The following is a 280,393-nucleotide window of genomic DNA, read 5'->3' on the forward strand; positions in this document are numbered from 1 at the left end:
CTGAAGACTTGGTTTCAGCATTCTTTGCTTACTGATATGGTTGCAGTATTTTCGTTCACACCGGGAACACTGGATCCTCACTAGCTATTGGCTGCCTCCCTCGATTCCTTGCCATTTGGGCCTCCCTCATACAGTGTAACCGAGCAGGAGCCTGTGGGGCCTTCCAGGGCCAAACCCCTCCCGCATATCCTCTGCTGTAGCTCCTCTCTGAAGTACCCAGATAATAGTATTCATGAATATTTCCCGAGTTTTTCAGATGCTAAAAACCACCACCAAAGGGAAGAAATTAACTACTTGATGATTGAGAGCCCCTGACCTCCAGACCTCCTGGCACCAAGGGGTTGAAAGTGTTGACTGCCCTGTTCCCTCAACATCAACCAATCAGAGAATTGTGCACGAGCTGATCACATACTCTGTGACGCCGCCCACACCCACTTGTCTTTAAATATGCTCTGCTGAAAAGCTTTGAGGAGTTTGTTTTCCTGGGCACGAGCCATCCCATCCTCCTTGCTCAGCCCTGCAATAAATCTTTCTCTGCTCCAGACTCCGACATTTCAGTTCGTTTGGCCTCATAGTGTGGCAGGCAAACGGGGTCACATGAACTTGCCTTCGGTAACAAAAGCAATTTGTTTATCAGAGGGCAAGCTGAGAAGGCAACAGAGGGGTTTGCTCTCACAAAGGAAGTTAGTCTTTTATAACCTAAGCATAGAATAGATACCCCATCACTTTAACCATTCATCTGAACCAAATCTCTAAATCCAACCCTAGTCAAAAGGCAAGAAGATTACAAAAAAGGCATGAGCAGCAGTTGGGAATTACTGGGGGCCACTTTGGAGGTTTGCTTACCACATCCATTCAATGCAAATTAAGTATGTCCTCAACTGAACCTCCTTCGCTGGATCCCCATAGTGCCCAAGGCCGTGCCGCCCCAGTGCTATGGGATGAGATGCCGAAAGGGCTGGGGCTGGACTGGAAAGAGTAATGGACTGTGGTTCAGACTTTTGCAAATTTTATAGAAACATATGCCCATTTGAGCACATTTTGGGGGCCCTTCAAGGGGAGCCTGACAGGGGCCAACACAAGTAAGGGTCTGGGAAGCTTAAGTTTTAGTAGCCTCGTGGAAAATCAGTCTCTGCTCCTGCTCCCAAATCTGAGGTCTCTGCTTTTCCAGGCCAGATCCTGACCCCTCCGTTGCCAGCAGTCCCTCCTCCACATTTCTTTTTGCCTTCGCTCCCAAATCCACTTTATTTTCCTCCTTCTCCATTCCAGCCTCCTTTCAATTTAGGCACTTAGCAGAGGTTCAGGAAATGCGCGTTGGGTTTAATCGACATTTTCCCAGCACCTGTCAGCACTTCTCTCTGGTTCTCACCTCTTCTCAGTCTACTTTGTTTCTTCTCACCCCAAATAGAAAAAAAAAAAAAAAAAAATCAAGGGGCTAGGATATAGCTCAAGTGGTAGAGCACATGCTTAACATAGATGACTCTGGGTTTAATCCCCAGTACCGCCTCTAAAAATAAATAAATCAACCTAAATACCTCCCCCACCAAAAAAAAAAAAAAAAAAAAAATCAGAATATCAGTTTCTTCCCCAAGAGAAAATGCTTCTGAGCTCTCTGGACTGGTGCTCAGTGCAGTTGTGCGGCCCCAGCCCCGGCAATAAACTGAAAGACACAGCGAGGCTGCCTCTGCACTAGCGTTAAGAGTCTGCTAAACTCAAGGCTGTCTCCTCTTCTGGATCTGGCTGTATTTTTTGGATTTTTTTTTTTTTTTACAACAAAATGATAATTTCAGGACCATGTGAGGAGAGTTATAGATTTCACAGGCCCTTTTCTCTTATCGAATACACCCCCTCCGGCCCTCTCCCAGAGAGTGGGATTCTTCAATTGTCTACCTAGTGTTAAGACAATTAGCCTCCTAAACTGGTGCTTCTCCTCCAGAGGCCAGAGGGCTTGACTGTACCTTGCAGCAAAGTTTCTGTAAGCATGATCTGACTCTCATTCCAAGATGGGAGGAGTAGGGGAGAAGGGGGAGTGAGAGATTACTTTTCCTAAGGCAGAAATTGTGGGCGAGGGGTAGCATCCCATCTCAGCCTTTCTACCTTATAACCTAAGGGAAATCTTAAATCTGTGTAGATCCCATAAAGAGTTTAGTACCTATTAAATTACCCTGAATGTCCCTGGAGTCCCAACTGAAGTACACAGCAATTTGTTAGAAGGATATGGGTGTTAGCTCACAGAATCATGACCAGGTTGGGGGATGGGCAGGACCAAGGGAGCTTGGGGGTGGTGGGGCAGGAAACCGGAATCAGAATACACAGCCATGGACTACTAGCCCCAAGAGCTGCATCAGGACACAGCCACTGTGAGAGATAACTGCCGACACTCCTCTCATCCTTGCGCTACCCTCCAAGGTTCAGAGTTCTAGGAGAAAACATCCAGTAGGCCATGATCAGGTCATGGGCCAGATGCTGGCTGTAGCAGGCATTGGGGAGAGACCCCATCAGATCCTACAGGAAGAGATGGACGCCCTTGCACAGAGACCACCAACAGTGGGAGAGAAAATCCCCCAGGAATTGTCCTTGAATCTTCTCTTGGCCTCTCTCACTTAAGGCTGTGTGACCTTGGGCAGGTTACTTAACTTCTCTGTGCTTTAGTTAGCTTATATGTAAAATAGGGATAATAATACCCACATTACAGAGATATTATGAGATAAAATTAGTTATTATTTATAAAGCACGTAGAACAATGCCTGGCACACAAAAAGAACTCCGTGGTTGTTAACTGAGTGCCACTGGAAAGGCGAGCAAGTGCTAATCTGAAAACAAAGCATAGAAACTCCCTCTCACTGGTACAAAACCTTATGAGATAGTTGGCCAGCACTGGTGCTAGCCCATAAAGTGCCTTTGTGCCTTTAACCTTATGGTTAAAAGACAGTCCCTCTGAACAGATGTAGAGGTAGTTGGCTTGGAGGGGAGCAGCACCTTTATGAGATATAGAACAAAGTGGGGTCTCCTTGGCAGGGCATGGCTTGCCAAGCAGAGTGCAGACCGGAGTTCTGTTCTCACTCACCTCCTCTGCTGCCTGCTCTTGTGCAGTGCCCATCCTGCACAACCTTATATGGAGACCCTGTTGTCAGGTCCTCCACCCTTCTCTTCGGCTCTTTCTCTTCCTCCCACCTTCCAGTTAACCTCTTCTAGGCTTCTACTTGGGCAACATCAAGGCTGATAACAGCTATGTTTATTTTTGTAGCTATAGTCATATCTTCCGTGCTTTGTCCATCTGTTGATTCTAAAAGTTGAAACTCAATTAACAGTGTTTACCTTATATATTGTGACTATATAAATGTCTTTCATTGCAGAGCTAGTAATCACTAAGATTACATTTCCTTTCTTGAGGAAATGTTGGACTATTTTAAATTACCTTTTGAAAAACAATATTTGATACATTCACAGGGTTATATGAAATGTATGTTATAAATGATTCTAATATAATGAACACCCATGTACCTATCACCCAGCTCAGGAACCACGAACCTACTGCCAATAAGCTGTATGTATCAGTGTAACCCTTCCTGTCCCATTTCCCTGTCTCCCCTGAGAAATAGCCACTATACTATATTTTATGTTTATCATTCCACTGCTGTTTATTTGTTTGTTTATTTATTTCCACTGCTTTAAAAAACACACCATGCAATCATAATGGCATGCATGTTTAAACAACGTTTTGCTAGATTGTGCTTGTTTACGAGCTCTAGAAAAATGGTGTCATGTTTTATGGTCTAGTCTGCTGGAAGTTACATTTTTCAGGAAACATTATATCCCCAAGATTTTTCCATGTTGTTTTGTGTTGCTGTTAGAACTGCTTGTTATGATTAAAAACTTCTAGGAACTTCAGGAAAAACTAGAACAGATTCAAGGAAGAAAACACAGTCCTGTTGGTCACCAGTTTGGCATGAGTGATGCTCCCAGTAGGCTCAGCCCTCCCTCCCTGTCCCCAACACTGCTCCCACGTGGTGTAGAAAACGCATCAGAGTTCTCCCATCCTCTGGCGGAGGAAGCTAGGGAATTTGTCCACCCACTCCCTCTCTGTCATTAATTCATGGGTCAGCCTTCATGGCTAATTGTTCTAGGGATGGTCTTTGTCCCTAACAGGGCCAGAGAATGTTTGGGATTGGGACTGAGAGGTCTCCGCTCTGGCAGCTAAAGGTGTAAGACAGAAAGCCTGGGGTGTAAGAGCCACGATTCTCACCACGTGGACCAGAGAAGAGGAGAAGGTTGGTTTGCAGAGAAAGAGCAAGGTGCTCAGGGAGAAGCAGACCAGAGTCTGAGTGCTACAGTCTGAACGTTTATGTCCCCCAAGTTCACATGTTGGAAAACTAACTCCCGAGGTGATGGTTTTAGGAGGTGGGCCTTTGGGAGGCTCCGCCCTCATGAATAGGATTCATGTCCTTATAAAAGAGACCCCACAGGGCTCCCTAGCTTTATGTGAGGACACAGCAAGAAGTTTGTGACCGGAATCAGACTGTCACCTCACCATGCTGGCCATGACAGCATCTTGTTCTTGGATTACCAGCCTCCAAAGCTATGAGAAATAAGTTTCTGCTCTTTATAAGCTCCTCAGTCCGTGGTATTTTGTGATAGCAGCCAGAACAGAGTAAGACACAGAGGAAGACTCCTCACAGGATTTGAATTCCTGATTCTAACCATTCTGAGTGACCTCATGTGACCTCATGATCCATTATTAATACCCCTTAAATTAATTTTGCTTCCATTCCATCATTTGCAGCACTCATATGCAAGCGTGCCTGCCAAACACCTCTGTGTTTTTGCTCCTTCTGTTTGCTAGTGAATGGTGCCAAACCATTACAACAATAACTTAACAATAATAACTCCACTTTCTGGGAATTTACCATGAACCAGAGTGCTTTTTGTTCATGATCTCATTCAATTCCCAAACCAAGCTGGAAACAAATATTACTGTCCTGGGTTACAGATGAGTAATCTGAGGCCATGTGATTCCTTCAGGTTCACAAGGTTGTTTATTCATCCCTCTGCCTGTTGGACCCAAAAGCCTGTGTTCTTAATCACATGTATCACTGTATTTGCAAAGCAAACCAACTCTGGTGGGATTCAAACTCACATCCCAAATTGGAAAGACTCTCATCTCATGAGAATTTCAGGGGCTAAGTGAGGTCTGGAAGCCCTTGTGATCAGGCTGCCGCAGGTGACTCAGATTTATTTTCCTATAGCTTAAAAGAGAGGTGAGAAAAATCTTCTCAGACTGTGTGAAGCCCCTAAATTGCCTCCTCATCCTCTGCCCTCCCCCTTCTGGTGCTGAGAGAAAAAGAAGAGAAAAGGTAAAAACTGGGGATGGAATGGGAACTGGGGACCTGATGTGAGCAGAGGTTGGGGAGGTAAGGGAGAAGATGGATGACGTGTGTAGAAGGCATATCGAAATGTTTCCCTGGGGACAAGCTCCCCTCCTGCTCCATCAGGAGCACTTGGCATGGGGTTAGGGCAGAGGACATGGGAAGAGAGGAGACCCTCAGCGACCACGGCTCTCAGGCAAAGGGAGGCATCAGACCCACAATTCTGAGTTGGGGCCCGAGGAGCAGGGTTTCCAGAAAGAGCTGGAGCTGAAGCTGTAGGTCCCCTCCCCCATTTGACACCCCCCCCCCTCCAGGAATATTCCATGGCAGTTAGTGGCCCTGTCCTGCTGAATGGGTTGTTTTTTCCCAGATCCCAGACCCTGAGGCGGCCACTGATGATAATATTTAAAAGATGAGGGACAACTGACTCTGGCAAGGGAATGGAGAGATGGGGTGGAGGATAGCAGGGAAGTCAGGGAGTGCTCAAGATGGGGACAGGGGACATTAGGGATGAGTTTCCTGGGTCAGGAGGAGACAGCGATGAGCATCAGAAGACTAGAAACGGCTGGGAGGGCTGGGAAGCAGGATGGGGTGGAGGTGAGCCTGGAACAAGATGAAGGGGTGCAGAACTGCGTCTCCGCCCCGGCCAGTAACAGGCAATTGCCTGTGGACCAACATGTGCAGCGTCGCCGGGTCTCTCCGCTGCCCCTGCAATGGAGGATTACACACAGCTCCCGCTGGATAGCGCAGATGTTGGCCTCGGAGCTCAGCCTGATTGCCTTCATCTTGCTGCTGGTCATGGTCTTCTCCAAGAATTGGCTGTACCTCTCGAAGTGTCGGTTCTATCAGCGCTGGCCCACGAATGTTACCACCAGAATCTACACGACGGCTCACATCATGTCCATGGGGCTCCTGCAGATCTGCAAATCCAAGAGCTGTTCCAACTCAGAAGAATGGGAAAGGTGAGCCCCTTACACCCCCATCCTACACCAGGGCGGCAGCCTGCCTTGGCCTGGCCATCAGCACCCCGGTATTCTTGGGCCTTCTCTCTGGTCATCCCCACTTTTTTGGCCTGTAAGATGGTTCCACTGGCCCCAAGACCCCCAGGGATCATTTTTCCTCCCCGATTAGCCTGACCCAATGGAAAGTGTCACTGCTTTTGATAAGGCTGGGGGAGCCAAGTCTGTGCTTGCGGAAATGTTGTGAGGGGCATGGCCTCTGGGCGCATGTGAATCACTCATGGGAGGTGGGGATGGCCATTCTCCAGACTTGCACACCCAGAGCTTGAGGAGGCCCCAGAATGCTCTCCCTCAGGCCCACATTCCTACCACTGGTCTTCTCTCCGGCCTCAGGCTTTGCTTTTCTGGGCCAGCTCTGGGTTTCCACATCTGGTTACCCTGTTCCTTCCTTCCCAGGTTTCTTGCGGCTACTTCATTCCCTAGTCTTGTTAGTTTCCTGTCGTGTTGTCCCCTCACCTCCCTGGTTTGGGCCTCCTTTCTCAGCGCTTTTGAACCTCACCCCCACCCCAATTCCACTTCTTCACCTTGCTAACATTAAAAAAAAAGTTACACAGCTGTTATTTACTTCTATTATGAAAGCAACATGTCCTTATTCCAATAAATTTAGGGAAACATTTATGGCATACTTATCCTATTTGCTTAATTTAATCCTCAATCAATCCTAACAGCTAGAGATAATCATCCTTATTTTACCGATAAGAAAACAGACTCAGGTTACCTTGCTCAGGGTCATACAGCTATTAGGTTGAACATGAAATGACCAATTTTTGACGTTTTTTTCACCGACAAAAAGGGCAAATTCATATGGATCAACCTAACAGTGGCAGGTTTACAATGGTAATTCAGGTGTGTCTGGCTCCAAAACTCATGTAAGTATCTCCATGAGTTTTCGCTCCTCAGGGCTAGTCAAAGACAGTCTCCACTGGCTGTTGATTCAGCACTCGGTTGTTTCCAGGCTTCTTTTTGTCCTATTGAACATGTTTTGAATGATTTTTACATAGTTATATTCCTCATAAATAATTTTATATATTTTAAATTACTTTTATTATTTATTTTATATTATTTTAAAATTTATCTTTAGGAGATATAATAAACATTTCCATATTATGACCGTCCTATTCAACTTAATAGATTTAGCATTTTTTATTTGACTATTTTGTCTATTTTTGCTTTTAATTTTTATTTAAAGAAAATTTTTTTTCAGTTTTCTTTTGTGGGGGAGGTAATTAGGTTTATTTGTTTATTGTTAGTGGAGGTACTGGGGATTGAATCCAGGACCGCCTGCATGCTAAGCATCTGCTCTAACACTTTGAGCTATACTCTTCCCACTTATTTGTCTATTTTTGGCAAATTTATTTCCAGCTTCCTATTTGAGAAAAAAAAAAAGAAGCAAAAAAGTTGGTTAATCATAAAGTTTTTTCTGGGTTTAGTATTCTTTGGAAAAGATTTCCCAAAGTGGATTTACTGGACCAAAGAATATAAATATTTTAAGGCTTTGAATAAAAATTTTCATGTTGCTTTCAAAAAGGATGATAGCATTTTATGCTTCCACTAACAATATATAGGGGAGGGTATAGCTTAGGCAGTAGAGTACCTACTTAGCATGCAGGAAGTCCTGGGTTCAATCCCCAGTACCTCCTCTGAGAATAAATAAACCTAATTACCTCTCCCCTCCCCCCTGCCAAAATAAAATAAGTAAATAATATAATAAATAAACAATATATGAAAAGGCTGTTGCATTGAAGCTCTGCCAGCAATGACTGTTAACTTTAAACATATGAGTAGGCAATTTCTTTCTGATTTAAAAAAAGTTGCATAGTCATTGTTAGAAATGCAGAAAGTTTAAGAAAGGAAATAAAAATGACCTAAAATTTCTCCACACAGATGTAATCACAGTTGGCATTATACTGGATATACGTCTAGTCTTTTGTGTATCTATATAAAATAAATATATTCGTTTATTTTTATTTTTACAAATACATCCTTTTATTTTTTTCAAAATTGCCATCATTTTATATGCTGTGTGTTGCAAAGTCCACTTTTCAGTGGTAAGCATTTATTTGTACCAAAAAATCATTATTCTATAACTCACCTCTGTTTAAAATTTATTTGATTAGGTCGTGTATGTACAGAGTGAAAATTCAAAAAATACAATAGATTACATAGTGAAGTAAGCCTCGCACCTGTGGCTCCCAGGTTTCCTCCTTAGTTTCTTCCTAGAGACATTCTGTTTAGAGACAACCAACTATCAGATCATCATTTTTTAATTCATTTTTTTATATCATCATTTTTAACAATCATATACTAACCCGCTCTATGGGTACACTATAATTTATTTAAGAAATATCTTATTAGACATATAAATAATTCTGCAAAGAAGATCTTTGTACATAAATTTTTGTGCATTATCTTGGATTATTTCCTCAACATAAATTCCAGGAGGAAACATTGCTGGGTCAAAGGGCTTTAACAATTTAGATTTTAGAAAGGGGGATATTTTGTGCCACGTGACGCAGCAGAAATGCTGCCCACCAGCAGTGTGTCAAAGCCCCTCTTTTCTCTGACTCCTTTCCTACACAAGATATCAGCAATTTTGTTTTGATCTTTGCTAATTTGATACATCAAAAGATCACATTTAATTTACAATTCTTTTTTTCCTTTTTCAGTTTTATTAGGTAGAATTATTACAGTTTGACTGCACATACACATTATATTGCATGTAAATACATATAAACAGTATACTGCATTTTTTGTTTTAGTTTACATATATGTACTGATCATTGTTTCTAAGAACAGATCAGAGCTTTAGCTTTTTAAACTTACATAGTTATCAAAGGAATAAAGCCAACTACTAAATAAGAATCAACAGAACGCGGTAATCCAATCATAAAGGACAGTCAAATGTGCTTACACATATTCAAGAAATCAGTCATCTAAGTTAAAAATAGTAAGTAGTTCATTTTGTCATTATTACTATTATTTTTTAGATTCTTCATGGAAATTATATCACATAGCTTTTTTCTTTCTCTTTATGGCCCACTTCACTTAGAATGATGATCTTCAGGTCCACCATACTGCTGCAAATGGCATTATTTTATTCTTTTTTTATGCACATTTAATTTACAATTCTTGGTGTTGGGTTTCAGGTGTTTGTTGGACATTCAAATACCTTTGAGAATTGCACTTCAAGTCCTCGGTCCATGTTTTCTGTTGAGGTATTTGTTTTCATGTGATTGGAATTATTAAGCAATTTCCACATCAAGAATCTCTGCCTATGTAACAAGCGGAAGTGGTATTTTATTGTTATCGCACATGTGCATTTCTCTGGTTATGAGGGGGCCTGAACATTTTCTCGTGTTTGCCCATTTGATTGTATTGTGTCTTTCATGAATCCTTGGTTCATCCTGTTTTCTCATTTTCCCTAGACAGTTTTAAGCTGTGGACAAACCACCCAGCCTTTGGGGTGGCCAGGATAACCTTCTGCCTGGCCTTGGGGCTGGGCCTCGTCCTCACCGTTTGGTTGCACCTGCCGTACATACCTGGTTTTCAGCGATTGCCCTTCTTTGGCTGGATTGGGACAGTCGTGAACTTCTGTGAAGGTGCCCCCTAGCTCTGAAAAAGGTCCTTAGTTCCTCCTAACCCACATCTCCCTGGCACTTTTCCCTCTTCCTTGCTTTGGGAGCGGGGTACGGGTTTTGTGGGTGACGGGCGATCAGAACTGGTAGCTGTTGACTGAGGAGTGAGTTGTCATTTCCTGGTCACTGGAGAGGTAGAGGTGGAGGGGTTGATACCCAGGAACCTCCGGGGCTGGGTACTGTGTGTGTGCTGATGGGAGCTGTGGTTTGTGGCTGTAGTTCAGCAGATGAGGACGAGTCCCTTTGGGATTCTGGGGTAAGAATAAGAACTTTTTGCTTCCTGTCTCCTAGTTTTCTTGATTTTCTTCACCCTCATACTGTTCCCTATTAACGTCTGGCTCTTCGAGTTGAAGAAGAATTTATCAATCCCCATTGGCTGGAGTTATTTCATTGGCTGGCTGGTGTTTTTCCTATACGTCACCTGTGGTGAGTGGGCTGGAGTGCCCTGGGAAGCAGGGAAACTGGGTGGGTCAGGGCAGAGGAAGCGTGGAGGGAGGGGGCTGTCAATCCCCAAGGGATAGGTTCTTAGGGACTTCTCTTCCCTTCGGCCTCACCCTTGTTGCCACTTTCCTCCCACTCTCCAACTTTCCTCTCCCCCATCCCCTTGTCCTTTCCTAGCGGCCCTCTGCTACTTCAACCATAAAAGGTTCTGGAGTCTGATTCTGAGCCATCCCTCTGGCACCGTGTCCTCCAGCAGCAACTGCAGGCCCATACGAGACTCTCTGAATGGGCAGACTGTCTCAAACACCACTGTCAACCAGGCGGAAGTCCTGGATCCTGAGTGAAGAAGGCATCTCGGTGACGTTTTCTGAACTCCTGGCACCAAGTTCTGTCCATTCATCTGAATCTCTCTCCTCATCCTGCCCCCTAACCCTTGAGTAGGTTGGCCCTCACCACTGCAGGGAATTAGAGAGGGAGGATTTTAGGCCTGTTTTGCACACCCTTTCCTTGTTGCTGCCTTGCATACAGCTTAGATGATGTGAAATAAATTGTCTGTCTTTTGTTTATCATGTCCGGCAGTTGTTGAGACAAGACGGTAACTTGAAGGAGAGGAAGGGAGAAAGAACAAGCTGGTTTCCCAGTTCTTCCTGCCTGGGAGCCTTTTGGCACTACTTTGGTCCTCAAACCTGCCCAACTTCTCCCCACAGCACACTTGTACACAGGTGAACACCTCTGGCGAGCTAAGCCTCTTTAAACTTTGTTACCCGTTTCCAACATTTGTTATTAGTAGGTAGGGGGAGTATTCAGGAGGGAGGTATCACTTATGAACTTGGGTTCAAGAGCAAAATGACCCCAAAGTAAGAAGCAGGTTAAACAAAGAGGGCACAAAAGGGGGTGTGGCTGTACTGGGCGCCCTGAGCAGCAACCCGACCCTCAGTGTCCAGCTCAGGTGACTGAGAACTCACGAAGCCCTGACCAACAGTTGTGGAATTTCTAACCTACCTCCAAGCAAGTATTCTGAACAAAGAACCTAATCCGTGGGCTTGAAAATTAGGTAGAACAGACATTCCACAATGGTAACTAGCAAGGGTTTATTGGAGAAGTTATTGAATCAGTCATCCTGGGGAAGGAGCACAGAACACAGGGATGTCATGACCTCTGCCTTGGAGATAGACATCATCTAATTAGAGAGAGAGATTTTGTAATTTTGTAGGAGTCATCAACTCAAATGCCTACAGAGGCTAGGCAGGTAACATAAATAAAGGGGCTACTCTTCAAGTCTATATATGATTTTCCTCTTATGATAAAGACCTAGTATATTATCTATGGCTGGATAACAAATTACCACAAACTTAGCAGCTTAAAATAAGAAATATTTATTAGCTTGCATGGTTTCTGGGATCAGGAATCTGGGAGCAGCTTAGCTGAATGGTTCTTGTTCTGCCTCTCTCGGGAGGTTAGTCAAGATGTCAGCTGGGTCATCTGGAGGCTTGACTGGGGCTGGAGGATCTACCTCCAATATGGTTCACTCACAGGGCTGTTGGCTGGAAGCCTCAGTTCCTTGCCACAGGGGCCTCTTTATGGGCTACTTGATTGTTCAGGGCTAGCTGTTCCCAGAGAGAGTCATCTAAGAGAGCAATGAGGAGGAAGTTCCAGTGCCTTTTATGACCTAGTCTTGGGAGAAACACACTGAACCTTCCATCATATTTCTATTTGTTGGGAGCAAGTCACTCAGTCCACCCCACACTCAAGGGGAGGGGAATTAATTTTCACCTACTGAGGGGAAGAGTATCAAGAATTTGTGGATACGTTTTAAAACCACCACAGTCTGCCTTCTGGTACCAAATTATTTACATTCCTCCCACATACAAAATATGCTCACTATCCCAAGGGCCCTCCAAAGTTTCATCCCATTTCAGCATCAATCAGCTGAGGGTTGAGAATTCTGCTGTGCTAGAGGTGGGGGAGTTTAAGTTCCCCCTGCGGGGTCTTTAAGGATTATTCCAAAGTGGCTGTGGCAACAACACTCAGAGGCAGAAGAAATTAAAGGTCCTAGAAGAAGGAGGCATGGCAGGCCATGCAGGGGCCACATGGGAGGAGCACCCAGGGAGTAGGCTCCGCCAAGCACATGGAGAGCTGAGAGAGAGTGAGGACCCGTGGGCACATCTTTAGTGGGGTCAGGGTGAAGAACTCAAGCAAAAGGCATGAGGGGGTTTCACTGGTGCATTTGAAGCCAAGGAGGGGAACCTGCGGCAGGAACCAGCCTTATCACACTGGTGCGCCTGGTCATCTGGCGGGGTGCTCACAGCCTGTCTGGGGAGGCTGAGGCATCAGGAAAATGGGGAGTTTCAAAATTTTGCAATACATTTGCCCTCTGTTATGGGATGAACTGTGTTCCCCCTCCCAAATTCATAGGTTAAAGCCCTAATCCCCAGTACCTCAGACTGTGACTGTATTTGCAGATCTGGTCTTTAAAGAGGGGATTAAATTAAAATGAGGCCATTAGGATGGGCCTAATCGAATCTGACTGGTTTCCTTATAAAAAGAGATTAGGAATAAATGTGTGTGCACAGAAGAAAAGACCATGTGAGGACTCAGTGAGAAGGCGACTGACCATCTACAAACTGAGCAGAAAGATCTCAGAAGAAACCAAATCTCTGTACACCTTAATCTTGGACTTCCAGTCTCCAGAGCTGTGAGAAAATAAATTTCTGTTGTTTAAACTGCCCAGTCTGTGGTCCTTCGTTACAGCAGCCCTAGCCAACAAACACACCGTCTAAATTAAGTCCAGGTACAGGTGAGGATCTTTGGATGTAATTCCTTAAGTCCAGCTCCTCAAGTACAGTTCCTTCCCATCTGAATTCCCGTGAACCCAAGAGACAAGTGATCATTTCCTGCGCACCCAGAGTACAGTGGTGGGACAGTCAGAGGATAACCATTATAGCCATCACTGTTTAAAAAGGAGGGACATGAGAGGCACACAGGAGTCCCTGGTTTATAGCAATTCTGAAATCCAGCTGGGAAGAAGTTGAAATCTGCTTATTAGGACTCAGTCCTATTTCTGCCCAGGAGTGAGTCTCCATGGCTCTTTTTATTTTTTTAAAGATACAATCCACATACCATAAAACTCACCATTTAGAAGTACATAATTTAGTGGGTTTAGTACATTCACAATGTTGTGCAACCATCACTACCATTCAATTCCAGAACGTTTTCACCAATCTAATCACTCCCCTCCCCAGCCCCTGGCCTTCTCTGACATTGTGCTGTGAGGAAGCAAGCGTTTCCTTGCTGCTGTTAGCAGGGAGTGACAGTCCAGTTCCCCACTCAGCCTCCTTGGGTGCCCTTGGCAGGGGCAAGGGTACTTTGCTACTGCCGGCCAGAGGTAGGATTTCAGGTTTCCCACTAGGCCTCCCTGGCTGGGAGGGGGAGATGTGTTTCAGTACTGCTCCCCATGTGGCGTCTACTTGGGGTGCAGTGATGGCCCTTGGATGACAGTGAAAATTCTAGCTTCCCACTCAGCCTCCTCTGACACACCCCAGGAGGGGAGAAGAGGCACCTTATTACCAGTGCGTGGGGTCAAAGTCCAGGATCCCCATGCAGTCCTCACCGACACTGGGTGTATGTGTGTGGGAGGTTCGTTACTGCCAGGTAGGGGTGTGAGTCCCAGTTGCCCACTAGGTCTGCTCTGATACCACCCTGGCAGGAGGTAGGGACAGGCAGGGGTGGTAGGAGAGGTGCCTTGTTACAGCCTGTCCAGGGTGGAAGTCCAGGCTCCCCTACTCAGCCAGGTTTTGCTACTGAGGATCTCAGCAAGCCTATTTCCCCTGCAAGAAGTCCTCGAATGCAGAGGCAGGATGGAGAATGTACATTGGCGAACTGCAGACAATCCTTCAAAGCTCGGCTTATGTGAGGACATCAGTTTGTGGGGAGGCCTCACTGAGCACCCTTGTACAGACTTAGACATCTTTGCTTTGTGCCCTATCTCAGCACTGAGCACTCTACTATGATTGTTTACTTGATGGTAAATCAGCACCATGGCAGGCACTGGTGTTTATTGATGTCGAAGAATGAAAGTGATAGGCTAGAGAAATGGGTGGGCGAGGCGAGATGGAAGAGGACAAGCTAAGACTGAAGACGCATTTCAAGGAGGCTCTCTTCCTGATACAGAGAGTACCTGCATCTGGAGAGGGGGAAGGGTGGCAGATTCCAGGGGTCTGGACTGGCTCCCTCCGCCCTACCCGAAGGCAGAGGCAGTGTGTTAGGGCTGGAAAACAGCTGGGTTCTTACTGGTGATCTGGGTTATGTGTTGAGGCAAGATTCTACTGGTCCCTGCATTTAAGGCAGCCATTTCCAGGATTCTTGTCAGTGTATCAGGAGAAAAGGCATCGGGAGAGGTGATACCCTTCAAAGAACAGCACACTCGGGGCTGAGGTGACGTAGGGGGAGGAGAGAGGCAAACATCTGGTCACTGAATGACCCGTCTGTGCAAAACCCAAAGAGGAAAGAGATAAGAGCTCATCTGCTCATGCCACAGGAAGGGTCTAAAAGTGAAAAGAAATCCTAGGCCAAAGTTCCAGGTGCGGAGAAGTTATTGTGAGCAAGGAGCTAGCCAACACAAAGGATGTAACAGTTCAAATTAAACAGAACAGTAAGATTCTAAACGGAGACCCGGGGAAGCCAAAGGCAAAATATCAGGACCAAATTTAAATGGAAAAAGATAAAATATAATTAGATCCAAACCTATATATATGATCAATTATAAATAAGAAAAGTAGACATAAGATAAACAAGCTTCTAAAAGGCAAAGCCTCATATTAAAACGGAAAGCCAATTTGCTCAGGAAGCTCCTATTTCCTGCCCACTTTGTTTGCTTGGAAAACATAGTACAGCAGACCATCTGGGGTAATTAATTCTGGGGTAAAAATGTCACAACGTGGGTAAACAAAGGTTGGCGCCAAGATAACAACAATAAAGTGGAACCAGGAACCCAGAACAGAAACTAAGTTTCAGTAATTCAAAGAATAGAATTCTGGTCAAAATTCAGAAGATTACAGAGACAAACCTATTCTGCCATTGGTTAACTTTTGAAGGACAGAAGTTTCTTGCTCTTTTACATTTAAAAGTATCTCAGGTTTCAAAACAATTTCTGTAAAATTTCCACAAAAGGAAAGATACGTAAATTACATATTTAAAAACACCCCCACTAAACCTTTCCCCTTAAAATTCTACACCCCAAAGGCACCAAATCAGAAAAGGTTAAAGTAACTGTGCAGATGTAACTGGCCCACACAGTGTTTGAACTTCCCCTTGGCAATCCATGCTTTAATGATCTGTTGCATAAATATCCAGAAAACATGCAAAATAATTTGGAACCAAGAGTTGAAGTCTGAGCTTCTCAGATACTCCTCCCTCTCCATCTCACTGCTAACTAATGACATTCCAATGTTTAGCCTCAAAAAACCACTGGGAATAGAATCTCAGAAATATCAGAAGAAAGTGTTTTTTCTTCCCCTAGAGCTGCAAAAAAGCAGATTCCAATCCACAATGTAAAGCTAATTCTGATAAAGTTGTAAGTGGAAGACATTCACTAAAGCATCCATCTCTGGGTCTCCCATCTTCTCTCAAAGTAGCTACAAACCATATATCTGATAAGGAGTTAATATCCCAAATATTTAAGGGCGAGAGGGTATAGCTCAAGTGGCAGAGTGAATGCCTAGCATGCCTGAGGTACTGGGTTCAATCCCCAGTACCTCCACTGAAAAATCAAATAAATAAATAAACCTAATTACCCCCTCCCCCTCATAAAAAAAAAAAAATCACTGCTTTAGGGAACAAGCACGATCTGTCAATATGAAGGCAACGGAAAGTGAGTTTGGAACAAAATGACCCATGGTGGAAAACAACAACAAAAACAAAATATTTAAGGAACTTCTTCAGCTCAATAGCAAAAAACCCAAAAGACCAATTAAAAAACAGGCAAAGGACTTGAAGAGACATTTTTCCAAAGAAGACACACAAAAAGGCAGCAAGTACATGAAAAGATGGTCAACATCACTGGTTATCAGGGAAATGTAAGTCAAAAACAAAATGAGATCTCACCTCACACTTGTTAGTAAGGATATTACAAAAAAAACCCAATCCAAAGTGTTGGCAAGGATGTGGAAAAACAGAACTCTGGTACACTGTCAATGGGAATGTAAAATGATGCAACTATTAAAATATCATGAAGGTTCCTCAAAAAATTAGAAATAGAAATTAAAAAAACATATTCCAGCAATCCCAATTCTGCATTATTTTCCCCCAAAAGAACTGAAATCAGGATCTATATTTGCACATCCATGTTCACTGACTGCAGCATCATTCACAATAGCCAAGCTGTGGAAACAACCTAAATTCCAGATGAACAGCTATATGATCTGGCACTGTTGTTTGTTTGTTTTTATTGAGGTATAATTGATCAGCACCATTAATTGAATAATCTAACCCTTCTCACTGATGTGAAATGCCACTTTTACCATGAATTCCTAGATACATGATTCTGTTTCTGGCCTTTATTCACATTCTGATTTCACTTGCCTTTCTTTAGCAATGTGGCACAGAAATCCATATGCAGAAACTCTGGGTGGCCCAGATGGTGGCCAAGTGGAGAATCAGGCATGGATGGTGGGGGCGGGCTGGGGTGGAGTGTCACCACTTAGCTCCGGCCATTTGCTGCCATGCAGAAATGTGGACCAGGTAGGGCCAGATCTTCCAAGTTTTCAAGAGGTGCTAGACATCCAAATTTTTATATGAAATCTTCCGTTTTGAAAGTGATGGCAATTAATACTTTAAATTTAAAAAACACTAACGCGGACAAAATACATTTGCAAACTGAAAGCAAACGTGGCGCACTAGTTGGTGACTTCTGCTGCAGGTGCTGAAATGCGGTAATGCAGAGTAAGGCTGGACTGGGTCTAGGTGTCCACCTTCAACTCTCTCCACTGCCAACATTAAAAAGCAAAAGAGGAAGACTCAAGCAGCAGCTCCGGAAACCCAAGTTATTTGTAGCCATCCCCTGGGAAAGACAGCAGCATAGTGCCTCATTTCACCTCTCACCCACACAAGCTGATGATGTGGTTCCCGGTTTGCCCACAAACCAGGAGGTACTAGGTCATTGGTGGGAGGGATGGTAACATCAGTCAAGCTGGGCCTCCCAGGCCCTGTGAGGCTGAGGGACAAAGGAAGAATGGAGAGTGAGGTGCTGGCCAAGGACAGAGCAAGATTCTGGGCCCCAAAACAAGCTGGGAAGTGACACCATCGCCTTTCTAATAATGATGCAGGCTCCATGGATAACCAACTTAACACTGTTCAATCAGCAAAGTAATGGCAATGGACAGAGATCTCCAGCTCTCGGCGGAGGACAAGATCTGCTGGCACCAAGGACAACTCACATCGTAGAATTTCATCTGCATTATCTCACCGCCTTTCACAACCCTGTGAGGCAGGTGGCATCAGGACTGCTCTTGCCCCTTTTAGAAGAGGAAACCAGCACCAGGGGCGATCAGAACGGTTTTTAGCTCGCTCTGGGATATGCAGGAAGAATGAACAGGAGAATAAAGGACGGCAGGCCCTTTCTCTTCCCCTGCATCCATCTCTGTAGAATCACTTATTCACTCAACCAATTCTTAACTGAACACCTCTGATGGGCTAGGCACTCTTCCAGGCCTCGGGAACCTAGCAGTGCACAGATCCTGGGCATTATCCTTCCGCTTACTCTGAACCACGACCCAGACTGGCCCTGCTCTGTTCTTCTCTGGTTGGGGCAGTGACATCAGGCCAACTTTTGCATTTTGCTCCAGAGTTCTTAGTTATTTATTCCTCTGCTCTGGTCACTTCCTGGAATGCACTGACGCGTTCTGGGAATACAACATGCTTTTCTGTACTTGAGGCATGGAAAAGTGGCAGACTCAGATTCAAATCCCAGCCGTGCCATAATTCTGACCCACTTTTAAAATATGTTTCAGGCAGGTCACGCAATAATCCCTGTGTGGGCCACTCTAGGAGCGGGGGTGGCACAGTAGGTTTCTCTTGAAACAGGAAACAGAGCTCAGCTGGTGGGGCAGCCAGTCTCTGAGGCATGTTACATCAACCTCTTTTCTTCTCACTATTTACCCTGCATCTACATCTTTTTCTCAGATGCCCCATCTTTTGGGTTCTGTGTCTGAGCAGGACGAGGCAGGGGAAGGAATATGTAGTAGACGTGCGTAGGGGAGCCCCATCAGCTCTACAGGCTTAAGAGCCCATCAGTTCATGTTCTGCAGGCAAACGCACTCTTCTAACTGATTGTAGCTGGTAGAGCTGCATCCCCCAAAGGTATGTCCAAGTCCAAACCCCAAGCACCCGTCAACGTGACCTGACTTGGAAAAAGGGCCTTTGCAGATGTAATCAAGGTAAGGATCTCGAGATGAGACCATCTTCAGTTAAAATGGGCCCCCAATCCAATGACACAGATTTGGTGTCCAATGGTGTCCTGTAAGAGATAGAAAAGGAGCACACACACACAGAGGAGAGAAGGCATGCGAAGACTCACGTGAAGACGAGGCAGAGTCTGGATTTATGCTACTATAAGCCAAGAAATGCCAAGGCTTGTCGGCAGTCACCAGAGGAAGAAGGTCATGGCATGGACTCTTCCTCAGAGCCTTCAGAAGAAACGAAGCCTGCCGACAACTTGATTTCGGACCTCTGGCCTCCAGAAAATCGAGAGAATAAATGTCTGTTGTTTTAAGGCTCCACGTTTATGGCAACTTGTTACAGCAGCCCTACATCAGAGACCTGATCCACTTTTCCCCTCTGAGCCAGGACTACCGCAGACAGCCTTCCTGAGAGTGCGGCCTTCGTTCCTTCCCCTGGGACCTTGGCAACAGTTCTCAGATGGCTAGTGGTACCCTGAGGCACTGTGATTGTCCAGCCAGCAGGTGTCTGTTCACCAGCAGAATAGACCTGGGGCCCCCTGTGAGGTGCTGGGCTCTGCAACTTCGGGAGGAGTGGGGTTGACGTCCTCATCCATATCAGATCTGTCTGCTCCAACCTCAGCCCTTTCTTCCTGCCTGATCCAAAGGCTGCTTTCTAGCTGTTCTTCAGCAATTTCTAGTTCTTCTTCTGTTTGTAAAATAGCCACAGTTTCCCGGGGTAGGTGAGAGGAATAGAGTCCAAATTTGGCTTTGCAACCAAACATTGCTTCATACGGACTCTGCTGCAGAGAAACATCAAAGGCCTGATTCCTCACCATCTGCATGAATCGCAGGCCTTCAGCCCAGTGACATGAGTGGTGACTCTGCATCCAGGCACTTAGCATGCTCTTGACATCATGGCTTGCTCGCTCCAGGGAGCCCTGGCCTTGGCCAGGGTGGTACTTACCAGAGACGATCTTTAGGTCTGGCCATACCTCATTGAGCTCGTTAACAACCTGGTTTGTCAGCTCCACGCCACTGTCAGATTCTAACACACTGGGTGTACCAAGAATTGTGAAAATATCCAATAGGACACTCACCACCTCGTGGGCCTGTTTGGCTTTTAATGGCCGTAAAATAATAAACTTGGTCAAGTGGTCCTGATAATATAAAATAAACCTGAACTCGCCATCAGCATTTGACTGCATGTCAAGTATTTCCACTTGGCATCTGGAGTCAGTGTCCTTCAGTGGCATGGGCTTAGGTGGAGGGCCTCTCTTGGGTACTGGGTTCTTCTGGTGGCACTGTTTACACAGAGTCAGATACAAGACAATGACCTCTTTGGTGACATTCCCGTATTTCCCCTGCAGCTCCTTGAGCATGCGCGTCCGCCCGCCATGCCCGATGTTGAGATGTGTATCGTGAAGAATGTCAAACAGCTCCTCCTTATGTACATAATACCGTACTCGATCTCGTTCTCCGTGAGTTGCCTCTATTAGTTTCTCTGTGCCTTGTACAGAGATCACGTCGTATTTTGCTGCTCGGCGATAATCACGTGATGACTTCTTCCCCTTCTCCTTAGCTTCTTTGACTTCCTTTATTGTTTGAAAGTACTTTTCTTTGGAAAATACCTTGCTATTGTAACTTTTGCTTTCTACTAACTTAGTTACACTGGTGAGAAACTTTTCTCTCATGCTTCTTATCTCCAGTTCCATTTCACTTGTATTTGAAACACCAGGGGGATCGTTTCCAGCTCTCTGCGGCACCATGGAGAACTGTAAGAAGGATGCTAAGAAAGAGAACAAAGTTAAAGTTAAATTCACTGATATTCCACCTGGAAGACTTTCCCTTCAAAGTTCCTCATTAATGCTTTCATCTGGTTTTTGAAGACATGGAAGAAAGGTACCAGAGTAACAGCAGAAAGCAATATGAGAATGATACCAAAAAGCCCACTAGGACCATTCAAAACCAGAGTATGTCAACAGAATTTTAAATCAGCAAGATATACAAATAAGTAGTCATTTTAGACTTTAGGCAAACAGAATACATAATGAATCTGTTAGCTCACATAGTACAACCTAATTAACTGACCTTTGTTAATTGAATAGGAGAGGATAAATGGAAACCCCTAAAGCAATAGGTTAATATCCTCCATTCCTTTTATTTTTAGAAAATTATTTTTTAATAAAGCTATTGAAAAAAATTTATTTCCCCCTCCTTAATGGGGGCACTGGGATTGAGCCCAGGACTTCATACATGGCAAGCACACGCTCTGTACCACTGATCTATTACCCCTGACCATGTTCCTTTTAAAATAATATAAATGAGAATGTTGCTAGAGGGTACCACATAATAATAGTAAACTCTGAATTTGAAGTTAGCACCAGGGAGGACTTTTTAGCTTTCCCATAATCAACTTAATTTCTTGAGGCTGAAGAGTCTATCCTCATTTTAGGAGATACAAGGAGAAAAGGGGGGGGTATTTTTAAATGATGGCTTTTCCTCTGTTGATTCTACACAGGATTAATAAGATTGACTCCTTACCCTGAGGCACCACGTTCTTATAACTGTCCAGCATTGCGCCCCTGCTGCAGTCCTTCTGAGAGGCTTCCTAACAGTTCCAATCTTTGATCACATCCTCAAATGTTGCTGCCTCCTGAAACAACACCAGCTGCTGTCAAAGGCCTGTTCTGTCTTGGGACCTGGGCTCAGGAGCAGCTGCAGCAGAACTGGGGAAGAGGCAGTGGAGGTACCGGGAACAAAGGTGTGTCCACATACGTGACTGAATGGGAGTCATGTGAATACAGAAGAAATGAGAAAAGAGGTAAAAGAAAGGTCTCATATCCAACAAGAGGAGTCCAGCTTTGTGGGTGAGGAAGATGGGTTTTGTCCTCCTGGGAGGTCTGCAGGTCTGGTCTGTTGTGACATGGCCTGAGTTGGAGCCCACAAATTTCCAGAACGAAGCAGAGAGTCCAACTGAACTTCAGCACTCCAAGGCTAGGAGACACTTTGAGGTACAGGCTTGATGGTTCTGAATAGAGGTAGCAGTGTCTGTTTCCAGAAATGGAAAAATTACACCTATGGACACAGCGATATGTCAGGAGATCATCATGCCAAAAAGAGATACCCCAAATGGAGTCTACATTCTACCGACTGGAGAATTCCTCAGGAAGAGAACTTGATACTCAGGTGTCTAAACCGAGGTTCCTTAGTTAGAACAAGTCCAGGATACAGGACGGTGACGGGGCCAGGGGAAGAGTTCTCATGATGATCACAGGAATTCCAACAATTTTAGGAAAAAAAGATCCCCGAGATGCCAGCCATCAGATGAAGAGCTGAGGGGCAGGTGGAATCCTGAGGAGAGAAAGATGGAAACATTTAAAAGCTCTGAGCAAGAGTCTCAGTTAAGCCAAGCCTGCTTCCATGTCCTGAAGGTCCTCCACTAAAAAGGCTTCAATTTCCCTTGCTCAGTATCACTGGTTAATGATGCAACGTTCCTGATCTAAGACACTACTGACTGTAAAATCATCAGCTTAATGACAATTTTCTTTTGAGAGGAAAAACAGGCCCTGTGTTAAATGAAAACATCCAGATTTTTAAAACGTGAAAAATAGGCACTTCAGAATTGAATAGAATGTTTGTAAAATGCTCTTTAAGCCTGAGCTTAAGATCCTCAGTGTAAACTGACACTTTAAAGGCTCTGAGAAGTCCTACAGTTGAAAAAAAAAAGTTTGTTTCATCCATTACTCCCATATCATCATTGACATTAGACTGTTTCCCAAGGAATTGTCTGTTATCATTTGACAGTCCTAGAAATTGTCAGCAAAGACTTGAAAAAACCACAAGATATTCAATGAGATCCAGGAAGGGCACCTTCCAGACTGCTCCCTGAAACCAGCACCTCTCAGAAATTGAGTGGCTGCACTGGCTGCAATTTGAGGCCCTTCGAGGGACTGCATGGGAAGAAAAAGCTTCATCTTCATCCGATAAAAGAATGACAAAGACAGACTGGAAACAGTTTATAACCAAAAGATGAAAATCTCAGTCTTTAAGATAAGAAATGGTCCTTACACTATACCAGGAAATTCTAAAACATAATTCAAGAACAAATTTGGATAACACACATATTTTGATTAGTCTATCCAGTGTGCCTTTGTTTTTTTTTTTTTTTTTTTTAAATAGAATGATTTACTTATATTTACAGGTTGGGAGATTTCATATAAACATCTAGATTTCTGGCTTTCTTGAAAAATGGGAAGATCCGGTCACACTGGGAGCTTTGCTGCTTGGCAACAATTAGCTAGAGTGGAGAGACAGCAGTGGCCTTTAGCAAAGCCTACATTCTCTTTTTCACACAGTCTCTAAGCCAGGCACTAACTTACCTTAGCTGCCCACCCCTGCAATTATCTGAGTTTTCAACACCTGTTCTAAAGCAGGATGAAAGAAATGCGGCCCCCAAGAAAACCGTCAGCTTCCTGGTGTGATCTGTGCTTGTTTAGAGAAAACTGGAAAGATCTGCCTTCCTCACCCAGCTGTCGGTCTTTGCTTTGGCTGTCCTTGCCTCGGAATGTCCTTCCATGATCTTCCAGATCACACCCAGCTGAAAACAGCATCCTTCCTGTGCATTCAGCAACTCCAGCTGATTGACATCTCTCCCTCCTCTGAACAGCCCGCACCACTCACTGGAGCGCTTTGCTTTGTATTTTCAGTCAACTGGATCAGGTGTACACAACCTAGAAGGTAGGGGCTGAGGCTTCTACCTCGCTGTATCCCCTCAGAGGGCTATGAGTACAGAGCTGAGACAAAGATGTTGAAAGAACATATGTCAAACACTTGGCTCACAGGTACAGCAGACAGGCAGAGAGGCAGTGCAGGGGTACGGTTAAGAGTCTAGACTTGGGGAATTCAATTTCTGACTCCATCATTTACTGTGTTACGGGAAAAGTTACTGAGGCTTCCGCAATTATAAAATGGGGAGAATACTAGTCTCCATCACGAGTTATTAGGACCACTCGGTGACAATGCAGATAAAGCACTTAGTACAGTGTCCCCGCCACTTCCACAGTACAAACTCCCGCTTATTCCTGAAGACCTGGTTCAGGCATCACCTCTTTCGCGCGGCCTTCCTCCCGGCTCCCGCCGCCTCGGCACCACGGCGCCCAGCTGCACACCGGTTCGGCCCGCCAGTCGGGTCCCCGCCCACTCCTCCGAGAGCGGCCAGCACGGGGCTGAATAGATGAGCCAGGCCGGCGGGAGGAAAGGGCCGGCGACCACCGAATCCAGGTCGTTTTGCAGGAGAGGCCCGGAAGGGGAAAGGGCTGCGCCTGAGCCGCAAGTTCGGAGCCCACTCCATCCATAACCCGGTCCCACGCCCTCAATCCCGCGGCCCCGGAGCCCGGCCGCGCCGGAAGCGGCTCTGCGCCGACCGGAAGCCCCTCCTCCCGAGCAGCCGCCGGCGCCGCCAGGTGGGAAGACGCCTCACGCCAGTTCTAGGCTCGAGATAGGGTCTCAGCGGCCCCGCCCAGCTTGCAGGCCGCAGCGTGGTGGACGGAAGCTGCGGTGAGGTCACCAAGGTGGCACCTGGGGCCGGAAGGTGACCTCGGCTAAGCCAGCCGCTAACTCAGGTCTATCCCCTGCGTTGTAGCAGAGGCTCCAAGGTAAGTGCTCGCCTCCAGCCTGTAAAGTAAAACCGCACTCGTCGTTCTGTGCGCTTACGTGGCTAAAGTGAGGCGGGGCGCGCACGAGCGTTGCCAGCAATTACTGGGTGCACCTTATCACCCAATCCTCAGAGAGAACCTGCGTTTTAGATAAACACTTGCTTCAGATTGTAACTTAAAGATCTGTTTTGGTTCTAATGGCATTCACCCATCTCCACAGCAGAAAACAAGACTAAAGGGGGCCCTCGGGTATTCCACTGTAGCTTAAAATAATGCTGCCTGCTGTAAGAAAATCACTACTTTATTAGTCCTGATTTCAGGATTTTTTTTAGAAAGTAAGCATCTCTATTATTAAGTAACTGACGCTCCAAGTTAGTTAAAAAAAACAAACAAAACTCTTTAAAATAGTACTTTTCATTAGAGGAATCAAGGCATAAGACAGGTGTTGTTTGCCTAGACAGCTACCATCACCTGAACTTCCCTGAAAACTGACGCTGAAAATTACGCGGTGCCCCCAAAGCACCACACATAAACGAAGTGTCTTCATTTTAACAGTTTTTAATGAAAGCTGTATACAAGATTACTTTATTCCTGCATCTTTTCAATTGTTTCTTCCTTGTATTTGCCCTTTTCCTTTCCTACTTGGCGAGACTTCGCTTTACGTTCGAGGATCTTTTTGCGGTCTTTGTCCAGTTTTAGTCTGGTGATAACCACCTGCACAAAAGTAAGAAAAAACTCTTTTAAGCTTTAAATAACTACCAATACAGAACACATGGGAAGGCCCAACATTCAATCCCACTTCCCAAACCTGTGGTAGTGGATGCCTGAACACTCAGTGCCAGAAATGATTCTTTACCCTCGAACAAACTTGGCTTAAATTAATGTTCACTAATGCTCCACCAACAAAGAGAAGGCAATGTGGCATCAGTGGTTCTCACATCCTCTTCTGTGTTTTATTATAAAATCAGCTTCTTTTTCTACTGCAAAATGTATCAACTGTTCCATTCCTCTCACTCCAGTTTTATAAGCTAACCAAATCATACACATTTGTTTCTATAGCAATGTTAGTACCGTAAACTGGAAATATGTAGTCTCCACACATGCTTCAACCTGCAAAAGCTTTAATGAAGTCACAGAACAGACCTTATGCAAACAGATCTAGTCACTGAAGATGCCCAGATTATGATAAATTTTAGTCTTATGAAGGCAGGAGAGGGAAGGAGGAAGACAACACTGAACGAGGTCTGGAAATACGGCATGGTGACCAAAAGACAACCTCTGCCGCCTTGGAGCTTGTATCTAGTGTGAGATGGAATGCTGGAGAACAGGGGCTAATCCCATCGTGATCCGCAAGGCCCTATGGATAGGGTTGCATCTAAAGAGACCTATGAGGAGTGAAGTGTTCCAAAGACAACAGCAAGTACAAAGGTCCAGAGGCAGGAGAACATCTATGTTTCTCAAACTTGAGTGTACCTGAAGGGCTTGTTAAAATAGATCCCCAAGTCCCATCCCCAAATCCTGCTTTGGTAGACCTGGGAACAGAATTTACAATTCTATCAAGTTGCCAGGAGACACTGCCAACCAGCAGGCACATTGAGTAGCATGGCTGTAGGAACAGCAATGGGGCCAGCAGACTAGAACAAGGAGAGTAGAATAAGATGACCTCAGGGAGCTGGTGACAGGAGATCAGGCAGTCTTGTAGGCCACTCTGATGGTAACAAGCAGACAGGATTCTGAATAACATGTGACAGTAAGTCAACAGGGCTTAAATGACTGATGTGGGGAGCATAATGATCAATAATGGTATTTTGGCCTGAGCAGTTAGGACAGAGCTGACACATGCTGTGATGGCAGCAAACTTCAAAGTTTCAAGGATAAAACCAGGAGTCTTAAACATGTCAGTTTTGAGATATTGATCAGATATCCAAGTTGAAATGGAAGATAGTCAACTGGATATCGAGGTCTGTCTGGATTAAGAGTTGACGACTAAGCCACAAAGAGGGAGATCAACTGTATCAAATGCTGCATAAAGTTCAAAAAACACTTCCAATCAGTCACTGGATTGGTGACCTTGACAACAGCTAATCTCATGGTCGGGGCAAAAATATAACTTAAGTAAATAAAGAACAGGAAAATCGTTACTCTTAGGAGATACACACTGAAGTAATTAAGAGGTGAAGTGTCATGATGCTTGTAATCATGCAAGAAGGAAAGAAAATGTTAATTATGAATTCTAGGTGAAAGATATGCAGCAGCTGTTTCACTGAACTAGTCTTTCGACTTTTCTGTAGTTTGAAGATTAGATTTATGGTGCCAACTCAAGATCCTAAAAAAACCTCAGTATTTGAACAGGCACCAAGTGCATTCATTACCTTTATAGTAAACATTTTTTTGAGTGTACATCTATTTTTATTGAGGTATAGTCAGTTTACAATGTGTCAACCTCTGGTGTACAGCATAATGCTTCAGTCATACATGAACAGACATATATTCATTTTCATGTTCTTTTCCACCACAAGTTACTACAAGGTATTGAATATAGTTCCCTGTGCTATCCAATATAAATTTGTTAAATGTAATTTTTTTAACAGAGAAATGAGACACTGCTTCACGTTAAAGTCCAGGACATGAGAATTAGACCATATCTTTTATCCTGGTTTAGATACCATGACCAGTGGGATGTAGCCTGAGCTCCAGGTTTTTCCCACCTGCAAATGGCTGAAAGCCTACTTTGCAGGGTTGTAAACCTGCCTTACTACTTACTCAGTTCCATTTAATACACAGGGTATCAGCTCCATATCGTCTAAAAATTACCGTATTTCCTAGATCTTAGGATCTACCCATTGTTAGATCCATCAGCTGACTAATAACCTTTAAGGCAAAGGTATCTTACATATACATAATGACAAAGACATCTTAACTTCATAAAAAACAAGTGCTGTTAAAATACTTAATTAAAATATAGTATTGGCTTTAAGACTGGATTCCAGCACACCTAAATCTGTTTCTTTGGGATTGGTCTATAGACAAGCAATCACATTTGCCAGCAACTGCTGTCATTTCCTTCTCCCCTCTCAAGCATTCTCAGAAACACCCACCTTGCTGGGGTGAATGCCCACGTGGACAGTCGTGCCATTCGCCTTCTCCCGCTGCACTCGTTCAATGTAGATGACGTATTTCTTCCTGTAAACCTGGACTACTTTGCCAATCTGTTGCCCTTTGTAGTGCCCTCGTACAACCTAAACACAAATTCAAAAACAACAGATGTATGTGGATAAAAGAACATTAAACTTGTAAATCAGGAGAACTATGAGTCAGGTGAGCACCATTCATTCTATCAGATATATAGGTTCTTGCAATTTTGAGAGACTGAATCATCGATAGAAATATGCCAATAGTTCTATCTCTGGCTTTAATTAACCTGCAGATAAACTATGCTCCATATAAAACTACCGTGATGGACAGTGCAACCCTACCGCCCATGATCCACCAGCAATGAGGGGCTTGTAAAATGGTTAAAAATAAGCAACAAGCCCACCTTGGTTTTCTGTACAAAATTGACAAGGGAACTGTCACTGCATCTCAAAGGGAACAGGCCACAGGCTACAAATATTTAATTCACAACCTATTAAAGTGTTCAAATCAGTGCCAAAGAGTGGGCAGCAGAAAAAACTTAAGGGAGCAACCCACCTCTTTCCAAAAGGTTAACTAACATCATTCTCTACCCAGGAGTCCCAGTGAGCCTCAGCTTGCCAAAGTGCTTCTAGACAGATGTTTCTTTCCAGCTGCAGACTCTCACATAGCGTTAAAGCTCATGAAATGTCAATAACATGTAAGTTGCTTTAGAGACTGCTTGAATCTTTTAATCACTAGCTGCAAGTTACAGCTAAGAAACATTTACAAACATTTTCACTTTAATAGATTCAGCAAATAATCTGGTGGTCCTCTCAAACAACCATGTGAAACTGTGCTTCAGTTACAACTTCTATATCTGGATTATGACTCAGACGCAGAATTGTTTATTGGTCCTCAAATGCCTCTTCAACTACCAAACATACCCAGAAAAAAGATAACCCCAAGCTAATGTCCAGATTCCGAACCATCTTGTTTGACTGCATCTGATGCTTGGGACAGTTGATTTTCACCAAAGAGTAAAGGTGAAGAGCACGGCATCCTTTTTGTTTTTCAGTCCCTGACTCAACTCCTTTTGCAACCGTGTTCTGGGAGCCAGTGTCTCAGATGTATCACTTTCTGAATACAATCCCTCCTGTATGTCAAACGGGCGGGATATTAGCCAAGACGCCCGAACTGGGCACATACCTGAACTTCATCATCCTTTCGGATGGGCATGGATCGAACATTGTACTTCTGTCTCAGCTCTTTGGAAAGAGGAGAAGACATAATCTTCCTGCGAATGTGGGAAGGTGCATTGAAATGCCTTTTACGGTTCTTGCTTCGGTCAGAAGTCACGAAGGGATTGAACTTCATTTTGGCTAAAGAAAAAGTTAAAAGAGGTGTAAACCCTCAAACGACCAAAGTCTCACTCAGTTTACAAACAAGTAACTGCCAACAATTTCATCTTGAAAGTTCAGAATGCTCACGGAAACTAACATGTTCTTTAACTCTACCAAAAACTGCTGGAACTAAAATTGCCTTAGTGGGATGTTTTCTTTACTTGCTTATGGAATAAAAGGACTCTTCACTAGCAACACATTTGTTTTAATTAAATTTTTGGTTTACACTGTGAAACTCCGTAAATACTGGGTAGGAAAACTTAAGACAGGACTCACATCTCTGCTGAATTAGAGCAAAGCAGACTGACAATTCAATTCAAATACAGCATCACGTTTTAGAAAGAGCGACGTTCATCCACAAAGTTGAGCGTGAATATATTTAGTCCCCTCCAAAATGAATGAAACCAGGCCCCCCATCCTGAACCAGGAAATTGCACAGAAATAGGGTCCAAAAAAAAAAAGCCTTACAAAGGGCGAGCGCGGTCTGAAACTCCATAAAGTTATATCTTTAGAACACTACACTGTCCAGACTAGATTCCACCGCCCCGTCCCCTTCAGCTCCCGTTTCCGAGTCCTCAAACCCTCTTTCCTCCTCCCTTCCCCAGCCCGGCGGCACTTGAGCTGGGAGAAAAATAGCTCAAGACCATCTTGGCCCCCCTCCCTGGGTGCTACTTTGCCGGCAGAACAGTATCGGAGCCCCCAGGGTAGAGAGCCACCGTGCCCGTGAACAGATGGCTCCGGATTGCACGCGCTGTCCCAGCAAATTCTCACCCGCTGGCGTTTCAGCGATGGCCGCGAAAGGGAAGAGATCCACACGCTGCTTCCGGTTCTGTAAGTTTATGAGAAGATCTCGCGAGACCGTAGTCTCTTGGAATGAGAGGGGCGCGGAGTTTGAACGCGGAGAGGAAACTAGGAAAGAAGTTAATGACTAGTGTCATCTTTTGGCTCGGAGGGGAACTGCAAGGGGCTGCAAAACCCTTCTCCAGGTCCCGGTGCCTCCCTTCGGAGCTCTGGGTTCTGCAGCTGCGTCCTTTGGGAACGATGGTTCAGAGGAGAGTGACGGGGGATGGTCAGGGTCTGGGTAGCCCCCGCGGGTGTTGAGGGAACGAGCGGCCCCATGGACCCTTGTCCCTTCACTTCCCAGCACCAAGCGGCGGGGACCCCTTTGGCCGGGAAAGGGCATGTCCTACATTTGGCCGCCAGGTGGCGCTGGGGCCCCCGGCCGGCCGGTTACCTAGGTCACCTGGATATCTCAGCCTGGGCCAAGGGCGTGGGCGTCTCGAACGAACCTGTCCGGTAACCAGCTCCAGCCCGGCTCGTGCTGACTACTCCGCGGGGCCCGCCCGAGGTTCGGCTCCAGCCGTCTAGAGGCTTTCCGAAGACTGGGGTCACGGGTCCGCCCCCGACCCTGCGGAAGTAGGTCTGAACCGCGTTTCTCACGAGCTCCCAGGTGATGCCAATGGTGTTGGTTCGAGACCACACTTTGAAGGATCGCGGCGTGAGGAAGTCTTTCCACGCAGAGAGCTGTGCCCTTTTCCGAGTTTTGCTGCGTGCCCTCCTTCAGTTCAGGATCCGGTGGAAGCGGGGCGATAGTGCGCTCCCCTGCAGAGGACTGCAGCGCGGGGTGAACTCCCGCCGCATGCCCGGCCGCGCACCCGGTAGGAGGTCGGTTTCTGTTGAATGAATAATGTAGGTGTCATACTGAGGGAAGACACGCATCTCCTGATACTTAAGATGTAGTGAGCTTGCTGAATGCTAGGGACGCTCTTCTAATCCCTTTGCATTTTTAGCTCCTTTAATCCACAAAGTAGTCTGGTGATCCTGGTATTGTCCCATTTTACAGATGGGGACACCGAGGCACAGAGAAGTGAGAGGAACTTGTGCAAGGTTATACAGAACCCGTCGGTTATAGACGAACCTGTGCAGGTTGGCTTCCCAGCCCCTTCTGGTAACTGGGGGTATGGTCCCAATCTGTAGGAACCCATGGGGTCAAGTCAAAGAGTGAGAAACCAGATCCTTGAGGGCCCAGGGTGGAGTCAGTCAAAAACATGTGTTTTCGTGATTGAAAATAGTAGTGTTCTTAAACATGCTGTGAAGAAATAGCCCCAGATTTCATTCATAATTCAAAAATTCAGTTCTTTTCAACAAATGTTTATGGAACATCTTTCGTGGACGTTAGAGTTGCAAAATGAAATTAGTCAAAGTTTCTTCCTGCGGGAAGCTCATCGTCTAAGAGCAGAGAGAAACAATGGAATCAACAACCACAGGACCCCAGAGAAGGACTCACTGAGCCCACCTGCTCTTGGTGCTCCTGGGCTTTGGGAACGCAAGAGAGCTCTGGGGTCAGGGAGCACCTGGGGTGAGGTCATCCTTGACTGAGTTTTGAGGAATGTTAAAATTAGCGCCATGAGGCAGTGGGAATAGCTTGAGGGAAGGCACGGAGGTATGAAGCCCCATGACGCACTGTCTCCAGGAGCCAGGTCCTGTGGCTGGCATGAGAGGCATTCAGGGATGAGCCCACGGGGCTCTGGGCTGAGCTGAGTTTGCTTTGGACACTGAGAGCCATAGGGAGCCATGGGAGGCTCCTGCATTCTTCCCTTGCCTTCCTTTCTGGTCTTCACAGTTTCACCCCCTCCTCTTCTTGTCTTTACTAGTTTTTTTAATCATCTTTTCTTCAGGTCTCCCCATCATCTTCCTCTCTTCCCTCTTTGTTTCTTCAGCCTCCCCATCACTCCCTGCTGTCCCCCCAGCCCTCTCAGGCATCCTCACCTCCCTCCTTCCATCCAACACTGAGTCATTGAAATTAAACCTTCAGCCCACCATTTGGAAGCATAACCACTTTATACAGGGTGAAGATGGAAATGGTACACGCAGATGCAAATTGCTGGTAGCCTAGTTCTGGAGTCTGTTTATCTTCACAAATGTCTGTTGGGCATCTTGGCTCCACCCCTGTGGTCCTCAAGCCATTGCACCTGGCTGCCTTCTCTCTCGCTCTCTTCCTCCCATTCCTCTTAACATGAGTCCTTTCAAATTGGCTCCTTAGGGTCATTTTGAAGGTGGTCTCTGAGAAACCCTAAGACATACCAAAGCAGGAATTACCCAGATCACATGCCTACCTTCATGAACGAAACTTTTTTCTGAACACCCAACCATCATGTTTATTTGTTTATTCATTCATTCACTCACTCATGCATTTTTCAAATATTTGTCCAGCTTTTACTCTTTGCTAAATTCTGTGCCAGGCACTTGGTATGATCTTACCAAGATCGGTGAGATTTAGCCTCTCCTCAAGGAGCACACTGTTTAGGAGGAGGGCATGGACTTGTCAACAAACCCAAGTAATAAAGTGGCTTGGGAGGATGATGGAGATGCAGTGGGAGTGGCCAATTCTAACTCAGGTGGGGTGGGGACGCCTTTAAGGTAACCCTCGAACTGTTTCTGGCGAGCTGGGTGGGGGTTTTCCGGGTAGACAAGGAAGGAAGCCCGTTCCAGGTGGAGGGAGATGCCCGAGCCAGGCCCAGAGGCCTGCACCAGCGCCGCTTGTCGGAAGTGCCTGTAGTGTGTGCTGAGACGCTGTTGTGGTGGTCGCTTGTCCTGGGCCAGAGGAGGGTGCAGGAAAGTGACAAGTTGTGAGGGTGGAGCAAGGTTGTTTATTCTGTGCCAAGAGAGGACACTTGGATCGAGAAGGAGCTCAAAGCGAGAGGTGGAGGTGGGAGAAGCGTGGCCTGTGAGTCATCAGGCTTCACTGAGGGTGGAGGTCACGGACCCCAGCAGTGGTGGGGAGAGGTCTCTAAAGTGCACCCAGGCTCCTGGTAACCCTCGTTCAGGGCCCACCTGCCACATGTGGACCCTTCTGCACACTTGATAGGCCCAGTGTGTATGAACGTCAAAGGTTATTGTGATGGGAGGTAGCAAAGTGAGTGTGTGTGTGTGAGTGTGTGTGTGTGTGTGTGTATGGAGGGGGGATGCCTCTGGACAAGGGGGGAAGAAAAGAGCAACTGTTTATGCTTAACCTCGGGTGTCCGTCTGTCTGTCTATCTGTTTATCCATGGTGTTATCTTTCCATAGTACCCGGACCCCAGGCTGGTTGCTTAAAGCGAAAAGATTTTATCTGAGAAAGGAAAGGAAAGATGGAGAAGAAGGAATCAGAACAAGCACATCAAATGATGAGGCCCAAAGAATTTCCCAGGGTCTTAGAAACATTGAGAATATCAAACTTTTTACCTTCCTTCCTGAAATGACTGTAAAGCCTAATATGTCACACCTCTAACCAGACAGACCAGCCCCACTGAGCCGGGAGCTGACACTCTGGAACTGCCGGACAGGTGACCTGGTGGCTCTTGAATGTTCTTGGGACCAGCTCCTCACCAGGCAACAGGTGTGTACACGGAAGATATCTTTAGCTTCTAATATAATTTTTCAGTTTAATTTTTGAATAATACATACGTTTGCTTGGTTCAGAAATCCCTTTCCCACTCCATCGCTTTCTCATCCCCCTTCCACAGTTCATCACTGTTACTAGTTTTTTTTTTTTTTTTTTAATATCTTTCCAATTGCTTTATGGACAAATAAGCAAACTGGAATGCAAAGTCTCATTCCCCTACTTTTACACACAAACTGTATCTGATACCCAGTGTTCCACACTTTGCCTTCTCCCATTGGCTGTTGGATCCTGGAGACTTTCCTTGTTCTTTTTACAGCCGCATAATGTCCCTGCACCTTTAGTGACTGTTTTTTTCATCAGCTCTGTGCTTCCCACCCACATTTGCAATGTCTCTGGAATCTTTGAGAAAATATATACCTTTATTTAAAAAATAGCTCTTGACATTCATTGAAAATAAAAGAAGTGCCATTGACAAGTCACCGCTGAACAACATGAAAACACTACAGGTATTTTGGAATCCACTTTTGGCAAACACAGTGGAATCTGCAAAGACTAAAATCAGGTCCCTAGAAATTCATAGAAGTGTTTAAAGCAGCCTGGTTGTGGTTAAAATGGACTCACTAGAGTCTTTGTAAATTTAACATTTTAATTCCTATAATAAATATTTCCCCCATGAATCTGCCTGGGTCCCCCCAGTAGCACCTGTGCTCTTCTCCAGTTGTGAAAAGAGCGCAGAGAAGCCCGAAAGTGCTTTCAATCAGCCCTCTTGTGTCCAGAAGTCCCCTGTAGCGTGGCTCCCATCCCCTGGGGGTCCCCACATGACCACCACTGCAGGCTTTTAGGAACGAGGTGAGAGGCGGGGCGCCATTTCTCTCCCGACAGTCAGCAAACTTTGCCGAGAGAGGTGTGGGCTGAAGAGGGCTTAGCTGTTGTCACACCTGGGCTGCCAACAACCACCTGTTTGAGAGAAGAGCTTGAGGTTTTTGCTGTTCTTAATCCGAAAATTAAGATGATGGCTCATTGACTTATGGGCCTTAATAAACAGAAAACAGCTGTCCCCGAATGGCTTGCTCCCCGGACCCAACCTGAGATTTTTCCAAGGTCCTCATGAAGGATGAGGGTCCAGGGTGGGGTCCCCAGGTGAAGAGGCCCTGGCTGGCTGCCCACAGCACCTGGGCTCTGGCGGTCACCGAGTCAGCCGCGTCCCTGTCAAGCACAGCTGTTCCCTTCCCCACCCTTCCTTGCCCAGCCCAGCCTGGGAATCCACCTCGGAACTGGCCCAGCTGGTGTGGCCTCTCATGAATGAGTGGTTGGTCATGAGGAGGAGGACCTGGGCTGGGAGGGAAGCAGGAGCCCCCAGGGCTGTGTTTGCCCACATAGTTCTCAGGTGACTCAAGCCCCGGCCACCAGGCTTCCCCTGGACTCCCTACCTTGCAGGCCATCCTCGAGAACCCCAGCACTCAAACTTTGGACCATTTTTGGGCCTGGGAGGCTTGGGGAGACCTCTGGCTCTGTTTGTGGTCATTCTTCTAGCCTCGGCTTCTGTCAGCAAACCCCAATTCCTGACATGGCCTCAGCTCCCCTTTTCTGTTACTTCCCCCAGGAATCCTGGGCCGCAGCCTCTGAGATCAGCATCTCCCTCGGGGAAGACCTTCCAGGCGGGTGATTTGGGGGTGGGAAGGTGGCAGGTGCCCAGCTGTGAGGGTCATAGGTGGACCCTGAGATTCGGGGGAACACAAGTGCCTTCAGCCCTGGTGCCACCCCCTCTGTTTGTCCCTGGGCGCAAGCTGGAGGACGCTGTGTGGGCATTCTGACCTGAGGAGTCCTGCCAGTGGGCCCCCATCTGGCAGGATGTGTCATCAGGACTTCCTTGTCCCCGCATGGAGCCCTACCTGGCCTCAGGTGGGTCACCTGGCAGATAAGGGCCACACCTCCGGGCCGGGGAGCCCACTGAGGGGTAGCACCCATCTTCCTACTTTGCTCAGTTCTAGCCTAGGGGAAAGAGGAGGTACCTGCCAAGGCTGGCCATCACATTTTCCTCCCTGGCCTGGAACCTGGCATTTCCATTTCAGCCTGCAGCTCAGCTGCTCAGCTCAGCTCTGGCCTTGGCAATCCTGCCCCTTGTCGTGTCTGAGCCCCTCTGGGAGTGGGGAGCCCAAGGTGGGGAGATGCCCCGGGCTGCCCCTGGACCAGGGCTGCGCCAGACCCCTCCAGCCTGGCTGTGCCAGAGCAGCTCTCAGGCCAAGCCTGGCTCGGTGGCCCCCGCAGGTGCCACTGCTCACGCCTGCTTCCTCACCAGCAGCACCCAGGGCAGGATGGCAGCTACCACAGCCACCACGGTGATGAGGGTGATGAGCAGGAGGGCCCGGGAGCGGCAGCAGAACGACCGGGTGGAGCTGGGCGCCGGGGAGGCCTCCGAGAGCTCAGCTAGGCTGCGCCGTGGCAGGATGCTCTCCTGCTCCCCCAGGGGCATCCCGTGGCGGCTGATGATAAAGATCTGCGGCTCCCGGGGCAGGCTGGGCGGCAGGTCCAAGGGCAGCTGGCCACCCTGACTTGGGGACGGCCTCCAGACAGGCTGGGAGACGGCCAGGGGGTTGGTGTGGCCCAGGGCATCCGGTGGTGGCACTGGGGGCAGGCCCACGGGCACGGCCAGGGTCTGGGAGCTCTTGTCCAGCATGGAGGGCCAGCGGGAGCTCTTCTTGCTGAGGAAGGTGACATAGCGGCAGACGGGGCAGACGATGGTCCTCTGGACCTGCCCGTCCACTCGGGTGGACAGCAGGTACTTGACGAGGCAGTCATGGCAGAACACGTGGCCGCAGCTCAGCGTCCGGCTGGCGCCCTCCAGATCGCGGAACTTCTCGTAGCACACGGGGCACTCGCTGCCCGAGCTGTCCTTGCTCTCCACCTCGGACATGGCCGCTCCGGGAGGGCAGGGCCCTAGCTGTGGGCGGGAAGGGCCACTGCGTGAGCATCGGTGCCTTTTCCTCCTGTGCCCCCCTCCCAGCCTCCCTGCTGCGCCTCTGCTTCTGCCGCCTCCTCCCTGTCTCCTCTCCTGTCCTCTTCCTTTTCCTCCTACCCTTTCATTTTGCTGCTCCTCCTCAGTGACCTCCCTGCATTAAACCAAGACCTTTAGGAGGGATGAGGGGCCGCTTCCAGAAGGGGATTGGGAGACAAGGAGCGATCCCAGCCACGCTGGACTGTGGAAGGAGGTTTCTGGTGTGAGGAAGGTGTCGCCTCTCTGACACCTCACCTCAGCCATGACATATATGCACAGCGAAGTCACCACCTTGCCTCTTCCTGGTTCGATGCCAGAGTGGAGGCAGGAGCACCCATCTCCCCCAGCCTCAGTCCAGGCTCCAATGTGCAGAGAGGCTGTTGTCCAGCAAGTCCTCTGCCACCCCTCAGTCTCCCCGCTCAGGGGCTGACTGACCCACTGGATTGTACTCGGCCACTGGACCGAATTCCTCTGTGCGGCGTGTGCCTCGTACAGCAGTGACTGTTTTGAAAATAAAACTCAGAACTTACACATCCAAATGCCCACTAGCCCGCCACGCAGTCACGTTGGGGAGCTGCGGGCTCATTCCTCTGCCCGCCACAGCTCAGTCATCCTTCAGATTCTTCTCAGAGGCCTGCCCGAGGCAGCGAGAGAACCTTCGGGTCAACCTCTGTGAAGGCAGAGTTTCATCCTTTGAGAACGTGTCTGGTATTTTGGAAATGACCAAGAGCCACTGGTGCCCAGCCTGGGGAGAAAGTAAATGAGGAGTCAAGTGGCCTGAGACTGTTTCAAATCAAAGATGGAGAGTCACCATAATGTGACAGGTGGGTTTCAGACTTTATCTGAGACCTGAGAGGCCCCAAGAATGCTCTCAGCAATGGCAGCATTGTTGGATTAAGCACAGTTTCCCAAGGTGATGATTTGAGGGGAAACACCTGTTTGGGTATTTGATGCGGTCCGCGTGTCCGCAGTATCACAGCTGTGTAGTCTACACTCATCTAAACAGGGTCTTTAGAAAGAACTGTGGTCACCTGTTCATACATTCTTCCACCAGGGACGTAGACAAAAGACTTCTGGACACGCTGGCAACTGTTACATTATGGGCAGCCCCCAAGCCTGAGAGAGGACACAGTGGGACCAAGGTGAATTAATAGGAAAGACAAACTATCATTTGTTCAATCAGAAATCTTTTGGAATCTCTCGCCTCTCTTGGCTTGGTTCCAAGTCCACTTTGCCAAGTTGCAAATGTCCCCAAAGTAAGAAAGAGCAGAAATGTGTGGAGGTGGGGAGAGGGAGCTGGGGACCCTGGCGGCAGCACAGAAACCTTTGCAGGGGTTTCCAAACCTTGGTCTCTGAGCTGCTCGGTGTGCTCCCCAGGTTGGGGCTGGGGGTTTGGGTGCTCAGTCTTTGCAGCTGGGTTCAGATCCTTGATCTCGTTACTGTCTGCAAATTGCTTAACCTACCCAAGCCTTAGTTTCCCATCTCTAAGATGGGATTGATGATAATAGTACTACTTCCCTTTCAGGGTTGTTCAGAGTATTAAGTGAGCTAACGTGAGTGGAGTCTGGCCCACAGTAAGTGCTCAGTAAACAGCAGGTGTCATTGTTAAGGCAGGCTGAGTCCTTTCCCCTCCTTGTGCCTGCCTTCCGTCTGCTCCCTGAATGTTCCTTATTACGTAGATAACTAAAAAATAATAATAATAATAAATTAAAAAATCACACCCTGGAAGAGGGCAGCTCTCCTCAAATTAGAATAACTGAACAAGATGACAATGGATTAGGTAAGTGATGGGCAATAGACAATTAAGCTGGTGATTCCAGTGTTTCTCAGTCATTTTTGTTTCGTAACACACTTGCAAATGTCTAAACTGGGGATGTTCTCAAGTGCATCCATTTATCTATCCATCCCTCCATCCAGCCAGCCAATTGTTCAGAAAATACTGAACACCTGCTGCATGCAGGTTACTAGGCTGGGCACTGGAGATCAGCAGTGAGCAAGAAAGCCCTTCAGGAAGCTTTAGAGCCTAGTGAACATTTATAAATTTTCTTGAAAAAGATTTTAAAAAGGAGGAATGGTGCGGAGAAAGGACTTTTGAGGTCATTTAGTAAAATCTGGTTTTATAGGTGAGCAGACCCAGGTCCCAAGAGGGGGACGTGACTTGTCCGAGGTGACAGAGAGGGAGATGGCAGAGAGAGAGATTGATTGATTTCATAGGTGGTATAGAGAACATTATTAGCATCAGAGGGTAGATTGGGTGAGTAGATATTAGCCAAGTCAGGAGGCACTATTCTCCTTAGGATGAGCAGGGGAGCAGGGAGGACTGAGTTTAAGGAAAAATTTAAAGGATGCATCCCAGGTCCCCACCGACAGCCTCTCTGCACAATCCCTTCCCCTTCCTGTGTTTTGAGAGAGGCAGGCCATTTACATCTGGACGATGCCACCCGCCCATCCCCACCTTCTCACCTCCCTTTCTCAGTCTCCCTGACGCCTCCCTCCTGCTGTCCCTCCCTTCCTCTTAATTCCATTTCATTCTCCATCCTTGAGTTCCTCTTACGGGCCTGACTCTGTCTTGGATGCTGGGGCAGAGGAGAGGGCAGCAGAAGAAATGGGAACATGCTCTGGTTTGGGTGCAGATGAGCGGAGTAACAGTGCAGGACATTATATGCATCCCCATTGGTGCTTGAGGAAATTGTGGGGGGAGGAGGGCTGGAAAGTCTTCCTGGGAGAGGTGGGACCAGTGTCGAGCTAATAATAAATAATTACAACAGCGGCTCTTTCCTGACCACTAATTATGTGCTTGGCATTTTGCATCCCTTCCTCATTTCATGGTGACAACAACCCTGGGAGGTAGACATTATCTCTGTTTTACAAATGAGGGAGCCGAGGCTTAAGTAACTTGTTCAAAGTCAGGCTGCTAGTACAGGGCAGACCAGGGACGCGAGGCCGGGCCAGCCTGGCTCCGCAGCCCGTGCTGGGCACCACTGCCTCTAGCGAGGGTTTGCATGAGCCTCCAGACCTTGGTCCAGGAGTAGGTGAAGAATGTGGCAGCACGGGAGGTCCCAGCCCTCACACCTCTACACAAGTGCCAATTTCACAAACATCCAGGGATGAAGACACCTAACGAGAGCTCCAGAATGCAGCTGTAGATGTTAGACACGCACAGCTTTCTGTGTGTCTGTCATACCTCGCAGCAGCAGCCCATTGTGAGGACTGGTGGGGTGTCACCAGCTCGGGTGACCCCTGCCTCCCCACCCTGGGACAGTGAGCCTGTGAGGCAGAGCAAGACTTCTAGGCACCTGGGTCTCCCTCCTGGGTTCCCCAAGACAAGACCTTATAGTTTTAGCTGTGACCAGTTCCCCACCACACACACACACACACACACACACACACACACACACACACACACCTACCTCAGCATCACTCCAGTGCCACCGCAGAACCCTGCCAAGCTCTGATTGCATCCCACCCCTTCCTCCCCTCCAGCCCAGCCCCCAGACTCACTCTGGCCGGGACCAAGGCGAGCAGCATCCACCTTCTACCCAGGGCCTCCGCAGAGCAGATCTGAGCCACCCAGAGGTGTCAGGCAGGCGGCACGTCCTCCTGCTGCTGTCACTGGGACAGCTGCCGCCGCCAGGGCATTTCCTAATGACTGAGCAGGTCGGGAGGACAGCGCCAGGAAGTGAATGTCGCCCAACCCGTTTGAGGCCGGGAGGCTCTTGGCGTTGCCCAGGGGTTTGGCCCCTGCTGGAGTCAGGTGACCTTGATGAGGATGCTAGGAAAGGGGCTCCCTGGCTTGAGGAGGAGCCTGGGGGTGAGTGCTCCAGACAAACACAGAGTCTCATGATGATGGTGTGACCCAGGAGCTCTTTGATGGAGGCTCCTTAGAGATGGCTCTCCCCATCCCAACAACAAGAAAGTCACACTCACAGTCCTTCAGCCTCCTGGACCCGTTTCAGCGACCTTCCCCCCACCCCGCTGCTCCCCTGCCCGGCACAGGGTGAAGGGGAAATCAGCCTCAGTAAGGCTTTGCCACCCAAAGTCATATACAAATATTTGGGTGATGTGCTTCTGAGCATTTGTCATTCATCCCTCACTCAGAGGCGCTCAGCTCCAGAAGACCAAACACCAGTGCGTAAAGAAGGAGGCGGAGTAAACGCAATGAGGGAGAAACACACCTGCACGGAAGTCCCTGCTACTGTGTTAAACAGAAGTAAGTTCCAGAACAGCGTGTACGGTTCTGTCTATGGAAAGGATGATCGTGCGTGAACACTTTTATTGAGGAGGAATCTGGAAGAAGCCACATCCAACTTGACAGTAATCTCCAGAGGAACTTTCTGACTTATCCGTTCCTGTGACATTTGAATCTGTGTTCCTTTCATGATCAGAAAAAAATAATCAAGAATAAGGCAGAAGCAAAGTGGAGGGGGACTGCTGGGCCTCTCAGGGCTGGAGGCCAGTCCTCAAGAAATTGGTTTTCTTCTGACACAGGAGGTTCCTGGATCCAAGACTTAGCCAAGCATGAGTGTGACCCCCGCAGGGCACCCCAGGATGGCTCCTCCCTCACCCGACCAACCCTGGCCTGGCTCCATGGCCACCTAGAGGCTGGTGGGGGATGTGGGTCAGGGCAGTGCCCCAGCCACCACCCCCCGACACAGTACCACCTGTCATAATGTCCCTCCTGTTCTTTCCCTGAATGTGTGCAGACTGCCCAGGTACATCTGGATTTCAGAAAAACTGCAGTTTTTTAGTCTGTGTGCTCAGTGCAATATTTGGGAACTACTAATGGGTACAGGGGAACCAACTGTTGGGTGACAGATGGAAAATAAACTTTTGGTGGTGAGCACGCTGTAGTGTATACAGAAGTAGAAATATGATGTACACGGGAAACTTGCACCAGAGAAACCAATGTTGCCTCAACCAACTTAAAAAATTTTAATACTTGGGATCTACTTACACTAATAAATTATCTAGAACTCAGATTTCATTGGGCATCCTATATTTCATTTTGCAACTCTAGTCCCAGAGGGCTGCCCCAATGTTTCCCCTTTCATCAGCACCTCCAGGGGTCCCTTCAGGAGTGTGGCTCCTGATTCTGCCAGAGCTTCCTGGGGGTTCCTGAAAATTACTCTCAAATACTCAGCATCAATGCCCTGTGTGTCCCCTGGGGAGGGGACTGAGCCAGGCCAGGCTGTCCTTAGATTCAGTCTAACGTGATGTGATTTGGGGTCAATACATGAAGTTCCCAAATCTTTTCTGCTGGTCCTGCCATGAAGTTTGACTTTGAAGATTACCTTGAATATATAAATATTATCATAGTCTGCTATGGTTTTGTGTTCCAAAATAAGAATTCCACTTTAAAAATTAGATATACACATGCATATGTATATACACATCATTTATATATAAATATATATAATATATATATATGCATACTGAGAGAGTAAGTGTATCAGCTGGAGAAACCTTAGCTTAATTTTATTTACCAGGTTGTCTCCAGCCACCTAGCGATGTGCTAACAGAGCAGGACATAGGCCTGTTAAGTTTGGACAGGCAGAGAGGAATTTGTAGTCAGGAAAGCTTGAGAGCATGGTGTATTAGCCAGAAGGACCCAGCCTATAGGATTTGACAGTAGGGAGCTCGGGGACACTGAGATTAGTGCATGAACTTGTGAATCCAGGGCTGTGTGTGTGTTTATATAAAGAGAAAGTACCTGTACCTTTGGATAAATTACTTAATCCCTTTGAGCCTCAGTTGCTTCATCTGAAAAATGGAGATAATATGACCTACTCTGGTTTTGTGTAGATTAAATGAATGGATGCAGATGATGTGCCTGGAGCCATGCTCTTCTGCATTAAGGGCTCCATCAACATCTGTCACTGTCTCCATCATCATCATCATGGCAGCAAGAGGAGGCCTAAGATGGGTAAGAGGACTTGAACACCTTCTGCTTCCAGGGGCCTGGCCAGCCTGGTCCTGGCTTGGTGAATAAAGGATCTGTTGCACATCCCTCCATCCCATTAGCTAGTGTCTTGCCTTTCTCAGCAGAGAAATGCAAGGATGAATGGTGGAAGACTAGTTTTCAGCTCAGAGAGGATGGGACCAGTGGCCTCTGCTCTGCTCAGGCCACATTGGAAAGCTGTGTCCAGTTCTGGGGCCACATTGTGGGTGGTGTCGCTGAGACACTGAAGTGTGTTTTGGGGAAGAGGCCGGCCAGGATGGAGATGTGTCCGGAGATCATTTTGGCCCCAAAAGTTAAGACCTTCCTTGGAGAGACCTCTCTGAAGGTAGGAAGCTTCCAGGCAAAGGAAGAATCTCAGGTAAGGCTGGCTGCCTGACTGCCGATTGACTGCAGGTAGGTTTCTGCATGGAATGGCTATCTGGACCAGGACAGGAGTTCCCAAATAGCAGAACCACCCAGAGAACTGGTTAGACATACAGATTTCTAGGCCCTGTCTCAGGACTTAGCAGGTCTTGAGAGGGGCCTAGGAAACTTCATTCTATATATATATATATATTTTTTAAGTTTTTTAAAATTTTACTTTATTAAGGGAGGTACTGAGAATTGAACGCTAAGCATGCACTCTACCACTGAGCTATACCCCCCATTCTGTATATGTTTTAATTGGATGGATGAATGAATGGATTAATATGTAATGATGTAAGAACAGTGCATGCTGGGGGTCGGGGTGGGCATTGCTCAGTCATAGAGTGCGTGCTTAGCATGCATGAGGTCCTGGGTTCAAGCCCCAGTGCCTCCATTACAAATAAATAAACCTAATTACCCCCCCCAAATAAAATGGGAAAAATTAAAACAAACAAAAAAAGAATAGTGTATGCTAATGGTGGAATCTAACTATGGGATATGTGGGTTCTGAGCCTCTTGTTTTTTTCTGTCACTGCCGTCGTGGTCAGACACCTGACAGTGATATTCTACAGCTGAACGCACTGCTGCGGGCAGGCCTGGATCGCTGACTGGGCTCTGGTCAGGGACACCAAGGGCGGTTCGCCACTTAGGGTGTGCACTGACTGCCCATATTTGGCCAGTGGAGGCTTGCTCAGTGCTGGCTCTGGATGAGGATGGTCATGCAAGGGAGGCAGGGCAGGGAATAGGGGCTGGGGTCCAGGGGTGGGGGGAAGCTGGCTGCACCCTTGTGTACACTCATGGTGGTTGCACTTAAATGATGCCTTTGGGGCTGGAGGTATCTGTGCACATGATCCTTGACCCTCCTCCCGCCCTGTCTCCTCCACTCATTAGCATCTTGATTGGCCTGGGAATATGGGCAGATGGGAAGGTCTAACCAGGGAGGGCCGAAGGGCCCCAAAGTGCGAAGAAGGGGGATCCTCTGGTCCCCAGGGAGGCTCATTCAAAGGTTAAGCCTTCAAGGTGCCCTGCTCCCCTCCCTGCCACCAGCTTCTGGGGCCTCTGGGGTGAGGCCACATTCCCCACAGTAAGACCAGGGGAGGACTCTGAGTTGGCTGCAACCCTGACCGTCCCCTCTCCCATCTGCAGTTGCCCTGCTTGGTGCCAACCAGCTCAGAGTCTGCTTTGGGGTTTCAGTTCATTCATACCCCTGTGAATTTCCTGGGCTTGCCTCCTGCCGCCCCAAGGCTGCCCACGCTTCTGAAATCTCTCTCCGTCTTACCTGTTTCATTTGTCCCACCCCCTTGGGCTCTGCCCCCATTATTATGTAGCCTGGAGCCTTTGAACAGAAAACAAAGACGCAGGCTCGGTAGGCAGACAAGGGCTGCTTTCATTCCCCGCCTCGGCCCAGCCTGCACCCAGGGACTCAGAGCCACAGAGCACCTTCATAGATGCCCCTCCTCATCTTCCCCCCTCTCTCTGAAGACTTCCCTGGCTCCCCACTGCCCTCAGTACAGAGTCCCCCCTCCTCAGTCGGCTCATGGGGCCCTCGCTGCCTTTCCCAGACTCTCTCTGTTTGTCCCCTTACCCTTGGTCACAGTGTGGCTACAGTGGTGGCTTTCAGTTCAGATCCCTTGATGGCCTTGGGTTTCAGGGGCTCTGATATTTTTATAATTTTTTTTTCTTGGCTGAAATGCCTTTCTACCTCATCACCTCTCCCCTGGCACCTCTATCTTTTCAGATCTTAAAGGAGGGGGTCCTAACTCATCTCTGTCGACTCCAGCACAGGGCCTGGTATCAGCAGAGCTCAATAACCTGATGTTCGTTAAAGGAATAAATCTACTGTCTTAAGCTTAGCTCACACGTGTAGGGTCAGGGTGTGTGCGTGTGTGCATGTGTGTGTGTGTTTGCACAAGAGAAGTTTGGGCAAGGCAATCATTCTCAATTCTATTCTAAACTCTTTTGGAATCCACACCAAAATTCCCTCCTCAAAGTCATAATGGACTGAGAACCTCTGGTCTGGCTGGAGACTGGAGGGTGAGCCCGCCCCTGGGTGAGAGCCTTACTTAGCTGCGGCGCACCAATGCTGTCCGAAAGAGCATGGCCTTGGGCAGGTCCTCCTGCAGGTGTCTGGGTGGGATACAGATGGGCTGGGGAAGAGGGAAGGCCTTGTGAAGGAATCTGGGGCTTTTAAAGGAAGAATCCTCCAAGGAGAACTTCTAGCAGTTTGTCTTGGTATTTTTTGCCACATCAAAGTACCACATGTACAATTGATTTTTCTTAAAAAAAAAAGAAACAACAACAAAAAACGGAGGCAGATTTTAAACACAAATATTTACTTTTGTCTCATTCTGAGCATTCACAGTGTGAGATCACAGGTCTGATGTTCTAATTATATTTTTAATAAGCAGCAAAATTAACACATACTGTAAAAAAAAAAAAAAAGTTTCTCTCGTGTGCCACCTGAAGTTGTGGAGCACACGGACCTTGGCTTATGCTGTTTTGAGACGAACATGGGATGACGACCTGCAGAGTGACAGAGGCTTGGGATCTCAGAGCTGACAGAAGCCACTTCAGGACTTTTCAAGGCTAAACCCGAGGCTGAATTTAAATGCTTGAGAGCCCACTGGCCTGGAAGCCGCTGAGTGGAATCAACCAAAGGAATCCTAAGAAGGAGAAAAATAGCTTGGACTTGAGGATAAAACGGGCAAGGATGGACGGTGACCCGAGGGTGCGGGCTGTGGCAGGAGGCAGAGGGTAGCAGCAGGGGTTGGGCACTGGGCGAGCAGGACGGCTGAGTAATGTCCCAACCCCGCGCCAGCCCGCAGCTCACCTGGTCTGGGTGCCCTCCCACCGCCACTCTCTCACCATCATAAAACACACGGGCCCTGAAAATCGCTAACTTCAGGGGCAGAGATGCTCTGGGACAGGTAGGGGAAGGGAAACCAAAGAGGGGGGAGGCACAGAGATTTGTTTGCAGGGCAGTATGTGGAAGGGAAATCTCCCCGCTTCCTGGGGTGGTGGCAGTTGCCAGAGAGAGTGCTTGATGAAAGGCACATCAGCCTTTGCTGGAGGAGTCTGAGTCTTCACTCGTCATCCTAGAACTGAAGGCCTCCCTGACAACTGAGACTCCTAGTGCTCGAGCCAGGTAAAGCCAGGGTCAGGGACAAAGTCAGGAGCGAAAAAACGTATTTTTTCTTTTTATAAAAATAGCACTACTGTTGGAAGAAACGTGGAAATTTCATAAAAGCATAAAAGTGAAAAAGAAACACGTAAGCTCTATACCACCCCTGCAGATAATTATTATAAATATTTTGGTGTTTATTCTTCCAGGCCCTATACATATTTTATATGTATAAATATATACTTAAGTGAAAATAATTATACATTATATAATGTATAATTATAATGTGTAGTTATTTCAAAATAAGTGAGATCACACTGAATACTCTTCAGACTTGGTTTTTTTCAGTTGTTATCTTGTGATCCCCATTAAATATTCTTTTACACCATCATTTTTAATGGATGTAGTCATTCAGTTAATCTATTGATTGACATTTAAGTTGTTTCTAATTTTCCCTTATTATAAAAATTTTCTGCAATATGTTTTTTATTGCAAGTCGACCCTAAAAACAAACAGCTGGTTATTTTGCCAGCAAAAAAAAAAAAAAAATTTTTTTTTTTTTTATCCAGAATAGCAGAGGAATTGCAGGTTGGGGCAAGCAAGCTGTAGCTAAAGCTAAAGCCATAGGTAAGTCTAGCAGAGGAGAGGAATGTTACTTTATAGAGAACAAGATGGCAGTTGCGAGGGGTTGTTTTGAGGAAAGTCCATTGGAGGAAAAAGAGAGTTCTGGATGGTGGGGTGCTTCCCATTGGCTGGGCTTGTCTGGCAAGGAGAATTTTTCCTGTTGGGGTCAATAGTTGATACGGAGTCATAATGTGTGAGGGCTCCCCCTTCTGGCCACCCAACTTCATTTTAAATTAGGTTTCCTTTATTCTGTTTCATTCTTTAAACTAATTGTTAGAAATGGAATTGACAAGTCAAAGTCTAACATAGTTTTAAAGACATGGTAAAAAAAAAAAAAAAATGGTCGACTTTCCTTGCATAAAGGCTGTACCAATTTAGGCTCCCTCCAGCAGCGTATGAAATTGCCTCTTGTCACTCTCACTCACCTTGCCTGAGTATTATTATAACTTAATCTTTACCCACCTACCCCCCTAAAAATAACCCTCAAAGTCTTCTACTTCTGCCTGTCATCACTGTCTGTCAATATCCTAGCTCTAGACACCATCAGCAACTTGCATGGAAAGCTGAAACGGCTTTTAAACTTCCCTTCCTGTTCTGCTTTTCTCTCACCCTTCCCCCATGGTACATTTTCCACAGAACAGCAGGAATTATCTTTTTAAAGGATGTATATTAGTTGATTTTTGCTTCTGGTCATGACAGAGTGGCTTGTATCAGATTAGGATTCTTTTAGAGAACAATGTAAAAATTAGATACCCCCCACCACACACACATGCAGCTGTTTTAAGACTTCAGAGTGTAGCCAAAATGGGCAGAACTTAAGTAACCAGGATTCTGTACAGAAAGAAAACACTTTGAAGTAAGGGGGATTCTTTCCACTGCTTTCCTTAAGGAAACTCTTTATGTCTTGGTTGTAACACTAAGGGCCTGGTTCCCCACTTGCTCTGATGTTAGTGAAGAGAGGAATGCTCTAGTTCTTACGCTTTAACCCAGTAGGAGCTGACAAACGCCTAATGAATTGAGGTCAAGAGGCCAAGCAAACATGGAGTGCTGCAATAATGTTATCCGAACCGGTGACAGGAATAACGAATGGTGAATGTTAAGGCTAAAGGAGAAGAAGAAATAAACCGGGCTGAGGAGAACTTCAAAAATCCCCAAGAGTGCCGCTGCAGACACGTGAGCTGCCGCTCTGGGAAGGGGATGACTGAAGCCGAAACGTGTGATGCGTAGTTAATGGTGACCAGCAGGTGGCGCTCTAAGCCGTCCGATCGCTACCCAGGCTTCCAGACTTGAGATTTTTGCTTGAGCACCTATGAAGTGGAAACAGACACCGGGAGCCTCGGAACTATAACTTTCTGGCTCTGTGATTCCGCGAAGTCCCCAACATCCGGAGTCTTGTGGTGCTCTTTGCCTGTGGGTGCCTGTATTGCATCATCCATTCAATTCAATTCAGACCGGTGGCTCAGACTTCAACTAAGCAAACCAATCACCTGGTTCTCTTGTGAAAATGCAAATTATAACTCAGTCAGAATGGGGTGGGGGCCTGAGGTTCTGCATTTCTAACAAGCTCCCTGGTGATGATTCACGCTCAGTAGTTCCAAAACTTAGAATATGCTGACTACAATGTCCCTTCTCTCTGCAACGTGGTAGGTGGGAGGGTTTACAGCTTCCTGGAGTAAAACCCCACTGACACGTCTATCATACAAACTGAAGTCGAGCCAGTCGCCTGACCTCGTTGGGACTCAGTTTCCTCATCTGTAAAATAGAAATAGGAACAGCCTTTCCTTTAGAGAGTTATCTGAGAATTAAATCAGGATACTGTATGTAAAACCCTTAGCACAGTGCCTGGTGTAAGTAAAGCCTCAACAAGGCTTGGGGATACAGTAAGAGGAGAATGGAGGCAGGCAGGCAGCCCTCGTGGGGTCATAAATTGGAAGGAGCAAAGGTGAGAGGTAATCCTTAAGAAGGTGCCATCTCAGTTATCAAGGTATCTGTCATCTGAAAAAGGGGAGCCAGGGAGCTGAGGACAAGAGCCAGGAGGAGAACAGGTCTCCTGATCAGGTGGCAGACCTAAGGCTGATTTTGAGGGAGATTTAAGTAAGCTGCAGGCTAAGCAGACTTCCTTCTAGAGATGGGGTGCAGAGCAAGGCCCGGGATGGAAGAGCCAGACTTCTGTCAGCTCAGGCACCCCTCCATTTCACATCTTTAGGGGTTGTGAGAGGAGCTAAGAGGAGCCGAGGATCTCCCTGGCCTTGCCCTCCTGCAAAGCTTTGCCAGTCTGCAAACCTCAGCGCCATGGCCATGGCGTCCGCAGCCCAGATGCCCTAAGTGATCTACCTAAATGTTTACCTAAATACTTTAAATAGGGTGATATTTCTTCAGCATCTCAAAGGTCCACGAACATTTATGGACTAACTTCCAGTGCTCTGCTGGATGCTCCTGGCGATACAGAGACAAATCCATGTAGCTCCGGATGGACTTGGGGAGATAAGCGTCCCCAGGGAGAGCAATGATCAGTGAAGGGGCTCAGGAGTCATTCTTATCAATGTTGCTGCTCCTACATGGTGAGACTTAATGACACACGAGACCTGCAGCCACTGTGGAGGCGAGAGGTATTCGGGGTGACTCTTCAGACCAGGGTGGTCTGATCTGACCAAGACTTAAGGAGTGGGTCAGATCTGGAGAGGCAGAAAGGAGGGGCCGCTAAAGGGACTGATTGGATGTAAATGAAGCCTGTTACACATGTTATCTCAATTAAGCCCAAACTAGACAGTGAGGCCAGTACTGGTGTTAGCTCCTTACCATAGCTGGGAAAATGAGAGGCAGAGATGCCAAGGAACTCACTGAAGGTCTCACAGCTGAAAGTGGTCGGTGGAGGCTACCTGACTTTAAGTTCATTCTCTGAAGTGCCACGTACGTGCTCTGCCAGGTTCTGTGCGTCTCCTGCCCCGGGTATGTGAAAGCTCTTCTCCTCACCTTGTCCCCCCACCACTGGCCCAGAGGCATCGATGCAGACAGTAGAAGTAGGGACGCTTGAAGTCCTGGCTAAAGAGCCGGGCTTGAATTTCTTTTTCCCCTTCCCCAGCCCTGAAGTCTTGCTCAACCGCAGCTGAGCAATGAGGCTGACAGGGTTGCCTCACTTCTAGAAGGCCGGCCCCAGCCTTCCTGGCTCGAACCCACTTCCTGTCCTTGCGTCTCTTTTGTCAGAAGGTGATTCTCACACTTCCTGTTGACTTCTGCTCGGTTTCAGCTGCTTCGGCTCTGGCCCCCGAGTGCTGCTGTTGATCTGATCCGCGAGGCCTGGGACACAGGACCAGGTACATTGGGACAGTGGGGGAGCAGGGGGTCAGCTTGGACAAGGGCTGGGCCAGGTGAGGGCCGGCTGGCAACACACCAGAATAGGGGGCTCCTGGTGGTCTGATGACCCTCTCCGTCCGTGTGGTGGGGGACTGTCAAACTCTGAGGTTAGTTTGTGAACTTGGCTTTGGTGGCTTCCTGAAACCACGTCATCTGTCCCCATCCCCCTAAAATCCCTTCACCTTGGTTTGTTTTTGTATTTCTTGAGCTGCCCAGGTAGCACTTTTCTGGGTTGCAGAGAGAGAGCCTTGGGTTCAGACAGATTTATCTGGGGCTGACGGAGACACAGCTGGTGTGGTGCTTGAAACCGCGCTGAGCTCGCTGACCAAGCTGGGTCTTGTGATGAAGTCCTGGCTCCTTGGCTTTCTGGGCGAGTCATTTCACTCTGAACCTGTTTTCTGGTATACAGACTGGCAAAGTGTCTATTTTGTGGGACGTTTGTGATGCTTATGCAGGGCAATGATTGTGGAAGTGTTTTATAAACTGTAAGATGGTATTCTCAGGGTTTGAGGTTACTTTTATTTCATTTTCTAAGTGAAACTGGACATATTTTTTTCCCCTGATGATGCTTGGTGAAAATCCCAAGAATATAGAGAAAGTGAAAATTTTTATATAATCCCAGCCCCAAAGATTTCTATTGACACTTGGTGTATAGATTTCTAGACATAAAAAAAATTACATTTTTTTTACTGTGGTAAAATGTACATAAAATAAAAATTACCACTTTTAAGCTTAAAGTTCAGTGGCATTAAGTACTTTCACACTGTTCTGCAACCATCACCACCATCCCTCTCCAGAATTTTTCTTCTCAAATGGAAACTTTGTACCGTTAAACAGTAACTCCACAATCTCCCCACCCCAGCCCCTGGCAACCACCCCTCTACTCTCTGACAATGTGAATTTGGCCACTCTAGGTACCTCGTGTAAGTGGAATCATGCAGTATTTGTCCTTATTTCACGTAGCCTAATGTCCTCAGAGTTCATCCAGGTTGTAGCACATGTCAATTTCTTTCCTTTTTCAGGCTGAATAACATTGCATTGTCTGTATCCGCCACATTTTGTTTATCCATCATCTGTCAAGGGAGACATTGCTTCCACCTTTTTGTTATTGTGAATAGTGGTTTTATGAATGTGAATGTACAAATATCTGTTTGGGTCCTTGCTTTTAATTCTTTTGAGTATATGCTCACAAGTGGATTTGCTGGGTCATATGGTAATTCTATTTTTAATTTCTTGAGGAACCTTCATACCGTTTTCCACAGTGGCTGCATCATTTTGCATCCCTAGCAGCAGTGCATGAGGGTTCCAATTTCTCACCTACACTTTGTTATTTTCTTAATCGATGTGCAGTCATAGCTCATTGTACTTTTGATTTGCATTTCCCTAATGATTAGTGAAGTAGAGCATCTTTTCACGTGCTTATTGGCCATCTGTATACTTCTTTGGAGAAATATCTATTCATATCCTTTGCCCATTTTTAAATAGAATTGTTTGGTATTTTTGTTGTTGTTGAGTTGTAGGAGTTCTTGAATATTCTGGAAATTAACTAGACCTCTAGGCCTTTGAAACAATATGTATCTTATGTCAAATTCTACTTACTGTCCTGTATCCTTTTTTCATGTAATAATACCACTTGAGTATCATCTCATGTTAACCTATAAATATCTACCCTGTCCTTCTTAATGGCAGTGTAGTATCCCAGTGTGTGGATACACCAAAACTTATTAAACCAGTCTCCTACCAGTGGGTGTTTAGGTTATTTCCAATTTATTGGCATAATAATAAATAATGATGCAATAAACATCATTGAAATACATCTTTGCATACTAGTCCTTTCCTTAAGATACATTCTTACAAGTTGATTGCTGGGTGAAAGTTTACACATATATTCACAGTTTTAATTCTTTTGTCCAGATTCTTCTAATAAATGTCATACCATTAAAAAAAATTTTCATATCCACTTTTATGAAAGCAACACAAAGCTTACAATGAAAAATAGCAATTCTCTATCCCATCTCCCCATTTCCAAGTGCTCCCTTCCAGACAGAAATATTTTCAATTATTTTCATTGTTTCTATTTCCAAATAAAGTGCCTGTATGGATTTTTTCTATTTTAGTTATTATCTATTGACTTCTTATTATGAAAGGTAAGAGTATAGCACTGGTATATCACCTGAGCCACGTTTTTGCTCCCCCATCTTCCTGATGCGGTTGATCACACATTAGGTTAAATCAATGTTATGTAAGTATGTTATGCTAGGACTGTGTGAGCGTTGTTCTCTGAGCTATGCAGTTCATTATTTCCCTCCTTTTTAAATTAAAAAAGTTTTCATTTTAATTATTTTCTAATTGAAGTACAGTCAATTACAATGTGTCAGTTTCTGGTGGACAGCACATGTCCCAGTCATTCATATTCATACATAGATTCACTTTCATATATTTTTATAAAAGGTTGTTACAAGATAGTGAACATAGTTCCCTGTGTTATACAGAGGAAATTTGTTTTTAAAATCTATTTTTATATATAGTGGCTAACATTTGTAAATCTCAAACTCCCAAATTTATCCCTTTGCACCCTCTTTCCCCAATAACTATAAGAGTGTTTACTATGTCTGTGAGTCTGCTCTGTTTTGTAAATGAGTTCATAGTGTCCTTTTTTTTTTCTTAGATTCCACATGTAAGTAATATCATACGGTATTTTTGTTTCTCTTTCTGACTTACCTCACTTAGAATGATGATCTCTAGGTCCATCCATGTTGCTGCAAATGGCATTATTTTATTCTTTTTTATGGCTGAGTAGTATTCCACTGTATAAATATACCACAACTTCTTTACCCAGTCATCTGTCGATGGACATTTAGGTTGCTTCCATGGCTTGGCTATTGTATATAGTGCTACTATGAACACTGGTGTGTGTGGGTGTTTTTTGATTCAAGGTACTGTATGCTCAGGAGACCTCTCAATCTTGGCATGCATGTTATTCAATTCTGGGAAAATTTCTGGAATTGCTATTCCTTTAAAAATAATTTCCTCCTCTTTATTTTCTCTCTTTTCTTTCTGGTACTCTTCTCATTTGGATGTTGGACATTGGGGTTTATCTTCTCATTTTCTTGCTTTTAATCTCCCATTTGGGAAATCTGTGTTTTGTTCTTTTTGAGATTGTTTCTCAATTTTATGGTCATACTACAGCTATTTGTATGTCAACCTTCAGTGAGGGAAAAAAATAGGTATTTGTTCTCACTCCTTTTATAGCTCCATGTTCTTGTTTCATGGATATAATACATTTTTTCTCTGAAGATATTTATTAAGGTTTTTTGTTTTTCCAGCTTAACTTCTGCTTCCTGCATTGTATTTACTACTCCTGAATTTCTTTTGTGTTATTTTGTTCTATCTTTCACATTGGAGACTTTTGCAAAAGTATAGTGGTTCCTAGTTGAATGTTCATTTTTATGACCAAGGATTAGAAGCTGGAAGGCCGTGTGTGTGTGTGTGTGTGTGTGTGTGTGTGTGTGTGTGTGTGTGTATGTTTGGGGGATTTGGGGGCTTGTTGGCTGTTGGGCCCCTCTAAACAATCAAGTGGCCAGACCAGGCCATGTGATTCTGTTGAGAAAAACTCTGATCTGCCTAGAGGGTACAAGCCAGGCTGCCAGCATTCTTGGAGGTCAGTTGGGGAAGGAAGCTGGGGTCTCCTCATTTGATATGCAGACTTGGAAGAGTCCCCCTCCCTCTGTCCCACTTCCCTGTGTAGGGTAGTGACAGCCTCACCCTCTTATATGCCCAGTGTCCCAAGGTTTGGAGCTTTTCTAGGTTCATTTCTCCCGAGAATAAGACAACTCCTGCTGGGCTGGGAGAGAGGTCAATTGCCTGGGCTGTGAAGTCTGTCTCTAAGTGCTTTGTAAACACGCTGTGCTTTCGACAGCCCTTCCTGTTTTTGGCCCCGCCCCACCCTGCCTTCTGACACAGCTGGCACTCCACCTTCTGTGGTTCAGAGGCAGACACTACCTGCTTCTGGTTGGCATTTAATTTCCAGCCTTCTCTGATCTAGTCTGTCAGCTGCACTTACCAATCTGCTTTCCATCTTCTAAGATTCTGTTGACCTCTCTTGTCCGCTGTTGTCTCCTCTTCCGCACTCTGTCCTTGTGGGTTTCTCCCTTTCCTAATTTCTGTCCTGTCTTTTTTGTGGTGTTTCAGGAGGCAGTGGAGATACTTGTGTTCAATCCATCATGGTAACTATGACGGTTACAGCATTTTCACTCGGACCAGCCTTGTCTGAGGGTGTCGGCTTCCTCACACTATTACCAGTGCTGGGCATTATCATTTGTTTTAAACTCTGCTAGTCCAATAGGCAAAAAAAAAGCAATATTGTCATTTTAATTTACATTTTAAAAGTTGTTAATGAAATAAGAAAACCACAAGAAAAAAAAGTTATTAATGAAATGATTGAGGATCTTTTCATGTGTTTATTGGTCATTTGTATTTCTCCTGAGAACCACTTATTTATGTCCATTGCTCACCTTTCTACCAGCATGTGATAATTGTTAAATTGCTCACATATAGCCAGCTCAGTAAAGAGGCTTATGATTGGTCCCTTATGCTTCTGTATATGTAATCTCAAAGACTTCATTCAGAGAATGCAGTTCTTAATGATTATGTCAAAATGAATTTTTTTCTCCTTCAGATTATAAAAGTAATCTGTGTTCACTGTAGAAAATTTGGAAAATACAGATAAACACAAAAAAGAAAATATAAACCACCCAGAGAGAGCCACCAGTTATAAATACATCCTTCCAGTCGTCTCCCTTGCCCCCGGTCGGTATGCACTTATAAAAATGAAAGCAGGGTCATTTGATTTTGTATTCATGCTTTTGACTTACTAACCATCATTTGTTCTCATTTTATTACACATTGTTCTATGACATTATCATTCCTGGCTCCATGGTATTCCATTGTGTGGATATACGATCATTTATTTAGTCAATCCCCTTTGATGGACACCTAGGTTCTTATTGGGTTAAAATTTGCATGAACAATTTCCTCTTTTGATCATGCCTCGGCTAACCTTGTTTTCCACTGCGTATCTGCTTAGCAGTCTCTTTTGGAGGGGAGGTGGGAAGGATGAAGGTAAACATTAATCCTTTTCTGGTTAAATAATTACTAATTCCAAATTAATGAATATAGACTCAGGGAGATTTTCTAGCACTTCCTTTTTTTCCTGTTAAGTCAGAGGCAGAGATGGGGAAGGATCACTCCGGGATCTTCATTAGATTCCTCCGCGGCTTTCAATCAGAGAGAAAATGATGGGCAAAAGCACCGGGGAGGAGAGATATATGCAACGATGAGAAAAAAAGCAGCTGATCAGGCAGGCAGGCATCTGAAAAAGCCATCCAAAAAAGAAGAGCTTAAAAGATAGAAAACCTGAAAGAACCAACTGGTCTGAGAATTGAAGACCTGAATGCGGTCTCCGAGTCTGCCACTAATTGCGTGTCCTTGGGCAGGATGCTCAGCCTCTCTGGTCTCTTCATTGTCATTCCTTGTCTTGGGTGGATTTCTAAGTTCTCTTGTGTCTTCTGAAGTTCTGTGAACACAGACTTTGTCACGTGAGCTGTGTGATCCTGGACAAGTTGCTTAACCTCTCTGAGACATGGTGTTCTCAGCTGTAAATTGGGAACATTAATAGCTACTTCATAGGGTTGTTGTAAATGGATGTGTGTAAGGCACTAGTCACAGAGCCTGTCCCAGATGAAGTAGCCAATAAATGAAAGCTATTTTTATGGCAAGCTCATTGTTATGGAAGAGGAGGGCAATTCTATCATCCCACACGCTGTGTGTGGAAACTCTGTCTTCTCAAAAGCAGTGTCCGAGTTCAGTCTGCAGCTGGGACACATGCCAAGGGGCACAGTGCAAAGTCACCACTGGCCACAGACCTCCCTTTGCAGTGCGTTCTTCCCCAGGACCTGGCTGCTGTCCACATGTGGGTCAAATAAACGCCAACTGCTTAACACGGATAAGTAGGATGTGTGACTGTTGGCAGACAGAAGCAATAGGAAACCCTACTTTCGGAACATAAAATATCTGTGAGTGTCGCAGAAGGGGAACTGAGCCCTAAATGATATGAATCACCCACGCAGGGACGCTGTCAAGGAAAAGCTGACGTCCTTTCAAGCTGCGATTGATGAACACAGAGTCGGGGAAGACGTCGGGGGTGGGGCTGCCGTCTTGCTCTTTGCTGCTGTGCATTCTTGGACAAATTACCCTATTCTGTACAATCAGAAGGCTGGATTCTATTCTGGTTCCCCCCGAAGGACAGTCTGTGTGCTACTGGTGGTGCGCCAAGTGATGTTATGCGGTACAGGGATGAAACATTTGACATCTTAATGGTCACGAATTTAATTTATGAATTAGGGAAAATATGACACAATCAATTCTATGATTTTGTAGATATGATTGTTTAGGATGAGGCAAATGTAGGATTTAAGTTCATTTTTTGGAAAGTGAGCTAATTCAAAGAAAAATTCAAAGATGATTATGCAGAAATGGCAAATGTTGTGAAGGTAGTAAAACTGGAACATCAGGTGTGGAGGCAAAATTAAAGCGCCCCAAAGATGTCCAGGTCTTAATCCCCAGAACCTGTGTGTTACCTTTTATGGCAAAAGGGACTTTGCGGATGTGATTAAATTAAGGGTTTTGGGTTGGGGAGATTATTCTGTCAAGAAAAACTCTCCGATCTCCTGTCTAGAGGGTACAGGCTGTTAGCATTCTGGGAGGCCCTCAGGGGAAGGAAGCTGGGGTTTCTTCATTTGCTATTCAGCCTTTGAAGTACCCTCCCCTTCCCACTTTCCTGTAGAGTGGAGTGATTGAGCCTTGCCCTCTAGCATGCCCCGTGTCCCAGTGGGGGTGCTTCCTTCTGCAAGCTCTGCGGTTCCCTGGGGCATAGCAAAGGAACACTGGCGGGAGCAAGATCATCCTTGTCACCTACCCCCACTTATCTGGGACAGGGCTGACCCTGTCACATTGGGAAACTGGCCAAGGAGAAGCAGGGTCTGAGCACCCCCAGGAGGGTGCTTGGCACCTGGATGACAGGGTGGGTCCTGACTCACAGAAGCTGTCAACAGTATCATCTGGTCCAACCTGTACATTTTGCAGATGAAGAAACTGAGGCTCAGCAAAGGGAAGTCATGCAAAATCACCTGTGATGGGGCTGACTTGGCAGAGAACAGATACCTGAATTCCTAAGGTAGTGGGAGGGAACAGCAGCCAGCAGGGGCGTGGCCGGGTTCTCACACCAGGGTGGGGAGCCCGGAGAAGGGGTGGGGCCTGCACCTTCAGCTTGGGGTGGAGGTTGGGTCTTGCCCCCCTTTGATTGCCTTCGCTGGGTGTCTGGGCCTCTTGCTTTCACATTGTTTCCTCTAATATCTTTTTGTCAGGGTTTTAATGACCACCCTGAGAACAGGCGACTTTAGAAATTTGTTGAAACAGCAACATGCTGGAAGAAAGGGCTCCCTGCGTGTCCTGCCCCCAGCACGTCCATTCACATCTTCTCTTCGGCCTGGCCTGCACCCCTCCAAAGGAATGCTTGTTTTCTTTTCATAGAAGGGAACTTTCTCCGGTGACTAACAGCAAACGTGGGATGTCTTATTTCTGCATTTCAGTATTTACGAATCAAAATTGGTCTCTGTGGAATGCACGCTCCTGGGCTCCTGAGCCCAGTCTCCTGATTGTAAGCAGAAAATACTTTTCACGTAAAGGCCACAGGACCCCCTTGCTGTAATTGTCAAAGTGGACGTCAAGGCCTGTGTTGTATTGCGGGAATAGATGAAAACTAGTGTGAAATTTCCTCAGAGATTGCATGGACTGTCATTTTACCATGTTAGGTTATAATTATAAATGGTCAGCATGTTGTTTCCCTTATTTAGACAATGGTCACCAGACAAGTGCCCCCTCCCCCGAGAAGCAATCCTTACATTCCAGATTAGCTATAGTTGACATCGCATTAAAGTCCCAAATACCATTGTCAGCTAGTGGGTGTGTAGAAGATACGATGTCGAAAAGATGGTAGGGTGGAAAACTGACGTCAGTGAAACCAGCACACACATGTTTACAGGAGAGAATAACACCAGACTGGGGTAACGAGGGAGTCACAGCAGGAGGACTTCATTCTTATGAGCTATGCTACCAACTTGGGAACCTTCCTACTGAAGCTTTTGTGTCTGCTGGAATGACTTGGCTGAAAGGCTGGATTTCAAAATGGTCCTAAAGCCACAGACTTAGGAAAACTGGAAAGAATTTTGAGGACATGGTCGTGCTTTGTTAAGTTTGGATGCATTCTTTAAAAAAAAAATTTTTTTTATTGAAGTGTAGTTCATTTACAACGTTAGTTTCAGGTGTACAGCAAAGTGATTCAGTTATACATATACATATATATTTTCAGTTTTTTCCATTATAGCTTATTATAAGAAATTGAATATAGTTTCCTGTGCTATATAGTTATTTTTTTAAAACTTAAAAAAAATTATACAGTTAACCATTTTCGGTTAAAAAATACAGAAAAGAAACAAAAAAGGAACAGATGAGAGAGAGAATTACCTATGATATCACCTCCCAGACATGACCACTGTTAATATTTTGGTGTCTATCTTTCCAGACTTTCTCTAGAATATACACACACACACACATACATACACATATATATACAGATACATGTGTATTATTTCTATTTTACAAAAGTGGGATCATATTATACATATTATTTAAAAAGAATTTTTTTGGAGGGGGCAGGTAATTAATCTCCATTCTTTCCCTTCTTCTCTGTAAGCCTGATGTGTTCACTGCTCTATCCCTGGGGCCTAGAACAGTGCCTGGCACACAATTACATTTGTCAAACGGTTGAATTCACCATCTTTCATTCCTGATAACCTTGACTCATTGGCTTAGTGGTAGTGGGATTGGCTGAAATTGCCTGATGGCAATCAGCTCAGGTTGGTAAGAAACACTCCATTTCTTTGAAGCCCTGTCATTTCACAAGAATGGCTTGGGAGTAGGCAAAACTGGTGCCACCTGTCTGTGCAAAGGTATATGAGAAGATACTGCTTTTGTCTGGGGATAGTCACAGTGTTTACGTAGGTGTGATGTCAACAGCCCTGGGGGTTACCAGGTGTTAACCAAATTAGCAATTAACAGTGTTGTGCTATCCTTTTCTGTGGAGGCAGCTGCCATTCTTGGGTGGGGTGTGGGTAGTGACCAAGAAGGGGCTGGGGTGGGGGCCATGGCTGACAGTGAAGATCGAAGCTTGGGGGAGTGGAGGCTCTGAAGCCAGGAAGACCAGGAGGCTGCAGATAGTTCCAGAACGGGAGGAAGTTCACAGTTCAGGTAGGCGACTGGGGAAGAAGTGGGGCAGCGACAAGAGATTCCTGGGGGCACGGCAGGGTATCAGGTTCCATCAGAAGGGGAAGGAGACTCTTGCAACCTCACTTCACTGGCCCCCAACCCAGCCCCAGATAAGGATGAGGGCCCTTTCCTTCCAGGTACCAGTAACCAGGGCAGGACTCTGACAGGTAGGACTGTTGCAAACTCAACCTCAATCGTCCTCATGTTTCTCACCTGCGAGGGCCACTTTTCAGCGAGCTACACCCAGAAGTCTTCAGAGGGTACAGTACCCTGTGAGGGCCAGAAGCAGGTTGCATTTTCAGACAGACACTATGGACAGGGGAGGAAGCAAGGAGGTCTGGAGCCTGAAACCCCTCACAGCAAATTTATCACCCAATTCCTGCCTTTTTGGTGACTTCCAGCTGACTGGAGTTTGAAATTTAGGGGACAACTTCTGATGGAAGAGCTGAGGTTTGAGAGCCTGAGTTGCTTTGGGTACTTGGTAAGCACTGTTTGCTCAGGAAGCTACTGAGGATGCAATAAACACAGCAGTAAAGACAACAGATGGAACTTTCTTTTCCCAAGGGGTCAAAGGTTAGGAAACCACCAAACGTGGGCATTGAAATCAAACATGAACTGATTATCACTCCTTATCTTGGAAGGGGAAATCGACCACCTAGTGAACTCATTCCTCCAACCATGGCAGGCACTATGATGGGTATGACTGGGAAGATAAACATCTTTATTTAAGGCATCCAGTTTTTATGCTCTTAATTGCATCTGCATTTGATATAGTTATTTTAAGGGCCTTGACAATTATGGAGAAGATTATGAACATTATCCCCCCAGGGAGCAGCCCCTGCCACACCTTATCCTCTTACCTTGGCTGTTTCTTTTTCTTTAGAGGAGGTTCTGGGGATTGAACCCAGGACCTTGTGCATGCTAGGCATGTGCTCTACCACTTGAGCTACACCCTCCCCACCATGGCTACGTTTCTTTATAGCATTTGTCATGACCTGACAGAAATAAATTTGCCTCTTTGCTTACTGTCTTTCCCGATTAGAGTATGAGCTCTGGGGGTGAGGGGTGGGGGGGTGCGTTTTATAGTTATATAGTCGAAGCCCCAAGGCCTAGAACAAAGCCTAGAAAAGAGCAAGCACTCAACCCACAGCTGATGAATGAATGACTTTCCTCTGTCAAACCACTTCTCACCTCCAGGTCCAAGTGTATAATTTGTTTTTTTATTAAAAAAATCCTATTGGGGGTGGGGGTATAGCTCAGTTGGTAGGGCACATGCTGAGCATGCATGGGGTACTTGGTTCGATTCCCAGTACCTCCATTTGAAAAAGAAAAAAAAATAGAGAAACCAAAAAGAAAAAAAAAAGAATTAGAAAAAACTCCTATTATTATTATTATTTTAAAACAATTTTATTATTTTTCTCAACATTTATTTTATTCTTATGGTTTGGAGGGGGGGAGGTAATTAGGTTTATTTAATTATTATTATTTTCTGTAATGGAGGTCCTGGAGCTTGAACCCAGGACTTCATGCATGCTAAGCATGCACTCTACCACTTGAGCTATACCCTCCCCCCTAAAACTCCTATTATTATTAATTTATTTATTTATCACAAAAGCAAATGATGTTGCTTTGGGGATTGTAGGTGCCATAGACTGAGTTTATACAGATTTAGGCCAAAGAAAAGTCATAATTACCCATGCCCCAAATCTCAGTTCCTTTGTAATCTGGCATCACCTAAGTTTGGCCTTTCATGCTAGTGAAACTCTTCTCTTTATACGGTAATTCTTCTCAGAATGTGAGGCATTTTCCAGAAAGTGCTGTCAGTCTTGCATTTGGAATTACAGCCACCAAACCATGGATTCATTCTCTTTCTTTCACTGAAGCATATTAAATGAGTTTGCTAAGTGCCTGTTGCTGGGGGATATTAGGACAATTAACACTGTTCCTGCGCTCAGTGAACTTTGGTTCCTTGGGGGTGGTCAGACACCTCTGTGACTAAAAGGCCATGTTCAGTAAGTCTCCTGTGAACTATGCAGGGCTCTACTTGAGCTGAGAGGCAGGAGCACTTACTTTGGAGCTTTAGATATCAGGGAAGGCTTCCTGGAGGAGGTAACAATGAGCAAGATTTTTACAAGGCAAAGAGGAAGGCAGACTGGCCAGCCTAGAGAGCAGCTGTAGTGCACAGGGCAATGGGAGTCAAGAAAAGGCCCAGAGAGGAAGGGAACTGTCCATCTAGGGGGAGACAGTGGAGGGTCTAATTAGACCCCAGCTAGGTAAACTGCAGGAAATAGACTGGAGAAGTGGGTTGGAGTTGCTTTGGGAGGGCCTTGAATGCCAGACTTTGTAGTTTGCACTTTATCACAAAAGCAGTAGGTTGCCAAAACAAGTTTTGGAGCCAGTGATGCTCTGTACACAGTGGGATCTTAGAAAGAGTGCTCTGATGGCTGTATAGACTGTGGGGCTGGAACAAGAAATTTAAGGGAGAGAAGTTTGGGAAGAGAGACTCTGGACTAGGGAGATTCAGGGGCAGAATACTGGGAAATGTATTTATTTGAGAGTTTATGAAGCGAAAGTCTTTTGGGTTTGGTGACCATGTGAGTGAAATGAAAGCTGGGGCAGGGGACAGTTAAGGGTGAGTTGATGAGGCCTTCTTGCCTTAGTGACTAGGAGAGTGATGACACCATTGACAGGAACGTAAAAATGTTCTTGGAAATTTCAGCTGGGGCAAATAGAGGATCTGTTTGGGGTTCACACACAAAGAGGTGGAGATGGTGGTAGCACACCTGGTGGACGTACCCAGCAGGCCATTAGTAATGAACCGGACACCAGGAGTCCCTTGCCCAGCCTGATCTGTGCCCCTAAAGCTTTGCAGAAAATGCTGGCCAAAGAAATATGGAGACATTAGACTGAAAAAATCCTTCGATCGTGTGGTGTCTGCTCCCCTGATTCAATACAGTCATGCCCATCTCAAAGTTTTCACTGCAGGCCTGCGTGCAATGCATCACCTTTTGTGAGTGTGTGATGTGGCTGGAGTCCAGCATTTTCATGAGCTGGAGTGTGCATTAGTGTCCAGGTGTGCCCTAAGGCGGCTGGCCAACCCCTCTCCACCCAGCAGTGAAACTCAGCCTCTCTTTCCTGGAGAGTTTGTGGCAGAGAAGATATGATACTCTTAGGGACTGTCATTGACCACCATGGCTCTATCCAAGAAAGACCTTGTACTGGGACCCATACCTCAGCAAACCCCCTCCTACTGGTCTATGAGGGCAGAGGGTGGGGCAACCCTCACTCACCTTTCTGCCTTCACAAAGCTAGATTATAACTTCTGTTGCCTTGAAAGGCTGCCTTCAGCTTTCATCTCCACTTTATTTTCCCTGGGTGGGAATATTGGAAGCAGGGAGTGGGGCAAAGGTTGCTGTTACTTGGGAGAGAACTCAGCACAGAGGAAGATCAGTCCAGGGCTTTGATATGCCTGAGAGCCCTGCCAGACAAAGCCCATTGATTAATATAGGACCGGCACCAGTCCTGACAAACACTGGCTCTGGATCCAGGCTGGGTGGGAGGGGTGGTGGCCTGGAACACGACACCAACGTTTTCTGCTGGACCTGGCCTGCCATTAGGTGACTCAGTGTGTTTCCCAGGACTTTAGCCAAGAAGCAGGGACAAAGTTGCAGCTTTTATTTTTATCTCTTAGGGTGGGACTGTTTTGTCTTGGCACTAGGTCCACAGGAAGGCCTCCCTGCTTAATCACCTCTCTTCCTGTGATCTCATCGACCAGAGCACAGCTTCAGCCAGGAAAACAGAGGCCCAGAGCCTGAAAGAGCTTCCACGATGTCCCAGGTCACTGGGCTTGGACCTGCTTGCGTTTAAACCCTAGCTCTCCTGGGCATCAGTTTTCCAATATATATAAAGTGAAGGTAATAATTCCAGTCTCACCAGCTACTTGTGAGGATCGAGGGAGAAAATGTGTACATAAAGGTCTTAGCACGATGCTCTAGCTCAATAAATGGTCCCCCCCGAGTGGCCCTACAGCAGTAGTTAACAGTGTGGTTTCTGGAGTGAGACAGTCCAGACTAGGTGGGTTTGAACCTTGAGGCCTCTTTTTTCCACTTGGGTGACCTTGGGCAACTTTATCTTGCTGAGTCTTGGTTTCCTCATTGCTAAAGTGGGAATAATAACAGTACCTATCTCATGGGGTTATTGTGAGAATTAAATTATGCAAAACAAACATTTAGCACAATTGCCAGTACATACAAATGGTGCAACAAAGGCAAACTACTCATTATTCTCAAGATCTTTTCAATCTGATATCCTTCAAAGTCTAGCTCAAGGTGCCATCCTTTCCACAACCCTATTAATCACTTCTCTGACTTTCATTGATTTTGACATCTCTTAGAATCCATTTTGCATTGTTCCTGTTTATGTCCATGCCCTCAAAAATATAACTGGACCTCCCAGGCTCACCTTGAGGCCTGTCTTACACATCATTACTGTATCCCCAAACCTCCCAAACCCAATCCCAAGAGCACTGACATCAGAGAATTACACTGTACATTACACAGCAAAAGTTCCTAAAATTGTTTTAAAAACAGCTTTATTTCTTCAAGTTTCCACTTCCTAGGCAGTTGTCCATTCTCATTTCTCCCCTTTTTAGCCGCCGCCCCCTGCCCCCTCTAAGCCCTCTTCCTTCTCCAAGTCTCCTGGTGGGGAATATGTATGTATGCAATGGATTCCGTTAGTTGGGAGCCCCAGGGGGGTGAAAACACATACACGTTTAGGTATATAAAGATGTTTAGATATATAAATAAATAGACATTTAGATATATAAAATATAGAAAGGGATATATTTATAATCCCTTGGTGCCCTCAATGAATCCATTCATTAATTCATCAAATATCTGAGTGCTCACTTTTCCTGGGACCAGCTATCTGCTGGAATAAGAAAGGAATGAGGCTCTGGCTCTCATGGAACTTACATTTTACTGGAAGAAGACAGGGAGTATAAAATTTCAGCTAGTGGAGGTGCTGTAAAGACAACACGGCTTTATGAGAGTGATGAGGGGGCTAAAATACGCCCGGTAGTCTATTGGGTGGTAGGAGTGGACTCGGAGGTGAAAACTGAGCCGAGGTTCTTCTTATAAACGGGTACACTGAAACAGACAATTTCAGGACTTAGTGGCTGAAAACTGGCAGGCAGGTCCTCACTCACGATGACGCCACTTTCCTGAACGCTGAGCCTCTTTGAGGAACCGCAAAGGTCGCAAACAGCAAGTTGCGGGGGCCCAAGCGCCTGCGCAGAAAGCCGCAGCCTGCTTGACGTCAGCGCGCCAGGCCCTGCCCGGCCCCGCCCCCTGTGACGCCACCCTCGCCGCAGCCACGCCCCGGCCACACGCACTCTCGCGCGCATGCTCCGAACCCCGCCCACGTGCGTCAGAGAATGGCCTCGGACTCCCTGGCAGCCCCTGACGTGTCGGGGAGGAGCCGCGCGCGGAGGTGCGCGGAGTGGAGCTCAGGGCTGCGGACTGGAGCGGAGCTGAGCGGCTGGGCGGGCCTGGCCAGGCCAGCGGAGCGGAGACGTCGGTCGAGCGGCGGCGAACATGCGCTTTTGACACATTGGAGGTGAGCCTGCGGTGCCGGGCCGCTCCCGAAGGCTCCGGGACGGGCGGGCGGCGCCGAGGCCTGTCCCCAGGGAGCTGGCCGGGCCTTGGGGCTGTGTCCGAGGCCCCGCCGGGCCGGACAGGGCCCGGGTGCTGGGGCGGCCAGTCCGGGGGCAACTGTTCCAACCGCTCTAACTGCCCCCTGCCTTCCTGGTCCGAGGTGGGGCCCACCAGAGGCGCTTGGAAGGGTGCGAGCCCTGCGGCCTCTGGAGGATGTCCCTGCGTCCGGGGGTGGGGTGAGGGATGGCGGGGACGGAGGCCGGGACGTGGCACCGTGGGCCCGGGCGCTAGTGGCGCAAGGAGTGCTCCGCGTTGGAGGTGGCAGCGGCGTGCCCAGCCCTGTCCCTCCACCGCCTCCTCCCCCCATTCCTTCTGCTGGGAGGGTGGTTCGGAGCCAGGTTGAATTTTGAACTCTCATCGCTTCTCTCCTGCGGGGGTCGAGAGCGGAAGCAGCCCACCTTGGGCTCAGATGGCATTCCCGTGATTGCCCGCCCGTAACTGCTGATCACCCTTCTTGGAGTTCAGAAAAGTGCTACCAAACGTTCGGGTTGCTTGCGCTCACCTTTTTTTTTTTTTTTTTTTTAAACTGGTAAGCAACGAAGTAACCATTTAAGTTTTGCCAGGAAAGTGAGGGTTCTTTCACTACTGATAATTACATTCCATTTCTGTGGCGCCTTTACGCGTTTCAGGGCACTCTTGCTATCTCCTTTGAATCTCATCACCTGGTGGCTGTGCCTGATTTCTGTTATCGCCATTTGACGAATGGCGAGATTGAGACCAGGTGGGGTTGGGGTAATAGGTAATTTATACTGTGGGTTGTTATCAACTGGTGAGTGGCTTCACTTGGTTCTGAATTTACGTCTCCCGGCTTGGAGTTCTGGTTTCTTTTTGGGGGATTTTTACCCTCTTCTCAGCTAGAAAGCAAAGTAGAAAAATTTGACTTGTCAAAATACCAGAAGCTAGTAGCAGATTTATTCACATACTTTTGAGCAGACCACCTAGGACAAGAACTGGTACTCAGTTTTAAGAGAAATCCTACTCTTAAGACTTGTTCACGGTTGCTGCCTAATTGTTTTGTCTGATAAATTGTGTTGCTCTTAATCCATTTGTGAAATAGGATAATGGCTTTGCTAAATTATGAAGTTGGTGGGGTAAAATGCAGCATTAAGTCATGTGTTGAGAATAGAGGAGAACTAAGATACCTCTTCTGAATCTTGTTTTTTTCTTTGGAGGGGAGTGGTAAGTAGGTTTATTTTTCTTAGAGGAGGTACTGGGGATTGAACCCAGGACCTCATGCACGCTAAGCATGCGCTCTGCCATTTGAGCTATACCCTCCCCCCCATCTTCTGATTCTTTATTAAAATTATAATTTAAAAACAGAGATTATAAGGAACAACAACAACAATAACAAAACCCTTTGGCTAGCCCTGGTTGCAGGTTGACCTGGTCCAGATAGAAGTTGCTAAATCTTATGAAGCTGTTTTTTTTTTAAGTTCTGTTTTTTGCTTTTAAAAATTAAATAAATTGAAATTGGAAGAGGAGCACTTACAATAAGTAAAAATGTAGATCTGGCTTTCATGACATCTCCGAGGCTTATTTTTATTTTCATTTTAAGTCTCGCTTAGATAAATTTGGTTACTAAAGCTTAAAATTACTTCTGACATAAGTTTCTGAATACTCATAAGGTAGAAAAAGAAGTTTGGTAGTCAGGACCAAAAGGGAGACTGTATGATCAACTTTGAAAAGTTAAAAATTCTGTAAACATCACTTTTGGGAGAAGTAGAAGAATTTTGATAGAAAGGCACCTCTTATCTATGGGGAGTTCCAGAAAAACTCTTCCAGTCTCAGCAGTCCATTGTACAACTACTAACAAGAGGACAATGTCATATAAAATGGATTTTCTTATCATTACACAAAGAATAATTCCTTTATAACCCTAGCAGTTTGGACAGGCTGTTTTATATTGAGTTGATTTGTCAGTTGCTGGATTTCTGAAGGTCACACACGGTATGATAATGCCCCATGTAAAAGTTGTCATACTTTTCAGATTCTAACTCTGTCCATAGGAGACATGGTATTGAGAGATTTGGGTAGTAGGGAAAGTACATAATTATCTACCTTCATTTCAGCTGCAGAAGCTTGTAGACGTGTCATTAAAGCTTTATTTTTCTTTTTTTTTAAACGATAGTTTTCTGTATTGGCCAACTTTCTATAGCCTACTATCTCCAGTTACATAGTTTCAAATAACACAGTGAACACATCCTGTTGTAACTTGAAGCAAGATGAACAGATTGTCTTTATAGTCCCTGAGAAGGTCTTTTGAATATCTGCAGTGGTAGCAAATTTTAATTTGTAAAAAATCTGAGTTTTGGAATGGATAACTCGAATGAAATTAGAGTAATAAAGCTGGATAGTACCAATTAGGAAGCAGTAAAAATTAACTGTGATCACAAAAAAAGAAATTTTGTTTAGTTTTTTATCTGGCTCTTCAAGGCTGTTCCAAAAGAGGTTTTAGAAATGTTTTCAGTAATGGTAATATCTCTGAAATATGCACATAGCTTCTGGAAGTGATTAATTTTAAGGTATCATTTGTTATAAATTCTGAAGCACGTTTATTTTGTGGTTATGTTTCAAAGGTCTGCAATCACACCACCAGGTATTTTTTTTTTTTTAATAATTTAATGAAATTTATTCTGTGTTTACTATGTTCCAGACTCTGTGCTAAGTACTTTCAAACATTAACTCAATCTTTATAACAACTCTTTTAAAATTAGTGTCTCCACTTTATAGGTGAGAAAATGGGTCACTGGGTGGTTAAGTAACTTGCCCAAGGTCAGTTAGTGAGTAGAGGACTCTGATTCAAACCTGGGCAGTTTGGATCCAGGGTCTGGACTCATAACTGTTACGCTGTGCTATTCCTGTCACTTGGTCCCCTGTTAAATGTTTTTAATTGGTTTGTTCTGGAATAGAAGATGATAGTCATTTTAGTAAAAGTTTTCTGGCATAAATTACAATACTGTTTGAGGGACCAAAAAAGTGAGTCGTATAAGTAGCCTATTAATTAGAAAAATTGTTGTCAATATTCAGTTTACATAAGATTCAGCCAAAAAACAGAAGCATGTTTATAATGAAACCATATTAAAGTAGTTTTGCTAGAATTATTTGACACTGAACTAAGTAGCTGGATAAGGAGGATACAAGAAATAGAACTAGATTCTCAAGGAGTTTCACCTGAAAGGCTGTTTAAAACCTGAGTCGCCAGGGGACGCTGATGGAAAAATTGGTAGTTGTATTAAGAATATGGCCCATTCAAGAACCAAAAGTCAGGGACAAATGGATACCTTATAGTACACCGAGAGGTGCAAACACTGAGGTTCCGCAGGGAACACTACTTAGTTAAGCCTCTTGAAAGTACTAACTGCCGTAGGCCCTCTGATACTGTATAAATGGGTCAATAACAGCAACAAAAAACAGCCTCACACAGAAAACTTTCAAACTGGGCACGTGAATGATAACATTTGTAAATAAAAACAGCACTAACCCTATTTGTAGAAGGATTGGCGTCACATTCAAATACATTCAAGCGTTACATGCCAAGGAAGGCATCTAGTAGTCATGAACCTCCATGAGGACACTGGCCCATGGACCACACAGTCATCGGATGTACATAGTAAGGGGGAGGGTACAGCTCAGTGGTAGAGCGCATGCCCAGCACGCCTGACGTTCTGGGTTCAATCCCCAGTACCTCCACTTAAATAAATAAACATAATTGCCCACCTCGCCAAAAAAACAAACAAGAATTTAAAAAAAATGTGCATAGTAACAGAAGGAGTACTGAAAACTTAAAAGTATCCTGCCCATGAGTAGAGTCTTGAAATATTGAAGTAGCACAGTCACTCAACTCCAAAAGGCATGCATGTAATCTAGAGAAGGTCCAAAGCATGACAGCAAAAATATTTAAGGGACCAAGATGGCTGCCAGGTGAATATAAGCTGAAAAGATACTCACTGAGAAAACCAGGTATTATCATTTTATCATCAAAGTTTACAGAATTGGAAAGGGCCTAAAAAAGAATAAAAACTTGTTCACCAAATACTAGAACCTTAAAAGGGAGCAATGCACTAAATGTATGGTAAATTTAAGACCAAAAATAGGAAACTCACTGTTGGCTACAAAATTATGAAGCTTACCTCAATTGCATAATATAAAATCAGTAAATTAAAAATTTTAGACTTGAAATCTTTAATTTAAAAAATACCATATAAAGATCGGGACTTTCTTGGACTCGTTTTGATTCCTCTGGAGTTTCCACTTGCTTTTTTTTTTTCTTACTGACCACAAGTGATTTGCTTTCACTATGACCTCAGAGTTATCCAGCTTCCTGGTGTGTGTTGTATGGGATTCCTCATGTTTCTGGAGCCGTCCATCTGGCTGGGTTACTTTCTGGGCCTGATGGACTAGCCTTCGTCTTGGGATGTCTCTTCTTTGCAATCCGGGGTGGGAACCACTATTTCCTCCATCCTGTGCAGTCCAGCTCTTGTTTTTTCTCTTTTGTAGCTGTCTCAGGGAGTGTGGAGGAGGTAACTCTCCTGGGTTCTTGTAGGAGAAAAAGTTCTCTCATTTCCTGAATTATCTGTTTTCTCTAGGTTGAGTAGATCCTAGGATTTTCTTACTCGGGCTACTGGCTTTTCTCATTTGTCTAGTGGTTCTTGGTTGTGCATTTATATTTAAGACTTAAGAGCTGGACAGTGATTAGGTAGCTAGTGTGCAGTGGTGTTTCTAAGGCTCTCCCTGGTAAGTCCCATCAGCTCCCTGTTCTTTGATGTGGAGCCTACTCTGAGCTTTATAATCGACTGTGAATGTGGCTTGGCATGCATCAGACTGACAATTTTGTCTAGCCGAGGATGATAGGTTTTATATTCCTGGTTTAATACATGGTGGTGTGTTGTGAGGTAGAAATAAACTACCCACAACATCTTTTTGCTTACTCCGTTCTTGAAATAGGAATTTCGATGTTAATAAAGGAAAGCAATACTTTGAGAGCAAAGAGGGAAGAATAAAAGAAAGATCATAATTCAAATTCAAATATTTGTTGGATTTCTACCGTGTTCCATGTTTTTGGTGATGCAAAAGGGATTTATATGTAAGACATAGGTCCTGCCCTCCGGAACTAACTGGAGGCCTCACCCTTTCCTGTCTCTTCAAATGTTTCTTGTTTAAAATCGAGGAAGGAGCAGCAGAACTTTGCTTCACGTGTTCCTCAGATCTTCATGACGTTTTGCAAAACCGTACTTTATTGACTGTGTGTCAGAAACTGAGTATTTGACTTGCACATTGAACCGTGGTTGCCAGTGTTCAAGTGGCAAATGTGTCTACCGAGATTTGAGGGCCAGTTAGTGCCCGTGAACTTCTTTAGGGCTGGTTACATAGATTTCAAATGTAGTCAACAATTTTTCTTTTGGGATTTTGGGGAAAGACCTTAGAGCATTCAAGGGACACATGATTGTTGCCTTACCCTTAGATGCTTCTCTTATGTGTCCTGTAATTATATCTTCAACTGGTGTGTCAAGGAGACTTAGGCAGTTAGTCTGAGGAGTTTTTGATGTCACATGGTGATGTCTTTAAGTGCCTTGGGTATTCTTTAGAAATACAGATACCTCTTGCTGCTGGATTAGCCTCACCTTCGTTTACAGCTTACTACGAATTAAATTACAGGTATCACTAAGATTATCCCTACATCTGGGGAAACTGAGTGGGAATTGGGAACTTTGTTGAAGGGATAGGATTATAAAATTAATCAGTATTATTTACTCATCAGCATACATACTTGAAGAAACAAGTCATCTGATACTGTCCAAACCCTTATTAGATGAAAATACTGAGACTTTAACAGATTAAGCAGATTGCTTACAGAATTTAACAGCAGAATTGGAACTCTGGACTCCAGTCTCACCAGGACTCCTAACTCTGGGGTTTACACATGAAGAGCTGTCATGCTTTAAGAGATTAGCATAACAGACAATAGTGTACCAGTGTAGGGCGAATCAGATTAGAGGAGGGGGCGTTTGGTGCACGAAATATTTATCCAGTACTTAATGTCTGCACATTGTAGGTGTTCAGTAAACGTTTGCAAGCACTACGTATGTTCTCTGAGTAGAGTGCTACGCTTGGTGCCATGAAGGGATGCAAAATATGTCTAGGACCCGTCTCTTCAAAGAACTCTGAAGCTGATTGGTAATTTAAGATAATTGGGAGATTGACCAACATGCCAAAGGTAATAATAGATGGTGTGGTCAGGGAGGACTTGACTGAAACAAAAAAATCACAGTAGGCCACAAAGATATTAAAGTCATTGTGTGTAGTTCCATTTTTAATTTTATTCAACTAGCAACCATTCTTGTTTCTCTTTGGTAAACCTGCCCTCAAAATGGATTTCTGTATTCTTGTCGTGACTTTTTGCTAAACATTCATAAGTAGTGGGTTGTGCTAGATGAACTCCCAAGTTCTCTACAACTCCAAGTTTTTATTAATTTACTTTTAAATCTGGTCTTGGATTCTTGCTGCCCAGTATGGATTAGGTTGAATCAATTTTGGTTTGACTTAGTAAATATTATTGAGTATCTGCTGTTGTGCAGAAATTGTGCTGGGGTTGAAAGAAGTAAGAAGAATACACAGCCTAATAGGGGCCATAGGGGTGTAAGCAAATCCATTAGGATGCGGTGAGTGTGTTCATGAAAGCACGTGTGGGGTGGAGGGAGCCGGGGGGGGTGTGTGTGTGGGAGATTTGGCGCTGTCTGGATGAGGACAGGAAAGGCTTTCTGGAAAACATGACAGCTAGGTTTCAGAGGATAAATAGGTGCTTTCCAAATGCACAGGGAAGGGCCAGCCTTTCCAGGTAGGGAAAATATGCAGACCTGAAACGGAATGGCGAGGTCGGGCAGCTCTGAAGAGCGCAGCTGGAACCGGACGGGAGATGCGGGGTGAGGGGGTGGGGGTGCGGCGGCGGGGCGGGGTGAGACCGAGCCGCTGTAGGCGGGAGTCTAGCGCCTGTGGTGTTCCGCCGCCGGGCGGGTAGTGGGGTAGGGTGGGGGTGGTTTAAGGCAGTCAGCCCACATGCAGGGCTAACTAAGTAGAAATTTTTCACCGTCTCTGAACACCTTGGGAGAAAGAACCGAGATGAAGGAACATTGAAGTTGGAGGAATAGTGGCTTTATGGAGGAAGCGTGGGACTTACGAGAGAATTAGCAGGAAATTCTTAGAAATGTAATAATAGTAAATTATTGGGAATGTGCCTGATCTCCTAGTAGGGTCACCTGGCGTAAAATGTTTCAAGCATGTGTTTTGAAGGATTGTACAACACAGAGCAGCAGTCACAGCAGCTCTGACAGCAAGCTTCTTTCTATCCCCGGATTCCCAGAAGATCACTTAGCCTTAAGCCAGCTGCTGTGTGCAGGGTGATTATGTGGGGCCATTCCCCAGAACTTAGTGCTGTGACCAAAAGTGCTTCATGTGGCTTCAGTGTCTTTGTTCTGTTCATTTCCTGTCATGACCTTGTCCACCCCCGAGAGCGGGGTGGTGAAGGGATTTATGTGCCTGAGTTATAAGAAAGAGTTAAACCCTCTTAGAATCTTTCATGTTTGACTCCCTCCAGAACGCTGCAGATTTAGTATTGTCCCAGATTTTATACTTTTATTAAGATTCCTATGTTCTCAATTTATTTTTGTCTTTAATATTTCACAGGCTTTCTTGATCATGGATGGTGAAGATATACCAGATTTTTCAAGTTTAAAGGAGGAAACTGCTTATTGGAAGGAACTTTCCTTAAAGTATAAACAAAGGTAACACTGAAAAGCATCTTAAAAATAGGAGAGGGCTTTGGAACACATCCTCTCTAGCCTGTGCATTTTTTTTTTTAAACAAAGCTAAATTTAGAGTTCGATTTAGGATTGGGATTCTTGAAATAGTCATAAACATTGCTGGTATTTAAGTAGTGTAAAAATGTCATAAATCCTTGTATTACTTGAATTATTAAAGTAGTAAGAAAACTTAGTGTCATTTGTGATTTCTTCTGGTAGCTTACCTCCTTTTATGCTTATTACTATGCTTGGCCATCTTTGGCCTGCTCTGTGTGCTCTGATTCTGCCTTGTCATTTTGGTCTTTTGGAGATTCTGATAAGCTGTCTAGGGCTCCTTAGATCAGACTCTGTTCAAGCAAGTGTTATCGGTGTCTGGAGCCAGCAAAGCTTTGAGGGGGGGGGGGGGCAAGAGCTTCAGGGGTAATACAGAGCATTTTGTAAAATCTCAGTTACTTCAGTTAGTTGGGAAAACTTTTAGGTAACCTTTTAAGCACCAAAACTTGTCTTAAATTTCTTTTTAAAATGGAATCTTTCTAAGAAACATATACATTTTCCTACTTTGGTTAACAGTTTACTGTGCCTTACCAAACCTTTTACTGCCATTGCATTGTTACTGCTGAAGCCAGTGGACGTGGAAGGTGTGTGTCTGTGGCAGGGCTTCTTAGTCTTTTTTTGTGCTGTAGATGCCTTCATAGACTGGGGAAGCCTATGGACTCCATCTCAGAATAATGTTTTTAAATGCTTAAAATTAAATAATAGAATTACAAAGGAAATCAGTTATATTGAAAAAACACCTAAATGCTAAACTAATTTGTGGATAGTAATATGTACATCTTCATTAATACATTAAGTAAGAAAGATACAAGGTTATATAAAATGTGCATCCTTTTGAGGCTTATAACTTATTTTCATTGAACCCTGCATGTAGGGTAAGATGTACAGCAGATTGTCTTTATTGTTTAGTGTATTTTATGGTAGTATAATGTTGAGGCAAAAATGATTGAATTGATACATAATCATCTTCAAGATGGTCCTTACGGTTCCTAGTGTAACCATCTTCCCCATTTTGTTTCTCATTAGCTTCCAGGAAGCTCGGGATGAGCTAGTTGAATTCCAGGAAGGAAGCAGAGAATTAGAAGCAGAGTTGGAGGCGCAATTAGTACAGGCTGAACAAAGAAATAGAGACTTGCAAGCTGATAACCAAAGACTGAAGTATGAAGTGGAAGCGTTGAAGGTAATTGTGGCCTTAGAAGCTGGTATCCAATATGCTGGGTTTTATTAAAATGAGAAATACATTTTTTTCAGGTGGAGCTTAAGAACAGTAGGCAATATATAAGTATAAAATGGCCTAAAGTGAATTTTTGACACACCATTTTCTTTCATAGAACCAGGGGAAAGGTGATTTAGAGTTCAGGAGTTCACTTCGAAACTGTAGCTGTCGGTTTTTTAGCTATAACCTTCCTAGCTATAATATTATGTTGTAGTTCCTGTAATTTTTCAGAAGCTGCCTGATGATTTGTTTTGACAGATTGCCTCATTCAGTGGTACTTTAAAATTATATTGGTATGAAATGCATATTTATTTCATTATGGTTCATAGTCCCTTTAGTTTGAGAGTTTAGTTTGGATTTAAAAAGTCCTTTCTAACAAGAAATTTTCACAAATAAAAAGATTAACTCCTTTTGCTGCTCTTCATCATATGCCTAAACCAAATGTTTGCGGTTTTTCTGTGTCTGGGCAGGAGGATGGGTTAGGGGATGGTTGGGGTGGGCAGGTAAGGTGTAGGGAATTTGAACTCTGTCAGTCAACTTCTTTCCTTACTCTCGGCTGCATTCAGCCTGAGAACTCAGGATCCCCCACCAAGGTTGAAGCTTTTGAGGCAATGGTTTTACTATTTTACCTCTTTTCAGAGAGATCATTATTAGATTTCTTTGAGAGGAAAATGATTGACTAATTTTATATGAGTTAAGGCACTTGGAATGAATGTCATTGTTTTTAAATATTATGAAAATGAGGGAGGGGTACAATCAACTCAGACTGTGGGTGAATTTTTGGATCCCCCCACCCTGTCCCTTACTTGGGGTACATCCGTTGTTAAAGAAAGCTATGTTAATGACGCATACTTTCCTTCCTATACCCACGCCTTCAGGAGAAACTAGAACATCAATATGCACAGAGCTACAAGCAGGTCTCAGTATTAGAAGATGATTTAAGTCAGACTCGGGCCATTAAGGAGCAGTTGCACAAGTATGTGAGAGAGCTGGAGCAGGCCAACGATGACCTGGAGCGAGCAAAAAGGTACATGAGTGATGGGCATTTTGTTGTAATAACCAAAGTTGGCAATCAGTGATTAGAATCTGTCTTTAGGCTCAACCTGTCACCTGGATCTTAGTCCCAGAACACATCCTTCTGGTATCTCATGTCACCTGTAACTCACTGCATTGAAACTTACCAGAAACCCTTATCTCCCCAGAAAATGCCCTTCCAAGCTTTTCTTTCCATTATGCCTTTTTCCTTCGTCTTTCAGGTACCTTTTTTTTTTTTTTTTTTAAAATATCTGTCTTATTCATTCCTCCATCTTTCCCTCTGTGTTCTCAATACTACCACACTTTCTGTAGGTTCTCACATCTTACAGCTGAATTCTGCAGTTACGTCCTACCTGATCTGCTTTTAAATTTTCACTTGTTTTTATTGTCTTCTGTTTTAATACTGATCAATGAATTTTCTCAAAATAATGCTTTCATTATGATTTTGCTGAGCAGCCTATAGTGGCTTATCATTACTTGGCCAAGGTTTCATATGTCTATAATTAGTTGTTTCTTAACCATTCTAGACTTAGTTCTTATTACTTAACAATTATTTTTTGATATTTCTTTCCTTAATATTTGAGTGACTCATAAATGCTTGGCATGATGTTAGAGTTGAGGATACAGAGATAAGCTAGCCATTGCCCTTGGGCTTGACAGATATGGGTGTTCCACGTGATAAACACTGGTAAAAAGAATGTACAAGCTGCTGCAGGGCATAGAGAAGGGGGCAGCTGAAGTACCTTGTGGTAACTGGGGAAGCTGAGTCTGCGAGGAGAAATAGGTATTATCCAGGTGAAGAGAGAGATGCAGAGGCAGAGAGGCAGGAAGGTGCACAAGGTGTTAATATTTCACTTGATTGAAATGTGTAGAGACAGTATGGCTGAACAAGATGAGACTGGAAGGCGTTTGGGGCTGGATTGTGGAGAACCTTGTTCTTGTGTTTGAAAGTCATTCTACAGGCAAAGGGGCACTCTTTAAGAATTTTCTAAAATTAGGAGTATTACCAGATGGTGATTCGAAAAGGTAATACTGAGGAATTGAAAGTAGGGAGGGGGAGATGTGAAGACCATTTAGGAGTAATCCAGGTGATGGGTGAAGAATTAAGCCAGGAGCAGATTGGAAGAGAGCAAATGGAACTGAGAGATGTTTTGACAGTTGATAGGACTTGATAAAATTGGACATGGCATTACTAGTTCTAACTTGAGGTTAGGGAATTTTATTTCTGTAGCAAATAGCACGTAATGGGTAGACAGCACAATAGTAGGTACCTGTCTATGTTTCTTGAATAAATGAGTGAGATGAGAAATGCGGGAAGAAGAGGGTTGGTAGGGAGAAAGTAAAGGGAGTGGGACCCGGGACTTCGTGTTTTAAACAGATTCTTAGTTAATTCTTACATACTCTAAAACTGTTGAAAAGTTTTCTTCATGAAAATGTGTAAACTGGATCGAATCGTGTTTAAAATCCAGTGTGGAGGTATAAATTGTATAATAAGTGGCCTTCCTTTAAGAAACTTTGAGTTTAGATTGGAATGTAAGAGAAAAGAATATATTAAATGGCCCCAAATGATAGTAGAGACACTAAGTACACCAGAGGTCCGAAGAGGGTGAGATCATTCTTTTTCAGCTGGGCCAGGCTTTCTAGGTCAGGAAATGGCATGAGATGAACTGACAGTTTTTTGTATTAGTTGTTTGCACATTATTTAGTTTGTGGACTCTAATTTTTTTTTTTTCCTTTTTAGGGCAACAATAGTTTCACTGGAAGACTTTGAACAAAGGCTAAATCAGGCCATTGAACGAAATGCATTTTTAGAAAGTGAACTTGATGAAAAGGAATCTTTGTTGGTCTCTGTACAGAGGTTAAAGGATGAAGCAAGAGGTAACATTTATGACTTAAAGAATATTTATCTCTTGCCTTACTGTCCCTAAGCCAGAGTGGTAAGCTATCTTAAGGTTCAACTTTTTAAAGCTATATACATTTATATACTTCTGTCAGACACCATGCTCAGGACTTTTAATCTCTTAACTCAATACCTACATTATCAACTCTAGAAGGTAGATATTATCCCCATTTTGTAGGTCAGAAAACTGAGGCACAGAGTTTGAGTTTTGTTCCCCCTTATCTTCAGTTTTGCTTTCCGTGGTTTCAGTTACCTGCGGGCAGCTGCAGTCTGAAAATAATGAGTGGAAAATTCCAGAAATAAACAGTTCATAAGTTTTAAATTGTGTGCCATTCTGCGTAGCAGGAGAAATCTTGTGCTGTCACATTTGGTGGATGTGAATCATCCACTGGGGATCTTGGAACATCCCCCTTGGATGAGGGAGGACCACTGTCCTTTAGATACCTCGTATAAGTGAAGTCATACAGTATTTGTCTTTTTGTGACTGACTTATTTCATATCATAATGAACATGGGTGTGCTAATATCTCGATGTCCTGCATTGAGTTCTTTTGGATATATATCCAGAAGTGGGATAACTTTGTATCCTTTTTTAATATAAGTTTCTGTAGGTCAGTTGAGTATCTGGAAAAGAACATTATTTTTTGGATTAAAAATTCAGTATTTGAAAGCAAGAAAACAATTTGCAACTGTTCTGAATATTTCCTTTCTAAAATAAAATATTCCATAGCAATAATTAATAAAAAATGCCAACTCATTTAAGATTACAAAATGACCTTCATTGATTTTGTAATAATCCTCAAATACATCATTTCAAAATAAATACAAATGAGTTGGTTAAGAATATTTATTTTGTGTCATAAAGGTTCACTGTGAATTCTACTTGGACTCTGCCCTAATTCTTTTTGCATATAGGCATAAATAACTGTTCTCTTAGGCTTATAGCATTTGTAGATTCCAAGTGATCATTTAGACAGTAGGATTGTCATTTTTATTCCCCTAGAAATAAAAATTGTTAATTAGGAAATTTATTTTTGAGAAATAGTAGTTTAGGAAGAGTGTCTATGGCATTTCAATTCAATGATTTTTTTTTTTGTTGAGGGGGAGGGTAATTAGATTTATTTATTTTTAATGGAGGTACTGGGGGTTGAACCCAGGACCTCATGCATGCTGAACATGTGCTCTACCACTGAGCTACACTCACCCCCTTTTATGGCATTTCAGATATGACTTTGCTTGATGTAGTTGGTTCCTGTAGCGAATTTTATTACCTTTGCAATATCTTACAGATTTAAGACAAGAATTGGCTGTTCGGGAAAGACAGCAGGAAGTGACCAGAAAGTCAGCTCCCAGTTCTCCCACTCTAGACTGTGAAAAGATGGATTCTGCTGTCCAGGCATCACTTTCTTTGCCAGCTACTCCTGTTGGCAAAGGAACGGAGAATAGTTTTCCTTCACCAAAAGGTTTGTGATGTCTCTTCTTTTTGAACCTTTGGTAGATGATCAACTTTAGAGTGTTTGCTGATGAAGCAGGCATTGCTAGGATTTAAGCAATAATTTCAGTTTAAAAGTTGGTTAAGTGGCACTGTGTGAAGCAGAAGGAATTGTTTCCTAGGCCACTCATACACAGGAAACAATGAGACGATGGCTACGTTAAAGACAAGAGCAGCTTAATAAGTTGAAATTGTAAAAAGTTAAAGGTTTTTAAGGAAAGTTTATCTTTTGACTGTAGCAGTAATACATGTTGATGTAGAAAAATTTAAAAGCAGGAAAGAAAATCCATCTGCAGTCTTACTGCTTTTTAAAGTCAATTAACACTGAATTTTTTTTTGTCGAGTTTGCTTTTTTGTGTTTGTGCCACCTTCTTGTTATACACAAGTTTTGGGATTGTATTTAAATGCAGTTTTACTTCTTGCTTTTGTCACTTAACTATCAGGGGACAGAAGTCTATACACAGAATGTACAGAGACTCATCAAGTTATCATTCAGACTCGTCTAAGATTGGCTTGGATGGACGTGTCCATTCTATGACACACTCAGTAGCTGCCATTTCAAAGGTGAAATTCAGAATAACCGATGAATAGTACATGAAGAATATTCCTTTTGCCATCAGTCAAGGTGTTTTTTTAAAAATCCAGATAAGCAGAAAAACCATTTAGTAGCCACTAGATGGAATTTTAAGACTGGAACCCTGAAGCTCTCAATTGAGATTTATTTAGTTTTTGCTGCTTATAGATCATATTTCATCTACTTTCACTTCCTCTATACTTTTTTTTCTCCCCGAATGGAAGCTATCTTTCTTCCCATCCTTTTTTCAAATATAGGATTTTCTCTTTCAGAAAGTGATACAGGAAGGGTTCTGTCTGGACAGTTAGGATGGTAAGCCCTCTGTGTCTGTGTGCCCAATGCAGTAGCTACTCAGATGTGACTATGTAAATTTAAATTCTTAGTAATTTAAATGAATTAAAATTAAAAATTGAATTTCTAACTGCATTGGCCAAATTTCAAGTGCTCAGTCGTCCTTGGATAGGTAATTCACTCCATCTTCATCTTGCTATGAGGTGATATTAGAGAAAGTATAATTACAAGGTGGTGCTGGTTGTACTGGTATGTGCTGGGTTTGCTGCTGAGGCACAGGGCGGGCAGTGTGCAGATCACAGCGGTCACCAGGAGCGCTCACTGCGTTTTTCAGAATGGCTGCTTGTGTATTTGAGAACCTCAAACTTACTAACATTTGAGAATTTACAATGTTTTACTTTTATCTTTCTAATTAGAATTATGCAGGTAAGTTCTGAAAATTCTTCAGTTGAGCACTGGTCAGAACAGTGAGGAGCCTCTCGGGGTGTCAGTAGGACATAGCGCTCGCTGTGGCATAGAATTAGGATATGTCAGTCCCAAGGCAGCAGTATTTGTCCAGATAGACACATCTTTAGATTGGAACTGATAGCGTGAACTTTCACTGACTTAAAGCTGCCATTTCATGACAAGGAGGTGGGCACAGATGCAGTGAGAAGCCAGAGGGTAGAAAATCATTGGCAGGATTGAAGAGCTGATCTCTCTGAAGTAGTTCCTCTCTAACTGCATTTCCTTGATATAATGCCTGTTTCCAAAAAGCATTTAAGACAACTTACCATGAAAGTACAGATTTAATAATACTTAAAGTACAAAATTCAGGGGAATAGTGAAAAATTAGATCTAGAGACTTCTGACAAGAAAAGTATAGCAGTTTCCTTACATCACATTGCATACCTGTATTACTCAGGATGCTGGGAGTGTAGTTCTGCCTTCAGTGAGATCATATTCTAGAGCACAAGGGTAATGGCAGCAGCAGTAGCAAGAAAAGCATTTTGCATGCTGATTAGCACTGTAGAAAACAGATGAAAATAATAGCCAGCATTTATTGAGTACTTACTGTGTGCTAGGCATTTAAAAAGTGTATTAACTAATTTAAACTTCACAGTGGCTTTATCAGATAAGTGCTGTTATTACTCACCCCCCTTTTACACAGGTGCTAAATGGCAGAGGTGGATTTATATCTAGCAGTTTAGCTCCAGAGCTCTTAACCACTGTGCTTTAATACCTCAAAAATAATGTAAGTGCAAAACTGAAAACCTTCTTTGCTGTAAGAAGATGTGAAAAATATCATGCTAAATACCATGATTCTGAACAGGAAGACATGGTTGCAATACCCATCTTCCCCAAATCAGTCAGTAGTTTAAATTTCTAAGAAAATTCTTAACAGGATTTTTAATGTTGGAAAGTTGATTGTAAAGTCACTCTGGAAGAGTAAATGTGCAAGAATAGTCAAGAAAAGTTTGAAATAGAGGGGAGGGTATAGTTCAAGTGGTAGAGTACATGCAAAGCATGCATGAGGTCTTGGGTTCAATGCCTAGTACCTCCTCCAAATCGAAATAAGTGAATAAACCTAATTACCTCCCCCTGATTTAAAAAAAAAAAAAAAGAAAAGTTTGAAATAAGTTAGTAACAAAGAGGCTTTGCCCTTTAGAATACCGAATATATTCTAACAGTGTAATAACTAAAACAGCATAATTCTGGTGGAATAGACAACTTACTGGAACTTGAAATACGTAGGGAATTCAGAGTATGGTTTTAGTGCCAGGTCAGATGAGATATGTTCTTCTCTAAATGGTTTTGGGACAATTGGATATCCATTTGCAGGGGAAAAAATTAGATATTTGATGAGTTAAGTGATCTATGTCTAAAAAAGTCTTTTAGAAAAATATTAGAAAATGTGGGGGACATTTTTATAATATTGAGGTGAGGAAGCCCAAGGCTTCCCCTCAAAACACAAAGTTTAAAAGATAAATGTCACACTGAAAAATAAAACATATAAGAGAAAGGGTGACTGTCTATAATGTATAGTGCTCTTGTAAATTGATGAAAGAAAAGACAACCCAGAAGAAAAAAAGTGCAGAGATGAACAGATGACTTCCAGAAAAAGAGATTAAAATGACTAATTATTAAGGAAACAAAAATTAAAACAAAGTGGCTATCAAATTGGCAAGGAAAAAAAAATGTGTAATACACTGAGGGCACCACCACACAGACCGTTGATACTGGCACAGCCTAGGAGCATTTTGGCAGGACACTAAGGTGAAAATGTGGGCATACCCTCTGACCCAGCAGTTCCATTTTTAGGAACCTCTTCTCCAGAAGTACTTGTCTAGATGTTTTAAGGATATATGTCCTTGAACGTGTAATGATGAAAAATTGGATATAATTTAAATATCCATCAATTGGAAGATGGTTAAATGTATTTTTGGTTATCTCCACTTTATATTTAACCGCAGTTTGGAATACTAGATTGGTTTTTCATTGAGTGTATACTGCTTTGCGTTATCAAACAAAACCCAAGTATAAAGGGAACTGCAAGAGTGACCACTCACTTGCCTTTTATCTTTCTCTAGCGATACCAAACGGTTTTGGGACCAGTCCACTGACTCCTTCAGCTAGGATATCAGCACTGAACATCGTGGGGGATCTCTTACGGAAAGTAGGGGTAAGCGTTGAGTGATTTACCACTAGATATTTCGGCTGCCCAGGCACTGAATTATTTAATTTGAAGTGAGGGAAGAAGTGGTACCGGCTGTGGAAGTAAACTGAGAAGCAAGAGCGTCCAGTGACCAGCCGGGACTGGACCAGGGCTGGGGCTTGTGGTGCCTCTGCGGAGGGCCCTGCGCGCTGAGCTCCCAGGTTCCCACTGGGCTGCCTTCGTGTGCCCCTGGCTGTTTCTAGAGCACTGTGGCCCCTCCATCTGTTTCTGAAATACTTCCTCTAGGCCCGCTGTGTGTCTTACACAGCTCTCTGATCCTGTTCTTTGCTCTGCCTGCCGCGCCCCTGGTCATCCCCTGGGCGTTTTCTCTGGAGGACTTGGCGTTGGCTCGTGATGTAACTTTCTGCTCTTAGTCATGCCCGTCTTACTGCCGCTTGGCCACCTCAGCTTCACTGCTGTTTCCTTGGCTCTAACCTTGTTTACCAGAACGGTTTGGCTTTTGAAAAATTAAACTCAATTTCTGCTTATTACTCTGTATAATATCTACTCCTTTGACCTTATCAAGATTAGTACTCTGTTTTGATTTTTTTTGTCATCTCTTGCTTTCACTTTGTTCCTACTCATCCGTGGTCCACAGCTCGCTTACCCTGTCGCTGTTGACTCACGATCTCTTTGGCTACGGAGGAGACTTGCAGCCTGAATCAGTCAAACAGTTGGCCTTCTCCTTTCCTGCATCTGTATCACCGGAAACAAATAACCTTGTGATTTTTAAGCCCCTATAAAGTTAGTCTTTCTAGGGGTAGTCAGTTCCATTTCCTATTTCTTTCAGTGACGTTTACCTCTCTTTCCAATAATCTACCCCTGAAACTTCCCACTATCCACTGCCCCTTCACTTGTTTTTTTGTGCGTGACTCTGAAAAGGGCTGCAATTGCGTTACACTTTATATAATAAAGAAGAAATGAGAGGCCAAGTTACAAGGCCCTATGTTTACCTTCTCTGGCTCATAAAATTATTTCCTGACCGTCAGATTAAATTTGCATTTTAATGTTGCTATAAAAAGTGATGTGGGAGAGGGTTACTAAGTGGTAGAGTGCATATCTATCATGCACAAGGTCCTGGGTTCAATCCCCATTACCTTTATCAAAAGAAATAAATACCTAATTACCTCCCCCAAAACAAAAAACCAAACAAACAAAACCAAAAAAGGTAACGTGCACAAGTTGTTCATACAGTGCATAGAGTAATTTTCCCTCACTCCAACAATCTTTTTTTAACCTCTTTGTTACAAGAATTGTTGTAATAGTTTAACCTGCTTGTTGTAACCTGTAACTTGAAATGCTGTGGTTGTTTTTCCATATCTTACCAACTTTAAGCAAAAAGATGAGAATTTAACTCATATCCTCCCAATTTTTAATTTTTTGTTCTTTTGTTGATTATTTTTATAACTTTAAATAATATGCTTAAATCTCTGTTTCTGAGTTTGTTATACTGTATCTCAGTTCCCTGTTGTGTGTGTGTGTGTCTCTGTTCTTTCTTGAACTCTGTTGGTTGGTTCTGAAAATTGAAAATCAACAGCAACTACAAAATTCTGCCCATGTGCATATTATTTACTGCATAATCACAGGAGGAGCTGGGCTCCAGGCCATTTTATTTGTGCCTCTGAACAGGTGTTTCAAGTGTTTTATTCTTTACTTGCTCAGAAGCATACCAGGTTTTGTTCATATTTGTATCATAGCTGACTTACACACCTTTTTCTTTTTCTTAGTTTTTCTAGTTACCTTTTTTCCCTTATGGACAGGAGAAACATCCACCTTCTTTCCTGTATCTCCTGTCTTCCAGCTTCTTATTTACACTCTTTGCTGAATCTCTGGCCGTGTGTCTAGGGCTGCTGTACCGCTGTCACCTTTGAATTTGTCTTTGTTATACTCCTGGGTTAGTTCTGCCTGTCTCTGGACTCCATGTTGTCATCTTTCTTTGTTCCCTGTTTTGCTTTAGTTTGCTTCAGAAATGGTGCATGGAAGTTGAACTTAGAATCCTTGCAGTGTTTATCCATTCAGCTGACAGTTTGTTTTTTTGTGTGTCATTAGAATTTTGGTTGTCTGTTACCCACCAGTCCCTGCATACTTGAACGAATATCTCATTTCCTACTTCTTTGCAGTACTCTGTCCACTGACTTCACCTGGAGGCTGGCATCCCCACTCTTGCATCCTTTTCCACTGAGAAATCAAGGCCATATATTTAAACTTTGTTCTCCTCTCTTAAAACCGTCTTTTATTTTTCTCTGTTTATAGCTGTTTTTACTTTTTAATCTCAGCGGTGAAAGTATCCCATTCCTTCCCATGGCTAATTGTCCCTCTGGGCTTTGGGTCTCATTCCTTCCAGCCTTCTCATCTTTGTCTCCTGTACCTTCAGCCTTTTACTGTGTATTTTAATATATATACAAGGTTTATGTAAACATTATGTGTTATATATGTATATACTTTGTAATATTTATGTATTGGATATTACACAGTTTTAAAATCTTAAAAGCAAAAATAAAAGCAGCTGTTCCTTCCTTTTATGTCATGTCTCTAGCTGTCTTTCTATTTCTCTCTTCCCTTCGCAGCCAGGCTTTTGACAGCACGGCTCCATTGATCGTTAGCATTTCTGATGGCATGCGCACTCCCAGATACCCTAGTCTGGGCTCTGTTCCCTGCTCACTCCACCAGAATTGCTCATTGCTGATCTCAGTGCTGTCAAATCCAGCGGGTGCTGTTCTGTCCTAATTTTACTTGAAACATCCAACACGGACCTGTTTTTTGTCTGTTTGAGATGCTGTCTTCCCTCTGCTTTTCTGATTCTGTGTCACGTCTGCTGCTCGCCTTCCTGTCCATTCCTCTTTGTCACCTTGTTGGGTCTTCGTCTGCCCACCCTCCCGGTGTTGACTTTACTTAGAGTTCTGTCCTTGATTTTCTGGTCATCATCTTCACAACCGTGGTGTCGCCTCCTCCTCGGTGTGAATATCGTCCAAATCTTGATTTCTAGACTGTGCTTCTTGAGTGCCAGGCCCGGTACTTGCACTTGGTTGTCTCACTGATGCGTCAGACACAGCCTGTCCTGTTACATGATGGATTCTCAGCAAATATCTGAATGAATGAATGAGTGTCTTGAATATAGGAAGTTAATGGCTCTCAGTTTTTACTGAGTATGTGTCTCTGTAGTAAGATGCTGACGAAAGGCTTATTAAGAGCTTATCCTACGAGGTCACTACCTCTCTTCCTTCTTTCTGTTGTTGTTTTACTGGTGCTGCTAAGAAAGGAGAAGAGAAGTTTCCGTCTCTTTTTGTTGCTGTTTCTTAACAGCTCTTATTGAAATTGTGGGGGGAGGATTCTCAGCGTGGAATATATTATCTGTGGATTTGTCTATGTATTCCCCAATCCCTTAGCGTCATGGATAATAGGAGTGGACTGTTTTTTGTCTTTTTTTCTGGGCCATGGATTATATCCCCTCCGTTTTTTTTCTGGGAGACGGTTTGACTTGGTAAAATGTGTGGGAAGGGTGGGGGGTGTTGGTGATACTTGTGTTTGTTGGAACTCAGTGGGAAACTTCTGTTCTCTTCATGCCAGCGGTCTGTAGAGCCTGGCACAGGCCAGGTGTTGTGACAGGTGCTGAGCAGGCACTCTGGAGGTACATGCTAAAGGGCTGGTGTCGTTATCAGGCGAATTATTTAATTATAGACAAAGGGTATTGGATTTTTACAGCGTGCTGTCAGAAATGCAGTAGCATTTCACTTCATGTGAGGTGTTGTAAGTGCGCTTACCCACCCTGATACAGTGAAACAACCAACCTGAAGCCCTGAAGAAAAAATTGGCTGCTTTAAAAAAAATCCTCAACTATTTTACAGGTGCTTTTGCATTCTTTATAATGCTCACTCCCCAGACACACACACACCCTCCAACTAGCCAACAGACAAACAGCCCCCAACTCAGAAAGAAGCAGTGGATGGGGCTGAGAGACCCGGGATCCGCTTCTGGCTACTGTGCCCCCTTTTCCTTAGTTGTACAGTGAGGGTCCTGTCTGTATCCGTCAGTAATACTGAGAGAAATAAGTGTTCTGAGCTCATTAGAAAGGGAGCCAGCATATATATTGCCTCTTTCTATTAGGTGATTGATACGGCTTAAATTGCCACCATTATCAGCCAAGAGAATAAGGTTTGAGTCTTGAAATAGAAATGGTTTGAAATGCAAATTTTTATGTGCAGCTACTGTTTTGACAACCAAATCATTCCTTCTTCCTTTCATAGGCTTTAGAATCCAAATTAGCAGCTTGCAGGAATTTTGCAAAGGACCAAGCATCACGAAAATCCTATATTTCAGGGAACGTTAACTGTGGGGTGATGAATAGCAACAGCACGAAGTTCTCTCGATCAGGGCACACATCTTTCTTCGACAAAGGGTAAGTCTTGAAAGTTCTGAGTTTAGTTTTTTTTGGGCAGTAAAGTTGCACATTATTAAGTGAGCTTATTGAGCTTTGAAAATATCAACTCAGTGTGATAAACCCACCTGAGGCGTTATCATTCAGCTCTCTGGGGATGGGAAATCTGTTGTTGTCTGCTAGTCCCCGTGGAGTCTGTTACTCCGGGCGCCCTGACTCTGAAGCATCTGTCCTGGGAAGCAGAGTCTTGAAAGGCAGCTGTGCTAGGCCCCGGGGGTTAAAGATGACTGTGGTACAGTCCTTGGGCTCACGGTGCTTGCAGGCTAGTAGACTTTCTTGGTGAATGTTTGCTAAGGGTAGAAGAGAACACGATGATCACGTGTATGTAGGCTCTTCCCCAGACCTCTGCCTGGAGATTGTAGAAAAATATAGGACCACTGGGTCAAATACAGTTTAGAAGACACAAGTTTTGTATGATATGAAGGTTTTTTTTGGCAATTGAGAATTTAAAAAAATTGTCATAAGATTACAGCCGTGGTACATCCTTTATTAATGCAAAAAATATTTCAGTTGGTACAGAGTATATAAAGTAAGAAGTGAATGTTTTCTGTTTTCACACTATTTTTGCAACCTTACAGTTGTTCCTAGTTGGGACAAGTCATATTTTATGCATCTACCATATACTTTAATAAACTTATGGGATGCTTTAAATACTGTGCTGCAACACACCCATTGTGAGTGTATTGCTAGTATCTTTCTGTGTCAGTTCATATTGTTCCACCTCAATTGAAAAAAAAAGCTTCCTAGTTACACTCTTGTACGAGTGTGCCTTAATGTAGGTAACAGGACCTGTGCGCTGGGATGCTGACCACGTGACTTCAGGTAGCTGTTAGTGGAGCAGCAGCCGTGACACCGTGATCCCTTGCCGCTGTCTCTGCTTTGAGTCTGCGAAAGGAATATAGAGATGTTCACAATTTCTTGAAGGAGCTTGTCTCTTCTGCTTTCCTCAATGACTGGTGCATTTGTGGGGGACTTGGTACATTTATGTGCCTGATTTGGTACACAGTCCACTCTGAAAAGGTTTCTGTTGTTCATCCTTATGCAAGTGGAGTGGTTTCTCTGTCTCCCTTAAAATTCTACCTCAAAGTATACATCATTAAGGAGCACATTCTAAACTGATACATAAATCAAGACTTCATGCACATTTCATTTTTGAAAGCATGTTGTAGAATATCAATATATAAACCAGAATTTTATTCTAACCGTTGGGGCTCCTCAGTGGCTGTGAGAATGAAAGGAGTATTCCGCAGGCTTAGGAGCTTCGGGCAACCTTGAGGGGGTTGTTTTTATACCACGATGGTAAGTGGAGTAAGTAGATAGGTATTTTTACAGAGAGATACCATTTCCCCAACCAATACACGGACAGTTTAAGGCTAGTCTTCATGAGGGTTGGAAGTAGTATCTAATTATTTTTGCTTGCAACTTTTAATTCCCTCCAACAGAGTAGTTATTAGTCTTTTATTGGGCACCTTATGACGTGAGAACAGGCAAACCGTGAATGGATTGGTGGGGCAGATGCCTTTGCAAAAAAAAAAGTCCTTAAAACAGTCATGGTGGAGGGATAACATTAGTTCAGGCTTGCTGTCCTGTCTTCCTCAGAGACTGGCTTCCAGTCAACCCTGATGCAGAGCACCAGGGCTGTGATCGCCCAGAGATGAGCCCAGTCAGTCTTAGGCAGATGCGGAGGATTTGCTGTAACTGCCGGGGCCCCTGTCCTCTGGGGAGCATCCAGGCTTCATGTCCTGAACTGAGTCTGGAAATACGCTTCTTGATAGAAGCAGTTACAGCTGATATTTAGTTTTGGTTTAAGTAGTGCACATTTTTAATTGTACTGTTTCTGTTAAGAGCTAAATATGTTTTTTGTGGGCTGCCCTTTTCTCAAGTATTTAATTTGTATGTAAATGGATTATATACGCGCACTCGCGTATTAACCTGTTACTGCTTGAGTTACGTTTGTCTCGTTGCCGTGTGCCTGAGGGTGGCTCCTGTGGGTTTTGCCGTTGCTCCTACTTCCTTGCTGCTTTGCTTTGATTCTGGCTTCCTTCTGGCCCGCCTGGCCTCTTCCCTCTGGCCTTTCTTCCTGCTGACCTAGTGGCTAGATGAAAACCATGATGGGATGTACCTGCTGCAGAGGGAGGGAGGGAAATGTCCCAGCTCCCAGCTCCATTATTAAACCTGGCAGGTTAAAAGAAGAAATGCCAGTTCTTCCAGAAGCGTCAAAGTGTATCTTGTAGTCTCAGTATGAGAAAAAGCTTTCCATTTAGAAAAACCCTCTGGCTCTAGAGCCTGCCTGCCCTGAACCCGCCGCCGAGGAGTCTGTGGCGGTTTCGGTGCTTTTCCCAGTGCCTCTAGAAACCTGCAGGAGCATGGTGGGGAGAGGTCGTCAGAGTTGTCAGCGCGTGTGTGCGTGTGTGTGTGCACACTGACCCCTGCCTCCCTCAGAATAGCCACAGAGACATAAATCCTAATTGTTGTATGTTGCTCTGTGGGATTTGAAAGTATTTTATAAGTTCTGGTTATGTGAGGGCTTCTTGGAATCAGGGTTTTATCTCGTGGTGATCACTTCACCGGTTGCTGAAGTGTGGGATGCTGGGCCTGCTTCCCAGCTGTTGCTCCGTTTCCTCCAGCCCCTGCTCAGCCTTCATGTCTCTCCTCCCCAGAGATAACAGCTCACACGTAGTGCAGCCACTTGAGTTCTCAAAACGTTCTCTTCCCCCCATAACTTTTATTTAGTTTCCTGTGTCATTTGCCCTAATTTTGTAAGCCAGTCTGCTTGCTTTTGGGCTGTGTGTAGGGGAGTATAAACTAATTTTAGGGCATGGTGTGAAAATAGTATTTGCATTATCACTGTTTAATGTTTTTTCCTTTTTTTTTTTTTATTAGGCAAGAAAAAGTCATATTTCCCACGTTGTTCATGGGTAACTGAACTTGTTTGCTGTGCTCTTTTATTCTTAATCATGGTGCGTGGTGGAAGACACATTAACACTGACAAACTGGTTTTTACTAACTGCATGGGGCTGACTCTGCTTTAATCAGCTTGCAGCCCGTGAGTGAGCTGTCCAGTTCCTGTTGGGTTGGACTGTAAACCATTATTGGTTCAGCTGGTGCAAAACAAAAGCGATCTAGTAGTAATGGGCCTGGTGGTTGTGAGGAGCAGGCTCAGTGGTCTTCCCGACACTGGGAGGGCACTGTTGGGGTGACGCCACAGTCCGGGGGGCGGGGTCAGGGGTCACTGCCAGCCCTGGGACCACACCTGACTGCCTCCATGGGCCTGGCGTTCTTCAGTTTCCCAGTGTCCCCTCTCTTGAAGCGGCGCTAATGATAATGGACTCTTGCTGTGGGGCTCTCTTCCCACCCTCAGGCTTGTCTCCCCACAGCACACTGGGGTGGTTGTAGGGGGCAGGGGCATAAGGTCCGCCTTACTTCCGGGGAGCGCACGTTTCAGTGTGCAGAGCCCGGGCTGAGGACGAGCTGCGCCGAGCTTCCGTTCATGCATCTGACCAGGGGGACTGGGGTCCGGAGTGTGCCTGCTCTCCTGAGTTAGCTCTAGCCCACTCCTCCTTTTCTTTACTGCCCTCCCGGGTGTCCCTGTCCTTGCTGCTTTGTCAGATTCAGTCCGTCCCCAAGCTTTATCTCTGTTGCCTGACCGGCTCCTAAACGTGCGTTGGTTCTTCCCCTCTCTCACTTTGCTTTTTGCCATTTACAGCTGACTTAGTTCCTTGTCTGAGCTGGAGTCTCTGTCTTTCAGACTCCTTAACTAAATTTTGGTGGTAAGATCATGAAACTTCATGGCTTCTGGAACCTTTTTTACCTAGGTGGTTCCCAGGTCTGTATCTCCACCCTGGCCCGTTCTTTCTCCTCTCGGTCCTGTGTTGTCCACTGGGGCATTTCCGTTTGGCTCTTTTGCTGCTCCCTGAAACCAGATGAGCTGAGTATGGAGGTGTTTCTTCCCTTGGAAACCTTCCCTCCTTGCGCAGCTTTGCAGGCCTGGGAGGGGCCTCCCCACACTGACAGCTGACCTGTGGGGTCAGCTTCCTCCTTCCTCCTGGTCCTTTACTTCCTACTTCTTGGCTCAGAGAGAGGTGCTAGGTGACACCCGCTGGATTGTTTTCTCTCTCCTCCACCCAGCTTTCACATCAAGAATTCCATTTCCATCCACACAGAGAACTTACTTACCTGGTTTCTTCTTTCCCTTTGTGTTCTGGATTGCACTGCTTATTTTCCCCATTAGAGCTGACTTGCGTTGCGAGCACCAGAGTGGTTGCTCACTGGAGCCTGTCAGGTGTCCTTGGGCAGGAGAAGACGGGGAGGATAATGGCCTGGGCATCTGGGGGCAGTTGTGGGCCCGGCTTCCCCATTGACAGGCTCATGGGGTGAGCTCAGGTGAATGGCGGGACCTTCTCTTGCTTTTGTTTCCTTAGTGTCGTAACGATGAGGAGGAACTTGGCACTCCTTAAACGTCCATCTAAGCTTGAAAATTCGGGAATCTCAGCCCTAAGCCTTGCCTATGGAGCCATCCTCACGTTTGCTCCTTTTGCACGCCCCTTGGAACGTGTGCCAAGTTCTTGGCACTCAGCAGTGCTCCCTTTCTGCTGAGTTTCGGGGACGGTCTGTAGTTACAACTTGTGCTGCCTGCTGCCCTGCTCTGTGAGGCTGGTAATCTGGTGTTCACGTTTCCAGCTGAAGCTCTTTGTGAGGCCTGCCTAGTTCTCCCTGAGGTTCTAGGAGGAGCAGGATCGGGGCTCTGGGACCAGCCAGCCAGATGACAGATGGACTTATTATGCGGGGGCTCCAGTGGCATATAGGGTGTGGCCCCTGCCCGCAGAAGAGGCACAGGCCCATAGCACTGGCAGGACGGGGAGGATGATTTAAAGCTTTCAAATGTGATGAGGCTCAATGTCAGACCTCCAAAGAGAAAAGGGAAAGTCCTGCTTGTGCATCACTGCGGTGGGAGAATGTCCAACAGGGAGACGCTGCATTTGTCAGAGCCCTGCCTGTCGCTCTTGGCCTTTGTGGGTAGCTTGATTTCCAACCCCAAACCCATTCTCTGAGCTTAGCTTCTTCAGATGTTAACTCTGTTTCATCACAGTAGTCACCGGCCACTTGTCAGGTCTCTTTGTGTGCCTGTTTCTCTGTGAGGTTACCCTCTCCTCGTCAGTGTGGGAAGCCGTCAGCTTGATGGGGAATGTGTCTGCCTTTTTTTTTTTTTTTTTTTTTTTTTTTAAGAGAACCTCTCTCCACGAGTCTATATTCAGCTTCCTGGGCCCCTCTGATGAGTAGGCTGGTGGGGACACTGGTGGGTGTGTGTAGGGCCGTTGGCTGCATCTCCCAGATTTTAGTGGGACACATTTTCCTAGGGACGTTTTCAGTATGGTAGGGCTGCAGTGGCTCCTGAGAGAGGCTCCAGGCCTTGCGCTCACCCCCTCACTGCTTCCTGTGGCTGTGCTGCCTGGTGGCTGGGGCGGGGTGCTGCTCTCCGCCCGGGTGCTGGGGGCCTGGCTGCAGGCTCTTGTGCTGGATGGGGCTGGTGTCTCACAAGTCTGCGAGAAGCCTCCCCATCTGGCTTTGCTTGCTGAACAATTTAAAAAGGTTATTTTTCTCCCCCTTATTAAGATACTCATGTACATTGTAGGAAATTTGGAATAAAATTAAGAAATATAAATTAGTAGATAAAATTTACCCACAACTCAAAGGGAAGAAAAGTAACTATTGTTAAATTTTCTTTCTATAATGTATGTGATTGTGTGTGTGTGTGTCCGTCTGCCTGTCTGTGTTCCCGCACATTCTAGATTTAGCTACGTAGATAGTAATGTCTAGTTATAGGTAAGAGTCTCGAATATATGCTCCTTACCTTTTTTCTTCATGTCATTAAACCTACTTCGGTTACTTGCTGCTTTTTCTACCTAGCATTGATCACAGTCTGAATATTTTCCATGCTACCAAAGAACTCCGTGGAATGTGTTTGAATGGTCACATAATATTTCACTGTTTGGTCATGCCCGTATTTATTTGGCTCGCTCCCTGTTGGCAGACACTCAGACGAGCGCTGTTGGCCTCCACGCCGGTGTGATGAAGTTGCCGAGAAGGGAGCGCACGGTCTCCTCTCCCACACGCACGCAGTCCTCAGGCCTCTAGCCGGCTGCTGCTTTGGCGGTCAGGGTTCTGCTCTGGGCTGGGAAATAGTGTTAGAGAGCAGAAGAATTTCTCTGTGTGTCAAGTGATTTTAAATGACAGTCTCTCTTTCTCTTCCCCTACCCTCCCCTTCTCTGCTCTGGTCACCCCACAGGGCAGTAAACGGCTTTGACCCGGCTCCTCCTCCTCCTGGTCTGGGCTCCTCGCGCCCGTCGTCGGCCCCGGGTATGCTGCCTCTCAGTGTGTGAGTGCCCGGCCTCCAGGTGGGGGCTCCCGCCCTCCTCCAGCTGCCCAGGACACACCCACGCCTCACCCCCCGGTGCCTGGGCCCGGCTCGTGCCCCTCCGCCCGCCTCCTCGCGGCCGGCAGAGGGCAGGCTGCATGCAGTGGCGGCTGCTGGGCCCCGCCCAGCCCCAGGACTCTGCGCGATATCAATACTGGCTATTTTCTCTTCTCGCCGTAGTGCCGTTGGTTTCACATGATTGCACTTTTGTGGGTCACGAGGTGATACGTACGTGTATTACTTGGTCACTGGATGCAGAAGTACCCATTCATCACGCCTCATAGCCCCGCCCCGCTGTGCGGATAGGAGTAGTTGTGTTTAGGACATTGCAGATCTTCTAGCAGCTCTCCCCCAAATCAGGTCGACATGTGCCCTCCCCCTGAGCCCCCACCCAGGCATCTCCAGTGCTCATGATCATGTGTCCCCCTCCTCTACCACTCACAGTTTGGGTCTGTTACTGGCAGAGTCAAGAAGGTCACTGAATTAGGGAACATTTTCTGCACCTTCTGATTTTACTTTAGCGGTTATCATTCCATAGACTTGCCTCCCAGAGCAGCAAGATGCCTGTCTGAGCCCCAGAGAGCAGGAGCTTCCGGGACCGGGGCACACGGGGCCGTGTCCCTGCTATCTCTACTTCCTCATGTGCCTCAGACTTGGGGTTGGGGTGGTGGCAGCCGCCTCGCCGGCTCTCTGGTCCTTCAGTTCAATGACATCTTCAGAGCATCTCGTTTTGTCTTCTGAGGGCCTGTCCCGTTGCGTCAGGAAGGGTTGAGCGGCCTGGTTCCAGGGGCGGCTCTTGTGGCTCCTGGGGGTGGGCAGACTGGAAGTGGTTGGCCCTGTGCATCCTTCGATTACTCATGCTGCGTTTACTGTTTACATTTGTTTTATTGTACATAGGTTTGTAAACATTATCGCCTGAGGTATTTGTATATAACTTGGGCTTTGTAGCTTTTATTTATTCAGAACTCACGTGGCATGTTAATGACTTACGATGGTGCCCTCCTCTGGGCAGCTGTATAGGGTCATCATGTGGTTAAAAAAATACTTCCCCTCAAAAAAATCTTTTAATGTGGAAACAATAAATTTCACAGAAAAAAAAAAAAAAGGATTGAGGTTGCTTTATTGGGTCTCTGCCATCCTGTGAGAGAAGAGCTGGAGTTGCAAAGCCGGGTTCGGATGTCACTTCTGCTCTGATGTGGGACATGTGGATGGATGGACGGCAGCTGTGGAGCAGGGCAGAGGAGAGTCAGGTGGCCTTAGGCGATACCCAGGGTACCAGCGGGCATTCTCATGCTGATCGTTTGTATTTATTTATTTTTTTGTACAATAGTACATAACTTATAGGTACACAATATAGTGACTCACAGTTTTTAAAGGTTATTTTCCATTAACAGTTACCACAAAATACTGGCTGTATTCCCTGTGTTGTATGGTACATTCTTGTAGCTTATTTGTTTCTCTTGGTGCTGATTTCTGCTGTGATTTCCAGGAGCAGCCCGAGAATGGCCCCAGCCCAATGCAGAAATCTAAGAGGAGGGACCTGGACTCGAGGGAGGCAGCTTGCCAAGTCACAGGGTGACTGTGGTGGGTCTGGGAGCTGGTCCTCCAGCGGGGCTGCTTTTCATGACACGTGCTGGGGCTCAGGGATTAGGGGTTCCTCGGTCCTGGGCTTCTCTCCTTATCCCTCAGGTTGATGCTAGGAAGGTGCTGGATGTTGCGTAGCAAGACCCAGGGTGACTGGGCTGGGGGAACAAGTAAACTAGGGGTCTCTATGAATGTGTCAGATTCTGAACATTGCTTATAACAAAGCATAAACGAAGTAGTTTATAGTTTTAAAACTATATGTAAATGAAAAGTGACTCCAGTTCCTAAGTGAGTAAGAAACATGAAGTAGGATACATTGAAAAGGTTTTCTTGTCAGTTAATACATGTGCAGGAACATCTTTGTTAGTTGTTCCTGGAGACTTTGCCATAAGCTGACTCGTGAGAGTCGCTTGCAGTGGTGTGTGTGCCCCAGTTGTGCTGGCTGAGCAGCTGAAAACTCCAGGTGTCGTACTGATGGGCAGCGTCCCTCAGCTGCTTTCCCAGCCAGCGGTGAAGGACTGGATTAGATCAGGGCTTTCAGCTTTCAGCAGACCTCTTTGTTTATGCAGGAACCCCAAATCAAAAACGTAGCAAACCGAGCTCCTCTAGTTACAGCGAGGATGAGTTCTGGAGCTTGAATCCCTGTCCGTGGCTTCCCAGTGGGAGAGGGGTCCCTGCATCCAGGGCCCCACGTGTTATTCACTGGCTGTCCCGACTGCTCTGGGTCCAGGAGAGCCGGGCCAGGTCCGTGAAAGTGCAGCAGTCTGCTGCTGGGTTTACTCTGGGGAGGAGACGCCCATGTATTTTTGTTTTTTTTATAGCTGCAGCAGACCCTGTGAGGAAGCTGGTTGACTCCTTCCGGCCTCTCTGAGCTTTCTGTGTGGATTACAGAGCTTCCCTTGCTTACTATGGGATTACGTCCTGATAAACTCATTCATTGTAAATTGCAAATACCTTAAATTGAAAATGAGTTTGTTACACCTAACCTGTTGAACATCACAGCTTAGCCTTGTCTACCTTAAACGTGCTGGGAATGCTTCCATTTGTCTACAGTTGGGCAAAATCATCTCACACCAAAGCGTGTTTGATAAAAAAAAAGTGTTGATTGTCTCATGTAGTGGATTGAATACTGGACTGAAAGTGGAGAGCGGAATGGTCATCTGGGTGCAGAACGGCTGTCAGTAGTCGCGTGGCTGACCCGGAGCTGCCCTGCCCAGCACTGAGGGGGACTGTACTACCGCCTATTGCTAGCCTGGGAAAAGATTAAAACTTAAAATTCAAAGTATCGTTTCTATTGAATGTGTATCACTTTTGCACCACGGTAAAGTCAAAAAAACCGTAAGTCAAACCATTGTTAAGTCGGTGACCGTCTGTATCTGGTTTAAGACGCTGCTTTGTCCTTGTGCAGATAGACCGTTTGCTACCTGGCTTGACAGGTAATGTGTACAGTTTGCCTGTCCAGCTAAAGATCCTCCCTTAGCCACCTGCCTCTGAGTGGGTTCCTGTCCACAGGCTGCCCGACTGCCAGGTTTGCCCGGCTCTCACTGAAACCTTCAGGCATGAGCCATCCCCAAGCTGGGTCCATATAGTGGTCTCCCCTGCGTGGAGGGGGCTGATCTTCCATGTGGCGAAGGACAGCTTGTCTCCAGGTGTTTTCATCTCACCACCCTTCCCATCCCTTGCTCCTGCAAGGTCCTGCGTAAGTAAGAAGGAGCCAGTGCTCCACTTGCTGTCAGCCGAGTGGCCAGAAGCTGTGCCCCCCCGCCCCCAGGAAGAGCCAGAAGCCACAGCGGGGATGTTGAACCACAAGTGAGGCATGAGAGGACTAGGTGAGGTGACCTTGACCTGAGAGTGGGGTGGGCTGGTTTTGCCGCGGTTAGCCGAGGGGAATGTGGGCCCGGAGTCTAGGTGCCTGGCGGGAGCTCACACGGCTGGTTCGTGGAAAAGCCAGGTTAGGAAAGGAGCTCAGTGTTATTTTCTGCTGTCCTCACCACCTTCCCAAACTCCAGGCCTCGCCGGCCTTGCCTCTGTCTCGTGCCTCAGGAGGTGAGCTGATTTTGAACGATGGGAAGTGGTGAGGGTGCGGGCGGCACAGCCTTTGCAGCAGGAGGACTGTGGCTTGTCCAGCGCTGTGCCTGGTCAGTGTATTGACTCTGCTTCTCTCCGAAGCTGTCCTGGATACGCCGTTAGCATCTCCTGAGAGCCCAGGTGGAAGCTGGCACCTCTGGGGAAGGGAATGTGACTTGGGGTGGAGCAGTGGCTTTAGGGAGCAGCCAGATGCCTCCTGCTTGGCTGCAACTGAGAAGAGCCGGCCGAGCCTCTGGTGGGAACAAGGCCTGAAGGAAGGAGGGGTCCAGGCTGTCAATTGTTTGCACGGTTTGCCTAGAAAGTGCTAAGATAAGCCTTTTCTACATTCTGACTTTTACTTCACAGGTTGTTTTTCTCTTTATTTGCCCCAAAGGTTGAAACAAATTGAGAACATTAGCTGCCTTAAAAATACAGCTGTATTATTTGAGTCTTTCCTAAAAGTGGGACTAGGGGCAGAAGGCATCTTTGTAAATCATCTTCCTATGACTTAGAGCATCTTACTTAAAAACTGGTCCCATGACTGTTAAAAATATGATACATGGGAATACAGTAGCCCTTTTTAAACTTTAATGAAAAACAATCATCTCCAGTAAATATTTGCGTGACATACGTCCTTTATAAGATAGCGCACGTGAAGAGGCAAGTTTGAAAATAGAGCTAAGCTTACAGAGCTGGTGCGGGGGGACCGGGCGGGGCTTGTACCCCGTGAGGCTATGATGTGGAGTCTTGTTTTATCATGCTGTCCGTCTCTACCCGCAGGAGTTGTTAGCATTCCCTGCCAGCTCCAAAGTCTTCACCAAGGGAAGCTGAGCAGAAGTTTCACTTGTTTACCTGTGGGGTGTTTTCTAACCAGGTATCAAGTTTGGTGCCCCAGTTTAAAAATAGAGATCCTGCCTGGGTCATGATTTGCCGGGAGAGGCCCGGGATGAGGGGCTGGGCTGGCAGGACTTGGCCAGAGGTTTTCTGGGACACATGTGGATAAACGGTTATCCCTGTGTGAGGCTCACAGCCCTGTTCCCTGTCAGTAGATGGAGCTGTGAAAAACTGGTTTTTGGTTTAAAAAGAAAAAGTGATTGTTTTAACTGCCCCCCCCCCAACACCCACCAGCAAATCCTACCGTCACCTAGAATTTAGGGGACTAGGTACAGTTACACATACTGGTGTCACTGAAGTATCCTCTGTCAGTCTTGAATCAGTCTAAGTGTGATAAGCAATGTAGTAACAGTGTGATAAAGCATGCTTCACTTTGGGGATGCTGCCCCACGGAGGTGGAACTCACAGCCCCGGCAGCACTGATGTAAGGTCTGCTGGTGGCGGGATGGGACAGTAGCACGAAGCAGGGCTCCCTGCCCTGCTAGGTGACCGAGCCGAGTCATCCTTGGGGGAATTAAGAAATGCAGACTCCCCCCGATTCCATCCCAGCACTGGCCTAGTGAGGCGAGTACTGTACTTCCTAGAATCTTAAACACCAGCAATTATTAAACACACCTTTAATGGTGTAAACCATTAAAAACGTGCCAATTAGAACGATGAGAACGCTTATTTAAGACTTTATGAGTTCTTCTAGGCTTCTTTATACAATTTCATATCACACTTAATTTATATACAAAAAGGAGTGTGAGAGAGTCCTGAAACTTCACGTTGTGATTTTGACATTCTGAACCGTGCTTTGACCCAGAGCGGTCCTTGTCCGTGTTTCCCCACGTTGCCCCCTGCGCCGCGCTGAGCACGGGCGATGCGGCACGTCTGAAACGCATGTTCCGCGGTTGGCTCCGGAATTCCTTCTAAGCTGCTGGTACCCATTCTACAGGCTCTGACGCTGGGCTCTGCTGCCCTTACCAGTAGTCAGGCAGTGAGGACCACATCACAGCTGCCACCTCCCGACGGTGATTGTGAGGCACACGCGTTTACACTTGAGAACAGGGGCATCTTAGCCTCTGTGCGGTGTGGTCCTTTGAAGGAGGCAGTGCTCTGCTTGGGTGTCAGTCAGACCTGGTGTTTAATAGTCTGATTATGTCACGTTACATCTTGAATAAGGCTTCATGACATCCAGTTAGTGGGGATGGAGTCCATTATTGGGTTACTTTGAAAAAATAAACAGACCTCACTGCTGTGATGAGTCACAACCGAATTTGTGGTTTCGGTAAGGGTTGAAGGGTGGTCACACTTTCTGCATATGGTGCACAGGCCCTGCAGGGACAGGTAGCATCGTCCTTGGAAACTGGCATCATCGCGTCGGCATACCCTTACCCGTAGTTTCATGAGATTTCTGACAAGAATTGTATGAGACACTTCACATAATTTGCTAGATTCCCAAACGACAGGTGGCTACACGAGGAAGTGGACTGCCTGGCCGGTCCTGACAGCTGGCCCGGGACACAGCATCCTAGCAAACGCTCAGGGCTTGGGAAAGCTCTTGGTGCAGGTGCTGTCCCTTCCGGAGTGACTGGGCAGCCCTTATGGATGGGGACTCCCCTCTGGTCTCAGCCACAGGCTTCGCTCAGACCTGCCTGAACGAGGCGGAGGGGAGCCATCCTCTCCACCTCCTAGACTCCAACCTACGGCCTGTTGTGACTGGATTTTTTTTTTTTCTAAGGGAGTAGGGCAGGAAGTGGTGTGGTTCCTTGAGTCTGACAACTGTCAGCTCTTTTCTTCCCCAGTCTTGATACAGACCTGGTTGTTATAGCAACATCGGCAACATTCCTGAAGGAGGAAGGAGCCGTGGGGCAGTTGTACCCAGAGCCATGGGGAAGGCTGGTTTTAAGAATTTGGTCTTCCAGCTCATTTTACCTTAGTTGGGGCTTCCAGGGATGGGGAAGGTGGTGACAGAAAGGAAATGTGTCAGAATACCCAGGACAGTCAAGCTGGGAATAGGTGTTATCCCTGCCAAAGGAATTTTAAAGAATTCTTTAGAATGTCTGTCTGCACTGAAAAGAGCAGCAGCCCTGTGGCAGGGGCGGGCAGAGCATTTGGTGTGTGTGACGGCTCCGAGTTAAAACCCCAGCAGAGTTCATCTAAACTTCATCTCCAAAGAAGGATAAAGTAAGGCTTTCCCATATCTTGCCTGAACCCCTCCCCACGATGGCCCCCACTCCTGCGGGGTGAGAGCTGGCCAGCTGCTTTGAGTCTGACACGTGTGCTCAGACCCCAGCTCCCACCTGCTGTCCTGCTTTAAATGCCCAGCTGAGGCTTTACAGACCACTTAGACCACGAGGTGGTGGCTTGTTTAGTGAAGAACGGTCCCTTCTAGTTAGCATCTTTGTGGAATCAGGAATTGGACTGTTTCTCCTGATAGGCGGAGTAGTTGGGAAACTGACATTAACACCGGTTAAACCTTTATTATGTAAACCATTAAAAATGTGCCAATTAGAACTATGAAGATTCTAGGAAGTACAGTACTTGCCTCACTAGACCAGTGCTGGGATGGAATCTGGGGGAACCTGCAGTTCTTAATTCCCCCAAGGATGACTCTGCTCGGTCACCCGGCAGGGCAGGGAGCCCTCGCTTCCTTCCCCAGCAGGGAAGGATTCTTTTTGAGAAAAACAAGCCTCTGGCTTCCACAAACCTCTGGATCAAGATACTGAATGCAAGGGTGAGAACACACAAGACCCGGTAAGTGCAACTCACCCTTTTCCTCCCGTGGTCATGACACAGAGGGAAGGGAGCACCTGTGCCCATTTCTCACCTCCCACAACTGCCACGCAGCCTGGGAATATACTTCAGCCCACCTGAACAGCCGCACCTGGCGTATCCTGGAACACCCCCAGCCGTGTGTGTGTGTGTGTGTGTGTGTGTGTGTGTGTGTGTGTGCGCGTGCGTGTGCGTGTGCGTACCTCTCAGATTTCCCTCCAGCCTATCCTCACCAGCCCGCAGCTGCCCTTGGAGCTCACCACTGAGTCCTCCCGAAGCATTTTCAGTGTGCATCCTGCCTGTAAATGTAACCTGCAACTTCTTGGACCTCTTAAAATACTCTAACCCAGGGATGAGCTTCATTTGTTGGTGACCGAAACCCTCACGGCTTTGTCCTGCACCCTGGATGGCTCCTTCTCCATTAACAGTTGGGTCTCCAGCCCCAGCGGCCCTTTCCTGCCGGATGCAGCTGCGCGTTGAGGCCCCTGTAGCTGAGACTGTCCAAAGCAGCAGCCCGTCACCTGACAGTTTCTGGGCATGCAGTGCCCTCAGAAAAAGCAGGCCTGGCTGGCAGCATTTTATGTCTATGTAGCATCCAACCTCCGATGAGCTCACAGGTAGGAAATCAAGAACAGAAGGTGAGAAAACAGATTTCACGTTCACATGATTATTCTTGTTTATTGAGGTCTGTTTATTCTCAACGGGTGCTTTTTCCTCCAAGTAAACAGAGCAGGCGTAAATATCTATAATGAATAAATTTATTGTCTTACAAAAATCATTGTCTAGAAATATGGGAATACAAGAAAAGATATTTGCAGTCAGGTGTCTGGTGGTCAACAGCCAGTACAATTCATAAAGGGGGAAAATCAAAGATTCCAAACCCACATGACAAATTCTTCCTAACAGATGTTAAAGCTTTTAACCCAAAAGGTTTGTGTTTTCAAGCACGTTGCAGAGGATCAAGGATTTATAATTAACACTGATTCATTGTCACTGAATGTTTGTAATACCACTTGGACTAGAGAGGTACATGATATGAAGCACAGTTAAAACTTAATACATTAAATTGTTACAGAGGCAAATAATATATTTAACATTGTCTTAGTACTGTAGTGTCTAAGGCACTTTCTGTAATGTCAGTTTGATTAACTACCAACCCAAAACAGAATGCTAAATGTTCACTGTAACACTGTCCCAAGGGGAGAGAAAGGAGAAATGAAGGAGTCACACCCACTGGCATCTCAACATTCAGGCAGGTGGCACCTGTTCTCGAGGTTCTGTCAACCTCGCCGACAAACGTGGAACAAGTCTCGGACACAAAACCAATATTCCCATTTTGGGCTCAAAGCAGCGGCTGAATTTGCAAGGTCAGCATGAGAGCCTGGCGGGGAGGGAGGCTACCCCTGACTTCGGCGGCGGGGGGTGGGGGGGGAGAGGGCGCCCGCAGTAGCTGCTCACTCTGGAAGCAGCCTCAGGAGGCCATCCAGAAGTCAAGGTGACAGCTACGCCCCGCCGCCCCAGTGGCATCGCGGCCACTGTCCTTTCTATGCACAGACCGGCCCTGGCCAAGGACAGTTTACGTGAAGAGGTTCGGGAACACCGCGACTTGAGGGAGATGGATGCAGCTTCCCCTGATCCACCCCCCACGCCAGTCTCTCCAAGCCCCTTTCACAGTTTGCTCACCAAAATAGTGTTGATCGTTATCTGAAGGAGATGAGAGCTGCAAGTGCAGTTTAGGTTCCACAATGTTCTAAGAGACTCGATGTGGCTGACGTGGCGGCAGGGGCCACGTGCACACAGAACTAAGGTAGCTGTCCGGACGACAGAGCATGCAGAGCGACTGGGCAGCAACCGCGGGGCTGCCCACAACCCAGCGACTGGCAGCGGGTCTGGAGTTCATCTGAAAAAGGTTCTTTTCTTAATTTGTATTAGAAAATGGTCTCTTGATGGATATGTGGAAAATAGATGCAATGATGAGACGATCTGTTTACTATGTGTATGTTTAGTGTACGTATATATATATAAAAAGGGGAGCAATTGTACCTAAGTCTGAAGCAGGATACAGTATGTGTGGGCGGCAAGGCCTTAAGACACAGTTGCTCTCAGGAAGGAATCCGCCGTCCGCCAGGTCCCCGGATCCGCAGGAGGCCCCGAGGCAGTGGCGCCGGGTGAGTTCCTGCGTGTCCCGCTGTAGCGCCTCCCCCGGCCTCCGTGGACCTACTCTGACTGGGGCGGCTGCGTCTCGTTGACATCACTGGTCTTACTTTCTGTGTCGTCGTCTGACAGCTCCAGGGACGCGCCCTCAATGTGCAGCTGGCGCCGGCCGGATCGGCTGGAGAAGCTGATGGGGCCACCTCGCCTGGAGAGAGCAAAGCAGGCAGGTGTGTGGGCTCGTCCCCAAGAACACGGGGCCGGCTGTTCAACCACTTGATGACTCAAAACTTCCACGCCTTCCTCAGGACACATAGCTGGGGTGCAGACGATCAGGAACAGGTCTGTGCTTCCCCCCAACCCTGCTACCTGCCTGCGGAGCGTTACCCTGGCTGAGGCAGCAACGCCGCGCAGGAGGCTCCTGGAGAGCTGGGGGGTGGCTGGACTCGGCTTGCTGCCGCCGGTGACACAGGGAGGAAAGCTCTGACCTGCTAACCCCGGGCTGGCCTGTCTCTAAAGGGTGGACGTTAAATTCTCTACATAGGCTTTGTGGGACACTTAAGGTCCCCACTGCACATTCTTGTTTTCTTCCAACCTTTATGAATGTCAGCACCATTCTTAGCTCACTGGCTGTACAAAAGCAGGGCCCGGGCAGGTTTAGCCTTGGCTCCCTGTGTTCCGCCCACTCCCCGGTGCACGTCAAACCCAGTGTGGGGAGATGGGAGGAGGGTTGGAGGCTGGGACCCCTCCTCAGAAGGGACAGGGACATGGCACACCTCTGGCCAGGTGCTCAGGCCTGGCACCGTGTACTCCTACAGCCACCAGTGAAAGCCAGTGCCCCCCACTTCTGCTCAAGGACTGCTAATGGTCAGAGATCCCGAGTGGGTGAACGAGCAAGAACCAGGAGCGGTACGTGGACCTAAGGAAACCACAGACGTGGCTGTCGGCAAGCTCTGGGCCTCCGTGCTCACTCACCTCAGCCGGTTCTTCAGGGTGCTGACCTCGCGGCTCAGGCCCTCGTTGGCCTCGGTGGCGTCATCCAGTTCCCGCTGGAGTTTGCGCCGAGACGCATTGGCACGTGTGGCTTCTTCTTCTGCCTCCTCTAGCTGCCGTTTGAGCTGCTTCATCCTGGCGTTGGCCTTCTCCATCTGGGGGAGTTACACGAACCAAGTCATTCCAAACTGGGGAATCCAAATTTGGCATCGCAGCGTCCTGAGTGTGATCTCAGATCCCTGCCCAGCTCAGCCGTGTGAGCACATGCAGGTACACACGAGTGTGCACTGACACACTCCCCAGACGGGGGCCTGGATGGAAGGAGGCCTTCTCATCAGCCTGCCATTCTCAGCAAAGCCAGTGTCTACACAGCAAATTATGCTAAAGGAAATATTTAAAAAAAACTTGAAAACCCTATCTCCAGCCTTGATTTTTCTGTGGAAAAATGACAGCGTAGAATCTTCGCACGAGCGACCTATGGGATTGTGAAAGGGGACTGCTATTCTCACAAAACGCACGTGGACGGCCTCCAACCCCAGGAGATGGTACATTCATTGAACACCTCCTTTCAACATGGGTATGTCAACATTATATTTTGATTCAAGTACAAAGCCACTCTGGAAGACCTGACGTGAGGACTCAGCCTGCCCCCTGGATCACTCACTCCTGAGCCATACGGAGACTGGCCAGTGCCCTTCAGGCCCAGCTCATGCCCACCCAGAACTGCCCTCGGGTTGCTAGGCCCTGAGTGTGGGGGTCGTAAGGAAGGCTGGGTGTCTGACTGGAGCAGGGGAGAAAAAGGGGGGTGTCTGGGCCAAAGGCAGTGGATCCTCAGCTCCACCCCCGGCGGCAGGTCTCAGGAAAGCCAGCAGGAAAGCACAGCCCTCCAGGCTGGAGCCAATGCAGAGCTGACCACAGTCCGAAGTCCTAGCAGAACAGGCCCTTGATACTGAGAAAACAGGTGCCTGGACACAGATGAGGAAGGCCACTTGGGTCCTACATGCATTCCTCTTCCCAGCCAGTATTAAGCGACTGCCCACTGTACCCAGGGACTAGTCAAGCATTCAAGAGATGACAGTGCGTGAAACAGGCAGAAATTTGCGCTCATGAAGCGTCCATACTGGTGGAAGAAACTCAGATGCTAACTAAGACTCAGTTCAGACCTCACACTTACAGCCCTGGGACCTGCTCTCGCCCACCCCTCCTCTGTGTCTCGGGGGCACTTGGGAGGGCTTGAGGGGCGGGCTGTGTCCTAATCACCCCTGTATCCCTAGCACCCGGGAGCGCCTGGCAGGAACAAGGAAGATTTGTTGATTTGTTGAAACATTCATATAGCTCTTCCTAATTCACCTGGTCACATGGCAACAGTTGGCCGGTGCTGCCTGTCTCCTGGCGACGGCATCTAAGGCGGAAGCCGCGCTCAGCCTGCCCGCCCCGTCCCTCACCTGCTCTTTGTACTGGTCCGCGTGTCGACGCTCGTCTTCAACCTGCATGAAGATTTCCTTCAGCTTCTTCTCAGTGCGACGCACTAGTTTGTTGGCGGCTGCTCTTTCCCTACGGAAGTCACCAGGATGTTAGTTCTCACGGTTCTTGAAGTGACAATCTGAATGGGGAACGCATTAAGTCTTTTTTTCTCTGGGAAATGATACGTGTTTGAGTGCTTTCCAGGACTTCTGTATCCAGAATGTCATCATGGCCAGCGTGGCCCAGAAACTTCTCCCTTCTGGTCAAGCTACAGATTGCCTTTAATGTATTCTAACGCTGACAGGTAGAGAAAATGTACTATTTTCCCACACAGGTATTAATCACTTTAGTGATTTTTCAAAGATCAAATGCCACTTGTACTGAGTGTAGACTTTTTGAAGGCAAATCCTTAGTTGGTTACTCTAATCACCTAACTTTTTAGCCTGGAAAACAAAACAGAATTTATTAAGAGATCATTTCAATGTAAAATTTACTGACAACCTACTAAGATGCTAGAGGACAGAGCAGCTAACACCGGAACCACCCCGCAGCCCCCACATTTTAGTTAGGAGTCAAACAAATCACCATGTTTCTAGACTAGCCTCCACTCTCCCACATGGAGAGGTAACTTGTCTGGAGAGCTCCATTGAAAACAGAAAAGTTCTCTTGCTCCTTCACAAATGTTATGCAAAAGTGGACAGGGATGGAGTCAGCGGAAAGGGCAAGCCACGTTAATTACAACTAACAGCAAACAAACCCTGAGTTGTTTTGAGCGCAGTGGGAAGTCCGGGATGCTGGGCTGGGAGGATGTCACTGCCGGGCCCCGAGCTCCCCAACAAGAGGGTGAAGCTGGAGGTCAGCTCTAGCTCTGGTAGTCTGTGACGCGACTCTAACAGCTTAGTAATGTCTGCTGAAAATTGCATTGTGCAAGTCCTCATAAATTTCAGAATGTTTACTACAACAGAATGGAAATTGTTAAGCAATCCCTTCCTATGGGAGCAGAAGAGCTTTTATTTTTGTCACATTGCATTTTTCTCTGCCAACAAATTGCAGCATTTCACGTGATGCCACCAACTTGGGTAATGGACTTTGGGTAGATGTAAACTGTGGCACCAGAAAATCATGAGGCACAGCTGACTAGCCCTCAGCTGAGTCCAGGAAGAGCGGACAGGCGAGTCCAGCCTTCCCTGAGGGCTCACACCAACTAGTCTCTGATTACGTGTGTCCTTGTCATCTCTGACTCACAGGTTGAGCCCCAGACCTGGTCTGGTAGCAGAGATGCAGTAAAAACCTCTCTTTGGTTTATGGCAGCAAAAAGCTCTTACTTGGCTTCCTGCTCAAGCTGCTCCTCCAGCTGGCCAATCTTGGCTTCCAGGGCCGAGATGGTAGCCTTGAACTTGGACTTGACAGCGCCCTCCAGCTCCTGCAGCTTGGCCTTCAGCTCCTTGTTCTGCCGCTCCAGCTGCTGGCGCGCGTTGTCGCTCTTCTGGGCGGCACTGCGCTCGGCCGCCAGCTCTGTGTTCAGCGTGTCCACCTGGGGAGCGGAGTCGGGTTACTGGTGCTGGGGGGGTGGGGGGGGTGCACAGCCCCCCACCCCCTGCTCCGGGGCCGCCGGCGCGCGCCCACCTGCAGCGTGGTCTTGCGGAAGCGGTCATTGAGCAGCTCCATGTTGCTCTGCTCCTCCTCCAGCTCCTCCTCCAGCTGCGCGATTCGGGCCTCCAGACGCCGCTTTTCATCCAGCAGTGCGGACCTGCCGGGGCCGGGAGGAGACAGCTCAAAACTGGGCTGCATGACATGGGGCAACTTGCGGAGGGCACCTCTGCCCAGCCTGCTGCTAGGAACCGAGCAGCATTCTTGATTTTTCTCTTTCCCCTACACCCACCCGCCAACCCACCGTGTCCTGCCTCATCTCCACAGATGGCAGCCAGTGTCAGCGATAAAAGTGCAAAAAGATCCTGGTATCCCTGGCTTGAACTACTGGTTTTCCAATGCCTTGAGATAAAATGCCAACTCCTCCTCATGGCATGCTAGAAAATGACCATGATGAATCCTCAGTACAGTAATTACATGGAGAAAGCAACCTCTTAATAGGGGAAAAAATGGCTTTTAATGAAAAACGCATTCAGAGGAAGGTAAGTCTAAGGAATCCTCTCGTCAAATCTAGTGAATTTGAAAGTGAGGACTTGTGCTGCAAGGCTGTCCACCCCATGGAAACCGGTGCGTTCTGAGTGTATTTCTTTCATGCCTGCTGCGGGCGTGACTGGCCCTGGGAGGTGTGACCTGCCTGGGTGGTGCAGGCCACCTGGAGCTCTGCAGCTTGTGCTCATCTTCCCAGACTTTGAACAAATGAGCAGACCAAACGCCGACTCCTAGATGGCAGACGACCACCACGGCCGGCTCAGTGTAGTGGGCGTGCCTCGCGGGGGTGGGCCATGGGCACCCGAGACGCCCGCTCCTTCCCACCCGCTGCTGCCGGAGACTCACTTGCCAGAGGCGCTGTTGGCGATCTCATCTGCCAGCTCGTCCCTCTCCTGCTCGGCGTGGCGGCGGGCTCGCTCAGACGAGGCAAGTTCCTAAACAAGCTCAGACTGTGATTTAAGCTCTGGCTGTTAACAGTTTCCTCAAACATGAAATCTGGCAGCACCTCTAGGCCACTGCCACCTTGCTCCAGGCATTTTAAATGTGCCACAAATTGCAATTAGATTTAAGAAATTACTAATCGACTTCTCTGTCTTTGCCAGGCAGAGCAGTATCAAAGTGTGACCAGTTTGCTTGCTGAACTGAAGCAATGAGAAATTGAGGCTACAGAGGTACTAAAATATACTTATTTGATCTTAGAAAAATTTTATGGGCAAATATTTGTTGAACAAATAGATGAATAAGTAAACAAACCTCCTGCAATTGAAGGATTTCTGCTTCTAGACTCTTCAGTTTCTTTTCACTCTCTTTGGACTGAGCAAAAATCTCATCCCGGGATGCACGAGCTTCTTCTAATTCACGCTGGTAGTCCTTCATCTGAGCCTGAGATTCAATAGGAAAAAGGTTTTGGGGTAGAGTTCATTCTTAGTTTTTAAACATACGATATTTTTTCCGGATTATAAAATATGCATATATAGCTATATGGAAGTGACAAATATCATAAGATAACATTCAGACCAATATCTCTCATGAATATAGATGCAAAAATCCTCAACGAAACAGTAACCAATTGAATCCATCAAAGCTGAGTTGTAATACACTGTGTATATTTATATACTATTATATCCCACCATACAAGTGGGATTTATGTGAGGAGCCCAAGATTGGTTTGATATCCCAAAATGAATTAATATAACCATATGATCATCTCAAATGTAGAAGAAACATTTGACAAAATCTAACACCCTTTCAATATAAAAACCCTCAATAAGCTGAAGCAGATTCCTCAACTCTGGTAAAGGGCATCAATGAACAGCAGACAGCTAATATCATACTGAACAGTCAAAGACTTCCCCCCCAGGATCAGCAGTGAGATGGGGACATCTGACCTTGCTTCTTGCGTTTAACATTGTAACAGAGAGTCTACTCAAAGCAACTAGGCCAAGACCAAGAAAAAGGACATCCAGATTGGAGAAGAAGAAATAAAACCAGGTCCAATTGCAGATGATATGGCCTTGTATACAGAAAACCTTAAGGAATCCACTAAAAACCATTAGAACTAATAAACAAGTTCAGTGAAGTTGCAGCTGAGAAGATCAATATACAGTCAGCCCTCTGTATCTGTGGGTTCCCCATCTGTTGTTTTCAACCAACAGTGGATCAAAAATATTCAGGGAAAAAAAAATTCCCAGAAATTTCCAAAAATAAAACTTGAATTTGCCACACGGGCAACTATTTATATATCATTTACATTGTATTAGTATTATAAGTAATCTAGAGATGACGTAAAGTATACAGGAGGATGTACATAGGTTATATGCAGATACTATACCATTTTATATAAGGGAAGTTTAGCATCCAAGGATTTTGGTATCCACGGGTGGTGGTGGTGGGGTGGTCCTGGATTCAATCACCCATGGACACCAAGGGATGACTGTACAAAAGTCCATTATATTTCTGTATACTAACTATAAACATTCCAAATATCAACAAAGCAGTTACACTAGCATCGAAGAGGATAAAATTTAGCTCAAGAAGTATAAGATGTGTACACCAAGAACTATAAAACAAAACATCATAAAAAATTAAAGAATAGCTAAATAAATATAATGATAGCCATGTTCATGGACTGGAAAAATGAATACTGTTAAGATGGCAGTAATCTCCAAATTGATCAACCAACTCAACACAATAAAAATCCAAGCTGGCCTTTTTTGGGTGGGGGGGGGGTGGGGGCAGAAATTGACAAGTTGATCCTAAGTGGAATTGTAAGGAACCCAGAATAGCTAAACAGTCATGAAAAAAAACAAAGTTGGAGAAGTCACACTTCCCAACTGCAGAACTTACAGAGCTCCAGTAATCACGACTGTGTGGTACTGGCACAAGGACAGACATATAGGTCAATGGAAGAGAACTGAGAGTCTAAAAATAAAATCATGGTCAGCTGATTTTTGACAAGCATGCCAGGACAATTCAATGGGGGTAAGAATAGTCTTTTTAACAAATGATGCTGGGATAACTGGATATCCACATCCAAAAAGAACAAAATTGGGTTTATGTATCAAACCACATGACAAAAATTAACTCAAGATGGATTTAGAAAGAGAGCTAAAAGTATAAAACTCTTAAGTGAAAACAAAGGAATAAATCTTCAGGACCTTGGATTAGGCAGTAGTTTCATAGATAACAAAAACACAAGAAACAAAAGAAAAAATTAACTAGACTCCAACAAACAATACCATTGAGTGAGTGAACAGATAATCTAGAGAATGAAAGAAAATTATTTGGAAACTGTATAACTCCTGTGAAACATCCAGAGTATACACAGAAACGTTACAACTCAGTCATTAAAGATAACTCAAGAAGACTGGCAGAGGACTGAAAAACATTTTTTCCCATGTGTGGTAACGGCCACTGGGCACATGAAAAGATGGCCACCATCGTTCGTCCTTAGGGAAATGCAAGTCACAGTCACAGTGAGATACCACTTCACCCCCACTGGGACGGCTGTAATTAAAAGATGGACAACAGCAAGCACTGGTGAGGATGTAGAGAAACTGGAACCCTCACACGTAGCTGGCAGAAATGCAAAATGGTGCAGTCACTGAGGAAAGATTGGGCAGTTCCTCAAAGTTAAACAGAATTACCATATAACCCAGGGATTCCACTTCTATATACCCAAGAAAACTGAAAACACATATCCACACAAATATACATGAATGTTCATAGCAGCAATATTCCTAGTAGCCAAAGGGTCGAAATAACCCAAATGTCAACTGATGAAATGGATTAATAAAAATACAGTATATCCAAACAATACAATATTATTTGGTGATAAAAAAGGAACAAAGTACTTATGCTACAACGTGGATGAACCTGGAAAACATATGTTAAGTGAAGGGAGCCAGGAACAAAAAGCTGCCCACTGTAGGATTCCACGTGTATGACATGTCCAACACATGGAGAGCTACGGAGACAGAACGATTACTGGCTGGTCAGCGCTGGATGTGGCAGAGATGGTGTGGAGGGACAGCTCAAGTGTGCAGAGTTTTAGAGGGAAACAAAATGTCCAAATCAGATGGTGGGTGATGCTTGCACAACCCTACGAATATACTAAAAAACAACAAATACTAAATGGGTAAATCGTATGACATGTGAATTATGTCTCAATAAAGTTGTTAAATAAAGTCCTAGTAATGTGACTTATATTCTCTATAATTAGTGGGTTAAAATAAAAACCTTTGTATTTAGCTTTTTAAAAAAATATAAGGAAGCAAATAAGTTACTCATAAACCAATTATCCAGAGATGACTTTTCCTTCCAAACTTTCTTTCTAAGTACGTGCATCTACATGTCTGTATACACAAGTCCACACACGTGTGTGTCCTACTGACTAAACTGCCGTGCACTCACTGGAGCCCTGCTGTCCCGGCACACAGACCCCATCATGTGAGTGGCTGGCAGTCTGCTGACATTTAGGTTGTTTCCTTTTCTGCCACCATCAATAACGCTTCACTGTGATCTTTGTATACAAATATGTCTTCTCATCTTTATATTTTGTTAGAATAAATTCACAAGAGGCGGAATCACCAAAGTCAAAGGAATGGAAATATTCTTTAGAAGTTTTGTCCTAACCTCCCTCCAGAGAAGTTGTGCCTATTTATGTGAGAGGGCCCATCACATCCTATCAACACTATGAGTTGTTACAGAAATCACTTCTTGTTACTGTGATAGTGACAACTGAGTAGCAAAAGTCATGACCGAGGCAGAGGAAAGGGGTCACTAAAGCTCTAGCACTAGCGGAGGGAAGGAAGTCCACGCCACCTTCCTCTCGGTGCCTCAGTGGCTGTGAGTTTAGTTAAGCGCCAGAGACTGTTCAGAGCCCCAAGGGCATGTCCCCTGGAGGACGCGCCCCCTGTTGACTCCAGCTCAGCTCAGGCCAAGACTAGATCAGTGGGGCCAAGCACGTCTTGCGGACCCTGGTGGTACACATGTGCCATCTTTATGGCTGGTGGCCCCTACCCACAACCAAGGGTGACAGCTGCACTGTGCTCCATGCAGTGGTGACGCGGGGCCTGCTGGCCGGACGGCAGGCTGGCTGCTGCCCACAGCTCCTCTCCCGGCCTCATGGGCCACGTCGTGCTGGACCTCCGCGGGCCAGGTGACACCGGCTGTCGAAGGCTGCCGGCTGGCCGTGCTCACCTGGAGTTTGCGGAGCTGCTTGATCACTTCATCCCTAGCTTTGTTTGCGGCCTCGATTTGAGCTTCCAGGTCCTTCAGGTCTATTTCCATTTTCTTCTTTGAAGCAACAGCAAGCGCCCGCTGCTTCCGCTCGTCCTCCAGCTCTGCCTCGAGCTCCCGCACCTAGTGGACAGTATCGGTTGTGTCTGGTTAGACCCCAGGGTCCTCACACAGAGCACAGGCAGCCTGTCGTCACATGAGGGCTTGGGTCACTCACTGGAGAGGCGCTCTCTGCTACTGAGCAGTGAGTAACAGATAACCACCGCAGCTGAATTTGTAGAGAGATCTTTCAACAGCCCCACCTGGTACAAACCATCTCCACTGACTACTGCGAGGGTACAGAAAACGGCAGGGCCCTGCTCTCAAGCTCATGGTCTAGGTGATGCAACAGAACTGGAAGACATGAGATAGCTCTTGGGGAAGTTCCTCCAGGGACACTCCAGCACCTGAGCAGGGGCCCACGTGGCAAGGAGCAGAGGTCTCGGGCCAGCACCACGCAGGTCCTCCAGCCTTCAGATGACCCACCCCGATAAGTCAGTTCAGAATTGCTGACTCACAGAAACTGACTTAACAAGTGTTGTCTTAAGCTACAAAGTTTGAGGCAGTTTGTTATCTAGCAGTAAGTGACTAATAGAATAGTGGAATAAGAAAAACAAAGTAAAATTACATACATCCCAGATCCAAGACTTAATACCATGAACTCCAAGGGACTGTTAAAATATCCACAATTAGTTTTTAAAGTAAGCTTTTAAATTAGAAGTTTGACATATGCTCAGGAAAGAATACAAATTGTAAGTGCCCAAGCAACTTTTTTAAATAAAGAAAGTAAATACCTGGAGTTTTTTCCTTTTAAAGAGTGTTTAATGAAGGCATGTGATCTGAACTTCAGAATACCCTGAAGACCCACAGAACTTGAACCTGACTGCCTATCCTTGGAGATACCACTGAGGGCTTTCCCACTGATACCCTGGCTAGTTAGCAGCAATGACGTTAACAGAGAAATACGAACAGAACCAGTTACATCACATTTTAAAGAATAAAGTTATCAAATGACCAAATGAATTAAATCTACTCCAGCTAGTATGTTCTAACATGAACAAACAGGATATTAACCCCAAACCAGGCTCGAGACAAACAAGTTCCTGTTCCTGGGGCCACACCGCCTCCGACCTACCTGCTTGACAAGCAGCCGCTTCTTCTCCTCGTTCTGCTCGTCTCTGGTTTGCAGGTCCCTCTCAAACTGAGCCTTCATGGCCTGCATGTTGACCTCCAGGCGAAGCTTGGCATCTTCAGTAGCCTGAAGTTCATCTTCCAGCTCTTCCAGCTGGGTCCTCATTTCCTCCACCTGCTGCTCTAGGGCCCGTTTGGATTTTTCAAGTTCATGAACCTAGACCAGAGGAAGCATAGGAAGGAGCTGACCCTCGGCAGAGGAACAAGTAAGGACAGCAGTTCCTGTTTCCCTGCCCCCGGGCCCCCGTGGCACGTGGGCCAGCTCGCCAACACCATGCGCACCCTCCGCCCCTCCAGTGGCCCTGGTCCCCATTTCAGAGTGTGCATCTGAACCCAGTCCTGTACCTGCATTCACGCGTGCCCTGCGGTCAACCACCTGTTCTCACATGACCTTAAAACAGAGCTCTTAAAAGCCGATGAACAGTAAAAAGAGCGTGGTGTTGGGGAACCTGCCTGTTGACTGGCCACCAACCTGCTGTCTTTGACAGGTACCACAGTACATCCCTTCTTGCTGCGGGAAAGATCATCTTGTGGAAAGTCTAAAATATCATGGTGTGTTAGGCCCATGAGGCAGGGTACAAGAGGAGGCTCTGGGCAAAGATCCCGCCATGAGCACTGACCTAGCTCCCTGTGCCAAGTGCTGTGTGGGCTGCCTCCCCTCACGTCCCCTCTGACCCTGGAGACAACCCTCGGGCCGGCCTGCGCAGGCGCTAATGTGTCCTTTCGGGGCTCACAGCCAGGTCAGTTCTCACAGGGCAGGAGAAGACTCATGAGTGAGGAGGACCTGAGCCTGGTGCTCCACGGGCACAAAGGAAGCGTTTGCAGAATGAATGCGTGACTGTTGACTGTTCTAGAGAAAACTAATATGGAACAAGAACATGGAATCAACTGTGGAATTCTGTATGTTTTACTATGTAATCCTGGCCATGTCTATTCTTGGTGGCCTCTTCTGGTCCGTGGGGCTGCTCCCCAGGGCAACAGGTGGTGGGAGACCCAGCAGGAAGGTAAGATTTGACCTTTCAAAGCACATCTGCAAGCTTCATAATGCTAAAGCATCAGGAAACAGGCAAGTTTCATGTCCACTTGACAGAAGAGGACACTTGACAGAAGAGGACACTGAGGACACTGAGGGGTTAAAGCAGCTCTGGTCAGAATGGGAGCTGGTGGAGAGTCAAGCCCCGAACCTGTTTTGACCCCCAGGCCTGGGCTCGCGGCCCAGCCCTGCCCTCAACACCTACACTAAGGGAGAGCCGTGGGGTGCAGAGATCACCGCAGCTCCGTGGGAAGGTGCGTGCAGCGGCAGGATTAGGGGTCCCCACCCAGCTCCTCCAGGTTCCCCACTCTGGGCAGGAGGTGGACCTCACGGCCCTCAATCTGGGGGGACCACAGATGACCACTGTGGCTCAGGGACGGAGAACTTTGTTTAAAGAGCCTCTGCCCGGGGGGGCTGGGAGAGCCAGGGAAGTTGCTAGAACTCCCCCAGCTGGCTCCGGCGCAGGGAACCGAGAGTGGATGGACAGCTCCTCCCACTGTGTCGCCTGCCCCCTCGGAGGGACGGGACTCTGGGGACACTCACATTCTTGCCCACGTCATCCTTGGAGCTCATCAGGTCCTCCATGTCCGCCCGCAGCTGCTTGCTCTGCCTCTCAGACTCCTCCCTGGCCTCCAGGGCCTCCTCGAGCGCGCGGGCCAGGGACAGGGCTTTGGTTTCCTTCTCTCTGGCCTCTGCCTCGGCCCGGTCTCGCTCTTCTGCGTAGCGGGCAGAGATGTTTTTCTCTTCCGCTAAAAGCTGCACGGATGGCGTTGGGGAAACAGAAAAACCGATTGAGAAGCAACATTAACTCTTCTCACTTGCTACGTGCCTTACTGCTAAGAATATCCCCACGACGTTCGGGGTTTGCAGACACTAACTACAATACATAAAACAGAGGTACGACAAGTTTTCACTCTGCAGCACGGGGAACTGTAGCTAGTATCTTGCAGGAACCTTTCATGAAAAAGACTATGAAAACGAATACATGTATGTGCACGTATGACTGAACCATGATGCTGTACGCCAGGAACTGACAACACTGTACACAGACTATGCTTCAATTCAAAAAAAGAAAAAAAAGACAAAGTTAACAACAACAACAAAAACAGCCCCACGAGATTGTGGGTGCTCTCCTATTTCCTTCTATTTGCTTTTCTCCTCTTCCCAGTTCTGCTATAAGCATACACTACTTCTAAATAAGAAAAGATGATTTTAATCCAAAGGACAGAAGGGAGGGCTCTGCCGGGGAAGCCTGTGTGGCGCTGGCCCGGCGCCCGGGAGTCGGGCACCCACCTGATCGAACTTCTTCTGCTTCTTCTCCAGGTTGGAGACGATCTGGCGCTGGTGGTCCAGGTCCACCAGCAGGTCGTCGAGCTCCTGCTGCAGGCGCGTCTTGGTCTTCTCCAGCTTGTCGTAGGCCAGAGCCTTCTCCTCCAGGCGCTGGCTCAGCGCCTCCACGTCTTTCAGGAGCTTCTTCTTGGCTTCTTCCAAACTTTCAATGGTCCCCGAGTCATCATCTACTTTCTTCTTGGTGTCAGTCAACTAAGTTTCATGTAGAGAAAAGAGCAGTATTAAAAAACTCAACTGGATTTCATGCTTGAGGAATAAAGATCAAACTTGTTTCCAATATTTTGTGAGACTAGTAGAAATCAATACTATGAGATTTTGAGCAAATGAATCTTCAACTACAAATTTCTTAGCCAATCGTCCAGAAAATGGTAAGTGGAAGGAAACCCTGCAGAACTGACACAGCCCTGGGGTCTTTATTTTAAATGCTCCCAACGTTATAACCAGCATAGGATCAGCATTTGGTTGGGTCAAAAGACAAAAACAAAAAACACACGTAATGGGCTTCATTTAGTGTAAGACCCAATTAACTGTCCTAAATGGAGCTGGAACCGCCTGGCAGAGTAGGGACATTCGCTGCTACACACACATCGAGGCCACACAGCGTCCCAAGAGGACGCACGCACCTGGGCCTGCAGGGCCAACACCTGCTTCTCCAGGTTCTTCCTGGCCTCCTCCTCTTCCTCCTGCTGCTCCTGAAGGCTGTTCTTCTCCTCCTCCAGCTGCCGGATCCGACTGCTCAGGTTCAGTTTTTGGCGTGTCTCCTCCTGAAGAAGCTCCTGTTTATTTTTATAACAGGTCAGTGCTTAGGTTACAATATCACCAAAACCAAAATGCTTCTGTTGAAAAAAATTTATGCCATGCAAAACAGAGCCCTGGTGTATGAGAGATACCCAGTGACAAGTGACTCTAAAACACTGTCATTTTCAGCAGCACCCTTAATACAACGTCACTTTAAACTCATCCACAAGCAGTGGCAGCGGTACCCCCAGGGGCCGGGCCAGGGCCCCGTCAGCCTCCCAGTCCTGCACCCCCTGCATCTTATCGCTTCTGGAGTCCCTTCCTGTTTCTCTTAGGTCAGCGTACTGACACTTCAACCATAACAAAACCATCTTATTTAAAATAGCCAGCAATACGTGTGTGGGAAACAGGACCACCACCTGGTGAACCGCACCCGGGTGGCGCCCGCCAGACACAGGAGCTGGGGGCCCTGGGATGTGAGCTCAGAGGAGAGTTCCTGAGTATCAGGGCTGCTTACAGTGCAAGATGGCCGAAGATAAAAGCACAGCAGAAAACCAGAAAGTGGTGATTAAAAAGGCAATTCTGGGCCTTCATGTTTCGCCAGCTTACAGATCACAGAAACGGTAGAGCTACGATTACAGGCCCTCACGCCCCGCAGGATACCTGTGTGTCCTGGAGCTGGGACTCAAGACTAGCTGCATCCTTAGCAAACTTAATACCCTTCTTCTCTGCTTCTTCTAGAAGAGTCGAGACGTTATCCAATTCATTCTGCAAGAAAGAGTAAAAGGTTAGACTCAATTCAACGATAGGCAGATGGAAAAGAGCAGTGGTTCTGTACCCTAAATGCACACGAACAGAGCATATCGGTGGGAGGAGGGGGTGAAGCTGAAACTGCCAACCTCAGCTAAGGGGACTCACCACTGGGACGCTGCTGCCCCCGTCAGCGCCAAGGACGCAGGCCCTACACCAGCCGTCACGGACAGCCTAACGTCTACCCACCGCAAGGGCGGCGAGGGTCCTGATGGCAGAGCCCGCGCGGAGGGGCCTTCTCCTAACTCTGGTTTGCTATCTCTTTATTGTGAAGAGACAAGAATTACACCAAATCTCTTCTAAGAGTGACTGCTGCCCTATGTGAGGAGGCTCTGAAGTCAGCAGGTGTTTATTTTAATCCTTTTTCACACTAAGATGCATTAACCATATGCTTAGGGGTGGGGTGGGGACAAGTAAAATTCATATTCTTTGAGAACTTGAAAACTTTATTAGCAATTCAGAGAAGCTTAAATGCTAATGTTCACCATCCAGGATTCTTTTAAACTTAAAACTATGGTATTACATACTTACTGTGAATATTTAGCTATCTCTTATGGTCGGATTTTATGAGTCATGTGATAAAAACATTTTCTTTTTCATCTTTAGCGAGAGCTCTAGAATATCCCCTCTGAAGAGCCCGTGGTGTGAGCCCTTCTGTGTTTCTGGGGGGGATGGTGGGTCTTAGATGCCCTTCGTTCTAGCTTGTCCTTTAGTCCCGTGAGCACAGGGAAGGCACACGTGTATCTACATGTGTGATTCAAGTTAATGACATTTTTCCCCCCTCCTTTTAGCAGCATCCTTCAGAGAGCCCCAGGCCTGCAGACTTGGCAGCAGTGGGGGAGGGCTGTGGACTCAGCAGGGCCTGGCTGCCCTCAGCGCTAGCTCTGCAAACCGCCAGGCGCAGCCCAGACCTGAAGTCTGAGCCTCACACCCTCACCCACCGGACTCGCCTGGGGGCGCTGTGAGCAGAGGTGGGCAGGCAAGCACGAGGGGCCTGATGCCTGCCTGGGCAGTACAAGTTCCCTGGGCGCCAGTCCCCTCCACCCCGCTGGTGCTGTGGGCTACATACGTCCGGTCAGGGTCTCCCAGGCCTACCTGTAACTTGTTTGCTTTCTCGGCCAGTTCAACCCTGAGTCTGTCTCCCTCCGAGACCTTGGCGTGGAGCTCCTGCACCTGTGCGTCCAGCTTCTTCCTCTTGTGCTCGGACTCGGCCTTGACCTGCTGCAGCACCTTGACCTCGCACGCCAGCTCCTTGTTGTCTGTCTCCAGGCCCTGCTTGTTCTTCTCCAGGTTGGCTTTGAACTAAGAGAAGAGGAAGAGACGGTTTGCTTGTGGGTTTCTCACACACCACAGAAGACACTGCTCCAGATTCTGGGGAGCGGAGCCAACAGAGGGTCTGCAGCCAGCGACTGCTGTTCTGGGTGTGAGGACGGCTCCGGACGGCACACACCTGTACCCACTGCGCAGGGCGGCAGGGACAGATGGGGCCTGCACTGTGTGCCTCGTCCTTGTCAGCACAGCCTGGGGGCGACACACTGAGCATTCATTCTTGTCATCCTTCACATAAAACAAGCTTTGTCGGTGTGAACATTTTTTTAACAAGGAGCTAAAGCTTAAAACAAGTAAAAGGGTAAAGAAGGCAATGCCCATGGAGCGCTGGGCGCAGGGACCGACACACGGTTGGGTGAACGTCAGTAAGTGTTAACACTGTCGCTGTATGAGTCAAAGGGGGCGTGTGGACAGGCAGAGAAAGACGGGGACGTCAGAGTGAGAAGCACGACGGAGGGATGACCGTGGGAAGTGACGAGACCAGTCTGCCAGGAGGATGGTTTGAGTCAAGGGTGAGTGAAGCGAAGTTTTACCAAGACAGGAAGACTGCGTGTGAGATACCCAAGAGGGAGCGGTGAACGTGTGGCAACCACATGTGTGGTGCCCGGTGACAGGCCAGAGGCCAGCGCAGGAGGAGGTGGGGGAGTGTCAGGAACACTAGGAGGTGCTCTCCGCAGGGCCTGGGGACTCCCGGGCAGCAGATGTGCGGGAGGACTTCCAACTGTTCAAGGTTTTGAGCTGAGTCATCGGGAGAAAGAAGACACCAGTGAAAGGAGACCTGGAGAGGAACATGTGACTCGGGACCACAGCTGATCTATCGCGTTCTCAAAAAATAAAACCAAATCAGGGGCACAAGACTCCTGCAGGCAAGCAGTGTGCTTCTGGAGCAGCCACCGAGGGGCTCTCAGTTCCCTACCCGCCGCCGGCGGGGTGCACGGGCTGACGGCTGGCGTCCCTACCCTCTTGGCCTGTTCCAGCTGCTCCGAGAGCTCCTCCAGGGCCGTCGCATGTCTCTGCCTCATGTCCTGGATCTGAGCCTCGTGGTTCTTAGTTTCTTCCTCAAGAGCCTTCTTCAGCTCCGCCACTTCTTGTTCACGTTTGGTACTAGAGAAACATTTTTAGAGAAAGATGCTCAGAACTAGTTGAATGATTAAATTAAACACACATTTTAAAAGTCTGCTTCTGTCTGAAATATTACGTGGATTCCTGCGATGGTTATCTGACGCGCTGTTTTCTGACAGGCTGGCGCGTTGTTCCCGTGATGTCGGGAAACCTTCCAGGACCAGCATAGCTCTCATTCCACGTGAGACTTACAGTCAGAACCGAGTAATGTCCCTGTGGGTCTCTGCATGTGCAGGGCGGTCTGGCTGAATTGCAGGCCAGGCGCGGCTTAACTCCAGATGCCAAAGCGCCCACCAGAGCACCAGGAGACATTTCAGTAAAACTGGAAAAGGGCAAATCCTGAAGAGACTGGTAAACCAGGAAGGACCCCCCGCACCCCGACAAGAGAGGGCTGAGCACCATCTTTACTTTGAGCGCAGAGCTAAAGACCGAAGGCAGCGAGGTCAACACCACTCCTGCTGAGAGCCGTCGCAGCTGTAACTTCACATAAGCCTGAAGCACGGCTCTGGCAAACTTGCTCTAAGACACATAACCAGCTGGAACAGGGACTTGTAGGCTGATTGCCGTGTGGGCGCATTTTCCTCTCTTTACAGCGGAGGTGAGATCTAGGGGCTGAGACCAGCGGTGCCGAGAGAGAAGGGGGCCTGGTGGCTGCCAGCTCAGCCCCCAGCTCACTGGAGGTGGAAGGCAGACATGGGTCTGGCCTTGTCCTCTGTAACCTTCTCCGCAGAGGAGGGGATGACAGTGGAGGTGGAGGAGGACGCTGGGATCCAAGTGGCAGCCCAGCGAGACAGAAACCCCACCGAGGGGACGTCAGTTCACCCCAGCGCTGGCGCTTGCCTCTGTCCGACGGCAGCACCACTTCCCCGCCTTCAGCACGCTGTCTCTTGGGTGAATAGCCTTGTTCCTAATCCCTACTTGAAACCAACAGTCGGAGAAGCCCATCGCCCTTCCTCCTCTGGGGTGAACCACCCCACTTCCTTTAGTCTTTCAGCGGAAGTCCTAAAGAGACTCCAAAGCCAACGAGCCTGATGAAGAGAACCTGGTTTGCCAAGAACGGTTACTTTTACGCTAATCCCGTGACACAGAGGCCCAGGAGGAAGCGGCGGGGGCCTGAGTCCTTCGTGGAGCGCAGGGCATGGGGGCCAAGGGCTCTGAGCTGCAGTCGGACCCCTTCACCCGCAGAAGCAGTGAGTGCTGTGTTTGAGCACATCCGTGATTTAATAAATATTAAAATCATTTGTACTTTTTTCTTTAAAACAGGAGATGAAGGGAAGAAATGATCAGAACACTTTTTTTCTATTCAGGTTAAAAGACCAGTTGAGAATGGATATTTCAACAAAGTCGAGTTTAGTGGTTTCCAGATTTTTAAAAAGCAAGTATTTTAAAGAGGAGCCAGGACTTAAAACTGCTAAAAACAGTTACTCTGTGGAAGTGGGTAGGGAGGTCAGGTGGGCGCTCTGGGGACACAGCCTCCGGTCGCTGTGAGGTCCCGCATGTTCCCAGGCAAAGTCCTTGGCACATAACTAGGTTCAACCCCAGCACCAAGTGATCCTGACACCACCGTCTGACTTCAGCCTGGCCGCTCGGAGGAGGGCGGCCTTCTCTCCAGGCCCCGCACCCGAGGAGCACACGGCCGTCCACCGGGGAGGGCTCCATCGGCTTCCACACAACACACCTCCCTCCTGGGGGCCCCAGGCTGCTTCCTACCTCTTGGACCAGACATGTCTTTGTAGAGGACCCAACTGTCCTTGCCTTATTCCAGGGCTTGCCTTTGCCCCCTTCTCAGTCACGGGCCACCCTCTCCATCCCGCACACTGTAGAAGGCAGGTGTGTGAGTGTGTGTGTGTGTGGGGTTCCTGGGGCGGCTCTCAGCTGTTACTCTCCTATGACTTCCTGGGAATCTTTGGCTGTGCTTCCCTGTGTGTCTCTCTTCTTCTACACGTGGCCCCAGGCTCACCTGTTCACAGCGCAGGCCTCTGCCTGACGCACACCTCTGTCTGGGTCCCCGCGCTCCCCTTCCCTGTCATCTTTGTGAATACGTGCCTCTCTGCTCTTCTATTTGTCTCACTGTTCGGATCATTTGCTGCCACCAGCAGATGCCCGACCACCCGCGTCTCTCCTCCTGTTTCTGTTTGTCCATCTGTCCCTCTGGTCCCTCCTCTCTTTACCTGGTCCATGTGTAAACCTTCCAGCCCCCCGTGCACACCTGCCCCTCAGCCATCCATCACCGACTGTGCCTTTTCTCATCACACCTCCCTCCGTGCAGCCGCCTGTTGGTCTTCCACCTGCCCTGTGCTTTCTACCTACAGGCTGGTTTGTTTTTAACTGCTGATATTTTGTTCCGTCCCACCTGCCATCGCTTCCTGGAGGAAGACTGGACACCCAAAGTGACAGCATGAAAACCACACCATCTCCCCAGGACAAGCACCCCCCAACACTCACCGCAGTTCCTGCTGTGCCGCCGTGGTGTCCAGCGTGTCCTCCAGCTCTGTCTTCAGAGCTTCCAGCTCCTCGCTCAGGTCCCTCTTCTGCTTTTCCGCCTTGTTCCGTGACGCCTTCTCGGATTCGAAGTCTTCCTGGAGTTCGGCGATCTGAGCTTGCAGCTCCCGCACGACTTTGAGCGCGTTGTTCTTATGCAGCGTCTCGTCGTCGCCCCTGTGAAGACATCCAAGCGCCCGCAGCGTTCAGCGGGGCGCCCAGGGGCCGTTTCCACAGGAGGCCCCGTGCTCACCCTTCCGCCCGCGGCCTGTGCACCGGCCGCTCCGCAGGTGAACGGCTGGAAGGCCACGAGCAGCTGCAGAGCCAGAATCAGGATGGGGCCCTGGTCCTTCCCCAAGGGCTAAAGTTCTCCATTAAATGGTAGGACCATTTTAACAATTACAATATTAAAAAATCCCCTCTCGAACAAGATGTTCTTCTATATAAAACACTGCTCGAGGGGGCAGTCCTGCCCGTCCAGTTGGTTCCAGCCCAGAGCCAACCAGTAAATTCAAAGAAGTTCTTGGAAGGAAGCAGAAGCAGACCCGCCACCTTGCCACCTTCCCACCTTCCACTGCACGCTTGTCTCTCCGCTTCACGTGGTTCAGTGTCAGGAGCTGCCGTGACACAGCTAGTTGGGCAGTTTGTGGGAGGGAGAGGAGGCTGACCCATGGCAAGGGGAGAACTTTTGTTCTAGATTCCAGCCCCCACCTCACCCTGCAAGCGAGACTGACAGTGACAGACACAGAGAAGGGTTTTTGTTGTGAGACTTTCTCGATTGTAATAAATTATAAACTGAGTCCTGTGGCCATGCAACCAAATGGTTATTGTTTATCAAGAAATGCAATGCTAGTTTTAAATGTATTTACTATGTATGACTTCTTCTCTAAAACTGAATGGCTTAGAGCTGAACAGCAAATCATCCTAGCAGTGGGGGGAGTATCATTTCTGAAAAGTATTTCCTTCCTCCAAAACATACTGAAGTTAATGTGTAATATACAGAAATCAGAATATTCGATATGGTAAAATAATCTGTTCTGGTGTGAATTTCCAAGGATTTCATGATACGACTTGTGATTTCTAAGGGTAAATACCAAGAAGGATGGATGAGATTTCCTGGCTGCCCTGACACAGATGCTCCTGGGCTTCCCAGGCCCCTGTGTCACACCCAGCGCTGAGGAGGCCCCGTGCTGTCCTCCACCCCGCCGGCCCCTGCCTGTGCGGACCTGGCCAGGGCGCCCTGCAGCTCCTCCTCCTTCTTGGCCACCTGGATCTTGAGCTCATCGATCTGTGCCTGCAGCTCGGCGATCTGGTCCTGCAGGTCCGTGGTCTCGCCGTCCAGCTTCCTCTTGGCCTTTTCCAGTTCCTGGCGGGTCTTCTCCTCCTTCTTCAAGCGCTCTTTAAGGCAAGAACAAGAAGCTCCTCAGTACGCTGAACGACACACCACGTGGGCAAATTCAAAATATACTGATTAAAGTTGAAAATAAGCCACTGTATTCTAACGCATGTCACTGCCTTTAGCAACACGGTGCCAATTGCTCCATCATCTGAACCCCGACAAGATCAAACTGAAGGCGAGATAAGTTAATGGGAGGGTGGGATTTTCAGGAAGAAGCCGGGAGGATCCTAAAGATGTCCTTCCATGGGGAGCAGGCCCCGAGATCAGAGCTGGAACCCTCGCATGTCATGTCGTTTGGAGAGGGCTTGGCAGAGGCCAGTCAGCGTGTGACTGCTGTCACCCCGGCCCCTTCCACCGCGAATCCCTGGTTGGAAACCAGACTGCAGTTCCCGAGCCCAGAGGGCCAGAGGGCGGAGTGGGCATCTCTCCCTCTAAATTCTGCAGTGATCCCTCAGATGCTGGCCTTTCTCCCTCTCCTCCCAGGCCCGCCTCCGCCTGCTCTCTGTGCCCTGTGCGGGGGAACCGTCTACGGGCAGGAACCTCATGCGGGAAGACTCCCCTCCTGGCCCTTCTCCTGTCTATACTACACAATAGGACAGCACTTCCTAAACGTCCTTCTGAAAACCACCCATTTCCTCCCCATTACATAGAGGAGCTCAAGAGCCACGTTCAGAGCCACGCTCTTCCCTCCTCCAGTGTCCACACCTGCCTCCAGCTTCGGGTCGAAGAAAGGCTTTCTGTGCTCTTCCCAACCTCCAGCCTCTTCTTTTGTAGAAGGCAATGATTCGTTTTGCAAAAATCCTACCATTTCCTGACATGACTTGAGCCACTGGAGTGAGGCGCTGGTACCCTGCACAGATTCTCCTGTCCCTTTGTGAGGGACACGCAGGCACCTTAGTGCAGTGTTCAGATTAAACACACACAACTTCAACGGCCCGTACAGCCCAAACTTAATTTAGCCCACCGAAGGGCGATGTATTTTACCACAAGACCCAACTTTAGAATAAGTGAAAGTTTAAAAGATGATTTAGTGCCATTCCATCATGAACACTAGGTGACTAGGGAAACAACGGGACCATGTAAGAGACCTATTTTCTCAGCTGAACCCAAACTGACGAGCAGGCACCCTGTACATCTCCTATTACTGCACGTTCTGATTCAAGCAAAGTCTAAAGACTCACGTCCTAGTCCTCAACTTCTCTAACCCCAAACACTCACCTTCTAAATCCGAGATCATCACTTCTTGCTTGTTCCTGATTTTGGCCAAGTTTTTTGCCTTTTCTTCCTCTTCAGCCAGCTGAGAGGAACACTCAGCGATGCGGTCCTCCAGGAGTTTCTTTTCCTGAACAGAAGAAAGGGCTTCAGAGAAGGCATTCCGAGCAGCAGCGGGTTCGCCATCACTCAGAAAACAAGCGAGGCTGGCTCGGTCTCCCCAGCAGATCGTGTATTCCAAACAGGCAGGCACGGGAGGCTCACTGGTGGCGGGGACGACCCCAGAGCCTGGCTGGGCCACCTGGCCTGCAGTCCCGCAGCTCGTGCCAAGTGAAGGGATGCGCGGCCGGGAACCAGTCAGCAGTGAGTGACCGATGTGCACCTGACGTGCAGGTCAGACCGTCTAAGGAGTTATGAGGAGATTCGGCTGGTTTTAAAAGTTAAACAGGTTCTGTCTTTAGAAGTCTATGTGGACTATTGGTCTCTAGAGACTCAAAAGAACCCGAACTCTCCTTGAGAATTTCCTGTTTGAAGCAGAGTATTTTCAACCCAAGTATTTTCCACATTCTGAAATCAGCTTTTCAGTGGAAAGACTCTCTTACTTTGATAAATTTGGAGTTCTGGTCCTCGAGAAGCAGGATCTCCTCTTCCATCTTCTTGATTTTCGCCTCGGCCGTCACCTTTTCCAGCTGCAGTTTCTGGCGAGCCCCCTCCTCCTCGTCCAGCTGCTCCTCCAGGTCCTTGTGAAGAGAGCACGCAGTCAGCCCTCACCCTCTATAAAATCTACCTGCGCCGACAATCAGGCAACGCGTGTTCAAATGAAATACCAATTTTTGATTTTCAGTATGGCAAGGATATTTTTAAAAATACAAAATGCAGTTATGTGAAACAGACACATGTCCCCACCGTAGGCTGAGTGCACAGCGGCCAGTCCCTCTGGAAGCCAAAAGGCAAAATGCAGCAGCTATGAAAGAGCATTCCGTTTAAACCAGCAATGTCAGGAAAAGGCACAGATGTGACATAGTTATAAAAGAATGTAGAGTAAAGCCTTTCACACTGAGGAACTATGAACATACTACAAAGGAGTCCTGGTAATTAAAAGTTGGTGTAAAATGGAATAACGTAGTAATTAAAATCCGTATTATAGAATAATCACAGAACTGCATCAAACACATACTTAATTTATTTGAATTCTACTAAGTATATTTGGCCAAAAGAGGAGAGCGAGGACAGAGACGCCACAGTGGAGACAGCACAGGGCGGTGGGGAGGGCCGTCCCAGCTCGGAGCGCGCCACCGACGGGGCGGGATTCCAGCGCTTGCTCATAGTTTAACTATTTGGTGCTTCTCTTTATTTCACGCCCTACAGCACTGTGTCTCATCAACATATGCATTAGACGACACAGTTGTACGTACAAACCACTGTAGGGTCAGCTTAAGAAGCTTCCAAGGGTAACTGGCTATATAATTTATCATGGTTGACTCTGAAATGAAACCTTTGGAAATACTAACTTTTTACTGTGGGAAACTTCAAACACACATACATACAAAGAGAAGCACGAGGCACTGGCAGACGCACCAACCCAAGCTTGACGAGCATCGACTCACAGCCAATGTCACTTCCTCTAGACGCCCCCCTTCTCCCCTTGGGTTATTTTGAAGCAAATCCCCCTGGACATCACATTTCATCTGTAAAACCTTCAGGCTCTCTCTTTAAAAGATGAGGCCCATTTAAAAATACACTTGTTTGTCTGAATCCAAATAAGGTTCATACATACAAGCAGAAAAATTAAAATAACAAGGACAATGGGGGTGACAGGTGGGAGGAGACTGTTCAGTGCTACTTTGTACTTTCTAGGTATTCTATGAAAATCATTCAATGTTGTCATCAGGAAATTAATATTAAAAACAAAATAAAAACCAAAGACAGCTCTAGTAGCTTTCGTTGAAAACAGTATAGATCAGAAATCCCCGAAAGCCTCACAGGTTAAAAAAAAGAAAAAAAAAGAAAAGGACAAGGGACCAGTAACAACGGTGGGTTTGCCCAAGGGCCATGGGGTTAGTACAGAGCCTGACACATCACAAGAGAAAAAAGAATCAACATGTAGTAAGAACTTTACCATACATATTTTTATAATGTGTTTGAATGAATTTGCATGTCACAAAAGGAGCTAATAAATTAAGATGATAGTGCAAAAAACTAGGAGTTTAAGATTCCAAACAGGGAACTATATTCAGTATCTTGTAATAACCTATAATGAAAAAGAATATGAAAACGAATACATTTATGCATGTGTATGACTGAACTATCATGCTGTCTACCCAAAATTGGTAACACTGTAAACTGACTATACTTTAATAATAAAAAAATAAATTAAGCTAAAGAAAAAAGTTTCCAGTAACGGGTATGAAGATAAAAAGCACTGAAAATCAAAACAAGCCAAAAAAAAAAAAAAAAAACCAAAAAAAAAAACCTCACAAAACAAAACAAAGCCTGTTCTTATGAAAATGTTTGTTTTCTAAAGAGTACGGTAATGCAAGCATTTCATGTGAAGGTAAAATGTGGAGTATTAAAAAAAAGCGTAGTGAGACAGATGACGACTCTGGGTGTCCTTACCCCGTATGAGTAGAACATCATCATCACTGAAGTGAGCACATGCAGTGTCCGTGCTGAGCACTTCTTACGAACCAAACCACCTCGAGATGCCCCACGAATGGAGTGAGCAGTGGAATTAGTGATGACAAAGAACAAATTCAGTCCCCACAGGATGCTACAGACCCTGGGATGTTTCCACTCTGAATCACTTGGCATCTTAGAAGATGCCACATCAAAACATAAAAAAAGACTCCAATTCAAAATAATGAATCTACTTTTGAAGGAAATCTATTACACGTGTGCTTCGAATGATGGTCCTCTTTTAAGGGGGGGACTGCTTACTTAGGCTCCTTTTGCACCTCAGTGGACACAAGAATCCAAACCGACAGCTTTACTCAACAGATCCACTTGGAAAACCCCAATATAACACTAAATGGAGACTCCAGTAGATACCTGAATATGTGCTTGCATTTTCTTCTTTTCATTTTGGAGGATTTGGTTTCTTTCTTCTTCTTCTTCAACCCGAGACTCCAAGTCGTGGAGAATCTCTTCTAACTCCTGCTTTTTGGCAGCAAGTCTTGCCCTCATCTCTTCTGCTTCAGCAAACAGCTCGGTCTCTGCCTGCAGCTGCTCCGCCAGGATGTTCTTCTCTTCCAGCAGCTGCAACCACAGTAGGGGACCCGTGCTGCAGCGTGCCCGCGCTCACACACGCGGGACCGTCACCAGGAACCCAGAGTTAAAAACAGGTAGCGTCACCGGCACAACTTTCAAATGTGTCCTCAGCTCCAGCAGAATCAGCTGGATGGAAACACTTTTGGTCGTTTCTGCCGTCTCAAGTTATTCTGAGTAATACATGGTAAATTCATGCTATTTTAAGAACTCCTGTTCTTACTATTAAGGTATTTCACAAAAGGACCAAAGAACATTTGAAATATTACTCAAATCTGTAAAGTTCATCGGATCTAAAGCTCATGGGGACATTGGTATCCAGTGGTACTCTTGGCCGTTGTGGTTAATCTTTTGGCCTTGAACATTTCCATCCTGTCACTGTCACCTACAGACATTCCCTGGGTCTCCACTTTGCCCACGAAGCAGAGCCTCCTGGGGGAGGGACACGGACTCGAGACCACCGCCGCTGGAGAAGGGGCAGGTGGGGGGCCTTGCGCCATCTCATCCTTTTACTTTTCTCTATTTCCCGGTGAGCAGTCACAGGAAGGGGGCAATGCTGAGAATCTCACTGAAAACAGGCGTGAAACACACCTGACAGCAAATGTGACCATCTGTGTGTCCCTCAAGCGCAAGAGGACAGGCTGACTCAGTTTACCCAAACCCCAGGGCCTGGCGTGATGAGTCTGCTACCTCTCTTCTCAAGTGGCCGCACTGGGACAGGGGCAAACCCATGAGAAACAAGATGAAGTTCACTAGTAACTGACTGGCCAGGCTCCCATCCCGGGCGCCGGCAGGAGCTCAGGGCCGTACCTGCTGGTGCTTCCGCTCCATCTCCTCCAGCTCTCCTTCCACCTTCGTCTGCTTCTCCTTCACCTTCAGGAGCTCTTCATCTTTGGCCTGCAGTTCCTCCTCCTGGCGAGTGACCTGTAGGAGTGGCTTCACCTACGACGACAGCGAACAGTGAGCGTCGCATCCCACCCCCGCAGCGCCTCCTGGTCCCCTGCGCTGTCCGTCCTTCCGTCCGCGTCCGTCCGGGGCAAGCTGGGAGCCCACCTTGGTGAAGACGCGCCACCACTGCCAGTGCCGCAGCTTCAGGTAGGCGGCGCAGTTCCGCTGCAGCACCTTCAGGGCGCTCAGCTGCTGCTGCTTCTTGGCAAAGGCCCTGAAGGAGAGCAGGGAAAACTCACTATTAAAGGAAACCGTGTTTGGAGAGCCATTGTCGTTGCAGACTCCCCAGACAGGCGGGATGATGCCTCCAAGTGGGCTGCCCCCACCCAGTCCCCACCAGATTGCGGGGCCGCTCAGCCGACCTCCAGCATCTGTCACGGGACCCGCACTTTGTTCACAGATGCTGCCCCAGACGTCCCCACCTCAGATCCCGCTGCCACCCTCTCAGTCTCCACCACCACCCTGGGCCCAGGTACCGCCATTTCCACGGCATCACTCAACTTCCCACCTGGGCCACCTGACTGCTCTGCACGAGGCAGCCAGGTGACCGCAGTGTCCGGACTGCCCCTCAGTGCTGCTCACCTGAACTTCTAACACCTGCCAGGGGCCCGTCTCTCGAGCCTCTCTTCCCACCTGACTCGCCCTCCCACCGTGCTCCAGACATATGGATGGCGTCACTTTCCAGAACCACTGCTGTGGTCCCCTGGCTGCAGAGCTCTCTCTGCTGTTCGGGGCGCCAGCACCTTCTCATCCTTGAGGTTCCGGCTCAGAGAAGCCCTCCCTGAGGAACCACGTGGAAGTGGGACCCCAGCCCCTGTCATCTGCCTTGGTCCCCTGCTGTGTCCTGATGGGGAACATGTGTCTGCTTACTTGGCCATCAGTCCCATCAGAATCCACAGGACAGGGGCCTCACACCTCACGCACACTCGTGTTTCTAGCACAAAACATTCTCGGTGCCAGCACACACTCTGAGCACTTAATTCACCATTTCCCACTTACTTTCTGGCTAGGTAGCCTCGGCAAACAGCCTGGAAGAAGATAATGATATCGGTAATTTTTAAATCTCTTTCTTCCTCTAAGTGGGCCAGAACTCCAGCTCTGAAAAAGATCTTGCTCTGTCCGATTCTGTACAAGTTTGGGTCCAGTTCTAAAGCCCGGATCTAAGAGAGAAAGAGTCTATTCATTATTTTTGCTACAGAAATGATTGTATTGACAACTCTCAAACCAGAAAAACCAAGAAAAGCTTACCATTCGTTCACAAGCCTGTTTGCCGTCCATAAAACCTTTAGGGATGGCGTTTGGAGTTAGGATCTCATACCTGTAAAAGAAGTGGCCAACAAGCCTTTTGTAAAAATTCGTGGAAGCATGTACCTACTAGGAGTTCTGCTTTCTCTAAGAGGCAATAATGTGATAGGCTACTGTCAAATTAAGAGTAGAAAAATAACCATCTGATAATCTGAGGTTTTCTGCGGATCTAGTTTCTATTTCTTAAAAGCAGCAGCAAAATGAAAATGTGGTTAATTCTCCCAGGTCAGAGACCAGGTTTAAGAAGTTGTGGCAGAGAAGAATCAAACCTTTTGTTTTCCTTTACTTCCCACAAAATATCCACATCCTTAAGACGCAAGGAGAATCTGGCCTTGTGAAGTCACTGTCAACCCGCAGGCCTCACTGGACAAGAGTGAAGCTGCTACAGCAACGCTCAGAGGCCCCTGTTTGGAACATTAGTCTCAGGGTGACGCCAGACACCACGGGGCGGGGCGTCCACGTGGCCACCGAGCTGCACACTTGGCCCCTGCGCACTCTGCTGTGTGCAGAGTAAGGTAAGTTTTAGCACAAAGACAGTGGCTGTATTAAAAGACGAATCCTGGCTACACCGGCCAGCTCTGTATTCTGAATGCCAGTTACGTTCTCTTTTCTCCTGTTAATACAAAAGGCGAGTTCACCACACAATGAGGCCACAGCATGGGTGTCCCCCCAAAAGCTAGAAGGACTGGAACAGCTATTAGGCTGGGTCCCACCTGTAGCTTGTTTTACGGGACAACAGATGCTGTCCTACTTGGAAACCTGACTTCCAAGGGGAAAGAGGCAAACCAGACCAACTGTCACAGGAAATTACACAGCAGACTTTTAAAATGACCACCGTGTTTTCACCCACTTCTGTACGCACTGATCTTCTCCTTCTCGTTTCTTTCTCAATTCTTCTTTTTCAATCTATCCTATTCCCTGCTCTATTTTAGAAGGACTGTGTACACACAGGGGAAAACACACATGTACACACAGGTACAGAGATACAGTCACTGACAAAAGATGGAAAGAAACCCCCCAAAGTGCTTTCAGAAGTCACATCTGAATAATTTCTATTTACTTTTTATGTATTTTAAAATTTTCCCTATAAGGAACATGTATTATTCATTCATTTTAAAAAATCAGTTTAAAAAATAATTATGTTTAAATCCCAGTTAGAACTGTCTGAATGAGTAAGTTCTCAGTGTTCAGTGTTTTCTCACATCTGCCTCAGGGCCTGGGACCGTCTGATCACCTACCGCGGCCGGCAGCGCTCGGCCTCTGTAAGGCAGGCGCTCAACAGTCCTGACCGACAGCAGGGGTCAGAGTGACGCTCCCTTTCCTGTGTGAAAAGAAAAACTATCCAGGGAACAGGAAAAAACCTCCCCTCATTATCTCACTGCGTGATTCATCTTCAGACAAGCTTTGATACATTCAGAAAAAAGATACAAAGGGAGCAATACCTCTGTCGGAATTCCTGGAAAACAATCCGGTTGGGGAATCCCTGGCGACAGATTCTGATGCCCTCCAGGACGCCGTTACAGCGGAGCTGATCCAGCACCAGGTGGGGGTCCAGCTTCCCAGCCTGACTGGGCAAACGACAGTTTTAGAGCCTCACCTCTGACGCCTGGCCGGGGGCGGCCTCGTACCAGTACCCACTTTGCTGAACACGCACCCGCTTCTCGTGGTTGGGGATGATGCAGCGCACGAAGTTAGGGTTGGTGTTCCGCAGGGTGGCCATCAGCTTGGTGAGAGACTCTTTATAGAGCTGCCCAACGGTCCGAAACATGCCCTTCTTGGTCTTGTACGCGGAGCCGAAAGCTGTCTCGGTCATCCCCGTGACTTGATCCAGCCCCACGATCCGGTCCACTGGTGGGAAGAAGAAAGGAAAGGGAAATGAGCCGGACCTCAGCCGGCAGCCGGGCAGGGAAGACAGTGACAGTGCAGCAGCACAAGCTTGTGGGACAGATGGCGGGAGATGCCGCACCGCTCAGGCAGCCAGCGCACCGGACACCGCGCAAGCCGTGGAGCTAACAGCCGCACACTGTGGGGCAGGGGGACCGCAGTGCGGACCCCGCACACCACGCACCAGCAGACGCCTCCTGCTGCGCTAGTGCCAGGAGCTCACTGTCTGACAACGCCTGCCTGTTACATACACAGTTGTTGGTAAATGAAAGGTCACGGCTGGCATTATTGATACACAAACTGACCCTGTGACAAGTCTCAAAATCAGAAATGGCTTCTAAGGATACAATGAAAATACACGACCTGACAAAGCAAATCCACGTAAAGATTATGCGCAGTGATCAGGACCAGAGTCATCTCGTATTAGCCACTGAATTTCCAATGAGAAGAGCTTTCTGAGTTTCAGGAACAAATGCAGGAAGATCAGATTACGTCAGCTCAGGATTTTAGGGATCAGTCGACTTCAGCTCTCTCCTCGAAGCGCCAGCACCCCTTATGACAGGGGAGGACACAAAATCGGAAGGCTGCCTAGGCTGAGCTCAATGATGGTTCGACTTCTCAGACGCTACGCTGTCATTAGAGGAGCTGAGACTTCCCACTGTCCACACAGACCCGGCCGGCGCACCCGCCGCTGGCAAAACATTTGGGGCATAATATGCTCTCATTTTTCAAAAAAAATGATAAATGAAGGAAACACATAACTGAAATATTAAAAAAAAATCAAAATATCAACTGAACTACCCCTATTAACGCCCCTTCCACACTAGCAGCCCCCCCCCCCCCGTTTCTCTTGTTGTTCCCCAGGGCGGGAAGACGTGGGGACCGGGCACCGTGTGAAGTGCTTTGTCAGCAGAACCTCACTCTTCATTCCAATTCTCAGTTTGCAGCGAAGTTTCTGTGGAAGAGGAACCAGGAGGTGAGGAGGCTGTCTGTTCAGTTACGCAGGTGGGGGCTGGGAGGAGGGTGGACAACAGGGGCGGAGGCCCAGGCTCCTGCCTGCACACCCCCTGCACTTTCTCCTCTGAAGCCGCCAGACTCAGGGGTTCAGGGCAAAGCTATGCTCTGGGTCTACCTAGCATCACCTAGAGACCACCATTCTTTCCTGTGCCTTCAATCTGTCCTCTCCACCTGCTCCAGCAGAAAAAAAAGCACCAAGCCCACCCCTGCACATGCCATGACAATGAACTCTTTCTAGAGCAGTTCTCACACTTGCCATGCCTGGTCCTTCCCACTGACTTTTCCTCCTGCAGCCAACTGGCTTCCAGGCCGCTCTCCTCCCCTTGCCCGATAGACTCAGGAGATATTCAGGTCTGGTGCAGACTGAACTTGACCCTGGGCCATATGCCTGTTGACTGTCACAGCAGCATTCTCAAACTTTCCACTCCTGGCTTCTCCGTGGACCACGAACCCCACCTTCCCCTGGACCTCCATCTACCTCTCGAACTGCTGCCCCACCTTGGTGACGTCTCTGCTGCTTCCCTGTACATCATGATGCTATGCTCACTAGGGGTCCAAACTCATTCACCTGAGATCCTTTCTAGAATGAGGCAGCACACAAGGGCAGGCAAACATCCCTTGACCTTTGCCTTTCTCGAGCCCCAGTCTCATCCTGACTGATCTCACCTGTGATTCCTTCCTATACCTGACCCAGCACCAGTCACCAAGCACCCACCTTCTCCTTCCCACCCAGACGTCACAGCGCTGCCTCGGCCTGCCTTCCACACAGTCTCGCTAAGTGGCTATCACATGTGCTTTTACTCAGTATCACCTCCCTCGAACCTAGCATGCTGTCTGGCCTATAACATGCTTGATACACATACATTAGCAAATAAATGATGTAAAACGTTAGATACATTCACAATTACAAACAGTGAGAAATGCATCGAAAGAAAAGAACAAGATGCTATGAGAAAGATGGGCGGTTCGAGATCTCTCTGGGGAAATTACATTTAGTGCCTGAAGGGTAAGAATGAGCCAGTGGGAACAGTGCGTGTGAAGGACCAGGGGCAGGAATAAGTGGAGAAGCTGGTGCCAGGGAGGCACGGTGGGTAAGGAGGGGACAGACCCGCATACTGGCTGCTCTAGAGAATGGACTGGGGGGAGCGGGGGGATGAGGGGTGACCGATGTTGTAGCCCAGGCTCTGAGAGAGATGATGGAGGCCTGAACTTGTGAGATCACAGGAGATGGACAGAGAAGGGAGAGTCCCGATGTGTTGGTGGGAGGATCGGCTTGCTCTTATGATTAACCCGACATGGAAAATCAGGCCGAGGGACATGTCAGGAATAACTCCTAGGATTCCAGCTTGAGCAGGGGAGTGGCTTGTGGTGCCCCTGGGAGGATGGGAAGGGGAGTGGGTTCTGTGGGTAGGAAGACAGATCCAAGCTCTGTCTAAGTCTGGGTGCCCGTGAGACACTGTGGTGGAGGTGAGCTGCCAAGTGGATGGCTGAACATTCCAGTCCGCTGCTGGGAAGAGAGGTCTGGGGGAGAAAAGGAATATTTGGGAGTTGTCAACCTGCAGACAGTACTAAAGTCACGGGACTGGATGAGCCGCCTGAAGGGTGAATGAAAACAGGTGAGGGTGTGGGGTCGGCCGGGGAGCTGGGGAGGAAGAGCTGATGAGGAGGACGAGGGGGGCCAGGAGCCAGGGGCTGAGATCAATGTCTAAACAGGGGACATCTACCCCATCCCTCCTCCCGTATTTCCCGTGCACAGGTGGCCGCTGGTTACTCAAGCCAGAAACTGGGAATTGGCTCAAGCCAAACTTCCAGAAGCCTCCACCCGGCCCCCTCTCCGCCGCCCTAGCCTGGGCTCTAACTTCTTACCAGGATCCTAACCGGTCCCTTTCTCCGGCCTTCCCACCCCACTGCTCCCTCCACCCCCGTGGCCACGCGGCTCTGCCCAGTCACACCTGTGGTCTCAGTGTCAGGCATTTCTAAAACAAAGCGAGATATTTGCTCCTCGACTTCAAATCCTTCCTTCTCTCCTACAGCACGTAGGACACGGTCCACAGAGCAGCCCAGGGAAGAACTCCACTCAGAGTCAGAAACACCTGCCGCCCAAGAGCTGTGTGATCTTGGGTCAAGTTACCCAACTTCTCCAAGCCTCGGTTTGTTCCTCTGTGAAATGGAGCCACTGTGACTGACCTCACAGAACCGAGGTGCCTGGAAAGCAGGCAAGAGCTCAGTGAAGGGACCTCCCATGCTCCCTTCCTGCATGGGCCTTGGCTCCAACTCTACAAACCAGCTACATTTTCCCAAACACACCACGCCCTCAAGTCTCCATCCTTTGGTCTCCACCAGTCCCCAACCCCCTTGTAGCCATCCTGGCAAACTCATCATGGCTCTTAAATCTCCGCTCCTTTACCTGCCACCTCTTTCTAGGCTCCAGTGTCCACTCTGCCTCCAGTCTGAACAGGCCACTCCCTCCTCTAGGCTTCACATTACGCCAGCCAGGCCCTGGGACACCTCTGCTCTGTTCCGCGTACCTGCCCACTGGGCTGGGCTTCTGGGGGACATCGCTCCAGCATCTCGCACACTGGGTCCCAGGAGCTGACCCCTGGTGTGCCTGGATATGACCCCTCTGATCACTGGCTCAGACCATTTCTTCTGCCTTCCCCACCGCCCAGTGCTGGGCCCAGTTTGGCCCCTGGCACACAGTAATTCTTTTAACAAATATCCACTGAATGAACACAAAATTAACCACAAGGACAAGTCACAGCCACAACAAAAGAGAAGGACTGCCACGCTGGCTTGGCGGGGATTCAGCCACCTTGGCCTGCAGCTCTCTCCCAGCAAGGGCGGCTCCCCCACAGAGCGTGACAGCCGCCTGGCAATGCAGTCCCGGGCAGGGACCGCCGGTCTCTTTTCAAAATAGTAAAAAATATAATCTGATTTGTACCTGATTTTCAAACTTAACTTTAGTAAGGGGTAATCCAAAGCTAAATATTCAGATTTTTAAATAATTAACAATTTAAAGTGTCAGTTTCTTTTTTTTAATTCAAAAGCTTAAACTCATGGTTAGCTTCTACCAATGAGCAAAATTATCTTGCGGGTAAAAGAGAAACACTTTGGGAACTTCATGAAATGATTTGGGCCACACTAATAATATACGATTTCACTCAAAAATCAAGACTTAGAAAATCCTGTTTTGAAAGAATATTTTTGTGTTCAAAATGGTTACGCAGGAATCAGAGAAAGGTAGAAAATGCAGACAAGATTTTAGCAGCTCCTGGAAATGAACAGCACTGCTGCTTCTAAGACCGATAAATACTGCTGCTAAAACCTCCGAGTCTCACAGCCCAGGGTTTCAGGGTAAAGACTGGGTTTGTCTCTCCTCCTGCTACATACTCTTCCATCTGAGGTGCCAGGAAAGGCTGTTCGGCTGCTCGTGGGCACTGCAATTCATTATTTGGTTGCCCAGCAGCCTGAAGAGCTCAGAGTATTTTGTACTAACAATTCAGCAAGCTACAAACCTGACGTGGACAGTCAGGAGTTAGAGGAGCTGAACAGACCTGCCATCTCATATTCATAGTTTATTAGAAAAAAAATGCAACTGTAATCACCTGTCCCCTAAAACTGCCATTGACAGTATCACTTGAGGAGTGATGCTGTCCAGCACCAGGGTGCTCAACTGGCCCTTCTTCAGGCAGACAGTCTCAGGAGACAAGAGGAATACATGAGATTTTCGTGTTCTTTACATCTGTGCATCGGCCAAAGTCCTAGCACTATTCAATTTAACTTGAAATATTTAAGCCAGCTCTTCAGAAACTCACTCTAGTTAATGTAGCTGGAAACCAAAAAAGAGGGGAGAACCCTATCTTAAGAGGCAATGATTAGGGACCACATCACTGCCTCCTATCCTACAGAAGCCCCCAGGCCCTGGCGGGGTGCCAGGTTCTCAATGCTCACTTAAACACATTAAGACGCTTCTACTCTAAGGTATACTAAAACACTACTAACAGTTAAGAGCGATTCAGAAACAAGTATTTAATGGCTATGAATTCCCAGAGGCAGTGTTAACAGGGAATAGATCTCCCTAATACCCCTATTACATAGTAATCGATTAACAATTGTTCCATAACTGGGTTGTAAAACCAATCTGTTAATTGTTCTAGAGTATTCGGAAAGTTTTAGGAAAACTCCAAGAAGTCCCAAGGTTGGCAGGGACCATGCAATTTAAGGAGAAAGCAGTCTTTCTGCTCCCAAGCACCAGTGTTAAGCTGACCTTGAATTTGCCCCCTTTACCTCCCTCTCCTGTACCTGACCCCCCACAGGAGTCACCGCCGTCTGGGCAGACGGAAGCCCACTGTGCCCCACAGCGGCTCCCCACTTCTGCTCCTCCCTCCTCCGCCTGCAGGTCCCGTGAAAGTAACTCACGCCCAGTGTGACCGCCTGTCAGCTTGGCCTTGGGGCACCATGAATAAAAGAGGACCTGCCTTAAATAATGGCCAAGGAAATAAACATCTGTTGATTTCCCTGCTTTTCATAATCATAACAGCAGCAGCAACAAGGGCGCAACAGCAGTGACGGCAGCAGTAGAGCCAGTCGCCCCGGCAAGTTTGAGGCCAGGCAGCACGTCCTTGGGCGCTTCCTGCACCGGGTCAGGCTCCAGCTGCCTTGTCTGCTACTCGTAGTAACTGAGAACTCAGTGTCACCGTCCCCACCTGACCTGGGAACTCGAGGTGCCATACTTGGAAGCTGCTTCTCCGTGAGCTCCCAACTCTTGTTAAGACTCCAGACAGAGTTATGAACAAGGACCTACTGTAGAGCACGGAGAACTGTATTCAGTTTCTCGTAATCAGCTACAATGGAAAAGAACCTGAAAATACATGTGTGTGTATATGTACGTATATGTGTAACTGAATCGCTTTACCGTACGCTTGAAACTAACACTGTAAATCAACTTCGCTTCAATAAAAAATAAAATTAAAAAAAATATGGAGGAGAATATGCTAAAACAACATAAAAAACCTTCATCCACTGAAAATGATGACAATCTAACTACACACAGAAACCGTGTCAGACCTGAACCAGAGCCAAAAAAGCACGAGAAAGAGATTATGACCAATGGACGTGATCTGTATGAGGCTAAGTGGTTACCCTCAGTTATCGTTATGCTACCCAGTTCTAATGACTTACTGAAGGGAAAAAAAACTGGTTCGAAGGCTTTAAGGTTAGAACATCACCGCTCCTGCTACGACAAGGGGCAGGTGAGGGCCCAGCGGCCGTTAGAAGACTAAGAGACCCCAGAGCTCGCGGCAAGCAAGGCGGCGCCCCACAGCCCCGACAGCCCTTCCTTGCTGGTTCGCAGCCCCAGTTAGTCGCTGCTACCGTGTGTCGGTGCTGCTTCCACGAGAGGCTGAAAGGGGTGCACGGCTTTCTCTATCAGTAATTTAAACTCACTCCTGCACTTCTCACACTGTCTCTGCTGCTCGGCCTTCCCGCCCTGCCAGCTGCCATCCAGCTCTCGTGGGGGTTCTGGAACCTACTACCCAGGGAAGGAGACGGCAAGTGTAAACTAGCGTTCGTGCAAGTTATACCCCCCTGTCCCTCCAACACAGTGCAGATGGGGACCAAAGCCACAGCCAGCCAGCCGCCCCATCGCCACTGACCCTTTCAGTCTAAAAACCTCGCCTATGACTTTGAGGTTAGGAAACCTCTTTGCTTGTTCACTGCGCTTACATCCTCCATTATTAGTTTATCCCAGAATTCTAGACTTCCGAAATCTGTGTGAAAGAAAACAGTCCTTTGGTTTGTGGCAGAAACGTGTACGCCCTCTTTACCCTGCCTCTGGGAACTCTGTCCCTCCCTCTTCTGCACGTGTCCTTTGATGGTTTTGGAAACCTGTTTACCCTCGTCCCCCTTTATCCTCAAAAGCCTGCATGTTCTCCCGAATACTGTCTACCTAACATCACAGCTGTCCCGAGCAGCACAGCACAGGGCCCGCAGCAGCTGTGCGCCGTCTCGCCTAGAGATGCCCGCTGCCTGGGCGCGTCAGAGGCAGTCCCCGCTCAGAGCCCTGCAGAAGCTCCTCCATTTGGCATCTTCTGAGAAGTGGAAAATACTAAAGCCCCCATTTTCATTTAAAACCCACTACCCCTCTCTGGGGTCTGAATCCATAAACATGTTGAGGAGAAGAGCATTTCTGCTGCAGAAATACTATCCACAACTCTAAAGGCCATACTGAGCCCTGGTGGAGGGAGGGCCCTCCTGGGAGAAGCCAAGATGGAGACCTGGGGACTTGGTTCAGCCGAGTAACTCGACCAGAGGCCACGGCACCGAGAGAGACAGACAGGCACGTTTCCAGTGCTGAGGTGAGAACACGGGAGGGACGAGCGGGCTCCTGCTGCATCCCGCAGGTCCGGACAAGCACCTGGTCCACAGACTCCAAAGATCACGGTCCCCCAGGAAAGGCCATCTGTGCCGTGGCAGCAGGGCTGGGGAGGCCGTGCATCTGAAAACCGGGTGCAGGACAAGCACCCACCTCCGCAGTGATTTCCTGTGTGCCCACTTTGTGCCGGGAGCGGAGGGAGCAGCAGTGAGCAACAAGAGCTCCCAGACTGGAAGTCTCATAAAAGATGAGAAATCCAAGAGTTACAGGAATTGAATTAAAGAGGGCACTCTACTTTGGGAGGACGTGCAGAAGATCAAGCACTAACCTAACAAAGCTCAAGTCCCAGGCAGACTGTAAGCTTCAAACCTCCTAGCACTTTCTCTCCCCAACTTTCCCATCTTTGCCCCCCAAGGCCAAAGATGACTGACTGTGAAGATTTCTCCTGTGGAATATTCATTCCAGCTTACGGAATAATCTTTGGCATAATCTGTCCCTCCCCGGCCCTGGCTGACAATCTCTTTCTTTCACACGATGTGAGTTAAAATTGCTATCAGGAATCTTGGATTAAAATGGGCATGTTCTCTTACCGTATTTAAAAAAAACTTTTTAGATGAATTTGGATCTCAGTATTATGTTCCAAACATCATTAAGGAAATTTTATAAGATGAATTTGACTCGGTCTTTGAATTTTACTACCTGACAATTTCACTCAGCACCGGGAGGCTGAGTGGCCCTCATTTACATTAGGCTTCTGGAGGGCCTCTTCGCTGTGGTCAGGCTGCGTTCTATCTATCTAATTTATTTTTAAATGAAGGTACAGCTGGTTTACACGTTAGGCTATATTTTAAATAAGGCTAAGGAGTCAAACCATAAGGCCCAAATGTTTGAAGCTCAATTTCAGGTTCAAAATACAGACTCTAACACTCCGCTCTTAGTCTCAACTTGCACATATCAAGCTTTGCATCTAGTTTCACTGTTTTCATTTCAAAAGAAAAAGCCAAGGAGCCAGATATGCACATAAATTCCAAATAAAAGGTATAATGATGAGACCAACATGTGAGATTTATGTAATTATTTGTCCACGAAATGTTAATGACTTGAAAAAAGAAAAAAACTACTTTTTGGAATTCCTTAGGTTGAAAATTTAAAGGTAACTCAAAGACAAGCAGATCAGTTCCTAACAATTTCCTTGGAGGACTGTGTATCAAACGGCACTGCTGGAAAAGGTAGTGATGGACCCTTCACTGTGCAGTGCTGAACGAGCCACGCATAAGAGGAAGCGATGTGTAGGCAGTAGCGACTGAATTGTTTATGCAAACAGTTGCCTTGAAGAATAATAAAAACTGAGCATGAAATGAAGGTTCATGCAGGTCTATGAGCAAAACAAAAACAGAAACCCAGACACCAGCCCCGCCGCCCAGTCTGCCCTGCCCTCCCCGGCCACCCTGCCAGCCCCCCGCAAGTTCTTCCTCTGGGCTTAACACCCTTGTGTGTGGAAGATCTACAGGCTTTATACATTCACCTGGTGGCTCATGAAGACCAGAAACACTGTCATAGAAAGAAGCTCTCTGAATATTCTGAATCTCTAAAGCAGAGAAACAGCAAAAACAGGAGGACAGAAGAGCAAATATACAAACACTTCAGTTAGTGTGAAAGACATTCGACATCACAAGTAAACTTTGCAATCGGGCTATAAAGGTAGCTAGTCCAAGGCAGATCCCATGCAAATGTTACTGTTTAGAGAATTTGCACATTTGGACAAAGTTCTTCATGAAATAAATTTAAGCTGAATCGTTCCCAACTCCAGGTGTGAGCATTACATCACAGCAAAGTTAAACAGTTACCCCCATGTAAATGCAGGATGGAACTTAAGAGTCATAATAAGGGACTCTTTGCATTGCCTTTTGTAAAATTATCTTGCAATCAGCAAATCAGGTCAAGGCTGCAGCAGGTTAGAGCAGCAGGCTAGAGCACTCTGATAAATGTAAATAATATTAGTGGCTTTTACTGACAAAAATTCACACTGCTGTGTAATTCTACTTCCAATCCGATTTTAAAAATATAATTTACTTCAAATACAAATTACAAACAGGTTAACTACCATTAAGGAAAATAAAATTCAAGTTCTATTGTTGCAGTATGTTAAAGTAACTTCAAATCACAAGTAAGATGATACTTATCAATCATAGTGTTACTCATGAAAATATCCTAGAGGCACATTTAGGTTCTTTCCTCTATATTAGCCCCAAGAAGTGGCAAGAAATAGTGTGCAGCTAGTACAGAGATACCAAACATCTTTTAGCAAGAAGTAGGGCACTATGAATCTCTAGGGCAGGGCTGCCACCAATAAATCTTGTTTCTCCTGGTTTGGCCTTGAGAAACTCTAACACCAAGTTTATTTAAACACAAATGTTTTATAGTCAAGGTATTGCACCTTCACGGGCAAACTATATTCATACATCATGTATCCAGACATCCACTCAACCTGTCATTTTCTGCTTCTGCATTTATATGGCTGTCAAAAGAGAAAAATAATGACGTGTCTTTCCCCAGGGGTTTTCCAGAGCTACTTTCTTTTCCTAGAGAAAAAGCTCCCCTTCTCCCAAGACATCTCCACATCCAGAGTCAGCATGATAAACTCTCCACCCTAGGACTCTCTTCAAACTTCTATGCCTGCCACTGACTTCACACATGGGACACACAGTCCTTGAAACTGGGCAAGTGTAGCCCTGCGGCCCTGCCGGCCTCTCCCCTGAAGGTGAGTCACCTGAGATCTTGTCACTCAGGTTCAGCTAAGTAACTGTCCCCTAAACTGATGGAGGCTACCAGCAGCATCGTCAGGAGAGCAAACACGCAGGGTTACCCTAGAATGGACGCTGGTGGCACGGCCGAATCACATTTGGGGTAAGATTTCTCTTAGCCTGTTTTGACAAAAGTGGGCAAATGTGTTCCCAAAGCCACCCATCTTTAGAAAGGCCAGGGCCACAGCCAGGCGGTGCCAATGGTGCAGCCTGTGGGGTCCAAGCCTGGACCAAGGCGGGGTGAACGGGGGCCCAGGGCAGGGCGGAAGGAACTTCCTGGGCCGCACGTGTCTCCTCTCAGAGTTTCTGCAACAAGCAAGTGACTTCTCTGTATCAACATGATGAAAAGCGCCAGAAGGCAGGTGAGGACTCTCCGGACACGGCACCTGCGCCTGCGCCTGCAATCCGGAACGTGCGTCCTCCCTGCAGCCCCCACTCCCCCCTCTCCCACCAAACCTCCTGCTCCTGAAACTTCTGACCCGCTGCCGCCACAGGCCCTCCTGCACCGGGATGGCGAGGCGTGGAGTTAAAGGACAAGATAGGGAGGAGGGAGCTGAGGTGGAGGCTTGCTCGGTCCTATCCCTGCATCTGTGAGGGTCTCGAGTTTTCAACCAGATCAAAGCTCTGGGGGGACCGCGGTCCCCAACCCCCTTCACTGAGGACAACCGTGCCGGTCAGTGTGTGCCCAGGTGTGCCGCATTCCATGAAGGGGGCAGGTACTCAACAGCTGTTCCCCACCATATTGTTCTTGGTTGAGAAATTAAAAAATAAGAGTCAAGGGTGGTTCACAAGGTCAGAACCGGTCAGAACCAGGGCAGCAGCCCAGGACCTACTCTCATTCCCCAAATACCTGCTTCTCTCCTCGTTCAGAATGAAGAGAGAAAGTCTGAGACGCGAACAGTAAACTGCCAGTGTCCTCTGCTCCTTTTCTCCTCGGGTTTCCTTCCAAACCCACTGCTCTTGACCTCAGCCGTCTCACTCTAAGCTCCCTGCTCTGGGGTCCTTCACCCCAATCCATCCAACAAACCACTTGCCTTCCTCAAGTTCACACTGTGCTCTGACCTTGGCCCCCAGACCTACTGATGCCACTGAGTCACGAAAGTCCAATCCACTGAGACTGGCAGTCAGGGCCCTCCGTGGTCACACACCTTGTCACCAGCCTCCCTTCCTGCTCACGCTCCCTTCCGGCCGCAGCCCTGCCCTAGAGCCCCAGTGGGTCACTTGTCCTGAGCTGTGAGTTTTTCCACTTCTGCACTGTGGTCATTCATTCTCTTCTCCCACGCCAGCGTCACACCCCCAAATGCCACTCACCCCTAGATGAGTTAGCTCATGGGATGAACACTGGGGTCCTGTTCACTCCTCCGTCCTCATGCAGCCCCCTAGACTGACCGAGTCATCGCAAGTGACAGTGAGCAAGCGGCAGCCAGGTGAAGACTTTCATCCAAAGGCACAATGATTAAAAGCTTCTGTGTTACTTGCTGGAAACCTAACCTTTCCCTCTGATCCCTCCTTCTGCACAGTCTCATGCACACAGTCTCCTCCCAGGACACACGTATGCACACGTGCACTGCACCCACCCCCGCGTTGGAGCCAGGGTATGTGATCTTGACCAGACTGTCTCTGACATGGTCATCACCCCCAACTCACTTTCTCTGTGGTCAATCTTCTATCTCCTTTTGCCCAGATGCCCTGAGCCCTCTTATCTGCGCTCTGTGTTTCCTTCCCTCCACCTCTGAGTAGGAGACAGCTCCTTAATAAGAAGGGCTTGAGATGCCACAGAAGGAGAAGTGAGCCAGGTTACTGACCAGGCCTGACCTGGGGCCAAGCAAAGCGGTGGGCACAACCAGGATGAACTCTTCAGTGCGAGCTAAGCTCTAGAAGATGCTGGTCCCACTGAGCGTAAACACACACACACGTTCTGTCCTTCTGGCACCAGCAAAACCTCTCGTCTGATAAAAATCTCCAAAATCTTCACCTGAGGTTCATGCAAACAAAGAACTATGAAGACTGATAGAAACGAAAACAACCAGCTGGGGTGTGTGTGTGTGTTTGTGTGTGTGTGTGTGTCTGGGAGAGGATGCAGCTCAACTGACCTGTACGCAACACAAAAAAACACACAAGTCTTCTCTGGTTCTGAATCCCAGTGCCCAGATTACAACTGAATTGGGACCAGGGTGGCCTGAGGCCAATGTGTTCATGGTTCTGGGACTAGCATGTTCCCACACTACCCACAGCATCTGACCAGGAAGGCAGATGTCTTGTTACCCGAGTATTCTTAAAGTGGGTAAATTCCGATACGATGGCAGCCCTGCTCTAGGGAAAATAAAGAGTTTTAAAGTAAAAAATATATACACACATCCACATGTGAAAGAACCGTTATATAAGCCTCAACTGGAAAAGACTCCGGCCACGCTTGACCACAAACGCATTCTCACCATCCTTCCAGAGCTCCGCCACAAATCTGTCCGAGGACTGGTGCAGGAGGGTGGCCACGTTGTCGTTCAGAGGGTCCATGTTCTTCATCAGCCACTCGTCTGCCTTGTAGTCCACCTGGACCGGACCACGGCCGAACATGGCGAGACGGAAAAAACAAAACCGAGAAACATTTTCAGCCTTAACCAAAAACGTTCATATAACAATCCGAAAAGCAGGTTGTCTCGACAGCAACTACAGGTGTTTATCAGCATGTTACATGTTACATCATCATGTACATGTTACATGTTACAACCTTCATCCAATGCAGCAGAATTTCACACACAGTACTTTTCACGGAGTTACTTAACTCTTACCTTTCCTGCGTAATGTATAATGCAAAAATCGGCTTTGTCTTTCAGCTGACGAGGTTTCTGAAACTTGGAGTGGGACCCTTGCTCTTGAACTAGTTTTTCAACAAAGGTTTTATCGGTGGCTTTAGGGAACCAGCACTCTTCATCCAAAAGGGCCAGCACGCCAGGAGGGTTAGCCTGGTAACAGAGGCAGTAAGAATCGACAAGTTTCGCACATCGCTGTACATACAAGGGTGTTTTCCACTGGGTTTGGTAGTTTAACTTCCAAAACAATTAGAGCTTCATGAAGATCTATGGAAACCAAACTGCTGGGATGGAAGGTAATGCCAAACCAGAACTATAATGCCAACACAGAGACCCCAAACGGCTAAATAAGCAGTGGTAAGAAAACGGCTGAGTAACTTATCTCATGAAAAACGAATTCCAAGTAGACAGCCACCAAAAGCAGCAAGTAAAAGACACCAGAAAGGAAATGAGAGATACAGAGACAAAACTGAATATTTATACTCAGTGACGGGCTGGATAAATTATAAAAACCTCAACTAGCCGGAATACCGCCGATATTTTATATCCTAGTCAATTTAAGTTTTTGTTTAAGTGATGATTAAATAAAATGAAGCACTTCACACTTGGTAAAGCACTTAAAGCTATTATTAAGTAGAACATATAGAAGGTGATAAAATAACTTATCGATTATACATTTGTTTTGAGGGCCTGTTCTATTTCACTCAGCTGGTTCACCAAAAAAAGACAGAGATGTAAAGACCTGGAGACAAGAAGCAGATCAGTGCCCAGGGGCTGGAAGAGGGGAACGGGAGTGACAGCCCGCGGGCAGGAAGTTTCTTTCTGGGACGATGAAGATGTTGTGGAATCACACAGTGGTCATGGCTTGAAAACTCTGGGAATATGCCAAAACTCACCGATTTATGTACTTTAAAAGGATGAATTTTTAGGGGGTGTGAATTATATCTCAAATGAAGAACATGCCCAGAGCTTGCCATTCTCTGGGCTTGAAATTCCACGGAATGACTCCATTTTTGGAGAAAAGTGAGGTCTGCAGGAAAGTTAAATGAAGTATTTGAAGGGTGATGGCCTACCTGATGGTGCTTCTGGGCCATTTATTGCCACACTGCAAACACGGCAAGTGTGCGACACAAGACTGAACGTGCCGATTCCAGGGCACGACTACGAAATCAGCTTTCTGAATAAATCTCTAGGATCAGTGCTCCTCATCTCACAAGGACTTTGTATTTACTGGGGAAGAGCTGGCTCCACACAAATACTGCTTTAAAAGTAACTGGAGGTTCTAGTTAAACAGAAATGAAACCGTGTAATCACGTGGTCAGAGGAAGGCGGTGGTAACAGACAGGAGCAGGCAGAAGAGGTGGAGAGACCCTCCCACAGGCAGCCAAGCACCCAGACCCCGACTCTGCGGCTCCTCTACCTAAAGGACCTGCGGGGCTCAGGGCTGCTCAACGGGCACCACGGTCAGAGGCCACTAGGACGAGGGAATCCTAGAGAAGCAGGGTCCAGGATGGCACTGAGCTCAGTTCACCCCACTCACCCGACAGCTCCGAGAAGTGAAGTTCTGTGTGAACAGTGAGGTAAGTGAAACATTCGTCTTTCTGCCATAATTTTTACATTTCAAATCCCCTTCAGTGACAGTATTTCTAAATTCTGAAATAGGAGCCCAAATAGTTTCATCTTTTCTAAAAGACTCAGTGACGGCATGACTCAGAAGGTTCATAATTTCGTCTCCTTTCATTTTTGCTCCTTCATCCTTCAGTGTCAAGATCTCTGTTCTGGCTTTCCCTTTTAATTGGGGATTTCGAAGAAGCTGCTCCCCTATTAATTTCTGTCCATAAAACAGAACCCTGGGACACTCTGTCACTCCCTTCACAACACCCTCATCAGGAAACCTTCGGTGACACTGCCAGCCAGCTGTGGCCTCTGCCTTCACTGAATACAGAGCATCATTTAGACCTGATACCATTTTTTGAGTCCCAGGGCCATGCTGTGTACTCCCCTCATACACCACCCCCAGGACCCCCAATCTTTGCATTTCCAAGCTGTAATTAAGGATTTAATAAATTCTTGCTGCTTTGATTTCATCCTAATTCAATAATATTTATACTTAATATTGGCAAAACAACTGAAAATGCCAAACCTTTCTGCATCACCTACTTTTGCTGTGAGCTGATCATTAAGGTTGAAATGTTTACTTTCCCCTATCATTCTTTTAGAGTAAAATCATCCTGTGAGAGTGAAGAAAAAAATGATATATATTTTGTCCCAGAGCATAAAGCAAAAGAAATGTAATTAAGTATCATTAAGAAGAAGGTAGGGGGGAGGGTATAGCTTAGTGGAGAGTGGGTGCCTAGCATGCATGAGGTCCTGGGTTCAATCCTCAGTGCCTCCATTAAATAAACAAACAAACCCCATTACCTCCCCCTAACACCCCCCCAAAAAATCTGAAAAAAAAAAAAAAAAAAAAAAAAAAAAGAAGAAGAATGTATATTCTTAAGACTCACTTAAGAGTTGCAAAACCATCAGATTCAAAAACCCTCTAAAGATATTTTTAAAACGTAGGGCTGATAATTTTCCATTTGGAAGAGTTTTGGTACAATTATTGCAGACGAAGAGATTTACTTAACAACTCTTACAGTTTCTCTTCCACCTTAAATTATAAGTGCATATCCGTAGTCAACACATTCGTAAAACACAGGACTGTCAGTATCATACAGATACACATACACGAGCATCTCAAACGAGGAGCCAGACAGTCATCACTGGTACTCACAGCAAGCACCCCATGCCCTTATTTGCATCAATTCCCAAACAACTTTTCTGGGCAACAAAGCTGCAAGGGTGTGTATTCGTGTGTCTGTGTCTTGTGTGAGAGGGCACTGTTAGGTGCCACTCCCGCACGTTCAGTTTTACTTCTGAGTATTGCTCGAGGTGCACAGAAGCGCATTCGTCCCAACTACCGGTGACTGGAGAGCTCTGCTCTGAACAAGGTAAGACGCGCTCTTAACGCAAACGAAAATTATGCGAACCCCCTTGAACCCAAGTGTCTAATGTGCTACAACTACGTCTCTGATGGGGTGAGCGTCCTCTGGGCTTTTCCTCTTCCCGACTGGCCCCCAGCCCTCCGACCACAGGTAACGTCCGGCTCTGGAGACATTAGCCTCTAAACCGTTCACACGCGGACAGCACGGTGGCGAGCAGGGACTGAGCAGCAAGAAAAGAACTGCTTCAAAGCCTCGGCGTGCCTCATGGGGCAAACCTGCCGGCTGTTAGAACACACCCCACCCTCTTAACTAGCAGCAGAACTTCACGTAAAGTTACGTATCGATCCTGAATGGAGCTTTAGTTTTCCTACGTTTTTGGCAGTCAGCAAAATAAAATAAGCAAAGCTACTCTCTTGTTGAGCAAAAGCAACTGCCAGGGAGCTGAATCACCAGTACCTGGTCGAGGTCACCCGGAGCAGTTCCATTAGTCAATGAGTCATACGAAGTTCTATGTATTTCAACACAGCACCAAACCAACAGTCATCTCTGGTGCCTGCTAGGGTTGCTATAAAGATATATATCTGTCCCCCAAGCCTCTGAAACTGCAAATTAAAAAAAAAAATCTGCCAAAATCAAAGCATCTTTGCACTCACAAGGATGAGCTTTAGTTACTACCCCCTAAATGAATTTGCACGGCCTGACTTATTCTCGGTTCCCCCGTACTGCCCCCGACGTGAGCCCCACACCCTCAACACAGGCTGAGGGCTGAAGGGGATGCAGCTGCCGCCGCCACTGTGGCACCCGAGGGCACGGTCACCCACATGAGGACGGGAACAAGGCCACGAGAAAAGACAGCTCAGGAAGGGTCTGACCAGTGTGCTACTTTTCAAATGGGTATTTTGTCAGAGAGATCACTATCCTAGGAAATTTAGATTGGAAAATTATCTCAACACTGATGAGACAGGGTAATTTCCGTCTCGGTGTGCAGTGACCACAAGCGGAGAGGCAAATGATGGGGAAGGGTCTTACAGGTCTCTCGATGAGGTCGATGCAGGGCTGCAGGTCCAGCCCGAAGTCGATGAAGTTCCACTCGATGCCCTCACGCTGGTACTCCTCCTGCTCCAGGATGAACATGGTGTGGTTGAACAGCTGCTGCAGCTTCTCGTTGGTGTAGTTGATGCACAGCTGCTCGAAGGAGTTCAGCTGCAGACGGCGGAAGAGTGATGTTCCCAGCGCGCAGGCGGAGGAAGAGCAAGCAGCACAGTGAGTCACCTCGTCCTCAGAAAGCTCGTGAGAAGTTACTACTTGGGCATCAGCTACACTAGTGATTACAGTGACAGTGACAACTGAGGGGTCTGTCTCACTCACACACACCCCCCATCACAGCACTGAGAAGCTAAAATGAGACCATGTGACACACTCGGTATTGCTGAATATCAACAAATAAGACAGCTTTTATTAGTGAATGGTTAATGAAGAGAAATGAATAAATAAATGAGGAAGAAAGTGAGAAAAAGAAAATCGGAGACACTGGAAGGCCAGAGGCCAAGCGAGGCCAGCCCGGCTCTGTAAGCTGAGGGCCCAGAGAGCAGGTGTGATGCTGGGTCCCCTGCAGACTGCCTGACTGTGCTCAGCCCTGCTCAGTGAGTTAATGCCCACTAAACAATCCTGCATTTTTACCGTTTACTAACATTTTTCTGCTGCCTGTGTGTTCATATGTCAAAAACATGCTTCTTGAATTTCCACAGCTTTACAACATTTTATATCTTGTCATAGCCTCTATTTCTTTTCCAGAATCTTACTATCTGTACTTTATTTTTTATTATTTTTCAAGTTAGTTTTAAATTAGTCCTTCTCTGACCCTTAAAAATTATTAATAGGTTTTAAACCATCAAGACAAATTTGGGGAAGATTTGTATCTTTATGACAGAGAATTTTCTCATCCAAGAACAAGGTATGTTTTTACATTTCTTCAAGTCTCGTTTTCCACAGTACCATTGTAAAGCTGTCTTTAACATTTCTTCTTGCCCATTTCTTCTCAAATTTATTCTTAGGTATCGCACCTGTTTTTGTTGCGGTTGGAAATGGGGATCTTTTCTTTCATTATTTACATACAGAAAGGCAACAGACATGCAATTTGCACCCAGCCACCTTCATAATTTATCAAGTTATTTACAAATAAATACATATTTAATTTTTAAAAAATTTAAGCTGAAGTATAATTGATTTACAATGTTGTGTTAGTTTCAGGTGTACATCAAAGTGATTCAGAGATATATATAGACAGACAGACAGACAGATAGATACTTATTCCTTTTCAGGTTCTTTTCCACTATAGGTTATTACAAGATAATGAATATAGTTTCCTGTGCTGCACAGTAGGTCCTTGGTGTTTATCTATTTCATATATAGTAGTCTGTACCTCTTAATCACAAACTCCTAATTTATCCCTCCCCACCTCCCCTTTGGTAATCATAAGATTGTTTCCTATGTAAGTCTGTTTCTGTTTTGTAAGTAAGTTCATTTGTATTATTTTTTAAGATTCCACATATAAGTGATATATGATATTTGTCTACGTCTGACTTACTTCACTTAGTCTGATAATCTCTAGGTCCATCCATGTTGCTGCAAATGGCATTATCTCTTTTTTATGGCTGATTAACATGCCACCATATAAATATACCGCATCTTCTTTATCCATTCATCTGTCGATGGACACTTAGGTTGATTCCACGTCTTGGCTATTGTAAATAGTGCTGCTATGAACACTGGGGTGCACGTATCTTTTCAGATTTGAGTTTTCACTGTTTCCAGATATACGCCAAGGAGTGGGATTGCTAGATCGTATGATAAGTCTATTTTTAGTTTTTTAAAGAACCTCCATACTGTTTTCCATAGTGGCTGCATCAAAATACATTCCCACCAACAGTGTAGGAGGATTCCTCTTTCTCCACACCCTCTCTAGCATTTATCACACAAATCAATACATATTAAAGCAACCTCTTAACAGGCCTAGCGGCAGTTTGGATAAAACTTATACCAGCAACAGTTTGGATTTTATGAGGACAGACTTATAATTTAAAGGGGTTCATTTTAAAACAAGATAGCTCAATATCCAACTGGCCAAAGGAGTACAATGATCCCAAGAAGTATTTCGTCCAGTATTTGTGCCTTACTATATAATCAGTCTATCAAAGGAGAGGTAAAGATGTAAACTTTTAGGAGACCAAAATTCTATCAACGTTTTAGCAAAACCACAGCACATGTGTGACTACAAACCTTTGATGGACTGACAGTGAGTGGAGAAATCTAGTCAGATTAATAATGAAATAAACTGAAATCCATCATCGTATCTTCAGAACAGGGATCATCATCTTTCCTCACTTCTCCATCTCACACAGCTGCTCCTGACTCCCGCCCAAAGCCACCATCATCCGGCCCCTGGGCTATGACAACCCCGTCCTCCAGGGTCTCCGTGCTCCGCCTGTGTCCCACCTCACACTCATGTCCCCAGTTACGTCTAGTCATACTGGCTTTCCAGAAGTTCCTAACATTTGACAAATTCCCTCCCATGCAGGACCACCAACCCCCCATCATTCGAGGTTCTGAGAATGCAGTGGATTTTGCCATTTACTGTGTGACTCTCTACTAGAAAGGCAGAGACTGCACCTGCTTACCGACCACTCCACTCCAGGTGCCTGGCACTGCACCTGGTACACAGTGAGCCTTCCGAAATGTTTATTAACGAAAAATAAACAGAATCAAAGAGAGCAGGAGGGAGAGGGACTTACCTCAAAAATCTCAAACCCAGCGATATCCAGGATTCCAATGAAAGACGCTCCTTGACGTTTGGTCCTGTCCAGAGCTTTATTGATCCGGTGAACGAGCCAGCGGAAGAGCCGCTCATAGGTAGCTTTTGCCAATGCTTCTACTGCAAAATCTGCCTATAATTAGACAACATCAACCTTTAATTCTGGGGACAATCTCAATAAAGCATTAGGAGCTGTTAGATGGAGTTCAATGATCTACATTGCCCCCCAAACCCAAAATAGCTGTTTACTGCTTAATCATGTCTCAATCTTGTACATCAACAGAGGGGATTAGTACAATTAAATGCAGACAGGCGATAGCCAGTGTAGGAAATGGGTGACGACGCCCAGTGAAAACTCCCCTCCCCATGCCCGGGGGCTCTGTGCGGCAGGTTGGCCCGGAGTCCACCACGAAACAGGTGACTCGGACTCCCGTGTCCTTGGTGCTGTGCCCCCACACACACACACAGGGACAGGGGACCAGTGCACCCTACTGCTGGGCGGGGTCCTGAGGTACACAGCTGTGCCCTCCTGATGACCCAGCTACCCGGGGAGAACCCAAGGTGATGCTTCAAATTTCCTTTTCTAAAAAAGTCACCTTTAAAAATTTTCTGAGGAAAAAATACTCAATTAGTATTAAGAAACATCGTGTAATAGAGCTTTTACTGACTTAGCTGGTTGCACGCCAGTCATAAGGTCTAGCGACCACGCTTATCATTCAGACAAGTGCGTGAGAACAGCTGGGTTAACCTTACTTGTTCCTTGGTCTGGGCTTTCTGCACGTAGTCGCGGCCGACCTTGATCCGGGGGGTGAGGATAGCCCGAGTAAACTCCATCACATTCATGCCGAGAAGATGGCAGAGCTTCTGTGCAACTGGAGAGCAAGAAGTCTCCTAAATGACAGGCTTCTCCTTACGCCCAGTCACCACACAGCCAGCAAACACACGACACACCTTCGCAATCATCAAGTTGTATTAAGAAACTAAAGAAAAGTCTTGCGGTTACACAAGTTTTAGGTCTGATGAAAACCACCTGCATCCTTTCAAGTTAACACTCATCCTTAGACTGTAAAGAGCTGATTAGCCGGCCATTACTTATTCAGGGTCGTTTAATGCAAGCTACTGAGTCTTAGAACTCATGGATAAGGCACAGAGTGAGAATGGTGTTTAAAATCGCTTAAATCATCACGTTACCAAGATAACATGTCATGCCCATGGAGTGATCTTCATCGTATTTTAGTAGGCAAGAAATCTAAAGGTTTGTAAAAGTAACCCCAAGAGCTGCTAATTTTGTTATGACTGATTCTCATCAGCTTTAGGCCACCGACCTCACCAGAAGTCCACTGTCTACTGTCACCAAGGTCCAACAAGTGCACCAATTATTGATTTTTGACTCAATATTAAAATAACAATGAAATTCTTTAAGGGTAAGAGCAGTTTGAATTCTATTAGAAGCATAACCAAGCTCTTTCTCAAAGATGCACTGCACCCTACGGCCCTGACCCAGGTGGTACCCCAGCAGGACCGACCACGGGAGGGCAGGCAGGTTGTGCCTCAGGGATCACTTCCTTTGGTTTGTGACTCTTCTCACCAGCTTTTACCAATAGCTCTACCTGAACCCACACGTCCTGCCTCCTATTAGTTAATGCACGTATGCACGCGGGCATGTGTATCTGATGCGAAGTTGAGAAACACAAAGAAGTACAGAAAGCAAGTTACCCACACTCTTTTGTTTTGTATCATGATAGACATTTTAGCAGCTAAAAAACACACTTTAGACACAACATTGTAAAATGACTATAAATCAATAAAAAATGTTAAAAAAAAAACACACTTCATAGTGTAGTTGTATCTTGGTTGACTTCACTCTGTTGGACATTTTAAGGAAGTTCCCATTTTCTTGCCATTAAAATGTTGAGGGATACGTCTTTTTCCATGATGCATGTTCTTCTGTCTGCCTCTTACTCCCTTTCCTGAGAATCTCTATCTACTTCAGAGGACCAGGCTTAGCCAAAAAGTTCGAGCAGGAAAATGAAACCATTAATCAAAATCTAAGAAACAGAAAACTTACTGGCGATCTGGGCTGTGGCGTGTACAACTTTGGACTTACGATGTTATTATACAGATATGTGACTAAATATTTAAAGAGATATATCGGAACTTATTTATCTTATGAAGGGCTGGTTCCTTGGGTGGCTAAACGCTTACTGCAGAGCTGAAAAGTGTTGCTCAAAAGAGAATAATAAAATCAGAAACTACTGAGGCTGACTTCCTACAGGGTGTGTGTGTAGACAGGGCAGAGAGAACAGAGGAACGGGAATGGAGCAGAAGAGATGGGGCTGGGTGGGAACATAATCAATGCGGAGTACCCATTTTTCTACAGTTGTTCTAGAATCATGTGTATGTTTCATATACTCAGAAAATAAAATAAAAAGGGATGGAAGTGGAGGGGGATCCAAAATGCAACACAAAGAGATAATTGACGCTACCTGCAGTAACAGACGAGTAACACAGCCACATAAAGGCAGGGGGAGGGAAGAGTGAAATAGTATTTTGACTATAAATTCTAAAGATAAAGAACCACACACAAATACCGCACACTAATTCACAGGTTTGATTTCCAGAGAGGTATGGGTTAGCAATCCTGAAGCTATTTTCTGCGTATTTCAGGACAGAACAAATAAATAAATATACTGTAGATAATGAGAGCCAGGTTTCCTGCTGTTGGAGAAGGAGTTTCAAATAAAGAGAAGGAGATGGATAGCTAGGATGAACCCTACAGTGCTGGATGAAAACTGGAGGTATCCGTATGAACCCATGGTTTTTAATATATGTACCTAGAAACAGAAATAGGAGTGTGTGTGTCTGTACACGTTTCCCTGCTCCATTTGTGAGACCCCAGGGCCCCCGGGCACAGCCAGCACCCAGATATTGGTTTCTAAATACTATTCTTCAATATGAAAAACCTCAGAAAAATGGCCAATTCCTGGGCAGGGGCGGGGAAAATGCAAAATGAATCTGGACCATCTTTTGTGGTGCCATGTAGTAAGAAACCGTTAGACAACAACAGAGTCATGTAAAAATAACCCAGGAGCTAACCTGAAGGGGCGGCCAAATCGGCAACAAGAATAAGTAATGATATAATGGATTATAAACCCATAAAATAAGTGTGTCTAAACTGACAAATAACTGAATGAAGGAAAGTGAAAGCTCTTCCTTACAGTAGAATTTCAGGTAAAAATTACAAAAGGATGATGTAAGTAGAAAAATCACCACTTCACAAACACCACAAGCGACACCTGTTTCAGGCAAGAAACCATTAACGGACTCTAAAACTAGTACATGAAAGGAAATTCCCTTAAGGTGACTCTCCTTCCCCCAAATACTTGTTACAAAAAAGGGGAAAATGGTAATCTGATCGTGAAGACACCTGGCAGACCTGCCTTTCCAAGTGATCAATCTTAATGTCACCAATTATTAGACGGATTGACACCCTAGCCCTTCTGACATGATGAACCCAGAAGGACACAACATCACTTCCGCAATATTCTTAAACCAAAAGCGCATAACCTGAATTCAGGAGGAAACATCAGATGAACCCAAACTGAGGGACATTTTCTAAAGTAACTGGCAAGTATTCTTCAAAAGTGTCAAGCCATGCAAGATGAAGACTTGAGGAACTGTCCCAGATGAAAAGAAACTAAGGAGCCACCAAAATTAAATGCAATGTGTGATCGTGGGCCAGAAAAGGGACACAAGTGGGAGAGACAACAGTATCTCTGTAGAACAGATACACAGTCATGCGAATGTCTCGATTCTGGTCACGTGCTGTGGTTATGCAAGATGTTAATAGCTGAGGGACGAGACTGAAGGATACGTGGGAATTTTTTGTACTAGTTCTTGCAATTTTTTCTAAGTCTGAAAAAAAATTTTAATACCAATTTTTGAATACATGTTGCTCAGAAGACACTGGGAGTTCCTCTTTAGAGACTGCCTCCTAATAACCTTTAAAACCAACAGGAAAACAAGTTTACTCATAATTGCATCACATTATCTGCTTCTAAGCCTTATTACCCTCTTATTTGCTGTTTATGTTCTTCTTAAAAAAAGTCAAATTCAATCTAAAAGGTGGTATTTTGCCAATATACCTCTGAAGGCAGCTTCGAGGGGGAGTGGGTAAATGTTTCAGCATCACTGGAAATGGAACCGTTCATCCTGACTGTACCCCGTGGTCATCTAACACGTTCTTGTAGCCTCTGTTCTCCTGCAGATAGGTGATTAGATCTAACAGACTTTTTTTTTGGGGGGGGGTTTACTTTTGTTTTTGAAGCAGCAATAATGACCCTAATTTCCCAATTCTCGATTGGTCTGTTTAAGATTATGTTTTCAGATTTTATCTAGTTTCAAACTGCTTTCTATCCAAAGCCCAGTAACTAAAATGTGCTCCTCTTTTTGATTCATTATTATGTTTGGGATAGATTTCTGTGACTAGATGCACTTTTCAGAATTTGCGGTGCTGCCGGTGCTAGGAATGAACAGCTCTTTGCTGTATTTACCTTATTCATCTCTGTGGGCGGGGATGGAAGAGGAAGGATGGGCTGTAGAGGGATAATCTAACTTCCAGTACCACAGGCTGTAAGTGTTTTTTAAAAAATGCCATTTTGGTACCAACATGTAAAAATGCCATGGAAAATTAATATATAATAAAATATTAGTAGTCTGATGTGACTTTTTAGAAACCTTTTGTGACTAACCAGTCACAAAAGACAAATACAGAATGATTCCACTCACAGGAAGTACCCAGTAGGAGTCAAATTCACGCAAACAAAGTAGAATGGTGGTTGCCAGGGGCTGGGGAGGAAGACACGGAGTTGTTCATCTTAAGAGTTCAAGTTTGCAAGATAAATTCTGGAGACTAGATTGCATGATAATGTGGATATACATTACTGACCTGTACACTTAAAAATGGTTAAAATGATCCATTGTGATGCATATTTTATCACAATTAAACATTTTAAAAATACTGGTAACTTGAAAATCTCTGGTAAGAGAAAGTAGTATTACCACCAATACTAAAGAAGTCCAAATGTATACACCCACTTCATATCCTTATTTTTTGATCCTGAGTCAAGTATCAGACTGAAATCTTTACAAATAAAGTATCTTGAACTTGCTTTGAAATAATCCAGAAAAGGCCAAGTGGGCAGAGGCACAATGAAACAGGATCATCTGACACAGGTGACGAGATCGTGGGAGCTCCTAACACTATTAAGTTTTACTGTAATTAAAAAGTACAAACTTTTACATACAGTAAAAGAGCAAATGTTAATTAACTACTACTACCTAATACCGGTAATAATCTGAGAAAAATTATTTACAGACATTTTGTAATATTTTAAAAGCCTCGCACACAATTGGGAAGAGATTTATTTTACTTCCATCACTGGTGATGTCATGAACAGCAATGAAGCAATGACACCAGAACCATTTTAATTGTTTTTCTGTTTTTTTTAAACAGTTGTTTTGTAAATGCATCAGGAAGGAAGGAAGGAAAGAAGGAAGAAAAGAAAGACGGAAAAGAATAGAGAAAAAACAAAAAAACAAAAAAAAAGAAAAAAGAGAAAAGGAAACGCTTGCCATGATGAGACATTTCCAGATTTTCAGGGAAATTTTCAAATGCCATATTCTACAAAATCATGTGAAAAAGTAACAAATCACAGGTGTTAAAAAAGAAGGAAAAGCAAGCCAACCATTATAAGCTAAGAGTTGTTTTAAAGTAACAATTAGAAAAGACATCTCGTTATACTTCGGAAAGTGGACACACGTTTGGCTGCCTTGCCTTCACACGGGCGACCCATCCTCTGGGGGGGCAAGGTTTCAAAGCAGACTTAACACTAACGCGTGTCTTGCTCTAAACCTTCAGCTGCTTCAAGTCTTATTTAATCTTGTGAAAGCTATACGGAGGAAGTGGGCCCCCATGTCAATTAAAATACTGACTGAACGAGACAGTTCATGGTCCCAGAAATCCAACACTCTGAGACGAGGTGCAAAGGTTTTGTGGGGACGCGGTGATGATGAGGTGTCAGGGGAGGGACAGGTCCCTTAAAAGGGTTATACGGAGTTAAATCGATGTTTGTTACAGAGAAGAAGGCCTATTTCCAGGGAAGAGAGTGTGATTTATGTCAGCCTTCACCGGCCGCAGTAGATGGGGATGCTCAAGCGAAGCAAGAAAAGGTACTCAGGTAATCAAGCACCCGAGTCAACACAGAGACCCCCGTTTTCCTTTCCTCTCCAGACCTTCAGAAGCCAACCTCACAAGGCTTACAAACACATTTCATGGTTCACAAACTTTTGTTCTCAACCGGTGTGAATTTAAATCCATTTTTGGGGCGGGGGAGGGTATAGCTCAGTGGTAGAGCGTGTGCTTAGCATGCATGAGGTCCTGGGTTCAATCCCTAGTGCCTCCATTAAAATAAATAAACCTAGTTACCTCCCCACCCACCCCTCAAAAAAATCCATTTTCAACATTTAAAAGCTTGAAGATTTCATATTGACATCTACCTTTCCGCTTTTCTTTGAAAGATCAATTACAGTTGGCAACCCTGGGCCCGTACTCCAGCTGAGGTGAACGCTGGCTAGGAGCCAGCAGCTGCGCCCTTTGGAGGAGCTGCGTGGTCCCCGCGGCCACCTCTCACCCTACACCCCATCCCCTTCCCTCCTTCATGGAGTCAGACTGACCCTTGCCCGGGGGAACGGGGGGTCTCATGGGGAATACTTCAGGGGTGTTTTCAAGCTTACGCTGTAATGTTTTCGGAGAACACAGCAACGAACCACCGAAATAGAAATAAAACTGTGACATTTTACCTGTATTTTCTGGCATGGAAGCTTGGTCAGTGTTCCGCTCCTTTTTGAAAGAAATATTTCCAAACTGCAGCACTGAAGATACTACTTTAAGCATTGCTTTATGTTGATATAAAAAGAAAAAAAATTAATTAAAATACTGCATCAAAATGTAGCAGATAGATAGTCTATAATTTATTTTGTGCTAAAAATGAGCTCTGTAAGACTTTTCAGTAAGACACGGCTCAGGATTTCATAAAAATTACGGGCAGTTCTCATTAGTTTCTCAGTCATTTTCTAGTTTAGACTATTAACCCCCCAATTTGTAAGTCTTACGGAAGCTGAGTATCAGAATCTTAGAGGAATCACGTACACAGAATCTCTTCGTGAGAGAAGCCCATTATATGCATTGCCTCCATCGTCTCCTGAAAGTTGTCTTTGTCTTGCTGTCCCGGAATTGGAATATAGCCATTGGAGAGGAATCTGTAGTTATTAAATCCTTCAAGGAGCAAATCAGCTAAAGGAAAGTACAATGGAACACAACTTACTAAACAGTCACCAACAGACTAAAACACACCCCACATTCGGACTGGACTGATGTTACAGAAGAACATCTAATCCATCACCACCACATACTTTTACTTTACATAGTCATGTTAAGTGCAAACATAGTCAGTTTTCCATTATCTATACAACGAAGGAAAAAGATGATGTAAACGACAAAAATCTCTACAAGGGCTTTTTGGGACAGTGGTTTGTCCAGCATCATATTTGAAATCAGATAGCTGCTCAATGATGTAAATCTTCCAGATAACTAAACTTCACTGTTTTCAGATTTAAATATGTTAGCCATCTTTTGAGGGAAAGCTGTCAAACCTAAATTCTACGTTCCTGTCTTAGCGAGGAGTTTGCAGCAAACATTATTATCAATATGAAAGACTGCGTGGACTTAGATGAAGACCATGGATGTCGAAGGTGGAGAATGTGGTCCAGGCAAGTCCCGAGCCCAGACACCGCACTGAAACCTTTTCTCCAAATGAGTTTGTTTAGTGGTAGATTTGCCTTTGAGAGTGATGTCTGACATGTTAATAGTCTGACAGGATGTTGTTATGGATCCCACCACTGACTCCTGTACTTCAGGGGCCATGATTTAGAACTTAACTTATTCCTTCAAGAAATGTGTTGTTAAGAGCAGAAGGACGTTTTCAGGAGCGACCAAAATAGTTAGAAATTTATCCTCATGGCAGATGTTACCACGTGCTCCCAGCTCTCTGCGTAACCTGCTCTTTTGCAGAGAATGTCTCCTGACCACCCTCTTCCCTTAATTCTTACCTACATCACAGTTAGCTTCTACTGGGACTTGCCTGCTTTCTTTCTTTCTTATTTTTAAATCTCCTTCTTTAACAGTTTTATCTGGTGGTTTGTTTTTTTTTTTTTTTATTCACTACTGCTGCAGAATGACTGCCAGTCTGAAAGCCTGAGAATTTTCTTCTGTTCACCATTACCTACTGTAAAATCTTGAATTTTTAGTCTCTCATTGGCAACTACTCTATTTGCTGCTTATTTTTTCCTTGCAACTCTTTCTCTAATCTCTGGGTTTAATGATTCCACAGATGATCTGCGGTTAGCAAAAGCTTAGACCCCAGACGAGAAAAGTATCACTGGGTTTCATACGTCTCTTGGGGCATCTAGATAATAGACATACTAATTCTATAGAAGCAGCATTGACTTGGAGACTCAGAAGAAACCAGAAAGTCAGGTATCTTCTCTCCCTTCTGACCCAGCAAAATCCCAGAACAGAACTCTACTTTTTACCCTGCCCAATCCCAAACTTCCAGGCTTTGTGGTTCACAAAATAAATAAAAATTCCCTCGGGCTCTTTCTAGTACTACTGGAAGCATGACATGTACGTTCAGCTGTCAAGCTAGGCATAAACATATTTACTCAATTTTATTCATTAAATTTATTTTTCTTACTTTTGTATTTATAAGCTTTGAAATAAAACATGTTAAAAACACATCATTTGTCTTCTAATTTAAAATTATTTTAAGAGAAAAGAAACAAAAGTACAAAAGGTACCACCACCCACATGCCTGCCACTTAAAAGTACGTATCCCATGGCGTGAAGTTCCATTTCAGTTTCATAATTTAACCAGCTAAAACTTTGGTGTGTGTGTGTATAAAACTAAAACTGTTTCCCAAAGCTGTTCTCTTTTTCAAAACAAAATTCTAATATTAAAAAAGATACTCCACTGATATAAAATAGTGAAAAACTCTGTAACTTACACTTTAGATGTTCTCCTGCTCCAGATAACAACTGGTAAAAGATATGAAAAGTACGCTCATCTTTTGCTTGACGAACAGCACGAGATTTTTCTAGAAGGTCTGAGCAAACATGGTTAAGGGTGACATGAAAAAGGTGGTCCTCACAGTGTCTGTACACATTTAATTCATAAAATGTTTCCTTTCCCTGAAATATATCAACTATCCTGCAATGAACCATTCTAAATGACTGAACTTCGTAAGTGGAAAAAAAATACATGCAATTTGTTTCTCACTCATCTTCTAACACCTCTGAACTGGGAGGGAACTTGAAGACCAGAGTGCTTCCCTCACCCACTGCACTGCTGACCCGACTTGGGTCATGGTCAAAAAACAGCTCTACACAAGGAGCTGTAAGAAGCTAGGAAAAAAATCCCCAAAACATCCTCCACACGCAATGACAAGTACATTCACGTGAATGATTCCACCTACAGCAGACCAGTATGAAGGAACCCCAGATCCATTTGCCTGTCATTTTCAAGTCTTTCTTGCTCTGAGTATATTTAGAGACACAAAATCCAGGTCTGAATTAACAGGAAAATTTCCATCTCTCCCTCACCTAAGGGAGAAATACAATTTATTCCTGTCACTGGAGAGTATTTAACAAGGATCACAGAATTGCCACCTGTATCTTTCCTAACTGGCACAGTTATCATTTAGAATCATTTCTATTTTATCATCTCTTTAATCAAATTAATTCTATATATACCTATCATTCCTTCAGGCCATTCTATGCACGTAACATTTATCAGGACTAGTCTATGTATCTGACTTTTTTTTCCCCTCTAGTTTTATCCTGCTCAACCACAAACTGAAATGATTTCAACTCTGTACATTAATAAGGCTTGTTTCAGTGGGTATATGCTCACCCTGCAAATATCAGAAGCAGATGGTAAAAAAAAGTGGGGTAACACAACAGTAACTGAAGAGTTCAATGTAACAGTATTCACCTAAACGACCTTATACCACGTAACACTACCTGGGTCCATGTGCAGTATCCTCACCTCAGTGGGACTTCCCATTTCTCTAGCCACGGGAACAGATTATGACGTGGTGTCAAAAACAAACAACGACAAACCACTACTTTGGAACTAATGTCCAGTAGCTGAAGGTGTCTGCACAAGTCACCATCTCTCTGGGTTAAGCTTTAGCATCTGGATAACGGGAGAGGTATCACAGAGGGTTGCCACGAGGCCGAAGGAAGGTCAAATAATTCTTCCCCTCTTTGGTGTGGGGGTGGGGTGGGGAGGTAATTAGGTTCATTCGTTCGTTCATTCATTCATTCATTCAGTGGAGGTACCAGGGATTGAACCCAGGACCTGGTGCTATACCCTCCCACCCACATTCTTTATTTTGAATATTGCGATTATGGAAAAGGATACATGTTTCAATGTTGGCCCCAACAATATAGCCAGTTACATCAAAGTTGATCCGAATAAACTTGCCCTGAAAATAAATTACAAAGCAAAAACTGAAAATAAATTAAGGACATAGGAGATGTGAACACTGTAAGAAAAGTAAGCCAATGCTCCCTGTTACGTCTTCATGAATGGATTGCAAGATGGAGCTTATGCACTGCCTTCCCCCCCCAAAAAAAGAAAAGAAAAAGCCTCAATAAATTTTTTAAAAAGATACAGTGCTAGGATAGGTTACCTTCCTGGACATTATAAAAGTGAAACCCTAGCCATTTAGAACTTTTTAAAAGCTCTTCTAAACAATCTGAAAGATTTTAATAGCTTTAAAGGAACACTGTATCTAGCCCTATAATGCCAGATTTGAAAAAAACTGAATAACGTAGATGATTTCCTAAGAAAACAGAAATCCACTCAAGAAAAAGAGAAAACTTGAACAGACCATAATCACAGAAAATAATGAAGTATAATTACTCCTTTAAAAATGATGGACTGGTCTTAAGAAATGGCTTTGCAAATTTCTAAGGAATATTCAACTGCTTTACCATACAACTGTTTCTGGGAAACAGAAAATAGTGGTTATTTCATAATTCATTTTATAAAGTTGTCATAACACCAAATACGCAAACTGGTAAACATATTATAAAAAAGGGAAAGCAAAATAAAAGCAAGTATCTTACTTATAAACACGGATATAAAAGGCCAAATTAAATATTTTGCAAAACAAAGGAACGCTAAAAATGATGAAGAATGGTTTATTCCAGGACTGCTAAGGACTGATACTGGTAAACATACTACCATTATTCATCACATGAAGAGGCAAAGGACTGGAGAGCTTTTATGGATGTGGACAAGAAGATTCTAAAATTTAAGGGAAATGGAAAGGACCTAGAAAAGTTACAACAATTTTGAGAAAGAGGACAAGATTTCACACCACTCAATTTCAAGAAGCTACAAGATGACTCAGGTGGTGTGGTATTGGTGTAAGGACAGAGACACGGACCAATGGAGCAGAACAGAGCCCAAAAACAGACCACGCATGCAGTCAGTTCATCTGTGACAGAGGTGCCGAGGTAATTTAACAGAGAAAGGACCAATCTTTTCAAGAAATGGTGCTTGAAAAATTAGGCAAAATGAAACAAACCTCAAACCACATACAAAAATTAACTCAAAACAGATCATTGTCCTAAATGCATGGGCTAAAACTATAAAAGAAAACTTTCTACAAGAACTTTCTAAAGAAAACAGAAGAAAACTTTCACGACCTTAAGTTAGACAAAGATTTCTTAGATAGAATGCAAAAAGCATAAACCATAAAAAAAAAATTGGTTAAGTTGGATTTCATCAAAATTTAAAACTTTTCTGGACTCAAAGCCAGTAACTTTTTAGAAGTGGGGGGGGGGGGAATGGCAAAACTTCTGTTCTTCAATAGACACTGCAAAGAAAATGAAGAGAGAAAACCAACCTGGCGGAGCGTATCTGCAAAACCTGGATCTGATACAGGACTTGCTCCCAGAATATAGGAAGAGCTCTTACAAGTCAGCAACAGGACAAACAACCAATTAAAAAACAAAACAACACAAAACTAGACACAGGATTGAAACAGATACTTCGTCAAAGAAGATATGCAAATGGTCGACAGGTATATGGAAAGCTGCCCAGTGTCACAGGGAAATGCAGACTAAAACTAGCACAGTGCGGTACCAGTACACACCCATCCTTTTTAAAGAAAGAACAACAAGGACACAGAACAACAGAGACTCATACAACCCTGGTGAGGATGCAAAATGGTACAGCCACTTTGGAAAATCGTTTGCCAGTTTCTTACAAAGTAAACAAATTACCATATGACCCAGCAAGTCCATGACTAGGTGTTTACCCAACGGAAACGAAAGCACTGTCCACACAAAGCCTTACACATGAATGTCCACAGCCACTTTATTCCTAACAGCCCCGAAAAGGAAACAATCCAAATGTCCGTCAAGTGTGAGCAGATAAAGAAACGGTGGTACAGTCACACAACGGAACACTGCCGAGCAATAGAAGTGAACAAACCAGCGCTACATCCAACACCGTGGTTGGATCTAAAAAGCGTCACATTGCGTGAAAGAAGCTAGACAGGAAATACACTCACTTCGTGATTCCATTTACTTGACGTGATTCCACTGACTTGAATTCTAAAGAAAACAAAACTATAGAGACAAAACAGATGAGTGGCTATCAGAGCAAGGGGCAGAAGGAGGGGCCTGACCACATAAAGGCAAGAGGAACCTGGAGTGATGGGGACAGCCTATCTCCAGCCTACCTCCGGATCACGGTGCTGGTTACACTACCATACACGTTTGTCTAAATCCATCCAACCGTACGCTTGAAAAGGGTGAATTTTACTGTGTGCAAAATGTAACTCAAGAAACCAACTATCTTAGGACTCCTTAGAAAAACGTTTTTAAAAATACAGTTAAACATCTATTCTTTAGATTTACAATAAACTTGTTAAATTAAATAGGATACACCCTTGTTAAACTGAAAACCCTTGGTTTACATTCTTCCACTATGTCTCCATTCAACTCGCCCATTCTTTTACCCACACCTTTAACACTCTTCTCACCTTTCCAATGTTATTTTTTCAGTGCATAAATATTTACTTTAAATAGAAAAAAAAGAGTAGTCAGTACTGGCATACAGTCACAGAATTTTTGAATTATGTTTTGTTGTATATAAATTATATCTCAATAAATAAATAAGTCAGTTTTGCCCTTGTTTTGTGGAAGACCCTTAAGAAAGAATAAAGATCAAAGACGATCAGTCCTTACAAACAGAACCATTCAAAAAACTCAGAAACTAAAATCAGGCCGGGATGTTACAATGAGGGTTAAAATTCTTTGCACGCTTTAAACAGCTGTATTATCCACACAATATTTCACTGAGTTAATAAAAAGGTTGCTATTTTAAGAGAGAGTAGTCAAGACAGTGTTATTACTTCAAAGCTGCAAAGAACACCTTGCCAACATAATTGCTCAGGTTTTTCAAGTTTCAACACTGCAGGAAGGTTCCTCACAATCATATGGCATCACCTAATTCTTACTGAATATTTCCCTTAAATTCGTTCTATAGTAACGTAAGCTTTCAGCTTTCAATAATTTGTCTAATTTCTTTTTGGGGGTCTAATTTCTTTATTATGCATTTATCAACATGCTGTTTAAGCTTTCAACTTCTCATGCTCTTTCCACTTTCCTTTTCTTTACCATTCTGAATTTGAAGTTCAAAATCCATTAAACAAAAGAAATTCTTTTTGGGCAATAAGACAAAGTTACCACACTGGTAATGTTGAACCCTAATAACTTTAAAATTGAATATTATCCATTTTATATTTGGTGAATTTATTCTTCCCTTACTTCATGCGAAAAATATAAACTAGGAAAGGAAGTTAGATTCAAAGGAGAAATGGAAGAAAACTAAAGTTTTGGTCTTTTGAGCAGGTGACCTAAAAAGAAATGACCCCACACAGCTTGGACGTGTGGTCACTTACTTGGATGAACAAGCAAAGTCACCAACATACGACATCTCGCTTTCTCATTGGTCCCCTGGCCAGACAGCCCCTTCCCCTTCCTAACGGCACCCATGGCTGCTCTGACTGTTACAGCTAGTGCCCGAGAAGTATCTTCTGGCTGCAGGAAAAGAGCCTGGCAAACACTGATGCAAGAAGGGGATGGGAGGAGGAAAACCACACGCAGGAAGGAGGCGGAGTGGACTGGGGCGTCCCTCCCTCCCACCTGCCCGATCCCAACAAGCCAGTAATCTGAAAACCACCTGTTCAGTAACTAATACATCTTGGTTATAAGCCAAAGCTCTAGAATTGATTCTATTTTGAAAATACTTACAAAAAAAAAAAAACTTATAAAGTTGAAAACTATCAACTCTCTATGCTAAGTGATAGTCATGTTCAGCTATTTCACGAGGTCTGCCCAAGTACTTGCACAACAACCTGAAAAAGGGAAATTCCAGAACCAGAAAGATACTTTCCTGAATATCCCCTAAACAGCCTAGGATTTAAATATTCCCCTTAATGCTGGATATCCCGGCAAATTAGGTAAGAAGCCGGCCATGGGACATGAAATCACTTCAGTGTTAGACAGTCTTGGGGGTTAGGGAGGGAAATGAGAAAATAAAATCTATAGACTGAAAAGTTTCTCCCTCTTTCAGAATTAACATTTTTATTAATAAATTTAGACTAAAGTGGAAAACAAGTGAAGAGTTTTACTTTTAAGTGGGTTGGGTCCTCTAACCTTATAAACATGATGTGCAGAAACTTGTAAAGATTCCCATGTAGGTCAGGTTACGGTACTCAGAATACGCAGCCAGGATCTCACCAATGAAGACAAACACAAAGGGAAAACCAAAAATATAACAAGAACATTATGTATTAACTACGGAGTGTGCATTCTGCTACGATGCACGTGTGTCCCAATACAAGACCTACGAAGCACATCACTGCAAGAGTTCTGAGCAGCAAAGGCAGCTGGAATCTCCCCTTTCACGTGAAACAGAAATTGTTAAGAATTTCACTTATGAGGTGAAAAGGACAACTTGGGTATTTTGATACTATCAACAAAATAAGAAAATTATCTTACTTAAAGATTTTCACTCCTTCTAAATGGACATTGACTTTCTGGAACTTTTCCTCCTATGGGTGGTTACGATGTATCCATAGTAATTAAACCTTGACTGTTAGCAACTTATTATCGGGGCAATGCAAGTTTGTTTCATGTTCTGAAAATACGCCCTTCCTAATTTGGAATTCAAAGTTATTACAAGATCTGTAATTTTCTTGAAATCACACTGGCATAGGTAGTGACTGTGCTGTGTATGTGTGTTAGTTTGCTCCACAGAAAATCTCCACTCTGGAGGCAGCTATTTGCCCTAAATGGGAAAACCCATTCTAAGAGTAATTAGCTAGAATTTAATCCCAAGGCCAGATGGCTATTTTAAATGCTTCAGCTATCTTAGTCTCCAAAGTACACCAGAAGCTTTGTTAATTATAAAATGAGTTTTTCTTGTGAACTAAGTGGCCTTGTTACTTAGTATAATGGATGTTAGAAACTTCTGGGGTAAAATGAGTGGTATTAAGAGACGTGGACAGACTGGAAACACACAGACGCCGCCAGCCTGGTGTGGGCAAGCCCCAGGGGCTGCAGCGTCAGTAAGGCAGCCGCTGATTTGGAAGATGCGTGTTGCCTGGTGCAGACCAGAGACTATGACACCATCGCATCTGCCTCAGGAAATCCTTAGGGAAGGTTAGGTGAGATAACTAAAGACAGAGCAGCCACTGCATTTAATTTATCCACAAAACTGCTCTAAGCGTGAGAGTGCAGAATTCTGACTCGCTTTCACTGCAACCTTGTAGCCAAGTGGTAGGCAGGCTACCTGGGGCCTTTATCCAGATCCAACGATTACAGGCTAATTACCTACCAAAAAGTTACAGAAAATCGGGAATTGCCAAACTGGCTTATTTCAGTTTGAAGAAAAAAAAAAGATTTGCACAAATATGGAAAGTGATTCCTATTAAAACCTTCTGAGGGAAGATGTGTCTGCTGATACAATCATTTTGAAATTGAAGTCCCTGTTCTTAAAGTTTCATTACAAGAGATTCATTTTACACAAATCTCCTCCATCTGGGATGCATCTGACTTCTCCATAAACAGAGAGCTGTACTAACTGTGAACGCTTATTTTCATAAGGGTATTGCTCTCCTAAAGAATCCCCTGTAACACAAACCATACGTTAGCATCTTTGAAAGCAAAGATATTCTTCAGGAAATTACTCATCTATATCAGATCAAAGAAATGGAAACAAATGGATTCTAAAGTTTATGGAGTTTATGGTTTCAAATATTTTCACTGCAAGCATGTGGCTTGTAAATGACCACATGAAACTCCACTGTACACACATCTTCTTAAAAAAATTTTTTTGTTAAATCTTTTTTTGAGAGGGGGGATTAGGTTTATTTATTTATTTTTTTAATGAAGGTACTGGGGCTTGAACTCAGGACCTCATGCATGCTAAGCATGTGCTCTACCACTAAGCTATGCCCTCCCCCTCACAGAACTTATCTTTTAACATCACCTCACTCTCTCAGTATGATGAATAACCAATCCCAACCCAGCCCACGGCCTGGCCTGGCCTGGCCGTGGAGCCGGCACTTCCCACGTACCTTCTGGCCCTGCTTCTAAAACTGGGGCGCGCATATTCTCAGCGGGCCCGGCACATGCAACCCGCCCCCTGAGCTCAGCTGTACATGATGGTATGTCATGAAAAACACATTAAAGTTAAAACCCAAACGAAGGTGAGCTCCCTGAGGCTGCAGAATTTTGTCCACTAATACATTCCCAGGGTCTGGAAGAGTGCCTGGCACTTAGCAGGCAACCGCATTTTAACTAAACGGATCCCATAAACACATACACCTACTATCGACTTAAACGTGCGAGGCACAGTGCCAGCAACCAAGGGTCCAGAGAGCCCAGCAGGCGAGGTCCCTGCTGTCAGAGATCATACATCCTAGCAGGAGAGCGATCACAGACAAGCAGACATAAGCCTTAGAAGAGAAATCTTAAAGAAAGAGTTCCATTTGGAATACGTTAAACTGTGAAATCTATCAGGCAGCCCAATGGAGATAACAAACGGCACAGTGTCCGGCAAAGAACAGGTGCTCGACAGCAAACTGAACGGCAGAACCCAAACTCTAAATTATACAACATTTAATTTAAAAATGAGTCTGCACTGGCTACTCTTTAACCTCCTGAGAACCAGTGTTGGCAACACCCACAGAAACCTGCTAAGGGGATGTTTTAACTGAATGTGAGTCAGTCAACGCAACTAATTATTTTCTTAGGGAACCAGTAAAATCAATTAATTGACTAATTGACACAGATCACAGGTTAGTAGCAATTTCTCCTCTAAACAAAAATGAGATAAGTGGGCACAAAACTGTTTCTCTTGAATTTAGAGTGTGGTTGGGGGGTGATCAGAATAGACTGGCAACTAGATTTATGTGGTAAAAGGAAAGCTTTTCCACTAAGAAACCCTTGTAAACCTTCACGGAGGTTCACATACCAACGCTGGTAGCTCACCATGTCTACCAGCCCACGATCCAGCCGCTAAACACTGGCTTCAGCAGGAGGAACTTAGGGCTGCATCATGGGTAACTGCCCACAGGATGACAAAAACTCTAGACGCATCTCAGTCTCCCGGGATCCCAAAGTCACAGCCATGCTTCCCACTGACACAGGCACATGTCATCCTATTTTGTACACAAAAGGCTAAAGTAACTATTAAATGAACTTGGATTAAGGGAATCTTCAGATTTGATCTTCCTAGACAGGGACAACGTTCCAAGCAAACAGGGCCCTGTTTCTTACATCACTTGGAAAGCCTCTTGTACTTAAACTACCTCTGATAGAGTTATGGGCGGAATGGTGTCCTACCCGCAAATTCACGTGTTGAATTCCTAACTGTAGTAGCTCAGAGCATGACAGGATTTGAAAAAAGGGTCCTCACAGACACAAGTTAAAATGAGGTCACCAGGGTGGGCCGAGTCCAGTACGACTGGTGTCTTCTAAGAAGAGCAGAGCAGCCTCAGGCACACACGGAGGGAAGACCGTTGCCAGCCCAGAAGATGGCCGTCCACAAGCCAGAGAGAGAGGTCTCGGAAGACACAACCTGGCCGGCACCTTGCCCTCAGATTTCTGGCCTCCAGTCAGGAGAGATACATCTCTTGGCTAAGTTACCCCATCTGTGGTGTCACGGCAGCCCAACAAAGGCACACAGAGGGTTATCTGCCACCTTTGTATTTACCGGGTCCTCTGTGATCTGACAGCTTCTCCTGATCACAGAAACCACGTCATCAGAAGATCAATGTGCAGACCATGACTGCACATTCCCAGAGTAAAAATGTCAGAGACCCAGATTTCCAAAAACTGTCTGTCAAGGAATTGTTAGAATTGAAGTTTCTTTTATTCTGGCCTTCTCGACTTTGACCAATACTTCTAATATCAGAGGGAGGAGGAAAAACATAGAATTAATTCAAATGATTTAAGTAGAAGTAACAGAAATTGATCCCCCCCGGGCCCAAATCTGACTGTGGACAGGGTGACAGTCTTGATGACTCTAATCCAGGGCAAAAGATTTTATTGAATCTGAGCTTAGAGATGATTTGCTATTGAAGTGTTGATGCTGAGCAGCTTGAATTGGGGGAGCAGTGTCGTGTGGTAACACTGATCTGTCACTTAGGGTAAAATCTCAGACAAGCTGTGAGAGCTGGTCAGACTGAGGGAGAAAGTGAAGCTGTCAATGAATTAAGAGAGTCAACCAGCTGAGAAGATTTTTTAAAAGACGTAAGAACAGCAACGAATTGCTCTGAGATCCACACCCCACAGACACTGCAAAGAACGAGAAGAACCATTTCCCACATCAAACCGCAATCTCATGTGCTGAGTGTTTACCACGCCCAGTGCTGTGCTAAGTACTCAACCAGCGTCCTGTTTAATCTCCACGCCAACCCTGTAATCACATGCCATCCGCAATCAGAAATGAAGAAACAAGTCCAGAGAGGTTATTTAATTATACAGCCACGTAACAATACATGATTATATACTTACATATAATAAAAACACAATTTAAATTACTTTCCTAGTTGTTTTTTTCTTTTCTTTTTGCTTTTAAAAATGTGGCTACTAGAAACTTTTAAATTCCATGTGACTTGCATTGTATTTCTACTGGACAGCACTGCTCCACACCACTTCTATTAGGAAGGAAGGTACTTTATTTGTTTAATCACAGTAGACATTTAACTAGAAATCGGAGAAAATAAAAGTTTCTGGTGCTTTTCAACTTACAAAACGAGATGAATTATCATTTTTCACAGTCTTCGCATTTCCAAATGATTCCAGGATTGGATTTGCTTGCAAAAGCTGCCGTTCAAGTTCCCCCTGAAAGACATTACACACACACACACACACACACACACACACAAGCAGAAGTACATTAATCTAGTATCTCTACTCCAGTCCTCAGGGAAAACAAAACAAGACAAAACAAAAAACTGCTTCTTTCCCTCAGCCTTTTCACTTTATCTGCCATCCAGCAAACTTTGTGGTTGGCTTCTAACTCTTGGCCCTGAGGAGCTCTGCTGAAGGAAAAATCTTAGCATCTCTCAAATGATCACTAGGCAAAGAAATGTCACATTGAACAGGTGATAAATTTAAGGACAGAGCACATAAATTAAATAGAGAGTTTTTTAAATACAGCAAACTAGTTTTCATGAAATGAAATTTAGCATGATATTTCCATTAAGAACATATTAATACTTGCTAAACAGTTCACTTATTTTTGCCTGAGCATGGAGAGATGGTAGAAATAATTTTTAAAAACCCTATACATATTAAAAGACATTGTTACATGGTCTGAGAAAAAAAAAGAACATATTAATAGTTACACTTCTGTTTATTTCTACTTGGCCTTGTTCCAAAGATTCAAAGCAGCAAATTCTAATAATTTCCATTGTACTGGTACAAGATTTGTCATTTTTCCAAGGGTTTCACATAGTATCTTAGTGACCTAGAGCAAGGTCCTTATCTCCAATTTCAGAGGTGACAGAGATGGTGAAGCTACTGACTTCCTGCTCAAATTTTAAAAGCTAAGTATACTGTGATATAGTGTATGCTTTATTCATGTCCTTATGTATAAGCAAATTAAGCTACAAGACAAATTTTACAAACAAAAAGTGGCAGTATGTTGACATGTGCTTTAATCAAGCAGCACAAGGGAAGCTGCAAGGGGTGGTGTGACTGCGTCTGGCCACGAAAAGCACCACAGGTCAGGCTGCGTCCCTGGGATGGAACTTTAGGACGTAAATAAATCTGCTTTTTCCAAACACAAATCTTACCCCTCTATTTTAAAATACCCACAGTATTCTAGATCTAAAGAGAGGAATAAAAGCCGCTAGCTAACATGATTCTCCAAGCAAAAAAGGAGTATAAGGAATTTTATATAAGATTTTTAAACGAATGGCCAGCTGCTGTGTGATGCATGTGTCACACCATCATCAAACCCCAAATCAGGAACAAATCTACGCCATGTACACGGTCTCGACACGTAACCCTGGTGTGGCTGGGTGTCAGGAGGTGTGGTTCCCTCCGGTGAGAGGGTAGGGAGTATGTCTAAAGCCTGCGACAGTGGGGAGACGAGCTGGAGCATTTGTCCGGACTGTCCAGGTCCCCCAGGTCCTCACTACACTCTACAGCTGTGTTCAGCCGAAATGCGTCCAGTCCTCTTACGAACCCCAAGCCGTGTGAGTGCCGTGACACGGCACCAGTTCCCCTTCTCAGCTTTAGAGAACACGCCCCCTGCACAGCGAACCTTCCTGTTCTCTGACTTCAAAACATCCGATTATTTCTCACGTCAACGGCTCTGAATGCTATATGCTATCGAAATTTCTTAAACATGGTATCCTGAGCCCATGGTCACGGCTGAGAGCCACTCTGAGAACGGCAGCCGCCGTGCTGTGATGGAGGAGTGCCCTTCCCGTGGGCGCCGGCGGTCACTCAGTCTGTGACTAGCATCCTGCAAGGCCCTGGGTGTGCTGGCTCTGCAACAGTTGTCTGGGCTCTAGGATCCTTAAACCTCACTCAGTCCGCGTGGTCAGAGTGTAGGAGCTGTCAGAGAAACGCTGACTTGATGAGTGGGGCACTGCCTTTACATGACACATCCACTGTTAGATCAGGAATGAGAATACAGACTCCTTAAAATGACACATTATCTTACAAAGTCACAATAAAAATACTTTAAATAATAATCTATCATTAAAATGTTTTCCTAACCTGGAGGTAAAACAAGTATTATTAATTATTTCCTAGATGTGGCTGTAAGGGTTCTTTGGGTCAAGACTCTTGTTTATTTTCTTTCCTCCGTTGTGTGTGTCTATGTATGTGATTGTGTGTATGTGTGACTGTGTGTGTGTGCACATGCATGTGACCCCCTGATTCTGATTTCATTCTTCTGTTGGCTCTAAGGAACTGGCTGTATCCCCTGCACTAGGTCAGTCAGTATCATGTCAAAACGATGCTCCACAAATATTTGCTGAACGGATGTACAATCAGAGGTCCTAAGACATTCTAGCAGTATGGGGGAGGAGATGGTGGTGAGCCAAGGGTGGCAATGAGATTTGGGTTAAGGGTCCTCACAGACCCTGTGGTAGATTCAGCCTTGGTCCAGGCTCCTGGGGCCACTACATGGACAGTGTTGTGGTAGTAATTCCCTTCTAATGGATTCTTTACATCACTGAGACCAAGTAAAGATCCCTGAAACTCATAAATGAGTCTCAAAAAGCTGGACACACAGCTAGTATTATAAAAAATACAAAAATGATCTTTAAGAAATTACCACTAAGTTTGATCATTTCTACGTCAAATAATTCCACATTTAGATAAACAGTGCTAAGATCTCTCAACCAAATTATGAAGCCATTTATAAAGCATCGAGGGGCAGTGACTAAGTGTTAACTTTTCCACTGGAATTGGATGGGCAATGTCCCTGTTTCTACTCTAAATGGTAACAAGAAATGTCATTTGGGAATGTGGGGGGAAAAAACAGCATTAGCTATTAAATTATTTTTAAAGTTCTAAATGTTTAGAATTATATGAGGCTTTAAAGGTTTACCAACTGTGATGGGAAACGGTACCCTTGAGTTTATTGCATAATGTATTTTATACATTTGCTGTATTGTAGATGGAAGATGAGTTTGAAATTGCTGTCTATCATCTTTCTGTGTTAGTTCAAGGCAGGTTAGACCAGCAGATACGAAGTCACCTGGAAGCTGCCATCGGGATGTGGATGACTCCAAAGTCAGCAGGGAGGTGGGCTAGCTTGAAGGAGTCATTCTTAGGGGATGGTCAAGTTTTAGACATTAGTCGTCCCCAAATCTGCTCTGAAACTGCACAGTGTCCTGGTTGCTGTGGTGGACCCTGGGGTCTGTAACAGCATCCCGTGATGAGGGAGGGGCTGGGCACTGAAACCGTACTCACTTGGCTGCGGCATTAAGCCAAACAAGGCTTTCTTTTGTTATAAAAAGTAACGCTTATAGGTGTATGTTTATTTAACATTTACTTCTTAAATACTATGACCTTAATTTTGAAAATTTTTCTTAAATTTGTTCATATTTCCATAATGAAGTTAGAAGGTAACATAAAAGATTGATCATCTCACCCTGCTAGGATGGCTTTAATAAAAAGACAACAACAGGTGTTAGCCATGATATGGAGAAGCTGGCGCCCTCATATACTGCCGGCGGGAATGTAAAGAGGTGCAGCCTCTTTGGGAAACCCTCTGGCAGTTCCTCAAATGCTAGAAAGTTCCCATGACCCTGCAATTCCACTCCTAGGTGTGCACCAAGAGAACTGAAAACATGTCTACATGAAAACTTGTATGCTGCCGTATTATTCATAATGGCCCCAAAGCAGAAACAATCCAAACGCCCATCAACTGATGAATGTATAGGCAAAATATGACACATTTAACGGGTCATTACTTGGCCATAAAAAGGAACGGAGCACTTACACATGCTACAACATGGGTGAACCTTGAAAACACTATGTTAAGGGAAAGGACAATCACAGAGAACCACATATCATATGATTCCTTTTGTATTTTACATGAATAGGCAAATTCAGATAGGAAGTAGATTCGTGATTTCCAGGGGCTGGGAGGACATGGAAGGTGATTCCGAACAGGTACAGGGTTTCTATCTGGAGTGATGAAACGCTCTAAAATTGACTGCAGTAATAATTGCAAATATATTAAAAACACCACTGAACTGTTGTACACTTTAAATGGGTGAATTTTATGGGACACAAATTTAAACCTCAATAAAGTGGTTTAAAAAAAATGAGCAAAGAGACAAAGACAAACAAATGTCAGGAGCCTACAAATGCCTTTCCCTTTGTTTTTATTATTTATCCTACTGTCTAGTGATAAAATGCTAGCAGTTTATCCAAATGGTTCCTGGGAATCCTAGTCAGTTTGCCTTTATATAAAGTTCAGTGCAAATTCAGACACCAGTGATATCAAACCAAAAGAAACACTGATCTTACAAAGTATAACCGTTACTTTACAGCAATCATCCTCAAAATGGGCTCTAAGTCATGCCTAGGGGCACCTGGGGGTGGGGGGGAGAAATAAGTTCCTGATATGACCCTCCCCAGGGCGTGACCATCCCCTACACTCAGAAGTGTTTCATATTCCTCAGGGGTGCTGGGGAAGAAAGATTAATTGAGAACAAGCATTCTTCTCATGTTTCTAAAAACACGGCACAGCCACTACCTGACTAGGCAAGTATTAAAATAAGCCAGGAAAAGCAACACTGAGGGGTCTGTGCACAGAGAACATGCAGCCAGACATGCAAACCGGGAACGCCAGTGCAGCGCGGCCAGGGAGCCGTCCCTTCTCGGAGGGGACTTGCTTACAGGGGTTGACCTGACCGCAAGTAAAACCTAGGGGTAGGCATGCTATTCACACAACAGGGATCCACTCTGTAGTTTAAGATGACATCGAAATAGAATGTTAACAGTAATGATTTATGTAATCTGCAGAGGATTTAGAAAACCTAAATCTGTACATTAATTATTTAACACGATTTCGCTAGTGATCTAAGTACATATTTGAAGGTACATATTTAGCATGTACTCTATGAAGGACCAAAAAAAGCTGGTTTCTGACCTAAAGAGTCATCCTTTAACTGGCAAAGGAGCCTTCAAATAATCTATGGGAGAGTGATTATTTCATCAGTCCTCCCAATTTGTACCGCTGGTCTGGTCTGCAGCTAAAAGAACAAAAGAGAGCCACAGGTCCAATACAGCTCTGGCGTCTGAGAATTTCTGAAGAATTTAAGAAAGCTATGTGAAAACCTCAGCACCTGTGACTATTCCTTTAGATGCGTATGATCGTTTCTTTATATTAACCGATCATTTTCACAACACTATCATTTCTGGCTTTATATGGTTACGCCTGTGGAGGACAGACAAGTCTGAACCGTTCCACTGCCCGGGAAAGGATCAAGTCCAAGCACGGACGTCCCATTCTACCCAAGGTGTCTGGCTTGGCTCTGCCCTACTCCTTCCCAGGTGGCAGGAAACGCCCCGGCTCGTGGTTTGGCCATCGCTTTGCTCTGAGGAGCTAAGACACGGGCGTCCGATAATGAGGAAGAACATTCCTCACCAGGTGCCTTGGACAAAGTTCTAAATTTGTCTAGTAAACACAGTGAGACTTTCGGGTTAAAACACACACAGGGCCATTCAACGTTAACAAGTTAGAAGTATTTAAAGCTGCAACGTTTAAAGTGGCAGCCCCAAACTCAACATTTAACGTATGGCACAAGTTAGGCTTCTACGTGTTTAAGAACGGTTACTGGGATTCCACCTGGCCACTGACACGTGAAACTAACTTCACGGACTTCATAAACATATGATTCAATGTCATGATGAAAAGGATGAAAAAAATACCACAATTCCTCTAGCAAACGAACACAAAGCAAAATGGCATGCTGCTTCCCAGCGAAGAATAAGCCTCTAAGCGACACATTTTCAAAATTAAATATTTTGTTTGCAAGAGCTTCCCCCCGAGAATAATGGTATTTGTCTCTCGCAGAGACTCAGTCTAAAGACAGAAATCAGCGCAAACACTCAAGACTAAGAAGCATAAAGAAAAGCACTTTCCTGGTGTTTCACTGGTTTAGGTGATTCCTGCTGCTCATTACAAACAGATAAACGCAAACGTTAGCAAGTCTGGCTTCTCTCCCTAGCGGTAAAAGCCACATCCAAAGCACCAAGTCACCATGCGGTTTAGAACCGTGAGGGCTGGTCTGCTCGGCGTTCTCCCAGGGAGAGTTAACTACTGCTTCTGCAGGCCTACAAACTCCAGCTAACTGATGTCTATGTTCTAGCCCCCTTCCTATCACCAGCGCTCCCCCGATTTCTATCCTCCCCTCAAGTTGCCACAGGCAGTAGCAAAGGGCTGCTCTTTAAGTTGGAAAGAATTGCTGAAAATACTTGAGGATCTTCTTTTGGTGGAAAATAGTCTTCACAAATACTGCTCATCGGTTTTGAACAATTCCTATCAAAGCTTTACAAGAAATTTGGCTTCAGAGCCACAACCATAATTCCAGTGTGCTCTGCTGGAATCACTGGTTACTAGCAATTTCCTGATGTCCTGGCTCCCTCCTCGCTGGCGGGGTGAGGTGGGAGGGTGGAGACAAGGGAGCTGCCAATGACAGTGGCACACTGAGTACACTTGCTTCCTGGTTCTTGCTTCTGAAATTACAGAAGAATAAATCTAAGGGGTAAAAAAAACAACAGTAGAACAAAAACTTACAGGAATATTATGGTCCTTTCGTCCTTTATGTGAAGAGGCGACATGAGCAAGGTACTGAATGACTTTCTTAGTATTTTCTGTCTTCCCGGCACCCGACTCACCCCTGGAAGAGACATTAACACAACTGCTTTAAAGAAAACACTCCAAAACTATAATTTACAAAGTTAAACTCAGCTGGAACAAGAACTACTAGAAAGTAAAATGAAAATAGAAAAAAACATCACCAGTAGTTGGGAAATTATTATTTTTAAAGTATTATTTTTTAAATCAACCCATATTTTGGGGGGTAGACACCAGTAAGGGGGCAGAGGAAAATGTTCACAACACACTTTACTGTCTTGGAGTTGGAGAGCTCTGCCAGAGAAGTGAGGTCCATTAGCATGTTAGTGAAGAAATCCCTCAGCGGTAGAAATACACCCAGCACTGGAAACAGAATGTCCAAAACAATTAAGGTAATTTAATTTAATCTGAAGCACCAGAAAGAACTCTGGGATGTCCGCCGGTTACCAACGGCATCTTCAAGGGCACCGAACGCCTTCTCAGCGGCTCCCTCAGCCCAGGCTAACGACGGCGCTCTCCCTGGGACCCACGTTCCACCCCGTACACACCTTGTAAACGTCTTCACACTGATCACAAGCCTCACCTACTGGGCTCCCCGAGGCAAGAATAAGGCTGCCCATGTTTGCTGATGTGTGTTTGCAATTGTGTTTACTTGTGCTGGTTTCTTTTTAATCCACATAACCTGGTGCGGTGATGACACACAGCCAGGACATAACTCGTAGAGAAAATGAATGAACATTATGAATTTCGTTATGAACTGGGACAAATGCTAGCACTTTCTACATCACTATTTGCAAACGAGGCTGCTTGGAAATATTCCAAGGTTGCTTTTTACTTCTCCTCAGGAGTAAGCCTGAAACCAGGTAAGCCTCTGGCAATACCTGAATGATGGCCTCTGTGCTCAAATATTTACGGTTCCCCAAGACGTGAGCAAAGCAAACCTACCTGGACAAGGAATAAAATCTCAATTTTAGATTAAAAAATTTAGTATCTAATTAGATTAATTTTCTAGGGGGGGGGGGAAGAAAACCCACCCCAGGAACTCAAAAATGTTATTCTATACACAGCCAACTGGTATGGTAATCTGCTGGGCCCGTTCTATTTAAGGCTTGAAAATCTGATTTTTCCAACAAACTCTGACCCTTTCTTGAAATTGTACTTTGAATTGTACTATTTGAACTGTCCTCAATTTGAATTTTCCAGTAGGTTTCCTGGTTGCATTACCTTCCTAACTCCATGCACCCAGACCCCACCAAGGGGTTGAATCCAGGACTCCTACTGGCCAACCACCTGCACGGCTGAGGGAGGAAAGCCTCTTCTCTGGAAACAACGGGGGAACTGGATCCGATCCTTTCCAGCTTCAGACTGATGATTCTAGATACAAACCACTGACTGGTTTCTGAGAATATTTTACATACATAGCTTACTAACCACCACCTATTGTCGTACTAAAAACCCTCCCCTTCTTTGGCCGTCCAAGTTAATGTCAGGTGCTCAAGTCTACCAACTTTCTGTTGAGGTTTCTGCCTGCTATTCGGGCTTAAAAGGCCTCCCCTGGACCAAGGTGATATCCATCTATAGTCTCATTTTTATAGCATCTGTGTTATTCAGTCCATCTGTATTTTCTTCCAGAATTTTGATGGTTTCACTTTTTCCAACTTAATCTTTAATTAACTTGGAAAACATTTATGGCTTGAGATAAAGATTTAATCTGATTTTCTCCTCCAATGACTCAGCCCACATCCCAATATCAGAGGTTGACAAAGACATTCATTATCCAGTGATTTGAAATGTTATCTTCACTTACACTTGGGATTTATCCCAAAGCCAGTACCATACTGCAGTAGTTGTGAGGTAGGACTAACCAGAACACCCATCACTGTTCTTTAAAAATAAAATAAAAAATAAAAAAGCAAGTAGCCTCTGAGGTTTTTTTTTTTTTAGATAAACTTCAGATGATTTGCTTCTGCTATATCCTTTCCCCACCTCCTGCTCCCCTATATGAAAAAAAAGACAGAATTTTGATTTAAATAATATACATGCTAATTTAGGCTCCTGACTCAGTTAAATTTTGTATTTTTCCAAGTTCAAAACAAGCAAGGACCATGCTGCCTTGTTTATCTTTTACGTTAAGAGTGCCTAGCATAGCAGGTGCTTGAAAAATTCTGTTGAATAAATGAATGTCGGTCCTACATATGCGTTGTCGAGTTTATTTCTAGGCTCTATATGATATTTTTTTATTCCTGTCATTAATGTCCTTTCAACACCATTATATCTTCTACCTGGCTACCACTGGTACATAGAGAAGGTGATGTTTTATTTATTCATCTATTCAACCAATACTTGCAGATCATCTTCTGTGTGTTGGGCATTCTTTTAAGTGCTAGAGAACAGCTGTGGACAGAGTCCATGTCCTTGTGGAGCTCAAGATTAGAAGAGACTTAAAGTCAACAAGAAAAACAAGCAAGATGATTACAGGATGCGGGAAACAAGGCGGCGGCAGAAGGGAAAGGCAGAGAAGAGCAGGGCACAACTCCCTGCAGGTGGGGAGGAGCCTCCCGAGGGAGAGCAGCAAGTAGGGGTCAGGGCAGGGCATCTGGCATGAAGGCCTCCAAGCAGAAAAGAGCTGGGTATGTTCCAGGAGCCGGTGGCCGATGCGCAGCACTGGATACAATGACCAGCAAGGCAGACAGCGGCAGGAGCTACTGCGGGAGTGGGAAGGGGTGCATGCGATGGACCCTGGAGTCACGGGAAAGACTCTGGATTTTATTCAAGTGTCTTTTCTTAAGAGCTATGATGGTGGTTTTCTCTGTTTGGTTCTTTATTCAAAATACCTAGTATTTCAAGCTAATCATGATGTTGGCTATTGGATTCAAACAGAGAATTTTTCATTATGCTAAAAAATGAGGCCCTCATGCAGACTGATGACAACTTGTCCTGAAAACAGTTACGACTTTCTCATCAGGTCAGTCTGCCTCCGTGGGCTCAGCTAACCGCTCAGCTGGACATGCTTCATTGTGTCCCAAGAGCATTTTTTCCCTGTCAGTCACACTTAGGCAGCCGTACCGGGCTGTACTCTAACAACTGCTAGTGAACCCTGCTACATTTTACATACTGCAAGTCTAAGGTAGCTTTGCCAATAGAAAACATTGCTTCCAGGACACAAATGAACTTACTTATAAAGCAGGAACAGACTCACAAACACAGAGAACAAACTTATGGTTACCAGGAGGTAAGGGGTGGGGAGGGATAAATCAGGAGTTCCAAATTTGCACCTCTTGGGGAGTGATGGAAATGTTAGCTATCTTGATTGTGATGGTGGTTTCCTAAGTGTAGACATCTATCAAAATTCACCAAATTGTACATCTGAAATATGTATATTTACTGTATAGGAATTACACCACAATAAAGGTGTCAAAACAAAAAAGTTCCTTTTCCTTAGGTTAATAAAAAAATAAAGAAAAGAAAATATTGCTCCTAAGACTTTTTCCAGTACCTTCTGGTTGAGGTCCCATGAGGGGAGATGCTGAGACTTACACACTCCACCTCAAAATGCGGATAATAGCTTCTAACATGTAAGGCTGTTGTGAAGAAAAAAAGCTCATCTAAAGCATATAATTAGGATGCAATAAATATTACCCATTATTGTCCACTCAACCAGTCATCCACCACACGGAGGCAATTTGAATTACTAAACGCTAACTTCCTTTATGAATCTGTAGTGTTAGTAAAGTGGTTAAGAAGCAGGCCACGGTGTCCTGGTGACCCACCCAGATTCAGAAGCTGTCCACCACTCCCAGCTATGGGGCTTTGGGCAAGCTACTCAGCTGGGCCTCAGTTCCTACTCCTTTAAAATGAGATACGGCTACTTCACAGGACTGAGATAACGCACGCCAAGAGCCGAGCCCGGCATCTGGCCGGAAGTTTCTCAATAAATGGCTTAGCGGTAACAACCAGTTAGCGGGTCAACAGTGACGAGGAAGAAACTGACAGAAGTTGGGGGAAAAAAAAGTGATAACCCCTGATTTGAACATGAAAGAGGTAGCAGGATCAAAGGAATATAATTCTTAGAAAAAATTTTTTAAAAGGGGAAATGGCACATCTGTCCCAGATGGAAAAAGGGCGAAATAGAGAAGCTTGAACAAAAGGGGCAGGAAACCACAAAGAAAGCGCAGCAGACTTCTCTCGAAGGAAATTAGGAGAATCCTCAAAGGAACAGCAGGCCAAATCCTCAAAGAGTGATGAGGATAAAGGGAATCTGACATCATTTCCACCAACGAGACGAGATCTAGCGACGCAGCAGTTCTGTCCTGTGAGGGGCTGCGGGTCTCTCTGCTGGTCTCTGGGCACAAGTTCAAGGTTAACAGGAGGACAGAACAAGCAGCCTGCTGGGGGCGGGGGTGCCCTGTGTGCGCTGCAGCACATTCAGACATAAAAGACCAGAAGCTTCTAACCTGAAGGTATCTGTGTTTTCTAGAGAGGTCTATGGCTTCTCAAAGGGACACACAATCCAAAACAATGTTAAAAACAGCAGGGGTGAGTAGCCAAGCAGATCATTAACCCATGATGAATTCTGGGATCTTTCTCTGAACCCCTTCCGGACTGTGGGTATTTCCCCAATGAGAAACCCCCGTTCCCTGATTTTAACTAGTTTTGTTTTTATTCTCTCTGGACGTCTGTAACATCAAATTCAGCCGAGCTTCAAAAACACCCTTTGCCTGAAGTTCTTGCTGTAGATAACCTCAATATGGAAACCACATATATATGTTACTTCAACATTTATATAAAACATTAGTTGACAATTTCCTCCAGTTTCGAAACTCTGTTCTATCAGAAAGCAGCCTACTGGGAAGAGCAGGGGTTTTGTGATCAAGACAGACTTGGGTTCAGGTCTTATTAAACACGCATACGAGCTAGTGTCAGCCTTGGATCACGTGGTATGTAAACAGAGATGACAAGGATACCCCCGCAGAGATTAGTGGAGGTAACATTTGCAAAGATGTTGATTCCTTTTTCTGGAAGATTTGCTTGAAACATTTTAAACTTCCATTTACAAGCTGATTTGTACACTCTTTCCCACAACACAGCTCTCACTGAGACAAAGCTACAATCATCTAAAAATCCCCACAGGTTTTAAGACTTGAGGAAATCTAAAACGAAGAGTCATTGGAAAAGCAAACTTGAGGTCTAGAGAAGCTGACCGGCTCACCGAGGGCTACAGCAGAGCTGGGACAAGAAAGAATTCCAACTCCCATCTGACAACACAATGTTTTTTTTTTGTTGCCTTGTTTATATTTTTTAAGACTTTGTTTTTTTAAGAGCAGTTTTAGGTTTACAGCACAACTGAGAGGAAGGTAGAGATTTCCCATATCCCTCCTGCACCCACACACGCACAGCCGCCTCTGTTATCCGCCTCTGTTATAACCAGAATGGTACATTTTTACCTGTGATCAGCCCTAAGGTCATCCTTTGCATTAGGATTCACTCTGGGTGTTTTTTTCTTTCCTGTTTTGCATGTGGATGTCCAGCTGATCCAGCACCATTTGTTAAAGAGACAATCTTTGCTCCATCGTGCTGCCTTCGATCCCCTGTCAAGATCAGCTGACTGCACTTATGGGGTCTATTTCAGGGTTGCCTTACCTACTTAATTCTATTGATATGGCTGTCTTTTAAGGTATTTACTTACAGCAAGAATCAACAAGCGTCTGAAATCCAGGTTACCTTATCATCACCGTGATGTAACACTTGTATATGATAAAATTTCTTAACCAAAAAAATCTGTTGTTACACGCTGATAGAAGGCTGATGTGAAGCAACCACTGTTCCCCAATTGTTATTTTATAGTCAAACACACTCAAAAGGAGATAAACTAGTTAACCAGCAGTTAAAAGTCATAAAATGTAAACTGTTTTTTTTTAAAGGGGGGCTTAGAGAACAGAGTAATTTTCTCACCAAGGGTGACTGTGAATTTTAATTAAAATGAGAAGGAAAGTCAACATGAGGATTACACTCTTAACAGGATTTCACTTCCAATTACATGGAGTGCTCTCTCACGATCAAGGAAGTCCTTGCCAGGACAGCAGAATACTGACTAATAAGCAGGGGGTTTGGATTCTCAAGTGGGAGCTCACACTGCCTGCCCGAGTCTTCAGAAATAAAGGCTGGCGGGGAGTTGTACGCAGATGAGGCTAGAGGGTAAATTAAATGTTCATCTTTCGGGGGGAAAGTAAATTAGAGAGTAAATGACTAGAAGCGTAAAGCTTAAAGAGAAGCCATCAAATCACGAGTATTGATTTTTTAAAAAACTGTTGCTGCCAATTGTACTTTCTCTTCGTGAAACCTCTGTAAACAGAGGTACTCAATATAAAATAACTGGTACGTAAAGACTGTACTATATATAAAATAGATATACCACAAGTTTCTTCTGTGTAACACAGGGAACTATAATATCTTGTAGTAAACCATAATGAAAAAGAATATGAAAATGAACATATGTATGACTGAAACATGATGCTGTACACTGGAAACTGACATAACATTGTAAACTGACTATATGTCAATAAAAAGATGATCTCCAATTAAAAAAAAATGACTACCTATTCTATGAAATAAAGCTCATTTTTGTGGCAAGACAAGAACAATTTAAACAAATTCTTCTCTGCCCTTTGACCTCCTCACCCCTCGCCACTGTGCATCGTATACCTGCATCATGCATGGACCAAACCTCCCCATCGGCAGGAACACCAGCTCCACCATAAAGGGCAACAATCTCCTAGCATCAACAAGACAACTCTTTAAAAGGTAACATTCCTTCTTGATCTTTTAAGGAGTCACATGACACACCAGGATGACACTTAGACCTGGATTACGTAAACTGTCAATAATACGCCACTCTGTCTCAAAAATACAGCCCCCTGTCTCAAAAAAACTGATGTAACTGCCTTGATTTCCACATGGGCAGAACAGTTCTCAGAGCTGTCTGCAATGCTCGTCCTGGGTGATGATCCCCAAATTTGGCTCGAACAAAATTTTCCATTTCTTTCTTAGATCAACTGAATTTTTGTTGACAATTATCATATGGAAAACTTAATTAGCTCCGCCGTGCACTAAATTTAAGAAGACCTCGGTTATACACTCATAGAGTTCTTTATTTGGTGGCTCTCAAAGGCACCAGGGAACATATTGTATTTTCTTAAGTATGGGATACATTGTTTCACATTTGGTATTTCTTAAGCCACAATGTAGCTCTAATAGATAGAAGCACAAAAAGCTGTTATTAAATATCATAACTGGTAGCATCGAAGAATTAAGAAAATACAGTGATGCTAAAAGAAGTGAGAATAGGAATTTTGCTGGATACAGGAGAGAGCTCTCTAGGGTGATGATAATGTTCTCTATCTTAAGAGGGGTTTAGCTGACAAATAACCCAGAACATACATAAGATCTGTACATTTCATTATATGTAAATTTTATCTCAAAAGATAAAGATGTAAATACTGGACTTTGGTTAATGTCACAGATGCTGATGTATTCAGAGGGAAGTGTACTGATATCTACAAAGGCATCAGATTAACAGCCCATCAAAGTGGTTTTCAGTTGAAACTGGGAACACTTAAACAATCTGCAGCCGCAGGAAGAAGTATCACTTAAACTTAAGGAGAGGTTCCAGAAAACATAGCTGCCACTGACCACCTCCCCTCCCCATCCCAGGGATTCCTGACTGAGAAGAAGTCTGACCCTCAGCACCAACAAGTGCAAATTCAGCTGTCTATCAGCATCATAAAGCCCAACAGGCTTTCCCCTAGGAGCCCTAGTCCTCCTACACCCCTCATTTTGTTAAATTTAGTATGTAAGCCTTTTATTTCTGGTTTTCAGCAAGTTACTCATCACTGAATACTCCCACATGCATGTATAAATATGCCTTGTCTCTTCTCCTGTTCATCTGTCTAATGTCAGTTTGCAGGCCCCCTATCACGGGGCCCCAGATGGAAAAGTTTTCCTCCGAATACAAACAATAAAATGGCTCTATGGATGGAGAGGGATGAACAGATCCATATGTAATCAGCAAGTAGAGTGAAATATTAACGCTAGAATCGAGGTGGTAGATATATGGGTCTTGATGCCCAAATTCCTTCAACTTTGCTTTACGCTTGAAAATATTCATAACGCAATGTTCAGAAAACTTAATTTAAAAAAAAAAAAAAAGGAAAGAAAAGAAAAGAAAACAAACATGGTACTTGATGACTGCTCCTCTGTGCCCAGGAAGATATAGCCAGCTGCTAGGAGACTTGTAAATCTAAGCTTATTCATTGATGCAAACATCTGTCGAAAACAACAATAACCGTCTAATTACAAGTGCTAGTGCCCATAATGGGCACTTCTGGTGACAAACATAAATCAGTGCTCACTAACCCTTGGTTCTGCCAAACATCAGTTATTCCCTCCCCAAGTGTTTCCTGCTACCAGACATTTCAAAAAGTCCTCAACAAAAATGGTCATCCAAGCTCCAGAACCACCCAGTCAAAGAGGAGAGGTATGTGACCTGCAGCCGGCCCCCTGCTTACTGTATGCAGGATCACCATCACTGTGACCCTGCAGGCAGGCCACACAAATTCTGTTCCTCCCTCGCTCGTAAGCAGAAGGAGCTCACTTACTGTGCTCATTTCATGGCGCTGCAGTGACTAGATTCTTGTGGTGACTTGACTCTATTAACTGATGCTGGATAATAAAGAATTTGGTTGGTCTTTGTTCTTGGTTCCTGGGAGGGAGCCTCTAAGTACATGGAATGTCCTTGCTAGTCATGGTGGGCTCCTAGGTAGCTCCAGGATGGGGACTGGCCAAGCTGAAGGACCAAAAATGGTGATCAGGGGTTTGGGCCTTGGAATCATGTGATGTGAGCCTCACTTCCTGGGAGGGGAGTGGGGAGACACTGAGTCCAATCATGTAGACAATGATTCAATCAATCGTGCCTGCATGATGAAACCCAGTAAAAACTGGATTGTAAAGCTCGGATGAGCTCCCGGGTTGGTGACATACACTGATGTGCGTGGAGGGGAGGGGTCTGGAGGTACGGAAGCTGTGTCTTTAGGAACCCCCCAGACCTCACCCTATGTGTCTCTTCTTTTGGTTGGCTCTGATTTGTCATTTTAGCAAAGTATCGAATCTGAGTGGGCCATGGCGACCCCCAAACGTGTAGCTGTTTGGTCAGAAGTACAGGAGGCCTGGCAACCCTGAGCTTGTGGCCAGTGTCTGCATGCAGGCCCACGTGGAGGAGTGGGGCCTGGGAAGTCAGGGTCAGAACTGCTTCAAAATAGGTGTTTTAAAAAGACATTTGTAGGGGGTGAGGGGATAGGTCAAGTGGTAGAGAGCATGCTTAGCATGCATGAGGTCCTGGGTTCAACTCCCAGTACCTTCATTAAAAAAAAAAAATTAAAAGACATTTGTAGATCAGGTTCTAAATAACTGACTTTTTTGAAGACAGCCAATGGAATTGGAAAAAAAAAAAGGGGGGGGAAAGTGAACAGACTAGCCTAGAATTAAAATGAAGAGACGTAAGGAATGCAAGGAGTGAGAGCTTGACAGGATCGTGGGTTTTTTTTAAAGTTAATAAAACATGTTGAGGACTATTATGGACATTTGAATATGGATTCTACAGGAGATGACATTACTGAGCCACTGTCAAGCTTCTCAAGTGTGATAATGGCCTGGTTATGTGGGAACGCCCTTGCTCTCAGGGGACACCGGCTGCGTGTCTAGGGGTAAAGGGTCAGGATGTCTGCAAACAACCTGCAAATGGTCAAAAAAAAAAAGTGCTGTGTGTACAGAGAATGGACACATTTAAGTGAAGGGTACAAGAGCATTTAAAGTATCACTCCTTATACATATGTTTATGCATGACTGGGACATTGTGCTGTATACCAGAAATTGACACACTGTGACTGTACTTCAATTAAAAGAAAAAAAGTACCATTTTTTTCAACTCTTCAGTAAAATCCAGCTTTTGAATTTTTTAAAATAAAAACTTGGGGAAATGCATCAGCAAAAGTTAAAAAAAAGGAAAAAATGAAGTAAAGAAAATGTGATAAAAATTTAAACATCACTGAAGCTGGGTGATGGGGGTCATATTGGGGGTCACCTACTATCCTACTTTTGTGGAGGTTTGAAGTTTCAAAATAAAATGTCTTTATAAAATGGTATTAGAAAACCATTTGAAAACACATGCAGTGTTCATTTGTATCTATAACTTCCTAATCTGTACTTAAGCCTGTTTCCTTGGTTCCTACTTAATTAAGAGATTCATTCTTTTGTTTGAATTTTTATCCAGTTCCTAAGTAAGTTCAGAACAGTGTGCCAGGCTCTCAGGGGACAATTAAAAAGCAATCAAGGTAAAGTCACAGTTGCTACCTTACTGTCTAGTTATTAAAAAAAGATACATATGACCCAAATAAGTAATGTACTACAATATATAAAGGGAAAGAGCCCAATGAAAGGACACTGGTGTGGGCTGGAACTTGCTGTATCTCTGCAAATCAAATTGGGCATATTTCCTCCCTGGAGGGAGGAAGAAGCTGAAGGCTGGAAAGTGGGCCAGGATCCACCAAAATGGGTCAGACTTCAGGTGCTGGGTGGGGCTTGGACAAGATGGGAAGAAACGTGAACTAAGGTGACAACTAGAAACGGGTAAAAGAGAGGGAAGAGTCAAAGCAGACTGAGATTTTAAGCCTTGGGCCCTGAAACACATTGTGTTGATGATGGAAAGAAGGATATTGGGAGATGCATCCTGTTTGTACAGGATAAAGGTTAATGTTCAGGCGTGTTGAGTGTAAACTGGCACATATTCCCTACTGCACACCTTATGCTCCAGCAACATCAAGTTACCTGTACACCGCCTGGTACCACGTCTCACCTGCTGCCCTCTGCACCTGGAACGCTCACCAGACCACCCTTGGCCACCTGGCACACTGATTCTTTAAGAAGCCACAGGGGACCGTGACAAGGATGAGGGTCTAGAACTAATCTGGTTGCGTGGCTGCCCACCTGAGCTAGGAATCCACTAGAGGCCAGTAAGTTTGAGCCAAGGCTGCTGCCTCCCGAGGGCCCGAGTCCCCTCCTCTCTCCACCAGGGCCCAGAGACGACTCCACAGGGATCCTTCAGACTCACATTTGCCCCCGGATCCACTGCCTACAATGCAGTTCCTCTGGTCGCTTTTCATTCCTACCCTCTGCTCTCATGTTGCATTTTCTTTCTCCTGACTCCAAACCCCACTATCTTCTGCCCCCTGCCCCCTCTCTTCCTCCATACTCTCTAGGACCCCCATTCCATGGTGTGCAAAGTCACCATGTTCTCAGCCTCCTAACTGAACACTTCCCCCATCTCCTCGGGGCAGCTTTCTCAGGTGAAGACACATCTCACCTCTCCCACACTGCACACCTGCACACGCATGCGCACAAAGAGTCAGGAAGAAAGCCAGAGGTATCCTTCTCACTCTCCTTAATGCTGATTCCAGACCCTCTTATTACAAAAGCCCCACCCCCTCATCCCCGCCCCTCTGAGGTCACATACAGCAGGAGCAGTGGTTCTGACACTTGGATATATTTTGCCTAGTAAGACCATTAAAAACAAACAAAAACCTCCACTCCTGTTTAAAAAAAGAAAGCACTTTCTATCCCAAAAAAACTGGGAAGGGTATTATCTTGGAATAAAGGACATTCGTCTAAGTGAAATAATTTAGCTTTATGAAGGGCTTACCGGAGGCCACGGCCCTCACTTCACCCCTGCTGTGCGTCGCCCAGCCCCTCCTGTCCTCATGTGAATGATACACCCCAAACCCCGGGCCCCTTGACTCCCTGAGGCCCTCAACTCAACCCTCAACCTCCTCCTACCTCTCTTCTCCAGCAGCCCGCTCCTGTGGCCACACCGAGGTGTGACCAACTCATCATGTGGCCACGCTGCCTACTCCTGCTCCGACGTTCCAGTATCCCCACGGTGACCGGTTCTATTATAACACGATCCCTAGTGCTCTGACCCACCTCCTTCCTATCAACCACCCACCCATATCCCATGCTCCAAGTGACAGTTTCTCTTGCCAATGTAGTCAGTTCTCTCACTCCAGTGTCCCCCATCTGCATCCACTTAAAAGAACTGCAACTGTTCGATCTTTTGGTGGATTGGATCTGGTTTCATTCCAACACTCTCATGGGGGACTCACTGTCCCCAGCAGTGGCCCCAGTGTTTCACACCTTGCTCTACCCCCCACTTTGGTCGTGCTTCCCACACTGACCCTGGCCTTGGCCAGGTGTCTGGCTTAGGAATGGGATATAGCAGAAACTTGGCCAACCCTTACATGTGGGAGCTCTCGCTCCCAATGCTCTTGGAACCCTGCCGCCATGTCAAAACCAGGGCTAAGCCACCGGAGAATTAAAGGACCTACCAAGGCACCCAGCCAACAGTCAGCCAGCCCCCAGCCACCCCAGCAGCTGACCACAGAGGCAGGAGCAAGCCTCAGGTGAGACGGCTCAGCCTGGCCCAGATCAGCAGAAACGACCAGCTGAGCCAAATCCAACTGCAGGGAAACCCGTTTTAAGTCATTAAGTGTCAGGGCGGTTTGTTGTTTAGGAGAACCTAATTTATACAACTCAGAGGCTAAACAACGCTGGCATACAATGTACAACAAAGCAGACTAGTGTCAGCTATTTCTCCTTCTCCCCTCCTCCTTCTTACTAAGCACAAAGTGTCTACTTCATAGACGGGAAAGTTCTCGAGTCCCAGGCTGCCCCCTCCCCACCCTGTCACCCTAGAGGAGCCGGATCTCCCCTGCTCCTGTCCAGACATCCAGCCCTGTACCCTCCTGGCCCCTCGGCTCTCACTGCCCTGACTCTGTCTCCCTCTCATCAGCATTTAATCTCTCCCACGTTAAAAACACCACCAGTAACAACAAAAACTTCTCTGTTGATTTCTTACTACTATTCAGTTACTACTCTTTTCACATTCTCGAGTTATTTGAAAGTAGGAGGCCTACAGTTGGTTTTTTGGAACTTTATAAAAATTTTTCCACCCCCACCCTGCCCTGCAACAGTCATGCCTCCACTGCTGGCCGGCTCCGCCCTCCCTCCCCGGCCCCGCGCACGCAGTCCCCGGCGCACGCAGTCCCCGGGGTGCACGCAGTCCTCCACTGCCTACCTCCCTGCGCTATGGCGAAACCCCAGGCACGGGTCTCTGTAAATCACCCTCAATCTCAACAGCATGATGTGCTGACCATGCCCTGTTTCTTGAAATGTCCCTCCCCCGCGTCTGTGTCACCACTCCATCCGGCCTCCTCTTGGCCGGCGGCTTGAGCGCTCTGTGGCACCTGGTCCTCTTCCTCCCACTCCTGTGATCGCGGCTTCCACCACCACCCAGGCCACCAGCCAGCTCCGCCTCCGGGCACAGCTCTCCACACTCCACATCCACGTGGCCAGCGGCCTGGGGACAGCTCCACTCAGATGAGCCACAGGCACCTCCAAGTCAGTGTCCTCAACCAAACTCCCTACCTTCCACTCCGAACCCGTTCCTCCACCTTCCTGCATCAGAAGACAACTTGAAATCAGCCGACTCCTCCTCCTCCTCTCTGAGCTCCTTTTCTTAAGCACGTAAATCACCGCTCACCGCGTCCTGGGGAGTCTGTCTCCTCAACTGAACACCATTTAGATTCACCCACTGCTCTAGGCTCATGACCACCTGACCACACCTGCACTGAGGTCACCATCCTCTCTCACGTAGATAACTGAATAGCCGCCTAACTCGTCTTCCAGTTTTAACTCTCCCTCCTGACCCCCCTTCCCTCTGCAGCCCACGTGATCTTTCATAAAGCGCAAATCTGACCCCTTCCTGTCCTGCTCTTCCTTTTATTCAAGCCCGACTCTCTTCGCACACGGTACTCAAGGCACATGATAATCAATGCTCACTGGGTAACACTGGGTGATGTGGGCAAATTCCTGAAATATCCAAGTAGGTGAACTCTTGGACAAAGAAACCAGAGATAAAGTTTCACAGGTTGACAATATGAAGTGTGTGAAAAGCTCAGTTTGACAACCAAACAGGAACACCAGATTTAAGTAAGTCATACATCTTAAGTCTTAAAACAAAAACTGCAAGCTTTACATCAAACTCTTAAATTACTGCTCCATTTCCCCCTCCCCCATACCAAAAAAAAATTGCTCTACTTTCCAACAGAATCAAATAAAAGTCTGAACATTCAACATTTACTTACGTGCAAAGAATTGACTGGTCCTCACGATCTACAAAACAAAACAAAACAAACAAAAAAAAGAAAGTGACCATTTGCCTGGTTTTTTAAAGTATTTGATATAATAATAAAGTTGCAGTAATATCCTATAGAGTATTAGTAACTCTGCTCCTCTCAGAGCAAGTTAACACTTCCCCAACCCTATTATATATTATGTAGTCCTAAATCTGGTCAAGTTCACTCACACACATGCCGGACTCTCCAGGGTAGGTAACAATCCAGGTTCAGTCGAGTTTACATGCCTCATCAACCTGGATTCTCAAACCCTGATGCTCATCAGATTCAACTGGGAAGTTTTATAAAAATGAACTTTCCAGAGCTCCACCTTCGCTAAATCATCTCAGCAGGTAGAGACTGAAAACCCCTGTTTAAATAGGTTCCCCAGGTGATTCTGATGCGGGGCCGGGAATGGAATGCACTGCCTTTCAAGTAAACCCACAACCAGCAAGGAATCATTATTAATTTGACCTTAACAGAGAAAAAAAAAAGTATCAAATGCTGAGTGGAGAAGATTGAAGGAGGATAAAATCTGTATGACGTTGAACCACTGTTGCAAGTCAGAATGTCAAATACACCAAAAATAATGAAAGGCTGTACAATGAAAAAAATCTAACATGATTTTAAAGTGATTAATGATTTAAGTATTCATATTTTGCCGAACTGTTCACGTGAAAAGGTGAAATGCAAACCCACGTGTAGCCCAAGGACAAAACCACCAATGCGGCTGGATGATTTCCAATCACTTACAAGCATCATCATCTCTATCTTACGGATGAGAAATGTTCTTCGAGGAACTCAGTCCTCCAGTCACACGGCTAGAGGGGCAAGGATGCCAGGTGAGAAGCCAGGCCGGTCCACCTCTAGCACCCGTGTTCTCCATACTCCCAGCCAACAATGTCATTTCCTCTAATGGAACTGAGGTCACGGGGCCCAGCCAGGTAGCATTTTTGTCGTTCCCTGTGCTGTGCTTTGCTTTTCCTCTGGTGGATGCCACCAGGTGCCCAGTGAAGATCTCACAGTAGTTCAGGCACAGATGATGTCCATCAGAGAGAGATAAAAAGTTCACTCACTGTGTCAGACCCTTTCCACAGACTATTACTAAAACATCCATTTGTATACTCTATGTATAAACTGAGTTATACAAAGAGCGTTTCACTGCCCAGCCCCTCGGGTCTAATGTAATTCCTAATAGCTCCTAACCACGGTTTTATTCTTTCTTCCGGCTGCCGCAGGCAACATGCCCAGCGCGGAGCTGACGCTGACCCCTTTGCTCACTTTCCCAGGAGCACACCACATCCTTTCTTTGCCACGTTCTCCCTGGAGCCACAACCACTTGGATCATCTCCACCTGTCCTTTCATGCTCAGCTCAGTGGTACCTCCTCTGGGAAGGTACCCAGACCTTCCTCCTCAGGCTCCTCACTGTTTCCTTCTTTAAATCACCTTTTGGAGTTAGACAAACGATGCTACCAACTGCCCGCCCTGCTTGAATGTGCTGCCTGAGATTGCAGACTGTCCGGCTTCTATATTCCCGGAACGGACAGTTAGCCTTAGGCCTACTCTACTGAGAGACCTCCAGCAGGCGGTGCCGGGCCAGGCGCTGGCCAGACAGTGGGAACTGGAATCTTCTGCCCCAGGTCCAGCCCTGCCACAAACCGACCATGCATCACAAATGAGGCATTGATTCCTTGCTGGTCACTGATTCCTCACCTATAAAAACCAGGATTTTACCAAGTTCTTGCTTATTCATTGTAAGTATGAACCCTCATACCCCTAAATTCTCCTGGTCTGAGCAACGTCTATAGAACTCCACCAAATCAAGATCTTAGGGCTTTTCTGAACTAGTTTATACATTAAAGGAATCAAAATATACACAAAAATTAACCAAAATTAAATTGCCTCCTAATTTATTCAGAACAGCTTTCTTCCTGAACCTGGACATGCTGTTACCATTGTCTGGAATTTGAGACCTTCACAACCACAATCTACTCTTCAAATCTGCTCCAGACGTCTCTCCCCCACGCTTCTCACCCCACTCCACCCCGACAAAAAATCAAAATAAAACAAAAAACTCTCTTCTAGCCACAGTCACCTGTTCTTGTCATGTCTGTCTGGTTTTCTACAGCTCTGGGCCTCAGTTTCACTATCAGCACAAATAAGGGGTGGGCTCGACAACCTCAAAGATTCTCTCCGAGTCTGCAATTGCACTGTTCCTCCCTTCTGCTTCATGGAATCCTCTTACTCCCTTCAAGGACCACCTTAAGTGCCACAATAGTTTACAATGATCTGTATACTCTAAAAACCTGTAAATGTAACCAGACACAGCTGTAAAGTGACATTTAAGGGAAACAATTTTACTTTCAAAAATGCAGCTAGCCTCCTAAAGAACAGAGACTCGTCTGATGGCTCAGTTATTTCCCAAAGCACCTCTCAAAAAAACACATATGGAACACTCAATAAATCCAAGTCAAATTATATTTTCAATAGTGGAAAAAGGTTTCAAATCATTGACCTCAACTCCTACCTTAAAAAACTAGAAAAGAGCACATTAAACTCAAAGTAAGTAGAAAAAAGGAAACAACAAGGAAAGAAATCAATGAAATGGGAAACAGAAAAGAGGAAAAAAAAATTAGTGACCAGATGCCGACTCTTTGAGAAGACTGATGAAATTGATAAATCTCTAGATAAAATGATTAGGAAAAAGACACAAATTACCAACATCTGGAAGAAGAAAGGGAAAACCACTATAGATCCCAGAAATACCAAAAGGGTAACAGGGAAACACCAGGAAATACTTCATGCCAAGAAGTTTGACAACTAAAATAATGGGACAATGTGTATAAATTTTTTTGGTTTTCGTTTTTTGGGGGGAGGTAATTAGGGTTACTTTTGTATTTTTAATTAATTTTTTTTTCTTCAATGTGGAGCTACCGAGGATTGAACCCAGGACTTTGTGCACGCTAAGCACGCACTCTACCACTGAGTTATACCCTCCCCAGGACAATGTGTTTAAAAGATATACATAAACTATTAAAGTTCATTCAAGGAGAAACAATAACCTGAATAGACCTCTATCTATTAAAGAAATTGAACTTGTAGTTAAAAAAATCTCACAAAGAAAACACAGCTTCACTGGTGAATTCTACAAAATATTAAAAAACAAATAAACAAACAAAGAAACAAACAAAAGACAATATAGATCAAAGGAACAGAGAATCCTGACAAATGCAATTCACTGGAGAAAAAAACTGTCTTCTCAGCAAGTGGTGCCAAGACCAACTGGATGTCCACACGTAAAAATAATGAACTACAATCCATATCTTGCACCATGTAAGAAAATTAACTCAAAATGGATCACAGAGTGGGTGGGAAAAAATTGCAAATCACTTATCCATTAAGACTTGTAACTAAATTTTAGAACAAATTCCCAAAACTGAATAAGAAAACAAACCACCCAATTTTTTTTTAAATGGTCAAGAGATCTGGACACGTTCCCAAAGATATACAGGTGGCATGAGCACATCAAAGATGCTTAATACCATCAGTCACTAGGGAAATGCCACAATGCAATGCCACTACCCAGTTATTAGAGAGAGTACGATTTAATACAAAAATCGACAATACCAAGTGCCGACAGGATGCAGAACCAGAACTTGCATCCTTTGCTAGTGAAGGTGAAAACGGCACAGCCACTCTGGAAAAGAGTTTGGTAATTTCTTATAAAGTTAAGCACCCAGCAGTCCTACTCTTGGGTATTAACCCAAATGAAATGAAAACTTACCAAAAACCTGTATACAAATGCTTCTAGGGCCCCGAGGGCCAAGAACTGGAAACTACCTAAGAAAGGCCCTTCAAACACTTCAGTGAATAAATAAACAGTGGACACGCACCCAGTGGAAGACTACCCAGAACTAAAAAGCAGTGAGTGAGCTGCTGACGAAGGATGCTCAAATGCATTCCGCTAGTGACAGAAGCCGCACTGAAAAGGCTAACGTGTGTATGATTACATGAAGTTCTGGAAAAGGCAAAACTATAGTCACAAAGAAAAAAAAAATCAGTGGTTGCCACAGATTAGAGGGAAGGAATGATTACAAGGAGCATGTAGAAATTTGGGCGGAAGACAGAACTGTATCTTGAGTATAGTTACACAACTACATGCCCTCGATAAAAGTCAAAGAACCATACACTAAAATAGCTGAATTCTATTGTATGCAAATGAGATATTAATAAAACTACATATATTTAGTTTTCCCATCCAGTAACATGCCATGCCTCTACATTTCTTTAAGACTTCAAAGAAGTTTTGCAGGGGGTAGGGTACAGCTCAGTGGTAGGGCGCATGCTTAGCATGCACAAGGTCCTGGGTTCAGAACCTCAGTACATCCATTAAAAAGTTTTGCAATTTCTCATTCAGGTTACATATATTTGTGTCTATTGCTAACGTTTATTTATTTTTGGTTAAAGCATAACTACATCTGTAAATTTATCACCCTGTGACATCACTGTTCCATCCCTCACTAACCCTTCCTCTCTGATGTCCGTACCCTTAGTTTTTCTAGCACTTATTACTATGATATTGGTTTTATTTTTGTTGTATCCTCTAACACAGTCACTAGAAGGGTTTTCCTACATTTTACACCTTCTCAGGGGAAGGAGTGTTACTGTCTCCTACTGTCTGTATTTGCACATTATAAAATTCAATATATAGATTCAAGGCAACTATAATTCATTATTAGACATTCCTTTTCCTGACATAAAATAATGCCCTCTGTTCCTGGTTTTACTCTGAAGTCTACGTTAGACTTGAGGTGACTTTAATTGGTGCTTTCTTTCCGCACATATTTGGTTGAGGGAATGCCGATCACCGTGCTGCTACAGTTCTTCTGCTTTGAGACATTGCTCTTGTAAGTGGCGTACGATTATATTAGGTTCTGTTATTTATGGGGGGGCGGGTAAAGAGATTTATATTTACTGCTGTATTTGATGTTACACATTTTCTGACTTTCTGAAGCCTTCCTCGATGTATAACAAAAGAACAGAGGAATACGGGGTTTAGGACATTGACAGTAGATAGTAGAAATGACAGACTATGAAATCTAAACCACACAAGGAAGAAAGTGAAGTCGGTACTGATAATACACAGGGGAAAAGCAGAACCACCAATGGACCGGAGATGTAAATGGCGTCAAAGAACACGGTCAGGAGGCTTACTGCCAGAACTGCCAACAAGGAAGGATTCTGCAACAGAGTTTCTGAAAACTATTTGAAGAAAAGGTAATTTCAGAGGGAAGCAAAGTCTAGGGTGTCGGAGCGTGAGAAGAGAAGATGAAGGATCTGAGAGATAAAGGGGCTGGTTTATCATGAAAAACTAGGAGATACCCCAGGATTACAGCAGGGCCTGAGGCAGAGAGGAAATGTGGCCGGGGCCAGACCCATCACGGAGGGAGGAGGGGAACCCAGAAGAGAGCTGCCACAAGCCATGAGGGCAGGCAGAGCAGGTGCAGTGTTCTCAAGGGGTAAAGAGTAATGATGGTCCAGCTGATGCCCTGGGAGAAAGGACAGGGCCCCATCGCCCAGCACACAGGATCTGAGTGATGGGGCCATCCTCAGTGAGTGGGCTGAAACCCCATCCTCAGGGGAAAGCCAAGTTTCAGTTACAGCCCAGAGGAAAATAAAACAGTCAGTGAAGACACTGAATGTGTAGGGAAGTCTGCACATCAGAGTGGGAGTTACCGAAGGCAAAATGAAAAGAGAGCATTACGGAAATGAAGACATGACTGGGAAACTGAGGAAATGAGGAGCTGTGGATGTCACTCTAAGAGTCCAGGAAGACGGCAGAATCTCAGGTCATAAATACTCATGTGGCCCAAGCAGGTGGCCCCTGTAACAACTGTTACAGCAAAATTTGCCTTTATATCTGCCTATGGCAACAGAAGGTTGCGAGCAGTGTTGGCCGCTACTGAGTGGAAGCTGGCTTGAGTGGGAGGCCACGGTGAGCCATGGGGAGCAGAGGAGGAGGAGCACGTGGTGGGGGAGCCTGGGGCAGCAGCAGCCTTAGGTCCTCTCGCGTGATTTCGTCCACTGGGGCGGAGGTCTCCGTGCTCCTGGACTCAGTTTCTAACACATAGGGCTGCAAATGAGCAGTCTGAGCCCAATGACTCCCTCTCCACTGAGAGCATCTAATTTTGCCGTCCACACCATGCTCTGTAAGACTAGGCATGTGTCTCAGTTCAGTCTTCCTGCCTAATTCTTTTAACTTTCACATGGAAGTTTATTACTGTGGATGAGAACGTGTCACACTGCCTGGGGTTTGAATCCTAGCTCTTACTATCTACATTTTCTTGGTCAGGGGAGGAGGGTATAGCTCAAGTGGTAGACTGCTTGCTTAGCATGCAGGAGGTCCTGGGTTCAACCCCACTACCCCCTCCAAGAATAAATAAATAAGCCTACTTACTACACCCCGTCAAAACAAACAAACAAACAAACCAAGACCACCAACTACATTTTCTTGGTCAAGTTATGTAACTTTCTGTGCCTCAGTGAAACAGGGACAGCAGTTCTAGTCACCTTTTAGGACTGTTGTTGTGGATTAAATAACACACAGATAGCACTTAGCCCAGAGCCTGGCTCATAATACTGTTTTTGGTATTAATCATTATGCCATATGCTGGTAAGCCCCATCTTCCTCATTCTGTATTCATATATAACCCAGTAATGGGGCAGTAACTATTCTATTAGGCTCAATCCAGCATTCATCCTGCCAAGAGCTTCAGAAAATTCTATTTCTTTCATCAAATGTATTTATTTTTCCTCCCAGTTTCATGTCATCTATAAATTTTATGGACATGCATCATACAGCTTTAGGTATGCTGACTGGGACGTTGGAAAGGGCACCAACCCCTCGGTGCACACCTGACACCTAGCCAACCTCGATCACTAACCAGCACCTCAAGCCCAACTTTTCAGCAGACAGCCACGAGGACGTCGCAGAAGGCTATATGCAATGCCATGCACAAGTCCTCATTCTCTGTTAACACTGTCTCCTGTATTTCCCTTCCTACTTAGCCTAAAGTAATGTGATGAACATTTTCAGGCTGTTTTCAGACTGTTAACAACAGAGTCTAGAATCTTTCCTGGTAGGTATGTTAAGCTCATGAGTGTGGAACCTCTTCCCCTTTTTAAAAATTAGAATTCTATATGTGAGCTCATCCCAGCCTTCTGGAAACTCCCCTTCTACATAATACTTTAAAGACCAAGGGGTCAATAATCTCAATTGTGAGAATGTATTTATTTAGACCAAGAAATATGGATTCAATTATAGAAGGAGTGTACTTTCGCCAATTTCTTCTCCCATATAAGGCAAAGTTTGCTCATTCATACAAGTGCTTTTCTGCATATAAAGATCATCCTTCTTTACAGAGACAGACTCAGACACCAACAGAAAAGCTGATGATTCTTCTTTCTCCACTGTCTAACAGCAATTTATCAAAGCCATGGCCATTTCTTAACATTCTTTGGCTCTGAATCTAAGGAAAGGTTATTAAATTTAATCTTTTTTTTTTAAAGCCTAAGCTCATTTTGGACTCTGAACCTCTCCTTATGAAACCATGCCACTGTTCTAGTCTTTAAGCTCTTTCTGTTCTGCCTCAGAGGACCTGATAAATAATAAGCATCCAAGTGATACCTGAGCAGGAAATGGCTCTTGTACTTGTGAACTCCCTCCCCCTACCTTAGACCCGGCACCCAGGCAGCCTTTCATGACCTGTGATTTGATGGGTGGATGCAGCATTCTCTGTTTTCCAAAGATCACGGGACTGTTTCAGAAGAACCTCACAGATTTTATTATACCTTATAGAATTTATTTTTTAAAAAATAAAAGGAGAGAGAGGGAGAGTAATTACAGATTTTACATGGTGCTAGGAAGTCCTATGTTTAAACGCAGTCTTGTTGAGCAATAATGTTAAATGCATTCAAAACTGCTACCTTCTAGTTTTCAAAAAAAAGTCCATCCCTCCACAAACCACTGTGTATGAAGCCCTAATTCAAATGAATGACTCTTCAAATTTTTATTTCATTCTAAATCCAAAAGAAAACAGTCAACCAACTTGACACATGCTGATTAACTTTTGTTGTGTCCTTTTTCATGAATGTAAATAAAAAATATTTTTTAAGCTTTCTTTTCCCCAATGACGCATCCACTTTTCCTATTATTCTTCCCGTTGGTTTTTAAAACTAATGCATTTGAGCTTTGATTATACTGGCTTCTGGTGGAGATTAAATGTATATAAAAACTAGATGCTTTCTAACATAAAAATTAACACGAAGTATGTGTGAAGCAACAGGCATAATTACCAGCTGCCTACAGAAAATGGCTATATCCTGCGATAAAAACAACCAAGTAAATAATAAAAAATAAAAAAATAAAATGGCCATATTGCCCACTCTAATCTTAAGAATTCATAATTTTTCTACAATAATCATCTTCTATTTTTCTTTTAATCTTTTTTTCCTTTTTTTAATGGAGGTACTGAGGGTTGAACCCAAGACCTCATGTGTGCTAAGTATGTGTTCTACCACAGAGTTATACCCATCACATCCTTTTTAATCTTTAAAAAATAAAAAACTTAAAGCCCTCTATAGAAGATTGATATTAAAAAAAACAAATTATATTTAAGAATTTCTGAGTATTTAGTATTCTGACATTTCCAGTTACCTTGAAGCATGCATCTGTAAGCAGATTCAGAGATAGCATAGATGTGAGGAGGCATCTCGTGACGTTTCTTCCCTCTGTACATTTCAATAATGTTCTCAGAGTAAATTGGAAGATTCTTGTAAGGATTTATGACTACACAGAAGAGTCCAGAATAAGTCTAGAATAGATAAAAATAAAATATAGTGTTAAAATCAGAAACAGAAACAACTGTGTATATCAGACAGAATACAATCAGGAGACAAACCACACAGTAATCCTGCACAATTAATCTATCCCTAAAATTAAATCGAGCCCATAACGGGCAATTCCAAACCACAAGTTGTTCTCCCACAGATAGCTTATTAAGTAGTACTTTCCCAGAGTCAATTTCCTCATCTGTCAAATGCAAATAATAATATATACTTCATGGTTTCACAGAGCCATTGTTTAAACAATACGTCATTTGCCTTTTCATACTCATTCTCTCACGAGTGTCTAAGGTGTGAAAAGTTCATTAAAGTTTCAGATTCCACGTTGCAGCTAATCTTTAAGGAAATATGATTTGTCAAGTTTGGGCACAGTATCAAAGAGGAATATCCATAATTACCTTAAAAGATTATTATTAAAGAGATATTTTTCTCTTCTGATTTTTTTTGGGGGAAAATACTGTTTTTTTCCATAAAAATAATTTATGACAACTTGTTATATGTTTATTTTTAAATGAATTGATAAATATTTGAAAATTTTATGTTAATTTCTAAGCACAGTCAATAACTCATGTAAACAAAAGCTCTTTGGGGCCCTCAATAATTCCTAAGAGCCGCCAGTCTAGAAGACACAAACTTTACTGATAGATAGGGTGAATCATTACTCAGAATTAATACTGTGAGCACTTTTGCCTTTTGGGGTTTTTGAATTCACACAGAATGATTTCTGAGAACTGACTCTGGGAGTTATGGGAAAAACAAGAGCGGTCAGGATTGCTGCCAGATGCTCGGGCCTCACTGGGGCTGAGGACACTAGGAGAGGACCTCTTCCTTCGGGTGATTCGGGGAGACCACATCTAAAGGCAAGAGGACCCCAGAAAAGGGGTCGAGTGGTAATGTTGGGCTCCACGTCTACTCCCCAGGGAGTCCGGAGGGGACTCCAACCTCCGCGGGGGCCAGAAAGGCTGAAACCTTCGGCAGCGGCCACCAGAAGGCGCTCTCGAGCCCACTCTATTCTGAACGCTGAAACGGGGAGAGAGGATGCCCAAAAGTTTCAGTGATCAGAGCCACCTCTAGAGCTGTTCTCCTTTATCTCTGCTCCCCTCCCACTGGAGGCCAAATGGATTTCCGATCTAGATTAGCACTCGGGAAGAGGACAAAGGCAGGGGAGGGCTCCGCCCAGAGCTCACCGATTTGGGCTGTTTGCCTGACTTCTGCACTGACCAGATGGACACCGCCCCTGTTTGCCTGGGGCCGCTGTAATGACGTGCCCCACCTTGCTGACCCGGGGTCTGCAGCCGGGGGACCGTCCAGCATCACATCCCTGAGAACTGGGGCTGGCTCTCAGGCCTCCCACCCTCACAGCCTGGCTCCTTCTACCAACCGAACCTCCTGTCTAACTAGCTCTGCTCTCTCTGACGCCCACGGGACGAAAAGGCAACGAGGGACACAAAAACAGAGATTTGACTAAGGGTGAGAAAACCAAAGAGAGGCAGTCTCAACATTTATATCTTTTATTGCATTTAATTTATACACAGTAAATTCGACAAATCCTAGCTCCACATCCCAATGAATTGTTACATAAACAGCCTCCACTTTTTTATTCAGAAATGAGATAACTGTCTATCACAAAGCTACAAATTCTGCCCTTCACTTTCTTTTGTAAGAGGCAAATAATTACAGGCTGGCCAAAACAACAACTCCAAGAAAATTAAAATACGCAAATCCAGATCAACATCCCATGGCATGTAAGGCATGGTAACACATCATAACAATGACATCTGTAATCAGAAATCATCCCAACATGTGTGTCTACCATGTGCTGGGTACTTTTCTGAGGAGTAGGATTACAAAGATGAATAAGTCTCACAAATATGAGTAAGTCATCAAAAAACAAGGTTGAATAATCATCAGTGTCCTCTGCTTGCCAAAGAGAAGCAGTAATACGAGTTTCAGTGGGAATGCTAAATGGAAGTGCCGAAGGAGCTAAACTTCTGCCTCGAAAATCAGCTCAAATGTTGGGCTCCTGCACAACTGATAACTGAACCAGGACTGTATCACTTTTGTCTTCCCCACGGTATATGGCAGGAGGGCATTATGTCATTAAAATAATTTCTCTGGAGGCCGTAAGTTCATATTAAACTTCATTATTAAGTATCTGAATACCCACACAAGGTATTAATTAAGCACCTTCAAGAAACATACGCTCTAGGTATGAAACAAGACAATGTACTGTGCCTGTACACCAGAAATTGACACAACATTGTAAACTGACTATACTTCATTAAAAAAAAAAAAGACACAATAAGGCACTACAAAGAGAATGGTACAAAAAAAGAGAGAGATGAACAGGTATCACAAACAGCAGAGACACTTGGGAGTGGCACACGTAAGAAACCCCGGGCACTCAAAGTCACGGCCATCTTGTCAGAAACTGTAAAACCAGGTGCAAAGTCCAGACCTAGATGACCTTTGATGTTCTTTTTAAAGATGATTGGGTCGAAAGGAGGCATAAAGGAATTGCCATTAACATGGGATGACTGTAAAACTTGGTGGCAGGGTATATCCACGACACAGTGGAGAGCGGTCGAGCTGACAACAGTTTGGACCATGGAAAGTGAGAGAAGAGCCCAGAGAGGCAAACGAAACCATTTAGATGTTGTCCTCTCCGGGCGGCTGAGCATCAGGGGAGAAGAGTGATGGACGAAAAGAGGTCTTTCTGAAAAAGTATAAATCTGGCAGCCACGTGGAAAATGGATTGAAAGGGCAAGAGGTGAGAAGCAGGAGGCTCAGATGTCTCCACCGGTCCTAGCACAGTGACTGGCCGGGATGCAAGAAGAGAAAGACACAGACGGAGGTGGGATGAGTCACGGACAAAGCAGGATGGAGACTCAGCAGTACTTGGAACCCAGAACAGAGAAAAATCACTCAAGACACAAGTTACAGATGATGTCAAGGTTGTCAAGCTTTAGAGCCTGGAAAGGCCACTGTCAAACAGGAGAATCATTTGATTTGCGGGGAAAGATAATGAATCCCCTTTTAACATCCTGAGACTGTGCTTAAAAGGAGATGCATTACAACAGGGGAGCCCAGGAGAATACCTCAGGAACAGCTGGAAATACCGGAATCCTAAAGCCAAGAGAACATTTTAATGAACTGCAAAGGCTGGAGGAATAAGTCTGCAAAGGTTTTTAGACACCAAGTAACGTTATTATATACCTTACCTGAGAGAGACAGACAAAAAGACTTGCACAAAAACTTGCAATTTTTTAGAAACCCTGTGCTGCGCTGTGCCTCCAGGCTCCCATCTGTGCTGATCACTGCCTGGAACCCCCGCCTCCTGCCCAGTGCTGGGAAATTTTACTCATCCTTTAGTGTCAGGCCTCCAGTTAAGAAAGCAGAGATATGCACACGTTATCATTTCATGGCTTTGAAGGATTAGAGAAGCAGGAAGTGGAGGCAGGTGTAGATGTCAATGCAACGGAGCAGCTACGACAGTCTCCTATTAGGAACGGGGTACTGAGCGGGGAACACTGCACAATCCTGCAGAGCTCTCAGAAGCAAGCAGACCTCCACCCGAGAGGAAAGGAGAGAAGAAAGACTAATTCACCCACACCACTTGCAAAACCTAGATTAAATTCATTATGTGAATTATTTTTTAAAATGACAACCTTATATAATAAGGAAAAAATCATCACCCAGAATATTCAGGGAAATGACCTGTGGACATTCTCTACAAAATGCTAAAAAAAAAAAAAAAAAAAAGCTAAAAGAAAACTTTAGGCAATAGATTTGACTGCAACAGAATGTAATATAACACAGACTCTTAAAGAAAAGTAAAGCAAAAATAAAATAATAAAAAGTACAAAGATAAAATCAATTTAAAATACTTAGGAAAAATGAATACTGACAGCAGAGAAAAGATAACAAAAATTTTAATTGTTATTGCTTCTTTAGGAAAAAAAGGTCAAAATTCTGTAAAAAGAACAATAATCAAAAATAAACTTGAAGACAGGATGGTATAGCTTAGTGGTAGAGCACGTGCTTAGCATGCATGAGGTCCTGTGTTCAATCCCCAGCACCTCCATTAAAAAATAAATAAATGAAAATAAACAAACCTAGTTACCCCCCAAAAAACCAAAAAAAAAATTAATTTTAAATAAATAAAATCAATTTGAAGAAAATTGCGCGCACGCGTGTGTGTGTGTGTGTGAGGCAGGTAATATGCAATGAGTTAACAGAATTCATCAAGCTAATAAACACCGAAGGTGTGATGACATTAGATTATCAGCATCTTGTTCCCTCATCAAATGATGCTTCAGGATAGCACCCATCACCGGCACTAAAACTCTAGGTGAATGGCAAACACTCCTGTGTAAAAGGCACAAATCAGGCCGATAAAACCCAAAATGACTCACTGAAGCATCTCAACATCACCAAGTGAGAGACAACCCGGCCTCCTGGGCCTCCTGAATCCAAATCGGATCAAGCCTCTGGACTACCAGTTTACAGGAAGCACCCAGGAATGCAAAATCCAGAATATGGGAAATTCTACAGCACAATAGACTTTTGTTTCTTTTTAAAAAAAAGGTGAGTCATATAGAAGAGAAATAACAACCAATTATAATATATTGACCTTGTTTGGATCCCGACTTGAATAGGCCAACTATAATAAACAATTATGAGACATTAGGAAAATCTGATCAGTGACTGACTATTTGATGGTACAGTTACTGTTATTTTCTTTTTAGGCAGATAATAGTTACAAGTCCCCAAAACTGTTGCTAAGAAAGCAAGTAAATAAGCAGAGCTTCCAGCAGCATGTAAGGCCACCCAGGAGGACAGCAAGCACCCCAGGCTTTCAGCTGGGACCCTGAATGCTACACCTAAGAGTTTAGAGTATACCAGAAACAGACCAGCCCAAAGCCCAGCTGGGAAGGATGTAAATGCCTGACTGACCTACGCATGCTCGTCTCAACCTAACTGCCTGGTCAGAGCAAAATTCTAGAATGAGCTTGATGTCATCCAGGGCCTCAAACTGCCTTTACAATTTCTTATATACAATAATTGGCACATAAATTGCGACTAAAATCCAAATTATGTGGGTCCCCTGTGAGTCTACTTTTATTGCCTTGTATTATTATCTTGGATAATAATATGTGCAACTAATTAAAATACATGATTGAGATTAGTTAAATTGATAAACCTCTGGTGAGACATTTTAAAAAGCGTAGAACAGATGATCAGTTTCAGGAATGAGAGAGAACATCACTACAAATCCTACATGAAACAAGAGGGTATTATGAACAACCTTGTGTCAATAAATTTCAAATTTTACATGGAACAGACAAAATCCTAGGAAAAACTCAGTTATCAAAACTGATACCAAAAATCTTAAATCTGAAAAGTTCTATATCTATGGAAGAAAACTTTCCCACAAAGAAAACTGTACCATTGTTTTAAAAAGAAGTAACATTAATCCTATCCAAACTTTTCCTGAAAAAAACACAAAGATGAAACATTCCCTGATTCATTTTATAAAGCCAGCATAATCTTGATAGCAAAATATGACAAGGACATTGTAAGAAAGGAAAATTTTAAGTCAATCTCACTCATGAATATAGATGCAAAAATTCTAAACAAAATATTAGCAAACACAATCTAGGAATCCAGTAATACATAAAAAGAATACTTGGTCCTTACGAGATGAGTTTAACACTAAAAAATATAGTATATAATTTACTATGATAACAAAATAACCAGAAAAATCGCACTATCATCTCATCAGATACTGGAAAAACATTTGATAAATTAATATCCAAACAGGACTTTTAAAAATGCATCCATGCAGGATAAAAACTAGGAATATAAGGAAACTTCCTTTAATCTGCTGAAAGAATACTCAAAACAAAACAAATCATTCTAAATAGTGAAATGTTGAAAGCTTTCCCTCTGACATCAGGAATGAAACGAAGATGCCTCCAATCACCACTACTGTTCAGCAAATATTTACTGGAGGTCCTAGGCAATGCTGTAAAGCAGTATATATGAATCGGAAAGGAAAAAATAAAACTGTCAGTATTTGCAAACAACAGAAGCATGTTCAATACAATATTCAAAAGAATCTTCAGCTAACCTATTACAATCAGTAAGTAAACTTAAGTAAAGTCAGTGAATATAAAGTCAATATACAGACATTAATTGTAAAAAACCACCGTATTTCTACATAATGGTAACAACTTAAAAGCAACATTTAAAACACCACTTAAATAGTATTAAAAAATCTAATACCTAAAAATAAATCCAACAAAAGAAGCACACAGACTCTCAAACAACAACAACAACAAAAAACCCAAAAAACAAACCTAAAACATTTGGAGAAAAATTAAGAACTAAATAAATAGGTATACTCATGAACTAGAAGATCAAATATTGTAAAGATCTCATTTCTCCCCCAAACTGATCTATAGAATCAACAAAATCCCAATCAAAATTCCAACAAGGTTGTGTGTGTATGTGTGTGTGTTATGTATGTATGTCTGTCTGTGTATGAAAAACTGACAAGCGGGTTCTAAAATTACACTGAAATGCAAAAGACCTAACAGCCAAAACAATCCTAAAGAACAAAAATGAGACACCTTATCATACTGGACACGACATAGTATAAAGCTGTAATAATCAAGACAATGTAATATTAGCCCAAGGACAGGCGCACAGACCCGTGAAACAGAATAGGGAGTCAAGGGCACATTTATGAGCACCTGGCACCTGATTTATGACAAAGCGGCACTTCAGAGCAGTGGAGAGGGCTATGTTTCAGTACATGGCACTGGGTCAACTGAATAGCTCTTGCAGGGGGGTAATTAATCTTACCCATACCTTCTACCACACACAGAATTCAACTCCAAATGGAAGTGAGGCTGACCCTAAGAAACAGATCATCAAATTCCCTTCACTGGCTTCAAACCGAGTTAGGCAATGGGAGAAGTCAGCAGGAGACAGGGTGAGGGGGAAGATGAAGGCAGGATGTTTATTCCCCAGGCCGCTTGCTCCCTGCCAGTTGTCAGCTTCCCTCTACAGAAGGTCACAATTCCCACCAGGAAGCCCTCTCCACACAGCCATCCTCTCCCACTGGAGACGGAACAGCACTTTGCTCCTTTAAAGATCAAGATGGATCCAGGGCTCCTGGCCATCACCAGTGCCAGCATACGGCAGGATTTCTGCATTTGTTATACTCACATATTTGTAAATCATCCCCTTATTAAATTAGCAGAATACCTAGTTTGAAGGCCTTCTATTTCCTGCTGGAATCTGACTAACTTAGGCATCATCTAGAAAAGCTGAAGATAGGAGTTAAAGATAGGCATGTCCTATACAACCCAGAAATTCCATTCTTAGTTACACACCTCCCAGAAAAAGGCCATGCTTTTGTGCACATGCGCATGTTTAAAGCTGTTTGCTGAAACAATGTTTGTAACAGCCCCAAACTGGAAAAAAAAAATGTCCAGAAACAGCTGAGCGGGTCAAATAAATTGGGTTAAAAAAATCTTACGATGGAACATTACGTTCCAACAAAAATGAATGAAATACTCAAACTTTTACAGTTCAGGGCCCTTTATCACTCTTAGAAATTGTTAATGAGACCAAAGATCTTTTGTTTTATATATTTATATATAAATATATGTACATACATATATATATGAATAAACTGAGTTTTAAAATTTGTATTTATTTAAAATACATGTTAATATAAATAACATCTCTTATGAAAAATAACCTCTCATTTTCCAAGATAAAAGTGAGAAAAGTGGTACTATTTTATATTTTTGCAAATCTTTCATTGTCTGGCTTAATAGAAAACAGCTCAATTTTCATATCTATTTCTGCATTCAATCTATTGGACGTGGTTTTTACTGAAGTATATAAAGAAAATTATCCTTATACCAACTTATACCAATAGTTCTTCCGACTATTATTTAGCTGGAAAAGGGAGTAGTTAAGTCTTTCCAGGTAATTGTAGGTATTCTCCTTTGATACTACACCAAAACTCGACAAGTGAGAATTTCCTAGAGATCAGATGCAAAGTAGCATCTGACACCCACCAATGAACTTTCCATACTGTTACATATATCAAATCCACTGGCTAATCTAGCGTGCTGAACGCAACTTCTACACAGGTGTGATTTGGTATCATCATGTACACATCATCTGGAAAACTCTGGTTCAATGAATTATGTAAGTCTTCCAAATGATGACATTTCACACTATAGGACATTAAAAAAAATCATTAATATTGCCATCTATCTCATCAGAAAGGTTTTAAGTACTGACAAGCTGTCAACTTCACAGCGGTAGACAAAAATTTCCAAAATTCTAATTTTCAAGTGAAAACTCACATTTTATCATTGTCAACAAATGTATTCAACTGTTTTCTTTGAAGTAACAGGCTCACTTCGTTTATTTTCAAGAACATGCCTGCCAAATACCCCAATGCGAATTAACCACAGCTTATGGATGAGCCAATATTAAACAAAAATGGTATTCTGTACAAAAAGTAGCCAATTTAGTTTGCAACTCAAATAACTACACACATGCTTTTCTTCAAGCAATCATCAGAGCTCAGTATGCGGCAGAAGTGCTTTATGCATGCTTTTCAGTTCATCACACAGAATATTAAAAGATGGGTTTCTCAAGAGCTGAGATTTAATAAAGCCAATCATTTCTGCTGTTTTATCAAGGACATTCTTGAGTGAAACTGGATTAGAACGACCACCAGTAACAGTTTGGGGTCACCACCTTTATTCATGACAAGGTGTAGGCAGTTTTCCTCACCACTGCCTTTGCACCATCCGTACCAATGTCAAGAGTGAAAGGGCAAGTCAAGTCTTCAATAATCATGAAAATAGTTTTAACCTCAAGGATCTCATGAAAGGGTCTTAAAGAAACCCAAGTAGTCCGCAGAGCACTATTTGAGAAATACTGAATTACATCGACACAAAGTAATACAGGTGAACCTTAAAAATGTGATGCTGATCAAAATACAGACACAAAAGGTTATATATTATGAGATTCATTCATATAAAAATTCATCCACAGGCAAAACTAAACTATATTTTTAAGGAATGCATACTTTTTTTTTTTTACCTTTTGACTTTTTATTGACTTATAATCATTTTACAATGTTGTGTCAAATTTCAGTGAGGAATGCATACTTAATTGATAAAACACACTGGGAGATTTTGAGACACTTTTCAATAGACAGACTAAGAAGACAAAAATTAACAGTTCAAACACAATTAAAAAGTGTAGTCTAATGAACGCCACACCCAACAATAAGAGAATACGTACTCTTTACAAACTTACAAGAACACTCATAAAAACTGACAATGTGCTACACAAAGCAAGCCTCAGCAAAAACAAGGAAAGATATTCTATGGACTATATCCTTTAACTAAAATGCAATTAATTTAAAAATCAATAATAGAAAGATAACTTGAAAACCAATACTTAAGAATTTTAAAAGTATATTTTTAAGTGGTTCATAGGAAAGAAGAAATAATGGAAATTAGAAAATGTTTAGAACCGAATAATAAAAATACTACATGTCAAAATGTGTGAAGTGAACTAAATAGCAGAGAAGACATTTACAGTTTGTAAATGGTTTTATTAGGAAAGATAAAAATTAATAACCTGAGAAGCCAGATGCCGGGGAAATTAAACCCAAGGAAAATAAAAGGAAATAATACAACTAAACCGGTCAGTAACCTAACTTAATTAAATGAACATACATTATATCTTATCTATAGCAATATGTCCCAAAAGGTCCTACCTAAGTTATTGCAGTGTCTATATCATGGCACCTCAAGTGACCAATTTCAACTGCATGTAAATCCCAAAGCCCAATACACCTTCCACTCAAATGCTTAGCAACCGTGGCCATCCACAGCCCCATTCTCCTAATAGGTTTCTTTAGAGTCAAGTGCTCCAACTTAAATCTTCCACAGGAACCCTTTCTAGGGTATGACCCTCCCAAACCATCACCTCTGTTGTCATCTTAGTATTTCAAGAAAAACTCAGATTCTCCTTCTGTAAAGACCATGGAGCCACGCTTTGAAAAGAAACTCAGAAACTGGGGAGGAAGGTACAGCTCAGCGGTAAAGTGCGTGCTTAGTTAGCATGCAGGTCCTGGGCTCAATCTCCAGTACCTCCATTTAAAAAATAATAATGATATACAAATCTAATTACCTACACCACCACCACCACCCCCCGCACAAAACAAAACAAAACAAAAAAAATTAACAACTCAAAAATTCACTCATGTTGTCCCTGAAGTAAGCTGGAAAAAAAAAAATCAAACAAACTCAATAAAAGATACTTGCAAAGTCTTAGAATTATCATGAGGAATGGCTACAAATAAACTATCTCCTTTCTCCTTCCCTTTTACCCACAGTCTCCTTCCCCTTCCCATTTCCCTCCTCTCTCCTCCCTGCAGAGGTCACAAGGTCAGGGTGGGGGACGGAGGGAAAGACGGGCTCCCTTCCACACCACGGGTCCACAACTTTTCGGTTGTGTCTCCACACTTCTGGCCCTTCACAGTTCACTGCAGCCCATGTCATCCATAATCCACCCACCTCTCCAATCTCAGGTGTCAAAATTATGATCTGACCACAATCTCTTAATTTCCCATCTTCTCACTTCCTCTCTCTAGACAAAAACGTGGCCGTCTCACACATTCCGTTACTCCATCTCAGCTGGATTCCCTGCGCTGCTCTTCAAGAGTCCCTCTCCTTATCCTTGGCTTCCTCTCTTTCCAAACTTGACCCATTTCTCCTCAAGCCATCTTCCCAGCCCTAGTGCCTTTTACTCTCTTACTCTGCATCCTAACTCACAAAGAGAAAAAAAAGAGAGAGAGAAACCATCAGGCTTGACTGAAACTACTCTGGCAAAGGTCATGAATGCACTATTCATTCTGATTTTCCCATGGCAAGCTCGCTCCTATCAGTGAGATTCCAGCTCAGATGCTACCTTCTCCAAGACCCCTTCACGGACGCATCCTCCCACTTACTCCATCCCATAGTCCTGTTTCATCTCCTTATGGGATCACGAAGCCAGGCGCCTGTCCTGGCCTGTTCCCCACGCCCTCGCCGGCACCTAGAACACAGGAGGTGCCCAGTAAATTTCACTAAACACACTGATTCCTATGGGAAGACGGCTTCTGATTTGCTGAAGTCTGGAATTATGAATGAGCAATAGTAGCACACCCTTTGCATAAAACTCAACTTCTCTTTTCCAAATTCAGCCCATTACAATGTCAACTTTTCTTTCTTTTTCTCTTCATTCGAAATCTATGTTCCATCTACCCTGCCTTCTTTAAATCATTGCCCCCTGTGTCTACCATTGTTTCAGACCTCTTGGCATTCTCAACTTTTCCATTGTCTGGTTTGCATTTCTCAACTCAATCTCTTCCCTTCTTATTTTCAGTAACTTCTGTATGGTCAGCGACATTGTCAGTGGCTGCAACATATGTGTCAACTGCTAACCACAGGACAACCCCAGCCTCAATCTCATCCTAAAGTGTTTCCCCTTAAAAACCTCAGCATTCTCCTTTCCCACCTCCCTGTACCCAATGACCTGGTTCTCGCTCTTCATGGAACCTCTAAGGCTTGCAGCCCCACCACTTTACACACACAGATTTCCTACCAATCTGCTATCCAACCATTAGTGCAACTCTTAGTGCCATACTAAACTCCCTGCTCTTTCTGCCACGTGCTCTACCCCAGCTTATGACGCTCCAGAGAACCGCTACAAAAGTCTTCAAATGCCATTTTAGCATATTTAATTGCAGACTGGATTATTTAAAATTATGTGTTAAGACTTAAAGCAAAGCAAGACTTGGACAAGCAAGAGACAATCTATCTTTAGTAGAAACAGTAATGTTAAACAGAGGGCATGAGTATTCCACATTCTCATTTGATTATGAGCCTGTACAGTTTCCGCTAACGGCCAGGGACCACTTCCCGTGACTGCTGAGAGGGCATACTTACATAGATAAGTCCTGAATAGTAACGGTCCTTCAGATTGTGTAACACGGAAGCTTCATTCAAGCACGTCAATTCTGCCATATCCTCCACCTTGGAAAACTTAGGTGGGTTCATCTTCTGAATATCATCTTTGTTGACCATGGCTTTCTTTCCATTCTCCGCCAACTCCACCATGACTTCATCTCCCCGCTCTTCTTTGATACTGGCTGCCTCAAAACCATGGCGTTCCGATGGGATCCACACTAGCTTTTTAGCCGTCCAATCGGCCTGAGTGGCAGGGTTGTAGATGACAGCCCTGTCCACAAAGAGATACCTCTCTGGATCTTCCAGTCCAGTTCTCTGCGCCATTGGAAACAGGAGGATCCAAGAGCAACTGCCTCTAAGAGAAAAGGAGGAGGACAAAGTCAGACGTTTAAAAACAAACGGATTCACAAATATTCCTCTTCTAAGAAACTGAAAACAAAACCTTTGGTAAACATGAACGCTGAGTTAAGGAGCTGGGGTATTTCTCTTCATGGCCATCCTAACCGAGTTTCCAAGGTAAATTTCAGGGGTGACCACAAATTATGACTCTGGTTGTCTGAAGACCACTCAAGATGTGCCCTCAGTGACTGAGCTGAAAAACAAGCAGAAGGAAAAAGCGCAGCTCCAGTTTGACTCTTTTTCTCTCTCCATCTCCTATTTCACCCTCACCACAAATTAAACAGGGAGTTAAGGAGGGAAAGGAAAACGAAGAGAAAGCAAACAAAGATTCACAATAAAAGGCCCCCAGGGTGGTGCTGGAGTTAGTGTAAACCAGGATGCAGCCACAAGGGAGCACGGGGGCCGCCAGGAGAGCCAACCATCAGGTCTACACCGGGCCTCCCCTTCCACCCGCACACAACAGACTCCAAGTCCTTCCTTACAAGTCAGTCCCCCCGCAGCTTCTCTGTGGCCCCCGTGGTCCCCACGTGATCAAATGAGGCCACAGAAGACAAGCGTCACTTGGCTTCACATGACAGCCTTTCAAGTATGTGATGGAGGCTATTCAGGTCCCCACTCCCATTCCTGCAGCTGCTCCCACGCCCTCGTCTCCTCCTCTGCATCCGTCATTCATCGAGACTCACTCCGCCACCCTGGTCTCTCGTCTCTGAACAGACGCCATGTGTTTATGTCCCCTTTAGAGCGTGGGGCCCTGAAGCAAGCATAACATTCCAGTTAACAGTCTGAACAGCGCAGGAGGAAAAGGAACCATTCACAGCCTTAGGCCACACTGGGGAAAGCACTGTTTCCGTGACTTTTACAATTAATGTATCCCAAGACCTAAGTGGTTTGTTTAGTGCTCAGTTACTGTTGGCTCCTAAGGGGCTGTCAGCTGGGGGTCCATACATGGTACTCTAAGCTTTCTTTCCTCTTAAACTTGGGTAATTGACTCACTCACCTTTCTGATGTGACTCATCAGTCCTGCCTGACAACATCCTTTTGGCATCCAATACCATCATTAAACACTTTTGTTATTACTCCCAAGTCCAGGTTATCTCAAATCTCATCCAAATCAGTGTGAGAAGCCAAATGAGTAACTACCCTGGCTCTATCAGATCCTCCCAACTTTTCCCTCTCCCCAAAATGATGGGGATTCTCAGTTAGGCAAGAGGATAGAAGGCCACAGGGAAAATCACAGTCGTCCAGAGTCGTGAAAAGGTTCTCCACCGTGAGTCAAATTTCAAGCTCCATGAAATCACTGAAATGGTATAAAAATGTTGTACAATTTTTTTGTATATCTGGGCTTTTCTAAGGAGAATGCTCTTTCTTCAGAGTTTTAAAGGGGCCTAATTATCTTTGTCCTAAAAGATGAATCGTTCATAGTAGGTGTAGAGACTAGCCCTTTCAGCCCCAGTAAGAGTTTACTAGAATGAAATAGCTAAGATTCTTCAGAAACTAGCTGTTACAATGTAAAGGATTACAAACACTCCTGCCCTAGAGCATGGTTCTCAAACTCGGGCAACATCTAAAAGGCCTATTAAAATACAGATTGCTGGGTTCTAGTCCCAGAGTTTCTTATTCAGTAGGTCTGGAGTGGAGAGACTGATAATTTGCCTTTCTAACAAATTCCCCAATGCTGCTGATCCTGCCGGTCCTGAGACCACACTTTGAGAACCACTGCTCCACAGTTCTCTGGTTGCCATGGTGATCCACAGCTACTACCACGTATGTTGGGGTAGGAAAAAAGGTTGAAGACTAATATTCCAGACTAATTCATCACCTGATTTAAAGAATACGCTAACATTCTAAGGAGTATAAACCTGGATAAAACAAAAATCAAAACCGAACAAAGCAAAAAAAAAATCGCAAAACGTAAAAATAAGACTTCTACCAACAGAATCACTAGCATCCTTTCTAACTAAACTTGCAGTTGCCTTCTTAGGCATCCATGTGGGAGAAGGCAATAAAGAAAATATTCATGCACACATGTTCATGTTGAAGAATGGTTTCAAAGGCCATCACCCCTATGGACTGCCCTAATATGACTATTAACAGCTTTTGTCTTCCCAACCTGTGCACCACCTGCTGCTATGAAAAAGGGAGGAGGGCTCTGAAGTGGGAATCACCCTGGATGAATCTGGATACAGAAAACAGGACCCACACTCCGCCTTAGGAAGGACAGTCCATTAAGAGAGAAAATATCCAACTAGAACAAAATATGATAACAAGTTACTCTGATTATTCTTATTAGGTATAAACTGTATATCCTACACAACACTTCGGAAACTGTCTAGCTGCCAATAGGCATGCACACATTTAATTTTACATTGGGCGTGTAATTGTATGCTTAGATTGAGCAAGTGACTATAAATTAGAATAACTTAACAGGTCATTTCTAGGGCAGGTTTTTTTTTAAAGTAGATTATGGATTTTTAAAATTCTTTGATCAAATCAACACCTTTTAAATTTATCAGTATGTACTTTTTTAAGGTGGGGAACACTTGCAATTTAATATAAGAAAAATATCAATAGATCACAAAACTGTAATTACAATATGCCCCCTATTTTGCTGGGGAAAATCACATATACACTTTTTTTTTTCTTAAAGGAACAAATATTCATTGGGTCTTCACTGGGTAGTGGGATTACAAACTACTTTTCCAGAATTTTCTACAACTAGCTAAACACGATGAGGACAGCTTCCTGTCCTTGCCGTCTGGGAAGCCTACTGCGTGGTCTGCAGGAGGGGATCTATACACCTATTTATTGATCAATATTATATGAGTGGCCCCCACCCTCATAGTAAGCTTCAGCTTCTCCTCCATAACCCCTAACCTACCATTCCTTCAAATCCTGACCTGAATGCCACCCTTTCAGAAGTTCTTTTCAGGTCAACCTGGCAATTTAATCCTCCTTCTCCTAACATGTGTACTGACTTTCTGGCAGTCTCCTCACCCTCTGTCACCATTGTTAACAGAGGACCTGGCAGGTAGGAGGTGCTCAAAGCCCTGTTTGGTCCACAGAGCCCATGAGGCCCGGGAAGATGCTTCCTTCATTTTACCTCTTCACTTGTGGTTGCCAAATATGCTGTATTTTTTCTAATTCCATTCCAACCTTGATAATGCTGATATTTAAGAGGGAAACCGCTCCCAAATGCTTTGCCTTATGGAAAGGATCATACTAGAATTTTAAAAACAGCCAACACTGTTGTTACAGATCACTAATTATGGCCCGGCACTACTCTAAGCAGTTGATGTATCAACTCTTAATCCTCACAACAGCCCTAAGAGGTAGGTAATATTACTGTCTCCACTAGTATCTCCATTTTACAGATGAGGAACCTGAGGTACAGAGAAAGCCAATGACCAGCCCAGAGTTCAGGCCACAGAGCTAATCTAACAAGGAGCAGAGCTGGGAGTAAACCCAGACAGAGTTCAGCTCCAGGGCACCTGCTGGAAGGATGGAGGTTGAGAGGGAGGAAATTTTGAAGGGCACGTGGTACAGGACATCCTGCCTCTCAATCATCAATGATGCCTTCAAGACTATAGGCTCAGCCAATGAACACATCAGCACAATCTGGCAGAGGCTTTATATTTTATAGGAAAAAAACGTATATTAGTAAGAAAAGGAATAAATAGGAACCTCTTTGCAACAGACATAAAGATAATCTGAAGGTTCTTGGTGTCATTCGAAGTAACTGCCTACTCACAGTTAAATCATTTATCTGTATATGAATTAGCCCTCTACAGAGACAAAGCCCTATTCCCTTCATTGGTTTTAGACACACACACCCCTGGGGCTCCATCTCCGAGGCCATTACTGAAATACCACCCAGCAAACTTCTCAACTGTCTCCCAGCACCTACTACACAGGAAAACAGTTTTATGAATACCTTGCATATAAAAAACCCAAACAAAAATAATGGATAAATTATCCATAATAAAGCATCCCTCTAAGACAGAGAAACTAAAACAGAATTGTTCCAAATTGTGTAATCCTGCCACTGAGGTCACTTACATTACAGAGACCTGCAAGTCTGTTAATTTATCAAAATTCTGTTTAACTGAATGAGCAGAAATACAAACCAAATGCAAAAGGGCACTCACTATTCATGGCCCAAGCCATCTCTCAGTATCTTTATACTGTGTTAAATACTTCTGAAATGTAGAGCCAACACCAGGAATTTTTATTCTTCATATATGACAAGAAAGTGTATGAACCGCTGAAGCTACAGTCTTTCACTGTACCACGAGTGCCCTTCAAAATTTCCTCCATCTCACCTTCCATCCAGCCTGTCTTCATTGAAATGATTTCCCCAAGGAGCCCAAATAAAAAGCCAAGCTCTGGGGTCACATCCCTTCGCTGCAGAAGCTGGTGCTATATCGCACAATTACACCATATGCTTTCTCCAGATAAGGACGGGGAAGAACTGAATTTAAGATGCAGAAGTAAGGAGATGCATAAAATGGCCACTTTTCCAGAAGCCGTGACAGACAGGGCACACTCAAACATCAAAAGCATGGGACTTAAAGGGCAATTAATAACAGCAGATTGATGAAGGCAATAAAACAATAAATAGATTAAAGTTTTCCAGAGTGAGATACTACCAAGAATTATTAAGCCTGACTCAAAGAATCCTCAGTTTCAATGTTAAAAAAACAAAATCTCAGCAAAGCTGAAGTATTATATTTAGTATTATACTATTCAGCGAAAACAGCAGTCTTTGTTTCATTTGCCGTCTGGATCTAGCCCGCCTGCTTTCCCCTACCCCACCCCACCCCACCCCCTTCCATCAACCGCAGTGATCTTGAAGGGAGCTGCAGAGGCCCTAAGAAACAGAGATAACGGTCACAGGCAGAGGCCACGTTCCCCAAAACTCACCAGCTGAGCTCGGACCCGCCGAGTCGCCAATCTCCTTCCCAAGGCCCTAGTTCCCAGGCAGGCCAGGCTGGGGGCCTCCCCGGTCCCTGGGCCGCATCTGCCCACCGCAGGCCCACAAAGACCCTGCGAACGCCGGGACTCCGCGCCTGCAACTTCCCTTCGACCCCATTCCAGGCCGATTTTATGGGATCAGGGTGTGACCCCAACTGCAGAAGGCGAGGAAGAGACTCGGCGGCGAGCCATTCCCAGATCACTTACACAATAAAGGGAGCCCGAGGCAGGGCTGACCCTCCCCCCGGCCGCCCTGCTGCAGCGCGCCCCCGCCGCATTTCCCGCCTCGCCCCCCCAAACCGCCCGGGCCTTGCCCGGCGTCAACCCCCGGCCCCCGCCGTCCACAGAGCGCGTGGTAAGACGCCCCCGCTCCCGCCCTGCTTCCCCAGGACCAGCGGAGCCCGACCCTCCCCCGGGCTGGCGGCCGGCTGCTCAGACCCTCATCCGCCGCGCGCCTCCCGAGCCGTGAGCAGCCTAGCCCTCCGGTCCCTCCACCCCACAGGTCCCCGCGCGCCGCCCGCCTTCCGAGCCCGCGGCGAAGCCCTGACGGCACTCGGGGTGCTGGACCCGGCCTAATCTACCCTGCAACCCACCCAGGGGCCCTTCCCGTCCAGCGACCCCCACCCCCAACTGGGATGGCGCTTTCCAGCCCGCCCCAGGACTCCCTCCCCTCCCAGGAGGCAGGCACAGACTCGGGGGACCCCCCAGGACCCCTACCAGGGCACGAGGGCCCCCAACCCCGCGCCCCAAGGATCCCGCACGCCGAGTACCAGGTCCGCACATGCCCACCCCCAGATTTTCATCCCTAGCCCCCGAGGGCTCGTCCTCTCGCACACCCAGGCCCGAATCCCTGCAGGGGTCTCACCCTCAAGACCTCATTTCCCGGCTCTCTAGGGGTCTCTCCACCCACTGGGGTGCCGTTACCCACCCCACAAGGTCCTTCCTCGCACGAATCTACGGCCGCCGCAGCACAAACCCTCCGCCCAGAGCCCCTTCTGTCCTCTCTAGCTCCCGCTTCAGCTTCGTTCCTGCCCTCCAGAGTCGCCCGGGGCCCCAGCCCGGGATCCTTCCCTCCCCCACAAAACCGTCCCCCGGTCCCTGGCCGCCGCACTCGGACCCCGGCACCGCACCTCTCACCTTCAGCCGAAGATGGTGGCGCCGGCGCACGTCCCCAGCCGCGACCACAGATTCGGCGCCTCAGTCCCAAACCCACCGCTGCCTCCGCCGGGCTCCTTTAGCACTGCTACTCCGGACTGCCCCACCCACTCCCACCCTCATTGGGCCAGCTCCACGCCCGTCACCACCGCCCCCAGACCCACTGGTCGGTTTGCGCGCCCATCTCCAAGGGAAGACGTTAGCAACCCGAACGAAGCTACCTTCCCGAGGTCCGCTCCCTCCACCCACCTGAAATGATGCTCATTGGCTCCCGCTCCCAGCCCAGGCCGCCGAAGCCCCCATCTCATAGGCTGGGCCGCACGCCCGTCAGAGATTCCAGGAGGTGCGGCCGGGGCAGTCGCGGGCGATTGGCTGGCTCGGGCGGAGATGGACAGCTGAGGCTGGCTGGGCGCCCGGCGGTCCCGCGGGGCAGCGGGTGCGGATCCCGCGGCGGCCTCGGCTGTGCGGGCGGTGGGGCAGGTGTGCCGCGGCAGGAGCCCTGAGCTCCGCCTGGACGCGCCTGGCCCTGGCGTGGGGCCGCGGCTCCAGCCCAGTAGGGCGAGCGCCTCGCCGCCTCCTCTGCCCGTCGCAGCCGGCGTGTCCCGCAGCGGGACCGGCTTCCACCGCGGAGTCGCTGGCCCGGGGCGCTGCCTGTAGGGGCGGGGCTGGAGCGCGGTCCAGAGGCCTGACGTCACCCCCGGGGCTGCGGGGGTTGGGGGCCCCGGCTCTGCGGCTCACCTGCAGTGGGGGAGGGGAGGCAGGCTGGAGTGCAGCTCTGCCCATGCGCACCCGCTCTGCAGGGGCCCTGCTGCGGTCCGCTCTCAGGCTGCTGTCGCGACCCCGGGCCCGGCCTGACCCTGCTCAGGCTGGCGGAGCGCCGGGCGCCGGACAGCTTCCTCCGCTGCTGCGGTTTTGGGTTTGCGAGAGGAGGGGCCTCCCTACGCAGCCTCCAGGCCGGGCTGAGATTCCAGAAGATTGAGAAGCGAACCCACCTTGAAGAGGAGACTTGGGAAAAAGACTTCACCTCGTTAATTCGTTCGTTCATTTATTCGTTCATTCATTCAAAAGAGGTCCCTACGTGAGAGGGGCTGTGAGGAGGTTCTGCAGGTCTGTCTTATCCCCTAGGGCCTATAAGCTTTTTAAAGGCCTTAGAAAATGTTTGAGACTTGCGGAGTGGGGTGGGGGAGGCTCCAAAATGAGGAAAGGAAACCAGAAAAATCAAAGTTAATAAATATTTAATGAAATGTCTGCAATATCTAGTCAACTGCAACACGACCCTTAAATAATTATATATAATTAAGTTTAAGTCACAAGAATGATTTACTCTTAACAAAAACGGAACATTATCAAAATCTTTTCAAAAAAATTTTACAGCAAGATGTAGTTATTTTGTGTTGGATATGGGTGTATTTTAATACATAGGATTAATTGGCCTACCCTAGGAAAACTTCCAGTCTGGTAAAAAGTGAATAAAGCAAAAAAAACAAAAAAACAAAAAAACAAGGCAGGAAATGATAAGGAGGGGTTGGTGGAATTCAGAGAAGATTCCAAGGCCGCTCAGTGCACAGTCCTTCCTGGGGAAGTCGAATCAGGTCCTGTATAGTCCTTTGTCCTAGTGCATCTGATCCCCCACCCCCACCTGGGGCTGGAGTGAGCTGCCCCTTGGCCAGGTGTCTTGTGACTTGGCTCCATGAAGAAGTCTGTCCTTCTAAATGCAGCCTGCACATGGAGTACAAGTTAACTTACATAGTATGTGAATGGTATTCCTCTTCTGAATTAAAAAGAAACACACAAATTCTTTTTAGAGAAGACCAAACCCTCCATCTCTAATGCCTGAGCCTCAGCTTTGCTAGCTACCAAAGTCATTTCCAAATTCAGTGTTCCACACATTGAACATTCACACACAAACACCCCATCAGTCACCAAGTCCGTGGTTTCCCATCATTTTAAAACAAACTCAGTGGACCATCAGAAGAGGAGGGCAGGAAGCTCACCAGAATTCAACATCACAAGATGTCAGTCTTGATGAGAAATCAGCAACATCCCTCCACCCAAACTCTCTTCCCAACTTCCCTTTGTCTGTTAATGAAACTAGCCTTGAAATCTCTTTGATTCCTTCCTCTCCCTTGCTCCCACAGTGTCCCCCTCCACCTCTACCAGCCAGCCAGCCAGTCTCATCTGACTCAGGTCTCACCCTGTGGTGCTCCATCCCAGAACCTGTTGCCATTTTTATCAGGACAACACAGGATTTAAGGCCACATAGACCTGGCTTTGAATCCATCTCTGCCATTTCTAGAGCTTTAATCTTTGACAAATTCCTTAACCTCATCTCTAGAAAGAGGATACAAATATATAGGATTCGTTCAACAAATATGTAACAGGATGATTTACCAGAAAAAAAAGAAGTAGCATTATGGACATATAGAAAAGTCTCTCTTTTTGTAGTCTACAAGTTCATTACAAAAGAATGGGAAATCTTTGTCCTCTCTCCATAGTGATTTTTGCTGGCTGTCTAGGCTGCTTTTACCCCTAAAAGAAAAAGGTCACAGACCATTGTTATTTGCAGAGTCTAGGTCACAAGTCCAAATTCATTCCCTCAGGGCAGTTCCAGCCCATGAACCTGTTTCGTTCTAAGCTGTTTTGTGTTCCATCTGTACAGGGCTGATATGAAGCATTTTTAAAAAAAATTTGAGTGAATTCCAACATTTAAAAATCAAGAGCTGTCCAATGTCATTAGCCATTAGGGAAATAGAAATCAAAACCATAATGATACCACTTCGCACCCACTAAAATGACTATAATCAAAAAGGCAGACAATAACAAATACTGGCGAGGATGCAGAGAAACAGAAACCCTCAGTCACGTCTGGCAGGGATGTCAAATGGTGTCGCCACTCTGGAGAGTAGTTTGCTAGTTTCTCCAAAGTTAAACATGAATTTACCATGTAAGTCACAACTCTATCCTTAGGTATCTACCAAAAAACAAAAACAAAAATAAGACATATGGACACCAAAGTTGCACACAAATATTCATAGCAGCATTATTCATAATGGCAAAAAAAAAAAAAAAAAGGAATGTCCAGCAACTGGGGAATGGGTAGACAAAGTGTGGTACATCCATTCAATGAAATACTATTCAGCCATTAAAAGGAACAAACTATAGATTCGTGCAACAACATGGATGAACCTTGAAAACATGTTCAGTGAAAGAAGTCAGACACAGAGACCACATATTGTATGAGTCCATTATATGAAATAGCCACAAAAGGCAAAGCTGTAGAGACAGAAAGTAGAATAGTAGTTGCCTGGGGTGAGGACAGGGGTGGGGAGAAGAGGGACAGCACAGGGATTAAGAGTTAATACATATGAGGGATCTTATTGTGGTGATGAAAATGTTCTAATATTAATTTATAGTGATGGTTACACAACTGGGTATATTTACTAAAAATTCATTGAATTTTATACTGTGAATCATGATTTGAAAAGTATACCTTAATAAGTAATGTTTTTAAAATAAAGAAAAAAGAGTTACCTCAGGAAAATCCAGATTTCTGGCTTCCCTTGAAAAATCTGGAAGACCTGGAAATTCAGCACCAATTGGCTGATGCCTGAGCTGCTCATTTTTAGATAAAGCATGTGTCCCCCCATGTGCCTCTCTCCCCACTACTCCCTCTTGTCTCTTAAAACCAATCTACTTTATTCATTGACATCCTTTGCCTGGTCTTTTTAGGCATCTATTTGAGTTTTCAGTCCCTGTCATGCCTGTTGAGGGATTTCATGTCACATCATTCCAGAGAGATAAGAGGAGGGGTGATATTTTTGAGTTGAAAAGCTGTTTCCCTGACTGGTGAAGGAGTAGAAGGTTTGGGGTGTCTGTGAGAAGTACAGACAGGGGCCCCCTTTCAACACAATGCCTGGAAGTGGTAGGAACTTGGGGCACAGGCTGCTGTGCTGACCATCTCTCAGCCCACCCTGGGCAGTCATTCCTGATCGACGGGAAGGATCGGCACTCAACTGTGGCATCTTGAAACAGAAGGAGGAATGGTTAAAAACAAACAAACAAACAAACAAAAACTCCAATGAACTGAGAAAGAAGGAAACTTCTAGAATTTTCCTGGGCCCCTTAAGCTCTGGAGTTGTTTTTGGGTGGGGGACCCACAAGAGGTTCCTGAAAATGACTAATTTAAGACTTCTCACCAACCACATAGGATAAGGCTAACTCTGATTTAATGACTTAGAAAAATGAAAGCATGATAGTCCTTGCATCCTAATGTCTCAGAGCAAGTCATACCTGTGATAAATGCTTATTGAGTGTCTTCTGTGTCTAGGGACTGTTCCAGGTGCTGCAGAAATGCCTCTGTCAAAATAGGCAGGGTCCTACCCTGAAGGGGCATACCATCTAGCCGGAAATATAAACAGACAGATAATTATAACAGAGCAAGGGTTCTTAATCTGGACTCCACGAAACCTAAAGAGTTTTAGGGGTTTTATAAAACCTCTGAAGTTGTATGTAAAATGTATTGAGTTCTTTTTTTTTTTTTAAAACCCTAGGGAGATGATCTACAGTTTTTAGTAGAGTCTCATAGAGGCCTCTGATCCAAAAAGGTTGAGAGAATGCAATCTAGCATGAAAAGTACTCCATTATGGAAAGCAGAGCAAGATCCAGGGACACGTAAGAGGAACATTTAACCCAGAATGGTGGCAGGGGTGAGGGTCGGGGAAGTTCCAGAAAGTCTTCTTAGAGGAAGTAATTTTGAAAACAGAATCTGAAGAATAAGACATTAACCAGACAACCAGGGGAGAAAAATACTTTCAGGGGAAATGGCACAGAGAAGAGACAGTACAAGGCTTTCCAAGCTCAGAAAGAAGTGCAGAGTAGAACAAAGCCAGAGCAAAGTGAACAAGCGTGGAGGCGTGTGTAACACAGGACCGAGGAGGCAGGCAGGGGCCAGATCGTAAACATGTATTTTATCCGGAGGACAGTGGAGGACTATGGGAGAGTTTTAATTTGAAGAGTAAAATGACCAGGTTTGTGTTTTAGAAAGATGCCTCTGCTCAGAATGTAGAAAATGGGTTCAAATAGGGTGGGGGGAGGGAGGGAAACCAGTTAAGAGGCTACTGCAGCAAATCCAGCCGAGAAATGATGGTGAGTTTATAACTTATTAACCCAATATAAAAAGACTATTACATTTCAACATGTAGTTGATTAAGAAATCACTGATAGAATATTTCACATTCTTTTTCTTGTGCTAAGTGCTCAGAATCCGATGGGTATTTCGGACCTACAGCATATTTCATTTCAGATGAGCCACATTTTAAGTGCTCAAGAGCTGCATAAGGCTGGGGGCTACCATAGTGGACCCCACGGGGCTAGGCTATTCACTCCTTGCAGGAAAAGTCAATGTTTTCAGCTGTGTCACCAGGAACTAGCTCAGTGCTTGAGACATAGCAGATGCTTATTGAATAGAAAGGTGGATGGATGGATGGATGGATGGATGGATGGATGGATGGATGCAGCAGTTGGGGACTGTGGGCTGCTCAGGCAAGGATGCAAGGTCAGAGAAAAGTGATACTAGGAAACGGTGGGAAGTAGTAGCATTTGACTAAAGTATGGAATACATGCTGCAGGAAAGACAGTGGGAAGTGATCCTGGAGGTCCCTGGAACCCGACATCAAACCCTATACACATCTGGGGATTCCCAAGCTTCCAGTGTAATTTCCGTCAGTAAATATTTAAGAAACAAATGAAAAGAGAAGTGACAGGAAGAGACAACAGAAAGGAGGAAAGGAAGCAAAAAGAAAAGGAAATGTTAGCAAAGTGGTAACAGTTGCTGGTGTCAATGTTGGCAATTAACAACCAATAGGAGAGTTTCTTAGAGGGTCCAGGTTGTCTTGATGGAAAGAGGAACCCGTCACTGGAGGCAAACAGCTGAAGAAATCTGAAGGCTGGTCAATGGTTATAAATGAAGATGGGCAGGGGTGGGGAGGATATAGCTCAGGTGGTAGAATGCAGGCTTAGCACGCATGAGGTCCTGGGTTCAAAACCCAGTACCTCCATTTAAAAAAGTAATTAAAATAAATTAGCCTAATTATTACCTCCCCTCAGGAAAAAAGTGAAAGCAGAGTCCTTGGTCTCAGAGGATCTGCTGGTTCCTAGGGGATCAGACCTGGTGAGAAGGGGGAGAGTTTTGGTGCAGAGGGTCCCAGTTGGAAATCAAGTCTGATTCTTTTTTTGTTTTGTATTCAATTTTTTTTCTTAATGGGGTTTGTCCTGAGGTACTTCCCACAATCTAGATTTTGCTGATCACATTCCTCTGATGTGGCTTAACGTGTCCTTCAGTCCTCTCTATTTTCTGTAAATTTTGTAGTTGGGTCCAGAGACTTGATGATCCCAATTTCTTCAAAAAATAAGTTGCAAGGAAAAAAGAAATAACAACAAAAAAGATGAGGCTATGCTATCGAATTGAAAGAGATTTAAAAGCCATATCAACCAACTGCAACGTGTAACCCTTTTTTGGATCCTAATTCCAGCAATCAAATTCTAAGTAATATGTGTGTATATATTATATGTAATTATGAAACAAATAGAAATTTGAGAATGTTGACTGCATATTGGATTATTATGAGTTATTGTTAATTTTTTATGTGTGGTTATGGTATCAGGATTATAAAAAGTCCTTTTATTTTTGAGATGTACATGGAAATACAAGAATATGGTTTCTGGGATTTACTTTAAAATGGTATGAAAGAGGGGCAGTGGAGGTGGTACATGAAAGGAGTTTGGCCATGAGTTGTTGAAGTTGAGTGATGGATTCAGGGGAGATCATTCTCACTTGTTTTAATCAGTCAGGCTACTATAAAGGAATTCTAGAGGGGTGGGTATTGCTGAATAGTAGAGCATGTGCTTAGCATGTACGAGGTCCTGGGTTCACTCCCCAGTACCATCCATGAATAAATAAATACATAAATACATACATAAATAAATAGAATTCCGTATAATTGATGGTATAAACAACAGAAATTCATTTCTCATAGTTCTGGAGGCTGGGAAGTCCAAGGTCAAGGTGTTGGCACATTCAGTGTCTGGTGAGGGCCCAATTCCTGGTTTATAGATGACTGTCTTCTGACTGTATCCTCGCTTGGCAGAAGAGGAAAGGGAGCTCTCCAGGGTCTCTTTTACAAGGGCACTAATCCCATTCATAGTGCTCCACCCTCATGACCTACTCACCTCCCAAAGGCCTTGTCTCCTAATACCTTCACAGTAGGGGTTAGGATGTCAACATGTGAATGTGGGGGGGGGGACAGAAACATTTATTCCATTGCATGACTAATCTCTCTGCTTTTGCATATATTTCAAATTCTCCATAGTAGAAAATTTAAAAATTATTTTTGTTGACATGATTTCTACTGGAAGGGCTAGATTGTAAAGGAAAGGAAATGAGGTCCTAGAGAAAATAAGAAATTTCTCAGCTTGATTTTCACAATCCGGCATACTCTGATCTCAGCCTGCCTTTTCAAGTGCATGTCTCCTGCCCCTTCAACACAGATGTTTCTCCCCATAATCACCTTTACTTGGCCTTCTCCATCTGCTTTGTTTCTTTCTGGTTGTCCTCTCCCCTTTGCTTATGTTATTTCCCACTGGAAGGCCCTTTCTCCACGAATCCACCTGGCCAAGTCCTCTCCACCCATCAAGGCCAAGCTCCAAGTTCACCTCCTCCCTGAAGCTTCTCTGAACATTCTGGCCAAAATTTCTTTGAATTCCTACTGTACTTAAAATTATTCTATTTTCTGCCTGTTCACATACTTTCCCCTCTAAATTAAAACAAAAGCTTCTTCAGGGCAGAGACCATCCTGAACTGAAGGCCGGACACAGAGCAGACCCCTAACACATATTTAATACATGGCAAATATCTGTTCAGCTTATGATCCCAAATCCATCTCTACTGCCTTTGCAGTCTATTCTCATCCTTGCCCTGACGACTCAGCAAACTGGATTAATCCCAGTTCTTTGAACGTATCCATTACCCAGATTTGATCACAATACTTTCTCTGCCAGGGCCTTCCCCACGTCTCCACCTATCGAAATCGTAACCATTCTTGGAGGCTTATCTCATGTACCTCTTCCCCCTAAAGGCTTCACCTCTACCTCCATCCCACCTCCAGCCTAGTCAAATGTGATTCTTTTCTTCTTTTATTTCTAAAACAGTGGGTTTAAATTCTAAAACAATTTTGGCAGGAAAAAAAAATCACTGACCACTTTTAGAATCTCATGGAAGCTTTGGATCCTCTCCCCCCTCCCCATTGGCACATGTGCACACACAGTGTCATAGTGAGGAGGCTCATGGACCCAGGTTCCATTCCTGCCCAGGTCCCTTCCTGATAACGCTGATCATAATCTTTCTGGGGCACAGGTTATTTGTAAGTAAATGCTTTCTTCTAGACTCTGAATATCTTAAAGGGAAAGCCACACCTTGCTTAACTTTGCACCCCCATGGCACCTTGTAGGATGTTGTATACACTGTAGGTTCTTGAAAAGTAATGGTTGCACAGTCAAGTTCAACTGATTGGATGATGTTGTAGATTCATGTTGAATAATTATGTAATTAATCAACCTCATGCTTTCTAAAAGCTGTTCCTGGCTCAGCTCATTTTAGCTTTTCTAATTTGCTTATTTACTTTTTTAATTTAATTTTTTTTTTAATGGAGGTACTGGGGATTCAACCCAGGTGCATGCTAGGCATGCGTTCTACCACTAAGCTAATCCCATCCCTGTGTTTCTTTACTTCTTTTTAACTAGGGACTTCACTGTGGCCTGACCAGGGAACACGGTCAAAAGATGGTTTTCAGATTTGTGAGGCTGCTGAAAATCTTAGGATATTTGCAAGGCATTTGTGGCAGAGGCTGGAACACTAACTGGATTTTTTTTTTTTTTACTTGACTGGACATCTTTCAGTCCTGCACTCTTTTGGACCCAATAGGGCAGCAATTATTAGACTTGCCAGGGCAAATTACATCCTACAGGCACTCTGGGATGCTAGCTGGGCTCTCTCAACAATATTCTACATGAGGATGGATCTGTTGTCTTGGCAGAACATGTGGTCTCTTCCATCATTGGTCTCAGGGGCCACTGAAAGGCACCATTTGCCCAGAAACCCTTTCCAGTGGGCTTGCCATGGCACTGTCTGCCTATCTGCCTAAATTTCCCACCATTCAAGTGACTCTCCTGCAACAGCCCAGAGTGACGGAGTATCACCATAAGATACACATGTCACCTGAGAGTAAAAGGAATCGATTCTCTCCAGGATTGTACTTGTATATGAGCATGAATGTTCTAGTCAAGTTTGCTAATTTTCTTCCTGGAAGAAGTCTGGCCACAGGTGGCTGGGAAGCCATCGAAGGGACCGCTGGCTGCAGGGAGCCCTGCTAAAGCTCTTCAGTGTGAGAAACACCATGGGGGAGCTCAAGTAAAGGCCCTTGTTCTCCCTGATTTTAGAGTCAAGTTTCATCATTCGTTGTGCAGTGTTTCTGATGCATTAGGAAAGGGCGGTTCCTGCTCTGCCCTTAGAGGCTCTCATAAAAGGAGATTTCCCAACTTCCTTCTATTGAAAACACTGATAGGGGAGATATAACACTATTTTCCATATCAGGTATGTGAAAGTTGGCTGGTGGGAAACACAGGGGCCCTGCCCAGCAGCCCCGCTTTCTCAAAGGAGCTCCAGACCCTTCACCTGCTCTTTAGGTGGACATATAGGAACCACAGAATCTAGATGTCTACAGATGGAAGAGGCTGTAGAAGCCACCGAGTCATCATTTCATGGATGGTGTACCAAATCAGACACTTGCCCAACAGCACAGAGCAAATCAGTGCAGAGCTAGGACTCAGCCCTAAGTCACCTGCCCACTCTCCACCTGGGGTTTTCTGTGTGTCGTCATGGACAGCCACAGCAATTTTGTGGTGCACCTACTATGTGCAGAGCTCCCACTGTGTGCAGAGAAAAATAATAAACAGCATCTCAGGAAAAGGTGCAGAATTTAGAGGGTGCTGGCGTGTTAAGTAGGGAGTTGGGGAGAAGTGGGAAAGAACTCATGGAAATAGGGGGAGGGTAGAGCTCAGCAGCAGAGTGAGTGCTTAGCATGCATGAAGTCCTGGGTTCAATCCCCAGTACCTCTTTAAGAAAAAAATCATGGAAATAGGGCTTGTGCTCATCTTGGGCGGAAGTGTGGAGAGGATGGCACAGAGCATCAAGATGATGGGGAGACAGGTCTAGAAGCCTGGGGGAGATTTAAGTAAAGGGATGCTCATTCTTCCCCCAAATCGTGTATTCGCAAATCACAGAGACCTCCAGTTACTTTCTCTTCTCCACAAGGCCTGACAATCTGTGAAAATACCTAAAACTTTTTCCAGGTCCCCAGCTGGAGGGCCAGAGGCTCCTGGCTCAAGCTAAAGCAGGTAACATCTAGATAAGATCTAGGGCAACGGTTAAACAGAGACGCTTGGGAGACACAGCAAGGACAAATCCCAGCTCAGGAATGACCTGACCTTGGACGAATCACTTAACCTCTCTGAGTCTCCATTTCCTTCCTATTTGCTGGGGGTCATGACGTTCAGGAGCCACTGTCCATAAAGTGGTAAACATAGTGCCTGGCATGCAGGTAACCCCTCAGTAAATGGAAGCTGTTATTCCGGTACCTTGCTCCTCTGTCTCCCTAGTCCTGGCTCCTGAGTCAACAGGAAGTTGACCTAGAGACAAATGAGCTCCCCAGAACATACCTGGAGTCGAGCCCCATTAAAAGCTTATCTTGCTTCATAGCCACATCTTTCATTTCGGGGAAAATCTGGAAGAGCTAAATTGGGAATGGAAAATTTGCATCTGACAAAAGGTATGTGCAAACACATGTTTGCAAATGAGTCAAGGTTTCAAAATACTCCTTCTATGACAGATGAGTCAAGCCCTACACAGTGGTCTTACTATTTACCATGCATGACGGCACATTCTCTCCGCGTCAGATAGGGTCGTTTGCCAGGAGTTATATTGGAAGGAGTTACTCATTGGAAAATGTGGCCACATTGCCCAGACTGAGATCTGAACTTGGACTTCCAGGGATTTCACCCAAAATAAGCTGAATTCCTCGGTTATAATTGTCAAAGAAACACAGCCAAGGAATCTGTGTGCAGACCAGCGCTGATTCCTGCTGGGAAAGTGTGGGTCCAGGCAGGGGATTCTCGTGGCTTTGAGTAGAACCCAGGGCCCCGGGCTGATCTGACCCGCACGGTATTTGTCATTTCTGCCAAGGACTGCCCGGTTGGTCATCACTCCTCCTTTGATCCAATTATCCTCTCACTCCCTCAGCACCTATTTTATGATCGCCTAATAATAATAGCAGCTAACAACTGTTCAGCGCTTATTGTGGTGCCGGACGCTGTGCTAAGTGCCTTGAATGTGGTACCTCGAGTCTTCCCTCCAACAGTCCATAGGATAGGTGTTACCATACAGCAGTAGCTCAACTGCAGCCAAGATGCGGGGGGAACGTAAGTGATTTATTTTGTTATAACTGATCAAGTCTTCTTCCTGAGTCCCCAGCTTCCTCCACTCACATTTGAGGGTGTTGGGGAGAGGAACTAAGTGGCCAATCCATTTGAAATCTCTGTCTGATCTGATAATTTAAATAATCCTTTTGGGTAAGGCTCAGTCTCTCAGACCACCTGCCTCCCCAACTCTCTCTCTCAATCTCTCTCTCTCATTGTGTTGGGGTATGTGGAGGAGGGTGTGTGGTTCACTCCACCTTGCAGTTGAGGTTTGTTTTTTTTTTAATCTTTTTTTTGTTTGTTTTTTTGGGGGGGGATAATTGGATTTATTTCTTTAATAGAGGTACTGGGGATTGAACCCAGGACATCATGCATGCTAAGCATGTGCCCTACTGCTGAGCTCTACCCACCCCCGATGGTAAGCTTTGAAGTTGCTGGTGTCATGTCCTCTGGCCTCTGGGGAATGTCCCACATTGTCTCATTTAATACCTCAGCACATGCCATTCTCTTCCTCCTATAACCTCTCTGAGACCACATTCCTCAACCTGGCTTTCAAGTCTCTCCCCCCGAGGAGTTGGAGTCCCACCTTCCAACTTTCTCTCATGTTTCCAGTGTGTTCCTCAAGACCCCACTTAGATCCGTCTACACTTTAATAAGGCTGTTTGTGCTCCACAGCCTGATCATTTCCTATCTCTGAACTTCTGGGGCCATTATGTCTAGCGATTAATTCTGTACTCCTTTGAGATCCCTTTTTCCTTAATGTTTCACAAAATTGCTTATACCCCTGTTGTTGTTTAAGTGTTTAAGCTCCTTTGGGGGCATGGATGATGCCTTATATTTTGTTGAACCTCTATCCTCCACCAAATCTAATCCAGGGTCCACTGCAGAGAAGGATTGTGCGTGTTCACAGACAAAAGATTCACATCCCTAGTGTATTAGGAGCCTCGAAAACTTGGGAAGAAAATAACCAGTAACACCACAGAAAAATGGGCTAGAGATACAAACAGAATTCTTGGAAAAAGAAATGAAAATAGTCCTAAATCACATGAAAAAAAAATGCTCAAACTCACTTGTAACAAGAACAATGAAAATTAAAACTACACAGATACGATTTCCAACCTACCAGATTGGCCCAAATGCAAAAGTTTTATAACTCACTCTTGGCCAGGTGGGCAGAGGGACACGTGACACTAGTGCGGAGCTGTATTTCATTATGTAAGAGTCTACTGCACTTGTGCTGGGAGGAAGGATTTGACAAGGTAGTTCACTTGTCATTGCTCTAACCTGAGCACTTTCCTTGCTCAAATCTTCTCTATAGTTCAGAGCTGTGTCTAGTGTGGATATGGAGGAACATCTCCAGTGTCGGCAGCAACATAACCCACACGCGTTCATGGCATTTGGACATAGTCACTATTGTTTCAAGGCCAGAGGGCAATTCATTTTAATAGCTCTAATAGTACTCCATCGTATGAATGTACTACATTCTATTTATTAATAAATGCATTTGAATTTTCAAAACAAAACAAAACAAAACACAAGAACTGTTTCCCTGAGGCCTGAATGGTGTTAGTGACGAGAGAAGGTGTTTAGGGCCCTACATCCCACTGTAGCAGTGCTAAGTGCTGGCAGACCAGTGTCTGAGGCACCCACAGCTTCTTTATTACGTGTATTGTTTGTGTTTGTGACAAGTGGAGCCCTCTACAGCGTGGATTCTGGAGCAGAGATCCAGGGTGGGAATCCCTCTTGCCAAGTTCTAAGGGAAGTTCTGCTTTGGAGTCAGATCCAATGAAAAGAACAAGGTGGACAAAGTATGTACAGGACCTAAGAATGGGTATATCTTTTTTTTTTTTAAGAAGAGAGAGGGAATAGGATGAAGAGCCAAGGATAAAAGCTGGACTTCTCTAAATATACCTTGCTTTGTAGATATGACTTTGGAAACGTGACTATTTTATATAACTATAATGAAGAGATTTTTTTAAAAGAGTCTTCACTAATCTAAAGTAAATGAAAAAAAAAAACCTCTATCCAATCTGAGGCATAACCACGCAAAGAAAAACTATTCCAAGTGACTTTAAAGCATAGAAACTTGAATATACATTCTTAGTGGGATAATCTTAAGGACAAAAAAGAACTGTGAAAAAGGAGGGAAGAAAGGAAGGAAGGGAGGGAGGGAGGTAGAGGGGGAGAAAGAAAGAGAGAAAGAGAGAGAAGAAGGAAAAAAGGAAAGAAATGTTGAACCATCTTCAGTAATCATACTGCTCGTGGTAGGGTTGGCATTAACTCTGCTATGTGTACACAGTGGGTTAAAGCAGATGAGTAATTCTGTTATATTGTCAAGAACCAGGATTTTCAGTGTGGGAGACAGTGTAGGAGAAAGCAGGTACATATGTGAGATAGGTGAGGTTAAGTAAACACTCTGTAGTACAGAACTTGAACTGGAAGTTTTAGTAAGAATTGATAAAAACATTTTGTCATTTAAAAAAAGTATTTCCTAGCTCTGCCCATGGAATAGCCTGAGAAACAATGGTCACCCCTAGAGCAATGAGCACCCAGTGCTACAAATTGTGGTCTACAGATACTACTCCCCGCTAGCAAGACCAAGGCTCCTTGGGAAAATGGCTGAGTCCAAGCCTGAGGCAGGAAATATACAAGATGAGCTTGGAACGTCTTATCATAACAGAAAGCAAGGAAACAAAATATCAAAAACTACTAAGTTGTGACAAAAGGACACAGGACTGAGCTTGAAAAGGCTCCCTCTGGCCAAAGATGGGAGGCACAACTTCGGTGTCATAATGATAAGAATGGCAATGAATTGAAACATGTTAAATACGTTTAAATACATGAGTTCATAGTGATTAAAGTAAAAAAAAAAAGTGAATTCAGTGGCTACCTTCAAAGAGGACAAGGAGAAAAATCTCATGATTTTTGAAAACAGGTAAATAGAGTTAAAAAAAAATCAAGCATTTATCTTGCCTTTCCTGCAGAAACTATACCTCAGGATAGCCAAAGAATCGATGAGGGAAAAGTGTTGTCTTTATGAAAGTATTACAGTTAACAAATGACAAAGGAATGATAGAATTAGAATGTCATTGCTTTACAACCCACTGGGAATACTGGATCTAGACAAGAATCATTAATGGATGCTAAAGTCACAACAAGAAGACCAATGTGACATGGGTCTCCTGATGGAAGCACATAATCCAATCTCTGAGCTATTCTTGTCCAAAAATTAAAAAAAAAAAAATCAAACCTAAATCTGATGGAGCCTATAAGTCTCACTATTAATTTACCAGAAATACAGAAGACAGAGAAACATGGTAAACATCACTGTGGGAAAGCAATCTGAAAAATTCTGGTTGTGGAATTTTAAAGGACAAACATTCTGATTTCCTCAACAATACATTGCAAAAGAATTAAAAAGAAGGGAGAAAGATATGGAAGAGAGAGCTGTGGATTAAGATCAAGAGACAAAACACTTATCAGCAAACATAATATATGGACCTTATTTGGAATTTGATTCAAACAAACTGTTACATATATATGTAACAATTGGGGAAATTTGAATACTCATTATATATTTGATAATATTAAGGAATTGTTAATCTTTTTGTTGTGATAATAATATTGTGGTTACTTTTTTGAAAAAAAGAATCCCTATCTAGAGATAAATAATGATATGTTTAAGACAAAATAATATAATGGTGGGAGTTATTCAAAATAATCTGGGAGGCGGAGTGGGTAGTGTTATCACTGAAACAAGATTGTCTATGAGTTAAGAATTGTTGGAAGCTGGGTGAAAGGTCATGGTGGGGGATGGTCATCAAACTATTCTCTCTTTTGCTTATGTTTGAATTTTCCATAATAAAAAGTTAAGAATAAATAAGATTTAAGAGGTGTTTTTCAGTACAAAAATAGTGCATGCTTTTTGAGACCCATCAGAATAATATAGGAGCCTAGAAGGTGAAAGGTAAAATCGCCTTAACCTCTGACCCTTGACCTCAGCAGTAATCACTACAAACGGTTCAGTAGATTCCGTGGTAATACTGTGTGTTACTCTGAGAAGGGAATGGACTCCTTCATCCTGTTGTGCTCAGGCTTAGCCACGGGACTTGTCTGAGCAAAGAACAGAGACCCAATAAGAACCAGAACGATGTCCCGGAAAGTTGGATCCCAGAGTGAAGATAACAGAACCAGCCCACGATACCCTGGGACATGTGACAAGTAAACCTTTATCGTGCGTGGCGGACACCGGGATTTTTGCAGTCATTGATCACTGGGACAAACCTCTCCCATCCTGAATGATACCATATCCTTCCTACTTAAGTACGGTGGACAGGAACAAACAGAAATTTGATCAGAAGCTGTACGTAAATCCTCTTCTTCAAGCCAAAATATTATACTAAATGTAACCTACTGGTTCTCCCATTTTTCTCTTCCTTCCCATCTGCCTTTAAGATCTTATAAGAAAAGGAACTAAAAGTTAGTACTTAATGATTTATATTACGTAACTTTTAAACTACGTGTAAAGTGTAAATTGGACAGCAAATGTCTATCTTTTTTTCTTTTAATTATTTTATTTTGGCAGCGGGGGGAGGTATTTAGGCTTGTTTATTTTTAGAGGAGGTACCAGGGATTGAACCCAGGACCTTGTGCATGCTGAGCATGTGCTCTACCACTTGAGCTACTCCCTCCCCACAGCAAACTTCTGTCTTCATAAAATAAAATTTGTTTCTTATGAATCTTGCAGGTAAGATGTAGGGTTTTTAAAGAATGAGTGGTTTGGCTGCTTTCAGGTACACCAATTCCTCTACTGAACTCATCTCTATTTGAAGTCCTTTGGAATCTTCAGTGAAAAGTAATTTTCTAATTGCCAAATACATTAAGAACTCCATTAAAGTGAATAGAAATCACACACAAAAAAATCTTTTTGACCTTTTGCTGTGCATCTATAAAACAAATTTTTCCACAAATATTATACATATTACTCTCCAGTTTGCTTTTTTTTTTTTTTAAGTCAATAATATGTCGTGGGCATTTCAGTCTACTTTGAAAGAAAACCCATCTGAGTTTTCAAAGGCCCAAAAAGAGTTTCCTAAAGTCAGAAACTTCTGTTTCTTTAAAACCCAAGTCAATGGAGAGATTCTCCAGAGAAAACACACGCGGAGTGTGTCAAAGTGTGAATTCCAACATTAGAGCCCTCCTTGTTACTGGAGTATGATCGGCAGTGGAGTTGCCTGATTCCACATGCTTTTCCTGACCAAGAAAGGCAGGAAATCTAGGAGGCTTTAAAGTGCCTGTCTTTCTCTTTGTAATCTTGCAGGCACTGCCTGTGGTTGGAAGCGAAATCCTGGATTTCCTCCACAGCTTGGAGTCAGAGGGCTGTTACTGCAGTTAAGAATGCAGCTGTAGTGCTGGGGGAATCGAGCCCTTGGTTTCCGGTTATACTATCAAATTCAAGTTCAAACTGGCCTCCTGGGCTCCTTATAGCTGATAATGGTACCTCCGTGTTGCCAGGTACACACACCAGAAACCATCTCTTTCTCCAAACCACTAGCTCATGAACTCCACTGGGGCAGAGATTTTTATCTGTTTTGTCCACAGCTGTGTCCTCAGTCCTGTGATGTCACCCCCTACGATTTAGCTTTGACCTGTCATCCTCTCATTCCCAAAGTATCCGACGGTACTCTGACTACCCCGATGCACACACACAACATGAAATACTGTCTCATCTACAGGCTCTTCTATTTCATTAACAGCAGTAATATTAATACTTTTTATCGTATGAGAAGCATTTGCATCAAAACAAGAGGTTTCAACAGTAGAATTCACTACCACCACCTTAGACTGACTACAGGGATGCCCTCTAGCATATCACACATTTGAAGAGCCCACTTATATTAATCTAAAATAAGAAAGGAAGGAATTGAACCCTCTCCAACTGGTTTCAAGCCAACCCATAGCCACTATGCCTTTCTCAATAAAGAGGCAGCAGTAAAGATTTACATAACTTCGTCAAAGTTAAATCATAGGTGAAAACCCTACATATCTCTATGGCACATCCCTTTCAGCTAGGCTTCCAAACGCAACATCACTTACCATAGAAGAACAACTACATTTTCATGACCACGTACTAATCACCATATTCCTAATTAGCCCCTTAGTCCTATATATTATTTCACTTATACTAACTACTAAATTAACACACACAAGCACCACAGATGCACGAAAAGTGGAGACAATTCGAACAATCTTACCAGCTATTATCCTCATTCTAATTGTCCTGCCATCACTGCAAATCCTTTACATAATACATGAAATTAATAACCCCTCCTTGACTGTAAAAACAATGGGTCATCAATGATATTAAAGCTATGAATATACATATTATGAAGATCTGAACTTCGATTCTTATATAATTCCAACATCAGACTTAAAACCAGGAGAGTTGCGATTATCAGAAGTGGATAACCGGGCAGTACTACCAACAGAAATAACAATTCCAATGCTGGCCTCATCTGAAGATGTGCTACATTCATGAGCAGTCCCTTCATTTTGATTAAAAACAGATACAGTCTCTGGACGCTTGAATCGAACAACCCTGATATCAACATGACCAGGTTTATGCTACGGACAATGCGCAGAAATTTGCGGGTCAAACCGCAGCTTCATGCCAATTATCCTTGAAACAGCGCCATTAAAATGCTTTGAAAAATGATCTGCATCTATATTGTAAATTCATTAAGAAGCTAAATAGCATTTACCTTTTAGGTTAAAGAGTGAGAGTTTAAGTCTCCCCTTAATGATCTGCGTCAGCTAGACGCATCAACATGATCTATTACTATTCTAGCAACACTTTTAACCCTGTTCATTATTTTCCAATTAAAAGTTTCAAAACACATTTATACATCAAACCCCAAATTAAAAATAAACAAAACACACAAGCAGATCACCCCTTGAGAGATAAGATGAATGAAAATCCATTTGCCTCTTTCATTACCCCAACAATAATAGGAATCCCTACTGTAATTGTAATCATTGTATTTCCAAGCATGCTATTTCCTGCTCCTACTAGGCTGATCAATAATCGCCTTGTCTCTATCCAACAATGACTAATTCAAAGCAAATAATAGCTGTTCACAACCACAAAGGACAAACGTGAACACTAGTACTTATGTGCCTTATTATAGCTACTGGTACAACAAACCTACTAGGACTTCTGCCACGCTCATTTAAACCTACTACACAACTATCAACAACTCTAGGTATAGTGATGCCCTTATGAGCGGGGACCGTGCTGACAGGCTTCCGCAACAAAACAAGAGCATCACCAGCTCACTTCCTGCCCCAAGGAACCCCAGTGCCACTTAGTCCTGTATTAGTAATTATTGAAACCATTAGTTTGTCCATTCAGCCCATAGCATTAGCTATACGGCCAACAGCCAATATTACAGCAGGTCACCTATTAATTCACCTAATCGGGGGAGCAAGCCTCGCATTAATAAGTACAGCCCTTATTACATTCATTATCCTAGTTTTATTAACAATTCTTAAGTTTGCTGTCACCTCCATTCAAGCCTAAGTATTTACACTGTTAGTGAGCCTACACCTACATGACAATGCATAATGAGGCACCAAACCCATGCACACCACATAGTAAATCCTAGCCCTGGATCTCCTAACAGGAGCCTTACCTGCCCTTTTAATAACATCCGGTTTAACTATATGATTTCATTTTAATTCAATACTCTTATTATCACTAGGCCTGTTACCAATATATCAGTGGTGATGAGATAGTGCCCAAGAAAGTCTATTCAAGGCCATCACACACCAATTGTCCAAAAAAGGACTTTGATATGGGATAATTCTTTTTACTGTCAGAAGTCCTCTTTTTTACCAGGTTCTTCCCACTGTTATTACGCATGGTGGACTGAAGACAGCTACCACGTTTTAACAGTGCTCCCATTGAGATGTAGGGTGTATGACCTCAATTCTTGAATCTGGGTGGACTCTGTGATGACTTGAACCAATAGAATATGGTGGAAGTGATGCATGGTGGGAAGTCTCCAGGGCCACAATTTAAGAGGCCATCAATTTCCATTTCCTGTTTCTTGGAACTCCCACTCTGATAGCCCTGGGCTGCTGGACAGGCCCTGAGAACACATGCAGAGGGAGAAGGCCCCAGCCGAGACCAGCCTCCCAGCCATTACTGCCCAGGAACCAGACATAAGAGTGACACTCTCTTGGACCCTCCAGAGCACCTCAGCCTACCTGCTGAATACCATTGAGTGACTCGAGCTCGGTGCTGTGTGGGACAGAAGAATCATTCAGCTGAGCCCTGGGCTGATCCACATGACTGCAGCCGAGTCCAAATTTCCAATCTACATGATTGTAAAATATGACAAAACTGTTGTCATTTTAAGCCATTAGGTTTTGGGTTGATTTGTTAATGCAGCAATTAATAACGAGAGCATTACTCGTCTTGGGACCTGAGAACTTCTTACCTGGAAAACTGATTCCTGCGCTCAGTCTTCTGCCATTCCAACCATGCTCTACACTGCTCAGTCTGTCTTCACGAAGAAACTGTGAGGCTCCTGTTTTAAAATTAAAAAAAAGTTATTGTCAACAGAATACAGCCCAATCTCTTTAGCCTGACTCCACTGGCCTTCTAAGATCTGTCTCTGAACTCAACTTTCTAAGTTATCCTGTTCCTCCTATTTCTTATGTTCTAGCCAAATTCAACTTTTGGTCTACCCCCTTGACACCCCATGATTTTTATTTTGTTCACGCAGTTCCTCCTCCTGGAATGCCTTTCATCTCATCTGTGTATGTCCACATCCTACTTGCCTTCCATTGCCATCCAAGAATACCCATCTCCCGAGTGGAAATAATCTCTCTCCTGCATTTCTATGGCATTTTGTCTGGGCCTCTCATACCACGTACCCTTTTCTGCCTTTTTAACATTATAATTTTTAACCATGTCTTTAACTTCCTCATAGACCCGGGCATCCTGGAAGGCAGAGTTCACATCTTATTTACTTATTACTGAAACTAGCAAAGCCCCCGGCTCTTGGTAGATCCTTCTTAAAGAGCTATTGGTCAGATAGGAGGATAAATGGGTGGATGGGGCAGATACATTTGCTAGAACCAAGATGCCAGGCTTCAGGTTCTCTCTCCATTTCTCTGCTCAATTTTCTTCCGTCTTGGTTTCTTTCAGAGGCAGGCTCTGCCAGGTGGAGGCACAGATGGTCCCTAGCCAGCTCACTCTCACACCCTACCGGTTTAGCACCCGTGCCCGAAAGAATGCTTCTCTTTCCCAACAGTTCCAGAAAAAGTCTAGAGATAAGGACTCACTAGACACCTAGGAGGTCTTTCCCTGAGCCAATCACTGTGGCCAAAGGGATGGACTGTCCTGATTGTCTAGTTTTTGGAGACCCCAGGAGTGTGAACTGGAGGTGGTGGAGGAGAGAATTATCTTAAAGGAAAATGATGGGGCTGTTACCAAAGGAATGTAGAATGGAAGTTGGGGAGGGAAAACAACAGATTCCACCCCACCCATCCTGGAAGGAGACACCAAGCTCTACTTTAAACGAGTGCTTTTCCTCGCGCTTGGCATTGAGCACCAAATTTGCTGGACCCTTAAAGAGAACTGTGCCAACCAGGTAACAGGGTACCTAGGGCCCATGAAAGCTCCACTCCACTGGCTCTGCCCCCTCCCCCATCTCTACTCTTTATCCAGACAATCTTTCATTTGTCTCTGATTTGCCCAAACTCACCCATCATGTCTTACCATCATCTTTCCTGGCTCACTGTTCCTTTTAGCACCCATGAGCATGAAACACAAGAGCTGTTTACTGCCACTTCCCTGCCCAACCCCACAAGTACTGCCACCACATACATCGTTGGTCTGCTATTGGCCATCTGGAGAGAGTCAATCCGAACAGAGAAGAAATAGGGCCTTGATGATATTGCCTGAGCTCCTGAAGCCAGCTATACCTGAAGCCGGCTATATCTGTTGTGGGTTGAACTGTGTCCTCTAAAAAGAAATGTTGAAGATCTAACCCCTGGTACTTGTAAGTGTGACTTTATTTGGACATAGCATCTTTGCAGCTATGAGCCACTTAAGATGAGGTTGTACAAGTGTCCTTATAAAAAGATGGGAGTCCTTATAGGAAGAAGAGAAGAGACACGGAAATAGACACATAGCGAGTAGGCCATGTGATGATGGAGGCAGAGACTGGAGTGATGCGTCTACAAACAAAAGAATGCTGGCAACACCGGAAAGGGAGAAGGGCGTGGACCAGGACCTCCCCTAGAGCCTCCAGACAGGGGGAGAGAGCCTCTGGAGGGCACTAACCTTGCTGCCACCTGGACTGCAGACCTCTAACTTTTAGAACTGTAAGAAAATAAATTTCTGTTGTTTAATGTCACCCAGTTTGTGGTCATTTGTTAGGGCAGCTGAGAAGGAAACCCACACTATTCCACACTATCTCCTTTCCCCTCAAACATCTATCAGACTCATCATACTTCTGACACCAGGTGTGAGAGCGTTCTCCCACACTGAGCAATTCCCTGACACCAGCTGCGTGTCCTATAACTCAACGCAATTCTGACACTGTCTACCTGGAGATAGCATCAGATTCTACAGGTTAAGGGCTCAGTCCTATAAGACTACTCCCCTGTCCTTCTGGGGTTTTAGGGAGGCTTCATTAGAGAAACACGATTGATTAAATCATCAGTCACTGGTGATTGAACTCAATCTCTAGCCCCTCTCCCCTCTCTGGAGGTTGGGGGTGGGGCTGAAATGTCCAATGATTTTTTAATCACACAGCTGGTTCCCCTGGCAACCAGTTCCCATTCTTAGGTGACTTAGGGGCTTTCCACGAGTCACTTCATTAAAGTAACAAGACACCTTTCATGGTTCTCATCAGTTAGGAAATGCCAAGGGTTTTAGAAACTCTGTGCCAGAAACTGGGATGGAGATCAAATCTGTATTTCTTATTATGAATCAGAATATCACAGCCGCCCTTGAAACTAATACACCTTCATTTTTTCCCCATTTTGTGAGCCAGTGAATTCCCTGGTTGCTTAAGGAAAATTGTTTCTATCACTTACAGCAAAAGTCCTGAAGAACACAACATGTTATCGTGTTATTCTAGGTGCCAAGGATGCAAAAGCAAATTAGATCCTGTTCTTACCTTTTTTTAAAAATAGGTGTTTTAGGTTATTTTTGCAGCATTCAATCCCCACTCCCCATGTTTAATATAAAGTATACAATACAGGGGTTTTTGTTGCTGTTTTGTTCTCTAAATCAAGAGATGATTAGTTAATTCATTCAGCAAATATTATGTGCTCACAAACTATGGAAAGCACAGTTTAGTGGTGAATCAGTCAAACTCTTCCCAGCATTGCTTTTCTTTTTTCTCCCACCCCACACCCCCACTTCTGGCAATCATTAATCTGTTCTCTGTAAGTATGAGTTTGTATTTTTTTGTTTGTTTTTAGATTCCACACATGAGAAAGGTCATATGGTTATTTGTCTTTCTCTGTCTTATTTCACTTACACCCTCAAGGTTCATCCATGTTGTCTCAAATAGCAAGATTTCATTATTTTTTATGGCTGAATAATATTCCATTGTGCGTGTGTGTCTGTGTGTATGTACACACACATACATATCACAACTTCTTTATCCAATCATCTGTGGATTGACATTTAGGTTGTTTCCATATTTTGGCTATTATAAATAGTGTTGCTATGCACACTGGGGTGCATGTATCTTTTCAAGTTAGAATTTTCTCTGGATGTATGCCCAGAAGTGGGATTGCTGGATCATATGGTAACTCTATTTTTACTTTTTTAAGGAACTTCCAGACTGTTTTCAACAGTGGCTGCACCAATTTATATTCCCAGCAACAGTGTAGGAGAGTTTCCTTTTCTCCACACCCTCTCTGGAATTTTTATTTGTAGACTTTTGAATGATGGCCGTTCTGACTGGTGTGAGGTGATACCTCATGGTAGTTTCGATTTGCATTTCTCAGGTAGTTAGTGATGCTGAGCACCTTTTCATGTGCCTGTAGGCCATCTGTATGTCTTCTGTGGAGAAATGTCTACTTAGGTCTTCTGCCCATTTTTTGATTGGGTTGTTTGTTTTTATTTTGATATTAAGCTGTATGAGCTGTATATTTTGGAGATGAATCTCTTGTCAGTCGCATCATTTGCAAATATTTTCTCCCATTCCATAGGCTGTCTTTTCATTGTGTTTACAGTCATTACTAACACTTGATTGGAAATCAGGGAGCATGATGTCTCCAGAGTTGTTCTACCTTCTCAAGATTGCTTTGGCTATTTGGTTTGTGTGTGTGTGTGTGTGTGTGGTTCTATACAAATTTTAGGATCATTTGTTCTTTTTCTTTGAAAAATGCCATTGGAATGTTGATAGGGATTGCACTGAATTATGTTGAGGTACTTTCCCTCTATACCCACCTTGTTGAGAGTTTTTATCATAGATGGATGTTGAATTTTGTCAAATGCCTTTTCTGAATGTGCTTACCTTTGAGTCATCCATCCTGTGGCACTAAAGCCAGCACCATCCAACCTCACCGGGGCCAAAACCAGTGAGAAGGACAAGAAGAGACCCAAAGCCAAAATGGGAAGGCAGTTTCTTACCCTTGATTAACGAAAGGAATTAAACTCAAGCACAGTTCAGACTCTGATCAAAAATGCAAATTGCTTCCCATCCCATACAAGATAAAGATCAAACTCCTTAGCCCAGCAGTCAAAGCCCCAGCCTGCATTTTCATCACCGCCTACTGTATTTGGCTCCTTCTTGTCTACCTTTTTGCCCCAGCCACATCAAATTACTGTTTGTTCCCCAAGGACATCATATGCTTTCAGAAACTGTTGCATTCACTCACAGTAGCTCTGTCTGCACATAGTCCTTCCCTCCATCTCGAAGTCCATCTATATTGGTTTTCCAGGACTGTCATAAGCAATTACTACAAACTGGGTGGCTTACACAGACAGAAATGTATTCTCTCACGCTTCTGGAGGCTGTACGTCTGAAACCAAGGTGTCAGCAGGGCCGTGCTTCCTCCTAAGGCTCTAGGGGAGGGTCCTTCCCTGATTCTTCCTAGCTTCTGGTTGCTGCTGATAATCATCAGCATTCCTTGGCTGGTAGATCCGTCCTTCCAACCTCTCCTTTTGTTGTCACATGGCCTCCTCCCCATCTATGTCTGTGTCCAATTTTCAGAGGACACCAGGCACAGGGTGGAGGGGGCCCAACCATGTTTAATATGACCCCACATCTTAACTTGATCACAACTGCAAAGACCCGATTTCCAAATGAGGTCACTTTCACAAGTATGGGGGTTAGAACTTGAATAAATCTTTTCGAGGGACGTCACCCTTCAAAGCTCAGTCCAAATACCTCTTCTTCCAGGAAGCCCTCATCACCTGCCTACATAGCATGAATGCCTAGGACTCCAGAGCTCAATGAAGCCTTATCACATTTGGCTCTGCAGTGCACACCCTTGTAACTTACACTCGTGAACAAGGAGACTAGGATTCATACCTTGTCATGTGGTCCAAAGACCTTGGTCAGTGTCCATTTTACAAGTCAGAAAATAACCCATAAATGTTCGTAATTTTGAACCGATAAGGAGAAAAGAGATAAGATAAGGGAGAGACTAGCTGTAGGGCACATACTGGAATGGCTTTTAATTCATTAAAAGAAAGAGAATAAAACAAACGTGGTCCTAATAAGAGCCGTGAATTCAGATCTCCTTATGTCTCTTCTGCAGCCGCTCTGCCTCCGCTCCCCACTTGCAATAGTCAGAGTTTTGGTCTCTCGTATCCTCTAGAGCAGAGGGCTTTGAAAGGCCCTGAAGGGCTGAGAAGAGTCTTTGAGATTCAAGAATGGCTCCTGTCCAGTGGCTGCTGCGGCCTCGAGGCTCAAGGACAGTGAGAAATCTTCCTCCCTATGATTTGGTGACAGCCTCCAGCCACAGATTGACTGCCCAGTTGAAAATCCAGAATCAAACACACACCAGGAAGACCTTCTGTGTCAGACCTGCCCGATGGGCGAGTCTGGGTCCCCAGGGTGAATTCACGGAGAACTGGTGGCCAGTGACTGGGTGCAGATAATGCTGATCCCAGCATGAGGAAGAAACTGCGCTGCTGGCCCGGAGCCCGGCCTCGCTCCCTCCGTGGTCGCAGCACTTGACAGAGATGGAGCTACTGCAGTCTGCTTGGAGACAAGAATAACATTGCAACGTCCCAGGCGTCCCGAAATAGCTGAGCAATGATCGCCCAGTCCCCTGACGTCTGTCTTTCGGGAGAGACTTTCAGAAACAGCCCAGTGAAACACAGCTTCACTTACTCCTCTCCATTAGAATGTTTCAATTAGACACCAAATCAGGCTTTGGGGTTCTGGTTCCAGCAACCTCTTAGTTAGGGTTCTTCTCCGGTGCTTTGGACGTTCTTGCTGAATTGGGCAGTTGATTTAGAAATTGCTCCTAACTTAGGGTCTGACAGCAACTGGCCTTTTAGCAAAACTACCAAAAAATTCAGGAGGAAAAGGCAGTATTAAGAACAGTCCTTATAGAGCACTTACATGGCTTTATCAAGCACAATTTTAAGCACTTTACATAGGTAGGTAGGTACTGCAAGAGACTATTATTGTCCCCAATATTCTCTGCCCTTCTTTATGGGAGAATTATATCCCCCCAACCACGTTGAAGCTCAGCCAAGGAAATGTAAACAGAAGTGCCAGGTGCCACTTTCAAGAAAAAGCCTTAAGAGCCAGGGCACGGATCTGCCATCACCAAACTCTTTTCCTGAAGCCCTAACACCAGCGATGTTTAACGTAAGAGCAGCTCCTTCAGTCTGGTCCCAGGCGGGAGAGCCAAAGCCTAGCTATTATGGACGTGGGATATGAGCAAGAAACACACCTTCGCTGATGGAGGCCACCAAGTCTTTGGAGCTGTTTGTCATTACAGCACCACTTGGACTAAGCTGACTATTGACTTCATCCCCATTTCACAAATGAGGGAACCAAGGCACGCAGAGATTGAGCAATCTGCTTGAGGTCATTCGACCAGAATTCAAATCCAGACCGGCTGGACTCAGAGCCTTAACCACTTCACTATCTTGCCTCTAAACATGCCTTTGTTGTTTCTTTCAAAACTCCTTTAGCCGGCAAGATTCCTGGGCATGTGTTTTTTTCCTTTCCCATGGAGGGAATTAAGAGTAAGTGGCAGATCATTTGGTCCTCAGTAGGTAAGAGAGACCAGTTAGACAGATGCTGTCCAATAAAACAGACGCTGGTAGATGCTGGTTTATTGAGTGAGCTAGACTTATTGGTATGCAAAGCAAGAAACAACTTTGTTCCACATCGAAGTCTTTCAGGAATTAACAAACAACTATGTCATTAGAGACTGAAAAACTGAGATCAAATCTTTTATGAAAAGTCCAGTCTCTCTCAACTGTTTGAAAGCTTCTCTCCTGCCCCAGGTTTGGACATTTGCAACAGGGAAGGGGGTCCTGGCTGGTTTTCTCCTGATTTCCCTCCTCCACACCTACCCCACCGGCCTTACTGCCTCAGGCTGTGGCAGAATTAGAGTTGGGGGTGGGATGGGGAGGATAAGCGGCAGGAAAAATCTTACCTGGCTTGAGTGCCCTCTGGGTGTGGCAGGGGGTCAGATGCTTATGAATTCCCAGGAGAGTCTCCTGCTGGAGACATTCCAAGGCACCGCTTTCTGGCCTGGGGAAAGCACTACCTGGCTAATCACTTGGGACCAGCTTCTGCATCCAGCCTCTTTCTGCTGGGGACAGAAGACCCACTAACATGGAATACAACTTTACTGAGATAGAGTTGGTCTACAATAAACTATACATAATGTGTACTACTTGTTAAGTTTGACTTTTGGAGAGGTCCATTGAACCAGAATCAAGATAATGAACATTCCATCACTGCCAAAAGTTTCCTCATGGTCCTGAGTGAGTCCTCCCTCCTGTCCCTTTCCCAGCCCCGGGCAACACTGATCTGCTTTCTGGCACTAGAGATAAATGAGCATTTTCTAGAATTTTATATAAATAGCATCAGACAGCATGTAGTCTTTTTTGTTGGGCTCCCTTCATGCAGCATCGTTCTTTTGGGGTTCATCATGGAGCCTCTTTGCAAGAGAACTGAAGCCTGGCCACCTTCCACAGTCCACTCGTCCGTGTCCTGTAAGTGCAGCCTGTTCCCAGGCAGCTGCGGGCCTTTATTTCCCAGGTGTGGCAGGCTCCAGGGCAAGGCCACCCCAGGGCACGCAGGCCAGGCTCTCTCAGCACTTGAAGGTCTGCTTCTCTTGGCTTGAGAAAGAGAAAGGCACCACCTCCTCCATCCTGATGACTTTGGGAAAACCTTCCCTTTCCAGTCTCCTTGGGGACACCTCAGCTCCTGCTGCACTCTCTCCAGTGCTGATGCTCTGAACTGGTTTTTGGGGAATCACTCCAGTGGGTTCTGCAGAGATGGTTTGGAGTCTTTCTTTAGAGTAGGTGGCACCTGATGCCCTATATTCTCAGAGTGGGGGCTTCAGATGAAACAGAGCCAACAGGAAAAGTTGCATGCTAATACCCTGTGTAATAATTGGGAGGTTAAAGGGCACCCCTGCATAGAAATGTCTCCATACGGGTTCTGCAACCAACTCCAACATGGGTGTGTTTGTGGGGAGGGGGTCCCCATAAGAATAAGCAACTCTCTGACACCAGATGGGTGTGCTACAATTCAACTCAATTATGACACTATCTACCTAGAGACAGCGTCAAATTCCACAGGTTAGAAGCTCAGTCTCACAAGACCCCCCCCAACTCCCCTACAACCTCAGACAAAACTTCAGGGTATCACCTCTATGTTCCCCATCGACCAGCTATAGATTGGCAGTTCTAATGACTCCCTCCTTGGGTTCAATTAATTTGCTAGAGTGGCTCGCAGAACTGAGAGAAACATTTTACTTACTAGATTACCAGTTTATTATCGAAGGATATGCGGACAAGGAATGTCTCCTGCCATATCAGTAAATAAAGGATGTTGCAGCCATCAAGCCATCAGCCATTGCAGCTGCCAAGGATCGCGTACCCGGAGGGGATTCAGGATGGAGGAAAGCAGGACGCTGGCCCTAGATGGTTAAGGCGCACATCAAAGGGATGATTTCAGTGAGCCCAGACTCTTGAATCTTCATAGATGTACAGAAAAGCCACTAAATTCATAAACTTGATGTCTGTTTTTCTTTCATTAACAGTAATCTTTTGAGGTACCTGTTTTGTTTGTTTGTTTGTTTGTTTGTTTTGCAAAAACTCCTACACATCCTGGCTCCTCCCTTACCTCTTCAGAGCAGTTCCTCAGAGCTATCTGAGAAGCTGCCTCCTGGGCTTAAGTCCTCAGAGAGTCCGCTGAATAAAACATAATTTTTAACATTTAGGTGGTGCCTCCTTCGCACCCCCTACCCCCGGCCCCGGCAACAGATAGAACTCAGGAACAGCCAGATGGAAGAGGTGCACAGGGCAAGGTGTGTGGGAAGGGGCTGAGAGCCTCCGCGCCCTCTCCAGGCAGCGCTCGCCCAGAACCTCCACGCGTTCACCAATCGGAAAGCTCTCCAAAGCCCCTCCTTTTGGGTTTTTAATGGAGGTTTCATTAGAGAGGCTCCATTGATTAAATCATTGGCCACTGGTGATGGATTCACCGTCCCCTCCCTTCCCTGGAGGTGGGGAGAGGGGTGAGACTGAAAGTTCCAACCCTCTAATCGCGTGGTTGGTTCTCCCCGGCAACCAGCCCCGTCAGTAGGTGTTTTCCCAGAGTCTCCGCATTAACATAACAAAAGACACCTGATCGTTCTCTTCACAGGAAATTTCAAGGTTTTAGGAACTCTGCTAGAAATGAGGTCAAAGACCAAATACATATTTCTCATTATGAATCACAGTATCACAGACTCCAACCCTGATACCTCAAGCTGAGTCTGTAACCCAAGTACCCCAGATGTCATCAGCTTATGAGATCATGATGCACTTTAATTTCCCAGTCCCAGTAACCAGGGACCCAGCCACCTTGACCACACACTTTTTCTAGGACCTCCCCTGAAATTTTTCTAGAACTCCAGGAGAAATGCTCCCAAGAGCTACAACTCTGTCCTGACTCCACTTCCACCCCACTCAGCCCTGAGATTCTGGTTCACTTCCTTCCTCTCTTCTCCCCAGGGACCCCTCCTCTGTCTAGAGCCTGACTCCTCTGGCCATGGCGAGCCCTCCTGGCCAGCGTGGCTTCACCCCAGCAAGGCACAGACCTCTTCCTCCAGGGCCTCCAGCAGGCGTGAGCCAGACTTATTTAACATTTAATACAGAAAACTTGGAGGTAATGGAAAAGGTCGTATGGAGGGTCTCCATAGAGGTTCCCTTCTTCGGGTCACCAGATTGAGCAAACGAAAACATAAGCTGCCCAGTGAAATTTCAATTTCGGATAAACAACAAATACTTTTTTAGTACAAGTATGTCTCATGCAATATTAGGAACCATGTAGTATTTGAGACATACTTATGCTAAAATATTACTTGTTTATCTGAAATGCAAATATAACTGGGCCTCCAGCATTTTATCTGGCAACCCTGCCCCCTTCTGGTGTCTTTCAGTAGACCTTGACAGGTGCAGAATTTGACTTACCTCCCACAATGGGAGTATGCTGGAGAAACCCTCCCTTCCCAGGTCCACATTTTTCATTCCTGAAGGCTTAAAGCACCAGAAGCAGTTTGCCCTAGGAGAGTTCCTTCCAAATTCCTATTTCAGGTCCCAGGATGACTGATCATAGGAGTATTCATTCCTTTCAGGGGAAACCCCACCCACACCCCAAAGAATGTAGTCTTGTCCTTTGCCCCCAAGGGGATCAGAACAATACTCTGGAATCAGCAACTTTCCTAAGACCGAGTTGTTCTAGAATGACTAGAATGATGTAGTGTTGGGGAATAGCAGTGGGAGACGCCCGGATGCCTCAGGCCATGCCTGCCTAGCTGTCTCCAGGGGACCTCAGGGGAAGATAAGGCTCCAGGCATCTTTCCTGGAACTTCTGATAACTAACTGTTCCCTGTCTTGGATGCAATCACATCACTCATTGTCCCAGAAGAAACAATAATTTTAGAAGCATCGCTGATGCAGCTCTGCCCACAGGAAAACACTCATTTACGTTATTGTTCAGAGAAGTGACCCTCTTCCTCCAGAACTTGGTAACACATCTTCACCTTTACAGAATCAATGGCTCATTAAAGCATTTCCCCTAGATCAATGCAGCCAAGTTGTCCTCAGGCTAAAATCCCAGCCTCTGGCTAAACAGGAGGACTGCTTATGTATTTTAAATGTTGGTTCTTCCCACATAGAACCACCAAACTTTCATCAAATCTAGGAGTTCAGTCTTAGCCAAGACTGCTCCCCTAGCCCTGAACACACCACTAGTGATTCCTCCAAAGGACAGATTTTAAATCTTTGAATGCCTTGCTAGGTTTTTTTGTTCAAAACACAGTGATGCTTCCATTACGCAGCTCTGCTGGCACCAAATTCTTCTAAAACAAATGAGTTTTCTCAGATACCTGAAGCTTATCTTTACAAAAATCAGTACTTTTTTGACTTGAGCCATTTTGATTGGAATCTGTCAAAAATGTCACAGCCCAGTTCTCTATCTGCTTTTTTTTTAGTTTTCTGTCTCCTTTGTCCTCTGGCTACCAGATGGTTTAACATGGCTGCGAAAGTGTTTGTCCGTGGCATCTCCCTCCCCGTTCTTTACTCGCTGTTGAGAAGGATGTGCTAACAAAGAGTAAACAGAATTTCTGAGTCTAAAGGATTTTCTTACAAATAAAGCTCTTGTCTTTAGTGTTGGATTTTGTGAAGGTTATTCCAGGGCCTCAGCGGGTTTTGCCTTGCTTTGTGCCTTAATTTTAGATTTTTCATCATTCTGAAAGGCTAAGATTTCTTCCCTTCCGGATCAGGGTGATTTTATTATCGTGAAATCTGCAAGTTCCTTTAGAACGAGCTATAAAAGTTAGAGCTGTTGCTAAGGGAACCAGGCAAAGCTTGCTTAATGTATAAACGTGGCTATTATATTTAAAATTCAAGTAGCGGCCAGAGATTTCTAATGGGAAAGGGAAGACTGCTTTTGAAGAAGAAAGTGGAAAATCACTCCTCTCTAGGGTCACTCCAGAGGTCCATCACTTGTAGCCTAGAGACAAACTGATGTGATTCCTCTTGCTTGTGTGTTTTTAATGGTAGAAGAAAAGGAAAGTCACTCTTTCAAGCGGAAAGTGAAGAGGAAATACAAGCAGCCCTCTTTCCTACCAGCAGTTTGCTGACTGAGGACAGAGAGACAGAAAGAGCAGGGAAGTCCACAGCTGATAGCAGCTCTGGAGACTTAGAGGGCGACTCTGAGATGGAGACCCTGAAGCATGAAGGTGAGGAAAGAGCTGAATATCCTTTTCCCCCTTAAAAGGAAGTAGATTTTTTAAAAAATTAAAATGTTGAGGTTAAAGGGCAACAACATTACATTGTCCCTAGCTGCATGCTCATGGCTCCTTTCCGGACTTCTCCCCCGCCGCCCTGCCCTTCCCCTCTCCATCCTGCTGCCTATCACGTGGGAGCAGGACTGAGTTAAGTCAGAGAATCTGAGACTTCAAGAGACCATCCAGTTCACTGTACCTAATTAACTGTTGCAGAAACTAATGCCCACAGAGGGCCTCATCAGAGAGGAATGCGAGTTCTAACTCCGAACCCAGGATGTTTTCCCGCTGCAGCAGCCAACGGAGGAATACGCCTGCGAAATTTAGGAATTTTCTCATTTAATAGCGCTCTCCCAGAGCTATGAAGTGCAATGTTTCCCACGTGTGTTCCACAGAACACTAGCCCAGGAGATACTCCAGCAACTCCACGTGTGGGTATCTACCCGAAAGAACTGAAAGCAGGGACTCAGGTATCTGCACACCCTTGTTCACAGCAGCATTATTAACGACAGCCAAAAGGCGGAATCAGCCCCAATGTTCATCGATGGATGAATGGATAAACAAAATGTAGTTGATACATACAATGGGATATTGTTCAACTTATAAAGGAAGAGATGCTGACCCCGTGCTACCACATGGGTGAACCTTGAGGAAGATACGCCAAGTGAAACAAACCAGTCACAAGAGGATGCATACTGTATGCTTCCACTTATATGAGGTACCTGGACTAGTCAAATTCATAGAGACAGGAAGTAGCAATGGTGGTTGCCAGGGGCTGGGGGGAGAGAGACTGATTGTTTAACAGAGTTTCCATCTGAGAGCCGATGAAAAGTTTCTCGAGATGGATAGTGGTGATGGTTGCACAATGATGCGAACTGACTTAACGCTACTGAGAGGTAAATGTTGTGGTATGTATATTTCACCACACACATGCGCACAAAAGAGATGCTCCACTAATTAGTGGTACCACCAAACAAACCAGTCTGAGGTCTGAATACTGCCCCCTCCAGCCCCCCTCACACACAGGCTCAGCCCTGGCAAGTTACAGTGCACATTCAATAAAAGACTCAGAGGAGTCCTATATCAAAGACTGTCTAATTTGATTTAATCGAGCGTTTCCTCAACTGAATACAGACCCTTTTTATTTTCATGGAGCTCTATTAATAGCCCACATCCATGGTGCACACTTGGGGAAATGCTGATAAACAGCTTCATGCTGCTCAAAGCACTTGTCTCAATACCTCACTGGATGCTGCCAGCAGCCTACAAGACAGTCCCTAACAGTGAGACCTCAGTAATTTTTACTGACTGCTGGACAGTCAGTGAGCTTATTAATTGTCCCCATTCTACTGATGAAGAAACTGGGGCTCTGAAAAGTCAAGCCCTGGCTCAAGGCCTCACAAAGCTACTTTGTCAAGACCAGCGGCAGAGTGGAGCCAGACACCACCCTGATCGCCTCCAGTTCCCTAAACCCTGATCTGGAATGTGTCCCCCGACCTCTGTGCTGATCTCCTGCTGCCCCTCCTGGGTACCAGACTGTGAGCAAGTTCACTGAAGACCCTCAGAGCCCCAGGGCTGCTGAACAGCAGGTGGGGACACCAAAGGGGACAGGAGGGCTCAGGGACTGCAGGCTCGAGTTCCTGACATCACAGGGTCCTTAACGCCAATGCTCCCAGTCTCTGCCTCCTCTCTTCTTTTTTTCCAATATAGAGTTAGAGGCATTTGGAGCTGTCCCATCCCCTACAGAAATTTCTGATTTTTCCCGATGTAAGACTCATCTGAGGTATGATCAGAACACAGATTCAAGTGAAATAAGTCAGGGAAAGATAAATGCTGTATGATCTCTTACATGTGCAATAAAAAAAAAAAGAAAGAAAGAAAAAGAAACCCCTCCCAAACCAAAACCAAAACAAACTTACAGAAAGAGAGATCAGATCTGAGGTTGCCAGAGGCAGGGAGAGGGGGCGTGGGGGAACTGGGGGAAGGTAGTCAAAAGGTACCAACTTCCAGTTATAAGATAAAGAAGTCCTGAGAGTGTCACATACAGCATGATGACTACAGTAAAAAAAAAATACTGTGTTAGTATGTTTGAAAATTGCTAAGAGAGTAGATCTTGAAAGTTTTCATCACAAGGAAAACAATTTTTTGTAATTATATAAGGTGATGGGTATTAACTAACTAAGGTGATCATCTTACAATATACATGTATGTCAAATCATTACGCTGTACACCTTGAGCTTATACAGTGCTGTATGTCAATTACATCTCCATCAAACTGAAAAAAATAAATTGTGCTTGAGTATCCTCACCTATTATAAAAATAAGTAAATAAAAATCAAATCAAATCAAATACAGGTTCTCAGGCTCCTTCCCCCAGAGATTATAACTCAACTCAGCAGATCTGGGGCAGAACTTAGGAATGTTTGAATATCCCTGACCTTCACACTAAAAGGGACCTTAACAGAACAAACTCTGGTTTAATTCCCTGTTCCACAGACATTGCCGCTGAGACTCAACAGAGCTGAAATGGCTGTCCAAGTTCACATAGCTACTTTTTCTAATCCTTTTAACACAGACACAGAAGCAAAATACTCCTTCTTCCAGGAAAGATGCAGGTCGTTTAGTTTTTAAATAAAAATGGATCATCCCAGTAAACCTCACCGTCCATCCCTCCCTGCCCAGGGGAGACCACTCTTCTCCTGTTCCTTTGGGCAGGTCCAGCCACCCGGAAAATGTCCCAGCCACCATCTCCCAGCTACAGACCCAACTCTGACTATAGCCTTGACCCAAGTTGCTTTCTAAACAGTGATGGAGACCAAATGGTGTTTGGCTGTGCTCCCCCACCCCATGTCTTTCAGAGCATACAACTATCTCAGGCTCTAACTATGGTGCAAGAGGGAGCCGGCAGCCTCTGGGCTCTCCCACCCCAGGAGCCCACCCCACCCCTCTCACCCCCATCCTCCTGCCCCCACCCCACCCCCATCCCCCGCGGCTGCCGAACCTGCCGCCCCAGCCCGTCGCTGGAGATGGATGAGCCGCGACGCGGCTGGGCACACACACAGCATTCCGGCGTTACTGGCAGGGCCTTGTCAGAGCAGATGGAAAAGTCTGAGGACACTCCATTCCCCAAATTCCTTTTCTGAGAGCTCTACCCCGTCCCAGCCTCCACAAGTTAGAGTCTTTTCAAACGAGTTAAAACCCAGCTCCTCCCCAGCCACCCATACACCAATTTTCTGTATTTCAGGTCACAGGAGCAGGGTAGCTAAGAGATGGATAGATCCCTGGGGATATTGTGGCTTCAGGGGGTTGTCTGCCTGGCTTCACCAGTGAGGTCCTTCCCTGGTCCCCATCAGGAGGGTCCAGGGTCATGACCTTTCAGTTTGCCAGGATCTTACCGGCCAGAGCCTTGCCCCAAGAGGTAGTCCTGGACTCCTGGGCGTCCCAAGAGGTGGTCCTCGCATGTGATCCTGTAGTCCTTGCCAGCCACAGGAGCATGGCTTGGAGTCACAGACCTGGCTTCAAACCCTGGCTTTCTGGCTGTGGGATGGTAACACTGAACCCCGTCTGAGCTTTTCCCCATCTGTAGCACGGGGATGATACATCTATTTACCAGGCGAGTTGCCGGGTGGCAAGTGCTTGGTGCAGCTGATTACTCAGTGAACGGCAGCGATGATCCTTTCCTGAGCTCTGCGGACACTGGCTCTCCTCTCCATGGCTCCCCTTTGCCCCAAGGGATGCCACCAAATATACCCATAGGGGACCTGGACTAGGGCCATCATAGAGCAAATAATGGCCATCCAGAAATTACCGTTTCAATTAAATAAAAAGTACTCCACACACAAACCAAAGTAACAATAACGCTGGCTATGGTAGGGGGCAGGGTCTTAATTGGTGGATTTTCATGTGAAATGAACATGGGGAATATGAGAATTACTGAACTCTGACCCAAGAATGTGCAAGTTGACCTATATTGCTAAATTGCTTTCCAGAAAGGATGCAACCATCCCTACCCCCTCCTCAACAATGCCTACAGCAACATTTTTTTAAGGCATTATCAGTTTGATGAATTATCTCATAGTTGTTCGGATTGGTGAATCTGTAATCATAGGTAAGGTTGAATTTTTTTTTCATATTTATTGGACATCTGTATTTCATCTTTTGTGATTTTCCTATTCATGTCCTGTGTTGTTTTTTCTAAGGCTTCATTTTTTATTGAATTATGATATTAATTTACCATTGATTTATCAACTTATAATCGTTATACCAAAAATATAAATTTCTGACTTTGTCTTTTATTTTACTGTGTATCATGTATTGAGAAGTATAATATTTTTAGGTAGTCAAAGCCATCTTTTATTATTTCTGCTTTTAACATGACACTAAAGAAGACATTCTTTACCCCAAGATTATATAAATATTTGCTTATATTTTATTCTAGTACTTTATTATTTTCAATCCAATATTTATACATTTAGTCCCTCCAGAACAGTGCTGTTCAATATGGTAGCCATCAGACACAAATAGCTATTTACATTTCAACCAATTAAAATAAAAAACTCAGTTTCTCAGTGCACTAGCCCCATCTCAAGTGCTCAATATACCCCACGTGGCCAGTGGCTACCATATTGAGCAGCACAGATTTCGAATATTTCCATCATCAAAGAAAATTCTATTGGACATCACTGGTTTAGAATCTATGATGGGAAAGGGCAGGGAATTCAACTTTTTTTCTAAAGAGTTCAGGTAGTTGTGCTAAGACCATCTTTTGGATAATCCATCGTTTTAATCCTGATTTGAGGTGCCATGTTTATAATATTCATAAGTCTAGTAATATATACTTGGACCCATTTCTGTACTTCTATGGTATTCTTTTATCTTTCTAATCCCCACCAGAACCACACAATTCCAACCATTGTGATCTTATATTTTAATGTTTAGTAGACTAATTTTTTTCCTCATTATTCTTCTTTAAAAAAAAATCATTGCAATTCTCACACTTATTTTTTCCAAACAAAATTTAAAATCACTTTGTAGTTTGAAAAGTAGAATTTATATCTGTATAATAACTCAATTCACGAAGGCCTTTATCTGGCCCCTGTTTTAACTTCCTCTACTTCCCGTCTCATTCCACATTCCCACTAGACTCAGTGGCTTGCCTTTCCACGGTGTCCCTGGGCACATGTCCTCCTCCTGGAACTCACTCCACTGGTCCACTAGGGACTCTGGCTCATCCTCTCAGCTCAGAGCTCCCTGATGCCCCTGGGACAGATGTAGGTGTTTCTCCTCCCCCTGTACTTTGTGCACTCCTACATTGGAACAATTAACTTATGATTTTGCATTTGTTTACAAGTCTGTCTTCTCACCCTGAAAAATAGTTTGAGGACAAGGACTATGATCTTTCAACTTTGAATTCCCATAACCTACTATAGTACTTTGGCTCAAGGTTGTCACTCAGCAAAATGTCTTGAGTCAAAGAGCCTAACTTGGGCAATGCTGGAAAAGTTGGCCGCGGCATGTCGTGAAAGGCCTGAACACAGACACGGGCGGGCTTTGGGCTGGCCAGGGCTGAGGCAGGGCCTTACTGAGTTCATTTAATCTGGCAGTGATATGATAACTGCATCGAAGCAGGGAAGCAACAGGATGTCGGAGACTAGTTAAGAAGTCATTAGAAAGTTCAAGGCAGACAGAGCAAGGGTGGTGACTGGGGCTTGGAAAGGAGGGGACATGGTTGCAGGATGACGCAGAGTTAGAACTGTCAGGAGATGGAGGGCAGACAGAGCCGAAACTGTCATCAGGAACCTAAAGGGATCTTTCTGCAGTTTCGTCTCATCCAGTTTTCAATACCTGTAAGGTTTTGGTGTCATTCACAAATATTACAATGAGATTTTACTATAAAATCTCAATGAATTATTATAATGTCACCAGTGATTGTTCTAGAACTGGCTGAGTTGCCTCAGGCGAGTCCCTTAACCTCTCTGTAACTGTTTCCTTGCCTGGAAAATTGGTGTTGTCACAGTACCTCCCTTAGAAGGTGGTGATGAGGATTGCATGAGTTAACACGTGGGATGTGCTTAGAGCAATACCTGGCTCGTACTAAGTGCTTAATAACTGTCGGCTATTTTAAAAATTATTTTTCATACACTTCCACGCAGAGAAACACCCATTTATCCCTGCATTTAAGGTTACTCCTTACTTGTGACAAGAGTGACCAGTCATCCGACGACTCGTGGAGCTTTACGTGGGGCAGCTCATCAAAGGCTTTTCCAAAGCTAAAGTCTATTACATGGACATATATATACACATACATACATACATACGTGCTCTGGAAAGAAACTATCCTTTCCCTTCAAGTAAGGTTTATTTAAGACTATGTTCATTGATGTAACTGGTAAAATTGGTCTCTGTTTCCTCTAAGAAGCAATGGACATGCAGCTAGGCCAAGAGTTCTTGGGGTGTGTAGGGTGTGACTGGGGCGGAAGGGCTACGCAGACGGAGCATGAGGGGAGGCCACCTCCAAGTGAGACCCAATCATGTCCCGGGAGCAGGGCAGGATGCTGTCTTTCCACGTGGCTCCCAACATCCACGGAGAGAATGTGAGTTGAAAGAGAGGAACTAGAATAAGAAGCCATCTTGTTCTTCCTGCCCACAGAGGAGGGCGCAGGAGGAGCTGTGGCGCCCCGTTAGCCAGAAACTGCTCTTGCCAGCAGATTTGAAAATCTTGAGGGTTCAGGTCAAAGGCGTCTCATCCTGGACACGGCTTAGTGGACTCCTTGGAGTCTGTGGATCCAGTGTAGGTATCGGCTGTGCTGGCTTCATTTCACCCATTTTGCCCATAAAGAAAGTGCCAGTGTGTTTATCACGGCTCTTTTCATCTTGAGAGAAGCAAGTGAACTATCCCAGGATGTCTGTTACGGATTTTACCATCTTGCTCATCATGAAAGTGAACGTAGCACCATGTTTATTACTGATTCTTTCCTCTTTCCCAGAACAAGGGTGAGGGTTGACACTGCCTTTATACAAAGCTGCTATTGGTCCTCCTTGTGAATGGAGGTTAAAATGGCAATGCCTAAAGCCCAGTCTGTCGAGCTATTCTGGAACTCTCTCTCTCCATCCATTCTGCCCTTGCCTTCAGCTCGCCTGTCTCAGTCCTCCAAGACAGGATTCTGACGCTCTAAGGTCTTTGGTGAGCATCGCCACGTTTGTGAGGGGTCACACTAACAGTTAATGCCTTTGTGCTGGAACAAGGTCTCCACTGTGTCTCTCTGGATGAAAACAAAATCCCTGAGACAGAGCGCTGACTTCCAGAAAAGGCTCCCGTGCTAAGTCAGCCAACAGACTCCAGAGCTAATCGGAACCAGATGTGAGTTCTTTCACTGAAATATATAGCAGGTCACAGATTTATTTTTTGAGAGCACCTATAATAACAATTAAAATCATAAAATGTGTTTTCCCTAGATATTTTTTCCTAGTCAACCCAGCAATATAGTCTGATAAATTGAGGCTAACCCTACGCCAAAGTCAACATATTTGCTTTGTTAGAAATCTGCAGAATGTGTCTGTCTGCGGAGGTGTGCTCTGGTCAGGCTGAGGACAGCTGCCAACACACAAACAGTTTCCTAAAATACCCTGTGCATGCAGGAACGATAAGCAGACTCCATGGATTTGTGGCGGAGAGGTGGAGAGAGAAAAGCCTGGGGAAGAGGCAGAGAGTGAGCGGTATTCAGCATAATTCATGTAATGTGGCAGATACTTCCTGCGTTCAAAAACGGAGTCTACAAAGAGTTCAAGCGACTGCTGACAACTTTCCTCATCCCAGCGTCACTGCCAAAGTCCAAATGCTGGGCTCAAGTCCACCTCTGGGAAGAACGACTAGCAAATTCCCGGGCTGTTCTTTCATCTAAAGTCTCCGACCAAGACAGATTACTTTCTTGGCGACGTTGTCAGGCCTTCCTAGGAGCCAGTCCTCTGCCCATGAATCACCCCCTCAGCCAAGTGCTGCCAACTCTCCCCACTTGGGTCCCAACTCCACCGAAACACCAGCCAGCCGGGGCCTCATGCCCTGTGATCACCCTCCGGCCCTGGGGCTTGTTCCTTCACTTGGTACCCATTTCCATTCCAACACATGCCCTGTTTCCCAACACAAGACTCCCAAGGCCCCCTGGTCATAGACTTTTTTCTGTGTTTTGTTGGTTTTTTACTTCCACTATTGTCTTTGACATTCAGTTTCCATTATCCCTGCTTTTGGTAATGGCCACCCATTTCCATGAGTCCCACTGGGGTTGATAACACCCCCTCTATGGCCATCATACACACCCCTAGGCACCTTGGGTGGTGTATACCCTAAGCTTGGCCAAAGGATCAGTGGAAGTTTTAGACTTCAGGTCCTTTCTTTTTAAAAACTAGTTCGTTTTTAAATAGTTAACCCATTCACACGGTTCCAAAAAAAGTAAAGTTTAAGAAGGAAATTAGTAATAAAATAGGAAACTATGAGTCTATAAATTAAAAAATGAATAAACTGAAAATAGGAGACGGCACAGAGCACTTACATAGCCTCAAAGTACAAAATCCTTACTAATTTCAAAAAGGAAAAGAATAACTTCACAGTGGAGAATCCTGGCAGACACCACCTTAATAAAGTGGTCAAAGTGAACGCCGTCAGTAACGGGACAAATCGGAACCGTGTGCCAACCCGAAAGAAGGCTCTGAGAAGATTATACATCTCTTCTGTGATATTCCTGCCCAAGATTCGTAACCCGAATGTAATCGAGGAAGCATCAGACAAACCCAAATTGAAAGGCATTCTGTAAGATTACTGGCCTGTAATCTAGAAGATCATGAAGCTGAGGAAACACTAAGAAACTATTCTAGAATGAAGGAGATGAAAGAGGCATGATGACAACTAGAGGGAACACATGGTTATGAAGTGGATACTTTTGTTTTTATAAAGCACATGACTGGCAGGCTTAGATGGCGGAAATGTATCAGTGTTAATTTCCCGATTTTGTTGATTGAGTTGTGGTTATGTCACGGGAGGTCCTTGTTGCAGGAAATCTACAGTGAAGTACTCAGGGCTGATGGGCGTCCTATCAGCAACTTACTCTCAAATGGTTTAGGGGAAAAAAGTGGGCTTCTTTTTTAAAAATCATACTTGCAGCTTTTGTGTAAATTTGAGATTGTTTCAAAATTTTACAATTGTTGGGGGGGAGGGATAAATTAGGAGTTTGGGATTAGCAGATACAAACCACTATATACAAAATAGATAAACAACAAGGTCCTACTGTATAGCACAGGGAACTATATTCAATAGTCTGTAATAACCTATAATGACAAAGAATATGAAAAAGAATATATGTATGTATAACTGAATACTGTGCTGTATACCAGAAACTAACACAACATTGGAAATCAATATACTTTAGTTAAAAAAATTTTTTTAATTGTTTTAAATTACCTAGTAAAAATTTTGCCTGAACCCCCTCTGGCTACCCCTCCCCTATAATACATGACCATATATTCTGATGTATTCTTTAGAGATTTTCTCTTTCTTTCTGTCTTTCCTTCTTTCTCTCTCTTTCTTGCTCTCTCTCTCCCCCTCCCTCCCTCTCTCTCTCTGTCTTTCTAAATGGAGGTACTGTGGATTGAACCCAGGAACTTGTGCATGCGTTCCACCACTGAGCTATATTCCCCACTACCCCAGATTTTCTTTCTAATGTATAAATGAGAATGAATAATCCAGGGACCACAACTTAAGAGGCACTCTGTACTACAAGCGTCTCTGAATCACAGTTTGCTAAAGGATCTTGAAACTTTGCCAGGGCTCCAGACTCAGCCCTGGGTACCTTATCCCTCGTCCCCATAGCTCTTTGGGGCTCCCAGTGTGGGGGTGTGGAGCCCCGACCTCACGGCTGATCTTCCCAGGTCAGCAACATAGCAACATGCCCCATTATTCCTCTTTCTCTCTTCTTTCATCAAAAGTCAAACGGCTGTGCAGAAATAAAATGGATTCTTGCTCAATTAGCTCATCCACCCAAAGCACCCACCCACAGGAAACATATAATACGTAAGAACCTCGTTTGGGGACATTTCGATTTTTTTTTGGGGGGGGAGTGATATTTCAAAATGTTCAGTGCATCCAAAGCTTCATTAACACCAGTTCACTTCAAACAGATACAATCACCAGTGAATACATTTCCATTCTAAGTGGAGAGAGAGAGCTAAGGAGGGAAATGGGGACTGTGAGAAAGAGAAAAAGGCTGAGTCTAAATTCCCAGCACAGTCCAGCACCGGGGGGTCAGGGGGAGCGGGGCTGTTGTGTCTCCTGGCAACACCGGTCTCCGGTTAAGTTTTATGCTCAGACCTGGAGCCGAAAGAGGAAATTTCTCCTTTTAAGATGGAGTCACAGAGGCCTTTCCCCACAGTCTCTTCTTCAGTAGAGCTTTTTTCTTACCACATCCACTGTCATTCCTAATCTTCCCCTTCCCTCAATTCAAGAGCAAAGTGATTGTTCCCCCGGAAGGAATTCTTAGGCACAAATTCTCTCCCGCTGGAGGCCCATCCGAAGGCCAGGCTCTAACACTCCATGTTTTACAGGTTCTTCTCAGACAGAGCCTGTCACTGTCTCAGTTCCTCTCTGTGGCTCAGGCCTTCCCGGGGTCCCTGACTCTCCTGCCAGTTCACACGGCTGCCAGCCCCTGGCTGGGAATGAACCTGGCCTTTCAGGGACCTCACTCCTAAGGGAAGCAGGGCCCTTTTTGTTCCATTATTCATTCAACAATGTGTTTGAGATGCCCACCGAGTGGCCGGCACTGGCCAAACTCTGGGGACGCCGGGGACAAGCTGGTGCCCGCACCCCTCTCGCAGAGCCTGTTGAAGGGCCTGGGAGACGAATATTTAACTTACACATCTGAATATTTAATTACAATAGTAGCAAGTGCTAGGAAGTAGACATCCAGGGAGCCATGACAAAATATATCATATTTTAGAGGTTTAGAGTATTATCATATTATAGATGTTTCTGACTTAGTTTGAAGAAGAGACATCCGAGCTGAGGAAGAGGATGAGTGGGCCTTAACTTGGAGAAGAGGTGGTAGGAGGAGGAGGTAAACATGGAATCACTGAGAGGTTTTCAACAAAGAAGGTAATCTCAGCCAGTTTATGTTTTTAACAGATCTTTCTTAATAAGAAGATAAAGAAACCATTTTAAAAAATGAGTGGAAGATTTAATTAGACACTTCCCCGAAGATATTTGGATGGCAAAAAAAAAGCACAGGAAAGGTTGCACAACATTATCAGACAGTTGGAAAATACAAATTAAAACAATAACGATATATTCCACTACAGTGGTTATAATCAAAAAGGCTGACAACAGTAACTGTTGACAAGGATGTGAAGAAGTTGGAACCCTCGGTCATTGCTGGTGGGACATTAAATGACACAGCCACACATGAAAAGATGCTCATTATCAATAATTATCAGAGAAATGCAAATCAAAACTACAATGAGGTATCAGCTCATACCAGTGAGAATGGACATTAGTAAAAAATCTACAAATAAAAATGCTGGGAAGGATGTGGAGAAAAGGGAACCTTCTTACACTGTTGGTGGGAATGTAAATTGGTGCAGCCACTATGAAAAACAGTATGGAGGTTCCTTTAAAAACTAAAAATAGAGTTACCATATGATCCAGCAATCCCACTCCTGAGCATATATCCAGAAAAGAAGAAAATTCTAATTTGAAAAGATAAATGCACCCCAATGTTCACAGCAGCACTATTTACAATAGCTACGACATGGAAGCAACCTAAATGTCCATCAACAGATGATTGGATAAAGAAGATGTGGTGTATATATACAACAAAATACTACTCAGCCATAAAAAGAATGAAATAATGCCATTTGCAGCAATATGGATGGACCTTGAGATGATCATACTAAGTGAAGTAAGTCAGACAAAGACTAATATCATATGATATCACTTATATGTGGAATCTAAAATATGATACAAATGAACTTATTTACAAGATAGAAACTGACTCACAGACACAGAAAACAAACTTCTGGTTACCAAAGGGGACAGGGTAGGGCAGGAGGGATAAATTAGGAGTTTGGGATTACAAATTAGTAGTTTGTATTAGGATACAAACTACTATATATAAGATAGATAAATATCAAAGTCCTACTGTGTAGCACAGGGAACTATATTCAACACCTTGAAATAAACTAACGGAAAAGGAAAAAAAATGATGGACGCAGTCATATTAGAAAACAGTTTGGCAGATCCTTAAAATTTTTAACATCAACTTACCATATGACTCAGCAATTCCATTCTTAGGTATGTCCCCAAGAGAAATTAAAACATATGTCCATACAATGACTCGTACCAAATGTTCATAGCAACTATTTTTCATAATAGCCCCAAACTGGAAACAACCCAAATGTCCATCAACCGATGAATGGATAAACAAAATGTGCTATCAATACAATGAAACACTATTCAGTAATAGTATGAATATAATACCAGTGTGACTTACTGATACACTCTAAAACATTGTGATAACTAAAAGAACCCAGACCACAAAAGACTACATATTGTATGATTATATTTATATGAAATTTCTGGAAAAGACAACTATAGAGAGAGACAGAAAGCAGATCAGTGGTTGCCTGGGGTTAGGGGTGGGAGCAAGGACTGGCTGCAAACAGGCACAAAGGAAATCCTTGGTGTGATGGAAATATTCTAAAACTGGATTCTCATGATGGTTGTACCACTGTATACATTTACTAAAACTTGTCTAACTGTACCTTTAAAATGGCTGAACTTTATGATATGTAAATTATGCCTTAATAAAGCTAGTTAAAAAGAAAAAAAGTCATTCGGGGGTGGGGGACAAGGTTTAAGATAGAAATTTAGAAATCTTGGAGTGCCTTCTCTTGTGCTTTGTTCTTGGATCCTCATCTCCAGAAATCAAATCTCCCTTTAAAAATAACCACAAAATCACCTCTCCATAGAACATTCTTACACACAACAGACCCAAAGACTGGCATGAGGAAACCACTAGAATTAACACAGGCATTCAGGTTGTGTTGACCTCACAGTTTGTCTAAGAACAATGGATGGGTACTTGCTTTATAATTGTGCAATAAAGGGTTAATTCTTGTGTACTTTGCCAAAACAGCTATTAAAAAAAAACAGTTGGCTTCAAAGATAAGTTGAAAACCCCATCTTTAGTGAAGTGACAGAAAATTGTTTCCAACCTTTAAATTACAGCCCCCAATCTCATCGCCCCAAAGTTTCAAAATTCATAGGGTCTCATCTCTACTCCTTACACCACCTAGCAGAGGGCAAGCATTGGTAAGTACTTATGAAGGATCGTGTGACTGAATTTTAAAATGTCTCCATTTCCATCTCCCCTCTACTCTGTCTCTTCTTCCTTTCAATTCACCTTTCCAATGTCTTTTCTATTTTTAGTATCATGCTTTTTTTTTCTCCTGGGTTCTATTATTGTTGCACTGCCCTTAACAATTGTGGGGCCACAGCCAAGAGTACAGATGGAGGCCTGGCCTGTTACATTTCTAAATATTTAGAAACTGGAAACCAAAATGTCAAACTGTTAAATAAAAAATGTTCTTGTCTCCTATCTTGACATCTACCTTCATAACAACCTGGAAGGACAGGTTTGAATCTAGAATACTCCTGTTCCTTAGAATATCATGCTAGAAAACGGAAGCTTAGAGAGAGCCCGCCCCTCCGCCACCCCAGGCTGCACCCCACCCTCCTCTTTTTCCCACCCCCAGCTCCATCCCACACCATGAGGAACCTCAGATGCAACAGCTTTGGACTCCAGCCCAGCACCCAAGCTCCACTGCACTACACAGCCTCACCTTGGCCATCATCCCTGAGGCCTTGGGGTGTGTCCTGCTCTGATGGTAAGATCTACCCTTCAGGGCTGGAACCAGGGAATGGGCGTGGGGCCATTTGGACAGGCAATTTTGGTGTCCTGGTCCTGAAAGTGTGGTGTAATAGGGAGGAGGAACACAGGACAAGTCTTCCAACTCTTTGGGAGAAGCGGGGCTGGAGGGGGGCCAAGGCAGGGGCCCCTGCCGCCCAGGTCCAAGGGCAGTACTGATTGTCTTGATAGTTGTATTCTAGATTTCCTGATATCCATCCATCCTTGTGATTCTGGAATAAACCCTGCTTAGTCATGGGTTTTTTTATATACTGCTGAATTCCATCTGCTAGTGCTCTACATAGGAATTTTCCATCCATATTCATAAGTGACACTGAGCTCCAGTCCTCTTTATTTGCACTAACATGGTCAGGTTTTAATCCCAGGGTTATGCTAGTTCTGTAAATTGAATTGGGACGCTTTCCATCCTCTATGTTCTCTCACAGTTATTTTGTTCCTTCTAATATGTGAGGCATTTATAAAAACATCCTCACTGTAAAAAATTCAAACCATAGAGAAAAAGCAAAAACTCCCTCTGTCTCTCCCTTCAGATCCTAATCCCCTACCTAGAAATGACCATATTACCTTCTAGACCTTTCCTTTCCATACATATATGTACATCCAAACATCAGTACTTCTCTTTTTTTGCAGAAATGGGACTAACTTCCACAAACTGAATTGCAATGTTTCATGTTTTGTGATTTTTTTTGGTCCTGTTTTTTACTTAATTTAGTGTCTTGGAGAACTTACCATGTTAGTACGTATAGACCTATCTCATCCTATTTAAATGCTATACAATAGTCCATGGTGTATACATATATACATTTATTTAAAACTGGTGGGGAGGGTATAGCTCAGTGGTAGAGAGCATGTTTAGCATGCACCAGGTCCTGGGTTCAATCCCCAGTACCTCCATTAAAAATAACTAACTAAATAAATAAACCTAATTACCCGCCCCAACAAAGAAAAATAAACAAAAATACATAGTTCCGTTAAACTTTAAAAAAGCTATTTCCCATTTGAGGGACATCTAAGTGGGTTCCAAATTTTCGTCATTGTGCTTCATTAATTATTTTTTCATAGCATTTATTCCTGCCTGACTTTATATTATTTAGTCATTTGCTTGTTAAATTGTTCATTTGTTTATTGTTCTGTCTGCCACCCCTAGAACTTCAACTTCTTTAAAGAAAAACCCTTCCTGCCCTGTGCATGCTGTGCCTAAATCTGTGTCTGGTACACAGTAGGACCTCAATAAATATTCACTAAATAAATGGATGAACGAAAGACAATCTTTGTAAACGGCTCTTCGGGGGTACAAGCTATCGGTCCTTCAGATTAGGCACCTGGAAGTGGAGCACTCAGTCGAAGGGTCCAGGCATTTCAAGTTTCAACAGATACAGTCAAATTGACCTCGAATATGACCAACTGATACTCCCATAAGTAATATACCAGGGAATTCACTTTTTTAGTCTATTGCCAACATTTGCCACTAACAAACTTAAACTTTTAACCAATTTATGAGTGAAAAAAATGTATCTTATTGCTGTTCTAATTTGTTCTTCTTTGGTTTACTACTGCCATTGATCTTGTTTTTGTTTGTTGGCCACGTGGAAATCCTTATTTGTGAATACTTGTTTGTATTTTTTTGTCCCTCTTCCTACTTAGTCACTTGTATTTTTCTTATTGATTTGTGGGAGATCTTTATTTATTCTGGAAAAAAAAATTGTTAACTATGTGACCATTATTTCTCCTGACCTGTTGCTTTTGAATTAAGTTTGTTTATCTTTCTAGTCTACATTAGTCTAAAAATGCTATATTTGAATGAATCAAACTTACATCTTTTCCTTTATGTTTTTTCTCCCCAATTTGAATCTTGTTTAATATCTATTGAGTCACTCCTGTGGATAATGAGAAATTTAACATACTCAAGCACAGTCCCCTTTCAAATTGATATCCTTGACTTGTTAGGCATTTATTTAAGAGCAGAAAGAAGCTGTTTTCTTTTAATTATAGTGGAACATGGCTTTCTTTATATGCCAAATAAGGGATTTATCCTATGTGCCAAATGTTCACATAGAACATTTTAACTTACTAGCATTATCTTTCATTTCAGTCTTTCTCTTGTTCACAAGTAGACCCAGAAAGGATGAAAATGATCTGCAGTATCAAGTGAAAGCTGGCTTCCAGGCAGGGGGCCCAGAATACAGAGAAAGACGGGTACCCACAGAGTCCATGGAGGTCAAGGTCCCATTCTGGGCAGAGGGACTGATTCTCACCACTTCCTTCATTCCCATCACGATCTCCCAATTTGCTTGAGGGGACAGGGAGTTAAAACAAGGGCTAGGTCTTGGACTTGAAGTCTGTTGCATTTTTATAGTCAGAGTTGATTCCCTGGTCTAAACTTTTAAACCAGTACTTTGAACCTCTTCTTTCTTTCTCAACACCATCCCAATCTAAGTGCTTGGATCCAATAAGTATTTGTCAACAACAACTCTTCTTCCTCCCTTCTCCCTTCCCTCCCCCTCCCCTCTCCTCCAGGAGAATCAGGAGCCCTTTTGAGAAAAGCCCAACTATCGGGGTCAGTAGTCCTCAGCTCAGTGATGCACAGCAGAATCACTTGGGCAGCTTAAAAAAAAAAAAAAAAAAAGACTCCTGGGCTCTACCCTAGATTTGGCTGAATCAGAATCACCAGGGGCCGGGTCAGGAATTCTGAAGCGTTTAAGATCTCCCCAGGTGATACTGATGTGCCACCACGGTTGAGAATACCCACGCCTTGAATTTCAGCATATGACTTTATCCGTGAAGAACACTTAGGCCACCCGAGGAGAATTCTGTGAGCCAATGTGACTAATTCTAAAGGACAAATGACCCAGTTTCTTTGACAAATAAATGACATGAAAAACAGCAGGAGAGTGGAACATGTTATAAATGAAAAGACTTGAGACATGTCAACCAAATGCAACGTGCAGGCCTTGTTTGGATCCCGATTTGAACCAACTAAAAATAGGCATTTTTAGATAGTTAGAGAAAACCAAACAGATTATTTTTATGTTAAGAAATTCATTTTGTTGGATGTAACATTGTTATGATGATATAATAAATATGGGGTGACATAATAAATCTGAAATTTGCTTTTAAATATTCCAGGGGAGAAAAAACAACCCTGTGAGAGGAAACCGCAAGGAATGGCAGAGTACTGCCCACTGTTGAAAATGGGTGACAGGTGTTGGGGTGGGGAAGGGGTTCCTTGTACTATTTACTCTACTTTGGCATATGTTTGAAAATCCCAATAAGGAAAACACTTAATTTTTTTTAAAATTATTTTTGGGGTGGGGGGGGACAGGCAATTAGGCTTATTTATTTTAATGGACGTACTGGGGATTGAACCCAGGACTACACACTCTGCCACTGAGATACAACCTCCAGCCTAGGAAGACACTTTAAAAGAACAGCATCCGCAAGGATTTGAAGACCCGAGCTTCTCCACAATCTGGTTTTCCCGACCCAGCCTCACCTGGGCCTCGTCAGCACCGCCCTTGGGTGGTTTATTCTCTCTGGATGCGCCTCATTGGATCAAGAGGCTCTGTACACGCTTTCCCGGCGGTCCCGTGACCTGTTTCTTCCGCCTCGCAGGGATGTAGGTGCGGAGGGAGGCTGTGCTGCTGGGGGCATCTCACTTAATGCAGTGAGCAAGAAGCCGGGTCACCACAGCTGCAGGGGGCGGCTTCCCACCCCAGCCGTCACGTCTCACCTGCGCCGCCCCTTAAGTGGGCGGCGGGAAGAGCGGGGAGAGCGCTGGAGGAAGCGGAGTGTGGCGTCCAACCAAGCAGGTGAAACCAAAAGGCACGGGTTTCCCTCACCGAAACCATCAGAGAAGGAGAACCAGAACCACCAGAGTCTGGCCTTTGTGGAAAGGGAAGCACCTGGAAACCCGTTTCTGTTTTTTCTTATAAAGCTATCATTTTTCAAACTCGGTTTTCTTTTCTTAAATTGAAGTATAGTTAGTTTCCAATGTTGTGTTAATTTCAGGTGGACAGCATGCTGTTTCAGTCATACATATACATACACAGATTCCTTTTCATATTCTTTTTCATTATTGGTTACTGCAAGATATTGAATATAGTTCCCTGTGCTATACAGTAGAAACTTTCTGTTCAAACTCAGTTTTCTTGATTTTATTTTATATTTTTTTCTTGATTTTTAACTTAAGAGTTCATCTGTGTGTGTTTAATAAAAACAAGGAGAGAAAGGGGATGCTAATTGAATAGCCATCCATGCTCCCACTGCAGACTTTTTGGGCAGCTTCCCCTCAATTCAGGCAAAGTACCTCCAAGGCAATGGACCACCCCTTGAACTCTCAGGTCTCAAGTCCAAGTCCCAATAAGTTGACAAAGATCACACAAGGACAAAACCATGTCCCTAACCTCTCTCACTTGGCCACTGGCTCTTTCCGGACTTGCCAATTCCAGTCACAACAGCTCAGTTTCCTGATTCAGGCTGCTTCTACCTTCACTCCCCCATGACACTAACCTCATTTTCCACCTTCTCCTAGAGCAGGGGGAAGGTGGAGGTGGGATGGAGGAGAACAGAACCTACACACTACCGACTTCCTGGCTTGGAGATAGACCCACTGTTCATGCAGCCACCCTCCTCCTGTTTTGTATTTTCTTTCCTTTCTGCTGAGTAGAGGGTGGCTGCTGTTCTCTCTCTCAGCTGACTGATGTCACCTCATCTTTGGGCCAACCACTATTTTGTGTTCTTATTCAATGAAGAGGCCAGCTTTGAAACCCACTCCTTGGCAGCCCACGATGGAGGGCTGGGGAAACACCATGCTGCTTGAGCCAGAACCGGGGAGCGTGCCCAGGGCATTTCTCTGCATGACCTGAAGCATCCTCTCAGAGTCTGTCTTGTCAGATTTAGCTTTGACATCCTGGAAAAGACAGCCAGCAACAAGTCCCTTTATGTTCGGCCTGCAAGCTCTGGAATTGTATTCCAGCTCTCCTATGCAGTCAGTGGCTAGGGGGCCCTGGCCAGGAATTTACCCTAAGATTCAATTCTTTCATCTATAAAGTGGACAGAGTAGCAGACCCAAATAAAATAGCATGTCTTCAGCACCCAGCATGGTGTGGGTACATGGTAATTGTTTGGTATCATTACTACTATGTAGACAATCTCATTGGTCTTTACAGAACTTCTCTACCTCCTGATTTTGTGGTTGAAGAAAATGGGGTTTTAAGAAATTAGGAGCATTGAGTAGGGGGCTCTGGTAATTCAGGACAGAGCCAGATGGGAGTCAGGTTCTAAGTTCCAGACCAGGAGTCATTCTTACCAGCCAATTGGACCCCTGAGCCCCCTAGTCAGGGGCTCTGCTCAGGGGACCTGAGGCTGCTCCAGGTTGGGGGATTGGGAGCTGGTGGGCTCGGGCCAGATACCCCCAGAAGAGCCAGCCTGTTTGCAGCTGCACATGCATCAGATCACTAGGGAAGCTGGGGGGAATAGGTGTATCTCACATCACATGCCCCAAACCTACCTCAGACTGCTAGATCAGAATGTACTGGGCTAGGACACCAGTAGCTTGTAAAAGCCCCCTCATGTATAGCAGGGTTGAGCTCCTGCTGCGTGCTAAAGGCACAGGGAGTGCACTGCCGGCAGAATCAGTGCCTGCTGTTTGGAGCAAATTAGAAGACAGGGATCACCAAAGCCACATTTCACCCAGACTGTACTCTCTAAGAATGGCTTCTGCACCCTATGCGAGAGGCTGGCCTGGCCGCCTGCCTTCCTCTCCCTTGACATCAGAGGGTCAGCTGCTCCTGAGAACATCGTCAAGCTTGCACCCACCACTCCAGAACCGGTCTAACCTCGCTCCATCTGTCTTTGCTTTAGGATTGAGCCACCACCCTGGCAGGTAACAGTGCCACCTCCGACCTGTGATTCTGAAGCTCTGAAGCTCTGGGCTGGAGGTGTAAACCTCCGAAATCTTGAGCATCTCAGGCCGGCGGTATATAGTGCTGTCCTGACAGTGGCTTCTGGGAATCACCAATATTTCTTTGGGTCCCATAGAGTCTCAGGGCATGGCTTCCCATGCTGCCATTTTTGCTACCTTGGGTGCCTGGGAAGGCTGGGGCAGCATCTCTTGCTTGGTCAGGACAGCCGGGGAGAGCGAGCCTCCAACATTTGGCAGGGACAGGTCTTTCCCGGGAGCTGGGGGATCTTGTCTGCTGCGCCTGCACACTTCTCTGAATCCTGCCCAGCGTCAGGGGCTCACCTGCACCTGGCCAGCTTCACCTGGGCTGGAGGGATACAGGGAAGAAGGGAATTCCGGCAAAGGAAGAAATGAGGAGAATCAGCAGAGGAGGCCTGCTGGGGCTGGAGGAAATGGGAAAGACTTGTGGTGGTGGGGGGCAGTTAAGGGAAGAAGTGGAGAAGGGGCGGGAGGAAGGGAGGGGAGGGTCAGAGGATAAAGGAAGGGAAAGGCCAGCAGACCTCCTCCCCCACATTCCTCAGGAAATTTTTTTCGTTCCCTTGGTTATAGAAGAATAGCAATTAGCAAATTCAGTAAAAAGGGCCAGAAATGGAGATTGTTTGCGCATTTGGGGGCCAACATGCATTAGCAGAGGAATGTGAGCAGAACTATATATAGCCCCTCTCTTGGCCCACCCACCTGTCCGGCGGGTGAGCGATGGTCTATTTGTTCTGGGCTGGTATGTAGCTCACTTCACTCTGGGAGCCCACCATCTGGGCCCGAGACTCGCTGCCAGTAGCTCTCGGTGACCATATATGGCAAAATGATATATGTGATAAAAAGAAGCCAAATTCTCCAGTTGCGTCAGCCCCCGGAGCATGCAGCCTGCCGGGCTCGAAACCCCTTCCAGCCCGGCTCCCTGCCTCCCGCCCCCACCCTTGCTCCGGAAACCAAAGGGGCTCAGTGATTGGCTGGAGGAGCAGTGAGGGGGCGGGGCCTCCCTCTCTCAGAAGTCTTCCGCCCCCACCCCCCCCCCCACGGGGGGCTCAGACTGACTTCAACGTGTGTTCCGTGTGGGGAGGGTGATTACTGAGGGTGTTTGGCCCTGGCCTTAAACCAGAGATCAGAAGTTGAGTGATAACTCTCACATTCTTTTCAGAAAGCAGCCTCGTGTGGTACCGGTGTGTATGTGTCGGTAGGAGGGTGGAGGGGCACAACCCCAATTCCAAAGATAAAAGAAACCCACGTTCCCCAACATCCCCCTACAATTCCTTTGAACCTTACTTAACCCACCAAAAGTAAGCTGGGTGGGGGGAAGCGAGATATACATATATATGTGTATATCTATGGTAATGTAATTTTATTTTTCATTCACCTCCCTGCAGCGAGTTCCCACTGGGGGCCTGGCACCGTCAGGGATGCTGAGGGAAGGTGCCCAGCACAGGCAAGGTCCTAGCCTTCAAGCAAGGGAAGAGGCAGTGGCCATTGCTGTAGGGGCAGCCAGCACAGACCCAGGGGCTCAGGAGGCTCCTGGAAGGAGATGACACTTGAGCAGAGCCTTGAGGGACAAGCAGTAGTTTGCCTAGTGGTGGATGGGAATTGGGAGCAGAAACCCTAGGCTGAGGGGAGAGAGAGGGCGAGGGAGAGCAGGGTGAGTTCCGTGGCGGTGGTAGGCTCTGAGGCTGGGAGGTGGGCAGAGGCTGGAGCAGCGAAGGTCTTTTTCCAGGAGGTGCTAAAGGGTCTGGACCTCTGCCTGCCTCCCCTACACCTCTCACATCTGAGCCCGAGACCCCCCGCATATGTACACACCTATATGCCGGGTCTGGCTCACACGCCGATATCCGGTGGTGAACACGCTCACACACACACACACGTGCAGAGACCTGCGCTCATGCCCACCCATTGCCATTTCACATAAGCAAGAACATTTAGCAAAAGGGAAGAAAAGAAGAGCAATGAAGCACCAGTGGGAACCTGGGGGAGAAGACAGGCCGGTGAAGGCCTTCTGCCGGGAGCGGCCGTGGGAGTGGGAAGTGTGTGGGCAGGAGAGCAGGAGCTGTTGTTGGAAGGGGAGGGAGGTCCTGGCTCCTACCTTCGGGAAGGCCCAGGAAGGGATGGAGACAGCCGGTCGGCAGAGGGGGTGGGGGGGCCCAAGCACTGGCCAGTAGCCAGCCTCTCCCCACTGACAGTTCAGCTTGAGCTGTGTGTCTGTGTGTTTCCAGGGGGTCAACTCCCCCTTTCTGACACCCCCCCCAACACTCCTCCTTGGTGGGGACTGTGCCTCCTCCTTTAGCTGCACTTCTCTGAGTTGACCACAGAGGCTGGGGCACCAGCCGCAGGAGGCCCCTGAGAAAGTGCTCCGATGTCTGGCTTTCTCCCCTCCAGGGTGGATGCATTGACCAGATGTGTCCCTTGACACCCTGGGAGGCATGAGAGCCTGTCCTGACGGGGTGAGTGGCATCCCTGAACGTGCCTTCAGAGACCTGTGTCCACTGAGCATTCAGAGGGGAGATGCGGTTTTAGGGTACAGTTCGGTTGTTGCTTCTACCAGGAAGCCCTCCCTGGTTCTCCAGGGCTTGGCCAGGGACCTTCCTGTGTGCTCACTCGGACATCACCATGCAGTGGGATATGCCTGGTGTGGGGAGCAAGGTGCCAAGTGCAAATGTGTCTTATGACCTAGCCTGGAAGTCACACATCATCATTTCCATTACATTCTGTTCCTCTCACAGAGTGACCTTGATAAGATATAGGAGACGCCTCAGGGGCCTAAATACCAGGAGGTGAGGACCTTTAAGGGCTTTCTTAGAGCCTGGTTACCATACTCACTAAGTTTGGGATGGTGTGTTTTCCAGCCACAGATAACTAACAACAGTGGATGCCCTTGAAAGGGTACTTGGGCCCAGGGAGCCAGGCAAATAAGGTTGGGTGGGACTAATCTCTGGGTCTCTACATTAGACAGGATTCTTTTCATTACAAGAGAAAAAAAAATTCACTTCAAACTGAAGTATAGAAAGAAAGGTATTGGCTCACGTGACAGAAAAGCCCGAGAAACAGTGCTGGTTTCAGGAGTAGCCCAAACTAAGATTTCATGAGAAAGTACACGATTAATTGTCCAATGAGAGGCATGGATTAGTCAGAGGTGTTTGGAGGAGGAAGAGGTGGTGAGAATGATGGGCTGTGGAGGGTCACTGTACTGTTCTCTCCATTTTTGTACATGCTGTCAAATTTCTACAACAAAAAAAGTGAAGAACCAGAATGGGCATGTCTCCTAGGAAGGTGCCACCTTGTTGGTCTGTCTTTTTCTTCCCACACATATAGTCGATCACAACCACATCCCAACACACTCAAAGCACAGAGGGATTCTCTGCATCAAATGGCACCAGAGACGCATCCGGATACACACTCCTCCCTTTCCCAAAGTTCCCAAGATCTTCCAGAGGACAAGTCCTCTCCAACAGCCCCCTTCCTATTCCAGGAAGTCCGTTTGCCTCTGATCCCCATATCGATGGCGTCTTTCTGCTGCTATTCAGTAAATCTGTCCAAACTGAAGACACCTGCCTTGCCAAAGAGGCTGTTGCCACTCAGCGTCTTTGGCTGCAGGGACAGATTCTGAGGACAAGGATGGCATGTGTCCTGCGGACAGCTCTAGCCACAGTGCTTGGGATCCGGCTTGGCACATAGCAGGTACTCCATAAATATTTGTGGAGTAAATGAAATCTTTTCAAGAAAAAGGACCAGCAAGACTCGACTCTGCCACAGGTCTTCTCCCTCCCGGGTCTCAGCCTCACTATGCGTCGCTCTACAGTTACTTCCTCTCCCTCTGGCCTCCTCTGCTGCCTGGTCTCCACTCACCCCAGCTCAGCCACAGCCCCCAAGTCCCACCTCAGGGCATCCTTCTCTGCCGACTTTCAAGTCCCGCCTTCCAGGACCCTTCTACTCTCCCTTCTCTTATGTATTTAACCACTGCCTCCAAACTAGTCCGTCCCCATCAACATTCAAACATCCGCTAGTCTCTCCCGCTGAAATAACAAACAAACCTTCTCTTAACACATGTCCTCTTCCAGTTCCTTCCCTTCACAACCAGCTTCTTAAGAGGCTGTCCATATTCTGTTTCCCTTCATCTCACACTCAGTTCTTACTCATTTCCTTCTGGCTTCCACCACCATCACTCCACAGACATAATGTTGTCCTGGTACCAGTGACATCCTGGTTGTCCACATCCTCCTCTTCCTTGACCCCTCAATCCCATTAGACACCGTCGGCCGGTCCCTTCATGAACTCGCCTGGTTTTCCCCTCTCTCTCCGGTTGCTCCATTGAGATGCCTCCTTCACAGGCTCATCCCCTCTCTCAGGCTGGTAGCATTTCTTAAAACCAAGCCCCAAGGTCCCCTTGTCCACTCTGCAGTCTCTCACTGGGCAGGTCACTCATATTACTTATTTAGGCTCTTTTGTTACTACATATATATATATATATATAACTCCTCAGATAATCGCTATCCATTCTCCTCTCCTTCTAAGAATGTGTTAGGACACCCCCATCCCTGTGGGACACAGTCATGAACATGCACCTATGTGACACATGTCACTTCAGGGCAGAAGCTTTAAGAATCAGTAGGCAATTCGCTATGTCTCCTTTCTCTGCCTTAATCATAGTGGAAGCCTCTGTTAAGATGGAAGTTTCATCAGCCTTGTCCCTGAGTGTCTGTGACAAGTGACGTCTTCCTGATGACCTGTCTGGGATATGCAGCATACTAAGGAATACATCTGCTTAATAACGGTACTGAGATCTGGATTCAAGCCACTTATGACGTCTTTGTTGTTTTGGTATCAGGGTGTTGCTGGCCTCATAAAATGAATTGGGATGTATTCCCTCCTGCTGTTTTCTGAAAATTTGTGTAAGTTTGGTGTTATTTTTTCCTTAAATGTTTGATAGAATTCACCAGTGAAGCTCTCTGGGCTTGAAGTTTCCTTGGTGGGAAGGGTTTGGATCATGAATTCAAATTCTTTAGCAGATAAAACTCTTTGGACTTCCAATTTCATTTGTGTCAATTTCGGTAAGCTATAATGTGTCAAGCAATTTGTCCATTTCATCTGTGTTGTCAAATTGATTGGCATAAAGTTGTTCATAATAATTTCTAATTATTCTTTTAATTGGTTTACTATTATTCTTTTCCAGTGTCTGTAGGCTCTGTGGTCATAGCTTCTCTTTTATCCCTTATATTCATAATTTATTTTCCTTCTGTTTCTCTCTCCTTGATCCATCCTGCTAGGAATTTACCAATTTTGCTTATATTTTCAATGAACCAACTTTCGGCTTTGTTAATTTTCTGTTTGTTTCCTTCCTTCTCCTAACTTTGGGTTTACTTTGCTCTTCTTGGTCTAGCTTTTTGAAGTGGCAGCTTAGATCACTGATTTTATCTTTTTTCTTTGCTAATAAGCTAAATGTTTTCCTTTAAGCACTCTTTAGCTGTATACAAGCTTTGAGAGATTATATTTTCATTGATCATTCAGCTCAAAACACCTAATTTCTAATTTTCCTTGTGTTAAACACAAGATGACAGGCCCCCAAATGGAGTTGCTGACGCCCCATATCCCCAAACTGAGACTAATTATAGTCTAGGCTCTCCTAGAAAAGAAATCTTAAACCAGCCAGGCAGGAACCACCGGGTCAGCATTAGTTAGGTAACCTGCCAGGTAGACCACCGCTCCCCACCCCCATCCTCTAAAGGAAAGTAACTTTGCAACCAACCCGCTGTTTGGCCGAGTGTAACTTCCCTGATCCTGCTCCTTTCTCCCTATGAAAGCCTTTTATTGTACAGCTCCTTGGAGCTCCTTTCTGTTAGATTGGATGCTCCTGGTTCATGAATCATTCAATAGAGCCAATAAAAGCTTTCAAATTTACTCAATTGAATTACACTGTTTTTTTTTAAACCCAAAGCAGATGTCAAAATGATATGAAGGGGAGCGATGGAGCAGTTGTACGTGGTGGGGAGAGATGTCAGGTCTGACACCTGTGAAAGGAGGGAGGGAAGGGAGAGCTTCAGACCGTAGGACACTCAAATCTCAGCCGGCCTGTGAGAGTGGTCCTGGGTGGGCAGAGGTGGCCGGCTGTGCTGTCATTGGTGAGGAGCTGCCTGGGGAGGAAGTGAACACTGAGGCTGATCTGGAAGCGTGGCACTGAGGGCTGTCAGTCAACTACATTCTTTGGAAAAGGGCATCTTGAAGGGACACGTGGGTCATGGCCTCCTCGGCCACACAGAGCCTCCCTAAGCTAGGCCACGCGCTGGCTGTACATACTGTCACAGAACCACGCCCCTTCCGTTCAGAGAACTCACTTTGGTGGTAACTGCACCGCTCGTGAGCTTCACTCATGTGTAAGGTCTGTCCTTCCTGGAGAACAGGGACATTGAACTTGTTGGCCACGCCGTCTGCCGTGCACAGCATGTGCTTACAGGAAGGAGAGCATGAGCGAGTGACTAGTACTAATTCAGTCTCTCAGAACCCTGGCCGCCTGGGGGCTGCTGTGCCCCCGTGAAATCAGCTGTGCTGGCCAGGGGAGTTGTGTGGTACTAATCCGCGGGCAACGATGGATTCTTCTGGAACAGGCATCTCCGGATCGCCACAGTCTTTGTGAACCTTTCTTATAAAAGGGGTGGCATTTCTTCACCTGACTTGCTCCAGGGGTGGGGACAGCTGCGAGGCGCAGCAGAGACGTCTCTGAGTCCACATCCCCCACAAATGAGTTGTCCCCAGGAAACAGCTACGTGCCCCTATACCTGAGGCTTCCCTCTACTCATAACATGCCCCCTTACTGTCCCCTTTCCTTCCCCAGAAAGCTCCCCTTTGCTCTATTTTCCTTGAGGTGTTTCAGCTGGGACAAGGCAGGTTCTCGGGGCCAATAACATGGGATGAAAATATAGCCTCATGTTAGGAACACAGTCTAGGCTCAGATCCCAGTCGTCCAGGCTGCAGGGCTCTGGGCAAATCACTTAACCTCTCTGAGCCTCAACTCTCATCTGTAAAACAGAAACAGCAAAAGGGCAAAACCAAAGGCTGTTCTGAAGCATAAGCAGAACGCCTGGAGTTGGGGCTCTGACAAATCTTGTCATAAAGAAACCCAGCTTTCCCCAAACTTACTGGCAAAGCCCAAGCACACGCGGGATCCCAGTGTTCCATGGAAAGCAATTTGGGAAACACTGCTCCAAAGAATTTAGCTTTTATCTTGAGGATGCTGTAGACCTTCAGAACTATCACAGATGAGATCCAGATGGCCTTGGCCTCCTGCAGAACCATTCCAAGTGGAGTTATGGGGGGTTACGTCTCTGGACGTCAGTGAGGGATGCTGGAACCCTCTAGTGCTTTCCAGACTGTTGCTCTGCAGGGATATTGTGGTGACATCATGTGACACTCCTCTCTTTCATGCTAAAAGGACCTTTTCTCGGGTTTTTACTGATCACGGACAGAGATGCATGGAATGTTTTAAAGCAGGGTGCACCCTAAGGTTAGAGGCCCATTCCTTCCACTCCTCATTTTATAGGTAGGAGAACAGGCTCAGCTAGGAAGTCAAGTGACTTGCCCAAGGACACACAGAAGTGAGGGGCAGTGCCCAGAACTCAGAACCAGCTGCTGGGCTCTGAGGGAGATGACGTGTCTGTGTCAGAACTGGGTGTGTGAAGGACCATTCGGTGGGGATAGGGAAGGCCCTCAGCTTAGGGCTCCTTCTCCAACTGTGGCTTTGTGGAAGGAGGTAAAGGGAAGGATGAGGGTCAGGGGTTAATAGGCCTGAGTCCAGGTGGCAAGCAGCTGGGCCCAGGCACAAACGAAGGCCTGGTTTCTGGTGATTCTAGGGATGGGAAGGCAGGGATGGAACTTGCAGCAGATGGAAGGGAGACCAGAGGAATTTGGAATGGGCCCAAGGGGCCCAGCTCCCAGAAAATGAGGGGGAAACATGTTCTGCTCCGAGAGAACATTATTTACAAGAGAAGAGCAGAGACAGTGTCCTTTCTGGGGAGACTGGTGGGCTCTGGCTTATGTTTCTTGGCTGTGACCCATCATACCAATTCATGTTTCTAAGACAACAGGAGAACCAAATAGGAACAACATTAATGGTGATAAGAGGTGACTGTTGCAGGCTGGGCCAAGCCAGACAAGTTGAGCTCAAAGATCAGAAGTTTTGAGGCCAGTTCTAAATTTAGCGTCCAATTTTTGAGGAAGCCAAAATGAGCTCTCCCCGCATGAAGTGTGTCAGAAGAGGTCCAAATCCCAGGGAGAAACGAGTACAGAGGGGGTGGGGATCCCCCTTTCAGCCAGAGATGCTAAGAATGAGATCAACCAGGCTCTTTGAAAAAAAAAACCTCAGTGTCTTTTCAAACTAAGAGCTTTGAAAGAACCACATATCACGTCCCCTCTTCTCTCTCCCTTGCTGCTTTTTAAAAAATTTATTACTTAGAAAGACCCTCAAAGCAACTCAGAGTGTGTGGAGATGACACAGTTCAAGCCTCTGTTTCTCCATCCAACCCCAGCCCCCATCTCCCCGTAGTGGACCAGGTCTCACTCCCCGGGATGGGGGCTCCCGGCATCAGCGGGAAGAGTGCAGGTACCCAACCACGGCGGGCTCTTCCTATTGGCTCAAGACATCTCCTCATTGGGCAATTCATGAGACTGACATCTGCAAGTTGCTGACATCAATGCACCCCACAAAGAAGTCACCGGAGCCCCAGCTTTTCTGGTCCCCACCACGAACACTCCCATTGTGCCGGAATGGACTAGGGGTCCAAAGACCTGGGTTCCCTGGCCCTACCCTCCTCTTATCCTTTGGCCCCCAGACCTCTTACCTTCTGCCTCTGCCATTTGCTTTGCTGGAGATCCTGGAGCGTCAACCTCTCAGAGCAAGAGTTTCCTCGTCTGAAAAATGCCAAGTTGCCAGGTTGTGTCAAAAGCACCCCTGTGGGGTCTCCTGCCTTCAGACCCATCCCTCCACCCCGACATGTGCCCTCCAGGTCAGGACTCCATCACTCCTGCGGGAGGCTC

At 45.1% G+C, this 280,393-nt stretch overlaps 6 protein-coding genes, 2 long non-coding RNA genes and 2 pseudogenes across 22 annotated transcripts; 6 read left to right on the top strand and 4 right to left on the bottom strand.

Annotated features, from left to right (window-relative positions):
• Nucleotides 1–5,824: 5,824 nt before the first annotated feature.
• Nucleotides 5,825–10,805, top strand: ODF4 (outer dense fiber of sperm tails 4). Its single transcript, XM_064494937.1, is given in 4 exon segments — nt 5,825–6,317; nt 6,319–6,328; nt 10,312–10,446; nt 10,639–10,805. Coding segments are annotated over 4 exon segments (753 nt in total). The 5' UTR covers nt 5,825–5,876.
• On the bottom strand, nt 10,425–24,279 carry KRBA2 (KRAB-A domain containing 2). Of its 2 annotated transcripts, none has more exons than XM_010996472.3 (3): nt 24,002–24,279; nt 21,438–22,247; nt 10,425–20,682 (listed from the first exon to the last, which is right to left on the bottom strand). In XM_010996472.3, the coding sequence occupies exons 2-3, from the start codon at nt 21,469–21,471 to the stop codon at nt 19,427–19,429; spliced, it is 1,290 nt and encodes a 429-aa protein (XP_010994774.3). In that variant the 5' UTR covers nt 21,472–22,247; nt 24,002–24,279; the 3' UTR covers nt 10,425–19,426. The 2 variants fall into 2 exon arrangements, with proteins under 2 accessions (XP_010994774.3, XP_064351311.1); XM_064495241.1 differs by lacking the exon at nt 24,002–24,279 and adding an exon at nt 23,422–23,939.
• Nucleotides 24,280–24,446: 167 nt separating this feature from the next.
• LOC135323218 (uncharacterized) lies at nt 24,447–29,032 on the top strand. The gene is made up of 2 exons (XR_010384488.1): nt 24,447–24,550; nt 28,472–29,032. It is a non-coding gene; the product is annotated as an uncharacterized LOC135323218 (long non-coding RNA).
• RPL26 (ribosomal protein L26) lies at nt 25,093–29,038 on the bottom strand. Its single transcript, XM_010996470.3, has 3 exons — nt 28,871–29,038; nt 27,649–27,789; nt 25,093–25,264 (listed from the first exon to the last, which is right to left on the bottom strand). The coding sequence occupies exons 1-3, from the start codon at nt 29,036–29,038 to the stop codon at nt 25,136–25,138; spliced, it is 438 nt and encodes a 145-aa protein (XP_010994772.2). The 3' UTR covers nt 25,093–25,135.
• A 1,294-nt stretch (nt 29,039–30,332) lies between these two features.
• LOC135323221 (uncharacterized) lies at nt 30,333–48,932 on the top strand. Of its 4 annotated transcripts, XR_010384491.1 has the most exons (5): nt 30,333–30,729; nt 33,133–33,442; nt 40,542–40,653; nt 42,246–42,366; nt 47,543–48,932. It is a non-coding gene; the product is annotated as an uncharacterized LOC135323221 (long non-coding RNA). The 4 variants fall into 4 exon arrangements; XR_010384489.1 differs by lacking the exons at nt 42,246–42,366; nt 47,543–48,932 and having other exon boundaries at nt 40,542–41,420; XR_010384490.1 differs by lacking the exons at nt 42,246–42,366; nt 47,543–48,932 and having other exon boundaries at nt 30,333–30,722; nt 40,542–41,420.
• RNF222 (ring finger protein 222) lies at nt 35,701–36,427 on the bottom strand. Its single transcript, XM_064495250.1, has one exon. The coding sequence runs from the start codon at nt 36,360–36,362 to the stop codon at nt 35,727–35,729; it is 636 nt and encodes a 211-aa protein (XP_064351320.1). The 5' UTR covers nt 36,363–36,427; the 3' UTR covers nt 35,701–35,726.
• An 802-nt stretch (nt 48,933–49,734) lies between the features above and the next one.
• Nucleotides 49,735–95,772, top strand: NDEL1 (nudE neurodevelopment protein 1 like 1). Of its 6 annotated transcripts, none has more exons than XM_064495247.1 (10): nt 49,735–49,866; nt 72,685–72,782; nt 73,881–74,034; nt 74,949–75,097; nt 76,847–76,983; nt 78,294–78,467; nt 81,932–82,023; nt 86,301–86,452; nt 89,375–89,409; nt 92,778–95,772. In XM_064495247.1, the coding sequence occupies exons 2-10, from the start codon at nt 72,697–72,699 to the stop codon at nt 92,783–92,785; spliced, it is 987 nt and encodes a 328-aa protein (XP_064351317.1). In that variant the 5' UTR covers nt 49,735–49,866; nt 72,685–72,696; the 3' UTR covers nt 92,786–95,772. The 6 variants fall into 6 exon arrangements, with proteins under 6 accessions (XP_064351317.1, XP_064351318.1, XP_064351319.1 ...); XM_064495248.1 differs by having other exon boundaries at nt 89,375–89,451; nt 92,778–92,930; XM_031467653.2 differs by lacking the exon at nt 89,375–89,409 and having other exon boundaries at nt 49,736–49,866.
• A 5,176-nt stretch (nt 95,773–100,948) lies between these two features.
• MYH10 (myosin heavy chain 10) lies at nt 100,949–219,724 on the bottom strand. Of its 6 annotated transcripts, none has more exons than XM_064495243.1 (43): nt 219,671–219,724; nt 212,876–213,251; nt 200,647–200,803; nt 191,900–191,927; nt 177,591–177,693; nt 176,935–176,965; nt 171,065–171,156; nt 162,144–162,207; nt 160,726–160,824; nt 158,813–158,956; nt 158,464–158,559; nt 152,356–152,474; nt 151,583–151,735; nt 148,821–148,994; nt 144,784–144,957; nt 144,430–144,544; nt 140,716–140,778; nt 131,571–131,764; nt 131,359–131,480; nt 129,860–129,929; nt 129,611–129,771; nt 128,717–128,825; nt 128,474–128,605; nt 127,448–127,654; nt 125,002–125,139; nt 124,406–124,529; nt 123,015–123,186; nt 121,753–121,965; nt 119,145–119,289; nt 117,952–118,158; nt 116,710–116,814; nt 115,932–116,084; nt 115,252–115,500; nt 114,502–114,714; nt 112,870–113,082; nt 111,657–111,818; nt 107,709–107,837; nt 107,301–107,389; nt 106,443–106,566; nt 106,142–106,350; nt 104,798–104,906; nt 103,335–103,507; nt 100,949–102,567 (listed from the first exon to the last, which is right to left on the bottom strand). In XM_064495243.1, exons 2-43 carry the CDS (start codon nt 213,218–213,220, stop codon nt 102,426–102,428), a joined length of 6,021 nt encoding a protein of 2,006 aa, XP_064351313.1. In that variant the 5' UTR covers nt 213,221–213,251; nt 219,671–219,724; the 3' UTR covers nt 100,949–102,425. The 6 variants fall into 6 exon arrangements, with proteins under 6 accessions (XP_064351313.1, XP_064351315.1, XP_031323505.2 ...); XM_064495245.1 differs by lacking the exon at nt 219,671–219,724 and adding an exon at nt 219,404–219,584; XM_031467645.2 differs by lacking the exon at nt 176,935–176,965 and having other exon boundaries at nt 171,065–171,157; nt 219,671–219,723.
• A 17,196-nt stretch (nt 219,725–236,920) lies between these two features.
• Nucleotides 236,921–237,662, top strand: LOC135323219 (cytochrome c oxidase subunit 2-like; annotated as a pseudogene).
• A 250-nt stretch (nt 237,663–237,912) lies between these two features.
• LOC135323220 (ATP synthase subunit a-like) lies at nt 237,913–238,638 on the top strand (annotated as a pseudogene).
• Nucleotides 238,639–280,393: the final 41,755 nt, after the last annotated feature.

This window comes from Camelus dromedarius, chromosome 16 (genome assembly GCF_036321535.1).
Source record: "Camelus dromedarius isolate mCamDro1 chromosome 16, mCamDro1.pat, whole genome shotgun sequence".
NCBI lineage: Eukaryota > Metazoa > Chordata > Mammalia > Artiodactyla > Camelidae > Camelus > Camelus dromedarius.

Bases quoted from the DNA above. Each gene is read 5' to 3' on its own strand.
- KRBA2 (XM_010996472.3), bottom strand. From the start codon at position 21,471: ATGCTGGACAGTTATAAGAACGTGGTGCCTCAGG. The intron at 20,683-21,437 runs GTAAGGAGTCAA...TCTCTTTCTTAG, and splicing joins TAAGAACGTGGTGCCTCAGG to CATCCTTCTTACAGTTCTCC.
- MYH10 (XM_064495243.1), bottom strand. From the start codon at position 213,220: ATGGCGCAGAGAACTGGACTGGAAGATCCAGAGAGGTATCTCTTTGTG. The intron at 129,772-129,859 runs GTAAGCTTTTCT...TTTCTCTCTTAG, and splicing joins AACAGGCTTGTGAACGAATG to ATCCGGGCTTTAGAACTGGA. The intron at 125,140-127,447 runs GTATCTACTGGA...TCTCTTCACAAG, and splicing joins AAATGCAAGCACATATTCAG to GACCTGGAGGAGCAGCTGGA.
- RPL26 (XM_010996470.3), bottom strand. From the start codon at position 29,038: ATGAAGTTCAATCCCTTCGTGACTTCTGACCGAAGCAAGAACCGTAAA. The intron at 27,790-28,870 runs GTATGTGCCCAG...ATTTGTGTTTAG, and splicing joins GAAAGGATGATGAAGTTCAG to GTTGTACGAGGGCACTACAA. The intron at 25,265-27,648 runs GTGGGTGTTTCT...ACTTTTGTGCAG, and splicing joins TGGGCATTCACCCCAGCAAG to GTGGTTATCACCAGACTAAA.
- NDEL1 (XM_031467653.2), top strand. From the start codon at position 72,697: ATGGATGGTGAAGATATACCAGATTTTTCAAGTTTAAAGGAGGAAACT. The intron at 72,783-73,880 runs GTAACACTGAAA...GTTTCTCATTAG, and splicing joins TCCTTAAAGTATAAACAAAG to CTTCCAGGAAGCTCGGGATG. The intron at 78,468-81,931 runs GTTTGTGATGTC...ATCTTTCTCTAG, and splicing joins TAGTTTTCCTTCACCAAAAG to CGATACCAAACGGTTTTGGG.
- RNF222 (XM_064495250.1), bottom strand. From the start codon at position 36,362: ATGTCCGAGGTGGAGAGCAAGGACAGCTCGGGCAGCGAGTGCCCCGTG.